The sequence below is a fragment of the Paramisgurnus dabryanus genome, chromosome 9, assembly GCF_030506205.2.
Source record: "Paramisgurnus dabryanus chromosome 9, PD_genome_1.1, whole genome shotgun sequence".
NCBI lineage: Eukaryota > Metazoa > Chordata > Actinopteri > Cypriniformes > Cobitidae > Paramisgurnus > Paramisgurnus dabryanus.
In genome coordinates, this window is record NC_133345.1 from 19546151 (window position 1) to 19810066 (window position 263916).

The window sequence follows — 263916 nt, forward strand, 5'->3', positions numbered from 1 at the left end:
ATGAGAATTATGATGGAAAATTGGCTTTGCCAAACACGATTTGCATAATACTTGCATATTATTCACTGGTCTAATAGTAGCACTGTGTGTTGAGTGCATTGATGAGTCTGATGAGGACAAAAAAATATAAGAAAATTGTGCTCTCGTATCGCTTGGTGGTAGAGATCAAAAGATCATATCTATTTATATATTTATAAAAATGTGTACTTTGAAGTGAACTATAAGTTGCTTTAGATAAAAGTGTCTGCCAAATGCATAAACGTAATAAAATTACAATTGTAAGAATGCAGGTATTAAAGGGAACTAACAAATTAAGAAACACAGTATTGGCTACCAAAATAAAGAATACAGACAGAAGTGCTCTTAAAATATTGTAATCTGTTTAATGTGCATTAAAACACAGCATTCAGGCTGATACACAGTCAGATCTAAAGAGGAGAATAGATCGCTCCTCTACGTGAGCTCTCAGAGCAGTACACACCAAAAGATCTCAACACACGCTCATAATGTGCCGTCATAACATGTCCACAGAACAAGCACATGTCATGTTCTGTCGCTTGGAGATTTCTGATGCGCAAACATCAGAGACCTACGCATATATACTTCATCTATATTTGACAGAAAAATAAAGTATGAGATTTTGCCAAAAAGAATCATAAAAATCTAAAGGCAAAAAAACACATAAGTTATAACTTAACAATCCTCGTCACCTTTTCTATTTTATGACATACATTCTGTTTATCTCCAAAACAAGTATATAATACATACTCACTTGAGCATCTTAATCATTGACAGCTCCAACAAAAATATATAATCTATGTATTTAAGTGGATACAGTAGGTTTGCAATCTCACAATATGAACAATACAGTGTAGTTCATATGTATAGTATAGCAACATCATTGTGCTCTGCAAGATCGCATTCGAAGAGCACTGGTAATGATACAGAAACACCTGTGCAGTGTTTCCTTCCCATAATCAGATTGAAAGGACATTGTCTTATATATAGAGAAAAGTGATTGACCCAAAAACTATCTCCACCTCTTTATATTTATATTAATACAGCACTGTGTAGGAGGACACAATGGAGGTGGATACGCTTGGCATGGACACAATGTTCCATTATAAGACTCTAGAGTGCAAAACACGTGATGTAACATCTTTAAAAAACGAAATGTATCATTTTAAAGAAATTGGGCTGGTAATACTTTCCTCTCGAGAATAAAATGTGAGAAAAAATATTCTGGTGCCAGGTAAAAAGCCTGACTTTATATTTGTCTAAATGCTTTATTCAGAACTGAATGCTGCCACTCATATGGATATATATTTATGGTACACATAAATAAATTAACAGACATAAAACCAAGCTATATTATACATGCTAAAATTAAAAGTTATGGACAGTACTCTACACATAAAATTATCATACTTTAATCCTCATTCAACAATAGGCACTGAGATTTTTTTTATTAATTCCTATAAACATAAACAGTACACAGAGGCTTTGTTTAGGGGTGTTCATTTTGGCTTCATAAAATCTTTTGTGGAAAATTAAAGGCTATAAAGTATATATACACATAGTTTAAAATACCTTTGTCCACCTATCAGACATACAATGTTTGCTCATTTTAAAAAGGGAAATTTAAGGTTTTAAGTGTTTTGAGTGGGTCAGCGTGATGTGTTGAACATAATTGGCTACCTTCGGTCGTTCGTGTTCCCTCTTCTGGCTATTTTGCTACATTTTTTGTTTGACTGAACTCAAATTCATACACAAACAAAAAATAAACAAATTGATTTAACTAGCCAAGTTGATCCTCATATTGCTTCCTGAAACAGTCACCAGCAGGGAAGAAATCCCAGCATCTCTCCTGATACATCTTCCACACATATGACTCCTACAAAGAGTGACAAATAAAGCATTATAGTTACAATTACAATTTCTAAACTTCATATTTTATTTATGTAAATCTAAAATTTTCAAATAAACTAAAAAGACAATATGGACCTGTCCTGTGTGCTCCGTTTCGTCTTTATTGATTAAATACATCAGGAAGAACCTGCGGATCAGATGAGAACACACATTTATTTCACATTCATCTCACTGCTATTTAAACATTAAAATGTTTTAAATACACTCACATGTAATTGGCTAAATTGTGCTCTTCCATCGTATGCGTTTCAAAGCCGTGCGGCGTCGAGTCAAAATAGTCGCTTCCGATTCCGCAGATGAAGCACTTAGTCTGTAAAAACCCAAGAAAATGATCACTCAAATCACTAAAAACATTAAAAACAAGCATTGCCATCTAAATCTGTGTGCTTATTAAATATATTATTTGGTGATCATACCTCCATGTCTTCTCTGACCTGCTCCTGTTGATCTCTCAGCTCACCAAAAGCATCAATGATCAGACCTGCACACAACACAAATCGCATTTCATGACACAAAATGAATATCTTTCCATATACCGCATCTACACCTTGAGATGTTCCTCACCCTGAATGATGGCCAGCAGAATGACGATGACAAAAAAGAAGAAGGTGATGTCAAAGACCACACGATAAAGTTCATACTCGTCCCCGGCCGGATCCTCGATCTCGTCTCCTATACCACCACCGGCTCGCACACCAACGTACATGTGGAACAGATAACACTGACAGAGGAGATGGGCCATTAGACGTGAAACAAGAAGCTATTTGTACCAAACGCGTACACACGTGCACCACGTACTGTCATCATGTCATCACACTTCATATCCGGTTCATCTTCATCCTCGCTCATGTTGTAGAACTTTCGGAAGAAGTTGAAGGCCACCACGGTGTAGAGGTAGACCACCACGGCCAGCAGACCCACCGTCATCAGCAGCTAAACCACAGTTGCCATTAGCATTAACAACTATATCAACGACTGGGTTAAGATAAATCTGTGATCATCTCTTTACCTGTTTGCCATTGTGGGTTACAGAGGACAGGATGGTGCGCAGGGTTTTAACACCCATGGCGATGTCCAGCAGATGACAGGCAAAGAAGAAATTATTATAGTGGCCAAGCAAGGACATAACCAGATACCAGACCAGGTACAAGAACGTCTGGAAGATAGCAGGATAATACAGATTAATAACATACATTTTATAAGTTGAGTATATTTCAAATAAAAAAATTGTAAGAAACTCACATTATCAGTAAACACGACACCATTTTTCCAGATCTGGTACTTGATGTCGATAGACGTCAACCTGTGGATTCAAAAATGTTCATTTATGTTTATATTGAAAATACGAATTCCCCATTTTCTATTTTATTTTAGCATTTCATACCAAGTCAACATTGAGGGATCAGGCTGAGGTTTCTTCTCGTGTGTCATGGCGCTGACATCAAGAGACGCCAGATCCATTCCTAGTAGTTCAGCAATTCTTTCTCTGCCGTAGATGTCGCCATATTTCTCTAGCACCTGCAAATCGACACACGGATAAGATAAATCGATTTAAAAATATATAATCATGCATATCATGCGCAAGGGTGTGCAGAACGTTCCTAACCTTTCTTTTTACAAATTTGTCCCAGTAGTTGTTTGGGAAAGACCTGCGCAAAAGATAAAAGAAATGACATTTTGGCATACAGTCGTGAAAATTCATTCCCAAATGCTAATAGAGTAGAATGGTTTGTCTCTTACGGAGTGTTGAGGACCATTCTGTCCCATTGACCTTTGATGTCATCATCCTCCGGTTGCTCAGTCACATACAGACCATCGAACTCCAGTTTACGAGCCAGTTCCTTTTCCCGCTTAAAGATGACCAAAGGAACCTGGACAGGTCCAAACAGATTTCAGTGTCAATTATTCAAACTACGGCTAAAATGTATTCAGTGGACAACCATTTTTATTTTGGTCACTTTTTACAGTTTTATGCAGTAGATATGATAGCTTTATGGTGCCTTAGTGTGAGCTGCTGACCTTCAGACAGTTGTAGCCAATGATACAGAGGAAGGAGATGATGGTGTGTACAATAGAAAGGAAGGACAAGGCGGGTTGCATATATCCAGTGCTCTCCTCCAGGAAGTAATAGACGAATCCTTCGTCCTCCTCTTCCTCTCCATTCTCCTCCATTCCTGAACCTTCAGGCTCTCCACCGGAGCCATCAAACACACCAGAGCCTTCAAATACACCAGAACCCTCAAACATAGCCGAACCCTCTACCTCCTCTTCGCCAAGGGGGCTATCAGAGACCTAAAGGACACATTAATCATTATGTTGACTTCATTTTGAGTACATTCTGGCAGGAAGTTGGGCATGTGATGGCGCTTATGCAAAGTAAAGCATTTGATTGCACCAACCTTGTAGAAGAGCAAAATGAAGTTCAGTGCAAAGGCAATAAAGAGAGCCAGGAAACGCAGGTTGTAGAAATTACGAGACAGATAGTTCTAGAAGCAAAGAAATGGGGGTAAACTTATAGGAGGAGTTTGAATTAAAAGTGATATATAAAAATATACATTTCGAAAACGTAACTACCATGAATTTGTTTCTTTGGACGTCAAGTTCATTCCAGATTTCGGAGCCTTCTTTTTCTTCTTTCTTGCCTTTCTTTGCTGTTGCCTTTGTCTTTATTTCCTCTTCACATTTCTCCTCTGGCTCACCTTCAGCCTCCTTCTCGGCTTTCTCTCCATTTTCAGTACTTTAAAAGACAAAGAAGAATATGTCTAAGCAACAAAAGTCTGGTAATGCTGGTAGCCCTAGGTGTTTGCGATAAACATCACAAATCTGCACATGATTCTGAAATGAATTGTTACTTATTTTGTGACTGGTTATATGTTTCTCTTTCACTCACTCTGCTTTTTCTTGTTCTGGGGGAGCTTCTTCTTCTTTTTCTTCAACTTTCTCCTCCTCTACCACCTCTGGCTCTCCTTCTTCACCCACCTGAAAAACACCCCATCATACTCAAATTGATGCATTTAAAAATGAATGAAACATAATCAAGGAGAAAGGTGTGAACAGTTCACATGCTTGCATTCTTTCATCTGTGCCTCACCAGCTTTCTCTTAAGCAGTGGGCTTCCTTCTGGAGTTGGAGGTTCTTCTGGCTCAGTTTCTCCCATGTCTCCAAGTCCACCATGGGGACCAAACCCAGGCCTTCCACCGTCATCCTCTTCCCCATCTTCTTCTTCTGCCTCTCTTCCTCCTGCTCCCTCCTCACCCTCTCCGGTTCCACCTGCTTCTTGAACTTTTCTTGCTCCTGGCTCAGGGGGAAGGTCACCGTGCACCTCGTCTTGAGTTGGGTCAGGCATGTTAGTCAAAATCTCGGTCAACGTCATCTTCTTCGCCCCCTCCACTAGACCGCCTCCAAAGAGGGTGTTCCAGATGAGCATGAAGAAGCCTTTGCAAACGGTGTAGATAAAATGTAGGATGCCAAAGAGAACTGTGTAAAGTAACATCACCAGGCCAACAATCATGTCCTTAATGGTCATCTTCCTGATTTTGCGGTAACGGCGTCTGAGATTACGGAATGTGAAGAGGTTTAAGAAGTTCACAACGCTCTTGATGAAGTCTGCAAATGCTGAGCTGGATTCAGGTGGACCTTCTTCTCCGTTCCCTTCCTCTCCTTCTGCATGTCCTCCACCACCGCTCTCCTCCTCTTCTTCTTCATCCTCATCCTCAACTACTTCCTCTTCCTGCTCAGAGATCTGCGAGGCTATGTTCATCTCAAAAATGGTGTCCTCGCAGAAGTTCACAAAGAGCTCCATCTTCTCAGATTCCCCACCCTCGTTGACCACATCAAAGATGAACTGCCGCTTCGACTCTCTGACCTGAGGCATCTCCCACTGGTTGCGATTGGCTTCGCTGATTTCAAAGTAAATGCGCTCAATCCTCTTGCTGGCACCCATGATCTCGATACGGCCCAGGAAGGGGCGGAAATAGTTCAGCACGCTCTCGGCCTGCTCGAGGAAATTCTGCAGGCGAGTGTCGTGGGGAACGTGCTCGGAAAGGTTGGTGAGCAGCACGGCAATGTTGAAGCCAATGTCCTTGGCTGGTTCCTGAAAGCGATCGGCAAACTCCTCAAAATTGATCATCTCATTCTCATCAGCCTCAGAGCAAGACAGGAGGAACTGGATCTCAGATGGACTGTACTGCTTTTGACTGTCCATTGCTTTGGAGAAGTCCTTCTTGGAGATAAGGCCACGCGGGTCTGTTACGTAGTCACGGAAGGCATCTGATGCCACGATATCCTTCAGTTTGAGGAACATGTCGAAGAATTTGAGAATCATCTCCACGTTGCTGGATGACTCAACCAACATGTCAACCATCTGGCGAGCAATTGTGCCATTCACAACATTTCCTTTAAAAAAGCAAGAAACAGCAAATGCCTTAGCCAATTTATATATCATCGTGAAAGTTTAATCGGATGAAAAGTTATCTCTTACCCTCCAGTAGAGAGAGAAGCATGACCACCATATCCTTCTGGAGATCGAGAAGCTCCTTCAAAAGACCAATTTGACTTGAATCCTGTGATCACATTTCAAACACAAAAAAGTAACACGTTATTTACATATTCTCTCAGACCCTCAAAGTTGGAGATTACAAAAAGCCATTTTGGTTTAAGGTAATTTGGGTTTAAATTGTTGAACCTGGAACACTGTAGACTTTAGTGGTATGATATTCACCATCACCACAGAACCAATAATGCAACTGCATCAAAGAAAGCCATCCTACACCTGAAGCTTTCAATGGCATATCTAGCAAATATTTAGGGGTGCAGGAATCCCCTAAGAAAATAACCATGTTTTTTTGTAGTAAAACCGTAGAAACCATGTGTTTTGTCATATTGTTGACCAATGGTTAAATCAATGTTTTACTACAGTAACCATGGTTTAACCATTGTTTGTGTAGCAAACCCATGGTTATTTTGTGGTAACCATGGTTTAACTATAGTAACCAGTGTTGGGTGTAACTAGTTACTAACTTTTCCCTTAAAAAAGTAAAGGGATTAATAATTGTAATTTAATTACACATAAAATTAAACTAAATACTGTGTACTATTGAACAAATATATTTACAATGTGAAAAATTGCAGCATGAAGTTAAAACAACTTGGTTTTGCAAGTCAATTCAACCTACTATTTTAAGGTTTGAAAGTTGACATAACTTATAAAATCAAGTTGAAATTGTTTTACTGAATTTTTTACGTTAAAGTATGTGTTGATTTGACAAAAATGCTGCACATTTTTTACAGTGTAATACAATAGTGGATTTAACATCAAAATGTATAGTCTAACGTTAAAATGTATGTAATGTTTTATGTGTCCTTCTCACTTTAAATACTTTGGTGAGTTAATAAGAATAATGGTAACACTCTAGTGTAGTTTCTAATTCTCACTATTAACTAGTTGGGTATTAGTATTAATTTTACTGAGATATTGGTTGTTTATTACTACCTTAAAAGCACATATTAATGCCTGATTTTGCAAAACCTTATTTTGGATGCTTAATCCTACCCAATTCCTACAAATACTTAAACTTAACGACTATGTTTCAATAATCAGGAGTATATTGAGGCAAAAGTAGTTAATAGTTAGTTAATAGTGAGAATTGGACCAGTGTGACCAGAATAATTTATGTACTTTCATATGATTTATTTGAGCCATTTCAAGCCTAACTTTGTATCATTTACTCTTTTTGGAGAGAGTCATTTGTGAATGATTAAAAATGTAATTAGTACCTAGTAATCCATTACTTTTTAAGTAACTTATCCAACACTGATAGTAACCATTGTTTTTTTGGTTTGAACTGTACTGTAGTAAAACCATGGTTTATTTTCATAAGGGGGAGCACTACTGGGACAAAGTCTGTCCCGCTCTCAGCTTACCTCAGCATGAGTTCTACTCCAGAAATGATCCTGGGTTTGCATTTATAAACAAACACAAAGAATCACATACTATAACCTGCGATTGGACTATTGCATGGATATACAGTATATATTGTAAATAGAGGGATGAATAAAGCCAGAGCAGAGGCAAATGTACCCAAACAACTATGACAATTTATGGCATAATGCACTGTGACACCTTCCCTTCGTTTTGGACCTACCGAAGATCAAGACTGGTTTGACGATTAGTTTAATTCAAAATGAATAGAAACAGATGCTTGTAGTGGCCTAATAAGAATCTAAAGCAAAATATCTGCAAGAGCATTAAAAACAAACTTGTCACGTGCTGACACATATGACAGATACAAGCAGTGGGAGAGAAAAAGAGAGAAAGTGTGTGTGTGTGTGGATGCAGCGCAGTGTGTAAGATGGAGCAAAAACAAGAATCCTTACGCCTTCTCGGAGTCCAGGGTCAGGGATCTGGCGGGGTTACACATCAGAATAAAAATGTTACCCATCAACATTTTTAACACATTTTTGTATTGATCTCATCACCTCTCTCTGATACTTTTAATCATTTGAGATATTTTCAGTTTTTGTCCAGACAATTAAATGACTTTACACATTTTAAAGCTTACACAGGAAACAGAATCTGTACAAAGTTTAATAAAAGTGAATAAAAGATTGAGCTGTTTATAGTTCTATAAGGTAATACCCAAATATATAACTGTGTGGGTTAAACTTGGTTGGTGTAATTTGCAGTAATCTGTGTAAAGTCAATGTTTACTATCGACTATTAGTCACACTAACTAAACTAACTGTAAGAGTGGGAGAGATTTGATATTGTGTAATACAAAAATGCACTGGATACACGGATTCAGATGTGTAACAACATTACAACAGAATCAAACAACACAGCAAAAAGGTTATCATAGGAAGACACAGTTAAAAGGTTCACTCACATTAAGTTATGCATAAACACTCATAGCACAGTCCATACATTAACATCACACTACTGGACATCAAACATTTATATACTCTCTGTGTCAAGCCAGGATTAAACAAACGATTTGATTGTTAATGTAAAACAGACACTCACAAGCTACTCATTAATCTTCAGTCATAATGGTAAAAAATTAACAAACAACAGTTGGAATAAAAGCGATCAATATAATGACCTTTATCAGTATTGTTAGGGGTTTGTGTGCAACACATTAACCACTGTACCTGGGCGAGCTTCATCATCATGTGTGCAAACACGTGCAGGAAACCCACCACAGCGTCCCACAACCTGCTGTGGGCTAGAGACTGCTGGTTACCCGTGCAGGGACCCTGTTGGGTAGAAACAAAGAAGAAGGGTGATAAAGAGAGAAATGAGAGTTCATAAAGTTCGTGACATCACAGAGCACCTGCAGCAGAGTGATGATGTCAGTATATTACCTGTATGTACTCAGTCAGGCTGTTGAAGACCTGCTTTGCGACTGTCATGGCTTTAGAGAAGTTTCTTTTTCCTGGTTCATCAATTATGTCTTTCCCTGAGTAATACCAGTAGAAGTCACTGATAGATTCCTGTGATGAAACACAAAGGTTTGATTTCAATATAAAAATAAACAAATGCCAATATTAGATTTTTTACTATTTTTGACTAATATGTGGAGCTACAGGCAGCCAGGTGAGAGTGAGGTTTAGTCAGGTTGTACCTGCAGTCTGAGCAAATAGTCAACAGTGCAGATGATGATGTTAATTGTGGTTGTGCTGCCCGTCTGTGTACGCAGATAGTTCTGGAAATCTGGGGGAAGACAGTGCCTTTAAATACTTATCTGAAAAGGGTTCATCAAAAATAAAAACTGCTATGTGGAAATCAAGTAGTTTTGGTCCACCAGGATATAATCTGAGATGTTTTTGGAGCATATTTTAGCACTAAAACATCAGATTCCCTTTTTTTTTAAAGCTGGATTTGTCCAAAGACAATAAAGAGAGAACAGAGGTGGTGGTTTCAACAGCTTTCATCTGCAGCTGCGATCTCAGGAAACTCACCGTTGTTGTGGCCCTCACAGAGCAGTTGCAGGAAGCGGAAGAGGTCGCAAGTGAATTCATCATCCGCCATCACTTTCTCCTCTAAATGGGGACAAGTGCACAAACACACAAACATACATCATAAGCATTGCAGAAGAAACCCAGCAGAGGAGTGTTTTACTCTGTTAGTGACTACAGATGTCAACTTAACCCTAACAAAGTCAAAGAAAGGTCATGTGTCACCAGTCTTATTTTGATAAAGACGATCAATTAAAGGGACACTCCACTTTTTTTGAAAAAAGGCTTATTTTCCAGCTCCCCTAGAGTTAAACATTAGATTTTTATCGTTTTGGAATCCATTCAGCTGATCTCCAGGTCTGGCGCTACCAATTTTAGCATAGCTTAGCATAATCCATTGAATCTGATTAGACCATTAGCATCGTGCTAAAAAATAACCAAAGAGTTTCGATATTTTTCCTATTTAAAACTTGACTCTTCTGTAGTTACATCGTGTACTAAGAAATTAAAGAAAATTAAAAGTTGTGATTTTCTAGGCCGATATGGTTAGGAGCTATACTCTCATTCTGGTGTTATAATCAAGGACTTTGCTGCCGTAACATGGCTGCAGCAGGCGTTGTGATATTACGCAGCACCTGAAAATAGTCCCCTGCTATTGAAAGATACTAAGGAGACTATTTTCGGGCAGTGCGTAATATCACTACGCCTGCTGCAGCCATGTTATAGCAGCAAAGTCCCTGATTATTATGCCAGAATGAGAGTATAGTCCTAGCCATATCACCAAGAAAATCGCAAATTTTCTGTCGTTGTTAGTACAAACTACAGAAGAGTCAAGTTTTAAATAGGAAAAATATCAAAACTCTTTGGTTATTTTTTTAGCACGATGCTAATAGTCTAATCATATTCAATGGATTATGCTAAGCTATGCTAAAAGTGGTAGCACCAGACCTGGAGAACAGCTGAATAGATTCAAAAACGGTATAAATCAAATGTTTAACTATGGGGAGCTGGAAAATGAGCATATTTTCAAAAAAATGTGGGGTTTCTATTTAAAGGAATAGTTCAGCCAAAATGAAAAATCTGTCATAATTTATGCACTCTCATGTTGTCAAATAAAGATATTTTGAGGGAGGCACCATTCACTTACATAGTATTCTTCTTTCTCATGAAGTCAATGGTGCTTTTGATTGGTGTGGTTACAACCATTCCTCAAAATATCTTCCTTTGTGTTTATCAGAACAAAGACATTTATACAGGTTTATAACAACATGAGAGGGAGTAAATGATGACATAATTGTAATTTTTCTCTTTGAGAGAACAATTTGCTTCCCAAAATAAATTGCCAAAAAGTAATGAAATACTGCATATCATTCAAAATCCATAAGAACAGAAGAGGCATTTGGATTTAAAACAATATTTCTATTAATGTAATACGTGATCTGTGAGTATCACTTCATAACACTTTCAGCCTCCATTAGGATGTTAGTATGACCTGCTATGGCACATCCATTTAGCTTGGTCACTGCAGAGCAGACCAGCAAAAGTGAAAAGGGAGGCAGAAAGCTGGGCTAACAACACAAAAAGCCTGATGGATCACACATTATATCCATTTTAAACAGACAAACATTAATGAATTGACTTATAAACACCATTAAAAGATAAACACATTTACAGGTATATGTACAGAACATGGATAAACGACGCAACTTGACAACATGATGATGGAGCAGTGATACTCATTATTTGTACAGAGACAAAAACACAACAGATATGAGGCGCTGAGCCCTCACACAGACACACAAGCATGCCAAACAGATCTACTGCACTCCACAATATTTTGGAGAAGCCAGAAGAGGTCGGAGCCTTGGTGGATTATAGGTCAAATTTTTTGCTGGATATGTCATGGGATGAGAGGCTAAAGTCTCACATACTGTAGATGATAACATAAAAATGTTACAGGATCTTTTTGTAGCAATGTTTTACTTTGAGACAAAATGAATTTTTATAAATGTAAATTTTCTCTGAATACAGTAGGGAGAAAGACATAATCTACACAGTCTCACCCCATGGCGTCAATATTTGACGACACTTGACCATGCGTCAATATTTTTTGACGAACTGGGGACTTCAATACTATTACGTCCGTTGCATTCTCTTTCTTATTTTCTTACCATTTTCGCGTCGGTTTAGGGTTAGATTACGCAAAATTAAACAGTGTACGCGAAATTAAACAGTGTACGCGAAATTAAACAGTTGTCACCTGGCGTTGGGGTTAGAGTTAGGTACGCGAAATTAAACAGTTGTCACCTGGCGTTGGGGTTAGAGTTAGGTTTGGGTAGGGATGTCATTATGTAAATCTAACCCTAAACCGACGCGAAAATGGTAAGAAAATAGGAAAGAGAATGCAACGGACGTAATAGTATTGAAGTCCCCAGTTCGTCAAAAAATGACGCGAAAGGTATACCCTCCGCGTCAACATATTGACGCATGGTCAAGTGTCGTCAAATATTGACGCCATGGGGTGAGACTGGGTTGACATAATACATTTCATACATATAACAGCGGTTTAGTACACAGAAGTCCGATATTGAGTATCTGAAAAATGAGGTTAGCTATTAAACATGTATAAAACATTTTTAAAATGAAAAAAGCTGCATTGAAAAACACAAAAAGTAAACTTACATAAACAAATATAGACACATTACGTGTAACAAACTTTAAAGAATGCACAGCTATGTTCATTAACAAATATACCATTATTATAATTTATTATGTGATTTGTATTACATCATCGTCTCCTAGTTAATAGATAATATTTTTAAAAACTGGAAAAAACACTTAGTTATTATCACATACACCATCTTAATGTATACTTAGTGAGTATTCATAAACTCTATTAGTTTTAATACAAGGTTTGCTGTAATATGAGGGCCTTCACCTTGAAATGTCCTTCAACGCTTGAAAACTACGCTGGGTAATTTAATTCCCTTCCCACAGGGGATTTATTGTCAAACTAAATAAATCAATAACTTAATTCAATGAGGTTTTATAGAAAACAAACCTGGGCAAACTTTTGTAGAAAAAGGGAGATAAGGTTTAAATAACCACAAAAACATGACCATTGTTGTCCTATTGTGCCATATTTATGGCATCTCATTATTCAATAATTATGGCTTATTTCAGTGGGGTTGTGGAAGTTCACACAGTAGTTTTCTGAATCTGCAAATCATTTCAGTCGGTGAATGCTGGAGTTACAGTAGATCTGTAAATGAGCACTCAAAGAACCAAAGAAACTTTACAGCCATTGCTAACACAGCAGAACAAAGTGAATCATAAGATGTTTCAAGAAGATTTCTTTAAAAACAGAATTCAATAAGAGTTTCATAAGACATTTGACAGATCCATAATAAAACAACTATCGATATTTTTTTAAGAATCGCAAAGATGTAAAAACGACATAAAAACTTTGGCAATGACTGAAGAGTTTTCTTTCAAGTCCCCTTGAGTGCGAAATGAAATGCAGTTAAGCTACACGCCAAGGAAAAGGAGATCTTCACAAGAGCTAAAGAGTGGAGAAAGACAGGAGAAGATGGACAGAAGCGAAGAGGAAATAATGGTAATCATATAGAGACAAGATTATTTACCACGTTCTAGCTTGATGTCTGCAAAACAAGAGGAAGGAGAGGGGGGCATTTACAGGGGAGGTAATGGAGGTAGAGAGAGAAAGAGAGAGAGGGGCAATGAGTTGGACACTATAGGACTGTTGGTGTCTGGGATGGAAAATACAACAAACTAATATGAACAGATACTATGAGGGTTTAAGCAACAAATATAATGCATATTAAATATCTTAATCCTAAACATACAGGGTTTCCCAGACAGAGTTTATCCTAGTCCCAGACTAAAATGTGAGTGTATGCATGTTTGAGCTGCCTTAATTTTAAAACATCATGCAATGATATACAACCCCAAATCAGAAAAAGTTGGGACACTGTAGAAATTGTGAGTAAAAAAGGAATGGAATAATTTACAAATCTCTCTTATCTAACTTATATTTTATTTACAATAGAATATAAATAACATATCAAATGTAGAAAGTGAGACATTTTGAAATGTCATGCCAAATATTGGCTCATTTTGGATTTCATGAGAGCTAAACATTCCACAAAAGTTGGGACAGGTAGCAATAAGAGGCCAGAAAGGTTAAATGTACATATAAGGAACAGCTGGAGGAGGACCAATGTTTAGGAATAGGAATGTTCTAGTTGCTCAACTGTCTAAGGTCTTCTTTCTCGCATCTTTCTCTTTATGATGCGCCGAATGTTTTCTGTGGGTGACAGATCTGGACTGCAGGCTGGCCATTTCAGTACTCAGATCCTTCTTCTACGCAGTCTTGACGTTGTAATTGATGCAGTATGTGGTCTGGAATTATCATGTTGGAAACTGCAAGGTCTTCCTTGAAAGAGACGACCTCTGAATGGGAGCATATGTTGCTCTAAAACTTGGATAAACCTTTCAGCATTAATGGTGCCTTTCCACATGTGTAAGCTGCCCATGTCACACGCACTCATGCAACCCCAAACCATCAGAGATGCAGGTTTCTGAAATCAGCGCTAATAACAACTTGGGATGTTCTTGTCCTTTTTAGTCCGGATGAAATGGCGTCCCAGTTTTCCAAAAAGAACTTCAAATTTTGATTCGTCTGTGCACAGAAAAGTTTTCCACTTTGCCAAAGTGGAAAACCGCCTGCGCTTCTGGGTCGTGTTTAGATATGGCTTCTTGTTTGACCTATAGAGTTTTAGCCGGCAATGGCGAATGACATGGTGGATTGTGTTCACCGACAATGTTTTCTGGAAGTATTCCAGAGCCCATGTTATGATTTCCATTACAGTAGCATTCCTGTATGTGATGCAGTGCCGTCTAAGAGCCCGAAGATCACGGGCATCAAGTATGGTTTTCCAGCCTTGACCCTTACGCACAGAGATTGTTCCAGATTCTCTGAATCTTTGAATGATATTATGCACTGTAGATGATGATAACTTCAAGCTCTCTGCAATTTTTCTCTGAGAAACTCAGCAAAACTATTTTTCGCCGCAGCATTGGGGGAATTGGTGATTCTCTGCCCATCTTGACTTCTGACTCTGACAGGCTTTTTTATACCCAATCATGTTGCCAATTGACCTAATAAGTTGCAAATTACTTCTTAAGCTATTCCTTATATGTACATTTAACTTTTCTGGCCTCTTATTGCTACCTGTCCCAACTTATTTGGAATGTGTAGCTCTCATGAATTCCAAAATGAGCCAATTTTTGACATGACATTTCAAAATGTCTCACTTTCTACATTTGATATGTTATTTATATTCTATTTTAAATAAAATATAAGTTTATGAAATTTGTAAATTATTCCAATCCTTCTTTACTCACAATTTCTACAGTGTCCCAACTTTTTGTGATTTGGGGTTGTATCTTTACATATATACTGATATATCTTAGATGCACACCAGTAATGTTTATTTGTAAGGTATGTTTGTAAAAACGTCTTAAATGTCCTAATATAACTAAGGCCTAGTCCTGGACTAATCTAAACCCTCTCTGGGAAACTGCACCCAAGTGTTATAGATTTTTAGCATAATTAATTAATTAAAAATGAATAATCCTGATATAAAATATTTTTACAGAAAACCAAGATTTTTTTGCAGTGTGGGCATATAATATACCAACAATCTTTGCCAATAATTGGGTAGATATATACTTTATTGAATTCCTACATCCATTACGCCATTTCTTAAAAGGCCTGTTCACACCAATTTTACCCAACCAAAAACTTTTTTCACAGTACAAGCATTCACCCTGGGAATTTTCATCATACACCTGAAAGATTGTGGATATAACTGTTCAACATCACAACAATACATATAAAACAAAAAATAAAAACAACCTGCCCCAATTTTGAGTTGGTGTGAAAAGGTCTTTTAGGTCAAAAATACATCATAGACTCTATTAATAGGGAAGATGGAGGGGTGAAACTCACTTGTGCCCTCCTCCGACACCGTCCCAAGACCGTCTGCTTTATTCTGTCTCTCAAAAGCATTCAAGTCCAGAACACTATAAACAGACATTTAGTGAATTACTATTTCAAGAGACAAACTATTTACAATATATACACTTAAAGGAAAACACCACCGTTTTTCAATATTTTACTTTGTTCTTTACCTCAATTTAGACTAATGAATACATACCTATCTTTTTTCAATGCCTGCACTTAATCTTTGTACAGCCTGTCGTGAATGTGTTAGCATTTAGCCTAGCCCCATTCATTCCTTAGGATCCAAACAGGGATGAATTTAGAAGCCACCAAACACTTCCATGTTTTCCCTATTTAAAGACTGTTACATGAGTAGTTACACGAGTAAGTATGGTGGCACAAAACGTGGCGATTTTTTTTTAAGCGGAAAAAAATAAGAACTATATTGTATGACGGAAGAGCACGTCAACCCTGACTACTCCCCCTCTTGTTCAAACGTCCGTCAATATACTGTGCCGGAGTGCGAAGTGCTGCAAATAAAGTGTTTTTCCGCCATACAATATAGTTCTCATTTTTATCCGCTTAAAACATTGCCACGTTTTATTTTGTGCCACCATACTTTCTCGTGTAACTACTCATGTAACAGTTTTTAAATAGAGAAACATGGAAGTGTTTGGTGGCTTCTAAATTCATCCCTGTTTGGATCCTAAGGAATGAATGGGGCTAGGCTAAATGCTAACACATTCACGACGCGCTGTACAAGTATTAAGTGTATGCATTGAAAAAAGATCGGTATGTATTAATTTGTCTAAGTTGAGGTAAGAACATAGTAAGACATTGAAAACGGTAGTGTTTTCCTTTAATATTTTCCAAACAATACTTTTGTATTACCTACAATTATTATTTCTAAGGTAATACTTTAAAAAAGGGAAAAAGTTTACCTGCAGGTTTGCATGAGAGCCTGTAAGCTCAGGAAGAAGCCCACATCTTTTTTATCCTTCAAGTAGTCCAACATTCTCTGTCATAAAGTTTGGTTACACAATGATTAATAAATTATACCATAATTTATCACACAGATTTTTTATGTAATTTACAAGTTAATTATTAAGAGAATGTTGTCAACTAACCTGCTGAACATCACAGTTGCCTCCATTAAGGATGGAGATGCCAAGTTTGAGAGTAGAGGACACCATGGCTCCAGTCTCACCTGTGTGGCAATCACCTCATAATTCTCAACATAATGCCAACATTACAAACATCCGGTGCACTGGTATGGATACATGCTTAATGTATATTTGCTCCATAAAGAGAGAGATTTCTGGAAATACAAATTTAGTTTGCATGCTGATCTACATTTGTAACATAAGATGTGTGTGCCTGGATGTGTATGTGATTGGACGGGCATGTGACTGGACATGTGTGTGCACCTTTGCATGCACTGATCATCTGCAGCACCATCTCAGCTGCTCCACGGTCATGCAGACGAGACTGCTGGTACAGAAGCCTCTGCTTCTCCATCTCCTTCTCCTGTTAGACAGAAACAAACACTCCAGTCAGCACGATGCCCTGGTCCACATACCCATGCCCACCCACTACCTAACACACACATACACACCAAGCAGAACCATGCGTCCCAATAATCACATTCTGCACATTTTTATCCCCTGCCTTATAAAGTCTCCTGGGTTCCAAAAGGAAATTTTATGAGCTAGTTTGAGTTTAGTCAATCCCTTGCACAGTTCAAGCAAATGGTAACCGGATGCATATAAATAGAAATTCAGTAGGCTGGTCAGGGTCGCATTGCTAAGCTGAAAATTGACTAAATTGCTTTAAAAAAGTCATCTACTCTTGTTCTGACTTCTACATTATTTTTTTCTTTATTTATCTGCACTCTACACACAAACAGCACATACACTTCACTTCTAATGCTATTAGTCACGTGATCGTTATTTGAACCATTCACATTTGCTGACCGTCGCAAACGTTAGACTACAGCAAACAGACCTGCTCTCCACGTACTGAGCATGAACATACTGGCTCTTTCCTCTGTTTAACCACATTACACACCTGGGTGCTGCTCTTTATTATAAACCCATGCAGCATGACATCTGTACCAGCTTACATAAGAAAGGCATTTCCAATGTGAAAATAATGGGTCTCATTTACTAAGCATGCGCATCCACGTATAATATGCGTTTTAACTAACAAATCATGAATAAAAAAAACTTTTATACTAAAATTTCCTCTAAATGTTTGCAATAACGTAAGAACAACGTACACCACAAGTACGCAATAATCATGAGCAAGAAAAAATAATCCTATAATATATATCTGTGTTATATATTTTATATATTTTTTCCTTGTTCGTGATTATTGCGTATGTGTGGTTTAAGTTGTTCTTACATTTTTGCATACATTTCATTTACAATTTTTGTATAAAAGTTTTTGCTGAATCATGATTTGTTAGTTAAAAGTCTGTACGCACATTTTACAAACAAATTTGTGCGTACGCATGCTTAGTGAATAAGACAGACTCTTATTTAAGCTAACATACGAAATTAAACATGTTCTTGGTGTTAAAATATGTTTTCCTGTCTTGGATTAACACATGGTGACTTCCATATGCATGGCATTTGTTTAGACTGAATTGAGCAAACCTGTTTGTAGATCCTTGATGCCAATAGTACATAAATATCACACTTCATCTTTAACATTTACACTTTTACACGTTTTCTGATATAAATATTACTGTATTAAAGGGGACATTTCACAAGACTTTGGTGTCCCCAGAGTACATATGTGAAGTTTAAGCTCAAAATACCATATAGATAATTTATTATAGAATGTTAAAATTGCCACTTTGTAGGTGTGAGCAAATATGTGCCGTTTTGGGTGTGTCCTGTTAAATACAAATGAGTTGATCTCTGCACTAATTGGCAGATTAAGGGGAGCCACATTTCAATGAGTTATTTTTTCAGATGCTTGCAGAGAATGGTTTACCAAAACTAAGTTACTGGTTTGTTATTTTTCACATTTTCTAGGTTGATAGAAGCACTGGGGACCCAATTATAGCACTTAAACATGAAAAAAGTCTGATGTCCTCTTTGAAATCAATTATTTGTGCAACAATATCCTGTTGACAAAAATGATTAAACAAATACATACAATGCATCCACCCATTAAGCGAGCTGCTGAACCCAACCCTGAGTTTAACCCACCCCTTAAAGCACCCAAGCATTTTAGCCTCCCACCCCAGCAAAGCCCCACCCACTCCCACCCCAGCAAAAGCCCCACCCACTCCCACCCTGCCTTGAGAGCCAGGCCATGTCCTACAGAATGTAAGAATGAATAGTGTACTGATGAAATTTGTAATGTTAATGATGTATAAAATGTTTATTACCCATGTAAGGTAATAAGTGTGTTGTTTTTTGTAAAGTGATGCTCTGAATGTGTGTCTGTGCAAGGCTTTTACTGTAGTCTTTGGTGAGTACAGAGAGGAAGAATTGTATCAATTCGAAACAAAGACATGAAAACACACTTTTGGAGATGCACAAGGTTATCACATGCAGGCCGGTTCTAAACTCAGAAAACTCTGTCAGCCTTCGGAAAAGTTCACCCCCATAGGACTCTTGTACTATGTTAAATACATTGGATTAAAGGTAAATGAATAAATATAAATTAAATGTAATATACAGTAGCTCTCTTGCCGAGTGAGATGTCTCCAGTCTTTTAAAGGGGGTCGCACACCGAACCAGAAGTGCCGCGCTAGGACAACTCAGAGGTATTGTGCACATTAAATAGCGCAAGCTTATCAGATAGCGTCTACTTCAAAATGCTAAATATATGTTAGCAGCCACTGTTAATCACTAACGATTTGGGACAAATATGATGTAATTTAATGTTAAACTATGTGAGTGGCGCTCTGTGGCGCGACAGGGATTTGACCAGCATCCTGAAGCGCACCAGACAGCCGCAAACAGCCGCCGGTGTGCGTACATTCATAGATAATAATGTGTTTTGTTTTTAGATTCATGGCGTGGTGCTTCTCATCCGATGTGCGACCCCCTTTAGGCTCCTAAGATTCCAAATAAAGAAAGTAAATCAAATAGTCGCTAATGTCATCCCATAATGCCTTTAGTGCTGAAATTCTTTACAATGCTGAGCAAATAATAATAAATCCCCTGGATTTTCTGCAATATGGAACCTGTATCTTAATAAAGTGAAGGTGAGAAGGTGAAGCTTCATTTTCTGAATTTAAATCGCAGCAGAAGGACAAAAAAGTTTAAAATCTAAAGAGTCAGTAGGTCAGTAAAGTTGTAAGATACGAAAGATGCAATAAGAATACAAAACTACAAGCGACTGGACGGGCTTTAGAGATGTGGGACTGGTAATGTATTAGGAGACCAGTTAAGGTTTCTAATGAGAGTGTGTGTATGTGTGCGTACTTCACACACAAACACACACTGAAAAAACCATCAACAGTGCTTACAGTGCTACTCTAAGAAGTCCAAGAAAACATGAATGCAGTTTTGAGTCAGCCTGCTGACAAAGAGGCTGTTTACACCTGGTATTAAGATGCGTTTTGGTCGATCGGATCACATGTTGGTCAAATGTTTAGGCAGCCACAAAAGGCTGCCTATTATACACCTATTGATCTAATTTATGTACAAAGTACAGTGTTTTACACCAGACTTGACTTCTATCAAGAACCCACATTGTTCAGCGCGATATTTAAGCTTTCATTGATAAAACTGAAGTGGCTGCTCTCCGCCTTATTTTGGTTTTATTTTGCGAGTGTGTGAAAGCTTATTTTGATCGATCTAAAAAATAAGGAAAAGCTCTTACATATACAGTTAGATAAATAACTATTTGAACACCCTGCTATTTTGCAAGTTCTCCCACTTAGAAATCATGGAGGGGTCTGAAATTGTCATCGTAGGTGCATGTCCACTGTGAGAGACATAATCACAATATATGATTTTTTAACTATTTATTTGTATGACACAGCTGCAAATAAGTATTTGAACACCTGTCTATCAGCTAGAATTCTGACCCTCAAAGATCTGTTAGTCTGCCTTTAAAATGTCCACCTCCACTCCATTTATTATCCTAAATTAGATGCACCTATTTGCGGTTGTTAGCTGCATAAAGACACCTGTCCACCCCATACAATCAGTAAGAATCCAACTACTAACATGGCCAAGACCAAAGAGCTGTCCAAAGACACTAGAGACAAAATTGTACACCTCCACAAGGCTGAAAAAAAGGCTACGAGGAAATTGCCCAGCAGTATGGTGAAAAAAGGTCCACTGTTGGAGCAATCATTAGAAAATGGAAGAAGCTAAACATGACTGTCAATCTTCCTCGGACTGGGGCTCCATGCAAGATCTCACCTCGTGGGGTCTCAATGATCCTAAGAAAGGTGAGAAATCAGCCCAGAACTACACGGGAGGACCTGGTAAATGACCTGAAAAGAGCTGGGACCACTGTTTCCAAGGTTACGGTTGGTAATACACTAAGATGTCATGGTTTGAAATCATGCATGGCACCGAAGGTTCCCCTGCTTAAACCAGCACATGTCCAGGCCCGTCTTAAGTTTTACAATGACCATTTGGATGATCCAGAGGAGTCATGGGAGAAAGTCATGTGGTCAGATGAGTGTTTACTAACAACACGAGCAGCGGACGTATCTCTTTTTGAATCGCGTTCAGGTGTGAAACAGCAGGGTATCTTGATGCTATAAGTCACAATTTAACATCAAGCTTATAATTATCATTGAATAGTTTCAACACAAACAAACTATATAGAGAATATAATATTGGTATGTTGAAAATATTAGCAATAGAAAAAAACTATTTAAATCTGTGCAGAGCTTAATCGTACAAAAACTGAACATACTAAACAAAACAAACAAAACACCATGTATACTGACAGTCTGTGGTATATAATTCTCTTGTTTATTTCGTTTGACATTTTCTTAATAAGAAAAATTTGCATATAGGCCTATTTACTGAAAGTCTGTTTCTCAGCAAGAACAAGCCAACGGAAAAAAAGCGCTGCCAACTCCCTGTAACAAACATGAACTGACAAGAATATCTGCCTTTATAATGATAATAAATAAAGCAAATGGTTTGATACTTTAATGCCGACTGTTGAGATCCTAAAAACAAAGTGCTTGTGTGATCGTCATCTGAGAAAGATATTTACTAATCCTGCTGATTACTGCACAAAAAACGCTCCAATTGGTTATGGTTAAAGTTAAATATAACATTTAATATTACATTTTAAATTATATTAATTTTTAATGTAATTAAGTAATGTTATTGAATTCTGATGCTCACCAGTTATATTATGCGTTCGTTGCAGGCCGCTGTGTGTATTTAATATGCATTTGGCAGATTTGAACTATAGCTTGAGATGTTAGTGAACAAAGATAAAGGAACAAATAGCCTACAAATGATTTTTTATATTCTGTATATTATAAGTCACAAGATATGAAGTAAAAAAACAGTTAAATAAGACAAGACAATTCTAATAAAAGCTTAACCCTGGTGACACAGTTTTCTTTTCTCATAGCATTTTTAATTTTCGAATGATTATTTTTCAGAAACGAATATTCGATTAGTGCATACTAATAGTAGGTCGCTTTAGATAAAAGCATCTGCCTAATTATTTAATATAAATGATGACAACATTTGTGTGTTAACTATCCCTTTAAATAAGAAAGTTTTTTAAAATTCAGGACAACTTCAAGATTTTCCAGTACAATTTCTGTTTTCTTTCATTTTCCATGTGTTTTTCAGCACTGGAAAATTACTCATTCAATTTCCAGGAAAGCCAGGTTTTCCAGGACGCGTGGGAACCCTGGTTGTACGCTCCATATATGGTTGTTTTTCGGGGAGGAGATGGGGCGGAGATGCTGACTGGGATTTAAAAACAGAATTGTTTCTAGTGTACACATCTAAATATGCATACACACACATTAAGGATGAAATCTACGCAACGTTTTCTACACTAGGCACCAGGTGTAAACGTGATTGTGTCTATCTTGTCCACTTGCGATCCGATCGCCCAAAATGCATTTTAATACCAGTTCTCAACAGCCCCAAAAAGACCACATATTCTGCATTTTGGCTCTCCTAGCTTAGCAATAAAAACACTATCTATGGTCACATCACACTAGCCGTAACTCCCAATTAAGCCAAATTGGTCAATACTGTGATGTGGTCAGCATGTATTGCTTTGTTTATACTTTGTTTTCATTTGTTTTATGTGCAGCCATCTCTCTGCACTCTCATGCAATACAAAAATACGAAGATGTCCAAGACACAAAGACTCAGAATCCAGCAAAGGAGTGCACAGATCAGTTCACAACAGGTATAGAGAGAAACAAAGAGGTGAAGAGAAGTGAAGAGGTGAATGAAGAGATGAGAGACAGTGGTAGATAAAGACAGAGAGTTATAGATGAAGTGTGCGGGGTGCAGTGGTTTTGGGTGTGTTCACTCAGTGCGTGGCAGGAGCTGTAGATGTTGGCTCCTCTGACTCCCATGGCCCCAGCCCCAGGCCCCCCCATACCATCTCTGTCTGTCGCACCTCAAAGGAAAGCTCCTCCCCCTCCTCCTCTCCCCCTTCGTCCTCCTCACCAATGTGGCAGCTCTGTGTAGGAAAATGAAGGGGATCGTATGTCATAAACTAGTTAATGATGTCCTAAAAGAAACACCACCAGTGCTTGCAAGGTGGCACAAAATTGGTTCTGAAGCATGTTAATGCTGCTCCTTTTTTTTTTTTTACATAAAACTGAATGGTGACTAACATTGTGCCTTGAAATACAGTACAGAGTATATTATCAGAGAATTTGATAATTAAGTTGTTTTGCCAAAAAAAATATTAAATGTGTATTAATGAAATGCTGCCTTGCAAGCATTGTAAAAAGACACACATAAGCATAAAAAGTCGAAGTTAGCTTACTTTTGCCATAATATCAGCATATGACATGTATAGATGATCAACGTCCAGTTTACTGTGAAGATGAAAGTAATGTATATAAACATGACAGTTGTTAAGAAATACCGTGCAACTCCAAAGCACTTCAGAGAATGAAAATGCAATGATTTGCTCACGTTTTCTCGGTGAGAGCGGTACGGCTAAAGTGGAGAATGAGCTGATGAAGAGGGTCCGGTTTTGCTTCGGTTTCCTCCTCTTCTTCTTCTTCCGGCTCCAACGTTTTCTAAAAAAGCAAAAGTGTGAACAGAACGATCAGGGTGTATCAAGGGAGCGTCAACAAATACGCCAACTTACGGATAAATCGTCTATCATCTTGTCTTCAAACGAGTAACCCTCATTTTCGATCCAGTTGCGCTTGTAACCATCAAGGAACATGTTGGACCCCCTGTGCCTGGATGGGAAGCAAAAAAACTAAAGTTAATTTATGTTTGCGCTAAACTAACACCCATCTTTAACCTCATGTATTAGCTAGTCTGAGAGCTGAGTAAGGCAGCGAGTGGATTGCGAGAGTCAACTTTCTGATCTCTCTGATGAAGCCAAAACGGAAGTGATTTAAACTGCAATTCATAGACTGTCCGCTGGATCCAAAAAGGAGTCAATTCCCATAGACCTCCATGTTAAAATGCTCAACTTAAAGGGACACTCCACTTTTTTTGAAAATAGGCTCATTTTCCAGCTCCCCTAGAGTTAAACAATTTATTTTTACAGTTTTGTAATCCATTCAGACGATCTCTGTATCACTTTCAGCATAGTTTAGCATAATCCATTGAATCTGATTAGACCATTAGCATCACGCTCAAAAATGACCAAAGAGTTTCGATTTATTTTTTATTTTTTATTAACTCTTCTGTAGTTACATTGTGTACTAAGACCGACAGAAAATTAAAATTTGGGATTTTCTAGGACAATACGGCTAGGAACTATACTCTCGTTCCGGAGTAATAATCAAGGACTTTGCTGCCGTACCATCGCTGTAGCAGGCACAATGATATTACACAGTGCCCAAAAATAGTTCCCTTGGTCACTTGGTTTTGTGTCTATATAGCTTATTTTTGGTCTATATAGCTTATTTTGTCCTTCATGACAACTGTGAAGGGGGTAAAGCTAGGCGGGCTTGGTTCCAGCAACCAGCCACCTCAGCTTCACCCACGTCCCGCCTTTTTACCCATTTTTGGTTATCCGCGAGTGATGTGCGGTGACGCGCGGCCAAGATGGCGAGGGCAGTCTCTACCCACTATTGGCTTCAAAAAAGCTCTTCACAAACCTATGGCAGTGATTCTCAAACTTTTTTAGCGTGCGGCACCCCTTGTGTACAGTGCATTCCTTCGCGCACCCCCCAAAGAAAATTTATGACAAAAAACAGTTCTAAAATGTTACATTTTAATTTAACAAAACATATTAAATTATACAAAGTAGTAGCCTTATAGTAGCCCCGGCCCCGAGTTTGAGAACCACTGACCTATGGGTCATGTCACGGACACTACGTCATTTATGGTTGATACCTTGGGATGTTGTAGAGGGGCGTCATTCTGAAGCAGGCCACCACCGCCCTGCGACGCTGTTTGGACAGAAGCTTGTGCCAAACCATCTTCTTAGATTTAAAGGGATGCTCGGTCTGATAGAAAAAAAAAGAGTAATGGACTCACAATGCTTTGTTACTGCTTGCATGTGAGTTTGTCCATCTGCAAATGGGCCTCACCAGTTCAATGTGGTAAAGAACAGCAGAAACCTCTTGAACTCTCTTCACAACCTTCTCAGGGGCATCAGCGTCCTCAGCTTTACCTGTGGTCTCCTTATAAAGAGCCATCTGCCAGCGCATGGAAGGGTCCTCTACCTACAAAGAAACAGAGATGTGTAACATACATTAGACAGTTACAATACATTAAATCACAGCTAGACTGTGTCTGTTTTCTTACCTTGCCCTGTAGATGCATGTTATTCTGCAGAAACTCTCTTACTTCCTCATCTGTATCTTTCTGTGATGTAGAAATAAGCAAGAAATTTCTTCTAAATAAACACTAATCTATAAGCATTTTAATGCATAAAATGTTAATAATGGAAAATGAGAAGTATTCATTTAAAGTGTGTAATATTCCCCTTTAAAAACTCCCCTTTTGGTTTTGTATCCGTGTGTACATCCGATACAAAATCTGATGTGCAGTCAGACACAAAACATCTCTCAAATATGTGGCTATAACTTGTGTACCAGAGAGTAGCGGATCTTGGCCATGTTAATGAGCTCTTGGTCTGCAGGCGAACACATGTTGAGACCAATGGGCAGCAGTTTCTTCAGGGCCGCTACAATCAGCGAGGTCTGCACAGAGTAACGGTCCCCGCGCCGCTTCTTCTTGGTTCGCTCGACATCCGAACCTCCACCCTACGAAAATCCTGCAAAGTTAGACTGACACGAGACCGCTTCTCCCTACAAAGCAAGCTTTGATTGTGATGGGCTGGTTTGCATAAAGTATAGCCCTGCTGAAAAGCTTAAATCAGCATCTGGTGGTCTTAGTCTGGTCTGGCTAACTATGTGGGTTTTGTGCACCTGCTTAACCAGCTGAGACCAACAAATGAGCTTAATCTAAGTAGATATTTTTGGTGAAGTGAATATTTTGGCTATAGAAACAATTCTCTGTAAACATCTCCCTTCTGGTAGCCACAGTCTGTTAAATAATATGTTAATGTCTTTAAAAAACAAAGGGATGGTTTTGCGATGGGAATAACGGGAAAATCTACAAAAGTATCATCCAGGGAAATAACACCATGCTTCGAGTACAGGCAAGGAACTCAAACACGACAGCTACAGTGACTACAGTGAAAGTGCAGCATGGCGCTTGTAAGTGTTATCAGTCAGTTTATTAAGAGATGACTGTAACTAAACATACAGCATCTCCAATGTTAGTAGTGCAATGTTGCCCACCCCCCAGCACCGCACACTAGAAAACAGCACTAGGCTTTGGGGTCCGCTCCATCTCTCAAATACACAACCCCCTTGATCTGTGGCTATAAGATAACATTACTGAGTCTGTTGCCTTCTTCAACAAGAGGTCTCTCTGGTCTTTCAACTAAATGAGATGGCACACGAGGACATGACAGAGATTTGATGACAAGAAAGGCAAGAAGAGCACTCGTGATGAGAAGATAACACATGATGCTACAGTAATGACAGTCTCACAGCACAGAAGGGGAAGGTGGATTTCTATACAATATATAAAAACGTCCATAGCTGACAACTAGTGAGGGTAGTGAAGACGTCAGTTGGGTCTGGGTCAACAGAATGGACACAAATTTAAAGTGATTAAAAATTACACTAAAGTATATGGAAGGAGCGGAAAGTACAATTTAGTCAGAGGCTTGACTGGATATGGTGAATTAAACAAAAGGAGGGAAATATTAGATGAGAGATGTAATGAGAACTGTTCTCTACTATGAAAATCCATTGACAGAATGATTGAATGTAATCTTCATTGTGAAGATTAGATGATGGGTGATACTTAAAAATGAAGTATTTTTAAGATTGCCCCTCGTGAGGGAGCATCACCACCAGAGCTAGTTGGGAGGAAAGATCACACGTTAACAACAAACAGCACTTAAAGATCAGACAAAATCCATCAGAAGGCACATCAACCAAAATCACTGGCAGGGGGATGGGACTCAAATTCAGCGGGAAGTTCAATTCTCCAGCCGAAGAAAGTGCCATGATCCCAAAACTAATGTCTAGAACTGAGGACTTTCATCAAACAAGGTACAAACATACTTCAGACACACACTGGCAGTGATTGTGGTTTTGTATTTAAAACTACATGAATGATGTAAAGTTGGCACGTGCAAGTGAACATTAAGATTAAATGTCTTATTGCATAATTTAGACTCGATGACTTTAAAGCAGGGGTTTTTAAACTTTATCATGCCAAGGACCCCCAAATATGATGAATCTTTTGTGAGGGACCACTTTCCTAATATATATATTGACAACCACAAATCAGAAAAAGTTGGGATGTCCTTGTCCTTTTTAGTCCGGATGAAATGGCATCCCAGTTTTCCAAAAAGAACTTCAAATTTAGATTCGTCTGACCACAGAACAGTTTTCCACTTTGCCAAAGTCTATTTTAAATGAGCCTTGACCCAGAGAAAACGCCTGCGCTTCTGGGTCATGTTTAGATATGGCTTCTTGTTTGACCTTTAGAGTTTAAGCCAGTAGAAGTATTCCATAGCCCATGTTATGATTTCCATTACAGTAGCATTCCTGTATGTGATGCAGTGCCGTCTAAGAGCCTGAAGATCACGGGCATCAACTATGGTTTTCCAGCCTTGACCCTTACGCACAGAGATTGTTCCAGATTCTCTGAATCTTTGGATGATATTATGCACTGTAGATGATGATAACTTCAAGCTCTCTGCAATTTTTCTCTGAGAAACTCAGCAAAACTATTTTTCCCGCAGCATTGGGGGAATTGGTGATTCTCTGCCCATCTTGACTTCTGACTCTGACAGGCTTTTTTATACCCAATCATGTTGCCAATTGACCTAATAAGTTGCAAATTAGTCCTTAAGCTGTACCTCATATGTACATTTAACTTTTCCGGCCTCTTATTGCTACCTGTCCCAACTTTTTTTGGAATGTGTAGCTCTCATGAAATCCAAAATGAGCCAATATTTGGCATGACCTTTCAACATGTCTCACTTTCTACATTTGAAATGTTATTTATATTCTATTGTGAATAAAATATAAGTTTATGAGATTAGTAAATTATTCCATTCCTTTTTTACTCATAATTTCTACAGTGTCCCAACTTTTTCTGATTTGGGGTTGTATTTATATTTGTTTCACATAACAGAATAATAATAAACTCGTAAATATAACTGTGGGAATTATGTTGGTGACTAAAATCATTCAAAATAAATCAAAACTTTTCTATTTTATCATAACTGCAGTGACCCTTTGCTTAGAAACTGCAAAACCGTACTCATGTCAGAAGAAGCTTTTTGAAGTTTCACATTTAAAAAAATATATAGATGGTGTTCACACTTAATTTGGGCTCTTAGTGGCGGCTTTTCCTGAAATATTCTGTCCAAGTCATCTATTTCAAAAATAATATTTTAAAATCAATTTTTAGTTTTCTAATAACCAAAATTAATCTTTTTGGCACAGCTATATTTTGTGTACTGTTTTATACAATGTACATATTTTTATGTTTAACAAAAATATAATTGGCTATATTTACAGTTAAACTGGATGTATAAACCCGAAGACAAACATTTAAAAAAAATATTTGTACAGCAGCAACTATAAATCTTGTTTTATAGCAGCTTTACAAGGAATTCTTCCTCACGAACCCTAGTAAGATAAAGGGGAGTTGAATAAGAACAACACTCTAGAAAGATACAAAGCAAATATAAATTATTGTAAAATGTATATATTAAGAAATGAAAAATAAATACCTAATAAATGAACTTTACAATTCTTTTCTGTGTCTTTTTTCTCCCAAGGGTTCCCGGACCCCAGTTTGAAAACCCCTGCTTTAAAGAAAACCCCCTGCTTTTGCTAAAATGTGTGTAGTGTTCACACGTGTGTGTGTGTTTGTATCAGTTTGCCAGTGTGTGTGTGAGCCTGATGAAAAACCTCTGCATTGCGCGCCATGCGATCAGCACAGCTCTTTCATTTTATCGTGCAGAAACGCGGTCTGACCTCTGCATCCCCGGCCTACAGGCCCCCGAATCCACACCGAGACAGAACAAAGAGAGATAGCACTGTTAAAACTAGACAGTTAAAGCCCATCCTCAAGGATAGGACACAAAACATCCTCATGGATCTATAAACCCACTGTGAATGCAGATACACTGTTTGTCCTAGACAGGAAATGAGGTCAGAAGTCTTATAATGAAATTGTACTCTAACAAACCTAACATTTTTAAAAAAACAGCATTAAATTATTAAAAAGCAGAACTGAATTAGAAGGAGTTGTTATTTATAAAAACAACAACCTCACCTTGCTCATTTTGCTTTTGCTGTCAGCGGTGAGGAAAGACATGTTATTGATCTCATTCATCACCACAAAGTTCTGCTCCTCACGCTTGAAGTTCTGCAAAGATGGAAAGCAACAATAAATCACAGAAGTAAAATGATAGTTTTCACAGTATGATAACCGGATAGAGACTTACATGAGATTTGGACCAGAAGATGAAAACTTCTCCAACCATTCTGAAGAGGTCCTCAGCATCAGGATCAGGACAGGTCAACCACCTCGCTCTTTAAAGATCAGACTGCTAACTGAGTTTGTGTTCAGCCTAAGAGTTATCTGCTGAAAGTGAATGATATAGGTACCTGTTGTTGTCTACGTATCTGATGAGCAGTGGGTAAAGAGCGTACAGATCCCTGCAAAGCACAGCAAACTCATCACGGATGGTTCCCTCCTCGCTGTCCACCTCCGTCTTGCCCTCCATACGAAGCTGCTCCTCCTCTGCCACCACCTTTCCACAGCGCTTCTTCAGCTTCTCCATGGTGGGGATGAAGTGGGACTTCAGCATCTCCGGCTTTGCTCTGCTTACGATGGGCTGAGTAAACACTATAGAAGAACATTAGGAAGAAGCCCATGATGAACAATGATAATGTTTTGTCATTTACATTCTGCACATTGACGTTTCCTTTTACCTGCCAGTCTCTTCATCCAAGAAGCTTCATCAATGCCCAGATTATTCACTACGATCTTCATGATGCTGCCCAGAAGTTGATTGAGATGTTCAGAGGTGACGTCGGTGCAGAGCTGACCCTCCTGCTCGGGGAAGTTCTCCGGTCCTCGCTCCCACCAGCGGGGCAGGTAGTTGCACAACATGGGCAGGGTGATCTCAATCACATGAGGCATCTCTGTGTAACGAGCTCCAGACTCTGCCAGATCTCCGATCTCCTTCATCAGCACGTCCAGCTCAGGGATGTCCAGACACAGCTCCTGTACTTGACTGGGCAGACCAAGAACTATAGATGGGAAGTAGGGAAAAAACATTTTCTCAACACCGGTCTGAAAACTTTACATGTGATGTAATACGTTAATAGTGAGCTACTGACTTGTCCTCTCTCGTGGGGTTTTGGTAGTGTACACTGAGTATGCGTTGTATTCATTGAGGTTAGGCTCCAAGAAGGCGACAGGCATGGCAGCGGCCAAATGAGCCAAACACTCTCCTAGAGCTGGTCTTTGGCTGTGTGACATCACACCATAACATTTAATTAATAAACAAGAAATTAACATTGTGTAAAAATGTTTCATATACATTAACAGCTTACTTTTCAGCATGAGGGGTCTTTACGGTGCCAAGTGAGTAGATGCTGCACATGATACGATAACAGGATATTTGCAAATCATCCACTGAGTGATGAAGAAAGAAAAAGACACACAAAATAATGATAAACAATGGCTTATTTATTATTTATATTAAATGTTAAAATAAATAATTGTAACAATAACACACAATACTGGTAACACTTTACAATAAGGTTGTATTTGTTAACATTAAAGCAATAGCTACAGTAACAATGAACAATACAGCATTTTTTTATGTTTATTTCATGGTTAACACTAACAATAATTTTTAAAATCAAAAGTTGTAAATGTTAAAGGGACACTCCACTTTTTTTGAAAAAAAATGCTCATTTTCCAGCTTCTCTAGAGTTAAACATTTGATTTTTACCGTTTTGGAATTCATTCAGCTGATCTCCGGGTCTGGCAGTACCACTTTTAGCATAGCTTAGCATAATCCATTGAATCTGATTAGACCATTAGCATCATGCTAAAAATATCCAAAGAGTTTTAATTTTTTCCAATTTAAAACTTGACTCTTCTGTAGTTACATCGTGCACTAAGACTGACGGAAAAGTAAAAGTTGAGATTTTCTTGGTGATATGGCTAGGACTATACTTTCATTCTGGCGTAATAATCAAGGACTTTGCTGCCGTAACATGGCTGCAGGAGGCGCAATGATATTACGCAGCGCCTGAAAATAGTCCCCTTGGTAACTTTCAAAAGCAGAGGACTATTTTCGGGCGATGCTAATGGTCTAATCAGATTCAATGGATTATGCTAAGCTATGCTAAAAGTGTTAGCGCCAGTCCCGGAGATCAGCTGAATGGATTCCAAAACGGTAAAAATCTAATGTTTAACTCTAAGGGAGCTGGAAAATGAGCATATTTTCAAAAAAGTGGAGTGTCCCTTTAATGCACAATAAACGAAGATGAACAATTGGCATTAACTAACATAAACTAAGATTAATAAATGCTGAAAAACTATATTTTTAGTTTATGTTAGCTAATGCATTCACTAATGTAATCATCAAATTCATCCTTGATGTAAAGTGTTACCTCCTAATCCTAAAAAACAACTTACACATGACATCATCTCCAAACTGGTGCTGGGCAATGTGTTCAAAGAGAGAGGTGAGCACTGGCAGAAGTGCTGTGGTGGTGTAGCTTATATTCTGAGATACACCCTTAACCTGTTACAAACGAAGAAATATTTAGCAGCATTATCCAAAAACAAAGGAGCATCAAAAACATGACTATTTTTTTATATCTGACCTGGTTTTTAGTGGACACCTTCCCTAATTTAAGGTTCTCAACCATCTTCTCAATATCATCGGCCGCACTCTCAAAGAAGGAGCGCAGACCGGCCTTCACAATCTCAGGGCCAGATTTCATCACAGTCCTGCAGAAAATGTATGAAAAGACAACAGTAAAAGAACAATAAACAGAAGAGAAATGCGAATCAGTATAAACAGAGTAAAACATAGGGACTCTTGTGGGCAACAAGTATACCTGGCATCCAGTGAGGTGGATAGGATATGAAGACAGTTAACCACTGCTGAAGCATCAGTGCCTGCACAGATACACACATTAAAAGCATGATGTAGGCCTTTCATTGTAGTTTTACTGACTCTGAAAATCTATTGTGCTGGAAGTATCTGGCTTCCTTTAGACTTCCAAGTTACACTTAAAGGTCCCGTTTTTCCTATGTTTTCGAAGCTTTACATGTGTTCATGTTTCGTGTGTAAAAAACACAGTATTTTTTACACAATTTACTCATCTCTATACCGCTGTTTCACTGTCCTAAAAATGAAGTCCCTCCTTCAGAAATACGTAATGAGTTCTGATTAAGTAGTTTGTTTCGTGTGTTGTGATCTGACAGCAGCTTAGCTTAGCCAGCGCCGTTTGAGCTTAGCTGGTGACTGATGTATTCCTGTGGGCAAAGGTTAGTCAAAAACTCTATACAGAGTTTATATCCTCCATATATCCGGGAAGTAAAGGGCTGTAGTCCAAGCCTGACGTTATCTGTAGTCCTTAAAAAGCGAATTCTGTTAAAGAAAACATATCGCTTGGCACTGAACTTTGAGCTTTATAATTTTGCAGGTATTATTTATTCTCTAACAGCAACATTACACACGAACTAAAGTTAGAAAAATGCAATCACGAAAAACGTCTGCTTTAAATTATGTCACAATGTAATTGAAACGAAAAACTTTGGGTGTTTTTTACAAATGACTTATCTGTGAGCTTCATAATTTTGTGCCCTCATAATCTTTAATCAAAAACGTAAATCTCCTCCCCTCCTGAAAAGTTCTGTCTTTACTTCCGGTCACGAGAAATGGCGAATGGGCGGGGCCCGAGAAAAGATCGCATCGATTAGCAAATAACAACATGACCCAATATACAACAATCCAATCAATTCTCGAAGAACAAATTCAAGTCCCGCCCTACTTTTTTCTCATTTCAAAGCCGTTTCACTTGGATATACGTCATGACAGGGAAAATAAGACAATCGCTACTTCCGTGTCTTTAAAAAAGTCTGAATGTCATTGCATTAAACAAAAAAAAAAATCATCCAGTGCTAGATATTTTTTCAGAATTAATTTTCTTTATGCAAACCAATTAAGCAAAACATAAACATAGTGCGTTGCCACGATTACGCGCATGCCCCAAGGTTAACTTCTGGTCTGTGCTTGTTTATTGGTAAAAAAGCCGTTTGTTTATGTTGTTACCCCTGAAACCCTCTATAAGGTGATTTTAGTGTATGTACAGTACAGTATAAAGTCAGTTCCCCTCCGATAAAGTTGTTTTGTTCAAGCAAATATTTCATTATTTTGTATTTAGGTCCACTTGTGCAAACACTTTCTAAAACCACAGTAGCATGAAGTGATATTATTACATCCATTGTAGATATTCTTCTGAAATATTTATATGATGATGGCTCTTACTGTAAGTAAAAAGCAAACACTGCAACAAAATGTATCAACGTAAGCAAAGCACAGCAAACCAGAGTCACTCAAAGAAGAAAGAAAGAAGGAAAGTAAGTAAGTGAGAAAGAAAGAAAGAAAGAAAGAAAGAAAGAAAGAAAGAGAAACAGCAAAAATAGGCAACTATTACGAATGGGTGTAGGGATGATGTTAAACATTAAATAAAAGGGTGAATGAATGTAAAGAATGAGATGTGACATCAGGCCATCATGCAGGATTCTTACCAAAAAGGGAAACTCTGTGTCTCACCAGACCGGCCATCTTACAGAAGATACTGAACCAAGACAAGAGCAAGATCAAGACAGAAAGAAAGAGAGATAGATATACAGATAAAAAAGGGGTGGAGGGTCAAGAAAAAAAGAAATACAGGGTGTGAAAATAAATACAGGGTGAGGTTTAGATAATGGAAAATATGGGCAAACCAATGTGGTCCATAGAAGACACATGAGAGTAACAAAAAAAAATGAGAGGGACTCATTGTAAAAAATACTCCATAAAGGAGCAGAGAGCACAGGCAGAAAGAAGTTTGAGGAGCAGAGAGGATGTCTCAACATAAAAACTGTATACAAGTAAACTAAAAATGTAAATATTATTGTCATCAAACTAAAAACTTTAAATAACACTCACAGAAAAAGTCACAAGAGTGTACAAAAGTTGTAAATGAGGTGGTACCTTTTCAAAAAGTACACTTTTGTACCTAAAGGTATCTCAAAATGGTACCAAAATGGTATATATTATTACCTTTTTAAAAGGTACCATCCCAGTGACAACTTTTGTACTTTTTTCCTGAGAGTATAGGGACATTTTTAAGGATTGTAGGATCAATTTACCACACAACAACAAATACAGACAAATGAGGATCAGTAGCATTAGTTACCTAGCAATCATCTCCTTCTCTTTATTGGAGGCGTGCCCACCACTGCCCAGGACTTTAGCAGGTGTGGACAGGAAATACAGGCAGTGATTCTTAAAATACTGGTTTATCAATGGAAGCAAAATCTAGAGGCAGAGAAAAGCAAATAGCATCAGCAATGAGACAGTGAGATATACATTATACAAGAGGATGGAAACCATATCCAACTAAATGCTCCTATATGCCATTCTTAGGTGTCTCACCTTAGCAAAGAACTTAATTTCTTGCTCGTGAGGAGATTTCTCAACTCTTCCACTGCTCACAACGGCCTCTGCATTAACAAGCAAACATACAAAATAGTAATCAAAAAAAACTTCACGAAGAACCTACTGAGATCTAAAAACTGTCTGCTATGTAAGTATACCAAGATGAGCAATAAACTCCTGTGCGATCTCCATCCACTTCAACAGCTTCTGTAGGAACCCATATGCAAAACGCTTCTCAATAGAGGAAATCTCTTGTTCCATGTCCTTCAAACCCCTGGAGAACCACAAAAAGGTGTTGACCAAAAGAGATTTTCCAAGCAGGTCTCCTATATCCATGCCATCATTGGTACATACCTGGTGACAGCGTATCCATTGAGCTGGAGGAATTTGAGAAGGTCCTGAGCCTTCTCTCTATCTCTTGCCTTTTCCTTGGCTGTCAGCGTGTCATATGGTACCAGCAAAGGATGGCTGCCACCACCTATGAACACAAGGACCATCAGAAATTCATATTCTCCATTGTATGACCACATAAGTCCAATTCTGGCATCTTTACACTGGCTACCAGTTAAATATTGCATACAATTAAAAATATTACTAATCACCTACAAAGCCTTAAATGGCCTAGCACCCTCGTATTAAAGAATTACTATCAGAATACAATCCACCACGTACACTGCGATCACAAAATTCTGGCCACTTAATTATCCCTAGAATATCAAAAGTGTCTAAAGGTGGTAGATCCTTCTCCTACTTAGCCCCTAAGCTCTGGAATGATTTACCAAATAATGTTCGAGTATCAGACAATCAATTTAAAGCTAAACTTAAGACATTCTTCTTTAACAAAGCATTCACATAAAATGTCCAGTAAATGTACTTATCCCGCAATAGTTAGTTTGTCTAGAACAAAGCACTCACAAACCTCATATGGGTAATATACTTATGCCGCAATAGATAGCCTGTCTGGAACCGAGCGGATTTCAGACCACAATACTGTATGACACTTACATTACATGCGAACGGCCCCTACGCTAATAAAATTCTGTTTTTCTCTCCCGGTCTCGTCCTTGACCCCGAGGACAATGAGACAAACAGACCCAGTTCCTGCTGCTGTGAAGGTCATCACACCACTGATCTACTGGCTGTCCTTCAACGTGATGCCCAGCCGATGCACGACCTAAGACCACCGGCTGAACCAGTTTAATCCGCTTACCCGCTTCCTATGCCTACTGTGTTTATATATATATAAATATATATTAATCTCTCCAAAGGGTTTTTGTCCTTCTAGGAGTTTTTCCCACTGGGTTTTCTCCTAGGGGTTTTTTCATCCCCGGGAGAATCAGCCAACTTTGGCTTAACTTAGCACTTTACTGTATACGTTACATTATTAATACGCTCGCTTGTACGGTTTATCCTTAGCCACTATATTCTAGTTCTTATATTATCTATTGATTTTCTGTGTTTTCCCCTACATCTACTCATGTAAAGCTGCTTTGAAACAATTAACAATTGTGAAAAGCGCTATATAAATAAAATTTTATTGAATTGAATTGACTGGTTTGGATATTTTATGCATTTTGGGTGTCATGCAAATCCAACACTGGTAATGACATCATACCCTTGGCTTGAAGCTCCATCTTCTTTTTGCGGCCCCATGTGTTGTGGTAATTCTCGGCAAGCTGCTCTGCCATGGACTGTAAAGAGGCGCGAGAAATGTAAGTACATTGCTGAAAAGACCAGCTTACACCAGAATTAATTTCATTCGGGTTCAGGGTGGTTAATGCTGGATAGTGATGGTTTCTGGTAAACCAGGAATGACAAAAGAAACGTTACGCTTGTCTTTCCAGCATACACAAAACCATATAGTTAGCAGATGTCATAGTTATACAGTTGGGAATTTATAACAATAATGTAAGTGATATACCTGTAACTCTCTGGACAAAGCCATGCTTGTTATGTCCACTGGCTGAGGAGAGTATCCTTGACTGGGGTCATACGTTGCCTGTAGGACACAGTAACAGTATATAGGTGAGGAGGATGTTTTCATAAAACATACACTTTGTATTTTCTTTCTTCTACCTGAATTTGAAAATCTGTCTTACCTGAGCAGTCTGCGAGATCTTCCTGGTGGCCTTCACCTCTTTTTCAGCCTCTCCATCTCTGGCTTTCTCCAAACTCCATTCCCAGGCCAACATGGCCTTGATGGACTCTTTAATGGGCCAGCGATAGATCTCCTTATCCTAAAGAGAGAAGATACAAGGAGAGGGTAACCTTTATTTATTCCTAGTGAAACAATTCTGCAAACCCATAAAGATGGAAAAAACATCAATAAAGAGAAAGAATATCAACACTTTCAGACCTTCTCTGAGAAAGTCTTATACGGCCGGAGCATGGGATGAGTTTTGGCGTTCTCATCCAGAACCTCTCCATATGTATAGTTGTTTTGGATCTTTAAGATGAAAGCAAGAGTTAAACCCCACATTAAAATGTTGTATTTGAGTTATGAATGAGTGAGAGAGCATTAAAGAGTGCACAGACTCACCTTCTCAAATGCCCACTTATCATGCGTGTGCTCAGCATATTTGTTAATGAAGGCATCAAGCCTCTCAGGAATGATGGTACTGAAACAATTCAAAAATGAAACAATCCAATAAAACTATTCAACAGTCTGCATTGTTCTTTCTGTAAGAAATTGAATTTGAATTTCGTACTTGGTTGTCTCCACCGGTTTGGGATCAAAGTTGCCTTCTGCATCAACAGATGCTTTCTTCTCAGTCATGGATGAATAGCTAGCGTCTACATAATCTGGAGGAATGGCACCAGCAATGGCACAGATGCAGGGCATGGCGATCTTGAACAGCTCTGCATCAAATCTCTGAGAGGACAGTCAGTTTAAGTATGTGTGCTTGTATACATTTATATTCATTCATCAAGACATTCATTGTTGTCACACCTTATGTGCAAGGGACTCAAAGATGCCCCAAAAGAGTTTTCGTGAAAGATGTAGCTCCTCTTCTGATGTGACTCCAAAGTTCGCCCATCCATTTGGCAAGCAATAATACTTCCAACACCGCTCATAGTGATTGGTCAGCAACTAAATCAGCAAAAAAACTGGGCATAACTAACAAAAATACACTGAATTACAGCAAATTACCCTACTGTAATCCTTCTATACCTTGAGGGGCATCTTGGCATACTCATTTAGGATTGGCACATCAAACACAAGCCTCCTCAACAAATGCTGCAACATGGATGGCCGCAAATATCTAAAAGTACACAAACATTGCTTAGTTACATTGTCTTGTATATTTTGAGTGCTGATGTCACAAAGAAATTACTAACCGGACGAGAGACATGAGGCAGTCCTCGATGACGTCTCTCTGGGCCTTGGTAAGGGCACGGCCGCGGGACAGCCTATAAATGGTGTGCAGCATAGAGTCGATCATAATGGCACGGTGGTCTGTGCCAGCGAACAGTGGAGCACACTTGGTGAGCAGAGGCAGCACAGCCGAGCACAGGTAACGGTTGAGAGCCAGCGCCATCTCTGTGGTGCTGAACGCAACCTGGAGCATCAAAACCAAGATCAGTTTGTGATCAGAACATTTACAGATAAAGTCTATCTAAAAAATGACTGTATTTACTATATTTATTTTTAATTGCTAGGTCACATATTAAAAAAGAAACTCCTTAAAGCACACAAATGACAATTAAAGCAAAAGAGGCATGCATACTAAGGAGATGCATACTAAAAAATAAAAATAAATGTATTTAGATTTTCACTCACTTGTTACGCTGATATGGTTTGGAATACAAAAACTGACTTAAATAAAAAAAACGTATTGTCCATAATAGCTATATTTAAATTGTGTATGCTAAAGAAGAGATGATAAAATATGATTGACAGTGTCAGGAGCTCACCGTATCCAGAGAGGCTGCAGCTCTCATATCGGGCAAGAAGCCCACCTCCAGCACATGCAAGAGGAAGTCCTGGTTTTCAATGCCATACACTCTGTCCAGGAAGAGCACCATGGAGGCTTTGTGGTCTGGCACGAAACTCGCTGACATTTTTGGCTCAACAATCTGACCGTCTAAGTAGAGCACAATAAAGATTTTAGCACAAATACCTACAGTAATTAAAATACATCTTATGCTATTATTTAATATACTGCATATATGATTTCCAGTGCACCTTTGCCATAGGTAGGGATCTGAACGGGCAGACTGATGACTCCCACCAGATCTTCAATAGGTACCAAAGACCTCAAGATGGCTCTGATTCTCAAAGCTTCACCTTTAGCTGCTTGGATCAACTGTGGATAAAGAGCATTTAAAGATATGAAATACACAACGCTTGCTTAACCTACATGAAATACAGCATAAATTTGTCAGGGGAAACTGCTAACTGTTAAATCGTTACACTCACATGCATCTCAGGGGCGCAGCGACCAAGCAGATCAATAAGGGCTGAATAAAACGACATAATAGCATTTCCGAGATGCACCCTGTTCTCCTCATGTTGCTCCTCCCCTCCAAACCTGTAAACCAATAACATTGCAAAAGATGGCACCAGTGTTTATTCTTGTTTTGCTGCTTTGCCAGGACAATTATTTTATTTTAATGTTCACGTTTCACTGAAGCATCTTACATGAAACGTCTGTCCTTTTTAGGGGTCGGCCCATCTCTGGCAGGGTCCTCTGATATCTTAATAGCCTCCTCAATGGCAGCCAACAAGCCGGCACCACCCTCTCCTCTGAGGGCAGGGCCGAAGCATTCAGGTCGACGAATCAACAGGCGAACAACCACATTAGCGTTCTCCTCCACACTCTCACCTGCAGGGGGAAACAGAGAGGCATTTACGGACACAGCTCGTATGCGAATTCCCCTCCAGATGGACCAGTTAATTCAAGATGGAAATATGCTCACCATTGACAAACACAGCAAAACGCAAGAAGTCCAGGTATCTCTCTCCTCCGACTGGGTTCCATCCTATGTCAGGATAACCTTTAGACAACAGCATGGGACACATTCGCAGACCGCAGCCAGCCAGGTACGTCACCACCTGTGTTGAGCGGTGACACAGTGAATGTGTATTACTGTATAAATATACCAATATATACAAATCATTAGTCTTCTGAGCAGTACCATCTCAAGGTCTTGCTCTTGCAGAGCCAAAGCCAGCTCATTATTGTCAATGCAGGATGCTGCAGCAACATCTAAAGGAGTAGATCCACGCATTCCTAGAAAGGCAACACATTTAATGTTTAACACAGCTGTAATTATTTACTATCCTAGGCCCAGTTTTAACATAAACTATTCTCTAATATTTAGTCTTTGTCTGTTAAGTTCTACTTAGGAACTGACCCAGTCCAATGCCACTGTTCTGTAACAGGTATGAGAGGTGGTCGAACATTGAACGCTGGTTCTGACGGCTGATTCTACAGAAGTAACACAGGAAGCGACAGCAGTTGGTCACCATTTGTGGAAATCGAATTTCCTACAGAGAAAAAAAGAGATAAAGTTCAATTTATGGTATCCTACACAGAGATCAAATGTACTTCGACTGATATAGTTTAAAAATCATATATCAATACTGGATCATTTACATGAAGCCTCTTTTAAATGTTCAGTATACATGAAAATAAAAAGAATACATAAAAACGCAAATACCTTTGAGTCTCCACCACCTCCCAGCACATTGACCATCACCTCCATGACTGTCTCATGCATGCCCAGGGCTCGCATCAGGTTAGGGTGCTGGTAAAACACTTTGTTGTTCATGATGTTCCTATGAGACATATTGATATTACAATTGTTACACATAAAAACACAATTAAAGTATAGAAATTATTCTTCAAAAGAGATACATTTTAGCCCAACACCAATAGGAGATAGTAAACTGGTAATGTGAAACAGCATATGTCTGTTAGAATCAGGTCATTCCTCCTGCTCCTCTCTGTCCTATTCCGGACGGGCCCCCAATTTTGATGCATCCCCACCATATCCATAATCAGCGACTGAGGATGTAACACTTGAGACCATATATATGCTACATTACGCTACATTCACACAGGGCGTAAGCATTAACCCTTTCTCATTACTTTTAATGGGTGAGGTCATGCGTTCCCAAACTAAATTGTGGATCCGTCGCTGTAGCGTCACTGCCGTTGCTCGCGGCAGACGTTTTCTCAACTTTTCATGTGTCAATGCATGTGTCAGCCAATCGGATCGCCATATGCAGATAACCTAGTGTGAGCCAGCCAATTACATTTATGCAAAACCGGAGCATGTGTTGCGGTCACTGTGATTGGCTGTTGGCCACGCTTCAGACAAGCCTTCCGTCAAGCGTAATGTACCGTTACTCCTAGCTGCAAAAAAAAAACTTTCCATTTTAAGAAACATATCTGGACCCTAAAGTAAACAGTCCTCATTAAATCATTCCATATGGTCTATGAAACAGACTTTAATAAGGGCTTTGTGTTTTTAAGTTGACCCTAAGTATATTCAGTAATCAGTTACCAACCCAATGCTCTGGATCATAAGCCTTTCCTCTTCTGGACCCATTTGGACGATGAGCAGAGAGCGGATCTGCCCCAGGCACTCCAGCATATCCATGGTGTCCTGTATGGACACAGCGTTGATGGCGTAGGCTTTTGGCAGGGCGCGCATCAACTCTCCCAGAGCATCATACTGTCGGTGGAGAAGACTGAACATCAGTCGCACCAGCTCAGGGTTCTGAATGAAAGACTCCTGGGCCCAATGGATCATAGTGTGAGATATCAGCTCCTGTAATGTACCTGAGGAAGTACAAACATTTTAAAACTGTGAAAAACACTGAAAAGAAAATATTGATCCATACGTCCATACAATGGCTTAAAGGGCACATATTATGCCCATTTTTACAAGATGTTATATAAGTCTCAGGTGTGCCTAGAATGTGTATCTGAAGTTTCAGCTCAAAAACCCCACAGATCATTTGTTACAACATGTCCAAAATGGTGGGTGGGAGCAAAAAAGCGCTGTTTTCATGTCTTTACCATAGACTGTAAAAAAAAGATGAACGTAGAGTCTGTGACGTAACCCATAGATCATTTTTGAAGCTTAAAGCAGGCGGTCTTGGCAGCACGTCACCGCGCATCACTCGCGGATATCCGAAAATGGGTGAAAAGGCGGGACGGGGGTGACGCTGAGGAGGCTGGCTGCTGAAACCACGCCCGTCTAGCTTGACTCTAGTGACAGCAGTGGCTGTTCACCCGTCACTCAAGTGGCCACGCCCTTAATTATGCAAACTTTAAGGCTTAATATCATTTAAACCTATGAGCTACAAAAAAATTCACCCCCCTCACAGTTGTCATGAAGGGGAAAATTTGCTATACAGACCAAAAACAATTTTTGTACCAGGCTGTAAACATATTATTTTCTACTGTAAAGTTGCCCATTTTAACATGGAGGTCTATGGGAGCTGACTCCCTTTTGGAACCAGTTTTAGTCATTTCCGTATTGGCTTCATCAGAGTTAAAATTAGATCTGATTCCTGTGAAAACAGTCTAAGACAATAGTATATTTAGCCGCATTAGCCCTACAATGTGCTAACAAACACATTTAGAAACGCTTTTGTGTAGAATTAACCAGTCAGGCAGGGGTCATTGGCGGGGCTTTGTTTTTGTGATGTCACATTAAAAAGAGAATCAAAACAGCATGTCTAATGAGACTGTTTAGTGGGGATTAAAAAAGGAGTGGGTGGATTTTTTTACACACATTTATGTCCAAACACCTTGTAAAAAAAGGATTTTGCATATTATGTGCATTTAAAAAATAACATGTTATCAATATGTATTTTGTAGCTTATTGCAATTTTCTCTGCATCTGAGCAATGCCTTAAAACTAATGACTATGATAACTAATAACTATGATAAACTAATTTACCATAACTCATAACCTGAACTCTATTTACTCACTAGGTTTGGGTTCTTCCTCTGGTTCTGGCTCCTCTTCCTCATTTGTCTTCCTGAGGCCTTTGACCCTCTCTACCAGACTGAGCAGTCTACCTCTCAAAGACGTGTCAACTTCTTCCTCCACCTCTTCTTCTTCAACATGTATTCCTGGGGTACATAAAACATGTCAGAACATAGAACAACATTCATTTGAACATAAATTTAATCTACAAATAAAGTAAAAAAAAAAAAAATAATGTATTAGAGGAATAGTCCATTTTCTTAAAAGAAAAATCCAGATAATTTACTCACCACCATGTCATCCAAAATGTTGATGTCTTTCTTTGTTCAGTCCAGAAGAAATTATGTTTTTTGAGGAAAACATTGCAGGATTTTTCTCATTTTAATGGACTTTAATAGAGCCCAACATTTAACACTTAACTCAACACTTAACAGTTTTTTTCAACAGAGTTTTAAAGGACTATAAACAATCCCAAACAAGGCATAAGGGTCTTATCTAGCGAAACGATTGTCATTTTTGACGAGAAAAATAAAAAATATGCACTTTTATACCACAACTTCTCGTCTAGATCCGGTTGTGATGCGCCAGCTGACCCCACGCAATACGTCATGACGTCAAGAGGTCACAGAGGACGAACGCATTAAAATGAGAACAATCCTGCAATGTTTTCCTCAAAGAACATAATTTCTTCTCGACAGAACAAAGAAAGACATCAACATTTTGGATGAAATGGTGGTGAGTAAATTCTCTGGATTTTTCTTTTAAGAAAATTGAATATTCCTTTAAGAACAAGTAAAACTTTCCAAATTATACTCTTAAAAATAAAGGTACAACAAAAGGTTCTTCACAGCGATGCATAAAAAACCTTTTTTTGGTTCCCCAAATAATTTCTTATCTTTTTATTGTCTCCTTTTCCAATGCGAAGAAACTTTTGTGAAACAGAAAGGTTATGTGAACGTTAAATGTTTTTTATAGAACCACACAAGCTAAAATGGTTCTTCTATGGCTTCATGTAGTGGCACCGTTATTTTTAACAATGTAATTTATTTTTAAGACTGGGGAGTAATTACAGAATGTGTTTAATAGTATATTAATTGTTTAATTGTTTCAAAGCAGCTTTACATTAATAAAAAATATAAAAATATTAGTGAAAATTAGTAGTTTAGATCTTCATAAAAGAAGTTACAGCACTGTGAGATGTTTTGAACTGACCGCAGTGAGAAAGAAGGTCATTGTGGAAGTTCTGGAGCAGTTCTCGCACTTCATCAGGCACAGGACACTCCTCATCCTCAGGGCTGTGCTTGAAGTTAGTCAACATGAGAATCTATGTGCCCACAAACATAAACAGAAATGAATCTCAATGAAAGCGTACGTTGGACTACAGTCGGTCGTATGTATCAAACAATACCTGTTCCTGAGGAGGAGAGCGAAACTCTCTGGTTCTGCGAGCAGTCTCTGCAGCTGACATTGTAAATGCTTTCATCAGATCGTTGTAGCGTGTACGCTGGTTTGACTGGATCTCCTGTATGAACTTATCAGAGAACGCCAGAATGGCCTCAACTCTGTGTCTGAGCTCACAGTCACAGAAATACTGTAGCAGAGTGCACATCTGAAAGAGAGAGAAATAAAAACAGCGTCTTGTTTATGTTGTTGTAGTCCAAGAAAAGAGATTTACGTTGGAGACGAAACCTCGCGTCATCATTTACTTTGGGGTCTGTACCTTTTGCATATCACTAACATGTACTAATACACACTTACACACCAAAGGAAAATTAAAAACGTGAATTGGACAATAGGTGCTCTTTAAAACAAAACAAATGCATCTTTACCTGCAGTTTCACAGACTCCGGTAGCTTCATCTGAAGTAGCCCCTCCTCCAGTGCTTCCTCTTCCTCCTCTATGGCTTCCTCTGCTCCTTCCTCCGCCTCCTTCTCCTCCTCTGCTTTTTCTCCATCAGCCTTCTCTCCCTCCTCCTTCTCCGCTGCCTTCTCGTCCTCCTCACCTTCCTCTGCCTCCTCCTCCTTCTTCAGAGCTTTAAGCTCCTCCTCCTCTTCCTCCTCCTCTTCGCCTACTCCTTCGTCCACTGCCTCCTCCTCACCTTCAGCCACTTCTTCTTTCTCTTTCACCTCCTCACCCTCCTCCTTGGGTTCAGTTTCCTCTCCTGATTCCTCCTCTAGCTCCTCTTTCTTACCAAAAACACTGGGCTCAATCATCTTGAGGATATGCTTGACGTCTTCATCGTTAAAAATACCCATAATGAGGAGAGTGCTGATTAGTTTAAGGATTGGAACGAAGTGGAACTCAACGCTGCCCCCTACAGGATCACGCATGGCCTGACTGCCATCGAACACGGCTTCAGTCAACATACTTAGAGCCTTGATCTTCAGCTCCTGCCAAAGCAGACATTGTGCAAACATTAACAAAAAGACGGGACACAATGGGGTTCAGAAGTGGAGTTCAAAATTTAGCATTTAAAAAAATTTAACTTAAAATAATCTTAATGATGTAAAATAAACAGGAGATGTTTATGACATAATACAGTAATAATAAACAAATTTTGTTTTAAACAAAGTTTTTTTAAAAGAAAGTTTACAAAATGCTTTCTTTAAAACACTCCTAAGATCTACTTTACTGCTACTGTACCTGCAGAGGGATGACGGGGCTTATGGTGTAAAGGTCTGGATCAGTGCCCACAAAGTTGATGGGGGAGAAGTGTAGCTTGGGTCTGAGGCAGGCAGTATGACCCACTCCAGGCAGGTCTTGGGCCGCCTCAGCATCCGGATAGAGCGTGATGCTAAGGGTCTCTTTCGACATAGGAACAATGAACTCCCGGTTGGTTCCCAAGCGGTTGCGTTTGGCCGACTCTAGGTGGATACTGATGAGAAGGTCATAGTAGCCGCTGCGGAGTGGGCCGGGCAGATAGGTGTTTTCAATCGCGTAGAAGAGCTGTGATTCGTCCACGTGGCTGCAGAGGGCATGGGCCACCCGGTTGTTGCCCAATGCGCACACGGCACAATAGAGCATCAGCGTGTGGTAGTGAAATTTCAGCAGGTCGTGACGCTCAGACAGTTCCAGAATATCAATACACCTGAATATGACAAAAGAGTAACACACACAAAAATACTATTTAGGAAAGGTTAAATGTGAATTTCTACTTTGTTGCAAAAGAGCCTTTTTCCATGTCCCTCTGATAATCTGATAATCTTACGCATATATTTGTACAGAATAACATGAGGATAAACAAATGTAGAATTTTTTGGGAGGGGCGTGTTACCTGTTCTCTTCAGGTATATGTAAAGCCATCATGGTGAGCGGCTCCGTACATTCCACCATCCAGCCGTGCCTTTCGCTGACCCGTCCCACATCTGCTTTCAAAAAGTGATTGGGCACTCTGCTCCAGATCACTGGGGTCAACATCTCGACGTCCAGCCGAGGAGGACACTGGGGAACCGGATTCTTACGCTCACTATGGAACATGGCAGCCGAAAGAGGCATGATGTTCTATAGGACGAAGAAAAGAAAAAGTTAGTTTCTTAAAGAAAGCTAATGATTTTTAGGAGATGAAGCAAAGGACGGAGCTCACCTTGAGTTTTCCAAGTTCTAGCTGTAGCATGTTCTGGCTATATGGCAGTACAAAGACAGCTGGGAACAGTTTAGTGTTTGGCTCCACCTTAAAGAACACAGATCCAGTGTATAGTTTGTGAGCTCAAAAATATAGTTTATAAAAAATATATATATTACAATGTACTCTATACATATCCTATGCTGGTCTGCGCTAATAAGTATTTACTATAAAACTGCTTTGCAACAGTGCAAAACTGTGAAAGCGCTATAGAAGTCTCTTAAAAATTAGGTTCTGTTAAATAAACCTTCTTAGATATCACCTGCATCTACCTGATAGAAAGTATTGATCTCCTTCCCATTGGCTGTGAAAGTCATGAGACCTGCTGCCAGGTCAACCAAGCAACCAATCACCAGATCCTCCTGGCTGAACCGCTGTTGGGTGCTGCTGCCGAACTCTCCTCCCCACACCATGTAGCAGTTACTTCTCCGTATACTGAGACATAAACAAAATCAATATACATAACATATATAAAACTAATTGACTTAATATAATATGAAGAGTTTGGTTCCAAAACGTAATAAATCGATTTTGAGTAATTTCGGTTGAAATGTGTTTTCTATAACAAGAAAGTGACAAGATGAAAACCATTATTTTCCTTTACAAACTTTCATAGCATCTTTAGGTTATAATACCATTAAATCCATAATTTGATTTTCAAATCCATAATTTGATTTTCAAAGATTTATTATAAAAACAGAATGCAATGCAAAATGCAATGAATCCATGACTATTTTTTTTTCAAAATGCTATAAATCTATTAAATCAATATATAAATGTGCATTCATATTTGTCATGTTATATTCATTTAGTTGACTCGTGTTGTACACTAATTAAAAAAATAAACATTAATGGCATTAATCAAAACACTTACTTTGTCATATTAAGAACACTGTCATTGCTGCTATCATCCTTGGGATGTTGTCGCTGAACTTTTTTGACAGCGATCAGTTGTAAAATGTTTTGCTCCTGCTCAATTTTTGTTTACTTTGCGCAAAAAATTGAAAGTTTTTCATAAGATCCCTGGGGTCAATGTGTTAGCATGACAGAAGCTTCATGGTGTCGTGTGAGAACAAGCAACAGCCGGCATTTTTCCTTTGCCCAAGTGCCTCTCACGTAAATTATTAGATTTTGATGGCTTACGTTTCTTCCCTGCCACAAAATAACACTTCAGGTTTATCAATGCCATCAAAATAAATTTGTATTATTTTTTATTTGTTTGTTGATCATGAGGTACAAAGTAGATGAGGAAAACCAGGATTCCGTGTGTATTTGTTGAGCGGATTTATTGCATTCTGCAGAGAAGGAGGACTGGCGTTTGTTGCGGTTTGGAAAAAAGGGAGAAAAGATGACAGAATAACACAGCGGATATCAATTTTGCATAAAATGAAGAATTTACTTTTTAATACTGACCAGATAAAATACTGATTTTGGCGATAACTCTTTTTTTATATTGCATTTATTTTGGAACCAAACTCTTCATACAGTAGTATGTAGCACAGAAAAGAAAATTTCATGCTACTGGTGGTGCACAACGAAGCAAACCTTACCTGTCATGTATGTTACCCTTGTCATCTCCGACTGTTAGTGTGACAGTACGGACCTTAGATAGGTCAAAGTTGAGATCATACATGTGGAAGTCTGGGGTGACCCAGCCGACCCACACCCCGCTAGGTTCTTGCCCAGCAAAGATACGCACAGAGTAATAGTACTGCATGGTGAAGAAAACAAAGAGAAAGATAGGTGAAAAATGCGCTTGCGTGTTATATCTGATAAATTTTGCGATGAATATGTTAGACTGACTGTGGTTGTGTTGAGAATGATCTCGGGGTCGTCACGGTCATCCGGCACAACGTCCTCGAACAAACGGGGCATGATTGGAGGAGGTGGCGGAGGGGCAATCATGGCCGCCTTTTTAGCTTTAAACAGAAAACTGTGGAAGGACCATCGAGTTATATTCAATTATATTCATGATTTGAGGTCTTTCATTTGCCACAGTTTACACTAAAAACTCTCACCCTTTCTTCTTTCCTTTTTCAGATGCAGTATCTTTGTCATTCTCCTTAATGGGAAGATCTTTGGCCACAGACGGTTCCTTGTCCTTCTCCTCCTGCTCTTTGCGACTGGCTGACTTCTTCAGGACCTCAAAGTCAGAGTCGGGGTCCACCTCCACCACCTCTTCTTCTGGTATGTTGAGGGTTCGTGTTAGAGGAGTGGTGCCTGCAGGCACTTTGAAGGTCAGGTGAAACTCCACAGGCATGCTCAGCCTGAAGAACAACATGTCTGTGTTAGCATTCTGCGACCCAAATGTCTTATGGGTTATTTTCAAACAGGGGGCGCTGTCCACGGTTCCATCCACACGAGACACCTGCAGGCGCAGACAAAAATACAGAGAGGTATCTTTATCTGCACACAAGTAGTTAATCTCAGTTAAGACAGATTAGTGATATGTATTACAATATGTGACCCTGTTTATAAATCCAGGCTAAAGTCTCAATCTTATTATGAGATAAGGAGCATAAAAGTTTTATTTAAATTTCATTTATTGATTTCGATCTTTGATATGACCTCACTCTGTCAATATTACAGATATCAAGGTTATATTTTCTTTACATTATGCAGGATGGTTTTATGTAGAAGATATCAAAACAATGACTTTTAATTGAATTAATACAGACTGGATTACCTAATTGTATTGAAGGTGAATATAGTCTCGTATAATAGGCACTGATCTCTAGTTATTACCTCAATGTGATTGTGGTCAGTAGGCACAGGAACAAACTGGGGCTGGCTTTTACTGAACCACATGGTAATATCTCTCTTCATGTTGATAGCGAATGGCTCAAAACCTTCTTGGAGCCCACAGATGGCGAAGTAACGTAGACTGCTCACATTCTGACCCAGGTTAATACGGGCCACCTGAGACAGACCTAATGTGCAGACTGGAATAAAACCTGAAGCCAAGAAAACACAAAATTAAGACTCATTTATAGAGGAAACAAGTGCTTTTGACCATGGACCACAAAACCAGTCATAAGAAGCACAGGTATATTTGTAGCAATAGCCAATAATACATTATTTGGGTCAAAATTATAGTTTTTTAATGCAAAAAAATCATTAGGATTTCAAGCTAAGATCATGTTCAATCAAAGAAGATATTTTTGTAAATTTCCTACCATAAATATATAATTTTTATTTATTTATCATTAGTTATATGTATTGCTCAGGACTTCTTTTGGACAACTTTAAAGGGGACATTTTGCAAAAAAAATGTAAGATGTCAAATAATTCTTTGGTGTCCTTAGAGTACATATGTGAAGTTCTAGCTAAAAATACCATATTTATCATTTATTATAGCGTTAAAATGGACACTTTGTAGGTGTGAGCAAAAATGTGCCGTTTTTGGGTGTGTCCTTTTAAATGCAAATTAGCTGATCTCTGCACTAAATGGCAGTGCTGTGGTTGGATAGGGCAGATTAAAGGGCTCGTTATAGTCGTGCGTAGGTCCAACAGCGTAGCAGCGACGGCGTAGATTCCGCGTCGGTTTTCATTTATACTTTTGCGTCGTCGTCCGCGTCAACGTGCAAACACACGCGCGACCGTTGGTGGGCAGTATCCACGCTTGTAACCACATTAGCAGCGCGATCGTCAGAGAAGAAGAAGCTTGGCAAGTTAACCCACAAACGAAGAAGAAACAGCAACTTGTTGTGTATAATTTGAGAAGACCAGCAATGATGGAAGTAAATAAACAGCGACTTTTGTTGCAGTTTGAGTTAAATCACTCCTCAACTTGGCTCATCTTTGTTTTCACCGTCACAAACGGAAATACCTATGACGCAGTTTTTTTACCTGACAGGAGGGGTTCTGGTGGACCAATCACTGGGCTTGCGGTCCGCGTAGATCTGAAGCGCTGTTAAAATTGTTGCGAGGTGCGCGTCAGGCTACGCACAGGCTACGGATAGTAGAACCTACGCACGACTATAAATCGCCCTTAAGGGGCAGTATTATTCCCTTCTGACAATACAGAGGGAGCCAAATTTAAATTAGATATTTTTTACATGCTTGCAGAGAATGGTTTACCAAAACTAAGTTAGTGGGTTGATCTTTTTCACATGTTCTTGGTTGATAGAAGCACTGGGGACCCAATTATAGCACTTAAACGTGGAAAAAGTCTGACTTTCATGATATGTCCCCTTTAAAGGCAATTTTCTCAATGTTTAGATTTTTTTGGACCCTTCGATTCCAAAATTTTAAATAGTTGTATAAAAAATTGACCCTTATGACATATGGTTATGTGGTTCAGGATCAGCAAAATCTTAACAGTGAATTTTTCTGGGTACTCTATTTTATATAATAAAGGTGAATGGGGGGGGGGGCAAAGACTGTGACCCATATAAGAAGTGGTGACAAATTTTTAAATTGGAAAATGTTTATCGTGTCCTAAAAACAGTTTTTGTCACTATAAAGTAATTTTTAGATGTAAACTGGAAACATTTGTCTTGACTGAGATTATATGCACAATAGTACAAATATAAAGCTCCCTTTCTGTATAAAACAACAATTGTTAGTGAGTAAATAATGATAAAATTCACTTTGAAGAGAACTGTTACTTTAATAGCTTAAAGCACTTTTTAAAACACAAATAAACTTCAAAAACAACCATCAGGGGTAAATTTTCCATTAAACAGCATTTCAAATCCAAGACTAGGATTGATCTGTGTCCTGGAAACTAATCCTCCCGAGACTCAACCAAAAATAACTGCACACTTTCCCGATTGGCTAAATAGCAAGAGCAAAGCTTAATAAAATTTTGTCTCAAAATATACTGAACTTTGTGATAACCTCCTAAACCCACTTTATAGGACAAATCCTCACCATCTCCGATCTCAATGTCTTTGAAGGCCATGTCAGATCCAGAATCACTGATCAGCATCTCTCCGTTCAGAGTGAACATGATGTTCATTTCAGTCAAATCTATCATACAGCCCACCACATCACCCGGCTGCCACTGACGCCCAAATGGATCATTTCCGATGTGCCATCGCTGGGCCTGTGGGACAGAAAATAGGAGAATAATTTAGCATTTATTGCAACAATTTTAAATGATTTATCAGCAATAAAAAAGGTACACTGCAAAAAATGACTTTCTAACTTAGTATTTTTGTCTTGTTTTCAGTAGAAATATCAATAAATTCTTAAATTAAGATGTTTTTTCTTGATGAGCAAAACGACCTAGGTAAATAAGTCTAGTTTTAAGACAAATAATATACAATTTAAGTGAAATTGTCCTTAAAACAAGCAAAATTATCTGCCAATGGGGTGAGAAAAAAAATTGTGAAATAAGATTTCTTTTTTCTTAAACACTTAATTCAAGTAAAATTTTCTCTCTAATATTTTTGCTTGTTTTAAGCACAAATTTACTTAAATTGTATATTTTTTGTCTAAAAACTAGACTTATTTTCTAAGGTCATTTTGCTCATCAAGAAAATACATCTTGATTTAAGAATTTTTAGATATTTCTACTGAAAACAAGACAAAAATACTAAGTAAGAAAGTCATTTTTTGCAGTGTAGCTAAAAAGTAGGGCTGTCAAAAGATGAATCGCATACAAAATAAAGGTTTGTTTTTGCATAATAAATGTGTGTGCACTGTTTGTAATTATTTTGTATATAAATACACACACATGCATGTATGTATTCAAGAAACATTTACATATATATATATATATATATATTTTTTTTTTTTTTTTTTTGTTTTTTTTTTGTTGATATATTGTATTTTATATATAAATGTAAAAATATATACATAAAATATTTTTTGATTATGTGTGTGTTTATATATATACATTGTAATTACACACAACACACACAAAAGTATTTTAAAAACACAAACTTTTATTTTGTATGCGATTATTCATGATTAATCTTTTGACAACCCTACTAAAAAGAGATTCCAAAAAGATAAGAAACAACAACATAACCGGATATGAATATGACGCCACTGACCCTGTTTCCATTAAAGACGTAGGCCAACTCGTCAGAACCAAGTTCAATGTCGGCACGGACGTTTGGTCGGGCCCAACCCACCCTCATCTCTCCTGTGGTTACAGCCTCAAACTCAAAATACCATTTTCCTGATGTAACAGCATACTGCTTCTCAGCCCTGAAGATACGCACTTTATCTCCACGTGTGTTGTCAACACCTTGACCACCTAAGAGAAAAATACAATTAAGGATAGCTTAAACAAGATTTTCTTTGTTGATGTTCAGGAAAGCTAAAACTGAGACTTACTGCTCTCCTGATCTGGGGGTTCAATGTTGTATCCATAACCAATCAGAGTGCGTACAGCGTTGTTCACGCTGTCTCTGTTGGTTTTTTTGGTTCTCTCGTCCAGCAGGTTGTATGGCACCAGACGAGGGTTACGCTTATTCATGATGTCCTGAGTGTCAGAAAACGTGCAAGAATTACACCAGACATACAGCACTTTTATTCACAAATGTCATAATTTACTTTCAGAGGCCCCATTGACTTCCACAGTAAGAAAAAAATACAATGGAAGTCAATGGGGCCACTGATTGGTTTAGTTATAAACACTTTTCAAAATGTTTTCTTTTATTTATCAGAATAAAGAAATGTATACACGTTTAACAACATGAGAGTGAGTAAATGATGACAACATTTTTATTTTTGGGTGAACTATCCCTTTAAGACCAAATCAAAATCTACCTGCACAATGCTGTAGGTCCAGCCCTGTCTCACTCTGTCCCGCGCCCAAACATTGTGCCCATTTTCTGCCAGCTTCTCCACCAGCTGGTTCTGGTTGGGCGTCAGTTTGACATGACTGAGGTCTAGAGGAGCTGGCTTGTATCCACTGCTCATCACATACCTGGGAAAAAGCAAAGCAAATACTAAATGGTTATACATTTTCAAAAACCATAAAGTAACATGTGCCTGAGGTGTACATACGTTTTAGGCAATTTAATCTTCTTTAGGTTCTCCTCTGCTTTCTCATCTCCCATGCCTACATGGCAACCAAGAGCTAAGAGGGTTCTGGAGGAAGAAGAAAGCATTTAAAGGAAACTGAGATTGTAAGACATGACAGCAGATAAACAAATGTTTAGATTTAAAACATAATCACTTTAGGGTCTCTCCAGACATCTGAAGATTATAGTTCCTCTCAGGTTCAGGAAGACTCTGGAAATCCACCAGGCATGGGTGTAACTTCTTATTATCATCCCTGAACTGATAGAGTAAATTCGAATAACAACTTAGTATGCATTATTTTTATATATTTATGAAATCGTGTGTGTCCAAAACAGACTCACAATTCCATAGGTCCAGCCCTGTTCAATACGGGTCACAGCCCAAAGCTCGTGAATGTTTTCTGCAAGCTTTTCTCTGATGCGCTCCAAATGAGGAGGTAGCACGATCTACAAATTAAGGAAAATACCTTTATTGATTTCTGGATAAAAGCTTTGTTGGCAAGCAAAAGAAATCGTGAGTCGGTTTACCTGGGCAGTGTCAACAGGGCAGGGAGTAAATGAGGTGTGCGTGAGGGACTGTGTGGGACCCAATAGGTTTCGGACTCCATTGAAGTCATGCTTATACTCTTTAATGGGTTCGATACGCATTCTGTCTTTGGGGAGAAGAGCTTCGTAGCAAGGTGCGTAACCGGGAGGCGGCAGGAACTTAAAATCACCATGACGTCCACCCAAAAGAAAGCGAGCTCTGGGGATTGACAAGAAACGCTTGTCAACAATGAGAGATGATTCATATATAAAGGATGTCGCAATACAAATCAATTAACATCAACACTATTTACTTCGCTCCAGCAGAGAAGCTAATGACAGGGAAGAACAAGCCATCAAGGTTGAAGTTCTCAAACATCCCCTGGACCGGATGACCATTGATACGGAAAGAGATGCTGGGCACGCTCAGATCCAGACAGCAGCTCACGACATCATCAGCCGCCAGGATGTGCTGGCTGGGTGCAGCCACCTGACGTGACACGTGACCTAAAAGGAACAAACATGTGTAAACATTCAAATCCACCGCTGTGTAGAGAATCCCCACGGGTCACCACATTTACCTGACCACAGGTGAAGGCCATCAAATCCATAAGAGTAGAGGTCATCACCCACACCATTGCCACCCCAGCCCTCTCCTCCTCCTGGGTATGGACTGTAGCCCTCAGTCATGCCCCAGCCCACACGCAGATGGGTCGCCTGCGGTGTCACAAACGCCTCTACGTGGTCCACCATAACCTCAAAATACCATTTTTTGTACTGGGTGGAACCTTCACAGGTGCCCAAGAAGATATTTGGCCTTAGACTGTAAAGAGAGCGTGAGGACATGTTACGAATCTTTTTTCAAACAAGTTTCGCCCTACCTGTGAAATCCAAGTCTTAAAATCAAATCATGAGATTTAGGAGCATTAAAGTTTGATAAATTTTAGACTTTGACATGGCCTTACTCAGTCAATATTAAAGATATCAATGCCATACTTTTTTTTACATTATATAGTATGATTTTATGTAGAAAAGAAATAATCATAAATAAATATTTTAGTTGGGTTTTCAAAGGCAAGGTCACATATTTCTATTCAGTACATCTTTAGGAATAAAAAATGAATGGCAGATCTCATCTGTTAAAACATTACCTTGATACATAGTTGACAATGTTAGTCTGAAGCAGGAGGTCACGACCCGGCAGCAAATTTTCTGTGATGAGGTTCTGATTGGACCTCACAGCCACACCGTTACATACACAGAGAGAGCACAGTACATCTAAAACCTGACCACATACAAGAAGAAGAGGGTGAGATGTTCAATGAGTAAATAAATGAGAAAATAAATGTTATTTATCGCATAACAGACCTTATGGTTTCGACCATGTTTGTCTAAGAGAGAAATGATAGACTTGATGTGGTTCTCCTGGATGATGTTCAAGACTTCAGGACTTTCAATCAAAACACAGTACAACACCTCGAGAATGCCTGGAGATGGACAAGAAAAAGATAAGACACAAAAGAAAGCGTCCTTCTTAGCTCTCGATAGTGTTTTGTGTGAAGGTGTATACCTGAAGAAGCTTCCAGACGATCCAGTTTACTGACCAGCCAGTCCAGGTTATCACAGAACAAAGCACAGTTAGAACGGTTTCCTCTGATCAAAGAAGCTGCAAAAACACACAGATGCATTCAAAGACACATTCTATTGTTTAGTCAATTCATTGCACATAATCAAGGAAAATACTAAATAACATTAACACTTTCTTACTTTCTATCCCAAAATGAAACAAATACACTCTAGACACTGTAGACAAGAATTTTGGTAATGACCTCGACATGTACCATGGTACCACAATGATATCTAGGGTAAAGGATGTTAGGATTAAAGGATTAGTCCATTTTCTTAAAATAAATCCAGATAATTTACTCACCACCACGTCATCCAAAATGTTGATGTCTTTCTTTGTTCAGTCGAGAGGAAATTATGTTTTTTGAGGAAAACATTCCAGGATTTTTCTCATTTTAATGGACTTTAATAGAGCCCAACATTTAACTCAACACTTAATAGTTTTTTTCAAAGGAGTTTCAAAAGACTCTAAACGATCCCAAACGAGGCATAAGGGTCTTATCTAGCAAAACGATTGTCATTTTTGACAAGAAAAATAAAAACAACTTCTCGTCTATATCCGGTCCTGTGATGCGCCAGCGCGACCTCACGCAAAACGTCATCACGTCAAGAGGTCACGGATGATGTATGCAAAACTATGCCCCAGTGTTTACAAGTGTGGAGAAAGAGGACCGTTCCGACATTGTTGTATGTGGAATGATACTAATTAATGTATTTGTGTCAGTTTATTGTTTAAAATGGTCCGCAAATGCGCGTTTCATATATGTAACACGTGACCTTTCTACGTCACTACGCAATAACGTGAGGTCGCGCTGGCTCACAGCCGGGGAAGAAGAGAAGTAGTGGTTTAAAAGGGCATATTTTTTATCTTTCTTGTCAAAAATGACAATCGTTTCGCTAGATAAGACCCTTATGCCTCGTTTGGGATAGTTTGGAGTCCTTTGAAACTCAGTTGAAAAAAACTGTTAAGTGTTTCTGTTGGTGTCCATTAAATTCCATTAAAATGAGAAAAATCCTGGAATGTTTTCCTCAAAAAACATGATTTCTTCACGAATGAACAAAGAAAGACATCAACATTTTGGATGACATGGTGGTGAGTAAATGATCTGGATTTTTTTAAGAAAATTGACTAATCCTTTAAAGGACAAGTACGGTATTTTACACATTAAGCCCTGTTTTCAGTTTGTTTATGATGAAATAGAACAGTTTTGACTGAAATTTGGACATATGATGCTGAATTTTCGGGTGTTTCTTGTATCACCTCCCACCTCTATAATGGCTTTATAGGTGCACAAGACCTTCCTAAAATGCATTAAACTTTCATTTAAAAGACGTGAAACTCACCGATTTGTCAGGGGTGTTCACTGATATGCTCACACAAAAATCGCTGCAAAAGACGCATTCCAACAGGTTTTATCGTAGTTTTTCCCAACTCCATTGACTTGTATTAGATGTGCTGTGAGGTAAGGTATTACTCCGCGCCGGGAACTTTGTTTCTATTCTTGTAATTGGCAATGGCGGATTATCGCCACCACCTGGGCTGGAGTGTCTATTATTCAAGCTCTCAACGGAAGAATGTACAGGTGTGAGGCGTTTAAAAAAATAGGTCCACAAGTTTACAACGAACACCTGTTGGAAAGCATCGTTTGCAGCGATTTTTGTGTGAGGATATCAGTGAACACCCCTGACCACTCGGTGAGTTTCACATCTTTGTAAACGAAAGTTTAATGCATTTTAGGAAGGATTGTTCCTGCGCACCTATACACCCATTGTAGAGGTGGGAGGTGAAAAACAACAAACACCCGAAAATTCTCGGGGCAGCTGCATATGTCGAAATTTCAGTCAAAACCGTTCTATTTCATCATAAACAATCTGAAAACAGGGCTTTAAGTGTAAAATACCGAACTTGTCCCTTAACATGTTAGTCCATGGTACGAGAATGAATGCTGATTATTCAGTTCTGTGGTATCAGTAGATAATACCATTACTGTGCACTGTCAGACAAAAGGTGCAAAACCTGTCACTGGGGCTGTACCCTTTCAAAAAAGTACATCTTTGTACCTAAAGGGTGCATATTACCTCAATTAAATGGTACATATTAGGAACTTTTAAAGGGTAGCGTCCGAGTGACAGCTTTTATACCATTTTTTTCTGACAGTGTATCAAGGTACAGGTACATTAAGGCGGCCATTCCCAAACTGTGGTCCGTGATGGTACTTCAGGTGGTCCGTGTAAAGGCAAAATAAAATATAAAAGAATATATTTTATTAAGAAAAATATATTTTATTAAGAAAAATATATATTTTTAAGAATATGTTTTAAGAATCTGTTGTACTGATGTGATGACCAGTTATAGTTTTAGTGCTAGTAAGCCTATTTTGAAGTGCAGATAAATTCAGGACTTTGTGTAGACATATTTTATTATGAGTATTATGAGGTGGTCCGCGAAAATTCTTGATTACAAATAGTGGTCCACACACACAAAAAGTTTGAAAACCCCTGCATTAAGGTACAAAGTACAGAATATGAAACATGGTTGGGATGTTTTGGTGGATAATTATCTGTTATGACGGTCTCACCAAGCAGTTCATAAAGCAGATTGACAATCTCCTTCCAAGATTCAGCCGCCTCCTCTCCTGCAAACTCAGAGAAGTGTGCGGCAGTGTTGTAGACATTCAGGCGATCGATACAATCCAGCACGATGGTGATCATCCCCTATTACACCAAATAAACATTAGGTAAATAGGAATTAAGGATGATTTTCTGCACTGCAAAACTCCTTGTTGCACTTAAAGAGCACCTATTTTTTCTAACGTTATTTGGTATAATACAATGTGTTTGCGTGGTTTATGGTTAAAAAACACATTATTTTCCACATATCATAAATTTTTGTAGCTCCAGATTTCACCCTCTTCCTGAAACACATGGATTTGAAAAGATCTGTGTCCCTGATTGGCCAGCTAATCTGTACATTGTGATTGGCTTGAATACCTCTGACGTCAGCAGGAAATGTGATGCTCCTTACCATGTTTGAAAGATTCAGTCACATTGCAATGCTAACAGGAGTTACAGGCTGTAAGTCCGAAGCGGGTGGAATTATGATAATGTTGGCCTTGACTACATCACCAATCCCAGGAAGTAAACTGTTGCATACAATCCATGTGTTTGTTGTAGTCTATTTAAGTTGGAGACGATAACTCGCGTCATTGTTTACATTGGGGTTTGTACCTTTTGCATATCGTTAACATTTATTAATACACACTTACACACCAAAAAAAATGTAAAATTGTACCATTGGTGCTCTTTACATTTTTAAGTATAATCAACTTAAAATTAAGAATTTTTATTTGTGGGTGAACTATCCCTTTAAGCTCATTCGACTTTATTTATATAATTTACAGCAATTCCTCACTAGTCAAGAAAGTTGAAATGAATTATAATTTTAATAAAATAAAAAATGTAAGTGCAACAAGGAATCTTTTACAGTGTGGCTGTCAGGCAAACAGGCACAAACACAAACACGTACCTCCTCTTGGAAGAGGTTCTGTCGGTTGCGTAGAGAGCGCAGCTTGGTCTGTTTCTCCTCGTGTTCCAGCTCCTCCTCCGGAGGCCGGAAGTAGTGGATTAGATCCTGCAGGGACAGAATCACTCCGTCCAGTGGCAGGGACACTGGGCCGGGAGATTTGTTCTTCCCACTCAGAGAGTCCAGACCTCTGAGGTACAAGAGAGAAAAGATGACACATGCACACACACACACACACACACACACACACACACACACACACAAATGAAAGGACTATTGATTACTCTGATACTATCAATTTTGCTTTATATAATGAAAAGTCATTTATATTCAATACTATTTGATTCATCATAATATATAGCTTTAATGAATGCATATTATGTGGTATAATCTTACTTGATAAACTGTGTAAAAAGGCCAGTGGTGCTATAGATCATCCGAGCAGCCTGAGATTCCTCTGTCTGGGAGCGAGACATAGTCAGCGCATCATCCATATGACCCTCTTGATGTAAAATGGCCTAGGATAAAGACATATGGTTCGTAAGACGAAAACAAATAAGGTTAAAAGTTTGAAATCAGGTTTATCCGTTTGCATCAGATGGTTTGTAATATGGCTTTTTACCCTTCTCTTCATTGTTCCCAGACGGGCCGCTTTGGCGTCTAGAGCAGCATATGTGAGCCACAGCCCAGTGGACTGATGCTGCACAAAGCACATGGACTCTCCATATTTGATCTCAGGAACACCCATTCCTTCTACATCTCGCTTCTTTTGAGCCCCTTCAACTTTCTCCTACTCTCCATGAACAACACACAATAGCAGGAAGATGACATGACAAACACAAAGAAAAGATAAAAAAGAGTAGAAAAGGTTTTAGGAGATTAACTGATTGCCCAAATGCACTTAATTTAAATATTATATAACCGGGTAATTCAACTTTCAGAATTTAATTGACTATTTATGTTTCAATTGAATTCCAGAATTTTAATTGTATTTAAATAGACAGAGCAACCAGAATGCAAAATTACAAATCTAAAATTACATGTAAGAAATTATATCTGGTTGACAAATTTGCAATAAAAAAAAAGAAATATATATATATATATATATATATATATATATATATATTTAGAATATTATTAAATTATTGCGTTATATTGATAACTTTTTATAAATATTATATTTATTCAATTATTGTGTTATATTGATAACTTTTATAAATATTATATTTATAAAAAAACGACATTAAAAAACCTACATTAAATAGAAAATAATTAAAAAAAAATTCATAATGAATGGCACTGCGCATCTAACCTACACTCAAGTAAGAAAGGTATCAAAGAAAAAGCAGGCGATACATTTTTGTAATGCTGGGATTTCATATTCATACAGACCTTGGATGCACGAAAACAAAAGGCAGACAGTTTGGTGTTGGCTTTCTCCGGATCCAAAACCATAAGACCCTTTTCCTCATCCAGACACACGTACCGACCCGTTGTAATGTGACGTATGCGGAAAGGCTGGCCCCACTTCATATGGCTACCGCTCCAACTATAGAAAAACAACACTTGTTAAAATCACAATCTAACAAAATCACAGGTAATAAAGCGGAGTAAGGTGAAGATGTCTCACCCTATTCTCAAAGGCTCAAGTCTCCACAAAGATCGGGCCTGACTACATACCGCCCCTCCTTCATATTGTGCAATCCTATGGAGAAAGACAATAAGATATGGTGTTTGTACAGTTTGCACCCCGTATATTTGGACACTTGACACATTAAAAAAATCTATGCACTGTATAGGCCTATATGAATTGATTTTATAACACTTTTAAATGGCATTTATAAAAAAACAAATAAAAAAAAAACATAGGTAACATTTTACAATAAGCTTGTATTGGTTAAGCTAGAAATATAGGTAAGTTTTTATGCATACTTGAGGGGCCGCATACAGATGCAAATTTTATCATTAAAGTACTTTGTACACGTAGGTCGTGCATGCGTGTACAGAAGAATGAAGTATGTAGCCCAAGAGATGCATCGCATTTTTGTTGCAATGCACACGAGTCGAACGCCTGTGTACGAGTGTGTACGAGTCAAAAACTATGCTTTGCAAGGCTGTGCATGTACGCTTGCATATATGTAAAAAACTAAATATACTCCGGGCTTTAACGTTATTAAATGCCTTAAGTAACATTAATAAACAATGAACTTCAGAAATTAAGAAAAATTAATAACTGCTACGAATCAATAGTTAAATAATAAACTAAATTAATAAATGTATTGAATGTATTGTTAGTTAATGAGTGCATTTACATGCACAGAATAAGAGGATAACTAGCAAAAATCTGCTTATTAAAGAAAACCGTTTTCATGCGTTTACATGTAAATCAATAAACCAGCTATGCAGACAACTGCGTTTACATGGGACTTGGAGATTTGTCAGGTTTCTCGCAGGCTGAAAGCCTGTAAAGGTGTTTACATGCCACACGAAATCGGGGTAATGAGCAAAAAACTATTTGTTTATAGGCTTTCCCCGATAAAAGAAAACCATTTTACGTGTTTACATGACCCCACATGTTTTCAGTTTATTAAGCATAATCCGCGTAAGACTGGATGTAAATGCATTAAAGGGATATTTCACAGAGAAAAAAAAAAAATTATTATTATTTACTTACTCTCAAGTAGTTCCAAACCTGTTTAAACACAAATGAAGATATTCTGCAAAATGTCAATAACAAAACAGATCTGGGGCACCATTCACTTCCAAAGTATTGTTTATTCCTACTATGGAAGTCAATGGTGCCCCAGATCTGCTTGATTACAAACATTCTATAAAATATTATCCTTTGTATTCAGCAGAACAAAGAAATGTATACAAGTTTTGAACAACTTAAGGGTAAGTAATTTGAATTTTTACGGTTGAAATGCGACCATATTGTAAAGTGTTACTGAACTATATATCACAAAACTAGAGTAACAAGAATCACAAAAAAAGAGTTTCCTGTCTTACTTGCGCTGTTCCTCTCCTTGATCAGGTGTTGATATAGCCAAACACTCATCCATGTGACCATGAAACAATCTTAAGACATGACCTCCAGTTAAGTACCCTGAGAAGAACAGCAAAAAGGGAAAACAGTCATTGAGCGTTTAAATGTTTGTTTTGTTGAATGGAAAATCTTTATTTGTTTCTAATTACTTACCTTCTGCCAGCTCACAGCCTGACAAGATAGGATTCATGTTCCATAACGTCTGCATGAAGGACGCATCTACCATCAGATCTCCGCTGGCGTATGACAGATGCTGAAAAAAAAATCAGATATCAGCCGTCTTCATGGAACGAGCAGTCTGACATTATTATTATTACTAACTTATGATTCATAAAATATTACCAAGTATCTCTCTGACGATACGCTAACCAGGATCAGGTCATCTCCTACTCTGACCTTCTCACCCTCTGACCTCTGTTTAGATGCAGGATGGATGGTCCACCAGCATGCTTCACCTGAGCATACAGAGCAACACATTACAGAATCTGGCCAATATATGCTAGCATACATGTTTACCATATATGCAGTCAGCCAGTGAGTATTGTATTTGTAGGAATATTTTTAGGAATGAGTACGTACCTGTAGAATCCTCCTGTAGGCCCACATCAAAAGCCAGCTTGTCTGTGAGTGAGCGTGATGTGGTCAGACAGCTGAGATACTGTAATTAAAATGAAAGTACGACTCTTTACACTAAACCTTGCCTTGTATTTTATAGGTCCTTTTTAAAATTAGTGCTAGCAATTTGAATGCAGTAAATGTTGTATCTCACCATGCCAGAGTGACTGTGTCTTAGGAGGATGGCGTGACCATAGAGCAGCGTTCGGTGAGCCCCTCCTTGAGATGACTGAGATACAAAAGAGAACGTAAAGTTTAGCAAATTCTCCTAAATCGTGCTGCGAGTAGTTAGGAGAAACTGACTTGATGTTGGATGAAACATGTTACACTGTACATAGGAGAGGATCGAGCTTCACCTTGTTTACATGAGGAGAGACATAAAAATAGGAAAAACCTCGAGGTGTTATGACAGGAGAAAATAAAGAGTTCTTCACATCCGTTCACATTCACAGGAAGTGTTACAGATAGAAACAAGGACTGAAGGAAGTCACACCAAACCAGGTGGATTTACATTCGGCCGCCATTAGGACTACAGACACATCCTGAGGACGGCTTACCTTTGTGAACATCCAGTAAAGTTTAAAAGCAAGAAAACACAATTATTGTTGCTATTAGTCAGTTTTGTCTACCGTAATGATAGTCTCATACACAGAATGAGTAAAATGACAGAAGTGAGAGACAGGGAGAGAGCACAAAACAACAAAACTTAAAAGGTTAGTTCACTCAAAAAACAAAAACGATGCTGTCATTTATTCACCCTCAAGTACAAGCGTCCCTCTACTATGAACACAAAAATGCTCAATAATATATTGGTCACACTTTTTTATTTAAATACATCAGATTAAGATCCCAGACAGCAGACTACTACGGGCCGGATCTGCCCCAGATCCACGTCGAAGTCGGCAGCTCCGTTGTGGATCCGCCCCGGAGTCTTCTGCTGGCCGGGATGTGTTTTCAAGCTTCAACATATGCAACATATGGGTGCGTTTCCCAAAAGCATTGTTAGGGGTTGTGCACACCAAAACTTTTAAATGCGGCTGAAAACGCCTGGAGGACACGGATGCCAGCTGTTTTATTCAGCTGAGCGCCAGCTTTCTTCAGCAGAGCGGTTTGGTAGCTTTTACACTTGAGCTGAGAGCCGGTTGGTTGGTGTGATACTTGTCCCGCCTCTCCTCCACTGTGATTGGACGGCCGTGTAGGTACTGACGAGCGGAGCTTTTCACCCAAAGCTGAATCTCTTTCAACTCTCGACGCTCAGCGCAGAGCGCATAAAATCCGCCGAGCACTGGCTTATTTGAAAAACGCAGAGCTTCCATTGGAAACAATTGAAAACATGCGCCGGCCGCGGGCGTAAAAGCTTTGGTGTGCACGCCCCCTTAGCCAACTATGGTCGCAAGTTCTATCGTTACAGCATATTTCAACCATTCAGGCATTTCCCGAAAACATAGTTTCAGCGGACATTCTCAAACTTGTGTGGTTTAAACTCTAGTTCCTTGTTAGTATGACAAGTAGATTTACATTGATCATGGTTGTGATTAAAAGAAGCAAGCAACATGCAGTGCATTCTATATCCATCTATCTAAATATATGAAAATTTAATTTCGCGTCTTTTAGTTTGTAAACAGAATTAAAGCGCCGTTTTTGAAGAGTGTGCATGTGTGCAGCCCAAGGGCTTTAAGACCCTGGGGAATGCCTGGGAGGAGAGACGTAAAAGGAAACTAGCGAATGAATAAAATATCTTGAAATTAAACAAAATATCATAACAAAATTAGTCTTCAGATACAAGCAATAATTTGACATTAAATCGTTCTGAACAGATTAATAAGTACCGCTTTTGTTACTTTACTGTTGAACCAAAAATGGTTCTAACGACGCATATGCAACAAAGTTGCTATTTTTTCATGGCTATTTTCCATAGTTAGTTTTTACAACTATGCATCGTACAGTGGTTCAGCAGAAACTAACAAATTTTTTGGGAAACGCACCCCTTATTGATAAAATGAATCTAATTCACTGGATTTGAAAGCCTGATCAACCAAATTATTCAAAAGAATGATTCAAACATTGCTATGCTCATAAATGTCTCATGGGAAAGAGCTCAGGGATAATTTTCTGAACTAAAATTCATTCTGGTTGTCACAAACTTTTTTGTGCTTTGTGGAACTCCTGCTTTTAGGAATATGATGGTGAATAAGTGATGACGGTATTTTTAGGTGAACTAATCCTTCAATGCACCACAACAGCTGTGGTCACCTGGTTTCCCTCCATGCCTGTCCACATTAGCAGTGGCTCAGGGGCTTCTCAGTTCACCAGGTGTCAGATTCCCCTGTTGTCATCGATAACCAAATCCCATCCCGCCCCCAGGACTGTCCACCGGGCTTTGTTCCACACTATTCTTATTTGGCTTCCCAATAATTAAAACTATGGCTGAGGAAAAATCCCCATGTTTACAGAGCCAGTTGACCCTAAAGCCAAGGCGGATGTGTTTTATCTCATTAAATAACACCCAGTTAACATCCACGCTATCAGAGCTCAGCAGGGCATTCAGACGGCCCCGGTCCGTTTGGTGTGTTATTAAATAAAATTAAGGGCTTATGTAATGAGAATGTGTGAGGCATGGAGGGGACCATTTACAGTATGCAATAATATGCAAAAGCAGAATTAAATTGGATATGGTAAAACTAAAGCATAATCAAATTTGGAAAATAATTGAATAAATGATCAACTTGCACAGACTTGGTTTGGATCTACTTCATGTTGGTTAGGGATAAGTGTTGATGTTGTGGGCTGTTTGCTGATCTTAAAGGCTGAAGATCATAACCTTACCAGGGATTCATTGGCACTTAGCTCATCTTACACACTGGAATGCTCTCTTGCTCCCTCTCTCTCTCTTTCTCTCTCTCTCTCTCTCTCTCTTTCTCGCTCTCTTACAAATGTAGACATTTATACACACAGACTAGCTCTCAATTGAAATGCCATTTGGAAGCCAAATGAACTTTCAACTCCAACCAAACCATACAAAGAAGAGGTGATAGCAGTCAAAGGTCAGACAGAAGTAAAGGTTTAGGTGTAAAGAGGAACTACAACATTATGTCATCCACACTGGAAACTGAGTAGATTTAGGAAGAATGCCGAGTTTTAAAGTAATAGAGATACGATACAGTATGAGATATGAGACATACCCATTGATCCAAATCGACTGCCTAAAGTTGGCATAAAAAGAGGGTGAAAGATCAGGAGAGAGACAAAAAGCACAGGAAGTTAAGTTCCACTAACATATCTGTGCCAGAAATAGATGTTAATGCTTTTGATTGTCACAAACCAGACCAACCAAAAAAAGCAACAAAAAAATGTTGATGACTGGTGCAGATAAAACAAAAAAAAAATGAAATTAAGAAAGGAGTTAGAATGGAAAATTGTTAATTTTATATATTACAAAATGGCAAAATATTGCTACAAATTGTTTCATAATATAAAAATATTGAAACATATTGAAAATATTTGAATTAACACAGTTTTAGGCTTTCATTTAATAAAAAATGTAAGCAAATTTGTTATTTTGACAATAAGTAATTTTAGTAATGACACTTTTGGACCTCAAAATCTTGGCTACATCACAATGATATGTAACCCTGAACTACAAAACCAGTCCTGAATACATTTTTGATATATTTACGGTAGAAAATTTCCAAAATATCTTCATGGAACATGATCTTTACTTCATACCCTAATGATTTTTGGCATAAAATACAGTGGCGATGACTTATTTTTTCGAGGGCGCTTGATGCGAAGATCGTCACAATATGTATGTAGCCCGTCATGTGTGTGGTTCCTTTTTTCAAAATATGTGTTCTGCGCGTCGAGAGATCCTGTGTGCATCACGTGTCTTGTCAAAATAAGTTTCTGCTGCAGACGCATCTAAAGAGACGCTCGCGTTTGCCAGATACTCGCGTAATCTCATGTGTAATCAGAGTTAACTGTTAAGTGAGTCCCTTGTGTGTATTTTGTGAAGGTGAGCGTCTCTTTTATCATAAACGGTTTTGACGCGTGTGCAGCAGGCACTTATTTTGACAAAACACGTGATGCACATGATGCAACAAACAAATTTTAAAAACGCATGACATGACACTCTGAACACTTACTTTGAATTATCACCCCTTGGATGAGCAGTCACAAGCCGCCACTGATAAAATATTAATAATTTTGGCCCATACAATGTATTGTTGACTATTGCAACAAATATCCCTGTGCAACGTATGACTGGTTTTGTGGTCCAGGATCAAATATGAAGCACTTCTTTAAAATCATTATTCAAACCTTTATTTACAACCCACACTCCACCCTTCCTCTCTACCTCTCTGTATCAATCACTCCTCTTACATCATTCATCTCCACGGTGTTTGCCAGCATCTCCTGTAAGGCTCGTACTGACAGCGACTGCTCCAGTATAAAGGCACAGATCGCCAGATCAGGCGGCACATTCTGCAGAAGAACCAAAAATATAAAAATGTTTTGAGTTAATGCTTGATTTGGTTTTTAAACTGCTATTGTGACCTTGCCAATTCATGCAAAATAACTGAAAAAGATTATAAAGTCTATAAAGGGGAATTTAATTGAAATTAATTAGGCGCTGCACATGAAAATGTACAAAATCATTTGTGTGTTAAATAAATAGTTTTTTTATGCCTGTACCTGGGCGTTTGACGTTGTCTCAAGAAAGCACAGACGGTTCCCAAACCCTTCACAGGAAAGGCATAGCTTGATCTGTTCCTTCTGAACGTTCGCACTGCATTGGAGCACAACTTGGTCGTCCTGCAGTCAATGTGGGTCATGAGAAAAAAAGAAAAGGGATACAATGTGAAACACTGAGTAGAGCTATGAGACAAACAGGTGATAAATACTTGTGACAATAGAGTCAAGTACAATAAATACCTATTCATAGTGTAAATATGTCTGATGATAACACAGTGATTAGTGAGACCCACACACACAGGCTGATCTGTCACTGGAGTGTAAATACAGTAATAAACACACCCCACTTTCAAACACCCTCCACCTGTCACACTGAGCATTCTCAGCTGTCCTCTCTACAGACTCATGATGTGGCTGTATCTCGCCCTACGTGCTTTATCTCTCCCTTATTTTTACCTCCTTTTTTACCTCTCTTTAACTTTGCTAATATTTCAACGTGTACTGGAATAAAATTTTTGTACTGTAGCAGCACTTTTTGTTCAAACCTCAGGATTTGTCTTCTTGCCTTGTTCGCCCCTTTTTTAATTTGTTTCTACATTATTTCAGTCTCTTACTGTTTGCAGGCATGTTCTGTCCCATATTCCCCTGCAAAGAAAAACAGGGACAGTCTACCCTTGGTTCAGCGCAGGACACAGACTTCTCTAAAAAAATCTCCATCCTTTAATAGTTCCCAAAACACCCAATCAGAAAGCAGTATTCGACTGGTTACGAAGCTTGCCCGTATCTAAAGGGCAGGAGTTATTTAATGTACAGTACACACAAAGTATCAAATTATCTATTCTTCATAGCTTCATAATAATCAGAAATGTTGTGTCAAGCCTTTAGATTTTTTTGTTATTTTCCAACTTTCATAAAAAACAATAATAAAATAATAAAACGTAAAATAAATAATAATTAAATAATAAAATATATATATATACATATATATATATATATATATATATATATATATATATATATATATATTTATATATACATACATATATATATATATATATATATATATATATATATATATATATATATATATATATATAAAATTCTGAAATGTATACATGTATGTGTGTGTGTGTGTTTAAATATACATAGCAATTACACACAGCACACACACATATATTATGCAAAGATTTACTTTTATTTTGTATGCGTTTAATCGTGATTAATCTTTGCCCAGCACTAATTGCATAATTATCTAAATGAATAAAATGAATACAAAAATGTCAAGTTATTTTATATATATAAAATGTGATTACTAACACTCCAATTTAAGCTGCTTGTATAATTTTTTTTTTTAATATAAAATAACATCACAATAAAGATGTGCAGCACTGCTTATTTAAAATAAGGCACTGTACTGTTACAGTTCTCCTTTATAATCAGTAAATAACTGTTCCCATCTGCTCCAGCAAAACAAAAATTTAATAAATATTAAATATTGTACATTGTACAAAACTATTTTGCTTGACATGGGGCAGGATGAACAGATATAGCCAGGTAAGTGCCTCAAGCTTGTTGGAAGTAGGTGGATAGTTTATGTGTGTAAATGTACATAACCCTCGCCCAGCTATTAATATTATAGCAGCAAAACACTGAGTCACTCACACTCATTGTAAGCCCATTTTCAGACCAATAGAAAGAAAAACAACTGTCCATGAACTTTCAGAGATGAAACAAAAAGAGACTACCCAGACTTTGAGTGAAGAAGAGGATGCTGATACCATCATTATACTCTACATTATCTCTACACAGACTTTGGTCTATATCTATAATCTATCAAATCTAAGAAACTAAGCACACTGATATACAGTAGTGGACTAATGGACTTTCAATGCCCACCACAGAGGTGCAGGGTGTCCAATGATCTAAATAATTCAAGTCCAGTAAAACCAGATGGAGCTTATGTGTATTTGGGTAAAACAAATATCAAATAGTACAAACCTTTTATGAATGAATCAATTGAACCAGCAATAATGACATTACGGACCACTAAAGTAATTAGAGGCATTGCTGTCTGATATGGTGGTCTCGTGGTGCTCTACAGAGACCCATGATCTGCAGGCTTAGCTCATCTCTGTATAAATAGGCCCAGAGCAGCTCAGGGATTTAGCAGATGCAGAATGCTTTACACTACACAAACCAAACAATCAGTGATAATGTGTTGCTTAAACGCTTCAGAGCTCATGCAGATTACAGTGAACAAAGGGTGTGGGAAAAATCGGGAAGGTTTGGATAAACACCGGCGGAGAACGCAGGCCTTCAATATGGCAGGCTTATTTTGCCAGTTAGGACAGGTATAAGATTACAGTCAAACTACATTTAGGTCTTGACTCATGGCAATAGTACCTTAAACACTTTTGAACATTACATGAAACCAGTGTTGAAGTTTGTGACTTTTAACCAGTGTTTTAGATTTAGTGCACTGACAAAAATATATAAAAAATGCTCCCTAGCTGTCATTGGGGCTTTACCCTTTCAAAAAGTCTAGCTTTGAACCTAAAGAGTTCATAATAGTATCTCAGGGGTACATATTGGCACCAAATGTATACATGTCTATACCTAAATAGTACACATAGGACCTGAATAGTACATTAAGGGTGCTGCCCCAGTGACAGCTAGGGCTCCAAAATATAAATGTAGGATGTCTACAGATCTCTCTTCCAGAAATGTGCCTAAAATATTCATGACTTATCTACACACTCTTAAAAATAAGGGTTCCTAAACTGGCCCTTGTCAGGCTTTATGGTTGTTTTATAAAGAGCATTTTACATTCAGAAAAACGTGTACTGCACAATATGTTCTTTGCCAGGGGGAAATGATTCCAAAGACTGTAAAAAGATATAGAAATGGTTATTTTAAAGGAATAGTCTACTCGTTTTCAATATTAAACTATGTTATTACCTTAACTAAGAATTGTTGATACATCCCTCAATCATCTGTGTGCGTGCACGTAAGCGCTGGAGCGCGTTGCGACACTTCAATAGCATTTAGCTTAGCCCCATTCATTCAATGGTATCAAACAGAGATAAAGTTAGAAGTGACCAAACACATCAACATTTTTCCTATTTAAGACGAGTAGTTGTACGAGCAAGTTTGGTGGTACAAAATAAAACGTAGCGCTTTTCTAAGCGGATTTAAAAGAGGAACTATATTTTATGGCGTAATAGCACTTTTGGGAGTACTTCGACTCGCCTGAAAAGTCCGCTCCCCTTCTCCCTCTCATAATGGGAGAGGGAGGGTGTTACTGCGCTGAGTCGAAGTACTCCCATAAGTGCTATTACGCCATACAATATAGTTCCTCTTTTAAATGTATGATTTATGATGATTTATGATCGATGTTGATGCCACATTCACATAAAAAGTCAGAGGTATGGAAGCATTTTAGATTTGGCAAGCAAGACGACAACGATAGTCTTGTGGCTTTTAATTTCTTTTTATAATTACCAACTTGTAAACTTATGTTCACTGTTATTTTTTTATTCAATATAGTATTTGTATTAAATCTATATTAATTGAGCTGAATCGAGAATCGAGTATAAAAACCGACCCGAGAACCGGAATAAAAAATTTAATCGAGAATCGAAATCTAATCGATTTGATAGCTTGTGAATCAAAATTGAATCGATCTGGAACATCTAAATCGATTCCCAGCCCAAAACAGGACTACACTTCTAGCTTTATGTTTAGACATTACAGTCTAATGTTTTAGACGCAGGTAGGCATAGTTCAGTTTGAAGTCATCTAATACAATGTTGTTTGGTCAAGAGCAACTGTGCATGACTGTCAGCATTTACCACAGAAGTAGAAACAACAGAAATACGGACCACAGATATAATTCATAACGCAACATTGTTTACAATGCTCTCTGATAGAGTTTACAGGTATTTTGGTATGGATGTGTGAATGATATCTTACGGGTAAAAAGACATAATGTTGTTGCGTGTGTGAATGGCACATTTTTGCATTTACTGCAAGTCATTCATGGTAAAGTACAGAAATTACTGTGTGAAAGATGCTTATTAAAAACTAACATAACTGCCAGATGCTGTTTGTACTGAAACACAAGTATATGTTAATAAACTATTGATAAAACCTACCATACACAGTTCTAACATTCATACATGCAAAGAATAATCTCAGGTTATAAAAAACTGGCTGGATGCAACAGCAGTGCTTTAGTGTGGACACACAGTGAGCTGACACAGCTGCTTTTGAGACTGTGTTGAATAATTGTTTCTAGCTCTGCTCTGAAGAGCCCAAAGTGTCTTTCCAGAACTCCTGCGGCACCTGTGGGCGTCAAAATGTGTGAGAGGCACAGGTGCTTCACCACCACTCGATTACGCAAAGATCTCAGTGAGGTCAGGGGAACGTGGGGGTGTTACTGGGCTAGAAAGTCTTTTCAGATCACAGTATGAGAATAAGTTTCCTATGCTGTCATTTATTGAAACTTTTCCATTATTCTGGAGTGCACCAATACAAGGATACATTTGCTTTTAATTAGCTAAAAAATGCATGGCCTCAATAGTTGGCCTCTGTGGATGCCGATTTTCACAGTTGCTAGAATAGGAAAACTGGAATGAAAGGAAAACATTATAAGGTGTATTTTATGTCACATACAGTAGTAATTTCGTAGTGACTGACTACGGAATGAGATTATTCATTAAACGATTAGAAACAAACACAACATTCACCCCAAACCCTTTAATGACATCAAACACATATAATCATTGGTGGAAGCACCGCATAAACAAACATCAGGAGGAAATGCAAAAAACGCTTCATACTCCACACAACAGGGTTTAGTATTAGAAAAAGTTTGGGGAATCCCCTTCTGCTTTAGTTTGCTGATAAAGACCATTTCATGCCAAATCCCATCACTGCGACAACAGCCTACCCTGACCATAGACACTGATGGATGGAGGGATGATGTGGGATTAGCACAGGAGAGAAAAACATGACACAAAGTATCAATACGAAAAAGCTGTGTATAAAAGGCGGTCCCTTTTTAAAATACTTTTGTCTGCCCTGAGTTACCTGGACTATAAAGGCTCATCACTCTTTACTGTGGGGACCACCTGCTAATGTATCCCAATATAAAATGTCACTTCATCTCTAGGTGGGCTGGCAGCAGTCCCATAGCCACTGTGGTATTTATGAGGGTCACAGGTTTTGTTTTCCTGTTGGCAAGAACAAAGTTTCTTGCTAACTACTGGATAAAAATCACTGTAGTATATGATGAATAAATATTTGTGGTTGTTTTTAATGGAAGAGAGAGGCTATAACATTTAAATGTGTATATACCTTTAACCTTTCGCGTATACACTCTCAGAAAAAAGGTACAAGAAGGATCAAAAGTTGTCACTAGGGCTGTACCTTTTCCAAAAGTACACTTTTGTACCTAATATGTGTATATTGGTACCTTAGGGGTACATAATGGTACATATTAGGACATTTTTAAAGGTGCCATATAATGTAAAACTGTATTTACCTAGGCATAAATGAATAATAAGAGTTCTGTACATGTTGTGAGCCTTAAACATGATTGTTTTATCATTCTTATGTAAACCTCTGTGCATACAAAAGACAGCTGAACACAGGCCAATCACAGCATAACACCAACTGTGACTTTACACAATCATAACATTAAAGGTGCAGTGTGTAGATTTTAGCAGCATCTAGCAATAAGATTGTGAATTGCAACCAACGGCTCAGTCCACCGTTCACCGGAATGAATAGAGAAGCTATGGTAGCTGCCACAGGACAAACGTGTTGTTTTATACGACAAAATACAGTAGTGACAAAACGTGCTGCATAGAGCAGTTTGTCTGTTAGGGTTACTGTAAAAACATGGCGGCACAAAATGGCGACTTCCATATAAGGGGACCAGTGGTGTATGTAGAAAAAAAACGTCTCATTCTAAGGTAATAAACACATAACAGTTCATTTTTTTAAAGTCTTTATACACCACTGATAATATAGTTATGTATATTTTATTGAATTTCTGTCAAAAGATCATCATAACAGTTACACACTGCACTTTTAAATTACACTTAAAATTAAGTAAAATGTTGTTACAATGCTAAAAACAAAGTTGTGACTGCTGAGTAAACCCTATATGCTAGCTAATGCTATATGCTAACAATTAGGCTAAAGTCCAGTTAAAGTTACGTTTTACAGCTCCATACTGAAAAAAACCCCACAAACTTACCACTGAGAAATGTCCATTAACAATCTCCAAACAATTATTATTCCTTTAAATTCCACATCTGATACAGCTTCAGCCTTCAAAAAGTGTATTATATTCATTCATTGGACACAGACTGATATATTTCAAATGTTTATTTCTTTTAATTTTGATGATTATAACTAACAAACAAGGAAAATCCCAATTTCAGTATTCCAGGCCTTTAAATGGTCTCTCAGTCTAATTCTGCAGGCTACACAATCATGGGGAAGACCGCTGACTTGACAGTTGTCCAAAAGACGACCATTGACACCTTGCACAAGGAGGGCAAGACACAAAAGGTCATTGCAAAAGAGGCTGGCTGTTTACAGAGCTCTGTGTCCAAGCACATTCATAATAGAGAGGTGAAGGGAAGGAAAAGATGTGGTAGAAAAAAGTGTAAAAGCAATAGGAATAACCGCACCATGGAGAGGATTGTCAAACAAAACCCATTCAAAAATGTGGGGGAGATTTAGAAAGAGTGGATTGCAGCTGAAGTCAGTGCTTCAAGAACCAATACGCAAAGAACGTATGCAAGACATGGGTTTCAGCTGTCGCATTTCTTGTGTCAAGCCACTCTTGAACAACAGACAGCATCAGAAGCGTCTCGCTTCTGTACTGCTGCTGAGTGGTCCAAAGTTATGTTCTCTGATGAAAGTCATTTTTGTATTTCTTTTGGAAACCAGAGTCCCAGATTCTGGGGGAAGTGAGGAAAGGCACACAATCCACGTTGCTTAAGTTTCCACAGTCAGTGCTGGTTTGGGGTGCCATGTCATCTGCTGGTGTTGGTCCACTGTGTTTTCTAGGGTCCAATTTCAACGCAGCTGTAGAAAGTTTTAGAGCACTTCATGCTTCCTGCTGCTGACCAACTTTATGGAAATGCAGATTTCATTTTCCAACAGGACTTGGCACCTGCACACAGTGCCAAAGCTACCAGTACCTAGGTTAAGGACCACGGTATCCCTGTTTTTACTTGGCCAGCAAACTCACCTGACCTTAACCCCATTGTGAAGAGGAAGATGCGATGTGCCAGACCCAACAATGCAGAAGAGCTAAAGGCCACTATAAGAGCAACCTGGGCTCTCATTACACCTGAGCAGTGCCACAGACTGATCCACTCCATACCACGCCGCATTGCTGCAGAAATTCAGGCAAAAGGAGCCCCAACTAATTATTGAGTGCTGTACATGTTCATACTTTTCAGTTGGCCCAGATTTCTAAAAATCCTTTCTTTGTATTGGTCTTAAGTAACATTCTAATTTTCCGAGATACTGAATTTGGGATGTTCCTTAGTTGTCAGTTATAATCATCAAAATTAAAAGAAATTAACATTTGAAATATATCAGTCTGTGTGTAATGAATGAATATAATATACAAGTTTCACTTTTTGAATGGAATTAGTGAAATATATCAACTTTTTGATGATATTCTAATTATATGACCAGCACTTATATGAATATATCAGAGAACAATTTAACATATTATTTCAATGCATACTTTGGCACCTTTAAAAGGTACCATCCCAGTGACAACTTTTGTACCTGGTTTCTGAGAGTGTAGATTACCAAAACTAATAAACACAGTCACAGACATGCAGCAAAAAAACTCAATTTTAGTCTATATAGATATATATGGATATATATGGATAACTATGCAAAAAACATTTAGTTGCTCTGTTTGTTAGCGCAACTGGAGATTACCTCACTATACTGATTTAACCAAAATTGAAACCAAATTATACCAAATAGGACTACCTATTCGACCACTGGCCAATGGGGAGGTCATTATTTTTACATTTATGCCACTAATGTCCCAAGAATATGCAATCTACCTTTCCGGCTACTTACAACTAAAGTCCAACAAAATCTCAAAAAGACCATAAAATAAATGACCAAGCACTGATGCAAGCACTGGTTTGTTTGTTGGGCTCTATGCTGCAGGTAATAGCGGCTCAAGAAATAAGATACCTTTCAAGAGCGGCATAGGTATTCTAGCATCAGAGCAATGTGTGCGCAAGTATGTCATAACAGTCCCTGTAGCCCAGTTGACTGGGATTTGATAGCACACCGAACTGCAAGAAGTCATTTCACGAGCGATCACTCACTTACAAACCACAGCAGGTGAAAAGCCCAACAAAACACAGCAGTGTCAGTGCTTTAAAGACTGCCACCATTTTTAAACATTATATAGGAACAGACAGGAAACAGACAGCTGTTTTAAGATGCTGAAACATGAATACAATTATTTTGAATATGCTCAAATATACTATGTACACTTAAAGCTATTCAAGTATTAGATATCAAAAATTACAAATTGTTTAAAGGAAAACCGTTTTTTTCAATATTTAACTATGTTCTTACCTCAACTTAGATGAATTAATACATACCTATCTACCTATTCAATGCGCACCACGTTTTATTTTGTGCCACCATACTTACTCGTGTAACTACTCATGTAACAGTCTTTAAATAGGGAAAACATGGAAGTGTTTGGTGGCTTCTAAATTCATCCCTGTTTGGATCCTAAAGAATTAATGGGGCTAGGCTAAATGCTAACACATTCATGACACGCTGTACAAAGATTAAGTGCACGCATTGAAAAAAGTTGGGTATTCATTTGTCTAAGTTGAGGTAAGAACATAGTAAAATATTGAAAAACGGTGGAGTTTTTCTTTGAGCTATAACCCTCAAGTTTTCACAGGTGTCCTACACTGTCAGAAAAAAAATGGTCAAAAGATGTACTCCAGCTGTCTTTAGGGTGGTACTCTTTCAGTACGGCTTTGGACATAAAGGACTCATATTATTACCTCAGAGGTACATATTGATTCCAATACCAATTGTATACATTTCTGTACATATTAGGGGCCATTTAAAGGTTACTGCCCCAGTGACAGACACCAAGTAACCACAAACATAGTCTGTGCCACTTCAGCAGCTTTGTTTCCTGGTGGATGTAACCCCACAAGATAAATAAACTAGCAGTTACAATCCCCTGAAGCATATTGAAACCAAATTTTTGCCCTTGCATTACATTAAATATGGACATTTTCCACTAATGTTTAAAAACCACAAAAGTGTCCAAATGTATGTCATCTCCTTTTTAAAAACATTTAAAATGCCTATTTGTAAAAGTGAAATGTCTGAAGAATGTTTTTGCTTTTATTCATTGTAAAAACCATTGAGTTTGATATTTACTTGTCCAATGCTATTACATTTCTACTCCAAAGTGTGCCATAAGTGTCATCCAATACTTTTTGGGTCCACTGAAGATACACAGAATGTCTTCCTCAAACTCCACACCTCTGTTTAATTTCTTCATTGTTCGTCAAGACAACACTCACAGAAACATCACAACTCTCTACTGTAGCATCTATACATATTTTGGTAATTCCATTTAATTTCACCCATCTTTACACCTCTCTCTCTCTCTCTCTCTCTCTCTCTCTCTCTCTCTCACACACACACACACACACACACACACACACACACACACACACACACACACACACACACGCTCGTACGTGGGCCTTCCCCCACTCCTCAGCATTGCTATTTTGGGTGAGTGCACCTGTCATTCTCACATTCCCTTCGACTGCTGACTGGCAGATAGTTCAGAGGCTCATTGAGGGCAGAGGAGTCTCTGATCCCACAGCCAACAGTCAAAGCCAACCAATGGTTCATAGACTACAATATCCCACCTACAACTATTTCACTCATTGAAACAAGTACCAAAGAAAGTCACAGAAATAAAAAAACTGTTGGCAACTTGTATACGGACACTCTGAAAAAAGGCTGGGTTATAAACATAACAACGTTGGTTTAATCAATTGCATGGGTTTGAGGCAGGAAAAAATGGCTTCATCCATTAATAACATATGATGCGTTATTTGCAGTTTTGCTTAGTGTAGCTACAGTATTAGTGCAAAAATGACACATTTCATCTTGAAAATTTGAAGATTGGTGGGAAAAAAGTATAAAATTATATAGCGTTAAAGTAAGGATTGTGTCTCAGTCTTCAAATTCACCAATAATTCATCTGAGAAAGTTGAAAGATTATCTGTTTTGATATTAGCTTTCTTTTATAAACTAAAGGTGCTGTGGTAAAAAAAGTCCCAGTTATTTAAACTTTACTTCACTGTCCCATCTTTAATTGTCCCAAGAGATCATGAGAGGCACTTTTATGGCTGATGAAGTTTCATCATCTGTTGAAAACATCTGAGGCACTTAATCACATCTGCAATTTCATGAGTCACAGTCATGACTGTACAAATTTTATTGAGAAAATTAGCATTTTGTCATTATATCAGTAGCAGTGAACATTTGGTCATTACAGGTCTTCTGATTATTGTTACACAATCTCACCCTTTGGTGAAAATTAGGTTTTTATTGTTGTTTTTGTCCATGTGTTTTTTTTTTAATATGCTCTAAGACAATCCATGTAAAAATTAATTATAAAAAAAGTATTTTCCTCATAAAATTTGAGTTTTCCAAAGACATTCTCAGGCTATATCCACACGAAGCCGGTGCATTCCCTATCCGATCATTTTTTTCCTTGCTCTAAAAAAATAATCCGTAAACACGAAACCACTGAAACCGACTGAAAGCGGTGTAGTATATATGCCGGACCAGTATGGGGCGCTGTAATTCTGCCACAGATATACACTATACACGGAGAAGAAGACTTTGAGCATGCGCATAGCCAACGTATGGTGTTGTCCATTATCGCTTGTTGGTCACCACAATTGCATAAAAGCAATAGATTTTGATGTAATAAAGCTAGTAGGCTTTAGTAGCTTCTGTAGCACGAACACAATCACGTAATCCGCCGTTATTGTTGTTGCTGTTACGTGGGACGCTTCCGACACGTGATGTGATGACGTTTTCGCTTCACAAAATATACGGATTGGCTGTACAGACGAAACCGCAAGGGTGTCGGTTTCAGATTTATCCACTTTAGGACCAGGTTTCAAAAAATAGCGGTTTCACTCTCTGAAATCGCCGGATCCGTGTGGATGAAACGCCAATACGATAACAAATTTATGCGTATACAGTGATTCGCGTCTCCGTGTGGACAGCCCCTCATTCTCGCTGTTTGAAATCGTGGTTTCCCACGTCAGAAACATGTGACTAATCACATCTACACAACTGTCTGAACGAGTGAATCAGTAGTTCGAGCCATATAGATGTATAGATGCTGCATAGACTCAGAGCTCTAGATGCTCTAACATGTTGACATGAGTGCTAAAATATTAGTGCTGCAAACACGCAATTCACATATGCATTTTGTAAAACAGAAATTTGCAATTACGTGTCTGAAACTAGCATCTATTTACATATACACTATCAGTCAAAAACACATATACACTATCAGTTTTAAAACACTTAACTAAAACGTTAACAATGATCTTACACTGAAAAAAACAACTTGTAAAATTTACTTTAAAAAAATCCTCGTAACAGTTTGTACAAACTTTTTAAAAGTAAAATTTACTGCATTTTAAAGTACAACTTACCTACTAAAATCAAATAAAATCTACTTAATAATGCGTGAAAAACATTTGTTAAATAATTAAGTAAATGTCACTTAATTATTTGTTATTTAAGAAGTTAGACTTTTTTTAATCGTTTAGTTAAAGTCTATTACTTTTTTTGAATACTAAATCTTGAATCCTAAAAACATTAAATAAATCTTATTTACTGTTGTATGGTAGATTGTATTTACTGTTTGTTATTTTCTCTTTCTTTTCTCATAATTGTAAGGACTTTATTATTATACAAATTATACACTTTAGTTAAATGAATTCAGATTTTTTGACTTGATTTGTTTTTGATTAACATTTAACTAATTATTTTAGGACTATGTGCAGTGACTATAAAACAGTTAAATAATACAAAAAAATATATGTTGTACATGAATTAATTGTGTATTTATCATCATTTTACTTGGGAAAATCTAGTTCTCAATAAATGTTAATATTACTATGTAGAAATTATGAGGGTTAATCTAACATATTTTACTATACCAAAAAGTTTGGGTTTTTTTTTTTTCGAGTGTAAAAATCGTTTAATCTGAAGGTGTAGGCTATGGTTAAATGCTTGAAATTACTTTCGTTGACAAAGAGGTTAATATAGTTATTTTAAAACTAAAATTTTATTTAAAAAAATAAATGACTTAGATTTAATATTGAAGACAAATCAGCCAATAAAAGTCCAGATTATAGGTGAACTCCTTCAATATTTATTAAAATTCATCTTAAGTGAAAGTTCAAGAAGCTTCTTGATAAAATGACACAAGTATGATTTATTTGGAGCTTTGAGTACACTCTCATTAGTGTTGATTCTGGGAAAACACATAAACACATAAAACACATTTTGTCCCAAAAATCTCTGTGTTATTATTGAAACAACACATTTTGTGTTACTTTTAACACAACTTGTGTTTTATTTTAACACAAAATCAACACAAAATGACACATTACATTACATTAAAAATACACATAATGTGTTAAAAGCTTAACACAAAAAGATGTGTAAAAAATTAACACATCCTTTCTAAGAGTGTACTCTTCACAAACATTCACATAAAATAGAGCGCTATAGTGGTCTTCTGAGTCTACTTTTGCTGGCGTGATTCTGTATGACAAATGAAGAAGAACTGACAGAAGGAACACTTGCTTATTGTAAAATGTGGTCATGACACAGCAAATGAACCCTGCCAGACTGAACAGATGGTCTGCCAAGGTGTAGATTTGATCATCTGAGGGCTAAGCAAAGCATAAGCCTAAGAAGACGACTGCTTTACGCAGTCAAGACCAGAAGACTCTGACGATCTCAGTTCCTAATCCTTCATCAGACACAGATACACACACACAAACACACACAGACACACACACACGCACAGTCTACCTCAACACCTCTATCTCAGTCCATGCAGAGTCTCCTGTGATGGACAGGCCCTTATTGTGGGCTCTATGCATAAACGAGAACTAAAATTAGGGGTTCTAGAATCTTCACGTATTGCTTATAACCACAGATTCTTCTTTTAGGAAGGAAACTTGCATAAACCACTGCATTAAGAAATGAAACACTGCCGAAAGAGTCAAGCAGCAATATTTCAAGAAAAGTGAGATCCTGAAATGCTCTCAAAACTAACTTATCAATTTTTAAACCTGCCTCTTTCGGTTTTTCCACCCGTCTTCTTTTGATATTACATGAGCACAAATCAATCGCAATTGATTTAATTTATTACTCCTTACAGGGTCCATTTTATATAACGATTTGCTTTGATGCCTCATGAAGAGCACACACATGTAGACATGTAAAAACCTTTACAGTCTATGGTAAAAACACACACTCTCCCTGTCCTCCCTAAGGACTCGGGCAAAGACGAAGTAGGACACCGACTCTCTTGCTCTCCCTCCTTAGTGTCAGGAGCTTATAGTGGAGAAACTAAAAAAGGAAACTGCTGTTATAGCTTGGAACCTGAATACCCCTTAAATACACCCCAACACCACTGATGCTATTCTGATAACTCTCTCTTCATCTCTTTATTTTCAGCTCCATCTCGTATCAGTGTCCAAACCAAAAACATCTGTTATAACTAGAAAAACACATTTCAGCTTTCTTTTCATATTAATGGTTGTTCCTTGAGCGTCAGAGTACCTATATGTCCCACCTTTACATATGGACACTAAACATAGAAGGTTCCTTAGCCAATCACCTTAACTTAAATACAATTCCAGCCTTTTATGAAGATTTTAATTGACCCAACTCCAAATCAACATACAAAACTCCCATATTTTCCATATACTGCATCACAACATGCAATCATTGGTTTTACGTTTATATTCCTTCTGATTAAATACACGATGTTAGCTACAGTAACTGTATATTTATGCGCAACATGATCTCACAAAGTTCCGTGGGATAGCCATTTTTGCGTGGCATTCTCACGGATCTCCACATTTTTCCGTGGCCCCACCTTGGACTTTCTTTTCCATGGCATTCTCATGGATTGGTTACTAAAATGCTTTTTCCTATTTTCAAACCATTGTAGCTTTGGTTAGATTTTGGTGTTTGCGTTAGTATGTCACTTTAAGTATTGATTTATTGGTTATTGGTGTGGGGTTAGAGTTGGGGTTGGGTAAGAATGTCATTTAATGTAATCTAACCCTGAACCGAAGTAACAATGGTAAGAAAATAAAACAAAACAGTTGAGTAACCAATCCGTGAGAATGCCACGGAAAAATGAGGAAAAAATTCAGTGACTATCCCACGGAAATTTGTGAGATCAGGTTGTTCTGCAATATGGACATTACGGTCAACACTGACAATATATTCTTATTATTTGTAACATAGAAAAATGCATTCTGAATCAATACGTTTTCTGTAAAAGTGCTATACAAGTAAATGTGAATTGAATGTTTTAAATTGCTATTGATGGGAAAAGTCTATGAGTCGCGCCAGATGGCGTACAGCATCTACAAGCAAAATCTAATTGTGCCATGATAACCAGCCAAACCGTGACCTCATGTCAAAAATCACTTTCTCTCTCTACAATCTCACCCCAGTTATGTGTCCTGTTCCCTTGAAGACACATACTGAAGCCTGGCAGAAAACTGCCTCTTTTTGAAGGTCCAACACATGCTGAGTCACTGTACAGTAGTCACACATTCTTTACACTATACAGTACATACGTAAATTACTCTTCAAAAATATAAAGAGTGAACATGATGAGGCTCATCCTAAATAAACACACAAATATTTTGGGATGCTTGCAAACAGTCAAGCCTTACGTATCATCTGTTGTGTGAAAATCTCTGCATGTCCAGAAGAAAGTACTGAATTTGGGAGAAAGACTGAATTTAAATAAAAAAACATTGCAGGGCATTGCATAAACACTCTTCTTTCTATACTGTACCACTTATCCCGAATTTTTCCAGAGTGAAAAGACAGTGGGGTGTTTGAGAAGAGGAGTTGGGTCATCTCTAGACCATCTACAACACCCACAATAGTCAAAAGATTCCCTCCAAATTTTGCGAGGGTGCATCTGTTGTTAATGACAATGATTTGCATTTTCACACCAAAAAGAACATAAAAGTCTTCACAAACTGTCTAAATTAATAATTGTGATGATGGCTAAAGTAAACCTGAATGGTGAAACAACACATTTGGACACATCTGATCCAGCTTCCACCTCAGACACAACAATCTAAATCTTAAAATCTTGCCAAAAGTCTGTTTACACACATGTAGGCCGGAGAAAAGCTGTAAGGCTTTGTTCTGGAGTCTCATGTGAAGAATCTAAAAAGTTCACCTTTGATCATAAAGCTTGGGGTATTTTTGCAGCATTGTCATCCACATCACACTCATATTAGCTGTTCTAAAAGAGGCATGAGGGTGTATTACTGTTACTCTAATGAGATATCTGTTATTCCTAGCAGACAAATGGATTGACGGCTTTCCAGACATGCATCTCAAAGGACATGGGAATGTTGTTTAGGAATTATGAAAGGGATAACGTAGAGTCAGCCAATCATTACAGCAAAATAAACCCTGTCGGGGATCAGAAACCTGTCGCCATTAGACGCCATTGCATATTAACAGAATTAGAATCATATTAAAAGTGTTGAGTTTTTCTTATACAACATGCCTATAAAAAATACATTTGTTCAACCAAGCCAGATTTAACCAATGTATGTTGTCAAGCAAATGTCTGCAACACAGCGAACAGAGAGAAGCACATCAATACAAACTGCGAAACATCCCAGTGCTGTTACACTAAATATCAACAAATTTGTCAGCTTATGTCCTTTTTGTCATTTACTGTACAGAGTTCGCTATATTTACCGTCTACTGTATACTCTAAAAAGGATGTGTTAGTTTTTAAGTTTTATATACAGTATATACACATATTTATGCATTTGACCGGCACATTTATCCAACGCAACTTACAGTGCATAACAAGACATACATTTCACCAATGAGTGTTTCGTGGGTGCGAACCCAGACCTTTGGGCTGCTAACCCAATGCTCTACCACTGAGCTATACAGGGGCACACATTTAAAGGGATAGTTCGGCCCAAAATAATATTAAACCCATGATTTACTCACCCCCAAGCTGTCCGAGTTGCATATGTCCATCGTTTTTCAGACAAACACATTTTCGGATATTTTAGAAAATGTTTTAGATCTTTCAGTTGATTAAATGTAATGTTACGGGGTCCACCCATAGTCCACGACCTTCAAGTCCAAAAAAGTGCATCCATCCTTCACAAATTAAATCCAAACGGCTCCAGGATGATAAACAAAGGTCTTCTGAGGGTAATCCGCGCGGTGTTGTTGTAGAAATATCCATATTTAAAACTTTATTAACGAAAATAAATACCTTCCGGTAGCGCCGCCATCTTAGACTCCTTTGTATTCAGGAGAGAGTATTAGCGTAGTGTACGCACTTTTCTTAGTGACGTATGACAAATTCGGAGGGTGGGGGCACAGAGCAGCAGCAGAGTAACCTCCGTAGGCTGCGTAAGCTCTCATCCTGAATGCGGACGCAACTAAGATGGTGGCACTACCCAAACGTATTTATTTTCGTTAATAAAGTTTTAAATATGGATATTTCTACAACAACACCACGTGGATTACCCTCAGAAGACCTTTGTTTATCATCCTGGAGCCGTTTGGATTTAATTTGTGAAGGATGGACGCACTTTTTTTGGACTTGAAGGTCGTGGACCCCGTAACATTATAATCAACTGAAAGATCTAAAACATTTTCAAAAATATCCGAAAATGTGTTTGTCTGAAAAACGATGGACATATGCAACTTGGACAGCTTGGGGGTGAGTAAATCATGGGTTTAATATAATTTTTGGCCGAACTATCCCTTTAACACATTATGTGTTATTTTAACACATTATGTGTCATTTCATGTCGATTTTGTGTTCAAATAAAAAAAGGGACAACATAAGATGTGTTAAAACAACAGAAAGTGTGTTGTTCCAATAATAACACATTAAATGTGTTGTCCTTAACTAGACACAACATGTGTTGTTTTAACACATTCGTTTGAAGAGTGTATGTATTTTTAAAGCCATGTTTGAAGAGGCTCAGATAAAAAACAAGAAATATCGGATCTAGTGCAGTTTTTTGTGTTTACACATGAGCAGCAATATCCAATCTGGGTCAGCCCAACTCAGCCCATTTGACTTCAACCCACATAGAGTGAAGTGTAATTTGATGTTGCAAACAGAGATGGCGATATAGAGGCAAAAGGTTGCAGCTTGAAGTAATTTGTTCAATGACACACTTCAAAAAACATGTTATGTACTGTATGTAATACTATATGTGGTATTATGTGACTGAAAAATAGACATATTTTACACTTTAAAATATGCATTGCGTAGAATGTTTAATAATTAGTTTGAATCTATCTCTCTTGCCACTAACTTTATTTTCATGTGCTACAATCAATCCATACTTGCCAAAATGTTTATGTCACATTTGTGTTTATGCACTTTAGCTATTGTCTCACTAACTAAAAGTGTTGTCCCTGCTCGCTACGCCTCAGTTTGAGATGAGGGGGCAGAGGCCAGCTGTCCCCCCTCAAGGCGTGAGCCTACATGTTGCGTCTTCCTCTCCTGTTCCTCAAGTCTCTCCTTTCCAGAGGTAAAAATAGATAACGATACTAACAGATGCACAAGCCACTGTCCATCCACACACACTCTCATACATCTCTCAACTGCCCAAATGTCAGAATCTTCCAGAAGAAAAAGAAAAGCACTTAACTCCACAAGCTGGTCGTAAGACATGTGGGACAACATAAAAATGGTAAATACAGAGGGTTGAAAAAATATCCATTAAAAGTTAAACAAAGTTCCAAATAACCAGTTGACCCGAAGGTACCAGGAGAGTGTGGATGGGGGTCACTTAAAGTGGAAGCATGGTGTCAAAAGTGTGACAAATGAAAAAGTATGCATACTTACAAAGTCAAACACATGGGAAGACATTTCTAACACTTCTAAATAGGTGACACAGTTTGGTATAAAAATGATGCAGTCAGTTAAAACTCCATCAAGATTGAACTTTGGTTAACCACTACCTCATTATTTAAAACATTATTTTTTAATCGCGGGTCCAAATAACCACGAAGGCAGCAGGCATCACTTACCGTCCGGAGGAACTGTATCTCCTCATCTCCCCCGTCTCCTTCTGCCATCCTTCCTGAGGGTTATGTGCAGCTCCTCAGGAGAAATCACAAAATCCTTATGTTTATTCTTCAGTGTTTCAATGTTCTCTCTCTCTCTCTCTCTCTCTTTCTCTCTCTCCCTCTCTCTCAGTGTGTGTGTGTGGGTGTGCAGGAGGACAGCATGAGTCCTGTAGCTCTCACGGTGGAGTGAGAGAGAGTGACAGAAGATTCAGTACTGCTCCTGTCTCTCTCACAGTCTCCCTCTCTCGCTCTCTCCCTCCTTCGATGCTTTGGATGGTGCTGTACTTTCTTACACATTCGCACCGCTCCCCTGCACAACCATATTTGCACAACTGGGCCACCCCCTTTCCCTAAAACTGATCCTCCTACACATCTTATGATCTATAAATGGAAAATGTGATGTCTGTGATGGTGTCTGGGGGTCCTAAGACATTAAGACAGATACAAATTCATACACCCATATAATAACATTTAGATAATTACAAGGTAATAATAAAACAGGCTTCCATTTTTAAATATTTGTGTAAAAAGACAGAAAACAGATTGGGTACATATGTGTGCTCAGCACGCCCTGTAACAGGCACAGAATGCTAACAGCTAATTAGTAACAAGTTTGGGTCATGTATGCATATATGTATATTTTATATAAAAGAGAGAATTGTATTGAAGTAGATACATAAAAAATAGTTAGAGGCATTGTTCATTTTATTATTAATACATCTTTAACTTGTAGTGTAGTTGGGTATGTGTACTGTAAGCAAGGTTTTTTTATATAATGCATAAGTAAATGAGATACAGACTATCCCTGTAAAATGTATTTGGCCAATGAGTCAATTGACTAAACAATTAGCACAGACAGTGATCCAAACATTAATTCATTAATATAGATACTAGATTTGTTTGTTTTGTTAAACACACACACACACACACACACACACACACACACACACACACACACACACACACACACACACACACACACACACACACACAGAGAGAGAGAGAGAGAGAGAGAGAGAGAGAGAGAGAGAGAGAGAGAGAGAGAGAGAGAGAGAGAGAGAGAGAGAGAGAGAGAGAGAGAGAGGGAGAGAGAGAGGGAGAGAGAGATTGCCAGTCTGCTAGACGGTCTGACAGCTGCATAAGCAACACACCCCTAAAAATTAGTCTAGACAAATTCAGCCAAAAGTGCTGCAACAAACCATACACGTACACGCGCGCGCACGCACACATACACACAGGTCACAACCAAATATGACAATAGCACTCCCCTCACCTCCACGGTCTCCATCTAAGTGCCATCCTTAAGTATTATCCCCTCTTTCTTCTAAGTCAAACTGCAACTACACCTGAGAATGGAGTGTCTGTGAAGGATGCTGGTGGATTTTGGGGGACTGAACTTCAGAGAGCATGCGCAGACATCGCGTAGTGAAAACTGGGAACCTGAGTGCATTTGCATGGCGCGAGTCTTAACTCAACATGACCACTAGATGACAGTATATAACTTAGAAAACATTCCGTGAATGCAACAGAAATTATTTTAATTATACACAATATGCCTAAATAAAATATGTTAAGTTTAGGACGTAAGATAAGTTTGATATGTCATTGAAATTAATGTAGTTCACATTAACTCAATTAAACGCTGCCATTTGTTTAACACCTTTCAGGACCTGGCAATTAAAATCCGTAACTCTGTAACGTTAGGCCTAGTTATGGGAAAGCGAAAAATCTGATAAATTAGTATGAATAATATTAAATATAAATAATATGGTTACATAAAAATACAATTTCTGTGATGATATTTACCGGGTGATGATGTAGTCCAGATCTCCATTTCCGGTTGGTAAGTGGATAATCATCACATTTTGAGACACTTTGGTTTCGTAAATTTGAGACAATAAAGTAGTCAAGACTGTGAACACATGAAAAATACTGTAGTACACTTTATTTATTCTGTTAAAGTACACTGTAGTATTTTGTAGAATTAACCATTGTTAACTATTGATAAACTCTAGTTTAACTTACTACAGTATTTTTCATGTGAGATTGTATGGTAACTGTTGTTTATGCCAAACTAGTGTTGTCACATATATGGTAATACATAAATATAACCTAATAATCTAAAGTGTTAATTTATTTACATGTAATTAATGTCCTGTCTTTGTAAAACTACTTATACAAAGTACATCATTAGCTAAGAAAAAGAGAGACTATATAAAATTTTATTTTATTTCTATGAATAGAAAAACCATTTTAAACAACACACATAGTTATAAACAGATGATACTGACACACTGATGTGGTTTCTTGTGTGTTATGCAATCACAATTGCAGCATTAGAAGTCAGACTGCTAATGAGATAGTCAGGGGCACGAATACCGTGTGATGAAGTCGATGTTCCACATGTTTCTGACAAAAACAACATCTGCAACATCAAAAACACTTTCATGCGACACAAAACTTTAGTTAAGGCTAGTTTGCAATACAACCCATTTTAAGGAAGTAAACAAAGGTGGAGTAATGAGCAAAGCGCTGTGTTGCAAGTTCATCAGTGCTTAAAACAAAAACACTCAAAAGATACAGACATTCAGTCTACGTTGTTTATCACAGCATGACCTATGAAACAATAACGCATTTGCGGCGTTCGATTCAGAATAGAAGAGCTACTTTTTCCCCGAATTGGTATTCTAGGTGTCATTGTGAAAGATGGTGGTTTATTCTTTCACACCCATCCTTTAACGGACTAAGCCCCCCCCCAACCTCGTCAGGCTTGTATGAGAATCCCACCTCTGTGTGAATACACACTCTCTCGCACGAGCACATGTTCCCACAGAGTTTGCATGCAGATACGCACGCGAACACACATGCAGCAGTCTTCCCTACCAGCTCCCTTCTCCTCCATCTATCAACAAGGCATCCTTTGAGTCCCTCTGTCCAGCTGCACGTGGAGGGATTCAACACTAGAGACACTACCTTACTGTTAGGGAGAAAGATGGATTCCAGGGATGCAAAATTTTGTCTAATGAACCGAAGAGCAGAGAAATAGCAGGTGAGCGTGTGTAGACATGCGACTGTATGCGGAAATTCATAGACTGCACACCTGAAGTCTGGATTTTTTACCTGTGCCCTGAAGGCAAATAGCTGGGACTATAGACTATAAGAGAGCACAACCCAAGTGTGTCCATTTGTTATTTCAATTAGTCATGATTTTTAATTTGTATCCCTCACGATTTCAAAAGAGCTCTATCTCACCCATTCCCTCCCTCTTTCACTTTTCTCCTCCCCTTCACAAACACGCACATGAAAGTTCCCCTATTAGAGCAAGTGCCTGTATTTCAAATAGGGTCTTGTTTGTATTGAATGCAGTTAGTTGTTTGTTGTGATTATACCTTTTGACAACTTTTTATCATCCCTGGATTTTACTTTTTCTTTTTGTGTGTGTTTGTGTGCTGTCGTTCAACGGCAGTTTCTTTTTGCATTGTTATTCATTTATTTATTTGTTTTGGTTAACTTTGCTCTGTGGTTGATGTTCTCTGAGAGAAGGAGGGAGGGTGAGAGAGAGAGAGAGTGAGTGAGAGAGTAAGAGAGAGAGAGAGAGAGAGAGAGAGCTCTGAGTCACAGTGGATGTTTTTTTTTAACGTTTTAAGTTTTGACAGTCGCGGGTGAGCGTCTCTGTAAGAGGTCACTCAGTGCGTATGTGTGGATGAGAGAGACAACGAGGTGCCTGATGGGACAAGTGAAGGTGTAACAACCAACCCCTGAGGATCAAGAGGTACAGAAACACCGGAGGAGAGGACCTGGCACCATGATTCGCAAAGAGTCAAAAAGGTACAGCTTCCTTTCACTCTGTAGTGCTTTGGCAGTTTTTCACACCCTCTCTGAGGTCACTTTACGTGTTGCATAAATGCAAAGGTCTGCTTTAGCATCTCATGTCACCGAATTTAGTGTGCACTTGAGGTTGAATGCCTCATTTTGCAGTGCACTGCAAAGTGATCACTGTGGTTGTTTGACAGGGCTGTGGTTTCTCCTCTAGTTCTTCAGAACTTTCTGTTAAAGTTTCAGTTCTCTATGAGAAATACAGGCTTGAATGTTTCAAACTGCACATTCATCACTGTCTCGGACTGTGTGCATTCGCAAGGTTCTATAAAGTCACATACGTATGTTCTGAAGCGTCAGCCGTACCGGTTTTTGATCTTTGAGAGGGGATTTCGCATTAGGGAGATGAATTGCTTTTGACCTACTTGTACTTCTGTGACCTGTAGTGGATAGAGGTATGTTCACCATGTGTTTACAGTACATAAGAGGCACATTAGCACGAAAGTACTGGTTGGTGTTGAACAAACAGCGTCAATGTCAACTCATTACAAGCTTAATCGGCATATTAACTACAGCTAGATGTGGAATCACATTTATAAAACTGTGCTGATCAGTGCAGGCCGTGCTATGTAACTACATAAACAGTGTAAAGCGATGTGAGGACGTATATCTTTTAAAGGAGGAGCTTTTTGTGGCCATGTGTGCTCGCTAGGCTTTATCTGATTGCTTGGAAATGACAGACTTAGCAGCGGCTAAGGTTGATGTTATCAGGATCAGTCTCATTACAGAAAGGCTTTGCAAGCATGTCATACAGATATATCATATATGTTTAAGTTTCAGGCATCTCTACGGGTGCCATTATTGGAATAACGATATAATAGAAGAGATGGAGAAGATGCAGATAGACTATGGAGATGGCAAAGCCTTCAAAGGGCTCGGGCATCAATTAATCAATTAACAGGAGAAAGGGAGGAATTTGCATGTGTGTGTGTGTGTGTGTGTGTGTGTGTGTGTGTGTGTGTGTGTGTGTGTGTGTGTGTGTGTGTGTGTGTGTGTGTGAGAGTGTGTGTTAGCAAAGAGAGAGAGAGAGCAGGCGAGAGAGGGTTGGGGGTCGAGTAATCTAGCTAAAGATGTAGCCAGGAACTGGGAGTAAAACACTGGCTACTGTGGCAGGGAAGGGGCAGGGGGAGGTTGGGGGGTATTTCCAAGAGAAAGGAGAAGTTGTTTTCTGAATGACATGAATAGTGCAAAGGGTGCAGAAGGAGAGGAAGAGAAAGTGAGAGAGTAGGTGCTGTGCATGCCTGAAGCACTCATACACAGTATGATTGCAAATGTATCAGTGGATTATGATATTGGATGTCTTATGTATACACAAACAAAATTGCGGCTTGTTGAATCTTTCTCGTATAGTGTTTCAATAATGAATCACGGCAAGAACACTTTAGCATTTAAAGGATTATATACTGTAAATGCATACAATCCAACGTAGTTTTAAAAATCTACAAACTGAGTACATAGTAAAAAAGTTGTCATATTTTGGCCCAGATATTGAAACTGCTGATTCTCACCACCAGCATTCATTGCATTGACCTGTTTACAAACTCGTTTACACTCACCATGTGCATTTTCCCTCATTTGTATATGTGTGAGTCTGTTTGTCTGTGACTTTGTATGTGTATGTGTGTGTGCATGTGTGTATATTTCAGGCCTGACAGAGTTGCACAGTGTGCATTATATATTGTCGTCAGCTGTGAAGCAGGTCGATGCAAATATGTCTCAGAGAGGGGTGAAAATATGATGCCGAATTTACATAGTCATGGCTAGCCATGCTAATATTCTTTCTAGCGAAAAAAGACAAGGAAATGGTTATTTTAATAATGCTACCAAAGTATAAATAGAAAGGCTTACAGGTGAAATTTAAGAGTAGGTCTGTGAAGCCCCTTACACAGATAAAGATCTCATCCTGGTCTACAAATTTAGTTCATTTGTGCTCTTGGCTACACTGTTATGAAGGATATTTTAAAAGTAGGTGATTGCCTTAAAATTTTGAGTTGATTTGACTTAAAAATGAAATTAACCCCCAAATTTAGGGGCAACCAGGTTTAGGTTTACTTAAAGTTAAATTATGTATTTGTAGAGGGATTTGAAAAAGCATATTGACCCGGACACTGATCTGACAGGAAGGGCGAGCTATGAAGGGTTTGGTCATTCTAAGAACTTATCTTTACTTCTCTGTAGTCAGATAGCTTCCTGTTCATGTCACTGCAGTCAAAGACCACAATGATTTTTGCTGATGCTGTCACAGAAACAATTCAACTTCAGTCCAACTCATAGACTGACATCAATGAATTTAAAATGATCTGTTTTTCAATTAAATTTATAGACTCTATAGACTGTCACCCTGATGTACAATGTTGTTGTTTTCTGTGTAAATAAATCCAGCGAGAGAAAGAGAGAGAGAGAGATAGAGCGAGAGAGATGCTTATCTTTATTTTCATACATTTCTCTTCCTGTGAAATTGACATTGAATATTGACATCTACTGCTTCTGCTATACTGTACCTAAAACAGCAGGCCATGGTACATGAACAGGTACAACAAACAATGTGCAAAGAGCAGAGTGGTCGATATAAACACATACCTGTAATACACAAAACATATTAAAACATAAACATACCTGATCTACTGGTAGGGCTTGCAGAGAGCACGAATGTACAATGAACTTTGCTGCAGGCCCATTGTACATATTACCTTAGAGTTACATATTTGTACTTCAAAGCAAAGGTATATTATAGTATTGGTACATACAGTGAGGAAAATAAGTATTTGAACACCCTGCTATTTTGCAAGTTCTCCCACTTAGAAATCATGGAGGGGTCTGAAATCGTCATCGTAGGTGCATGTCCACTGTGAGAGACATAATCTAAAAATCCAGAAATCACAATGTATGATTTTTTTAACTATTTATTTGTATGATACAGATGCAAATAAGTATTTGAACACCTAAGAAAGTCATTGTTAATATTTGGTACACTAGCCTTTGTTTGGTCTTGACCATGTTAGTAGTTGGATTCTTACTGATTGTATGTGGACAGGTGTCTTTATGCAAGTAACAGGTGCATCTAATTTAGGATAATAAATGGAGTGGAGGTGGACATTTTAAAGGCAGACTAACAGGTCTTTGAGAGTTCTAGCTGATAGACAGGTGTTCAAATACTTATTTGCAGCTGTATCATACAAATAAATAGTTAAAAAATCATATATTATGATTTCTGGATTTTTTTTTAGATTATGTCTCTCACAGTGGTCATGCACCTACGATGACAATTTTCCGACCCCTCCATTATTTCTAAGTGGGAGAACTTGCAAAATAGCTGGGTGTTCAAATAGTTATTAGCACCCTCACTGTATCTGTACCTTATTGTACATATTAGATTCTTTCTTAAGGGCACTGCCCCAGTGACAGCTTGGGTATTTTTATACTAAAATTATATGTTGACATAACAGCATAGATTTTACAATTATGTTTATAATGTTTGCTCATTGGGACCTCAAAATGTCCCGACAACAAGGTCAAAAATGTACTGGTATTCTTATCTTTGTGGGGACCCACAACATGATAATTACCAGGTACACACACACACACACATATCCTATCTATTATTACCAATCGCTTTGTGCCAGACAGATTATGCAGAAAAGCACCCGCCACAGAAGTAACATAAATCCGATCGCCGAGAAAAATATACACACATCTGCTCTACACCCCTAAGAACCCACAGCACAAATTTCTACCATCATTCCTTTGTTTAAAATATATAAAACAGGAAAAATAGTGACCTTGTCCCCATGATACAGAAACACATTTCATGTGACGAATTGATATTGTGAAAGGCCAGTTGTTGTGTACACGTACAGTGCATTTGTTATGTAAACAGACGGTTGCCATTGATACTTTCCTTGTGTTTTTGTATTATGCACTTGTTTAATGATTATAAAGCTGTTTATGAATATAACGACGCTTGAATAGATAAGACCCCAATAGAAAAACTGCATCTTTTTTTGTCTGCCCGTCTCTAGCAGCAGGAAGTCCCGTCAGGAGGGTGGATGTGTGATAAAGCACAAGAGACCGGTGCAGAGGAGAATGACATGTCCCAGTCCTCAGGAGATCAGCCGAGCTCTACAGAGCCCACCGGCTCACCCTTCGTTCCGCGCTGCCAGCCTGGATGAGCTCATCGTCCGATGCCTTCACTGCTTCGGTTGGTGTGCCACTCACCTCTCGCTGTCTCTCCATCTGTTTATCTTTCTCTGTCACTGTCTGCATCACTTGTTACAAATATAGAGCATGTCACCCGTTTTACACCTGATTGGGCTCCTATGTGTTTTCCTTGCCCCATGTACCAACACCCCATTCCCAGTTTGCATGTGCCAGCCAGATTATGTAAGTCTGCAGAGCGGTGTGAGAGACAGAGGGAAAGAGAAACAGTGGGACAGAAAGAGGGAAATCTTTTGGTTTAGTAGCATTCAGGGCCTGGGAATGTGTTTGTCTCTTTATGCTAATGAGACAAAGCCTGATTGTATGCCTCATTTCAGTCTCGCAGGCCTGCCCCCCCTCCTTCTTTTTGCTGTCTCTTTCTCATTTGTTCTTTCTTCACCCCTCCCCGTTTTTGCTTAAGTATAATTTTTTTTATAAAAATTAATGTTTATATAAGCTCATGCTTGAGCTTAGTGTTACCCTAAATCCAATGGCTTGTTGACGTTCAGATCAGATGACGTTTCACTATTACTATTAAGTGTTTACTACTGTATTCCTACACTTCCAAGTGAGCAAATATGTAATTTTTCAGCCTGATCTCACAAGCATTTGTACATATTTTAAGAGTTGGCTAAATTGTATGAACTCATACGAAGTTCATAATCGTGCAAAAACGTATGATTATCATAAAAAAAAACAATAACAAAACCACACCCCTTGCCCCAACATCACATGGGTACGAATGTGGTTGTATGAATTAATACAAATAAGACACCTGGTAAAATACGTACGAATTGCCAGGATATAGCGTTGGATTTTCACCTGATGGATATACTAATCAGAAAGACCCTTGTTTTCAAATTGTAAAAGCAATTTTTTTATGCCACAGTAACACTCAAACATTTTTTTGCAGACTCGGATGGAAAGTTGAACAGAGGGACGCAGCTTGTTCACATGACCCTAATGATGCATAACTGGGTCGTACCGTCACACATCTTCGCCCATAAGCTACTTTCTTTATATCCTTTATCAAACCAACCTCACTGCGCTTCTGTAAATGATTGATTCATGAAACTGATCCCAGTGAAGTTAAGTCCATCATCCATAGAGTAGTCCTGGGTTCAGTCACAACAGTGCACAGCACTGTTTCACTTTTGCCTGTTTAATAGCAGTGGATTATTTTAATTGGGAGCAAAAGAGTTTGTAATCTCACTTTTCGGGGGTTTCTCCTTGACTTCTGATCACATATAAAGATTGTCCCGCAGAAAAGAGGACTCAGAGACGATCCCAAATCTGCCACTTCATCAGGTTGGTGGATCTACAGCATTCACATGTATTTAAACTTAAATGAATGAAAGAATGAATGTGTGTATTTCTTCCGTACCGCAGGCAGTGGATAACTCAGTTTCGGTTGATGTTTGAGATGGACCCTATGTTAGAAGAAGCGATGGGAGACCTCTGGGCTCTGGTCAGGGTTGAGGGAAACGATTCACACAATCAGCTCTTCAATTCACCCTACATGTGAGTTTTAAGATTAGTGATCTGAATTTTAAGGACCCTAACTGTTTCAGACTAAGTGTTTGTATTTATGTTTCGTGTCATGTTAAAAATAGGCTGTCAAAAGATTAATTGCGATTAATCACACACAAAATATATGTTTTTTTCATAGTTTATTTAAGAAACATTTACAAGTATATATATGTATATATATGTATATATATATATATATATATATATATATATATATATATATATATATATATATATATATATATTTATTTATTTATTTATTTATAAAAATAAAAATAAACCTAAATAACAATTTTCTTAAATTCATGTATGTGTGTATTTATACTTGTATGTACATAATCTATAACACAGTACACACACACATATATTATGCAAACACACTTTTATTTTGTATGTGATTTATCGCGATTAATCTTTTGAGCTAGTTATGCAATGCATGGTTTCGTAGTCACATAATTTTCATATATCCTACTGTCACTGTTATTTCATTGTCTTTGCTATTTTGAAATTGTGGTAAATAGTAATGAGATTGTGACAAAATGTGATTGCACTGTAAAAAAAGATTTGTTGGTTCAACTTAGTCTTCTGGCTGCCTTAAAATGTTGTTAAAAATGTAAAATATAAGATAAGTTAAAAGTAATAATAATTATAATAATAATGTTGTGTCAACCAGGTAATGTTTTTTTTTTTTTAAGTTAAACCAATTTTTTTTGCAGTGTGGTAGTACTCATACGCATGAAAAATAGACGTCAAATTACCATTGTATAATCATACATAAAGTGTTCATTTAGACCCCTATGAAGTGAAATCCTGACAGTCTGTCTTTGTTTTTTTTAATATTGTGTATATTACTGCCTGATGTTGTGATCTTTTATGATCTCTTTCTGTCCATCACTGATTCCAGTAATCCTCCAGTGAACGTATCTCAAACTGAATCTCCCTCAGTAAAGAAAAGGAAGGTTTCATTGCTGTTCGACCACATGGAGCCAGATGAAATGGCTGAACACCTCAGCTACTTAGAGTTCAAAAACTTCTGCAACGTCTCGGTGAGTCGCCCCAAATATTCATTTTCATTCACATTAACTGAATACATGCTGCAGGACAAACTAGTGCAAATCTGCTTTTCTAAATGACTTTACCATTCTGATCACATGACATTAAAACCTTACTAAAATAAATGCACAAGATTACTTGTGTCTATAATATTACACATTAACACAGACAACAAAAGTTGAGACTAACCTGACAATTTTAATCAATTAAACTGGGTTATTTTTAATCCAATGCTGGGTAAATATTGGACAGAACACCTGTTTGTTAATTAATAAAGCTATGATGGGTGGTTTAAATGCAATGCTGGGTGGTTGTTTCAACTCATGGTTGGGTGAACAACAACCCAGCATAGGTTTATTTATAACCCAACAAGTGTTCTGTCCAATATTTAAACAGCATTGGGTTAATTAAAAATACATTTAAAGTGTACCTTGATTATTTACATAGTTTTGATGCTTTTTCTTTATTTTAGTTTTATTTTTGTATTTCTTCACCGGACTGCAAAAATGACTACATCCACATCGCAAAGCTTGCAAGAGGCTGAAAATACACACAATAATAAAAGTTCCTATAATAGTTAAAGGGACACTCCACTTTTTTTGAAAATAGGCTCATTTTCCAGTTCCCCTAGAGATAAACATTTGCTTAGCACAGCTTTGCATAATCCATTGAATCTGATTAGACCGTTAGCATCGCGCTCAAAAATAGCCAAAGAGTTTTGATATTTTACATCGTGTACTAAGACCAACAGAAAATTATTTTGTATCAGTCATACTGACGAGGGGGAATTTAACAGAGTTGGCAGATTCGGACCGGACTGAAAATGTGAAACACAAATATAACCTTCAGGAAAACTAGTTATGTCCAAATACAACTGTAGGAGGCTCTATGACTGACTAATGAATCAACTGCGATCACACCCATTGTACTCATACCTGGACGTGTTATTTCTTATCAGAGTGTCTTTATATCTTGATGATTACATTCGTGAATGCTTGGCACATCTGGATTTGACCTGAACCTGTCTGTTTGTGTGTGTTTGTGTGTGTTTGTTTAGTTCCTGGACTATCGTAGTTACGTGGTTCATGGTTCAGTGAGGCACAATCCGGCCCTCGAGCGCTCTGTCATGCTCTGTAACGGAGTCTCTCAGTGGGTCCAGCTCATGATCCTCAACAGACACACACCACAGCAGCGAGCAGAAGTCTTCACTAAGTTCATTCATGTAGCACAGGTATATACAATGATATAATACACACATGCAAAAGAGCACAACACGCATACAATCGAGTGATTCACCAATCAGAGCTCAACAGAGACTAAAGAAGAGTCCCAGGAATGAAGTCATGCTTAAGATATAAAAGTTTTTATTTGAGGAGTTAAATAAGTGCCTATAAAAAAATTAACTGGTAAATAGTTAAGGAACCAAAGCCACTCAGAAAGTGTGCCCTTACTATTGTGGATCTGAAAATGAAAGCTGGTTTTAGTTGGTCCCCCAGCTTGGTTTTAGGTGGTGTGGCAGCCTGGCAGGCTTGTTTTAGAGGGGACACTTTTACGCTGACCAGCTTAGTCCAGCTACTTCTAACTTAAGACCAGCTAACCAGCTTAGGCTGCTTTTAGCTGTTGGTTTCTTTCAGCAGGCTGTACATGCTGAAATATCAAAGTAATGATCTTGTTCAACATTGCAGTAACTTTCCATCAAGAGACTGACGTAAAACGTAGAGGCCCTAGCATGACAAAATATGTGGTTTCACATAGACCCTGCGGCTATTCGTTTTTGAGGTTGTCTGTGATATCTGCCCTAGAAGGGTTTTGACTCATTCTGAAACATTTTTATAGCATGTCAGAGGTGACATATTTTTTAACATTACAACGATTTCATAGCTTGAAAGTGTATCATATCGGTTGATGACTATTATATTTCAGTACATGCCAGAATGGCAACTCACTTTTACAGTATAAACCCAGAGTGAAGTCATAGACGTAAAATTTAATGTATTTGTTCAGAGGAAACGGTTACATAACATGTGCTTCATGTACTGTTCTGGACCCAACCACATTAGCATAATTGCACGAACAACGTAGATTGAAGAAAACACCTAGGAAATAAGCAAATGCGTCATATGATGTGATAGTGTGGAAATGTGATATACTGTAAGTGTGCCATCAAAATAATGTTCCGGTATTGGGAAAGGATCCTAGAGAACTGTTGCATAACTGTTGATTTCGAGTGCTATTTTACAGGAAAGAGGATGTAGGCCGCACCATGGGCTCATAGAGAGAATTCAATGTTACAATTTTGTGTGTGTTTGTAGAAGCTGAGAGCCCTGCAGAATTTCAATACTTTGATGGCGGTTATAGGAGGACTGTGTCACAGCTCCATTTCTCGTCTTAAAGATACAGCCAGCCTGCTTTCCTCTGACGTCACAAAGGTCAGTCTGAGCCGATGAAAAGTGATATCACTCGTACATGACACAAGACCTTCACATTTTTACCAATGTGCTGCATATGGATTGCATCAATCTTACACTCTTAAAAAGTTTCTCTGAAAATCAACGCTGTGTTCAATTTTTATAATTTTTTTTAAATGCACCTTACTGGTCCGAATGAGTGTTCAGGTCTATGCAATCCTGTCACTTTAGCCAATAGTGTATTTCGACAGCTCGGTTGCCAGTTATCACGATTGCTTAAATGAGACCGCAATGCGCCATAAATGTGACCTCCAGTGGATGCAACCTCCGAAATGAGCCGCAGACTGAGTTATAAGCGTGTTAGCAATCAACAAAAAACATTGCAAATGTGATAATGAGCAGATAAACAAATCAGTTGCGCTCATGTATGCGTCACATTTCTGAAACTGAAATGAGAAAAAAAGTATGGCGGGACTTGAATTCCTCCATTAATAACTACTTGGATTTTGGGTCATGTTGCTAATTGCTAATCGCCGCGATCTTTTCCCGGGCCCCGGAAAAGATTGCAGTGATCTTTTTAAGGAGTGTAGGAGATTAGTGGTTTTGATGAGGGCACATTAATAATATATATATATAATTTAAAAAATTTGTTTTATTATATAATTTTATTAGTTATTTCTAAATGTAAATTTTAATGCTGATTTAAATCATCTTTGACAAATGATGTAAAAATCATATTACACTAAACTAGATTTGATTATATTTTATTCCACATTTTTTTAAATCAATATATTTATATTTTCATTAAAAAACAAAAGTTACACCAATTGACAAAAATCGGTTACACCACATTGACATTTTTGCAGTTATCTCCCAAATATTCTTGGTCCTCAAAAAAGAGAATGTATGCAAGTACATTGGTTGGGAAAAACTGGTCTAGTGGACCCATAAAGCAGTTTGACTTAAAAGTTGACCTTAAACTTTGACTTAAAGGTTCATTGGGAATAAAAAATGGTTCTCCTGTGGCACCACAGCACAGTACTGTAACTGTACCATAAATTATACATTTTTAAGTAATACCTCACTCTAAAAAAAATGGTGCTAAATAGCACTAAAAGGGGTTCACTGACTTGTAATCATACAGGAACCATTTTTAGTGCTAAACATCACCTATTTGTAGAACTATAAGTGGTGCTAAAGAAGGAGAAATTTGGCCCCCCTTGTGATGTCAGAAGAGGACAGTACCGCCCTTATCTGCACTATCCAACCACTGCAATGTACTCATTTGCATTTTAAATGACACACTCAAAAACGTCAAATTTTTGTCACACCTACAAAGTGGCAATTTTAACATGCTATAATAAATGATCTATATGGTGTTTTGAGCTAAAAATCCACATACGTACTCAGGGGACACTAAAGATTTATTTGACATCTTAAACAATTCTTGTGAAATGTCCCCTTTAAACAAAACACATTAAATTATACAATGTAGTGCTGTTGGTTTATTTTCTGAGGTTTAATTACACAGGATTTATAATAAATTAATGCATTTTTATAAAATGCCATACAACTGGGCCCCCTCGGCATAATCTTGCAGACCAATTTGATTGTACTTAAAATTTAAGACAGCAAAATGTTTTACAGTTTATGTATAAATCACTTTTTAAAAATGACCAAAAAGGAAGTAAAAATGACAAAGCAAGTGAAATGTGGAAAACCTGAACTGTACTAACAAAGTGTCAAATACCAAAAAAAAGATGTTGTCATGCTTGAGATGTGCACACTTACTAAGGCTCCATGTTTTTCTCATGCAGACTCTCAGCGAGCTTACAGAGCTGCTGTCATCCTACAGCAACTATTCGAACTACAGACGGGTGTACAGCGAGTGCACCGGATTCAAGGTGCCCATCTTGGGCGTTCATCTCAAAGATCTGATCTCCCTCAACGAAGCGCTTCCAGATTACCTGGAGGACGATAAGATCAACCTGGGCAAACTGCAGCATTTATACAGCAACATTAGCGACTTGCTGGCCATCCATGACTGCACCCCGCCATTTGAAGCCAACAAAGACTTACTGCACCTGCTAACGGTGAGTTCGAGGGGAAATGCTGGTGTGGGAGGGATTCAATACGAAAGCCATTTTTACTGGAAAGCAGCTCTTCTCAGAAGTGTTTGTTTTGGATGCACTGAGGGATTGCACGGTATTGCGAGTGTTTAACCGGTCCTCGGCACTACACAGAATAAATGATTAAGAAAGCGTGCAAATTTAGGAACACGTAAACATGCCTTGGTTAAATTCCTGACAGGTTATAAGCTGAAATGGCCCTATTGTGATTCTGCTCTGCTGTTTGTATGTGATACTGAGAGATGTGGACTGCAAACATTAAGCATCCACTCATGTGTAACGCTTCTGCCCCACAGCTCTCGCTAGACCTGTATTACACTGAGGATGAGATATACGAGCTCTCCTACGCCAAGGAACCCAAGAATCCCAAAATTCAGGTGAGGCCCTTTAAAGAGCCTTCAGGTTCTTGCAGCAATACTTGTATTTTCTTATCAGCGTGCATGTTCCCTGGGATTCAAACCCATGATCTTTGCAATGCTAGCACCATGCACAACCATCTGAACACTCTATCTGACATTTCGAAGCAATATGCTAAACACACCATACAGACATATACAGTATGCATGTACTGTAGCACAGAAACTGATTTAGTGGAAGTTGGTGACATTTCTGTTGATATTGATGATTTCATCACATTTCAAAACAAATAGGCTGTCCTTGCATGTGACCTGTTTATAGACAGGGAGTATCCCGTTCTAATGTGTGGGTTCAGGGCACAGTGCACTCGTCTTTGTGCAAACACACTTCAAAGAAAACCACAAAAAAGACGCAAGGTGCTGAAAGACACACGATTGTTATCTCCATCGCTCTCTGTGTGGGTGTTGTTACGTACAAGCTTTTGATTCTTTCCTATGAAGCCTCCGCCTGCGACAGCCTTCGCATGTTGTATAAGTAAACCCAGTTGGTGTGTATAATGTTTTTGCAGCAACATTTGACAGTTGCTGATCGTCTGAGATGAAAACTTGCTGTTTAGTGTCAAAACAAAACTTTTATCTCCTTGCCTCCTCATAGCCTGTAGCTCCAGTGAAGCCTCCCGTTGTAGCGGAGTGGGGATCGGGAGTGACTCCTCGTATGGACCCTGCCACCATCTCCAAGCACGTTAAGCAGATGGTAGATGTAAGTGAGAAACATATGCTCAATTTTACTGTTAGGGCCAGTTTCTGACTGTGACGCTCTGACGGCCGCTTCCTGGTCGTCCACTTTCACTTCCATAATAGCGTGTAAGCTTTTCTCAACCAAATGTCACAGGACGATTTCATGCGTCAGTGGCTAACGTTAAAAATCAAAACGATTGTGTCGCCCCCTACAGTCCATCATGAAGAACTACGACTTGAACATGGATGGCTACATTTCACTGGAGGACTTTGAGAAGATCGCCGCAAACTTTCCCTTCTCGTTCTGCACACACGAGAGCGACAGGTAAGGGGAGCATTTTGGTTAAACAGTTTCCAAGAGAGGGCTTATCCTAGTCCCAAAAAAAAAAACACTTAACAATTTTAACATATATCAGTGCTGTTGTTTTGTCACACCAGTATTGTTTTTGTAAGGTTTGCTTGTAAAAATGACATCATTGTCTTAAAATACCTAAGGCCTAGTACTGGATTAATCTAGACCAGGAAACTGCCCTTAGTGTTTAGATGACTTCATCGAATAAGGTTATGCTTTGCTTTTTGTTTTCCAGAGAAGGAGAAATAAGCAGAGATGAAATAACTTCCTATTTCATGCGAGGGATGTCAGTGTGTGCTAAGCTTGGCGTCAGCCTTCACAACTTGCACAACTTCCACGAGACCACGTACAAGAGGCCGACATTCTGCGACACCTGCGGAGGATTTGTGAGTGTTTAAACCATTGAATAATGGATTGTGGGTAAAGCTGAGTGATATATCGAATATTACATATGATCAAGGTAATAATATAGAAAATGACAGTATATCATGAATATTCCCTACTGAAAAATCAAGCATAAACTGGTAAGCTGGTTTTAGCTGGTCTCCCAGGTGGCTTAAGCTGGTATTGCTGGTGTAGCAAGCTGGTCTAGCTGTGTTTTGGTCACTTTTTAAGCTAAGACCAGCTGACCCACCAGCTTGACCTGCTTTGCCAGGCCGGTAGGACCAGCTTAGACCAGCTACTGCAACCACAAAGCAGCTAAAACCAGATACCAGCTTATGCTGGATTTTTCAGTAGGGTTGTTGAAAATTAAGATTAACATGCTAAAGAGGCTGAACAATTTCCATTTCAAAATGGTGATAGCAAGCAACGTTGTTGTGGAAGAAGACACGAGATTGGATGATGAATTGGGGTGCCTTTACATGCAATCAAAAATGTGATAATTCCCACTTCTAAAGTCGTGATTTCGAGCTTGCTGTGTGCAGATGCTTTGTGGTGGGAAAGAATGGATGACGCCGTTTCATGACACGGTGTATAAAACGTACAATATGCTTAAATATATTTATATATGTAAATATAAACTACTTTAACAACAAGTGAAGCTGTAATAGATCAAATTTAATAAAGCATACCTGCCACAGCAGACATCCTTCTCCTATCCACCATTTTTAGGCTTTAAGGCCCACCCATATGTGGAATTTATTTAGAAACTTCCTGTAAGTAAACATGACATCAGAGGGCATTCACACTCTAAAAATGACTGTGTTATTTTTGACCCATGATGGTTAAATATTGGACAGAACACACCGCTGGGTTAAAATGTATTCAATGCTGGGTTGTTTTAAAGGTGACATCGAATGATTGAACGGGGTATTTATCCTTGTTCTGTAATGTGACATGTAGACAATTTTTTTGGGGGGTCTGTAATGCCTTAGAAGCTTCCTAAAAACCTCTCTCAGATAGCTCTGTTAGGGTGGGGGATTTTAAACAAGTGGTTTTGCACCTATTTGGCTCCCCCTACTGGCTTAACTTGCAATCTCATTACTGATTGGCTGACTTTGCTGCCACTCTGTAGCCAATTATTTTAAAGTGGAGGGGCAGTGAGATGCCTGTGATGTCATAAGCATCAGTTTTTCAGATTGGGTCGTTTTCTGGGTGACATTTCTAAAAGAGGAATTTCTATGAGACTGAGATGTTTAGCATGTCTAGCACTTTTTGTATGTTCGTAACTGTGGGTAGACTACAATTATTCAACAAAGACAAAGTAAAAATGTTTTTTCATTCTCTGTGCCCTTTAATCCAACTGCTGGGTTATTATAACCCATGGTTGCATTTAAAAACAACCCAACATTGGGTAATTTTTAACTCGGCATATGTTCTGTCCAATATTTACCCATTATGGGTCAAAAATAACCCAGCCATTTTTAGAGTGCATGTGCAAATTTGCATGGGAAACTCATATTTATGATAATTCTGATAGCATGTGAAGACAGAATGCATAATTTTGAATGCTCTATCCAAATCCTGTTATCATGTAAAAAAAAAAACACAGGGTAAAGAAAATATATTGAGATATAGTGAGTATTGTCAAAATTGGGAAAGATATAAAGTTAAGGTATATCGTCCAGCCCTAATTTTGGAACATGTCTGCACTGTAAAAATGATTTGTTGGTTCAACTTAAAGTAAGTTAGTGGCATTCCAATTTTAAGTTAATTCAATTTAAAATTATCAGTTAAAGGAACAGTATGTAGGATTGTGGCCAAAACTGGTATTGCAATCACACAACTGGTGGCCAAAACACAAAATGACAACATAACCATCAGTTGAGGGCTGCAAGTCCACATTTTAAATGACAATATCCTGGCCAGACCACCGTTGTCAGTGATATTAGTATTTAAAATGAAAATGATTTCTTAATGTCTAGTGACATATCAGGGCCATTTTATGATTAATTGATATACATTTCTTACATACTGTTCCTTTAACCCTAAACAAAAATGTGTACAAATTGTTGTCAGCTAATATTTTTAAATTGAATTATTTTTAAGCTGAATTGAACAGCTAGGTACCATATATTTTTAAGTTGAACTAACTTTTTTCTTACAGTGTGTGCATTTTTGCATCATCTAATATCTTTTTCATTTCTCCAATAGTTATGGGGAGTCATAAAGCAAGGCTACCACTGCAAAGGTCAGAACTGATTTCAGATCATTTTCAAATAGATCAACAGAGATTATCATTCACTAATCCTGTTGCTTTCATTTTGTTTAAGACTGTGGAGTGAATTGTCATAAGCACTGTAAGGACGGTGTGGGAATGGAGTGTTTGAAGATGTTACAGGTGACCAGTAGCCCATGTCCCTACACCCCTGGCCCTGGATCAGGCACCCACACTAAAGGCAACTGGGGTGAGTTTCCTATGTCATTCCTGTGGTAATGTGCACCGTACAATAAGAAATAATGTGATCAGAGTGATCAGGTCTTGTATATCACTGCTGATTAGTCAAAAACATAACATTTGACCAATCAGAATCAAGTATTTAGACCTTACTCACAGGCCTAGTTTCACAGCTAAAGCCAGGATTAGGCCTTAGTTAAATTAAGATGTATTTCATAAACATGCATTAGAAAAATACATTACTGGTGTGTATCTTGAGACAAATCAATGGCAGTGGCATATTTAAAGTTGCCTTTTCAGTTGAGACACCTTAAAAACGTGTTTTAGTATAAGCCTTAAAGGGGCACTACACTTATGCTCATTTCCAGCTCGCAATGATATAACGCAGCAGCCGAAAATAGCCCCCTTAGTAACTTTCAATAGCAGGGGACTATTTTAGGGCACTGCATAATATCATTGCGCCTCCTGCAGCCATGTTACGGCAGAATGAGAGTATAGTTCCTAGCCATATTGGATTGGATTGCATATGAATGGATTGTGCTAAGCTATGCTAAAAAGTGGTACAGCCAGACCCGGAGATCGGCTGAATGGATTCCAAAATGGTAAAAAACAAATGTTTAACTCTAGGGGAGCTGGAAAAAGTGGAGTGTCCCTTAAAGTGTTGTAATATAAAGTGTAATAAGCTTATTTCACTCACTTACTGAGATGAAGAGGGTACTTTTTAGGTTCCCAGTTGGTAAATAACTATCAACCACCATTGTGGCATTTCTTATTTTCAATTAGGCTCCGAGGAGGAAGCGTTCATCTTTCCTAATGGAAACGGATCCGAGCACTCCAAAGGCCAAACTTCGTCAGACAGCGACGCTGAGGCATCCACGTTATCAGACATATCCACTCAAACAGACCCAGGAGTTTGGACGCCGGTGGGTAAACGGAAAGACCGTCTGCATTCTCTAAAACATCCACCTCTTGAAAAGGTAATGCCATGAAGTACGCAAAGTTTCCACTGCTTTTCTAACCTTTCCACTGAAAATCAGATGAATGGTTTCAAAATATACGTGACCCTGTCTGTGAAATCCTAGCTAAAGTCTCAATCTAATTATGAGATTAAGAACATCAAAGTTTGACTCGGGTCATATTAAAGATATCAAGGTCATATTTTCACAGAATGTACTACAAAAAAATGACAAAAGCTGGGTTTACACAGGCAGAGTCACTTATCGCACAGAAAGCTAATTTATTGGGTAACTAAGACTGCACAGCCACTACTTCTTAAGACACAAGTCTACAGGCTTGAATTGGTTCTCACTAACATTACTTACCTGCCTTTACCCCAGAGCGCCACTCTACCAGCAAGGGTACGAGGTTCATCTGCCCCTAGTTCTCTCCTACAGGAGAAAATGGATGAACTGAAGCTGAACAAAGATAAACGAAGAGAACCCGACTGAACTTGTTTTCGCATGTGGGCATGTGTTTGTCTCACCGAGAAACAGACTGATATTACCGCTGGATTTCAATGTTTCTTTGTAACCGTAAAGGGACGTTTATACACTGGACGATAAGAGGCTGAAGAGCAAATGCTCATATTTCTCGCAAACTGTCTTGTTCTATTGTCTTCAACAGATTGTTCTTGACGTTCGTTAAATGTGATGCAATTCTGCCTGGAAGGACTAATGCATGGGATTTTATTTAAGGAATTAAGAGCTTGTTTGAAACCGTATGAATGGTAAGAACTCTCTATGCACCAGCAACGACTGCCAGTGAGGAGCACATCAACAGACCTCACATCTCCACAAGTATCCAAAGGTGGACCGCTACTGTACAGTATATCACTGATCTCACTACCACTTGACTAAATGGACTTTCTTGCCTTTAACTATGAAGAGGTGCTTACTGCAAGAACTGTGCGTTGTCAACCATAGCCTTAATATTCACATTGGTGGAAAAAAATCAACAGAGTTGTTCATTTAAACAACAAGAATGTATCTCCACTGTTAAGGGATGTTTGCTTTTGGTGCTGATATAATACCCACAATGCATCATTGTGCCTTATGCAATGAACAATTCACTGAGCAGTAGACAATGGGTCTTATGTAACTTGTTATATTCAACAACTGTCCCGTCGCAATTCAACATCATCACAATCTGTTTCATTAGCGCTCATTGCTATGAACTGAATAGATGTCTCATTTAGCCTGCTTGCACACATCCATCAGCACTAATGAAAGGAGAGGGGTGAACTGAGATGAACCATGAATATTGTGGAGCTATTCAATTGTGTTTTTCTAATATCGTGTCTGTGAATTATTTTGTCCTCTACAACTTGAATGTCTGTTTTACTAAATCTTGAATTTAGGCTATAGATTTTTATTTATTGCGGATTGATAAATCTGAAGTATTTTCCATAAAGCACTGCCTGATGTGATTAAAAAATACATGAGAAAATGATACACGTGTATTGCATTTTAAAATCAGTAGGATTGGGACGCATCTCACATATTTTTTTTTTTTGACAAAACCGTTATCATCAAACATCAGAGCGAAGCCACAGTGAAACTTATGATTTAATTCTCAAACCAAAAAGATTTCGGAAAAGATAAAGTTCACAAACTCACCAGTATGAACTAAACCTAAAAACATTTCAAATGAAAACAATCATAACGTTTCATTTTCTTAACTAACTATAGTGTTGGGTAAGTATATTAAACACTGAACCAGTTTAAACAAAACCAAACAAATAAACAACAACAACAACATGCTTTTTACAATCACTTGTTTTAACTGAAAATGTTTAGCTATAATACACTGTAAAAAGTGAAAGTTGGATCAAATTAAACAAATTAGTTGAATTTGTAACACTTAAAAATGAATTACATTTTGTCAAGTTGTCAAATAATTTTTTAGTAGATAAAAACTTTAAAATATTACTTTGATTGGAAACACAGAATAACATTTAAGTTTTCTAAACTTAAAAATGTAGGTGTTAGGAATTGAAGTATTTTTTCCAACTTTTACTTTTTACAGTGCAAGTTATTAAAAGCATCTGCATTAAACTGAATTTAGATATTTTAGCATACCCTAAGCAGTATTCTGCAAAAGCATTTAGATCAGTGATAACAGTGCTGCACAACCGCAGTGACGCATAAGTGCATCTCACACGTTCAACATCTGCAGGCTGTTTGTGGTACTACAAGGACATTCACATACAGTACAATACTTCAATGGTGTCTATGCTCTTGTCATTTTAAGCTTAGGAGTTTGATTCTATTATTAAAACAGATCATATCAGTAACTTCGTATCAGTTTGTTATAAGTCATCATCCCCTTTAAAGACCACCAGCAGCAGCATCACCATCCAGTATAACATCTGTAAGCTTCATGGAAGTGTAAATTGGTAACACACAGAAGCATAAAATTGTAAATGAATTAAATTATGGTTTTTAAAGGGATGGATACACAAGTAAGTGTAGCATGTTCTGTGTGTTTGATGATTATAAAGTGGATATTGTTATTATAGCGAACAGTAGTTTCCTCTTTACTGTGAACCTTGAGGGCCGTGTGAACTGTAGCTTCCCTGTGGTCTAGAGTAATTCCCATACTGGCTGGAGTACTGGTTCCACTGGTCCTGGTTCTGATAATGTTGGGGCCACTGCTGGGCATACTGAACACAAACATGACATTTCAATAAGAGAGTAACATTAATCGGTTCTACACATGGTTTTGTACAATATGTTTATGAGAAATTGCATTAAAGACAAATCCAGGTTAAAGAAAACTCAACAGCATCTGTGGCACACTGTTGATAAAGCTTGTATGTTGTGTATGCTTTTGGTTTTTATGTGTTTATTACCTGTATTAGCACATGGATTATTCAGTAAGAATGTTGGTTACACTTTGAATGTATGCATTATAAACTGTTACCCAAAGGGACTTTTATTTTAATCACCCTATAGACGGTTTCAGCAGTAACAAAATAAACAAGCGGCTTTCGTGGTCAACACGTAACTTCCGGTAAACTCCACTAAGAATAAAAAACAACAAAGTACTTTAAACAGTTTATTTATATAACAAGCAAAATAAACAACAAGAAGATTACCTAGGAAACCAAAACAAGGTATTTGTTCAAGAGTTCAGTTTAGCAACTAGTCAGACCATTAAAAAAAACTGAAACCTGAAGTAAAGTTCAGACCAGACGTGTATCACGTCACCCGGCTTGTGCACAATTCAGAATTGAATTAAAGGAATATTCAATTTTCTTAAAAGAAAAATCCAGATAATTTACTCACCACCATGTCATCCAAAATGTTGATGTCTTTCTTTGTTCAGTCGAGAAGAAATTATGTTTTTTGAGGAAAACATTCCAGGATTTTTCTCAATTTAATTGGCTTTAATAGAGCCCAACATTTAATACTTAACTCAACACATAACAGTTTTTTTTCAATGGAGTTTCAAAGGACTATAAACGATCCCAAATGAGGCATAAGGGTCTTATCTAGCGAAACGATTGTCATTTTTGATAATAAAAATATGCACTTTTAAAGCACAACTTCTCGTCTAGATCCGGTCATGATGCGCCAGCATGACCCCACGCAATACGTCATGACGTCAAGAGGTCACAGAGGACGAACGCAAAACTACGCCCCAGTGTTTCCAAGTGTGTTGAAAGAGGACCGTTCCTACGTTGTTGTATGTCAACTGATACTAATTAATGTCTTTGTTTCAATTTATTGTTTACAATAGTCCGCAAATGTGCGTTTTATATATGTAACACGTGACCTCCCTACGTCACTACGCATTTGCGTTAGGTCGCGCTGGACCGGAGATAGACGAGAAGTTGTGGTTTAAAAGTGCATATTTTTTATTTTTCTTGTAAAAAATGACAATCGTTTTGGTAGATAAGACCCTTATGCCTCGTTTGGGATCATTTAGAGTCCTTTGAAACTCCATTGAAAAAAACTGTTAAGTGTTGAGTTAAGTATTAAATGTTGGGCTCTATTAAAGTCCATTAAAATGAGAAAAATCCTGCAATGTTTTCCTCAAAAAACATAATTTCTTCTCGACTGAACAAAGAAAGACATCAACATTTTGGATGACTAAGGTGAGTAAATTATCTGGATTTTTTTTAAGAAAATGGACTAATCCTTTAAGTATGACTCCTGAATTCCAATTCAATTCTTGAATTTGAATTGATGTCAAAAACAGGATCTAGAATTACAATTTGAATTTGAATTAAAGGAAGCAGAATTGCAATTCAATAGAAATTCAGTAAGTGAAGTGTTAAAAATAAAGCTTTCAGTATATGTCAGATATGATTGCATTACATATTCTATAAATTATATTAGTTTGAACTACTTGTACGGATTACATTAACAGGAAATGTTTTCCCACAGCAATAAATGTTAAAAACTCTTGTCACATAACAAATAATTGAGTTTGAATTTTGCAATTGTAATTTTATGGAACAAGATGGAACATGACTTTGTTTCCCAGAATGCTTTACTTTAACCAAGTATTTAAAATGGTTGCCAAACAATTTTCCAAAGTTCCTTTCCTAACACTGAATGTATGTGAGATTCTTTCTGTTGTGTGACTGTGGAATTTCTTTGAATTGACTTGAATTTAATTCCACTTCCTGTCATTCCAATTCAACTTCCTGTAGGGCGGAGTCAATTCAATTTAAATTCCAATTCATGAATTGAATGGAGGCCAATTCTTAAATTCTGAATTGTGCACAAGCCTGGACGTCACCGCACGTGCGTCCGATGAAACCGTCTATATTTATCAGTATGTGTGTTCCTCAAGATCGAACCTACAACATTTGCGTTGCCACACAATGCTTTACCTATTAGATCACAGGAACATCTTACAAAATAAATAATAATAAATATTCAACAGATGCTGTTGAAAGAGCTTAAATTGTATTAATATACAAAAGTCATTGAACTCACCTGATCATATTGTTGATTGTAGTTTTGTTGGTTATATGCCTGTCCAGAGCTTTGACTGTCATTGTAACGCTGCCCTTCACCTGGTTGTTGTTGGCTGTAGTTGCCATAACCTTGGTTGTAGTTACTGTGGCTAAAGTTGCCATGATTGTACCCTTCATTATATCCCTGACGATAACTCTACAAAACACAAGTAAAAAGCTGAAGCTACATGTTTGTCATACAACTATTGATTAAATCTTGGACACGTGCAGTGCTCACTTGAGTATTTCCCTCTTTGTTATAGGAGCTATAGCGGTTGTAACTTCCACCAGCCGGCTGGTTGCTGTTGTATCCATCTCTGCTCTCTGAATCACTGGCTCTGGGATGACCTCCCCATTGATTCTGGTGGTTACCTCCGCGATAATCTGATAAGATGACAACAGAAAAAAAATTTCTGAGAAAGAACGTTGTAATGTACAATTTGAGAAGATGCAAATAAATTTCTGTTTAAAGCAATAATTTGTCCAATACTGAAAATGTCATAATTGACTTGCCTCCTTGTTGCAATCCTGTATTTTTTCTTATGCAGATTTTAAGATAGTGGACGGTGATATTATTTCACACAGCGACTCATGAGCTATATTTTTCAGTCTTTTGATACCATATGATGGCTTTGTCTAAGAAAGCCTAAAGGTTAAGTTTACACGTTTAAAGTGCACCCATTTCATTGCTAAAAAAAAAACGTTATTTTGTGTATTGCTGCTTACAAAGGAAATGTAAAATCGTGAATTGGACCATTGTTGTATTCTGCCTAATATCTCATTTAACATCTTATTTTCTTTTTACACAAGTCAATGTTACTTTCTGCGTTTAGTTCACGTTACATTATCACTTCAATTCACCTCCCCTGTAGCCTCCTCCTGGTCCTCCACGGCTTTCATATCCTCCTCTTGTTCCCCTGTTGTTGACGTTATGCTGGAAGCCACTAGCACGACCACGGGAACCCCAGTTGTCGGAGCGTTTCTCAGGTGGAGGTCCAGCTTTCCGGCCCTCCTCATTATATTGTTTCACCAGCACGCTGGCCTCCTCTTTCTGAAGCTCAATGAAGATCACTTCATCCAGACAGTCTCCAGCTTCTGGGAGGGTAAAGTTGGCTTTGATGCCACAAAGGTGAAGTAGAAAGAAGTTTTAAGTTTAAGGAGAATTTACTGAAAAATCTAATAAAGTATATCATTTGTGTTTTATTGTTTGTTTTTCATAATAGCACTCCTACCTTTCATTTCTAAAACAGCATGATCAGGCACATCCTTCCCTTCCTCAGCCTGCTTCATCGAGCGTTCTTTTAAATCCCAATCAGTGGGACAAATGACAATAGCCTTGCGTTGAAACCCTTCAAAAGGACGCATTTTCCGCTTCTGGGCTGATCCGTAAACATTTGTCTAGCAACAGTGGGAAACATTAATGTTTATTTTGTTGAATCTACTGACAGTCTGCTACAGTACCTCAAGATCTTAACTTGAATCAAAAACGTTAAGACCCAGCTTTGATTTGTCTTTTTTTTCCAGATTTCTTCCAGATATTTTGGGGTTAGGAAGAACCAATAAATACAATAACCAAATATTTTTCTTTGAACATGAAGCAGTGTAATTGTCCATGTTTCTGTACAACAGGTTCCAGTTACAAAAAATTAAAGGATTAGTCAATTTTCTTAAAAAAAAATCCAGGTAATTTACTCACCACCACGTCATCCAAAATGTTGATGTCTTTCTTTGTTCAGTCGAGAAGATATTGTGTTTTTTGAAGAAAACATTCCAGGATTTTTCTAATTTTAATGGACTTTAATGGACACCAACACTTAATACGTAACTCAACACTTAACAGTTTTTTTCAACAGAGTTTCAAAGGACTCTAAACAATCCCAAACGAGGAATAAGGGTCTTATCTAGCGAAACGATTGTCATTTTTGACAAGAAAAATAAGCACTTTTAAACCACAACTTATCGTCTATCTCCGGTCCTGAAAAGCGCCAGCGTGACCCCACGCAATACGTCATCACATCAAGAGATCACAGAGGACGAACGCAAAACTACGCCCCAGTGTTAACAAGTATGGAGAAAGAGGACCGTTCCTACGTTGTTTTATGTGGAATGATACGAATTAATGTCTCTGTGTCAGTTTATTGTTTACAATGGTCCGCAAATGTGCGTTTCATATATGTAACACGTGACCTCTCTACGTCACTACGCATTTACGTTAGGTCACGCTGGACCAGATCTAGACGAAAAGTTGTGGTTTAAAAGAGCATATTTTTAATTTTTCTTGTCAAAAATGACAATCGTTTCGCTAGATAAGACCCTTATGCCTCGTTTGGGATCGTTTAGAGTCCTTTGAAACTCCGTTGAAAAAAACTGTTAAGTGTTGAGTTAAGTGTTGGGTTCTATTAAAGTCCATTTAAATGAGAAAAATCCTCAAAAAATTTCTTCAAAAAACATAATTTCTTCTCGAGTGAACAAAGAAAGACATCAACATTTTGGATGACATGGTGGTGAAATTATCTGGATTTATTTTAAGAAAATGGACTAATCCTTTAAGTATTATGGTGCAAACAACAAAAAAATTTGATGGTCTTAGGAGGTTAAAACAAGATCAATATTACTTAACAAACAAGCATTTCAATGAATAAAAAGGGTAATTTGATCATTTACATTATTACCGAAATGAAAACAAACAGATTCGGATGTCAATCTCAACAAACTCTTATTCTTTCTTAAAAGGCTGACTCCAGTATAATTAAAATATAACAAGTATGTGTTAACAACATACAGTTAAATAGTTCATATTGTAGTGTCCTGATATAACTTAATACCACACTAAAAAAAGAGCATCACAGCTCATTCACCGTTATGTATTTTCAGAGAATCATGGGAAGGTTTCTGGTACCTGATCCAGGATGTAGTTCCTTTTATTGTTAGAAGCAATCTTGATGAGTTGGTTTAGACACTGAGTGGCCTGTTGGATGAGCATGTCCCAGCGTCCGGCGTAGTTTCGCTGACGGCGCAATCCCATTACCTTAGACAAACAACAACAGAAACATTCCTAAAATTTTCTGTTTATGAATTTTTTTGTGTTTAATTAAGAAACTTCTAAAGATAAACTGATAATATAAACAGTATGTGTATGGGGCTGCAATGCATACAACATTCACACCTATAGAGGGTGCTGTATGTCTACCCATAGACCACTTTCGTGTTTGCAAACAGAGATGATGTTTTTTGTGGGCGGGGCCAAACTGGTTGCAGAAAGTGATATCTCCGCAGTAGCGGTGAGAAGTAGTTGTTATGGATGGTTATCTGGTTCCCCTATGTTTCCCTTTAGTGCAATGTTTCTTATAGCGTTTTAATCATGTTACGTTTATTTTTTAGATAAATAACAAGTTTTAATGGCTTGGCTACTGATATGCATGTTTGTAATGTATATGTATTGTTCTTTTTTGCTAAATCAATTATTTTTACAGTCTGAATCACTCAAGTACATAAAAAGCAATACTATCATGTATTGTATATAATAACGTTTATTAAATATTTCATCATTGTCCTGTTTTCTATTATTTCTTCCTTATATTTATAGCCTACGTGTTTGTTCTAAAACTATTGTAAAAGTATTGTGTTTACACACAATTAAAAAGGCCTGTTTATATATAAATAACACTTAACATCGTGTGTGAGGGCTATATTTATTTTTTAAGTATGTAAACATAATAATTTTAGAACAAACAGGAAGAAGACATAAGCTAAGATAAAACGAAAAAAAAAAATGAAATATAAAAAATTGTGATATTATTGCTATTTCAGTATAATTTTTTTATCCTAAATAAATTATAAACATAACCTGATAAAAAACACTATAAGAAAAACATAGAGAAAACAGACTTCGACACAACACCGGACATCTTCTCTACTTATTTTTATTATTCTAATTATTAATAGATTTCCAGATGATTTCATCGCTCCAGTCTGTCAGTTTAAGGGCATAGTGCAAACATAAACCCCTTCGTTTATTTTCAAATGATGTCTTCGACGATGGTATTCTATAAAAATGAAAGTATTCCTATTCTGACACTTAACAGCACAAGAGGACATTTTCTAGTGAGTTATCTTGCCCGTTTCACTCGTGTCTAATTCATTTCCACAGTTTTTCTGCAACCACATTGCACGCGCAGCTTGGAGTGACATAACTGTGACTTCTACTCGAAATTGGTCTATAGGGGGTACTGTACGTCTACTGTCAAGATTCTTTACATGTTTTACCATTGAGTTTAAAATTTTCCTTTTGGCAATGATAATTTTTAATGCTAAAACATTTTCGCAAATATGAATCTTTACAGAGAAATTAAAGAGAATTGTGACCTTGTACCTTCATTTTTTCCATGATGGCATTGGTGCCCAGGATGTTGTACTTCTTCTCTGGGTTCATCTGTGCATGTTTTGTGGCCCAAGTGGTTTTACCACAAGCAGGCAGACCAACCATCATCAGGATCTACAAAGCAGACACAGTGATAAACATGTCATTGTCTGAGACAACATAGGGACGATTAACCATTTAGGGCAACTGTAGAAATATAATTGTGACTTTCAAGTACGGGGACCCGGGGTGTATAAAGATAAAAACAGCTGATCTAAGGTAATAAAGAAATTATTGAATTGTTGATAAATGTTCCATTAATGTTGATTATTTTTCAATAACCACACACCTAAACCTTTTAAATGTCTTAAAAATAAGAACCAGAGCAATATTTTTGTTAACCATGCTATAAGCGGAATAATGGACTCCGGTCCTTTGAATTATTTGAAAATAATGCAAACCCGCGGTGTAACGCATAACCACCTTGGGTGTGCATTATTTTCTTATAATTCAACGCCCCGTCGTGAATTATTCCTTACTTATACAATTTATCTTGTGAAACAGAAAACTTACCTCACAATCAGCTTTGCTGGCAGGACCTACAGTGCCTCTGACCCTGTCCTCTAGTTTGACATGCTGGATGAATGTGTAGCCGTCTTGCAAAGGAAAGAAGGGCTCTATGCACTGGCCGAAATTAAACTTAACCGCACAGTTCTTAACCAGGATATGAGGAAACAGAGCACGGCCCGCCAGTTCATCTTTGGAAACTTGAAATGCCACATCGAGCCATCGTCCGTTCTTTGAGAAACTAATTTTCACGTGCTCGTGACTATTGAAATCCTACAAGAGACACACATATAGTCAAGAATTCAATTATCATGTCATTAATTCCTAAACTTATACCATGATAAAAAACATGACTCACAATATAACATCCAATAACGTCGTTTTCACCAAATTTCTCTCCATAATCTTGAAATTTGAAATTTGTGGACTTCTTTCCTGTTCCACCATATCCATAAGAAAACATTTGCTCTCCTAAAAAGGATTCAAATAAATATAAATTTAGGAAAACCATTTAATCAACAACTCCTTAATGCGTGTGCACGCGCATTTCCTCACCAAGCTGTGTGCTACAGGAATCCAGGGACCACCCAACTCTCACAACATGAGGGTCAGGCTCAGTGGTGGGAAGATGCTTCACTGGAATCTCCTCGATGATCTAGTGTATAAAACACACACACACACACACACACACACACAAATGTGAAAAACATCTTAAGGCTGTGGTGATGAGTAATTTCTGTTTGCACTATTTGTGCTGATTTACAAATAAACTTAATTAAGTACAATACCTTCATCTCAAAGCACACACGTCCCCTGCTTACACCATATGTGGCCCGTGCTCCAGACCACAGGTAAGCAAAGCCTTCATTTGTAAAAGGGTAGCCAATACAACGGTCTTCAGACACTTTAAAGTATAAGTCGCTGTTATCTGTTGACAATAACAGATAATCCTGTAAAGACGCTCCTATTTTATAGATATAAAAATTATACTTGGTTTTAAAATGACATGACATAAACTCTCACGCACAAGTGTCAATGACCACTAATGTGCTGTCAAAGTTGTCCCCATTCTCATTTGAAGTAGGCTGTGGTAAACAGGCCCTAAAACCAAACATGTACAATAACAGTGTAAGTCTTAAATCAAGCACCTCATTAAGACTATAAATACTTTCTGTGTCAGATGTACCTTTTGTTTTCATGGTTTTCATAATTACTGTTGCTATTGCATTCATCATAGCGCCTCTTTTGGCCATACTGTGTATGACTGTCTCGTTCGGTCTTAAAACGCTGACCCTCTGGTACCTGCCATTCAGATCGCTGATGTCTCTGATATCCCACCTCTGGCTCCTCCTTATACACCCTTGCAGGACCCATTTGATACTCTGTAAAGTCAATTTTATTCAAATGGCAAAAAAAAGAAAATTAAAAGATGTGTTGTGTCACAACAGGAATATGCAAAAAAATCACACATAATTAAATGCTTTTCAACATCATAGTGGCTCCACAGTGGCAACTATAAGGTCCTGGGGGCGTATTACAGAAACTTTCTATCTTAGGTCTTAACTTAAGATATGATGTGTTAAGTTAAGATTTTTCACAAATTCATATTACAGAAGCAAATCTTAAATTGATTTAGGATTCTCATCTTATTTCACCAAATCTTATCTCATCTCTAGTTAGGAAATCCCAAATCGCTTAATCATGTTCGGCTATCAACTGTCAGGTCTGTTACCAAGCAACCAGCAATGCGTGAGCTGCTGCTACAGTAAACAAAAGAATTGTCCTTTTTATTTCAATGGGCCAGAAAAATACATTTTATTAAATTCATAGTAATCATAGTCTGTGTGTTTTGTATTAGTGTTTTAGCACATCATCTATCAGTTACCATTCAATTTAAACATTTAGCAAATGTGACTTACAAAAATAAAAAAAAACTATTCTTCCTAAGTGCTAGGATACTACTGTACATTTCAACATTTGATAGAGACATGACAAGAAATAGATGCTGAGTCAAGTGTGTACTGTATTCACTATAATCCCATCAAGTGTTCACGGTTAAGATAACTGTTTTTTAATAATGAGGGATGACAGAAATTGAAAGATCGCTCCACTATTGAGAAACATTGTGATTATGTGAATGTGTGAAGGTAAAAAAACATTCAAAGAGTAATCCAAAAACAAACATTGATGTTTTTCATCCTCAACTTTATTAAAAATGTAATGTCATTCTCCCGCAGCTCTATCATAATGTGATTGTTTCAGCTGGCTATCATTAAAGTTTTAAGTTAGGACACCTGTGAGGTTACCCTAAAGTTAAGACCGTTTTTAGGATGTTTTGTCAAGTTAGGATGCTTCTGTAATACCACTTTCCTATCTGCAGTTAAGATAAGATAATGCATTTAGGAGCATCATTCTGTAATAGCTTTTGTCTTAAATGAGGTCCTAACTGAAATTACCATGGTTACCAAACAGTTAAGATAAGATTTTAAAGTTAGGACTTTTCTGTAATACGCCCCCAGAACATCTTCAGCAATTACATCAGAAATCACAGAATGTGCAGACAGCTGTTACCCTGAAGCCAATGATTATAGCTTGAAAAGTCTTGAATATAAATATTTTTTTTTACTTCTAAACACATTTGTTAACCCACTGCAGTCGTATGGATTACTTTTAAGAAGTTTATGACGCTTGATAAAACAACTACTCACAAGAGACACAAGATTTTTTTGTGCCAGTGTAAATGCAGCATTAGTTTCCATGAAAAAGAGACATATCAATTGCTAATAAAATCTCAAAATAATTATAGTTTTCTCCAACAAACTGTCAATAGACCCTCCTAAAATGTACATACTGCACCTTTAATGCATTCCCTACTGAAAAATCCAGCAAAGACCAGCATAAGCTGGAAGATGGTTTTAGCTGGTTTAAGGTAACAGTAGCTGGTCTAAGCTGGTCCTCCCAGCCTGGCAAAGCTGGTGCGTTAGCTGGTCTTCCAGCATGACCACCTAAGTCCAGTTAGACCAGCTTAAAAAGTGACCAAAGCATAGCAAGACCAGCTTAAAAAGTGACCAAAACACAGCTAGACCAGCTTGCAGTATTAGTGTATTTATTTCTACTAAATTTCAATTGCCCCATGAAAAAAAATTAATGAGAATTTTGTTATATAACGTTAATTTTGTTATGTTATTGGAAGGGCCAACTGGAATGCATTCCTACTTGGTCAATAGCTTACCTTCATTGTAGCAAGGCTGTTGCTCTATCTTAAGTTTTGCTTGTTGTAGCTCCCCGCTATCAGATTTGTTGTCTTCTCTAAAATAGGAGTTCATGTCTGAGGTCTCTGTCCTCCCAGACGTCTGTCCTGGATCAGCTGCTCAACCACAACAAAGCCTTTTAAACACGTCACAAAAATAAACGCAATTAGATCAGTGCACCCATCTCATTGTTATTCGCAGCATTATACATTAAATGATTTACGCAAACTCTGGTACCTTCTTCAGTCTCTATTCGGGGTATACAAGGGTGTTTCTCCCCTTTATAAAGCTTCCAAAGCAACGTATGGAGTCCCAAATGCAGCAGCCTTTCCACTAGAACCGTTTCGAGGCCTCGCGCGTACAGCCCGTACCTCTGCTACTCGCAACGTGCACGACAACGTAGAGATCTCGCTTCCGTTCCTGAAGTCATTCATACAACATTCTCGTAAACGTAAATAAACAGTGCATGCGTGATCCACACGGCTAAATAATTTGCACGCATTAGCTGAGCTAAAAATGTATAATCAAACACCACATCTACTGTGATCCAGCAAAGTATTTACATTACGAGATGATACACTGAGCAACGGCGCATGCGCACGACTGCGTTCGGCTGAGCGTCATAATTACTCGTATTACTCTAAGTTATAAACATATAAATGCATATCTCTAATATATACGTTGTACTGTCAATTTAGGTAGTGTCGGTAACTTACCACACAGCAAAGCCTCTGGACTTGTAAACTTGAAGGTTACAAACAAGAACTGCGCGGGTTGCAGATATAGCACTCAACTGTAAACAATACATTTACCTATGCTGTCTCAGTGCAGTGCTGCCACCTTCTGGCCAAACATATAAGACAGTTTTTATGGTTTACAGTTACCAGTCACATTTACCCAATTTCCCAGACAGGGATTATTTTATACAAGGACTAGGCCTTCGTTTAATTAGGAAATATAACTAGTTTTAACAAACATACCTTACTAAAAACATTACTTGTGTGCATTTTGAAGCAAAACAAAGGGCACTGATGTATTTTACGATATGTCAGTGCAACTTGTTTTCAGTTTGGACAGCTCTTACATTTATTTTAGTCTAGGACTAGTCTAATCCCTGTCCAGGATTATATGTGGTAATATATTAACCATATAAACCAATTTACTATACTTATTTCCTTTGGGACTGAAGGTTTATCCTTTGTTGCTTAAAATAAGATGCCAGCACAATTTCTTTACAGGCAAGGTGGTACTACGTTGAACAAGCTAAAAAGTAACCATGTCTGTGAAATCCAGGATTAAGTCTCATAATCTGTTTTTTTTACAAGACTATACTCAGTCAGTTTTGAAGATATCAAAGTTATATTTTCCCAGAATTTTTTTGCATTTCTTAGGATTATATGCAGAAAACAGTAAATCATAATAAAATGACTTTATCTGGGTTTCACAGACTGGATCAGAAATATGAGACTTGATTTCTTTACCATATGTAGTCATGTGACTCATAAAACATAAACAGAGCTTTACAGAGAGCTTTACATTTTTTCCTAGATGCTATTTTTAAGTCATTACAAAAAAATAAAGTATCTCACACTTCATGCTTAGGGTCAGGTGTTTTTTGTTGTAAATTAAAGTTTACTTGTTTGCTAATAATGGAGAATGGCACTCAACAATCTCAATTTCTTTTATAATTTTAATACAAGATTCAAAAAACAATCACTATATTTTCAATTTATTTTACAATGATAAATATACACCAGTATACACATGCCAGTCTTTCACTGCAATATGAATTTTCTCGCAGCACAAACAGGGTCTCCGTTTCCTATATTGTGTAACACATCCATATTTGCTATATAGAATGTGTCATTCAAGTATTCACAACAAGTGCATTTTCAGATCACTTTTGGCATTTAGGAAATTCAAAGCTCAATTACCAAATCACTTTTAAGCCACAAATATGTTAATACCACATACATTGTAATCTATGATTCTTTCAACCCAAACAAAAATGAGGGAAATTATATGAAATCATGTTTAAATTGGTTCTGTTGTGCAATGTAATAAATGATGAAAACTCGAAAATAGCTGGACAGTATTATCAAATAACAAGTCATTTTTAAATGAACTCACCCATTTGAGCAAAACAGTTAAAGGTTTCACATCTAATTATGCTGGTGGCACTTACCACACACCAACACAGAGCTCTATGGTTCATTCTTGAATTTTTTATAACCCAGCTATCTGGAGGGATGGTTTAGCAAAACAAGCATTATCTGTCAGTGGGCAGACTTAGAGCTCTGTGTGTGCATTCCAGGGCCAACACTAACTATGCATGTGTATATTGCAATGCTTGAACAACGACTTAGATGTCCCCATAAACCAGTCTCTTCAACCTCTTTGACTAGAGTGCTATTTCAGTGATGCATATTGTTATTTGCTGCTATTGGCTGTTGGAAGAGACAACAAAAGTCTATTAATCTCCCTGATTTGGGCATCCAGTGTTTCTGTGGCTAGTGTAAGCTCTCCTAGTTGTGTCTGAAGATTGTTAATGTTTTGTGTCAACTCCTCTTCCTTTCGCCTGGAGTTGGCAGCCTGTCTGCTATATTCAAGCACCATGCAGCCTCCACCAACGATGAAGATTATAGCTTCACCGAGCAGCTCAGCTCCAAGTTCTGCAGCTGCCTCTTCATTCAATGGCTTTATGGTAGAGCCTCTGAAACCCATGATCCTCATCTTTGTTCTCATCTCAATCCAGTGGTATGCTATAGAGAAAACATAAGAAGAGAATAAATGATGTATGCATCGGAGTAAGAAATTAAAGAAAAAAAAACAATGGTGCCAGACATGGACACCATACTCTGCTGTGATCCAAGTAAATGTAACTAGTATTTAGCAACAAGGGCAAGAAATACAAGGGCAATGAGCAACACACCTGTCAAGAGAGCATTTCATACGCTGTATTTTTAAGTACTGAATGATTTGTCAACACAATATGTATCAATTCAATTAATTCAACCAAAAATATGTAAACACATACACAGACTCAAATATACAATTTTAGATTCACATGGTGATGTGTCAATGACAATACGAGTCACGACCGCTTTAAACAAACTCCAAGTGCTGCGCAGACCGATCGGCGTATAGCATCAAATAACCGCGAGAGCGCTTCGAAAGGACCGCTCTCGCGGTACGTTGATGTCATAACCCAATCAGTCAGCGCACAACCACATGAAGTCGAGCATACCTATTGGCTAGTCTGTTCCGCCTACAGACCCTTCAGCATATCATGACATGTAAAAAGTCCTTAAAATCTTAGCTTACCTTGTGCTGGCGGAAGGCAGATATAACTCTTAAAGAATTCACTTCTGCGTGCACCTGCTTTTATTCTGTTAGCCAGTGGTTTGCTCAATTGTCTTACGCCCAGATAGAGCAGTTTTGCTATGGGAAAGGCACCGACAACCATCTTGGAGGAAATGCGTCATCTGAGGAGGCGGGATGAGGTCAGGGACGTCAAGTCACGACGCGGGCGCGTAATATGAGTGACGTAATATCACGAGAGTGATGCTTAAATTGTGTTATTTATATAATTTTAAGGAAAATATAACACAACATAATATAATAACATAATTTTTTATAAAAATAAAATTTTAATGGTAATTCATCTTGTTTTTATCATTCGTTGGTTTTAGTATAACCTTTTGTTATATAAAATACGCTATAAATAGCTAGAAATAAATGTACTTATAACAAGCATTTTAAAATAAATAAAATAAACAAACATTGCAGCTCATTGTTTACCTGCGACCACAGCGCCACCACCGAACTAGAGGGCGCATTACATTACAGGAGGCTGCGGACTCGCAGTGTGGGTCGGGTTTCAGCGTCAAAGGTGGGCTGGACTCTGAATGATATATATCAAAACTTTACAGGCGAGAGTTAAACACAAGTTACAACAGTTTACAAGAAGCCATGTAACATATTAATGCTAAATGTAGGATTGAGATTGGGCAGTGTACGGTACCGGAACTTCAAAACTATTCCAGCTATTCAAGGTACTGAATTGTATTTTATCTCCGTGTGCTGTTGAATCAGATTTCAGCTCGCAGTTCAGGTTTTACTTGACGATGTCGCGACCATTATGTCAGGCCATTTTAATGCGAATCCTCGAGACTTGTTGCCTTTTTTAAATTGATTATATAAAATTTATTTATATAAAAGAATAATGCATGTTTCGATGTTTAAAGTCGTCTTTGTTAGGGCATGTACGAGGAGGAGTCATTCCGGGCACTAATGGGAATCAGATGTTTTTAAAGAGCATGCAGAGCAGAACAAAACTGCTATTTAAAGTCAGCCTGTGCTTATTCAGTTCACAGAGTAACATATAATTCATCATACAGCATGAATGAAGTCTTTGATCCACTCATAAGCCTATTTGTCCTATTATGTATAATAATGGATGCTGCTTATCAATGTGTTAAATGTGTGTGCATAACAGTTATGTCAGCTTGTAAGTCAACAGTTTTAAGTCAGAAATCTTTTTTTTTTTTTTTTTAAATATGCACTAAATCTCATCTGATCAACAATCCTTGTAGTCCTCATACACGTTTCAAGCAGGTTTAGTAATAAGCACCTTCATGTCATTTTGATGGGAACGGGCCCAATTCCAGCATGCAGGTTCGACCTGCCATCTAAATAAATGCTATCGGAACCAGCTGAACTGCATATCTGTCTTAATTCCTGTCCTGCTGCAACACGCTCTGAGCTTACTCATTGATCCATAATGTGCTTTATAAACGCACATTTTGTAGGCCTATGTTAGGTGAATCACATGCAAGCCAGTTCTAGTCTTTTTATTAGAGCTTTTTTACAGAGCTTTTGGATTTAGGCAGGGTTCGATATTTTGTGTGATTCACAAGGAATGTCAAGCTTGTACGTTTGAAGAGTTGAGAGATTCCTGAAGCGAATGTTATTGAATGCAAATCTGTGTATGTTCTTTGGATTGCTTTAGGGTAGGGCTGTACTTAGGCAAAGCATTGTCTAAAAAACAGCAATGATGGTATAGGTGAGCGAGATCTTTGAGTATTACACTTGTGTATAACTCATCCCTGGTATTTGGGTGACTAACCAGGGTATAGTCATGAAGCCATCATTGTTTGAAAATAACCTGACACTCCCTATTGCTGGTGTTGCAACCCAAATGGTGTCTTACTGCTGCACATCTGATAAAATGCTTGAATGATTACTAAGCTGATAAGACGTTACAACATTGTACTGTGCTTAATGGTGGTTAAATGTAATGTAGACCTGCTACTTTACTTGTTTTGCACTTGGCTAGTCAAAGTTTTTTTTTAGTTTAATTGAATTGAGTTTCAATTGAGGAAATGTCCTCCTGCGGTTTTAACTTTGATTCAGAGTAGTAATGGGGTGAGGCTCATGAGTGTTTTGTAATCACTCATTGGTCCGTGTCAAAAGAAAGGTGGGGACATTTTTTAATGTATTGTAATCTAAAGATCCTATAATCAATGTTTTTATTGTAGGAGAAGACTGCACACACAGTACATTTCTTTAGTACTACATTCCTCTTGACCAGTGTTATTCAGTGTTGGTAGGTAGTATTTGTATAATTGATTTTTATACCCAGTCCGTTGTTAAACCTCCTTGCTGCTGTCTTGGTCACAATAAATCAATACACTACCATGGCAAGGTCCTTCATGAATTTGAACCCTCTGTTACTTTGTTTGAATGCATGTCCCATTTTATTTGTTTTTATCAGCTCCTGTAGATTTTGACACACCCTTGCTCTTTTCAAAATTTTAGCTTTAGAAGGTGTCATCTCAATGCATGAGGTATTGTTATGTCTGAGATGCAATAATTGCTCTCCTTCAGTTACCACTATGACATAATTAACCATCTGGAGAAACAAATTCTGCTGAACAAACTTATATTAGATAGTTAAACTTTCACTGTTTCATAAGAATGTCATACAGGTTTGGAATGACAAACGTGAAGAGAATTTACTTTTTTTTTGGTAACCCTATTAATGTTATACTTATCAAATTGTTATTTGTTGTGGCTACTGTATAGATAAGTCACCATTTAACCAAGGTTTTTGTAACAACAAGTTTAGCCTGTGTACATTGCGTACACCAAAAAATTTGGAACTTTCACTGCAATTTCACTGTAAAAAGAAAAGATTTGTTGTTTTTAACTTATAGAAGTATGTTACATGGTTGCCTAAAAATTTTGAGTAATTCAACTTAAACTAATATTTTTAAGTTAAAATAACTAGGGATGCACCGAATATTCGGCCACCGAAAATTTTCGGCCGAAAATGGCCCAAAAAGAATGGCCGAAAGACTTTTATCACCGAAACAATACGGCCGGAATGTTGTGATGACGCAAACAGAAACCGCGACCTGCACGTGCTTGTCTGAAGCAACATGTATGCGGCGTAGATGTATTTAACCGCAAAAGGCACTAAAGTACGCACAAAGGCACCTGCGGTTGTGTCCGGTCCAGACGTGATCATCACAGTGAGTACGCCCTTCAAAGATCAGAACTCTTGATGTGTAAACTTTAGAGAGAGTCGCGCAAATGTGTCTCATACTGTATAGTCCATTAACATACATGTGCCGAATAAAGCAATGAAAAACAACGTAACGTTTTTATGCTGCGCTGTTTGGGATACGCTTCGTTCTCTGTGTGCGCGCGCGTTTAAGTGCCCTCAATAGTGCACACACGAGTGAGACGCAAACAAGCGAACGTAAAATCTTTCTGTTATTGACAGGGCACATATAAACAAAATTATCTCCAAAGTATTCTTTTTCTAATAAAAACATTTGTTTATGTCTTAATAGATTACAGTCATAAACCAGTCTCTGCTTATTTAACTAGTCTAACAAAGAGACAAATAGCTCTAAAAATAATAATATATTTAATTTATACATTAAAGACAGTGTTATGACTCATTTAATTCGATTTCTGTACCTAATGTTAGCCCTTATTAATGTGCAGCTTTGTTCTTTTTTATAAATGTTTGTAATTTCTTTATTTGTTATTAGATTTTCCCCACCCCCTTTTTGCTGATCTGAAAAATAATCCGATCTGTGCCTCAAAAACTGTAAAATGACCTGAACCGTGAGTTTTTGTGATCTGTCACACACCCCAAGTAAAGTTAGTACACAGTGATAGCCATAAATGCATTTGTACTAATAATTGGCATAATAATTTATTTCGGTGTTTCGTTTTCGGTTTTTCGGCCTTGGTTTCCTCGTTTTCGGTTTCGGCCAAGAATTTTCATTTCGGTGCATCCCTAAAAATAACTCAACATTTTAAGACAATCAGGTACTTTAAGTTGAAACAACAAATCGTTTTTACAGTGTTTGAAGATGCAAAATTATCTTAAAGATCATATCATACAAATTCAGTTCAATTTAAAGGGACACTCCACTTTTTTTGAAAATATACTAATTTTACATCTCCCCTAGAGTTAAACATTTGATTTTTACCGCTTTGGAATACGTTCAGCTGATCTCCGGGTCTGGCACTACCACTTTAAGCATAGCTTAGTACAATCCGTTGAATTTGATTAGACCATTTAGCATCGCTAAATTTCGATATTTTTTCCAATTTAAAACTTGACTCCTCTGTTACATCGTGCACTAAGACTGACAGAAAATTAAAAGTCGGGATTTTCTAGGTAGATATGGCTAGGAACTATACTCTCATTCTGGCGTAATAATCAAGGACTTTGCTGCCGTAACATGGCTGCAGGAGGCACAATGATATAACGCAGTGCGCGAAAATAGTCCCCTGCTATTTAAAGTTACTAAGGGGACTATCATTGTGCCCCCAGCAGCCAAAAAAAGTGGAGTGTCCCTTTAAATTTATTTGTATAGTGCTCTTATACAGTGTTGCATTGTTTCATACTCTGATTTGCAAAATAAAAAAACAGAAAATTATTAATATACAATGTATTCTATATACATTATTATAAGGCATTATTATAATGTTTTATTTATATATACACAATACAATGTATTAAATATAAAGAATAGAATCTAAGGTATACCTGTTAGGGCACAGGGCAGTCATAGCAAATGATTGGAAAAGTAAGTTACGGTGAAAACAGATGGTTTTTGTCACCACACCTAAATCTGTTAGAAAGTGGCTTCTGGCTTATACAGTAGTGTTTTAGCCTTAGGCTGAAAATGGGTTAGGTCTTCTTATCATCATGCCCGAGAGTTATTATTACCCTGTGTCAATCTGCATTCCTGACTCACTTCAAGACAAGAGTGCAAAGACACTTCAACAAAAGTGTTAAATAATCAGACACCCAAATTCAAAATGCCAGTTGCTGAATAAGTGCTGAGTTGTGAATGACAGGTAGAGATCAGCTATTATGGTCAGACTGGGAAAGGGGTGTGTATAAGCTTCAGCAGTAGGGCAAGGGCTGTAACGATATATCTCGTGTCCCATTAAAAAGACCTGTCTAAAATCTATTCTGCATTGCAAGGCTGCGATTCTGTGTTTCATGCGCAGTTTGTGCATGTACTGTGGCGTTTTGGTCAGTAAGAAGTCCTTATCAATCTGAAGTCATTATGAGTCATTTATAATGTGCTTTTAAAAAAGCTACACTCGTTAAACAAAATCATTCAAAATATTCTTTATTATCATGAAAATACCTGAAATAATCAGAAGAACGGCGATTATGAATATTCTTCTAGACATTTCCTAGAATAGTGTTTGTAATGTAACATTTGATGGTGCCGTGACCCAGATTTAGCAGTGTGGTTTAGTAAAGATAGGGGTCTTAAAGTAAGTTGTAACTCAATCAATGTTTGACAAAGTAATCTGGACAATGCTGTAAGTGTCTGTGTGAATGTGACTCAAAGTGCAAACAGAAAAACAAAAAGGCTAACAGTGTTCAAGAAATAGTTCACTCAAAAAAAAATGTATTTCATGATTTTCTCACTCTCATGTTGTTACAAACCTGTACAAATTTCTTTGTTCTGATAAACATGAAGGAAGATAGTTTAAGCAATGTATCCAATAGGGATGCTCCGATCAGGGTTTTTGCAGGCCGATACCGATCACAGATTTGTTGTCTTCGTGATCGGCCGATACCAATGCCGATACCGATTTTTCAAGCTGATATGCAAGCTTTTTGATGACTGTTACTGTTAACATTTTTTCTAGATAAAGTAACACAGATGTTGCCTTTGTTGTATTACTTGCAGTAATTAGGTTTATTATTGTTTTAATAGAGAATCAAAAAATTAGCACAACAAATATTTATTCTGCAAAGAGAAATTTAATATGTCTTTAAAAAGTCTTATGTCTGTTAAAAGTGATAAAAATAAAACATTTCACAGTCTAAACTGTATGAATTAAACATATACGCATTCGTATGAAGTATAACAGTTCTTTAGTGAAGAGCAGAAAGTGATTTTATTGAGAGATGAATTAGGATACTGTAGCTTTAAGACGTGAGAGAGATCACTCTGCTCACGTGCACTGATGACTGAGGCTTCTGTGTGTCCATGCGCCATATGTACGCGGACGAGAGCAGCTGTGAGGAAAATGAAAGTTTAAACGCTCAAACTTTAAAACGCATGCAAATAATAAACTTTTGGCATGAGGATGCAATTATCCGCGATAGATGTGTGTTGTATACGCTGTTTAATGGGGATGTGAAGACGCGTCGCGCTGTTGATCAGATCGCGTCCTCATAGAAAATACGCTTATCTCTGCAAACGCAAAGAGAGAAATGCAAATCTGCATGTCACACACGAGCAATGGGTTATAAAAAGGCTCGCATTGCGTAAAAATGGTCTCTAACTGCAGCCGCATTCAGGAGCCCTATGTTGACAAAGGTAAACAGAAAGATCGGTTTAGGAGATCGGCAAATTTAGCGAGGAACGATCGAGTCATTTAATGACGTTATCGGCCGAAACCGATCGGCGGCCGATCGATCGGAGCATCCCTAGTATCCAAACCAGGAATGTATCCAAACCGTTCATGAGGCCCATTCACTTCCATAGTAAAAACAAAGAATATTGTGAAAGTGAATGAGGCTCATGAAAGGTTTGGTTACAAATATGGCTTAAAATATATCTTCCTTTGTGTTCATCAGAACAAAGACATTTATACAGGTTTGTACGAACATGAGAGAGAGTAAATGATAACAGAATTTTCATTTTGTGGTGAATTATCCCTTTAAACTGTGGGAAATCGTATAATTTTAATAAAACTTTTACTTAGTAGTTAGCAGGCTACACATTTTCTTGACCAAATAAACACAACGGACAACTTGCTGTCTGTACTTTTTACTTCTTGTGTGTTCTGTGTTATCCGGTAATGAAAAGCAAATACGCATTTGGTTTTCCTGCACTGTGAAAGTGACAATAGCTTGTCAAAACTAAGTAATTGTCTCCCACTCACAAGTCCACCAACTCTTAGCTTAATGTTTTCAATAAACCATTCAATATTAACTGCAAACACTAACATGCCATAACATATCACATTCTTTGTTACTGTATGAGTGATGTTTCTTACAAATTCAAAGCCATATCAGGCCAACATTTGAGTGTGTGTGGGTGATGCTATTCTTTCAGCTGTATGAGTCAATATTGAAAAGAGTGGCAGATGTAAAACTACACAGAGAACAGAAAATGATTACTGTATACAGTACAGTACACACTCACTGTACTTGCATAAATGAAGGCCATAGTGTCTTATTAAAGGTAAGGTAAAGGACCAACCGATTAGGGATGCTCAGATCGATCGGCCGCAGATCGATATCGGTTGACCATCGCATTAAGTGACTCAATCGGTACTCGCTAAATTTGCCTGGCCAGAGCATGGTTCACTATTGGATGATTCTCATGAAATCCAGACTTAGAAGGTGTCTAGCATCAGATTTTTTTAAGCCCTTGAAGCCAATTTTTTTTGCACATATTAGATTAAGGTCTGAACTTACTATAACCATTATTTTAAGAGGATTAAAAAAATATTTCCTATAGAATTATTAATTATTAAAAAAATTTTTTAGATTAATTGCAGCAACATAATATTACATTAAATATGCATTTACAAACTCATGTTTTGGTAATGAGAATTAAAAAGTTGTCTAGGTACTATGACAAATAAAACTTCGACTTTTATCTGGAGAGAAAAACTGCTTACTTGGTAGCCATCTTGAGTGTCACAGTCATTTATGTCCCTTCCAACATTTTTTTTTTAAAGGAGCGGTGAATCAAATACTCAATTTTAACTTGATAATTTGTTATATGAGAGGTCATCATACTTAAATGAACATCCAGCAAGTTTCAGAACTGAAAACGTCCGTGCTACTGAAATATAACAGTTTTTGGCACCAAGCCAGTGTGGAATTCGGAAATCTATGACGTCAAAGTAGAATTGAAGCACCGCCCCATAGCCAAATACAAGGACCACTTTTGAAGTCCCGCCCACAGCTTCTCGTGACACACGTGTGTCTCAACAAGTAAATATAGGTGTGTTCGACTTCATGCGGCGCTGCGCAGACCGATCGGCGGCTGACTTGAAGCAGTGCATTCCGGTTAGTATTTCTGTCCGACTTAAGCTGGCGCTGCAGGCACGTGACTGTGTCATATGGTTTTTAAGTACCGCGAGAGCGGTTCGAGATCAGCCGCCTGAGTTAGCCAGGGCAGTTCCCGAAGAGGAGCTGCACGGGCTGTAATGACGACACAGCTGTTTCAAGATTGGTCGGATTCACCACATGACAACAATCACGTGTGTTTCGTGTGTATTTTCACACCCTCAGTTCCACAAATGCTCACAAATCTGTATTTTTATAACAGTTAAAGCTCTTTTCATGTAGTCGCGATGTTATATTGTGTCATCTTCATCAAAATAAAATGGATACAAAAACGTAGACCCCACTACATTGGTATTTAAATAATTTATGCTTCTGTTAAACTTTATTCTTGTAAAAACAGATGCTGTAAGCCTCTTCAGTTCCACTCATGCTCATACACGGACATTCAAAACAGTATAATTCACTTTTTATGTAGTTTACATCTTACAAATCATGTTTAATGCGATTAAGCAAGCAAACGGCACGTGATCAGCCATGCCTGACCATGGGCGGAAATCCCGGGGGGGTCGGGGGGGACAGGACCCCCCCTATCTGAGGGTTGTCCCCCCTAAATTATCATTAGAATATGTGTATTGAAAATAATTTAATGATTTATAATACTTAAACTAGTTGTGTAAGAAGTGAAACAATACAAATGCAAACGGAGCAACAACAAAAAAACGTTTTAAATATTTGGATTCCCCCTCCCTTGCCTCACAGTGGTTTGGTCCACTGCCCACGCCCCTTTTACCTCACCACCACACATTCCGGTGGTAGAGAAGTGTACGGAGCCGACGCGTTAATAAGCTATATACAATACAACGTTTCCCATCACTTATCAGTTTATCCTCATATGTTTTAAAACTGGACTATTTTGACATATAAACATGAACATATTTCGTTTTCTGAGAACAGAAGCAGATAAACGATCAAGAAAACATTTTTATGCATTCATGCAGAGGTGAGGCAGAGCTGAAAGTAACAAATTACATTTACTCACCTTGCTGTAACTGAGTTTTTTGTGTACTTTTACTTTGAGTAGTTTTTAAAATCTGTACTTTACTTTTACTTAAGTATGTTTAAAGTATTGTTGGTTACTTCGCTACATGTTAAATCATATCCGTTACTGAGTAAAAATAAATAAAAAAGTAAGGTGATAAAGACGCGCCACGGTCGGATGATTGATTGATGGGCGGGGGAACGCGCAAAAAGAACCATGGAGAGGGACGAGACAGGCGCAGGCTAATGCAGACCCTCAATTCAATTCTTACGAAAGAAACCCCTGGCCATTGACGCAAAGCGATTGTTTCATTCAGGTAGGGTTCATGCTCTTGAGTACGGAGTTTGAGAATTGCCGACCGTGTTTAACCGCTAATTTGCACGATGCATTTTTAATACATGCGCATTATCTTCCGAGGTCTAGCAGCTTCGCGTCAAGTCAAACAACTTGAGAACGTCCTCGAGAATGCGCAGATCATTAGACATTGCAGAGAGAGAGAGAGCGCGAGAGAGATAGATTGAAAGACATCAGGTACACAGGTCTGGGAGCTAATAAACGTGTAAAGGATGTATAGTGTATAGCCATGGTGGCACTCATCTCATTATATGTTCATTTATGTATATAGTTTAATAACAATGTATGTTACCAGCAATACATCAATTACAACCTTCATATAATGATTGTATTTACTAGCTGCTGACCTCATATTATTTTTGCTTCAAAAGTGCATAACTCACCTGTAAAAATCATTAAATAATTCCATAAATGTTTCTTAGTTATAAAAAGCTTTTTATTTTATTAACATTTGTTATTGCACTTTAATTGTAGAGATGTTTACAATTAAAAACATAGTTTGAGATGTATATATCCTTCCTTTGTGAACTATACTAGAAACCTCTCCCCGCTGTAAAAAAGTAACTCTTAAAATTAAAATGACTTTTTACTTGAGTAGATTTTTAGACCAGTAACTTTACTTTTACTTAAGTAAAATATTATTAAAGTAACTTTACTATTACTTAAGTAGAAAATTGTATTACTCTTTTCACCTCTGCATTCATATGTATTAAAATTAAATTTGCGTCCGTTCATAGAGAAAGAGAAACGTTTTCTATCTGTACCCATTTCCTTGCAAGTACAATTTTGCCTGTATTATTGGTGTCCCCTTCAAAAATTGTTCTTGAAAAATTTTATGTTTATTGTCCCCCCCAACATTTAGATGAGATTTTCGCCCCTGTGCCTGACGTAAATGCAGCAAACTACGGGAACCACAGCGCGTCCGACTTCACGTCTCCGTTTTCAGCTCCTCCCCGCCTGCACGCGGCTAATCTCGCCGATCGGTTACATCCAGCCACAGCCGATGTCGAACACACCTTATTAGGGGTGTGACGAGACACTTAATCCACGAGACGAGACACGAGATTGGGTTCACGAGAACGAGACGAGACGATATTTTTACACTTTTTAAGAAACCCTCGATGATAAAATAAATGAATAAGAAACTGAAATCATGTTATTTTTAAATGTTTTAACTAATCAAGGACTGCCTCTAACAATTATTTTACTAACTGATAATGAAGTAATTTGTTATTTTTGGGTAATAAAAATAGACCCAAGTGAGCAGTAGCCTTTAAAATTACATAATAACGAAGATGCAATAATAATTGGTTCAAATAAAGTATTAAAACCAAGTTACATTAAACAACATTACATTAACAAACACATTACATTTGTGGTCTATAAATAAATAGCATTATGTATATATTATAACAAATGCCTGCAGGGGGCGATAGTAGACTCGTCTCGGATGCTATCTTCACTTTCACTTAAGACGGAAAAAAACGCTTATTTTTTAGCCAAACAATGTTTAAATCCATTTTAATATTTAATATACGTCCATTTCTTTACAATAGAAATGAACATGCAGACATTAAATCATGTAAACTCTGTGATGGTTTAATCTGCTGAGACTTCACATCTGACACTGATCTACAGAAAAACACAACACGTCTCAGACTTCATACGAGCTCCCAAACGAACATTATTGGAAACCCAAACAAAAAAGCAAATGCAGTAAAAGACAGAATATAATGCATGCACTGTAAGAGGCTAATTATACCAACCACGCTTTAAACGCTTGGAAACGCAAGGCGCGACGCACTGCCTTTAAAAAAAAAAAGAGCAGTGCGTGTCGACGCGGCTTTTAATATTGCTAGGCAACCACCTAGTCAGCTGTCTTGTCAATCAAATATTGAAGCGTGCGCTCTTTTGCTGTTGACTGTCATATTAGCAGAAACTTTAAAAAGAGGATGCTTGATCTGACCTTGTTTGAGGGTGAGAGGTGCACAAACACGCAGGAGAGAGTGAGCGAGTGGAGTCCGGTTCTTCAAAGCAACTGTAAACTTCCCTCACCACAACGTAAGGCCCGCATCTCCCCTCATTCGAGTGGACAATGGAAAGACGCGAATGACGTCGGGCGCTTCTCCGCTCTCAGAGTTCCTTCAAAGGCGCGTGCTGCAGCCGCCGGCAAAAACCGCAAGGCGCTCAGCGCGCATAAACCGCGCGCAAACGCTCCATGCCCATAGAATATCATTTAAAAAAGGCGCCTGCAACTGCCTCCTCCGGAGGTCGCATATGCAGGCTGCCTACGTCATTAAGGTTTATTTCAGATCATTAACTGAGCATTACATTCGCAAGTCGTGAGCATATTACAACAATTTGCGATTAACTAAATTATTAGTAAACTTTATAATTGTTAGTCTCTAAAAAGACAGTCTTTATGAAGTAAATGCAGTTTAAAAATGCGACCTCCGAAGGATGCAGCCTTTTTTTTTTGAGAAACGGCCAGAATTTCACCTACACAAGAAATCTCGCGAGACACACTTAATCTCGCGATACACATTTAATCTCGCGAGATCTCGTCGCACGAGATCTCGTCACATCCCTACACCTTATGTCTTTAAAGATTGACAAATGTAACCAAAATGACTTTTAAATACATTTTTTTCTGAGAGACTTTTATTTTGACGCGGTGATCTGTTATGATAGACTGGAAACGCATTTTCGGTTGTGGAAGAACCGCGTGGGAACAACACAGAAGCTAAATACTTTAATTCCGAGGCTTGGAACATAACATTAAATGCCTGGAAAAAGTTTGCTTTTTAAGAAGTTCCAGCTCGTGTGGGGAGTGTTTGTTAACTTTGTGTACACGGATTTATTTGGAAAGAAGTCGATGCTGGATTTGCAGAGAGACTGTGATTAAAAGCACCACTTATATTGGATCTGACAACAATGACACAGCATTATACACAGTAAGACATTTTACTTTATTTAAGTTACTGCGTTTCACTATTGCTTTGTTAGAAGAGATCGCTTGATATGTCTGTTGTAACATCCGTGTCTAAACACGTATGTTTGACTGTTTTAATGTACTAAAAACATTAAACGATTAATAAAGATACACCACTTAACAACACGACTGTAATTTAACGGTAGAAATATACAGTGTTATTTATAAAGAAGGGTTTATCAGCCGCAGTTTAGATTCTGATGCCCGTTTACTGTGTTGTATACGGTAATTTAGGCGAGTTACGTTTGAAAGGTCAAACACTCAACAAAGCTTATTTTTTATCATATAACTTTGGTATTTAACATTACGTGAATGTAAAAGCAACCTCACAAGCACAATCGAATTATACAAAGTTATTGATAAGGATTTATTAGCCGCAGTTTAGATTCTGATGCGCGCTTACTGTGTTGTATACGGTAATTTAGTCGAGTTTTGTTTCTACTTTAATATACGTATTGTCATTTATGTGTATCATATTTAGCACCCAGAATCTTTTGTGGCTCAAACATATTTGTGTTCGGCTGCTATTTTTATCACATTAATGTTTTTAAAACATTTGCCCACATGTAATGACGGGGAATGAAGCCGTCCAATCATAGCAGTGGGTGTTTACGTCCAGGTCTTCAATGCGGCCCGCCCCTTCAAACGAACCATTTCTCCAGAGAGCCACTAATCCATGTTACAAAATAGCCTATTACTTATTGTTTTTGATGTTTTTGAATGTAAAAACCACGCGGACATCAGAAGTAGACATCAGGCAACAGTATAAAACAATAAAATCGACAAATTCACCGCCCCTTTAATGTTAGCTCATTGAGGGCTTAAACAATGATTGAAAATTGTTGCGGAGGATGAGAAAATTGGTCTTGGACACATTTATATTCCTTATTATTGTCTCTACATTTACCAATGATCACCAATTACCACATGTTTCTTTACTGTAAATGTTTATAGTATAACATGCACTGAAGCTTTTCATCTTTTAGATTTTTTAATTGTAAATATATATTTCCATGTCAAAGAACCCAAATCTAGTCATGGACATGTTGCGGTAATGAAAATGTTCCCCTTAAATGTGGAAAAAACAACAAAAATGGTTCGTATGATGTCATTTGAAATCATGTGCAAAATAGTACATGAAGAGATGTTTGTAACTGTATGCTTCTTATTTTGATACTCTTACTTTGCATTTACTTTTTTATCAAAATGTTTCATGACACCTCATAAGTCTAATTTCGCGAGAATCACCCAAATGTGCTGAGAGGTTTGGCAGGGAGGCAAGAATTCATGGACCTGTAGCTAACATCTACCCTATCTTACGGCAAGTCGTGTTATTGTCATAAAGAATTTGATTAATTAATTTGTGTTATTGACACAATTTTTCACAGTTTTTCGTGCCACTGGAGCACAAATGTCTTTTTCTTGTCACCCAGAACAAATTTCTATAAATAGTTTTTTGTGTCTGTGGCACGACTTTCTTTATCGTGTCATTTTTTTATTTTTTTTTTCTCATTGCTTTCTCCTATTTTTAAATTATTGTCGCTTGGGGTTAGATCAGGGTTTGCGTTAGGATGTAAGTTTTTCTTCCGCTTTTAAAACTATTTTCGCCTGGAGTTTGGTTTAGAGTTGGGGTTTGGGTTAGGATGTCACAGAAAGTGATTCTATCCCCAAGTGACAATGGTAAAAAAATAGGAAAAAACTATAAGAAAACAAAATATAAAATTACACGATAAAGAAAGTTGTACCACAGACACGAAAAACGATTTATATTAGAAATTCATGCTGAGTGACATGAAAAAGACATTTGTGCTCCAGTGGCACGAAAAACAGCGGAAATTCATGTCAATAACACAAATACATTTAATCAAATATTTTGTGGCTATAACACACATTTCCGTGAGATTCGGTTGCTAACATTGTATACATAAGATTTACACCGTAACGTTAGCTCAGTGTCTAGTACACTTGATATGATATGAACAAAGGTAATTTACTTGCCATTTATTTCCCTTCTTATCAGAAATAAACTACCGACTTTGTTGTTATTGATACTATGCGTTTAGTCCTCAAAAGCCGTTTGTTTATGTTGTTGCTGCTGAAACGTTGACCTCATTGCGGCATTATGTTTTGTGTAGATGTACTGTATGTGCATTATGACTGACTAATCTGCTCATCTTTTTATTTCAGAAAGTGTTGAATAAATTGGAGGTCGGAAACACAAACAGCATGAACTCCCAGGGCAGCTTTGCCAGTAGCTTCTTGTGTAAGTATTTACATAGAAGTCAAAAACAATACTGTGTTTATTTCCTATTTATACAGGCTTGAACATGTTACAAGCGAAACTATTACCATAGCATTTTTTGTTACATATGAGTCATGATTTTCCATTTGTCATTACTAAAAATCATTAATGTTTTTGTGTGTGTTGTAGTGCAGTCCATCAACGATGATCTGAATGCATCTTTGGCCACGGCAGATGAGCTGTCTCGAGAGTTCAGCTCTCTCCTGCAGGAAGCAGCTCCAGCCATGCCAAGCACTACTTCACAGGTACCAAACAAGATTGAGCTGTTTTTATTCCTCTTAAGCCATCCTATGAGATTGAAGAGGCTTTAACCAGAGGTCAGGATCATTTTCAAAGTGTGAGTTTTGTTTCTTGACCTTTTCTTTGGCCTTTTGCAGATTACCGTCCCCAAACCCCAAAACAGCAGCAATGGCAGCAGTAGTTACTTTAGTGCAAACAACAATGGAAATAATAGCACCGTGGGAAACTTGTCTTTTTCTCAAAGCTCAACAAGCAACCTTACCACAGAGCCCAACCAACGCACGCTGGATTCCACCATGAATAGAAAAGAATCCAACCTGGACGTACCTGTCATGAAATTAAGGCCTTCATCTCCCAGTCCTTTAACCCAACAGAGCTCCCCTTTCATTTCCAGCAAAGACTATTCAGATACAAGGTATTCCTACGACCAACTGACACCCCCTAACATGTCTCCAAAGTCCCAGAGGTCTCAAGATCGAGGCGGGAGTACAGGTAGTTATTGGGAGCAGACCGCCGGATCTAGCTCCATTTATGACAACAAAAATACTCGTTTGAAGCAGCCTTCAAATAGTCCCTTGGCTTTGTCTCCAAGTCCAAGGGCACCTCAGCCTTTCAGTCAACATGGAATCAGCACGCTACCACGCAACTTCCAACCATTCAGAACCATGGGTAACTGCATTCGTTCCTTCTTTTTTTTTGCTTTTATTTGAGCATATTGGAATTAAGCACAAAGGCCTTGCGTTATGCTGCGTTCAGACCAGGCGCGGTAGAGGCATCAATGTGAAGACGCGCTGACACGCGTCTAGAGGTCTCGCGGCCCAAATGAGGCGTTTAGCGCGGTAGGCGCGATTACGCCTCATTCGTGTGTATAGTTCGCGCGAATGCCGCGAATTGGGCAAATTGAGCGTTGCCAGGGGAATCGCGCGAGTTGAAAATTTTGAACTTTGGCAAAAAACGTGCCACGTTAACCAATCAGGAGCTTGCTCTAGTAGTGACGTTGTTACAGAAAACAAGCAGAGTCGTAAAAGCCTCTCCCATGACGCAAATTTCAGCGTAAATGTCTCGATGACTAGAATTTCACGTGCGAACGAAGCGAGTAAACTCAAAATGTTCAAGCGGCAAACTAGACGCATTAGACGCGAATTGACACCTCAAGCATGGCTGCTGTGAACCCATGGTTACAATGATGAAACTACTGTATACTGACAGTGTGATGGTTTTGTTAAATGTTTATAATAGCAACATAATACACAACACCAATGTTCAATAAGCAGGTATCTTCATAAATAAAATAAAAAAATTCTGTTCAATAGGCAAATCAGCTTGGTGCATTAATATAGAATATGTGGCCACATTTATGATTTTTATTTACTAATGTCAGCTGTTTGTTTTGCGTGTAAATCACTTTAAACTGCATATTGAGTTGTCTGGAAAAGTGATTTGGGTAAAGGTGTTTAAATTGAGTCAAAAGTGTAATTTTATATGTGACTAATATGCGTACCTGTATGTGTACCTCCATATTTTTAGAGGAGGGAATGCAGAAGCAGAAGAGCCCCTCTAAGTGGAACGAGACCGATCTGGATGTTTTACCTGAGAGAAAGCCTCACCACACCTTTGATAGTAAGTCCTTGTACATTAGGAGCACATATGGAAATGGAGTAGCCCATTCACTCTGTCGATTTTAATACTTTTTCTTCGTGCCATAGAAAATGAATGGATTAGACCGTCTGTACCCAACACTAACTGGAAAGAATCAAATCTGGACGGACCTCCTTCCACCAAAAAGGTATGCAAATTTTGTGGGGTGTGTTTCAAGGAATTTGTTATTAGATCTGCCTGTTTAAATTTTGCTTGGGGCACTATTACAGCCTTTGTTGAATTATCTGGAATTGTATCTGATATTTCCTTTGTATTTTTCATTCTCACATTCTTTTCCACCTTTGTCAACATGCACCTTTCTCAGCTGATCTCTTCAATAACTTATTTCTTGGTTTTGGAAGTAAAAATCATATACATTTTTGCTTGCGAGAGAACTTGATATTTAACGATTGTCTATAAACCTTTTTAAGGCAAAAACTTACAATAATCTCCCAGATTGATAAATAAGACATAAGTCAGACTTCTGACAACAATTTATATATTTTCATATTGTGCAATAATCTTAAAGTATATTGTATTTTAAACTAATCAATAAATAAAGATGTTGTAAACTTTTTGATCAAATTATGCCTTTTATATTAGAGATGCAGCGATAGCCGATTATTCGAACTGATATCTGCTGATACCGATGCCAATAGTGTGGTGGTTGTATTAACTTCCAATAACTTAATTCTAAAGATGACTTTTTCGTAATGTTATTCATCTTTTTCTTTTACATTTTTATAAACAAGAGTTCAAATTCATTGCAAATGCCTGTTTTCTTTTGATTGAGAGGATATATTGGCCATGACTATCTGCTAGTTTAAACTATTGTTCGATTGCAGATACTGATTATTGGCCGATATATCGGTGCATCTCTACTTTTAAAATAAGTTTGTTCTATGAAAGATGTTTAACTCTTTCCCTGCCATTGACGATTTAACTCGTCAATTAAGAGAAAACGCTTCCCTGCCAATGACAAGTTTTTACAGCAATCCGTATTTTTCGCTATTATCCACCAGGTGGCAAACACCTTTAGGGCAAACAGTTAAAACTCTGTGTATGTTTTGATCATCGCTCTGAATTTGATCTCTATCAAAAGTTTTTCTCAAAAATGAAATGATCTGAGCTTTTTTTGCTCAAAATTTTGTATTTATTTTTAAACTTACCCATATTTGAGAGGTGATAAAAAGAGAAAAAATAAAGGTAGGATGAAACCTTTTTTTTTTAAAGCAGAGGGTCTGTTCTTTCATTTGATATATTGGATGTTTATATATTAAAATAAGAAACATTTTCTGGAAGGCATTAAACTTTTGTGAAAATCGTAAAAAAATGCTGCTGGCTGGCAACTTTTTGTAAAAACGCTGGCAGGGAAAGAGTTAACGGTCTTGTACCGTTTTCTGTTTGATCTTATTTTCAAATATTTTCAGTTTTAAATCAACGTTTGTAATGTTGAGATTATTTTCAGATTTGATTGGTTAATTTTTATGCTTCTTTTATTCGACAAATTAATTTCAGTCCATGAATCTCTGCAAATAGCTCATGATTTAAATCAGAGGTTTTAAATAAGATAGAAATAGTATTGGAAGTGCTACGGATCAATGCGACTCAAACCTGTGCACTCACTGTAATGCTTTTTTTTTTTAGAAATTAGAACACCTTTCAGGTATGAGAAACAAGTATAGACAATTCCTATTCTGTAACATGATTTTCTTCTTGCCGTGTTAGGTTTCACCCTCTTACAGCTCACTCCCACGAAACACCCGTGTCACTGTGCCCCCTGATCTCACCTCAACCAGCAGCTCACCTTACGGTCCTCAGCCCATCATCTCCCGTATCTCCATTCCACCGGCTCTGGAAGTCCGCAAGCATAGGCCAATCCCACTCTCTGTCATCATGAGGCTTCAAAACCCCTACTATACTTTAAATAACACCAGATATACACCTGATCCAGTGGGAGAGCACCAGCAAGGATTTTACCAACAAGCTGTTCCTTTGCCCAGAGAGTACTTCCGGCCTGTTCAAGCACCTCAACCTCAGCAATCTCAGAGACAACCTGCCTACTACCGAGAAGGTAACCACACTTATATATTTTTAGTTACATTTATTTTACTTTTATTTTGAATGTAAAATGTTTATTTTTACATATAGTACTTTACCCTGGAGATGTGGAAGCTGAGCTTGAGAAACAGGACCCAAGTAAAACCGATGGCCCTTTAATTGACCAAGACAAGAGACAAGAAGAGGAGGGTAAGGTGGAGGATTCAGAGATGCCCCCACGACCTCTCAGCCCCACACGACTGCAGCCCATGGTGGCACCGGAAGCAGAAATGGTCGCTGACGTAGAGGAACTGATGCGGATACGGTCCGAGTTCCCCAGGGCTCTGAAGAAACGTGGCTCCACTGAAATCTCACAACCCTTGACAGAGTTGCAGATTCCCAAGCCCAACCATTACAAGCAGATGATGGGCAAACTGTTTCGCAGGAGGAGCATCCGCATCAAAGAGGACCCGATTGCCGAAAGCGGAAGCTCTTCGGATGGAGAAGAGAGTCCCAAATCTGCTCAGAGACCGTTCACAGAGATACAGGTCTCGGGTGAACAAAAAGTAAGGGGATGAGAGATTTAGTATTCTTTACAAACAACATCAGTTACTATTAAAGTGTTATTTTTGACCCTGCATTTAATGCATTTTATTTAAAATCATTCTACTAAATGTAAAGAACAGTCTGTGAATATATAACCTTAATATCTTTGATATTGACCATGTCAAAGATTAAAATCAATTTAAAATAAATGATTGAAGTTTTTGATGCTCCTAATCTTAGATTTAGATTATGAGACTGTAGCCTGGATTTCACAGAAAGGGTCACATTTTATTTAAATCTGGAATTATCTACCTGCTTTCACAGTATCTTCGGTCTATCTTGCGAAGGTCGAAAAAAGCCTCTAAACAGTCCGCACGGAGGGCTCATCTGAACCCACTGGTGCTGATGTTGGATGGGGCTTTAGTGGGAGAATTGGAAACTGTACAGAAAGCTGCACAGGAGGTATGTTAACCTTATCTTAAGTTTAAAGTTTAGATTTAAACACCCATATGCAGTGAAGTGACAGTCATCGTATCATTCAACTATAATCAGACTTAAAGGGTACATATTATGACCATTTTTACAGGATTTACTATAATTCTCAGGTGTGCCTAAAATGTGTATGTGAAGTTTCAGCTCAAAAAGATCATTTATTATAGCATGTCCAAAATGCCCCTATTTTGGTGGGTGCCAAAAAGCACTGTTTTCTTGTGTGTACCTTTAAAGCAACACTATGTAGTTTCCATGTAAAAATGACTTACAGCTCCCCCATGTGGTTGAAAAGCGTAACAGTGCCTGGTATCATACACTCTTCTGCAGGCAGGGGGAGGGGCGGGGCTGTGTGCTCTACCCTCCACCGCCACTTTCAGAGTGTGCTTGTAGCAGCTAGGAGGTTGCTCAGGTTGCAGCAACAGTTCAATTTCAAAAGCTTTTTGGGTCTAATTAACCAGTTAGTCAATGGCCGTGGGCAGGGATGAGGTGTTGGCGCGGTACGCGCAATACACGTGAATGGTGCTTTTTGTGCAGTTTGCATTTAACGCAAATTGCCGGCTGACGCCCGAGTTGAAAAATTTGAACTTTGGCAGAATTTCGCGCTGCGTTAACCAGTCTTCGCTTGGAAGAGTGTCAGTGAGGACATTGGGCAACCTGGTAAGTGTAATACACATTTCACTTTGAGTCACGTGACGTGTATCGACCCGCGCCATTTATTTTCCCCCTATAGTAAGGTTACCAAATACAAACCCGTAACTCTCTCGATAAATGCACAATCAACATCAGTCATCTTGCAAACAGACAACCGCATACCACTTGCCACTCCCACAAGAAGCGGATTTTGCCTATGACGAGTGTCAAATGCTTGCTTTTTCCGCGCGTCTACTTCGCTCTACACGCGCGAATGCATTCAAACTGTTCAAGCGGCAAACTAGGCGAGGTAGACCGACGCGATTTTGACACCTGAAACGCTGTTGGTGTAAACGCAGCATAATGAGACTGCTTTGGTTTAATGGGGATTTAAAAATAGGGGTGGGTTTATTTATTTTTTTATTGTAGGGGTTGTGTTCACACACTGCCATCACACATTTATGTCCAAACACATAATGCATAATATGGGCCCTTAAAAAATGAAAGCCCTACGGTAGCATTTTGGGTGATGACTTGCAATTCAGTTAGTTGGAAGGTGACTGTAAGCAGCACCATAAATGTTTTGGTTCGTGACTACATGTGGATAAGGACATATTTTTCAGTTTTAAAAGGAAGTGCTGCAGAACAGAATAGGGGTGCATTTTTAAAGTTTAAAGGGCCACTAACCTAGGTGTTTTCAGCTAAATAAAAATAGTCTCTGGTATCCCCAGTATGTGTCTGTAAAGTTTCAGCTCAAAATAAACCACAGATCTTTCATTATACGATGTTGAACATGGCCATTTGTCGCTGCAATGAAAAACACGCTGTTTTTGTGTGTGTCTCTTTAAATGCAAAGAAAGCTTCTGTTCCCCTCGCCACTTACACATGTGCTTTGGACTACATCAACACATGTGTCTCTGGCAGAAGCTTAAACTACTTGCTTGTATGTCGGAGTCTGTGAGTGGTTATGGTTGGGGCGTAATCAATGTGACATTACATTGATAGGGGATCCCAAACAGCCTGTGGTTTAAATGAGATTACACAAAGAAGAATAGATGGATTTGTATATTAACAGGATGTTTCTGCACAAACAATGGCAACTCATTTTCTGTTAGAAACACATTTTTTAGGTTAGGGTAGCTTTAACATGCCATCTTAAAAAATGCAATACTCAAGTATTTCATTATGTAATAGCATTTTGTAATTCTTCATTTTAAGAGATATTCAATGTGTCCCTGTATAGATAAGTGACCCGAGCATGGCAAATGATGAGGGCATCACAGCCCTTCACAATGCTATCTGTGCTGGACACTTCCCAGTGGTCGAGTACCTGGTACGGATAGGGGCTAACGTTAGCGCTCCAGACAGCCACGGCTGGTAAGCTTCAAAATTTTAACAAGTGTTTATTTTAGCATGTGCAGTATTTTTGTACACTCTGATCTTTTTGGCAGGACGCCCCTTCATTGTGCTGCATCCTGTAATGACCTGGAAATGTGCGAGTTTCTTGTGCGGAACGGAGCGGCGGTTATGGCTGTAACGGACAGTGATGGCGCCACAGCAGTGCAAAAATGTGACCCATATGCCGTGGGTTTCGAGAAGTGTGAGAGCTTTTTAAGAGGTGAGGATGATGTGATGAGAAACATTAGACACAAACAGACATAATGCCTAAAACTTGTGTTTAGTTATATTTAGTCACAATGAATTGCACATTCCTGAATTATTAGTAGCGGACACTCATACGGGCTTGGAAGGAAAAGGAGCTAATCCATAGACTTTTGGGTGGAGATCAAATTTGATCCTCCCTTATTAAAAAAGTAATTTGAGAACTTTGCGTTTTATATGCTATTATTATGTGCCAGCACTTGTCCAGTTTAATGGTTTGTGTTTCTGTTTAGGTGTGGAGGATATGATGGGTGTGGAGAACAGTGGGGTGGTGTATGCTTTATGGGGATATCAAGCCCAGGCTCCGGACGAGCTGAGCTTTAAAGAAGGAGACATGGTGACCATACTACAGAAGACTGAGGGTGTGGACTGGTGGTGGGCTTCACTGTGCGGCAGAGAGGGTTTCGTACCGATCAACTACTTTGCTGTAAGAGATCACAGGATGATATCAAATGTTTTAACTAGGCCTAAAAAAATTACCAAAATTATTGCAAATGTTCATATTGTAGCAATATTAATATGTAATAATAACATTCTGCTTAATTAATTCATGTTATTATTCTCATATTCATATTTTATCAACAAGTAATCTGTCATAAAATGCTAAATGGATTTGCAAATGCATCCGTTTCTAAATCATTCAATTATAAGTTATAATTTATTCGTAGATTAAATGTTCATTTAGTTTCTGCGCAATTTACTTACATTTTACATTTTAAAAAATAATTAAAAATTAAAAAGTAACTAGCCAGGACATAAATATGAACAATAATTAGAAATATAATAATAGTAGTAATATTATTATTATTATTATTATTAAGAGTTTATCTTCAGAAGTGATTGTTACTACGCGCCAAGGTCAAAGTGCTGCAAACTAACTGCTCTTCCGCCATATAATATAGTTCTCATTTTTATCAGCTTTAAAAAATCACGTTTTATTTTGTGCCACCATACTTACTCGTGTAACTATTCATGTAACAGTCTTTAAATAGGGAAAACATGGAAGTGTTGGTGGCTTCTAAATTCATCCCTGTTTGGATCCTAAGAAATGAATGGGGCTAGGATAAATGCTAACACATTCACAACGTGCTGTACAAAGATTAAGTGCACGCATTGAATAAAGATAGGTTTGTATTAATTTGTCTAAGTTGAGGTAAGAGCATAGTAAAATATTAAAAAAAGGTGGTGTTTTCCTTTAAAGTAAGATAACCTTTGAACAGACAATTCTTCAAAAGCCAAGTTTACTAAAGTGGCAAAACCAGTTTTTTCAACCGAGGAAAATCAAAGTTGGATTGTTATGTAGCAGTAAATAAATTGCACAACAAGGACAGGTGTTCTCCACCAAGGTGTTGATAAAGGGATAGTTCACCCAAAAATGAAAATGATAATAAACAAATAAATATGGAAGTCAGTGGGTACCGTCAACTGTGTGCTTATCATCATTTATCAAAATGTCTTCTTTTGTGTTCAACAGAATAAATAAACTCTTACAGGTTTATAACAACATGAGGGTGAGTATATGACAGAATTTTCATTTTTGGGTGAACTATGCTTTAAACCTAAATGATTCTGGTCAGGTATAATCTTTGTTATTCATATATTCCTAAATGTAACTCGGCATTTAAGGTCATTGATGGCTTCCCAAAAATATTTATAAAATTGATTATTGGCAGATTCTTGTGTAAACTTGTTTTCTCTCTCTCTCTCTCTCTCTCTGTTTCCCCTCTCCAGCTTTTCCCAAAAGTGCGTCCAAGAACATTATGCTAAGGGCAAAGAGACGATCTACAGACTTCAATTATAAGGTTGAATTGTGCCTGGCCTGGAATCTGTCATCATACGTGTGCTTAAAAGCGAGATCTTCTTGTAGCAACACTTCTCTCTATAAATTGTACATTTGGGACAGCTTATGGAATTCTTAGCATTCACACTGCAACCATTTCAGTAAAAATGTATCATCTCCAATAATTCACAGTGATATCTGTGATTGGAAGTCATTTGCTGGGAACCAATATATTCTCAAGTGAGTTTACATAATCTTAACTATAAATGAACTATTAGTAAGTGCACTTTTCATCTGTATATCAGTGCTTTACATACTACTATACTGATTCATTTGGCATTTAAGATAGAATTACATCGCATGAGCATACCTTCATAATTTAGAGAAGTTTAATCTTCATTTGTTTGTTTGCTCATTCTCTATGTGTGGGACTATTCAACGTGACTTCATATGTCTGTCAGTATTGCCTTAGTCCTTGCATACTTAGTGTGTTTTGTTTATTAGTTGTTATTAATTAGTAATGATGATGAATACTGTATGTGTTAGTGATGCATTTGTATGATTAGTGTCATGACTCTCATGGAGAGGAACGGGACCCAAGTGCAGGGAAGGTAAACTCAAAAGGGTTTATTAACAAAAGAGCCCACGTGGGGGCAAAAGACAAAACATTCAAAAAGATTCACAAGACTAAGACTAGATGACACACTAAGACAAAACTTCACAGGACTGACTTGAATTGACTATGTCAAAGACACCAAACATCCAAACAATACAAAACGATTCAGCACAGGACAAGACACACTGGGGCCTTAAATAGGGAAACTAAACAAGATAACGAGGGAAGTTCAGGTGCAGGGAGTTAACCAATAATGAATAATTAAGCAGGGGAAACAAGGGGGCGGGGGCAGAGACAAGACACTGCAGCACACTACCCAAACAAAAGGCCATGTGCTACAACACAAAACATGGGTACCGCCACGATCCTGCCACATGACCATGAAAAACTATGAATAACTATGACAGACAGGCAGGATCGTGACAGTACCCTCCCCTTAAAGGGACGCCTCCAGGCGTTCCTCAAGAAGGTACATAAGACAATGGACAAGACAGGGACACAGACTATGACAAAATGACAGATTAATAAAATAAACTAGAAAAACAAAGTCCAATGGTGATGCTTAACTAAACACAGGAAATTAAAGTTCATAAGGATAAACATGACTAAGGGTCCGGAGAAAAGTCCAAGGAGGCTTGGGCAAAGGCCTACACTGGAGCAGGTGCTGTAGTGGGTGCGGCTGCGCAGACGGCTGTAGTGGCTGCTGCGGCTGCACAGACGGCGGTAGTGGCTGCGGCTGCGCAGACGGCTGTTGGTGCGCAGACAGCTGCAGGAGCTGCGGTGAAGCAAACTGCTGTGGCTGAGCAAACTGTAGGGGCTGTAGCTGTGCAGACTGCTGTAGCTGTGCAGATCGCTGTAGCTGTGCAGATCGCTGTAGCTGTGGCTGTTCAGACAGCTGTTGATGTGGTTGAGTAGACGACTGAGGCAGCGCAGACGGCTGCAGGAGCTGTGGCTGTGGCAGTGCGGACGGCTGCAGGAGCTGTGGCTGTGGCAGCGTGGACGGCTGCAGGAGCTGTGGCTGAGCAGGCTGCCATGGCTGTAAAAGGCTGATCTCCAATAGCAGCCGGTCTATGAAAGTCCAAGATGAGTCTTCCAAAACCTGCTGGGTCCCTGACTGGCTGAATCGTTCTGTCATGACTCTCATGGAGAGGAACGGGACCCAAGTGCAGGGAAGGTAAACTCAAAAGGGTTTATTAACAAAAGAGCCCACGTGGGGGCAAAAGACAAAACATTCAAAAAGATTCACAAGACTAAGACTAGATGACACACTAAGACAAAACTTCACAGGACTGACTTGAATTGACTATGTCAAAGACACCAAACATCCAAACAATACAAAACGATTCAGCACAGGACAAGACACACTGGGGCCTTAAATAGGGAAACTAAACAAGATAACGAGGGAAGTTCAGGTGCAGGGAGTTAACCAATAATGAATAATTAAGCAGGGGAAACAAGGGGGCGGGGGCAGAGACAAGACACTGCAGCACACTACCCAAACAAAAGGCCATGTGCTACAACACAAAACATGGGTACCGCCACGATCCTGCCACATGACCATGAAAAACTATGAATAACTATGACAGACAGGCAGGATCGTGACAATTAGTGGCCTAACACATCTGATTATTTACAGTATTTTATAACACAATGTTAAATGTTTTATTGCTGTCTGTACACAACTGTTTCATGGGGATCTTTATACATGAAATATGAGTAAATATTTACTTCTGAAATTAAGACACGTACTTATCATGTGGGTTGTGCACTGTTTGTTTGCTTGGATGTAAAGAACGTTTAATGGGGTTTAGTTGTGTTTGTTTAGTCAGTTAGTCATAATAACCATTGACTGTGACTGTTATGAGTTGATAAGCATTACTCTTTGTAATACTGTTGCACAAAAATAACTTAAATAAATATAGTTGTACATATTTGGAGTTTTTTTAACAGCATGAGAAAAGGAATGTTTGTTTGTGCTATAATAAAAGCCACCAGTAGAGGACAGCAGATTGGTTTTACACCAAGCCCCCTTGCACTTGTTATGACCCCATTTATTCCCAAAGAGATGACTTCATATGTTATACGAACTTAATTATCTTGACCCTTTAAAAAAAATTCATATTTACTGTTGTCTTCATAAATCCTAATATAATGTAAAGAAAATTCTGTAATATAATCTTAATATCTTAAATATATTGACTGTAAGGCCATGCAAAGCGACATCAATAATTGCCATCAAACTTTGATGCTCCAAATCTGATGATGAGACTCGATTTCACAGGCATAGTCACATTAAGTGTCTGGGACTGTATGATTTAAAGCATATTTGATACATTAAATATCTACAAACTTGTGTTTACTTTAGTCTATTTTAGGCAAAGCATGCTAATAAGTCATCTTTTTAATTAAACTGCAGAGGATTCTTTTAATATGCATGCTATAAAAGAGAAAGGCTTGTTTATCCCGACCCTTTCCAAGATTTACATCAGCATTACGTGAGATGAATTATTTCATATCCATGGAAATATAACTTTAGGCATAACACATAGGTACACAGGCACGGGCATGATGTTTATAATATTGTCATGCTTGTGGTTAGATTACGTAAGCCTCAAGTGGGCTTCATTCTCCTGCATACAATGTTCAGAGTACCATAGAGTAAGTAAACATCACTGTGTACTGAAGTCACAGCCGGGTACTCGTGTGGAGATAAAATAGCTATCTGTACTTGTATAACAAAGCCAGATGTTCTCTGTGTTGGTGTATGATAAGGCACAGAGTATGTCACTGTATATGCCTTTGTTATATGCAACAAGAACAAATGAGGGGCTTAGATGCAAAAACCTCTAAGTGCGCATCCCAAACAGCAAAAACGACATGGCAGGGTTTGGTTCCAGAATAAGATAACCTCATTTTAAAAAATAAATAAAAAAATCGTATTTTTTTATTGTGCATTCCAGATAATATCAATTAAATTGCAGTTGGTTTGTTTTGATTAAAACCATAAATAATAAAACACAGCTAACACAACAAAACACAATAAAAACATTATAATAAACATGTTTTGATCAAAATGTTAAAAACGGAGTTTATCCTGGAGCCAAACTCTTCATATTCAAAATAAAAAAAAGATTTTTGTATATTTTGAATTATATATTTTAAAGCAAGGAAATATTCATGTCGCATTGTAAGAAAAACTTTGTTTATGTTACAAACCTGTAAACATAAGGTTAAAATTAAATATATTTTCAACTTACAAAATTAGATTGTATTTAGCATAAAAAACATTTCTTGCCATATGATTTGTAATATGTATTTGCTTGCCCATGACATACATTTTGAAATATATTTATAATTTTAACCTTCATATCAACATATATTTAAAACATATTTTTGGGAACAGAAATGTATTTTTTGCCGTATATGGGCTAACATGTTTTCGTTTACGCCTACTATAAATGAGTATTTCTGTCATACTGTATTTAAGTTTAGAAATTTTACTTTAATGGCAATGAGAGGTTATTAGTCAGTAACTGAAATGCCACTTTAATTGGTATTTAACAAATTTGACTTTCGCTGCAAAACCCTCTACGTGCATACAAGATAAAAAAAATGCTACAAAAAAACTCCACATCTTTGGACAATAAAAGTTGCAAAATCACTAAAGATGCATGCAACTGAACATAAATGATGGAAGTCAGGATTCAAAAATAAAGAAACTGAAGCACATATAAGGGGGCGCTGTGATGCATGTGGCTGCCACTTTTGGGTTGTATTCGGGTTCAAGTGCGCACAAGGGACACAAGTTTAAATGTGATCGTTTCACATTCGTCCGCAGGGCACTTAGAGGACTTTGGTGACAAATTGATGTGGCGTTTAATGTATTCTGCCAACAAACCACTATTTTTGAGTGGCCTGAGACTGCAAATAAGCGCATTTGAAAGTATTTGATGAGCATATATTACATGGCTAGAGTATTCAGTTAATATCATTATCTCATTTTTGCTGGAGGTGGCGTTTAGCTGCTTTTGCATTTGAGTTTCTCAAATATTAAGTATGCTTGTTCATACAGATACACTGTTCATCCTTTCACGAAAGAGCTATTTTGGATGTAAGACTGTTGTTTGCAGCAGTCAGCAACTGTATTGAATAATGATTGTGAGAAGGCAGAACTCATTTGCTGCCTCATTGCAACCCCATTATGATGGAGGAGAGCGAGAATAGAGTGCTTTTTAGACCTCAAACAGAAAGAGCATTCTCCCCTAAAAATAAACCTCATATCTACAGGCTCACATGAATGCTTTTCACTTCTTCACTCTCTCCTATTTCTCTGACCCCCATACCTTGATTTTTACCATGTTAAGTCCCAGCTATCCTCTGCTTCATTCCCTCTTGATTCTCCGCCTCACGCTCTCCTGCTCCTATGTGTTTTTCTCCTGTCTTCCCCTTCAATTTTTTCCACCCCTTTCTCAGACACAAACAGTTAGTGTAGAGATAGGCTGGCCATTATTAGAGATGGCATTTTGGACCATCAGCTCCTGACAGGCCCGCTTGATGTGACAGAACGGCGTACGTGCACCTCAAAACAAATAAATGTGTAATCAGCCTCCAACAGATGGGTTTCTACTCTGGAAAAAAGGAAAAGATTGAAAAACTATTAAAATGAAAAATGATGTGGTAGAAATGAAAAGCTGTAAGTGTTCTTTATCTTTGCATCTTTGTCTTGTTTCCTGTGTAACTGGATAAATGAATATGGCAAAATCTATTTAAAACTAAAAACAGACAGAGGGGAGAAAGCATTGGTGTGTATGAAGGTATAAACCAGAATGGATTATATGACAATTGGGGATATTTGCATCAAACCAGCCAAATTTTTTAAAAGAGATTTGATCTTGTGTGAAATATTGTGTCTTTACAAATTTTCGAGTTTTCATGAGTGACTGATGCTAGAGCTACATGTGCACCGATATTTATAAATATTTCGGTAATAATTATATTATTTTTAAACTTTAATAGCACACTACTGAGGCCAAAACTGGCTTCACTTACTTGCAAATGTAACAGCTTCAAAGGTGGAAATCAAAAGGGATGTGATGTCAAAGGCACAACATGGGACGCATTTTAAAAATATGAAAAGGAAACATAAAAAGAAGTATTATCAAACCTTCAAAGCTGTTCTGTTTTATACAACAAACATTTATGTTGATTTGTCATATTTAGTTGCAATTTTGCCTGATTTATCAAAAAAAAAAAACTAATTTGAATAAAATCTGAAGCTTTGCACACTAAACAAGCACATTATAATGTACTATGTTTTTAAATGCATTTTTCTCAGATCATATCTGTCCATTACACAAACACATCATGCCACAACAGCCACTTTACATCAAACACAAAGCATCCATGCCAGAGGCACGTGAAGCATGCACATAAGATAAATCGACAGAATAAACAGACACTCCTTGAGTTGTTCTCTCGGTTCTTCCTTTCCAGTTGCCCGTCCATGAGCCTTGGGGTCATAAATGTTGTATGTTTGTCTAAGGCTGTGCTGTAATTAATGCAGAATATGCTTTAAAGAATCAACTCCCAGGAGATCACACTGTCAACAATCAATTTCCCAAGCTTCAGGGCACGAGGCATATAAACACTGTAAAAAATGCAGCATTTTTGTCAGATCAACATTATTTGTTAAGTTAAATAAAAATCTAAGTTAAACAATTTAAACTTGTTTCTATAAGTTAGGTCAAACTTGTGACGCAGTAACATGCATGGACGTCTTCTGGCAAGACAGACTTAAACACCTTCCGATTTTACAATCAAATACAAACAATCTCAGTATAAAAGGTACACTTTTGAACCTAAAAGGTGCATAATATTGTTACCCAACATGGCATATTTTAAGACCTTTTATGTATAATGTCCCAGTGGCAACTTTTGTATGTTTTTTTCTGAGAGTGTAGACATATAATAAATCACAGATTGATGTTTTGCTGTCATCACTGAGAATGTGTAACATCTGCTAACCAGAAGCACTATAAAGATTTTGTTACATTGCCTCAGGGGTCTTTATGAGTTTGTTTTTTACCTTCAGACCTAAGCAATGAAATGCTGATTTGCACTTTAAAAAAATGCTGGTTTATTTTCAACCCAGCATTGGGTCAAAAAGGGAAGAACCCAACCCATTTGGTTGTAATTTATTGTTTGTTTCTTAATAAAATGAATGCACTTAAGCAAAGCTACAGCATGCATGCCTACATGCTGTGCAAACAACAAGTTTTATGTGTATATAAAGATTTATGCACTGTCAGAAAAAATGATAAAAATGGTCTCTACTGTTGCTGTAACTGGTGTGGTTATCTTTGTCCTAATATGTAGCATTTAAGTACAGATATGTATACATTTGGTAATACCTTGGAGGTACTCTTTAGGTGCAAATATGCACTTTTTGAAAGGGTACCACCCCAGTGACAGCAATGGACCATTTTTTGACCAATTTTTCTGACAGTGTATTGGGAAAGGTGACTTTTTAGGCCCTATTTGTTAAGATGTGTCTTGTGTGACATACATGTTATACAAGGGTAGTTGTGGCCTTGTCGAACTTGTCCCCGAGCAATGCAGGGATACCTGCCCACTGCTCCGGGTGTGTGTGTTCACTACTCACTGGGATGGGTGAAATGCAGAGGTCACATTTCGAGTGCATTCCATAACTGACAATTATGTGACTTTCACATATATACATCTATAATAGAGTTATGTAAAAAGAGTTATAGAAAAGTAGCATATTTGTCAAGTTTGGTAAGATGAGAAATTCAAAAATGTTTTTAAAAAACTTCAGGTTCAGGTTTATTTTAATGCACATAGTGTATTTATGTTGATTTTGTGCAATAAAGAAATTACATTTGCACAATTTTTATGAAAGTTAAGACTGAATGGACCTGAAAATGTCAAATGGTATAACTGCCAATTGCGCCAAAGAATGAGAAATATTAAATATTTTATCCACATTGATGGCATATAAGCATAATCATAAAAAAAACATTCTAAAATAACATTTTATTAGTTATTTATAAATGTAAATTTGAATGCGTTTTTGTAATATTTGCCCTGACATATGCTAAAAAACAGCTCTGTTTTCTAAATAATCTTTGACAAATGATGTAAAAATGTATGTAAAAATAATCATATTAGGCTAAACTAGATGATTATATTTTATTCCACATTTTTTTTATAAATATATTTATATTTTCATTTAATAAAACTAGTTACACCAATTGACACAGACCGGTTACACCACATTGACATTTTTGCAATTATCCCCCAAATATTCTGTCAAAATAAAATAAAACCAGAAATGTTTAACTTGGTCCTCAAAAAAAGAATGTATACAAGTAATCTGCAAATTTACTTTGACATTTTAACCCTTTTGCCCAAAGAGTATAGAAGTACAAGCGGGGAAACTCTCATTCGTTTTTGGCAACAGTCACTAGGTGGCGCTTCAGTAGCGCGGCCGCCATTTTGGAATGAAAATTCTCACAGCCAATTCATTCTCATCGAATCTCACAGACAAATCAGAAGCGCAATAGTAAGTTTCTTAAATTAAAATTTTGTTCAGTTGCTACACCTACACGAAACGCTGTATTGTCTTGTATGTATGTGTTGATTTGTTGGTGTTATCAGTTGTGGAATCCATTAAATAGATACACATTTGAGGTATTTTTTTCTTGCTTTATTATGTAATTCTATTTTATGCTACTTTACACGTTTACTACTATTATTAGTTACTCCACTAGGTATGAAATATATTTTGTACATATTAATCCGCTGGATCCCGCTACAAACATGATAATCTTATATGATGCATTGTTCTGTCTGTTATCCTACAGTATAATTGCCACTTTTGGACAGTGGCTGTGTTTTTTATTTTTTACTTAATCCATTTCGAGCAATTCAGATGTATATGTGTGTATATGTGTATGTATATGGAGCCAAAATATTATGTGTGGATGTTTATGTCGGTATGTATCTATGTAAAATTAGCCTAAAAGTGGAAGACTTGTCTAAATATCTGAAAACAAGCTGTAAAAAGGGATTAATGATCACTGGTCTGATTGTATGTTATTCTGTGTAATCATCATTAAGTTTGAATTTGATCTTTTAATGTACAAAGTCGCTGATATTGCCATTACTTCTAGTTGACTCCCGATTCGCTTTCATTCCAAAATGGCGGATTCGTGGGGCTGCTGAACGTTCTATTGAGTTTCCTCTCTTGTACTTCTATACTCTTTGTTTTGCCTTTGATACCTTGATGGTAACTATAGCCGTTTCTCAAAACCAAGTACGCCAAACTCGGACTTGTGTCCTTCGTAGTTCGAACTTGCAAGTTCAGACTCGGAAGAACGAACTCCTGACGCGAAATGCATTCTGGGAAACATCGCTGTCATAAGTCCACACAAGTCTTCTCTGGCCCTGTCCCAAATGGCGCACTTCATGTGGACTTTCGGTCTTGTGGCCTTAAATTGCGCGTTCTCGCTTAGTCTACGAGTCCGTAGGGTGTCCCATCTGTCATTTTTACGCTTTGAAGTGTGCTCGTCAGCGCCTCCTTTGCCCCCTTGATGCGGTCTTCAGCGAAGCCCGCACTGCAGCAGGCTTCGCGCACTTTGCCAACCCAGAAGTCCTTGCGAAAGGGCAATCGGACCAATCAGACGACGGAAGGGAGGAGTTCACACTGACGGGCAACTTCTCTACCTGTTTCCCGTGTGATGCTCGAGTCTGTCCCAAAATACGACTCCGGTGCACCCACGTGGACTCGCATCAAGGGTCCCTAAAGTCTGGACTACGTGATGTCATCAAAGTGTGGACTCTGAGGAGGACCACAAGTCCGGAGTGTGCCATTTGGGACAGGGCATCTGATGCATCCTCGATAAAATGGGCGGATCAAGAACACATCCGGGGATTTTATGTGAACTTGGGCTTGATGCGAACTTTGAATTGGAACAGTACTTGGGCCGCGGCTGATGACGTTTCACAAGTCCACAAGCATAGATATGTATATAAAGGCTAGATGGCTCGTCCGCGCTGATGGCCAATTGAGTTGAACGTCCGCATTTTGGCGGCCATCTTAGGACAGGGCGCTCGCTCACTCGTAGCATTGAGTTTTAATGATGCAGGTACTTTTAAATGACCATAACTTGCTTAATTTTTTACCGATTTTCAAACGGATTGGTTTGTTATAAACGTCAAAGATGTACCTATGACACTGAATACGTATACTAAAAATAAATAAAAAATTCATGAAACATGTTAAAGCATCCATAATTATAGCCACGTTAATAACGTTTGTAAAAAACCAAACCGTTTGTAAATCCGTCAAGAATTCAGCAAGTTACGAGCATTTTAGTTGGCGTATGTCACTCACCTTCCGTCCACAGCAGCAGGGAGCAGCACTATGGCAGCACTGACCTAAGATGGCCGCCAAGTGACGACACAGCTGACTCCGCCTTGAGCCATCTAGCCTTTATATACATATCTATGTCCACAAGAACACAAGTACAGACAAGAACGCATATTGAGAAACGGCAATTGTCAGCTGGCCACTGTTGCTATGGTAATCTTTTTGGGGTGTGTTTTTGGTGCCTGATGAAAATTATTGGAAATTATACTTCTTTAGTTGTTATGCATGAAAACACAATTCCCAAAGAAACACACATTTTTTGTTAACAAATCCGTTAAAATTATTTTTTAAAGCAGCTTATTTTAAATTTATGATATAAAAATGTGATATAGATTATGATGTGTATGAAATGTTTCTTACCTATTTTTATTCTGACAGTATGCATTGTTGTAAAACACACATCCAGTCACATCATGCATCATGCAAGTCAATTAGGTACTCAAACAAACAGGGCAAATGAGTCCCAAATAAAATACCTCCACACTCATTTTCCCTTTCTTTCAATGCTCTCTTTCGCTTTTTATCTACAGCCCGGCTCTCCATACCTTCCTGTTCCCCTGGGGTAATGAATAATAGAGGGATGCTTGTCTTCTCTCCCTCCTTCGGTTAATCAGGCCTTGCCTGGCTGCCCTCTCCATTCCTCCTTTCCCAGCCGTTCTTTAATAAATCATTCAGGGTTTGAGGACGACAAGAGCATCACCAGCAGCAAGTGGGGGAGACCTTACATCCAGCATTTTGCTCCTCTCTCTCTGTCTTGTTCTTTTTATGTCTGTCTGTTTCTTTATTAAGTTATATTTTTCTCATGAGACACATTTCCATCTATTACTCTCCCTCACATAATCTTACACTTACAATTTTATAGTCACTCTCCTTTTCCTGACTTACAAGTAAGTTCACCAAGAAAGTCAACATTTACCCGCATGTTGTTACAAACCTGTGTGCTATTCATTTTTCTGTTGAAGAATCTGTTTAAGAAGAATCTTCAAAGTCTTCATCAAATCATATTTTTTTATTTGCCTTTATTATGTTAGCATAAGATAGGCCTAAACCAGTTTGACAACATTTGAATTTCGGAGATACATTTAAACCTTACAGTCTCTCACTTTCGCCAAAACAGATCAATAATGTTTATTACATCATTGTGCACTTCAGCTTCTCATCAGATTCCAGACTGAGGTAAACTAAATGTTATTATTTTAAAAGTCCCGTTCCTGAGTTATTGAAGCTTTGATTGCGTTTGCAGTGCGCAATATTACGTGTTCATGTTTCACATGTAAAAAAACATAAAAAATATTTTTTACACAATTTAATAATCTGTATACCGCTGTTTTTACTGTCCTAAAAACAGGCTGATGTCTTCCTTTTTCTATGAAGTCCCTCCTTCAGAAATACATAATGAGTTCCGCGTCATAACCTGAAAACCACGCCCACCAAGGGGAAAACTATCCAACCGTCTCCATTGACTTTGTATTGCGAGAGGCTGCCTCCTTGTCATTTCTGGCTTATAACAAAAAACAGAATAATGCCTAAAAGCTGCTGTGTGACAATATGTACAGCTAACAAGCCAAAGAACCCAGAAATAAGTTTTTATAAGCTGTCGAGCCATTAAACCCAGCTTTAAGGAGAAAAAGTGGATCGCCGACTACGTTTCCTCCTAGTGGACGCAGTTCTACTAATAGGAGTACTATGAAAAGTTGCCTGTTTCCACTTTTGTGTCTTTAAACGCTCGTTTTTTGAGGTCGACAGCTTAAAAAAAACTTATTTCTGGGTTTTTTGGCTTGTTAGCTGTACACCTTGTCACACAGCAGCTTTTAAGTATTATTCTGTTTTAAGTTTAATCTGTAAGTAAGTTTTTATAAGCTGTCGACCCCAAAAAACGAGCGTTTAAAGAACACAAAAGTGGAAACAGGCAACTTTTCATAGTACTCCTATTAGTAGAACTGCGTCCACTAGGGGGAAACGTAGTCGGCGATCCAATTTTTTCTCCTTAAAGGCTGGGTTTTACGGCTCGACAGCTTATAAAAACTTATTTCTGGGTTCTTTGGCTTGTTAGCTGTACATATTGTCACACAGCAGCTTTTAGGCATTATTCTGTTTTTTGTTATAAGCCAGAAATGACAAGGAGGCGGCTTCTCGCAATACAAAGTCAATGGAGACAGTTGGATTGTTTTCCCCCCGGTGGGCGTGGTTTTCAAATTTGCATAACTGCGCTCTGTCTCTATGTATTCAAGTGGGCGGAGTTTAGTCAAAAAACTGTTCTAGTGACATCATTAAATCAAGAAGTAGAGGGCTGTAGTCCAAACCGGCCATTCACTGTAGGCTTTGAAATGCGAATTCTGTTAAAGAAAATATATGGCCTGGCAGTGAACTTTGAGCTTTATGATTTTGCAGGTATTATTTATGCTGTAACAGCAACATTACACACTAAGTTTGAAAAATGTGATCAGGAAGAACGTGACCTTTAAAAGAATGAGGAGCCACTCATGTCCCACCCTAGCCCTAATAAAATGTCATATCAAGGAACTTTGGTGGGTCTTTTATCAGCTAATTACTGATAGTTTGTTAAGCTCCAAAAAGAAAATAGACCACATTATTATTTTTGGGTGTACTACTTTAACAGTCCACCCTGTTGTGTCCAAAGTTAGCATTGCAGTAGTAACCTTGACCTAACACACATATTTCATGTTGCATGCTTTGAGGCCATGTTTAGTGATATGAAAACAGATCTCATTCTCTGTGAACCAACATGATGGCAGAATATCTTCCTCTACTTTAGAGTCGGGAAAGCAATCCTAGATGATGTGTTAAAATGTATGAGAGACATCCCATATGCATTTTCTCCTGCACTCTTTAATCACTCTGTCAGTCATTAACTCCAGATCTTCATTCACTTTTTCATACTGCCATGATTTCAGCTCCTCCTGAAATGAATCTTTATTTCTTTTCCTTTCCCTTCTTTCAACGGTTTCTATGTCTCTTTCTTTACCCCTCTGTTTGTATCCTGTCTGTCTCTCTTTTCATCTGCAGGCTCATGTTCACTTAATTTTAATCTACCTCCATTAACAAATTTCCTTCCATTTCTTGACTCACAGTATTAATCACTTTAATTGCCACACGGAGTTTGATACACACCAGTTTCACCTTCTTCTGTAAGGTGTTACCTCGGTGCAGAGTCTAATCCCTTAAATGGCCACGTGAGCATTAAATTCATTATTTCTCATCTTCTTCAGATTCACCAGAATCCTACTAAACCTGAAAATATACCCAGCATGTGTTTGATGCTATCTATCTATCTATCTATCTATCTATCTATCTATCTATCTATCTATCTATCTATCTATCTATCTATCTATCTATCTATCTATCTATCTATCTATCTATCTATCTATCTATCTATCTATCTATCTATCTATCTATCTGTCTATCCATCCATCTATTTTTGTCTCCTTTGTCTTAATGAGATAGCGTTTCAATTCACGCTGTGCGTAACCAAAAAAGAAAGGAGAGAAACTGCTGCGCTAAGTGAAAATATGTCCTTCTAATGAAAGGAGACACAGATAGCAGAGGAGGAGAGAGCTGCAGAGTTATATCATCATCGGCAGAGCTGACCTACACTTATAGCAGTATTGTCTCCTGAAGCACAACACCTCGCCAGCATTTCACAGCAGCGTTGCAGTCTTTCTCCTCTGTTGTAATGCGATTATGTCAGCGTGAGAAACTCGCTGTGCCTCTGGCTCACGGCCAAATATGTGCGTTTGTGTACACCTATCGAGTTAGCCGAGGAAAATAAAGTATCGTTTTAGGAGTAAAAGAGCTCTGCCAGATCTTTGTATTGAGTGCATCTGTAATTTGAATAGTTTTGTGTCAGTTTGCAACACCTACCAACATAAGGATGTATTATTGTACAGCATATATGGTAATTGGTGATATTAGTTTTGCTGGACCAGTAGAGAGGGAAGCTAAATAAATATTCATTACTGACTTTAATTTCGGTTATAACCCTAAGGCTGGCTAAAAGCACTCATGATTCAGTACCCACAGACTGATCAGTCTGTTTTACTGTCTCTTTCTGTCTCCTTATATTGCTTCCAGTCCTCCATTTGACCCTTCATTATTAGGTGGCATGCATTTTTATCTGCCTTCTTTTACTCATTAGGGTTTGCAGCAAAAGCATTTGTTTACATTTTATACTCCTCTTTATATTTGTCTGAATCTTATACCGTATTACTTCCATTTCTCTTACTTTAAGCATTACTATTACTGTAAGCAGGGCTGGGAATCGCAGAAATTCACTGGGGGGACTTTAATTTGGAAGGGGTGGGAGTAATTTTGAACGTCATTTTAGATACAATAGGTTTAAAATAATTTATGTCTTCTCCCATATGTTTTAAGTCACACAAACTTTAAAAATAAAATTTGTCCTTAGGTTAAAATTTTTTTCTTATAAAGTGTGAAAATGTGGATATGATACATCAGTCATACAGTGCCATTATGACTGTGAAGTGTGTGTCATGTGACAAGCGTGAAGATGCATTATAAAATAATAGCTGATAATTTGGAGTAATTTTTAAATGCAATTAAGTTTTTATTTCATTTTCAATTTCACCATTTCAAAAATTCCAGTTTTAAGTGGGAACTCCAAAATTTGCTCTATGGACTCCATCTCCCATATTCCCCGCATTTCCAGTACTGATTGTTAGACATAGGGTGCGTTCCACTCCAGTTTTAGACACGCACTCGCGACCTTCCCTAAACACTTCCCCTCGGGGGAATCCCTGTCGCCATTTTGAAGTGCGTTCAACTTCGTCAAGTGGACAAGGGAAGTTTGTATGGACAGACCCTCGGAGCGAGTCTACTTCATATGTACACTTCAGGCAGCTCCATATCCCACAATGCATCACGAATGTGACGTCACTTCAGCAACTCGCGCTTTGCACATGGAGGGGGCGGTCTCCACGTACGATCTGATCAAGGGCTTAGGGCGATCCATTTGATCCCACTTCAAGTGTTCCAGCAGTAGTGGGCACTCATACAACGTAAGCAATGACGTACATCCGAGTGAACGAGATTGTGTTGCATTTTAGTTTCTAGTTTGTATCTATTGTTATATTGGTAGGCTTAACATTTTGTTACATTGCCCTCCATCCCAAACCTATAGCTAAGCCAAATTTCCCAACTTGGATTGGGTTTATTGAAGCCTACCTTAAAAAGAATGCCTTTATTAAATATTGAGTAATGCTAAATATTCTTCAGATTTCAGGCAGTCCGGAGCTTCACAGAGAGAGGTACAGCACAGGAGACAATAGGATAGATTGAGAGTGGGATTAAACAATTTGGATAGGCAGAGGGAATGTAGTGGGATTTTCTTTTTTTTATCACACCCCTCTATTCTGATTATCCTTTCAACCAATTTCAGCCAAACCCCATCTCCTTGAGATAAAAAAATTATTCATGCCTTCCAAACTGTGCAGTAACATTGTAGGAAAGATAAGTGATTCTGATGACTGCTCAGACTTGCCATGTAAAACAACACAGAACAGAAAATTGCACAAAGACAGCATCTCTTCTACTGTGATGTGCAGCCTGCAGCCACACACACGCGCACGCACGCACGCACGCACGCACACACACACACACACACACACACACACACACACACACACACACACACACACACACACACACACACTGTGTCAGCAGTTAGGTTGGGTTTTACAGTAGATCTGAAGAATGACCTAACTTCTCCTCTAGCTCAAAGTTGCTGGCAAATCTATCCACAGGCCTAAAGCACTTTTACCTTTGAAAATAATGATTAAAGCACAAGCCAAGCAACATCAAAATACAGTCATTGCATACAGCCATTGCAGTTTTCTTAGACTTTCAAAACAGCAAAGCTAACTCATAGACTAATTGACGATGCAGGATTTCAAATGTAAGTACAGGCATGCTATATCTGATAATAAAGCCCTACGCCAGAGAGACTACTTACAGTAAAGATTATTATCCAAAACAGCCATTAAAACACAGAGCAGAACAATGCAAATGACTCACCAGCCTATTCTGACTCACCAGCTCGTATTAAAATCCAGAAAAGCATGGTAGTCTGACAAAAGATATCTGTTATCATTTTCAGCAAAGAGAAAACAGCACAGTTTCTTTGTAAATGCTAAACAATATGCCTCTTATGACAGAAGACAGAAGAGGTGTGAAAGTGGTGGGCTCTATTAGATCAAATCTGTATCTGATAACATCTTTCTGATGAAAAACATCTTACTGTGCTCCATTGCTATGCCAGTTTTTTGCTCTAGCAGTGAGAGGATTAGATAAGTTAGATACGTGAGGATGGAGTATGTGTCGAGTAAGTTGGTTCAGCTGCTGATTTGGTAATGAACTGCTTATTGCCCTGCTGAAGTCATGGTTTGTGTGTGTGTGTGTGTGTGTGTGTGTGTGTGTGTGTGTGAGTGTTTGAGAGAGAGAGAGAGAGAGAGAGAGAGAGAGAGAGAGAGAGAGAGAGAGAGAGAGAGAGAGAGAGAGAGAGAGAGAGAGAGAGAGAGAGAGAGAGAGAGAGAGAGAGAGAGAGAGATACTAGACAACAGGCTTGGGAAATCTGTGGGAAACACAGTCATTAACTCGAGCTATACTGGAACTAAGAAGAGCATAACAATACAATCAATGAGAAGACGCTTTACAACATCACCTTATTTAGTTTGTATGCTGTTTTAAGTTCATACTGTTTTTCGGATCTAAATTTGCTGCAAATTGTATTAAAAATGTGTGCCATCGATAATGTGATATGCTTTAGATGGAGACTTTCATCTCATTATGCCACGAGATAAGGAGCTGACCAATTTAAAGCGTGAATAAATAAATACTTTTTTAAAAAAAGTTTAAAGAGCACCTATTTCATTGCTAAAAAACAATGTTATTTTGTGTATTTGGTATAATACAATGTGTTCGCATGGTTTATGGTTAAAAACACATTATTTTCCAGATACCGTACATTTTTGTAGCTCCAGATTTCCCTGTCTTCCTGAAATGCACAAATTTTGTCCAAAACTGTCCCTGATTGGCCAGCTAATCTGTACGTTGTTATTGGCCTAAATACCTTTGACGTCAACTGGAAATGTGATGCTCCTTACCATGTTTGAAAGATTCAGTCACAATGCAATGCTGTCAGAAGTTAACTTACAGGCTGTGAAGCCGCCTTTCCGCTGCATACGACAAACGACGGCCGATAAGCCGGAAGTCATTCATTTCCTATGGAGAGTCGCAAAGGGGTTGCGTGAGGTGCCGACCATCTGCAGATGCGTAAATATCGGATCAGTTTTGAGCGCTGGATCCGTTTAAAAATTTGAACTTGTGCGACTAAACCGCATTCAATATGCCGACCAGAAGTTGCATTTCATTGTATTCCAGTCACAAACTGTGTGTGAGGTGAAAATGATTAATCCTTTTCGTTTAACTTTATTAGTGACACTTGAATCCTTAAAAAACACTTTTGATTAATGATAAGTAATACATTATTGATTTAATTATTTTAATCTTGTCTTTATATGTTCTCTCCAAAAAATATTGGCAATCTTTGTCATATATGCATAGCTGTTTATTGTTTCATTCATTTGCGTTCATTTATTTATTCCACCATGGTAAATATATTAGAATTAAGCCTCTTGCGCTGGAATGAGCTTCTCTCCCATATACGATTAAACCGAAACTTCATTACGACTGCCACTAGGCGGAGAACTCCGACTGTCGTTTCCGTATGTCGTGTGCAGTGGAAAGGTGGCTTGAGTCCAAAGCGGGAGGAATAATGATAATGTCGATCTTGTCTACATCACCAATACCAGGAAGAAAACTATTGCCTACAATCCGTGTGTTTGTTCTAGTCCAAAAAAGAGATTTACGTTGGAGACGATAACTTGCATCAGCGTTTACTTTGCGTTATACCTTTTGTATATTGTTAACATTTACTAATACACACTTACACTAAAAGAAATGTAATGTTAAAACATGAATCGGACCATTGGTGCTCTTTAAGTAATGTAGGAACCAAGAACTGTATAGCTTGTGTTTAAAATGGTCTTATTTAACAATTCCTGAGTATATTACGTTCCTGGTTGTTGTTATTAGATCATATGTTAATGAACATACAGGTCACATGACAAAGATTCAGTACATACTGTCTCAGAATATTATTTTATGTTGTGTTTTTGGGCATAGTCCTAGTGTTTTGCTTAATTTATATGTTACAGTGCCTGCTGTGCCGAGAAATATAATCAATAAATGTAATTTTTACAACAGATTATATTCATATATACATTTTTGTATGCTTTGCACAATATTCCAAAACATTCATGAACTTTCATGTGCCTGAAAGTTATATTGCCTGTGTACAGTATGTGTGTGCATGAATGTGTATCTAAATGTAATGAGCAGAAGTGCTGAGAGATCAGAGCTCATTTGTCTGGCTGTTGTCAGGTATGTGTGATCTCTCTCTATCTGCTGTCACTAGGGATTATTTCAGCTTGTCTGGTCGCCATGTGCCCAAATAAACAGCATTTCACTGTTTATGGCATTTTCACTTATGCCAAGGCCACAGTATTTCACTGTACGTGTTTGCATATACTGGTAAGAATATGCGTGCATGTACAGTGAGGTCATATCATTTGAACTTCTTTATTCCCCATTTATCCTCTTGCATAAAACAGTCACAGATTTCCCCATTGGATTATGGCTTCAATGACCTGAATAAATGACCTTGAAGTCTCTGGATGCCGCTGCTGGTGGTTTGTAGGAATACATCATATCACTGACCTTTCACTGCAGAATGGATTACAGTTAAATATTCTCTTTGAGGTTTAAAGCTCTGTCTGATGGGAATATGAGACTGGGAGTATTGTTCTGCTGTACTGGACTGGTTTAACCTGTTGGCAGTGTTAAGCTTGGGTGTGATGTATAAGTTCAAAACTGCTACATGCTTTCTTGTAAAGGTAGCTGGATATACAACAATGGTGTGCAATGAACCTCCTTTGCAATGACTTGCATTCATTGAAATATACATTTATTATGAAATGTACACAATTTTATATCCGGTTTGCTGTAATACTGAACACCATATCTCATACCCTTATATCACCTTTGACAAACCTCACCCTCTTTATTCATTCACCCTTGTGCACCTGATTTGTGTGTGGGGTAAATGGTGTGTTCGTTGTCAGTAAAGATGCAGCAAGCAGGAAAGATTATTGATCTCTACTGACCATACACTCAGCCAAACAGCTGTCGTTCTGACAGCACAAGACAAATGAAGCTTCGGATTCACTACGCTGACTGACCTATTCCCAACAACACCACCACGTGAAAGGGAGAGAGAGGGAGAGAAAACCTCATGAAACAGACTGTTTAAGCCTAGAGGATTTTTATTGATTACTAATGTCCATCCCCTGCACTCAGCTTTATCCCAATCTGGGTCCCCTGAGGTCTACTGTTAAAATCCAGGACAGGACAAAATGCTTTTCTCCTGTTTTTTTTTTTTTCATTTTTATGTATTGAACAGGAATTTTAATTTCACTAAAACAGTGGTTGGATGGAGGTCAGAGGAGGAAAACGACATGAAGGGCTTAATGCGATAGAACGAATCTGGCTGAGTTGTCATACTTCTGCAGAAGAATAAACAGTCCTGTACAGTTGAGCTATCACGAAGTAAAAACAACTATTTACTTTCCTAATGTACATAACTGTTTGATTATGTGTGATTTATCATCACTTATACCACGGGGCTGTTAAAGCAACACTATGTAGTTTTTTTTACCTTTAAATAATGTCTCTAAAATTATTTCAGTTATAGAACAACTCTTAACTAGACAAATTGTACTGTTGCTGCAACCTGAGCAGCCTCCTAGCTGTAACAAGCACACTCTGACAGTCGAGGTGGAGGGTAGAGCACACAGCCCCGCCCCTCCCCCTGCCTGCAAAAGAGTGTCTGATACCAGGCACTGTTGCACTTTTCAACCACATGGGGGAGCCGTAAGTCAATTTTACATGGAAACTACATAGTGTTGCTTTAAATGCTTTATTTTGATTTATTGAGAAATGTTCTACGGGTATGCATTATTTTTTTTGATAAATGCACACGTGATGTGTCAAATGTCTTAAAATAACCACCATAGCAATGTCTGTGGTAACCGTGGTATAAGCGGAAAAATTGACTCCGGTCCTTTGAATTATTTGAAAATAAGGCACACGGTATAACGGCTTTTTGTGCCTCATTACCACGGTGGGTGTGCATTATTTTTGAATAATTCAACGGCCTGTCGTCAATTATTACTTCCATATTATTTCAAAAAGACAACTTTTCACAATTTACTGTTGTGGATGAGTGAACTGATCTAAATATTAGTTACTAGTCACTAGTCACTTACTAATATTTAAGAGAAGATTTTATACATATTACTGCAGATGCACTGATCTGGTCTGATCTTAGACAAATTAATAAATAACTATTTTCAATGCATGAAGGAAGAGCACCTAGTTTGCAGCATTTCGACCAGGAGTGATGATGTTACCGCGCCAGACTTAGTGTTCTTCCGCCATACAATATAGTTCTCATTTTTTATCCACTTAAAAATCACCACTTTTTATTTTGTGCAGCCATACTTACTTGTGTAACTACTCATGCAACAGTCTTTAAATAGGGAAAACATGGAAGTGTTTTTTGTGGCTTCTAAATTCTTCCCTGTTTGATAAATGGGACTAGGCTAAATGCTATACATTCATGACCCGCTGTGCAAATATGAAGTGCACGTATTGAAAAATGATAGGTATGTAATCATTCATCTTTCTTTCCTTCTTTCTTTTCTTTCTTTATTTATTTATGTCCCCTAAGGGCAATTGGTTGTACAGCAAGACCAGCACATAAAAAACAATTAACACTACATTAAAATTGTACATTTAAAATCAGCCCCATCTAAGTTGAGGTAAGAACATAGTAAAATATTGAAAAACTGTGGTGTTTTCCTTTAAAGGCCCTTTCACACGTGACGCGGCAAGTGGTGGAATCAGCACACAGTTGCTGATTTCTTTTTAGCTTTGTGCAGCTGAAGCCTTGTTTACACTTTTGCAATTTGCATGGCTCGCCGTGAACCTGCTGAACTTGCGGGCTCCTCTGTAAACCTACAAGGCTTTTATGCTTGACGTGCTCTCCGTTGTGTGAAATGTCAGAAGGCGACTTGTGAGTAATTGTTCTCAAAACCATCAAAAAGCAGCGATGAGAGGAAGTAGTTTGCCAAATAATTTGTCAAACACTCGTCTCGTGAGAAGTTTGTAAAAACATGGATTTCTTCACATATAAAATGTTTAGGTTGTGGGTCGACGACACATGAAAAAGTTTTTATGATGTTTTTATAAAACATCACTTTACTTGAATGGGTGTTCATAAGGCTGACATGACACCTTCATAACATGACATGTTTCATGAATATGAAGGAGATTTTATGGACGTTTATGACTACTGTCATTAAGTGTCATTTGTTCAATTATGTCATTTTAATGGCAAAGATGACATTGTTTGAGATTCTTATGAACACCCCTTCAAGTATAGTGTTATCAAGTTTTTTTTCTAGTTTTTTATTTCCTACAGGGCAGGGGAAAGCAAGAGGTATGTAAAATAAAACGAAAGTTTCTAAGCAGTTGCACACATCTAAATGCTTTTTGGCATTCAGAAATAGACCCAGATAGATTTCAGCCTAATAGGGATACTTGCACTGAAACACCAATTTCACGTGTATTTTCTGTATTTTCAAAATACTGTATTTGTATTTAAATACATTTTTCCTCACAGTATTTTGTATTTGTATATAAATACATTTTTCGACACAGTATTTTGTATTTGTATTTGAAATACTTTTCCATGTATTTATGTCCATCCCTGAGTATAACTTACACTTATACAGGTACTGCAGGTACCACACACTTATCGTGTTTATACAATTTGTAAGTACAGTAGTGTTTCTCCTTAGTATACATACACCGTATGTGCCGGTCATTAACTTACACTGGCCTACAGGTACCACACACTTATCGTGTATATACAATTTGTAAGTACATTAGTGTTTGATATTAGTTATCATATATGTACACTATAAATACCTGTCATTTACCCTAACTTGCCTGTAAATACTAAATACCTATATTGTACATTTATTTGTAAGTAAAGTTATGTTTCTCGTTAGTTACAGTATACCTACACTATAAGTATCTGTTATTACCCAGTACTTATCTAGAGTTACATAATAACTATTAAGTATGTACCACTGGTAAGTACAGTAATGATACCACTTTATTACCATGTAGATACCTAAAAGTAAGTACCACACATTTGTCGGTAAGTACAACTTATTTACCATATATGTACAAGGTAAGTACACGTACTGTAAAATAAAGTGCTACCCATTTTATTTTAAGAGATCACAAAAACAACTCTACAAGAACCAGTTCTTTTTTGTTGGTGAAAAAAATGTTTAGTATGTGTTCCTTGGCCTTATTTCAGCAACTTTTAATTTTTTTATTTTTACCAACCACGCATAAACATAATTTGCTTAAAAAAATACAAACATGTACACACATGTTACTCACATATTATTTTAGCACAGTTTGTGCTGAATACAGTGTTATGTGATATAGCATTAATATGTTTAAAGCAACTGAAAAAAGACCAAACTTAAGAACATGCCAGAACCTCTGCCAGTGTCCCAAAATGGTCGGACCCCAGAGGGTTAATAGATGCTTTGGTTTTAATAGTGCTCAGTTTGAAAAGAAAAATGTGAAATTTTCAGTGCTATCTAATAGCAATTTGTATGTATTTTACCTGTTGGTAATAATTCAGACAACCACATTTATACATTTTTGTACGATTTGCGTTTGCCCCTGTGATCCCTGCTGAAAAAAACAATAAAACCATTACAGAAAATTCTAATGGTTTCCATTAAAATACCAATAGGAACCATTAGCATTTACCATTAAAACCACTAAACTGTAGTTTGTTTTGGGCCATATTCAATTAGAACTAATACATAGAACCAATAAATACCATTAGAGACCAACAAAGACCAATGCACTGTAGTGTGTTTTGGGCCATATTCAATTAGAACCGATAAAATTCCCAATAAAACCAATAGAATTTCTGTGATGTGTCTATTGGTTTTTTAGCAGGGATGTTGGGTTATGGGCAGGGTTTATGGGAGGGGTTTGTTATTGTTTTTTATGATAATCTAACGTTTTTGTACGATTCACCTCATACGAATTTATACGAATTAGCCAACTCGTAAACTATACGAATTCTTTTGAGACAATTTCCTCATTGAATGTCCTGAATCACTTGAAAATAAGTAAATAGTAAATAGGCCGCAAATGCCATTTCTTGGTGACTTCAAACTGTTTCTTTATTAAATCTGCTATGTTGTGGCGTTTTGCCACTGAATCTCTCTCAGTGAGACTGATAAACGTGAGGTGGATATTTCAGTGATGGTCCACTCCATGGCTCATCTGCAGCTTGATCGAGAACAACACTTCTCATCATTGCAAGACAACCTTATGCCAACATGCCAACAGTTCTGGATCGCCAATAGGCAAAAAGACCAAGAAAGGAAGTGAGAGAAAAAGAGAGAGAGGGAGGGCTTGCAGCATATTGATGTGTTTTCTGTAGCAGGGACACACTGTACACAACCACAGCAGGGAACAGGCTTTAGGACCATGAGATGCAGCGATGCTTAATCGAAAAGAGACTGGCGGAGCGGGGGCTGGATGATAAAGATAGTGGAGGAGGGAAAGAGATGTGGAGAGAGAAGAGGAGCAGGAGAGTCAGGAGCCACTTCTACTGCTGCTCTTTGAAAGTCTTGCCAGCCGGACTTAGAAGAGCATTGGTGGTATAAATACCCAGAGTAAACAGGATTAAAAGAGCAACTGACTCCAGAGTAAGTGTGAAGTGGGTGAGAGAGATTGAGAGAGGGTAAAGTGCAAGCATTAGTAGTGCTTATCTTCATCTTTTAATTGGAGCCTTGCTTTACAACGAACTTGGGAGGCATCATCACTTCTCACTTCATTGTACCACACACACAACTAGCATCAACTCAACATCCATCCTTATCCTAATCAAAATATATGTTGGTCCTGAAGTGTTGGACAGTTCAGACCGGACAGTTGTATCCATCTGTTTGGAGTTCAGCAGTGCCGGGGACACACATGAGCGTTCACACCATCCACGGACATCATCATTGAGTTCAGCATCAGATGAAAGAGGTACGTTCTGTTTTGCTCTTTTCATGTAGTCCACCAAAAAATAAAAAATGTAAAATAAATTACTATCTTTATGTTTATTTTTTGTTGGCTTATTTTATATTATTAATATATTCAGGGTACATAGTAGTTTATTTTTGTCTGGGTGTATATGTTATATTCATTGTCTGCATTCCCCTGTTCCTTGTAATATTTCACATCCAGATTGAACAGATGTGTGGGACATTTTTCAATTTTGCTGTGCTGTTATTCGGACCTCTGACCTCTCAGCGTTCTGCACGCAACGCACAACAAAAGATTTGAAACAATCCTTTTTGATTTCTGTAGACAGCTGATGGCTGTGTTGAACAAATTCAATCACAGATCATGATAACAGCTCACTCAGACGAACTCTCCAATGCTTTTCACTTGCATGACATATAATGCTATTTCACAGTACGCAAGCTATTATTATTGTGTCATAATGTTCAGTGACACGAGGACGTTGTTGTTCGGTAAATGGGCTCGCTTTGGCGAGGATGCACTTTCTGTTATTGTTAAGGGGAACTGCACCAGTTTCCATTAGAGAGAGACTATTTCTATTGTTAGTGAGTGTACCCACAGTCTCGGTAGTGATTTATGTAGTAGATTGTATGCTGCCAAGGAACTGCAGAAATACATTTTGTCACGCTTAGTTCATGCAAGACGCTCACAGGTTTCTTTCGCTACCATGGTGGTCATTTCCATTGACTTTTGTTGTTTATTTTTTGTTTACTAATCTGAATATTCTATGTATTACCTCCAAAACTATCCCTTCACATAAGCCTGCTGAGAAAAATAAAAAATAAAACCATTACAGAAAAGTCTAATGGTTTCCATTAAAATACCAATAGGAACCAATACATACTTTTAGAGACCAACAAAGACCAATACACTGTAGTGTGTTTACGCTGAGAATTTCTATGATGGTGTCTATTGTTTTTTTAAGCAGGGAAGCCTTTATTAAGACATTATTTTGTATGTTTATTACACCACCTTTAAAATGGGCTCTGTCGGCTGTTTGCCAAAATGTAGCATATTAAACGATTTCATTATGCTTGTTTACACACACACATACTGTAAGATTTATTGTTTTCAATAAATCATATCTATTGTTTTCATATAAATTGTATCCACAATCCCTAAACTAAAAGCCCCGGGCATGCTTTGAGTCAAAATATCTTTGGACACGGCAACAAACCAGCTATGATGTGGAAACATGAAAATATACTTTCTTACCACATGCAACATTGTACACCTGCAGCATTAAAGGTTTTTTTATTTTTATACATGAGGATATTTTGTGGCGTATTTTGTGGCACACAGTATTTGCTTTGACACAAATCACTATATTTGTGATGAAATGTTAAAATATTTGCACCTTCTGTAAGTGTCGTCAAACCTTACAAACCATTTTATGATTTTTTTATTTAGTATAGTATTATTCTTTTAGATAATAAAGAAGATTATTTTACGACATATGGTCTTATATGATATTAGGCTTAACCTCTCAATTCCCCACCCCCATACATAAAATAAAATCTCACTACCAATCTATCCTGACCTGGGGACACACACATGAACACACACACACACACACACACACACACACACTTCTTGTTTATCAGTGCTGTGCTGTCACATGCAGTGTGCCGCTGTGTACTCCTGCCTGCTGCACGCTGTCCAGACAACCTTTTACTTAGCCCGAGTAATAAACAATTAGCCGGTGATTATGTGCGATGTGTATGAAGATTTCTCATTTGATTAAAATCAGTGACGCTGAGCAAACACCCAGACAAGTAGTCATATTTTTGTCTGCTGTAAAGACGTTACTGTTAGGAGGCTGTTGTTGTTAAATATTGTATGTGATGCATGTCAGTGGGATAGGCGCCCTGTGTGTAAGAGAGCTCTGGTAATGGTCTCTCTGACTGTGATGAAAGAGAAGAGGACCAGGAAAGCATCTTTGGGACAAATTAGAAGAAAAAATACTGAAAAGGTTAAGCAAGGCTTTTCTTCACACATTTGTGATTTATACTGCTGCATAAAAGCCTACATGCCAAATACTGCTTGCAGCTGCATTTATGTTTTGCAGGGTTGCAGTGCTTGAAGTGGGAATTGGTGTAAGTTGTCAATTAGATTGTAAAATAAAATATGTTCACTTATTAATGCCTGGAGGCTTATTATGCATCATCTTAAGCAAATATGCTATTTGGCAACAGAAAGCTGGTTGTGTAGTACATGCATCTTGTGTTGTATGTGTCTTGAGCGCAATATACCTTTTCCGATTTATGTTGTTTGCTCCCTATGCAGCTATCATTTTGGCTGCACAGTTAACAGCACTAAGATGAGGTGAAAAGATCCAGCTCTGACTAAATGAGAACGAAATGGAGAACTGAGACAATTTCACAAGAGCAGAAAGTGAATGACTGCTGCACTGTTCAGGGTCATGAAGCAAGTTCACAGACCTCTTGTCTTTGAAACTTTAGACCCTTTTTACTGCAGGACTAGCAGTGTAAACAGAGATTTAAAAAAATGGCAACTGGCGAGAAGCCATCATCTAAGATGTAATAGTCTTGTGTTTAAGGGAACAGAAATGTGTCCCACATCAAATCTATATGACATTGACATTGGGCAAAATAGATAATGGATCTTTTGTTTATGTTGTTGTTGCAATGGCTGTTGCTGTGTTACAATAAAGCTGTACACTCTTAAAAATAAAGGTCCTTATAAGGTTCTTGCTATAGAAGAACCATTCAGTCAAGTGATCTTTAAAGAACCACGCCTTTCTTACCTTTTTCATATCTGAAGAACCTTTTTCACCATGAAGAACCTTTTGTGTTAGCCAAAATTAAAAACCTTGAAGCACGTTTTTAGGGGAGCACATACATTTTTTTGGGTTCCTCAAAGAGCCATTTAGTCAACGTTTATTTAAAGAACCATTTCTTTATACATTTTTAAAATCTGATGTAAAGGTGCTTTAAAGAAGCATTTAGACAGAAAAGGTTCTTCTATGGCATCGTGAAGCACCTTTATTTTTAAGAGTGTAAGGTTAGTAAATAGCTAAACTAAACTTTTTAGTTTTTTTACTGTTTATTCTGATTGTTTTTTTACTGTTTAAAAATAGATACAGTGTTGCAGGGGTTGGGGCGGGCCAAATATTTCATAAAAGCGGCACCCGCGGGTTGGAAAAAACGCAGACCCCTGAATGTTTTGTAAATGGAGTATAAAGACAATCAATCCACTTTCAGTCTTTTTTTGTTAATTAAAATGTCTAAAATACAAAGCACTTACAGTTTGAACCAAGAGTCTGTTTATTTCAGGGGAAGACTAAATTGTTCTGTGCTTAATGTTGTGTGACCCTTATGACTTTATTTTTTTACAATAGATGCAATGATGTATTATATCAATAAGCCAAAGTAAAAGTATCTGCATATTCTTACAGAGTTTATTAAAGCACATTTATAACTGCCACCCCATACAATTTGGATTTTCTTTCTAATGTGGTTACTTGTGACTTCCCATTTATGGATAACTTAGGACAAGTTCGGTAGATTGTTTATGATGAAATAGAACGGTTTTGACTGAAATTTCGACATATGCGGCTGCCCCGAGAATTTTCGAGTGTTTGTTGTTTCACCTCCCATCTCTACAATGGCTGTATAGGTGCACGGGAACAATCTTTCCTAAGATGCATTAAACTTTCGTTTATAAAGACGTGAAACTCACCGAGTGGTCTTCACTGATATGCTCAAACAAAAATCGCTGCAAAAGATGCTTTCCAACAGGTGTTTTAGCATTCGTTGTTAACTTGTGGACCTATTTTTCCAAACGCCTCACACCCGTATATTCTTCCGCTGAGAGCTTGAATAATAAACACTCCAGCCCAGTTGGTGGCGATAATCCGCCTTTGCCAATTGCAAGAATAGAAACAAAGTTCCCGGCGCGGAGTAATACCGTACCTCACAGCACATCTAATACAAGTCAATGGAGTTGGACAAAACTATGATAAAACAGCTGTTGGAATGCGTCTTTGCAGCGATTTTTGTGTGAGCATATCGGTGAACACCCCTGATCACTCGGTGAGTTTCACGTCTTTTAAATGAAAGTTTAATGCATTTTAAGAAGAATTGTTCCTGTGCACCTATAAACCCATTCTAGAGGTGGGAGGTGATACAAGAAACACCCGAAAATTCTCGGGCCAGCATCATATGTCCAACCGTTCTATTTCATCATAAACAATCTGAAAACAGGGCTTTAAGTGTAAAATACCGAACTTGTCCTTAAAAAGCATATATGGAGATTGTCATTTTTGTTGAAGAAACTCAATGTCTCTTAAAAAACAAGACCAAATCAGTCGAAATGCAACGCAATGCAGTTAAATTAAAGAAGAAATTTCTTGTCTTTTCCTCCCTTCTGATTTTCTCTGCATTTGTACCATCATCAATATAGATCCTTCAAACCCTGATGCCCTTTTCTGCACTTAATTGGACCTACAGCAATAATGAGATGTACTATTATAACCAGATTACAGATAATGGGGAAAAAGTCACACAGCCGTACACACACGCACACACGCAGACAAAAAAGTCAGAAATTCACATTAGACCACACAAGTTCTGTCTGTAAAGGGTTTGTATGTTCCCTGTCTGTCGCTCTCTCTCTCTCAAGCACAGCTGGTGTGGGCCACAATGAGGCCTGAGGGATGAGAGAAATCACCCAGCTAAGATATGTGCAAATGGTTCCTCTGAAACAGTGACTGCTCTCGCCAACTCAAGGGAGAGAGAGAGATAGATAGAGAGAGAGAGAAGAGAAAGAGAGAGAGAGTGGGGGAAGAGTAGAGAAAATGACAGGGAAGAGAATGGAGGAGAATAAGACATAAGAGATACAGAAATAGCGTGGGACGCAACATCAAAAATAATACCATGTAATACCTTGAGTTTTGGCCGTATGATAGATGTCCAAGCAAGTGTAAATATGGTTGTGTTTGTAGAAATTATTATATCAGTATTAAAAACACTGTATACCGTACAGCGCAGTATGTGTTTTTATAACCCAGGATAGCCTACAGCATGAGTAATACAGTGAGAGAAAGTAAGATGACTTAAAAGATAACTGATTAATGAGCTCATTTCCAAACACACGAATAGACCCCCACACAGCCCCCTTCAGAGAAGCTGAATTCCTTTACCATGATAATGGCATTATAATGGAGAATTATATCCTTCTGTCCTAATTTTAATGTCACACTGCTGGGCTCATGGTATTATTTTGCTGGAATTATCACGACTCACTTACATAAGCAGAACTGAGATGTAAAGCACAACTTTGGCTTATTAATCTTAGAAAGTAAACGGCCTGCTTCAAAGTCAATCAGTTTTCATGTGGGTCCAATCCTACAAAAGAATGACTTCATTTCTGTCCTGATTAGCAACACAGACCCATTCTCCATTTCACTTCATTTCAATCATGTAGGGTTGCACACTAAAAGTGGTTTCTGCAGGCGGATATCGTCTTTCCTCTCATCACGCCTCTTCTGTGCTATCAGTGAATTTTCCATTATACATCAACATGTTTATCAGTACTTTAGCTGTTTCCTCCTACTGCCACTTACAGATTGTCCTCTATGTCCTCTTTAATGTATTTTTGTGGCACTGTCCCTTTAAGAAAACACCCCTTGTTTTAAATGATAAATGTACACCTCAGTGTAAACATTACTCTTATGATAAGATATTATCTGGTTTTGGCTTTGAAAGTCTATTTATAAACACATCCTGAGATGGTGTGTTGAGGTAAAGCAGGAAGAGCAATAAAATAAAAACAGGTGTAGAAATAATAAAGATGGTAAAAATATAAAGTGGCCAAAACACGAGAAGAGTAGCAGGCAAATATGTTCTCTTTAAAAGCTCTGGTGCTACTGATTTGCTCAGCTGTCCTTGTGGAGCTCTGTTCAACTGTCCGGATGTTTTATGTTTAAGACAGAAATCAGAAAGGCAGGCGGACTTATTATGCAGCTCACAGCAGTCCATTTATGGTGACTGGTTGGGGGGGTTAGCAATAAAGCTGAGTGCATCTCTCCTGGAAGGAAGCCATCATATGAGGTTTGGGTTAGGGGGTGGAGTAGGACGGGCTTAAAGGGATAGTTCACCCAAAAATGAATATTCTTTCATCTTTTACTTGCCTTCATGTCGCTCTTCCATGGAAGACAAAGTACACCAAGTTTAAAAAATGCAGTGGTCTTTTTAATGAAGTTACAATAAAAGGGGACTGCTTATTTTGTACTTAAAAAGAATGCACAACAAGCACCAAAAAGTATCATAAAAGTGGTCCATATGACCCATTACAGTCTCAAAGGCATTTTTACAACAACGTTTTATGCAGTTTGGTTGTTCGGTAACACGCCAGCGCTTCGGGGTCCTGAAGACGCAAACTTCATTTCAAGGCCGAAGTATAGTCGTGTTTTTACGCATACGCGAAGGTCTGTGTACAGTGCGCTTGACCCAATTTTCGCCATCAGAAGAGTGCGCACATACTGTACGCAGATTTTTTATAGACTAGTGTTTAAACTGAACTCTGGGACAAATACCTCGTCGAAAATAACAAATGTTTTGTTTCCTAAAGTTGAGGGAAGACGGCGATCATGGATTACCGCTATTTGATGGGAGGTTTGGCAGCTGATCTGTAGTTTAGATTGTATACATTATATAGTATACATTTTACACAGTTAACATAAGTGCAGTGTAGTTTTTGATACGTTTTAGCTATGATTTGAACTAAGATAATCTGCATGTTTATTTTGTTTGTTATCAGAAATAAACTACGCTAAAAGAACTAGGGCTGTCACTTTTCGTTCGAAAATCGATTGCACAATCGATCGGACCAACCAAAAAAAGTTTCGAAAACGAAAATAGGCAATCGATTTTAACCAAATATGTACACTATTAATTTTAAAAGAATTAAACAGTAAAAAATATAGATGTAACAAAACTCACAAACAAGCAGAAAAAGAAAATAAAGAATTCCGAAAGTGCAGTAGGTGTGCGAAAGCTAGACAGAAAATACCCAGCAATTTTACGCACCTACAGTTTCACGCTTTCAATCGCTGCATCTAGTGTTTTGCAAAGAAAATGGAGGACAACGTCAATAAACCTGTGCAACACGAGAGAGCGTCGTAATTGTGACCTTACAGGAGATGATGAGTTATGACAAGGAGCCAACCTTGCGAGCTGACAGCGACCCGCTTTTGTGATGGAAGATTGGCAGTATGAAATACGCAGCTGGCAACGAAGCACCCGAGTTTCCCTGGGACATCAGTGCGGTCGGGGTGCGTCTTCTCAACAGATGGACATATAGTGAATGAAAAGCGCTCTGCTCTTGACCCCTAAAATGTTGATCGACTTGTTTTCCTCACCAATAATTTGTAATGGCCCTAGTCTTTTTGCGCATTTCATTATGCCTGCCTAGTGCCGCCTAAGTTTCGGTTACGTTTAATAAAAAAATACACAGCATGTTCTCAACTTCAAGTAAGTCTATTTAAAGTTTCATTTTTGAACAGTTGTTTGAAATGGATCGAATCATTATTTAAAATAATTTTTGAATTGCCTAAATCATAAAAGCAGCCGGTTGAAGCCTGCAGTAATGTTTTTCATTTATGGCAGCAGTCCACTCTGCATATTTTTTTAGAGAATGTTGCACTACTGTTGCTGTTTTTTATTCTGCACGAAACTTAATGACAATGAATAAGAAATATTGCTGACTTGTGCGTTTCAGGCGCTCTCTTTACATTTGTCTGTTATTTGGCGTTGAAAATGGAAACGTCTTTTTTAGACATGGAAAATCGATTTTACAATCGATTCAATGAACACTTATATATTAAAAATCGAAAATGATTTTTTCACAAAAGTGACAGCCCTAAAAAGAACTTTGTTGTATTAATTCTTTGAGGAGTTTACACAAAAGCCATTTTTTATGTTGTTACTGCTGAAACCGTCTATACCCTGCATTCATTATACATGTAGGTCGTGTATGTGCCTAAAGTAAAATGGCCCTGTCCCAAATTGCACATTCCAGACATATGGACTTCCTCAAGGGGGTCGCACACCAGACGAACAGCGCAGCGCTGCGCCCCGTCTAGGAAAACTCGGAGTAGGGGTGTCACAATGATTAAATAATCGTCTCGTCGCGATTGTTTGAACTCATCGTAATGATTTCAGATCACCGCAATGATTGCACATCTCTCTAAAAAAACACAAGGGGGAGCTGCAGCGCCTGTATAAACGAGACCGTATCAGATTACTTTTAAATATGTGTTATGTGTATTAAGATTTACTGCCAGGTACACCTTGTAAAAGATTTAATTTAAATAATCACAACAATGAGTGAAAATTATCTCATGAAAAAAAAAATATGGGAATTAAATGTCAAAGAAACAAAACAGACAGTTAATCGTCATAACCATCAAAGCCCCAAAACAGTCAATTAATCGCAATAATTGCAAAAAGTTATCAGGCAATTAACTGTCAGCCAAATTTCATAATCGTGACAGCCCTAACTCGGAGGTATCGTACATCGGAAGCACACATTAAATAGCGCGAGCTATATTCTACTTCAAAATGCAAAATATACATTAGCAGCCAATGTTAATTGTTAAAGATTTGGGACCAATATGATGTTATTTCATTTTAAACTATGTGAGTGGCGCGACAGGGATTTGAGCAACTTCCTGAGTCGTAGCTGGGCGCTGCGGACAGCCAGCACCTGTCGGCGACGGTGTGCGTATACATATAGAAAACAATGTGTACGGCGCTGAGCTGCGCGACCCCTTTAGTGTCCACACTTTGATGACATCATGTAGTGCAGACCTTAGGGACCCTTGACGCGAGTCCAAGAGGGCGCACCGAAGTTGTATTTTGAGACAGACTCGAGCGTCACGCCGGAATAGGAAGAGAAGTGTAAGTGCCCAGCAGTGTAAACTTCTTCCTTCCATCATCTGATTGGTCTGATTGCTCTTTCGCAAGGACTTCTGAGTTGGTAAAGTGCGCGAAGCCTGCTCCAGTGTGGGCTTCGCCGAAGACCGCATCAACGGTGCAAAGGGGGTGCTGATGAGCACACTTCGGAGCATAAAAATGACAGACGGGAAACCCTACGGCAGTGTTCTTTACATCCAACCCTGGAGAGCTGGTGGCCTGCAGAGTTTAGCCCCAACCTTAATCAACACTCACTTGATTGTCAAGCTGACTTTTAAGACTTTGGGGGCAGATAATAACTGGTGTCTTCTCATTTCTGATTGGTTGTTTGAATTGATCAGTGACACGCATTATCTTTAGTTCCACAATCCGTGCCCAGTCAAACTAGGTTGAGAAGATGTCTTTAAATTAAGGCAGCGCAAACATGCATTTTAGCTTGAGACTAGGATAAACCCTGTCTGGAAAACCGCCCCATAATATTTTAGCCCATTACTAACATTTTTGGAAGTATTCCTTTAAGACCCACAGGCATCATATTTATGGGTGTAGGTCTCTATGTTTCCCCCCTGATGTTTGTCGCTCTCTATATTCCAACAGCTCCCTCTGAGCCCAGCGTGTTCACAGCAGCATTGCAGTAATGTTGATGTCAGGGACAAGGATCTGCTCCTGAATTATCACTCTGTCAATCTGTCCATACTACAGCCTGACCAAAGTGGAGGAGCAGAAAGATAGGACAGAGGTGTAAGAAATCAAAGAAGGAAGAACGGTAGTTAAAGGATTAAACTGGACAGGAGAGCGATATGAATCAGAGTAATGCAGGGTACAATTATTCTGGGACAGAAATGCTTTGCCAGAACTGCAATACAGTGAGACACTGTGGTCCATATGTCTTTACTGTGCTATGTAAAATCAGATACAATTCGATTTGGCTTCTACTTCATAGATCTAAGTGGACCAATTTTTTATTATGACATTCTGTGTGCTGCTGAAATTAAATCTTCTACTGTTTTTATACTTAAAATTGTGGGTGACTTAGTAAAAGTCATCAATTGATAGAGTTTGAAATATTTTAATAGCAATTAAAATATGCTATAATTTTGCAAGTTTGAGCTTAACAACTCAATGACAGATACGTCTCATGAGTGTAAGATTTATTATATCAAGCAAAAAATATATGCTGGTTAGGAAATCTGTGAATCAATCTTAAATCTCTGTTTATCCAAAAACAACTGACAAAAGCAATAACACATGACGACTTGCACTGCGCAAACAGGGAATATTCATAGACGTTTAAAGCCTATAAAGATTAAGCATATTCACACACACTTTGGGAGGGCAAATGATTGCCTCGAGGAAACAAAAAAAAAAAACGATTAAATTAAAATGTAACTTTTTATGAAAGCGGTGTTCTTGTATTTCATTAATATTAAGTGTGCAGAATCCTTTATTAAAGTAGTTTTACAGGCCATTAACAACTATAGCTTCAAGGCTACAACATGCATACTAAACTTAAATCCATTAACATAACAAATTACAAAACGTGCTCATTTACAAAACAATCAGCTGTGCCTCAGGAAAATCTCTTGCAACTAGGTAATGCCATTGACAGACATATTCCCGGTGTGTTAGACTGGTGCAGACAGGCATATGGAGAACTGATGGAGAACAGCACAAGGTTAGTAATGAGAGTCAAACGTTCACCTGCTTGCAGATGCTTATCATCCTGAAGCTGTCATCTTGGTTTTTCAGTGACTGACTGACTGACATAAAGCCCAAGGGTACATGTGACAGCACTTTCTTTAACATTCAGATTAGAGTTTTCTATCTGAGACTTAGGCCAAAAATAGCTGATTAAATAGCTGAGTTTTACATAAAAAAGCCATATAATCTGACACCTAACTGGGACGAATTACAAATCACATTTTATGCGCTTTTAAAGATCAATGAAAGTCGAATGGATGAATTTAAAGCGATGTTAGCAACTGAATCACAGATAACAGTCACTTAAATCAGCAATCTGTAACTTTCGCCTCTCTATTGCCATCTCTGTTTGAAGCATTTAATTGCAAGTTAGTTCATGTACTTGCCTTTGTTTAAAAACAACTGATACTTCCTATGAAATCTGACACTGCAAAAAATGACTTTCTTATGTAGTATTTTTATCTTGTTTTTAGTACAAATATCTAATTTTTTAAATCAAAATGTTACTTTCTTGATTAGCAAATGACAAAAAATATACAGTTTAAGTGAGTTTGTTCTTAAAACAAGCAAAAAAGCTGATATTTTTGCTTGTTTTAAACACAAATTAACTGAAATTGTATATTTTTTTTGTAGAAAGTCATTTTTTGCAGTGTATTGTTATTTGTTTTGATTAACTTTATTAAACCCCAAAGGAAAATTCACATGCCACTGCTAGCTCACCACACACAATAATAAATAGTATAAAAATACAAAATAAAAATTATTATAAGTACTGTTGTTTTTAAGCATGAACGCTCAAAAACTGACTTTAAATTTTTTTCCAGAATATTATGGACTGCAGCTTTAAAAGGGCAATATAATGGCTCATTTATTATTTTGTACACTGTAAAAAAGTTGGTTAAAAAGTAAGTTACATGGTTGTCCTAAAATTTAAAATTTTAAGTTAATTCAACTTAAAAAATATTAGTTGACACAATTTTTAAAATTTTTTTGAGGTAACTAATATTTTAAAGTTGAATTAAATCATAATTTTAATGCAAAGAAGTAACTTACTGTTTTAAATTAAACCAGCAATTATTGTTTTTATGTTGTACTGTTCTCTGTGGCCCACTAGCGTTTTTCAAGTTTTTTGGTAAGGTTCCACTTTACAAGGTTCATTAGTTAACATTAGTTAACTACATTAGTTAACATGAACTAATAATGAACTGCACTTATACAGCATTTATTAATCTTTGTTAATGTTAATTTCAACAATTACTAATACTTTATTAAAATCTTGTTAACATTAGTTAAAGCACTGTGAACTAACATAACCAAACAATTAAAAGCTTTATTTCTAACAAAGATTAACAAAGATTAATAAATACTGTAACAAATGTATTGCTCATAGTTTTTTTATGTTAGTAAATACATTAACTAATGTTAACCAATGAACCATATTGTAAAGTGTTACTGTTTTTATCTATAATTTGTCATAATTCTTCCCCGTTTTTCAGATTTTACTCTGTTTTGTCATTGGATACCAGTGATTCATATGTATAAAAACGCTCCAGTCTGTGCATGTGTGGTATTGCACGCTTTACTTATTTAAAAAGGTGTTGATTTTCTCTCGCAGAGGGGTCTTTCGCATTACTATGATATGATTTTATAGTCACATACTTTTTTTTTTAAATAACAATGAAGTGCTGAGTTTTGAAACTTACAGGATATTTTACGACTTCTCAAGATCAAGGAGAATTTGATTTCTCAGTTCATTACCCCTTTAAGTGAAGTTATGAAGATATTTTCATGTTTGCTTTTAATTTTGAGAAATTTTAAAGTTAATTTGAATTAAAAACAAAAAAGATGATTTTGTTTCTCACAAAAACATTCATTTCTCTGCTATGACCTAATTGAAATGTTCCGATTCAAAACATTAATGTGTCTTCTTGAGTAAGGTTTCGCACATATTACACTCACTTCAAGAGCTCTGCCGTCTAGAGCCAGAAGCATTGGGATGTGCACTAATGTGGAGCTGGCGTTAAATCAAAAACTTGCACAACCCTAACTGAGGATAAAGCTAATGAATACAGCATCAAGATGACTCTAAAGACGGTATCAACATAAACAGAAGCTGGAGGGGATGTCATGAATGAAGGACATTATCACATCATAAGGTCCATTTCACACTGAAGATCCCAGGCATTTGCCTGGGTGTTTATATTGGTAATGTTTTTGTGAGGCTGGGAGCTGGAGACCTCTGCTTTAAATAGTTATCTGGCAACACACTCAGCTGGCAGGTCTGAGCATCTTCTGATGTTTTTAGTTAAAGGCCGCAGAGATTTCTGAAGTAGATGATGTGCATCATGAGCCATAAGATCTGCCCGAGGGTGTGTTGCAAGAAGACACTTTCTTCAGTGTCTCTCCTGAACCGCCATGCCCATCTAACATCTTTAAAGGGAACTTGCCTTTGCCTTGGCAACTGCCCTCTCACCGCAGACTATATTTCCACATCAACAAGTCTCACTGACGCTATTTGCCTTTGAGACAGATGTGTTCCTGAAATAGGCTCAGCTCAGAAAAGTTCAAAAACCAGATGCTGAGTTAATGAGTGTCTTTTGCTTGGATGTACTGCCATTCAAGCATCATAGTCAAGCGAGGTTTGAAACATTATGAGGTGGAAGACTTTAAAGCTAAATGTTATTCCTGACTTTGTTCTCTTCTTTTGGCAGAACAGTCCAAGTGTCACAATGAAAAGTGAGAGGTGCCGAAGAGACTTTACACCTGTTCAGACATGGGGCTCCTGGGAGAGCACGCAGCATTAAAAATACATGTCCCAAAAGAGCATTCTGGTCTCAACTAGCACACACCAGGCCCTGCCAACCTACAATAAATCAATACCCGAGCACTGAGCATTTCTTCATCAAGACATTTCTCTGTGGCCGCAAACGTAATGAGTTTCGTGAGCGCTCGCTGAGCAGAATCAGTTTTTGTGGACATCAATTTCACAGCTCTGGAAACACACTGGGACTACAAACAGGAAGAAATCTATATATGCACAGTTTATGAAGCTGACGCCTGGCCTTTAAGAAAGCTTTTCTTGGGTAACACTTCAAAGATTTTGGCACTTTGAAGACACTGGTTTGCTCTGTCAAAATCCCAGCTATTTTTATTTCAGTCAACTTATTGTGTCATTACAGAATTCGCTTAAAATAATTTTGACTCACATATCTGTCTAGAAAAGCAGGGTGAAAACAGAAGTGAAGATTACCACCAGCATTGCACAGCTTGTCTACAGACTGTTGCTAACCAAGGTTTTCTAACATCTTAATCTTTTTACATGCAAAGTGAAGCAACATTAGCATATTTATGGGCTGACATACATCCAATCATGTAAAATGTGCTACATGAGCCTTGCATTCAGCCATCAAGCGAAGAAACAAATAGCTTCCGACATGTAAATATGCAAGAACTCAACACAGACTAAAATACGTCCTCACCCCACGCTACCTCATATGAGATGGATGGGAGAATTTGACAGAGCATGAGCCAGTGCTTTGATCAAGATTTATGTTACTGAGTGTAAATAACAATTAAGCCATTGGTTTAAAACAAATGACACATTTTTAAGAGTGTTTTCCATTCAGTGGCAAAATTTCACTTAATGTTGTCACCTCCACGCCTTGAAAGAGACATCGGAAAATGGATAGGCTAGATGAACTTGAGCATCCACTGTTGGCTAACAGTCCCAAAAACCAAGGTGGAAGAAGCAGTCTGTTTAAAGGCATATTGGTGAGAAATGAGCAGGACAAAAGACTGCCCCCTCTGGACTGGAGGAATTATTGCAGCTCTACAGATATTCGTCAGCAGCAACTATTGGACCCATGTTCGTTAACTAGCACTCTAGAGACACTTTACCCACCAACTAGCATTTGGGCGGCTGCTGACTCGCTGGGCATCCACAGTAAAGAGTATGTGGAAACGACTTTTGTGGACATTGGTCCTGGTTCCTCTTTGGAAAGGAAGTTACTGGCAGAGACTAGAGATGTCCATAGTGTATCTTACAGCATGGAGGATGGGGATGACCTTTTGCCAGATTTTGAGGTAAGGCATTTTTTTCTCCTGACTAGGCTAATCACACCAAACACGTTTTAAACACTTGGAAACGCAAGGCGTGACACACTGTCTTAAAAAAAGAGCAGTGCGCCGCGGCTTTTTATATTGCTAGATAACCACTGAGTCAGCTGTCTTGTCAATCAATATTGACGCGTGAGCGCTCTTTTGCTGTTAACTGTCATATTAGCAGAAACTTTAAAAAGAAGGCGCTTGCTCTGACCTTGTTTGAGGTAGTGATGTTAGGTTCTTGAACGAATCGTTCTTTTGAGCCGGTTCTCAGGAAGTAACCGGTCGATCCGGTTCACAAATCGAACTGAATCAAACGTTAGTTTTAGGTATAGGTTCCGGGTTGATGACGCAGGACGCACACAGCCGAAATAGCAATTCGGACTCAAGAACCGAACGAAGTTTGTCGATTGCCGAGGCGAGGATTGCCGACGATTCTGACGGATGAGTTGCTGACACTGCGTGTGAATCATCGAGGATTTGAATGAGCCTGAAGCGCGAAGTTTCTTTTTTTTAATTAGTTTCTTGATATGCTTGTTTATTAAAAAGCTTTAGTTTTGGTTAGATTTATTGTGCATGCAAATCATATTGTAGTTGTTTAAGGAAGACCAATGAGTTTAACACACAAGTGTATTTATTATTTATACTTACACATCCGCAATTGTACATCACTTTTAGGAATCTTATTCAAGTTGTAGGCTTGTCAAAACTGGTCAGTTGTATCTGGCATTTATTATTTATCATCCGCGATTTAAACTGTGACCCCAAACATTCCTAACGTCTTGTGAATGAAAGGCAATAAATCAGCTATATGCCTTCACAAAAACGTTTTTTTTTTAAAAAAGTTTTAATGTGTTGACACAAACGACTTTATTTGAATGTTTCATTGATACAGTAAATGCGAAGTGATGTCATTCCTTGATGACGTCAGGAACCGGTGAATCGGCTTTTTGAACCGGTTCAATGAGCCGAACTGTCCGAAATGAGCCGGTTCGCGGAAATGAATCGGACTTTGCATCACTACTTTGAGGGTGAGAGGTGCACAAACATCCAGGAGAGAGTTATGGCGCTTTTCCAATGCATAGTACCCCACGGTTTAGTTTAGTTTGGGTCGGGTCAGCTTACTTTTGGGAGCTTTTCCATTGGGTGCAGTAAGTAGTACCCGATACTTTTTTTCGTACCGCCTCGGTTGGGGTTCCAAGCGACCCGAGCTGATACTAAACGTGACGCGAAAACACTGTAGATCACTGATTGGTCTGAGAGAATCGTCACGTCATTGCTATAATGTAAATATTAGCTTTAGCTTACTGCTAGCTTGCGCTGTCTCAAGCAAACATGTTGTTATCTGTGTTCTGCTATAAGTTTCCAAACACCCTTTTAGCGATGAAAAACATCTGCAGGTTGAGAATCCGGGACACCATAACAGTTTTTTCCAGACTTGCAGTTTGTGGCGGCACATTCGCGACGTGCACGTCCGCAATATATATGCTTAATGCAGTTCTAAACGTAGGTTCGGGAGGAGCCTAAACATTCAGGCCTGTCAATCATCATCATCATCATGGGCGTATATAAGGCAGCCTTTAGGCCTTCCTGTCCAGCTGCTTTCTTTTCCGACATTTTGGCCCCGCCCGTTTCCGGAATCACGTCTACACAACGAGCTCCAGGCCCCTACTAACTTGGGAAATATATTTTTAAATACCAATGCAGCAGCTTTTTTAGTACCCGCTCACTACCGCCGTAGTTGATGTCAGGGGCTGTGCTCAATATTTTTGCATTTCGGATGTTCTTTTACACGTCAACCGCATGCTCGATTGCAAACGCTGTTTGACAATGGCGACGCGACATCATGCGCTTCTGTTAATTCCGTCTACGCATGCGCGATCGACCAAAACATCAATGGCGGCCCACAGGACTGTGTTGCACTTGTTTTCACGTTTATTAATTCATTTTACATCAAAGCTAACAATCATCGGAGCTTTATAATCCAGAGTTAATCGTAGTGAAACCTACCTTATTGTCAATTCAATCAAACTGCTCGTTTTTCGTTCTTCTCGATAGTTTATTTTTTCTCACAGCTCTGTAGAAGAATTCGCTACACGCTCCCGCGTTCTTCCATCCAAGGCAACACTGCATTCCACTGGCCCCGCATGCATACATGATATGACAGTCTCCGCGGACGGGCAAGGATGCCCACGCAATGGTCTACAACGAGCCTCCGCTTTTCGCGCACACGTCTCAGGCGAAAGGCATGACGCGCTAACTGTTGCACTTTTCTTTGAACCGACAGCATTGAGCAATTGAATTCAAAAAAAAAAAAAAAAAAAAAAACCCAACACAAAGCTAAGGATAGAAAAAGTCGTCTGTCGGACTCGGAACAACCCTATTGTTGTAACACAAAACTTGACACATATAAGAACATGAACAAAATAACAATCTCATAAATATGTCTTTATTAAACTTTCATTTCATTTACGTTTTTACTTTTCAAGCAATGCAGAAATCGGATCGTAGTTATTTCCTCATCCAGGGTACATTTTATATAAATATAAGATAGCCTATCTCGTGTTTTAAATGGCAAGTTTCTATACTTCATAGTAAAAACGCATATACATTAAATAGCATTGTATTGCATGGATCAATCAAAGAGATTTGTTGCAGGCTTGCCTGCTCACACGGGCTCGCCACGAGTCCGGTTAAGTATTATTTAAAGCTGATCTTTCTGTCGCTTTATCTCTACCGCAGTAGGGATCTCAGTTCACATTTATCCTATTATTATCAATTTTCTCTCCGTTACAGAACCGCCGCTCGCACTATCACGGTAAGCTAGTCCACTTTCATCAACCTAATAAGCATATAATGTTTATTCAATAAAGATATTGCTTCTTCATTGCTTTAAATATTATTCACAATTGATTAGAACATCTCAAAAAACGCGGTTCGGTTGATGCTTAGTGCTTAATTAACAGGCGACCTAACCCCGGTCTCATTGCTATTCACAATTTGTCCAACAGCCAAACCTCAGTGTTTATTAAAACATTTAAACACGCTTCGCAACTTGAAATTGTTCTTCGGTATTGTCTCTCATCGCCGCACCATTAAATTGATATCAGGTCATTAAATATCACGCCACGGAGTTATGCCAATAAACTTTATAGACTTTATGGACTAAAGAAGATTTGTCTGTATTAACTCACCTCGTAACCAACTGCAGGACTTCATCCCTAAACGCCGGTTTCTACTAGAAGCGCACATAATTAGCCTTTACCATTGAATAATTTCCACCTGTCTCACCTAAAGTTCATTCCCTCAGCCGCAGCAGCAACCACAAACACCGCTCCCGCACTTGATTTCATTTTCAATCTCAAGGCCACAGCAGTTATCTGACCAACCGCAATAGCGCCAGTTAAAATCCATTTCTCACTGCCGCAGCAGTGTTCTCGGACTCCGATTATTCACCAGCCCCAGTTAAACTTGATATTTCTCCACCTCAGTAATTTCGTCCTCTCACGATACTTTGTCAGAGAAAATTGTCAATTTTTTCTATTTGCAGTTGTGATCCCGGTTTCGTCCCCTCACCCAGCTTTTAAAATAATTTTACTTCATTGCTTCAGCAATGAATTCGGCCACTTCTTTCACAATAATTCGTCAGAGTAAATTTACAATTTTTCTTCCACAGTAGTGATCCAGCCTCCATCCTAACACCCAGCTTTAAATTTATTTTACTTCATTGCCGCAGCAATTATTTCGGCTGCTTCTCCCTTGATAATTGTCAGAGAAAATAACTTTTTCCTACCACATCAGTGATCCAGGTTTTCTTCATCACACCCAGCTGATTAAATTATTTTTACTTCATTGCCGCAGCAATGATTTTGGCTGCTTCTTTTACGATCATTTGTCAAAGACCATTTTTTATATTTCTCTACCGCAGCAGTGACTCCTGTTTTCGTCCTCACACCCAGTTTCTAAATTAATTTTACTTCATGGCCGCAGCATTTATTTATTTTTTCGGCTGGTTTTTCACGAAAATCTGTCACAATGTTCTTATTTTCTCTCCCGAAGAAGTGATTCCTGTTGGCGTCCTCAAACCCAGCTTTTAAATGAATTTTACTTCATTGCCGCAGCAATGATTTCGGCTGCTTCTTTCACGATTATTTGTCAGAGAACATTTTCATATTTCTCTACCGCAGCAATGATCCTTGTTTTCGTCTTCGCACCCAGCTTTTAAATAAATTTTACTTCATTGCAGCAGCAATGTTTTCGTCCGCTTTTTCACAATAATTTGTTAGAAAATGTTTACATTTCTCTACCACAGCAGCGATTTCTGTTTTCGTCCTAGCACCCAACTTTTAAATTAATTTTATTTAATTACCGCAGCAATGTTTCGGCTGCTTTTCACGATAATCTGTAAAATATATATATATTTCTCTACCCAGCCGTGATTCCTGTTTATGTCCTCCAGCCTCTTAAATTCATTTTACTTCATTGCCACAGCAATGATTCGGCTGCTTACTTCACTATAATTCGTCAGAATTTTTATTTCTCTTTACCGCAGCAGATCCTGGCCTTCGTCCTCACGGCCAGTTTTCAATAAGCTTTATTTTAAAAAATGTTAGGGGCGAGAGGGAACTTTCCGCTGTCATCAACAGTCTTAAATATAGTTTATGAACTTCTAGCTCCGTTCTTGGATTTTTGTTTTGTTTAGCTAAACTTCACTTTTGAGAATTGATCACAGATTAAAGATCAATTGTTCACAAAACGAGAACAATTGCCGTTTGCTCTTGCGTTTGTAATAATTTTTTCATACAAGAGTGCTTCTACATTGCTGATAGCACACATACACGTCTATTTGATGTCTATGCTACATTTTCACCTGCAAGATGTAATTTTTGATGATTAAATTGCACATCTGCAATACATGACTCGCCCTTCTCAAATTCTCACTATACACGCTGCAGAGATGTGGTGCGTGCGCGACGCGAATGCTCTGCTCATGAAACTGATCAACGATTTTTCTATTGAATGCCAAATTCGGAAAGTTTGACTTTGGTTCATAAAAGCAAAGCGGCTGGCTGGCAGCAGGCCAATTGGGCGGCAGGCTGCCGGAAAATTTTATTCCAGGTTGTTATGAGATGTTTACTCACCCAGATTTTTTTTTTTTTTTTTTTCCCCAGAGCTCCAGATCCTTCTAATGCTTTTTCATTCGTACCCGTGCTGTCTAGGTGTCCAAAGGTGTCATTTCAAACGCATCCCTGATAGCACACATACATCTCGAAGATGTCTATTCGATGTCTGTGTTTACATCTGCAAGTCACATTATTTAGATTGTTTGCTCATCTGCAATACGTCTCTGGGACTTTTCCTAAAAGATGTCATAGACATATTAAAGATGTTTTTGATTTATAACGTATGTAAAGCAGCTCTTTCTAAGACCTTTATAAGATGTGTTTACACACCAAATGTATTCCACTTCTCCAGATCTTTATCAGACATCTTACAGTCGTACCTGTGCTATCTGGGATTAAACGGTGCCGTGCTAGCTGCAAAGCTAAGTGGATCACGTCTTTGGGCTTTGATCTCACAGCGTAGTCTACGTATTATAACAATCGAGAAACCCTGCTTTTTCCCATAAACTGACCGGCCGCAGATGCATATTCTATAACATTCATATATTTTTTATACATATTCACGCTTTTTCAATTGCTAGGCGATGAAACAAAAATTTCAGTCTTCCGTTCCAGTTTTAATTTTCTTATTTGTTGACACTTATATCAACGAGAAACCCCGGGACCACTAGCTTTCTTTATCTGCCCAGTCCCACCCGCAGCAAAGGTAAGCTGCATGCTCCCACAAGGTTCGAGTTGGGTCCCGCTGGTCCCACTGGATACCAACCTCTTAACACAGTTCTCTAAAGTAAGCAGACAAGCCCACAAAATAGTCACAAGATGTTCTTATTTTGCGTTTTTCCCCCTATAGAAATTTATCATAAATAATATAGTCTGTTGCTCCAAAAAAACGTGTTCACGATTGTTTCCAATGTTCGTGTGTTTTTTGCGCAGTTATTTGTCAACAAAAATCGAATTAACATGTTGGCTAATTATCAACCACAATCAGCCTCTAACAACCTTTCGCTCGATACGCATTGATTTCAGCAGTGATTTTGTCCTGCTCATACTACCACAGTATTGATCCCAGCCGATCGCGCTCTTATTTAACAGTTGTCGCAACCTTTTTTCTCACTGCCTTAGTAGTGATCTTATCCCGCTCGCTCCGAAGCCCCAGACAGCGCATTTCCTACTCCCGCAGGAGTTATTATTTGTTTATTTGACAGGGACCATACAAGCATACATAGTTACAATACATAGCCCGTAACTGATGCGTAGCATATAGTGTTTATAGCTAGAGCTAAAATCAGCCCAAATTTCGCACACTTTTTTCCGTATAACTTTGCTCACTGCAGCAGCAGTGATTTCATAACGCTCGCACTCCCGCAGTAGTGATTCAGCCTTGCTCCCGCAGGAGCCCCAGTCCGTTCGCTTCCCAGTAACTCCCGCAGGAGTCTGAAGCCAAAAAATTTCGCACAGCTTTTTCTGTATAACTTTGCTCACAGCCACAGCAGTGATTTCATAACGCTCGCACTACCGCAGTAGTGATTCAGCCTGCTCCCGCAGGAGCCCCAGTCCGTGCGCTTCCCAGTAACTCCCGCAGGAGTCTTAAGCCAAAATTTCGCACAGCTTTTTCTGTATAACTTTGCTCACTGCCGCAGCAGTGATTTCATAACGCTCGCACTACCACAGTAGTGATTCAGCCTTGCTCCCGCAGGAGCCCCAGGCCGCACGCTTCCCATTGACTCCCGCAGGAGTCTTAAGCTGAAACTTTGCACATCTTTTTCTGTACAATTCTTTCACTGCCGCAGCAGTGATTTCATCTTCGCTCTTACTACCGCAGTAGTAATTCAGTAAGAGGAAGAAGAAATGGTTTGATGATATTCTACCCATTTTTTGGGGGGGAGAGAGAGGATAAATCTTACAGACCTTTATTACTCGCAGGCTCCTGCTCAACTTGCTGTCCATCAAACACTCTTTTGGGGGTTGAACTTGTGGCTCGAGCCCCAGCCTCAGGTTCGCTCTCTCTGAAGGTTCAGAGCTCAGGTACAGAGCTCCCTTCGAGGACAGCAAGCCAAGTTTGTTTACCATTAATCATTAAGACCTGAATGCGCAGGCGAACTAGTGAAATGCAGTTCTAAACGTAGGTTCGGGAGGAGCCTAAACATTCAGGCCTGTCAATCATCATCATCATCATGGGCGTATATAAGGCAGCCTTTAGGCCTTCCTGTCCAGCTGCTTTCTTTTCCGACATCCCTCCTCCTCCCCATCTCCTCCTTCACTCTCTCCTTCACTCTCTCCTTCTTCCTCTTTGCAGTTCCGTTGCGGGGGGTTGAACTTGTGGCTCGAGCCCCAGCCTCAGGTTCGCTCTCTCTGAAGGTTCAGAGCTCAGGTACAGAGCTCCCTTCGAGGACAGCAAGCCAAGTTTGTTTACCATTAATCATTAAGACCTGAATGCGCAGGCGAACTAGTGAAATGCAATTTGAATGAGGCTCAGCGGAGCGCCGTCGACTGACGCCACGGGTCGGGTGTTTGAACAGAAACTTTCATGTGAGACAGAGGTAGTTATAAACGCGATGTGCAAACATCTATTTGTGGTGGCCAATTTTAATTTTGTGGCAGACTGAGAAATAAATGAATGTATGGGAATGTACAACAACGCTCTCACTTGTATGATGTCACAGCAGTAGGCAGCGTAAATATAACGACACGCCTATAATCCCTCCCACTCCGAAGTGATACTAAACTCGATGGAAAAGCTAACCACGCCAAAGTGAGGTGAGCTGACCCGACCCAAACTAAACTAAACCGTGGGGTACTATGCAATGGAAAAGCGCCATTAGCGAGTGAAGTCCGGTTCTTCAAAGCAACTGTAAACTTCCCTCACCACAACGTAAAGGCCCGCCTCTCCCCTCATTCGATTGGATAATGTAAAGACGCAAATGACGTCAGCTGCTTTTCCGCTCTCACGTGCTCCTTCAAAAACGTGTGCTGCTGCAACGGCGGCAAAAACCGCAAGGCATTTGGTGCGCATAAAGAGCACGCATACGCTCACTACACATAGAATATAATTCAAAAAAGGCACTTGCTACTGCCATAAATGCGTTTTTTGTGATTGGCCCCTAAACATGTAGGCAGAGCAGGGCAGGGTGTCGGGGAGGATGACATAAGTTGTCAATAAGTTTTTAATTCAGATTCACACATGTGTTCTTCAGTACAACCCTCCCCCCACAAAACATTCATTTACTGTGAATTCTTTACTAATTACAAATAATTTAAATAAAAATGTGTTTCATAATAATCATATTTTAGAAATGTAAACTCTTTGCTTTTACATAATGCAAAGAAGACTGTTATTGCAGGTTTCACTGACAACTTAAAGGCGGGGTGCATGATCTCTGAAAACCAATGTTGATATTCGAAATCACCTAAACAAACACGCCCCTACCCCAATAGAATCTGGACCTTCTTTTGATAGACCCGCCCCACACATATGCAACCAAGGCAACAATATCGGTTAGTAGACACGACCCTTACTGCTGATTGGCTTACTGCGTTTTGGTACTCGGCCCGACTCCCTTTTCCAAAGTGTTTTTCAAAAATTATGCACCCCGCATTTAATGCCTGCTTTTACAATGAGAAATATTTGCTGGGTTAAGAAGTGTGACAACTATGCCCAATTTGGCATACAGCATCTGGTACTATATTAATCTGTATTTTTTTATCAGTTGGCAATGTCATCTTGTTTGATTTTCGTGTTTGCCCTGACTTGTTCCTTATTAAATGTAAATTCCCGTTTAGAAGAGAGAACTGAATGAGTCATTTTCCTTCTTGGCATCACAGTTGCTTATTTACAGTTAAATCCTCATACAGTAGCTTACCGTATCCGGACAACAAATCACTATGCTTTGTATTTTTGATTTGCTGTGCATTGCAGCCCACAGCACATTATGCAATACAGTCAAAGATAAACAAATGTGACCTAGTCTGTGAACCCCCCTATATATATATATATATAACTCTTGTCATCATTTACTCGTGTTGTTCTAAACCTGTATGAGATTTTTATTTTGATAAACACAAAATATATTTTGATAAAACATGGTAAGCACACAGCTTATTGTAACCATTGACTTCCATAGTAGGAAAACAAATATTATGGAAGTATTGTGATAAATAACGGTAAGCACACAGTTGATGGTACCTATTGAATTCCCTCGTATTATTTATTTCTACTATGGAAGTCAATGGTTACAATCAGCTGTGTGCTTTCCATCATCTATTATTATATCTTCTTTTGTGTTCATCAGCAAAAAGAAATTCATGCAGATTTAGAAAAACATGAGGATGAGAAAATGATGAAAGAATTTTCATTTTTGGGTGAATTATCCCTGTAAAGTGAAATCAATGATTGAAATTAAACTGATGAAAAAAATTAAAGGCATGAATAGTGCTTTAAACCCAGCACAATTATAGAAGCTCTGCATCCACTGTTGTGTGAATAAAATTGCCACTGTGCCGATGATCTGAATGCCAACCTCTATTTCATATACCAGCAAACAAGATCTGGATAGCAAAAAATAACAGATTGAGTTTTTCCCTGTAATCATCATGATTGACACCCTAACAAAGAAGCTACCTGACATATTTTTGTGCTGGATCCGAAGCCGAAATACAAAAAACATCAAAATATCAAAGCAATTATATCTGTCGGAAAATCTGACAAAATGCAGGGTGCTTATTCACTTTGTGTCATTGCCTGCTGTCAAATAAAGTGATATAAACAAAAACATACTTTAATGCTTGGCATTCTGCATTAAAACGCAAACTCATTCTTCTAAAAAGCAGCTTGTCACAAAGCAAACACACGCTGTCCATTTCAAAGAGTGCTTGAAGTTCTCTCTGTCAGCACAGATTACACATGCTGTCGTGCCATCAGGCCTTTTCATCAGGAGGTCAAGTGTAAAAGTGCTGCTATTTAAATATTTAAAAACCTTTGAACAAAGAAGAGAGGATACTGTGCGGCCAGCAAGCATGCGACCATGTTGTTTTATTAAAAGCTTCCGTTCTGACATATTATGACTAAGATATTCATTTTGAGTACAATATAGATGCCTAAAATGTAAATTGCGACAGCATGATGATTAACCACCAGCAAGTTTAAAATACCCTATTAGAAAATCCAAAACTTTAATTTATAGATCAAGAAACAGATTATTAATAGCATCAATAATTGCAAATAATTTTTATATGTTTTAAAAATCTAGTTCTATAGAAAAACACCTGCATGTGAAGGACAACTGTTTTAGAGAGACTGAGTCAGGCAGAATTAATACACACACAGTCCTAGCAATAGAGACATAAACACAGCTCTGTTTTGGAAAAAAACATTTGCCTGTAGGCAGCACAAGTACTGAGCATTTGCCATAACCTCATTCAGTCAGATTATCTCACAGAAACAAGCAAAACATGTAACAGATACATTTGCATAGTGCAGCACTTCAGACCTCAACAAGATCAAACAAACCTCAAGTTTTAGAGCATTAGGCCTAAACACAATATTCTGTTCAGGCAAAGTTTTTGAAACATACAGAGATTATCACCTCCTGCTTGATATATATGAGGTCTTATTTTTGTAAACTTTTCCCATAGGACTCATCCAGTGATGACTTCAGTGATACAGACAGTGAAAGCAACTTTCCCATCATGATCCCTCAAGATTACCTGGGCCTGGCTTTCTTCTCTATGTTGTGTTGTTTCTGGCCTCTGGGCATCGCTGCATTCTATCTTTCACAAAAGGTATATTTACATCTTTTAATCTATATGCATTTGACAGACGGTAACAGAAATCCAATAAGAATCCTTCAATAAAACAGACAGCATTTACTCGTATACTCCATGACCTTACATTGTTTATGAAAATTCTGACAGAGTCTTGCTGTTTAGTTAAATATTATAAAAATGGCAGATGGTATGTGGGAGAAAACAAATTAAATGTCAACTGAAGGAGAGGACAAGAAAACACAATCCATTAATCGTAGACTACTGCAGTATTGCTTTATAGCACCTGACAATAACTTGCCTCATATCTGTGTTTTAATGAGAAATTTGACAAGGTAATATTATGTAATATGGTATTATTAAATGTTTTCTCAGCTCAAATGGGCTAACATCTAAACTATACTGACTATATGACTAACTAAACCTGTCTACATTACTGTATGTTATCCCACCAAAAGTACGGGTTCAGGTCAGATATAAATAGCAACAACACCATATGTTTACCTTTAATTGTGTATACTTTTGTCTCTTCCATCTTGTTTCCTTCAACAGGGTACCATGGTATATACACTCACCTAAAGGATTATTAGGAACACCTGTTCAACTTCTCATTAATGCAATTATCTAATCAACCAATCACATGGCAGTTGCTTCAATGCATTTAGGGGTGTGGTCATGGTCAAGACAATCTCCTGAACTCCAAACTGAAAGTCAGAATGGTATGCAGCAAATGATTTTAGCAATTTTGAGCGTGGCATGATTGTTGGTGCCAGACAGGCCGGTCTGAGTATTTCACAATCTGCTCAGTTACTGGGATTTTCATGCACAAATATTTCTAGGGTTTACAAAGAATGGTATGAAAAGGGAAAAACATCCAGTATGCGGCAGTCCTGTTAGCGAAAATGCCTTGTTGATGCTAGAGGCAGAGGAGAATGGGCCGACTGATCCAAGCTGATAGAAAAGTGAAATAACCACTTGTTACAACCGAGGTATGCAGCAAAGCATTTGTGAAGCCACAACACGCACAACCTTGAGGCGGATGGGCTACAACAGCAGAAGACCCCACCGGGTACCACTCATCTCCACTACAAATAGGAAAAAGAGGCTACAATTTGCATGAGCTCACGAAAATTGGACAGTTTAAGACTGGAAAAATGTTGCCTGGTCTGATGAGTCTTGATTTCTGTTGAGACATTCAGATGGTAGAGTCAGAATTTGGCGTAAACAGAATGAGAACATGTATCCATCATGCCTTTTTACCACTGTGCAGGCTGGTGGTGGTGGTTTAATGGTGTGGGGGATGTTTTCTTGGAACACTTTTGGCCCTTTAGTGCCAATTGGGCATCGTTTAAATGCCACGGCCTACCTGAGCATTGTTTCTGACCATGTCCATCCCTTTATGACCACCATGTACCCATCCTCTGATGGCTACTTCCAGCAGGATAATGCACCATGTCACAGAGCTCAAATCATTTCAAATTGGTTTCTTGAACATGACAATGAGTTCACTGTACTAAAATGGCCCCCACAGTCACCAGATCTCAACCCATAAGAGCATCTTTGGGATGTGGTGAAACGGGAGCTTTGTGCCCTGGATGTGCATCCCACAAATCTCCATCAACTGCAAGATGCTATCCTATCAATATGGGCCAACATTTCTAAAGAACGCTTTCAGCACCTTGTTGAATCAATGCCACATAGAATTACGGCAGTTCTGAAGGTGAAAGGGGGTCAAACACTGTATTAGTATGGGGTTCCTAATAATCCTTTAGGTGAGTGTATGTATATCCATTATTTGAGATTTCAATTATGTGTATGATTAGCTATATTTTTATTCTATTTTAATTTTGTTATATAATATTGTTATTAAAGGTGCAGTGTGTAAATTTTCAGAGCGTCTTTTGACAGAAATACAATATTATATACATAACTATATTTTCAGGGCTGTATAAAGACCTTACATAATTAAGTGTTATGTTTTCATTACCTTAGAATGAGCCGTTTCTATCTACGTACACCGTGGGCCACTTACATGGAAGTCGCCATTTTGCACAGTCATGTTTTTACAGTAGAACTAAACAGCTCTACAGAGCCCATTTCGTCACTATATTTGTCTTGTGGCGGCTACCATAGCTTAGGCATTTCAAAAGGGAGGGGTAAGATGTGGACTAAGCCTTTAGTTCTCAATCTCATCACTAGATGCCAGTAAAATCTACACACTGCACCTTTAAATATAAACCACATATAGTAAAAGGACCAACATGGGATTGGTTACCAACTCAAAACAACTTTTAATATTCTGTTAAAGTCCAGATGTACACTTTCTATAAATTGCAAATAAAAGTCAAGGCTGAGGGCCCAAGGCAGAGGGCCAGAGGAATGTAGCCAGCCAACATTGATGTCTGAAAAAGCTCTGATCAATAGATTTCATTCAGGCTTTCATTACTGTCATAATGAGGGGCTGCAAATGATTGATTTCCAATAGATCATAAGGTGTATGAAATGAAGAGATCAAAGACGAAGGAGGAATAGAGAAAAGAATGAACAAGAGCTGAAAAATACACAAACATTTGCCTATTCACAAAAAAAGCTATAGTTGTACATAAACCGTAAACATCCTCATCCAAAAAAGTATGCTATACTTTTTTGTTTAGAAGTCACCTGAATAATGACAATGATACATGACATGCAATATGAGTATGGTGTGGATGAAGGGGCTTTATTGATGGGGTGCTGGGGTTCATAAGACAAAAGGATAAAAACCAGCATGAGCTACAGAGGGCAGGGATGTCCATCATCCATACAGTGATTAATGTTACTGTTTACATTTTCTTCTCTCCACTCCAGACAAACAAAGCATCGGCACAGGGAGATTTCCAGGGTGCCAGCGCCGCTTCTCGCCAGGCCCTGTGGCTTTCTATCCTTTCAATCGTTTTCGGCATCATCACTTACATCTGCGCTATCGCTGCCCTCATCTCCTATTTGTCTGGGAAACCACCTTAAAGACTAATGCACAACTATTCCCTCTCATCTTTTTCAGCAACACACCTCCCTGGTTCCTAGTCACACAAACCGCTGCTCCAAACCAACTCACACGCAGTACCTGTAGTAAATACAGCCATTCAGCAGAGACCGCACCTCATTTACATTCAGTGCATGGTTCAAGGTCATGTCAGCCATACAGTAAAAGTCTGAACCGTATTTAGCACACAAAAGTACAGAAATAGAACAAAGTGGAGATGCAGCACATAACAGCGTGTTCTGTGTTATTGCTGAAAGCTTTGGTTTGGGTAAAAACCTAAAACAATATTAAATCACTGTAAACATGCACAAGAAAGAAAGATCAGCAAACTGGCACGGAATAGCGACTGAGCTCAACAAGGACAGCAATATCTGGACATCACAACACACTTGGCTGCAAAACACTAGGACAAGCCCACCGAGACTGTGACTTTGAATAAACTGGGTCAGTTTCTTCCGCAGCTTTAAAGCTGACCACTGAAGTACTCACCAAATTAAAGATACCACAGTACTTCAGAATTCATTTGATACTAAAAATATCAATGGCATGCTTAAAGCTATGCAGGGTCCAATAGTAACATTTGCCTAATTTGAGTAAAACAATAAACATTTAAATGACATGTATTGATTAAATTGTATATTTAATTAAAAACTTTCAAATATAAATGCTTTAAATTGATAATTCATAAATACAACCGACTACATGGAATAGACATGAATGATAATTTGATTCTGGCAAATAAGAAATGCAATAGATTTAAATCTGGTATACAATCTGTAAAAATCCCAAACATCATGATTCCTAATTTAGAATTCCTAAAAGAACATACAAAACCCACATTAAGCAAACTATATATAAAAAATTTTAGGAACAAAGTCATGTTTTTATACGTTTATATACAGTTTAACCAAGAAACTAGGAATGACCTGTTTTTCAAAATATACAAAATAAAACTTGTTTCAAAATTCATGTTCAGTAAGAATAATTTAAGGCACTTAGTTGGTCTTGGACCCTCTGTGTACATAAGAATCACAGAATTCTTTAAACACAAATGCAAAAAAATGCACAGGCCAAAATAAAGGGATTATGGTTATATTTTCAAAACAATTCATATGTGATATAGGGGCCAAACACACGCTTTCACTATGAACCATTATAAGCATATTATACTAAGCTAAGCATATTATGTTTTGCAGATGTCATTCAGCCTGATGTGAAAGATCCTGTAAACTAGGCAGACATTGAGGACATTCATTAGAGGTTATGAAATACAGTTTAACAGGAATTCTGTGATATATAGCTCAAAACCCACATTTGTTTGTGTTAACATAAATTTAAACAGACATAGTCAATTATTTCACACCAGAAAACCCTGCGTGGGGACTTTGTTGTAGCACTCTAATAATACATATTGACAATTCAACATTTGGTAATGTCCATATTTGACCCAACCAAAAATATCCAACATTTTTATAGTGTAACCCTGTTGGAAGATTAAAGTTTTCATTGATAAGCATTAGTTTCTTTTTTTTTACAACAATCTTACTTAAATAGTTGAATGAAGTGTGAAACACAATAAATCACATATCATAACTAATAATTAAATGCACAATGATTGCCCCCTATTTCAACCTAATATTATATTTATCAGTGTCATTTCATATATAATCAGAATATCATTGTCAAATCAAAATGCAGATATTTGTTTATTTAGTTTGATTAGTGAATATCCATACAATAGATCTATGTAACCAGTTTAAACATAATGATTCCCCAAACTAGAGTAGAGTATGTCCAACATATCAGTTTTATTTGCAACAGCAGCAATATTTTATTTAAAGATTGAGATGTGCCCCTTCCAAAAAACAAAAAAACTAGGCTACATAAAAACAACATTCACTCTAAACTGCCCATGCAGGTGCCCTCTAAGATCATTGTGGTTTAAATTTGGGTCATATAATGGTGCATTCCCTCATCGTGCTGGAGAGGGGATGAACAGCCCAACCCTCTCTGTTTAATTCCCATTGCCTCTGTGATATCAGGAAATTGAATGGAAACCTACACAAACAGCCACGCTCTCCAGTGTACAGGTCAAAGTGCTGCAGTTTATTCTTAGTACAGTAATAGGGACCAGGCATTAATTTATTCCTCCTCTTCATTAATCTTGTGTAAATGTGTATGTAAATTTCACAGAATCCTGTTATGAACTAATAAATGCACTTGATTAAAGGTTTAATTTTGTTTTGCCTTTTTGAACAGTTGCAGCTGCATTGTTGTGTTTTTAAAAGCCAACGTGCTTTAATAATACTCATTATACGGCTCATCTCTAGAGGGAAGAAATAAAAGATCAAGCACAACTCTGGTGAACAGCAATTAATGGTAATACATGTTAACGCACTATGTGATTCTCTCAAAGACCCAGCTTACGCAATCTAATAATAACAAACCCTCATCATTTCATTTCCATTTTGATAGTAACAGTTCCCACGCCAATGGTTTAAAATTTCCATTTCGCCTTCAAGCATGTGCTTTTTGTTGCACAACAAAGAGCATTATTATCTTTATTTGACATCACGACTCCCTCCTGACATTAAGCCATAATTTAATGCCAGAAACCACAACAACTCGAAAGCAATATACAGTATTAAATCTCTTTAATATTGCTTTCAGTATGCCTTAAAAAACGATTGTAATGGCTTTAAACTCAAATTTAATCAAATTAATACAGTATAAAGTAGCGAACATGAAGTCAAGGAATTCAAATAAAAAATAAAACTTTGTGGGTGAAACCACGCAGGCAGGATCATAACACATTTATTATGCAAGTAATAATAAAATAATTTGATCCATAATATTTCAAATATTATGGTAGCTAGCTAGGAAAAAAACACAACACACACTCAAAATAGAAAATCTAATAAGCTTGTTTTATTTTATCTTTGAGTATCGCCGTTTAACAGAGTCTCTATAAAACTGGAAAATTTGTTCAGATGCCTTTTGACTGATGGCTATGCACTGCTGCAGCTGTGTAGAAAGAAAACACGTTCAATGCACATCTATGTAGCAACCATCAGCAACTATGTTTCATTGCTACATACATAATAATGAATCCTGTAGAGTTAGATACATGTCACATTAACCTTACCTCTTTGACTGAGAAAGAGCCTGTTGTTGATGACATCAAAACATTGCGTTCCACGCTATCAATTGCAAATGTTAACAATGCTCGACTTTCCTGAAAATGTACACACACACATACAAAAAACACAGATTAAAGACAGGCATCAAAAATTGTAAGTTTGTGTGGGAACAGGAATCGTAGTCTACCTTCTCCTGTCGAGCCGTTGGATCAGTGATTATCTGACCCTCCTCTTTGGTAATGGCACACGTCACACCACAAAAAAGGTAGCTCATGGGCAGCCCGGCATCCATGAGAGCCATACAGGCAGCATTCAGACAGCATGATAACAGCTGAGTGTTGGATAAGGACACATACTACCAGGCAACTCAAGGACACAGTTGTGAGCGCAAAGAAATTGGAGTAGCAATGTTAAGGATACAGAACCATCATCACAGATAACCTGCAGGATCAGAGTGAGAGAAGAACGGGGATGAAGAGTCAACAGAAGAGCTGCCTCGCATGCCTCTCGAACACACTGTTCTCTTGCACGTTCTCGAACACCTGATGGAAAACAAGTCGGAAAATTTTACATTACATTTATGCTTTAATCCAAAGCATCTTATAGTAAATTCAAATTCATAATTGTTTTTATCTGTATGTTTGTTCCCTTAAGATCAACCCCATGACCTTTGAGCTGTTAACACAATGCTCTACTATAAGAACACTGAAAAAATCCTCTGTACCAGCCTGCCATCTAATGGTGACAGCTGGAGAATACAGATATATGTATGTAGGATGAAACATCTGGGTACTAAATGACAAATAGGGTGGAAATAGAATGAATTATTTAAATATAATTGTAATTAATTAAATATAATTCTTAACACCTAACATTATCATTAATTTCTTAAATAGTATGCATGTCCAAAAAGGCTGTACAACCCTGGACTGCTGAAATGTACACTTTATTTAAAAGGAAAACACTACTATTTTTTTATATTTTACCATGTTCGTACTTCAGCTTAGACCAGTTAATACATACCTATCTTTATTCAATGCATGCACTTAATCTTTGTACAGGGCGTTGTGAATGTGCTAGCATTTAGCATAGCCCCATTCATTCCTTAGGATCCAAAGGGATGAATTTAGAAGTCACCAACACTTCCATGTTTTCCCTATTTAAAGACTGTTACATGAGTAGTTACACAAGTAAGTATGGGCATACAAAATAAAATGTGTTGATTTTTTTGAAGATAAAAAACTAAGAACTATATTGTACGGCAGAGGAGCACTTATCGCCACATTTTGTTTTGTGCCACCATTCTTACTCGTGTAACTACTCATGTAACAGTCTTTAAATAGGGAAAACATGGAAGTGTTTGGTGGCTTCTAAATTCATCCCTGTTTGGATCCTAAGGAATGAATGGGGCTAGGCTATATGCTAACACATTCATGACGCGCTGTACAAAGATTGAGTGCACGCATTGAATAAAGATAGGTATGTATTATTTCGTCTAAGTTGAGGTAAGAACATAGTAAAAAATTGAAAAACGGTGGTGTTTTCCTTTAAAGTTGTACATTTTAAAGGTTTCATAGCTGTTATAACACCACCATCACTTGGGAAAAAATAACAAGAAACTTTCAATGATGAAATTTTAATTAATTTAATTAAACAATTTTAATTAATCTATAATATTAAGCTGCAAATGCATTGATGATATACATACTTGGAAGCCCTATTTTGGGCTGGATAAGAACCTCCACAGTAGCTCGGTCATAGATTTCCTTGCTCACTTTAACCTCAGCTGGTCCATAAACTCCAGCCAGAATACTACTATCGCCTGTAAGTACATTTACAAAACCCATACAATTATACAGATTCGAATCCATCAATCAAATTGATCAACATGCTTTAGCTTCGCATGCATCCATTATAGCCATTTTCGAATAAACAGTCAAACGTGTGCAGAACAGAAGAACATACCTTGGACAAAAGTGGATGACCCGTCAGGTCTAGACAATAAACTCTGTTCACTACCATACTCTCTTAAAACTGGACAACTTTGATCTAACTCCATGATGGGCATGCTAATTGTCGCACTCGCGACGCGTCATTGTGTGGTGCGCAACATGATGACGTTGCACACATTGTTGTAGTAAACACTGGCGCACTCTAGTGGATAAAAAAAAACGGGAATAGTTTTAGTAGTTTTAGTATTACTCGAACAGTTATTTTTAGGAAAATTTAATTGATAAAGTAAATATTATTTTTATGTCACTTTACTGCAAGTTTACTGCAATCGCGCCGCATGAAGTCGAACACACCTATTGTCCAGCAGGTGGCGCGATGTAAATGACTTACACAGAGTGTCAACAGAACAGAGGCGAGAAAGTCAGGAGGAGATACATAGAAAAATGGCGGCTGCTAGGTGTGTAAAGAAATTTTACGGTATTGGGCTTCGTGCAATTCGTCAAAATGCTGCTTTAAAGACAACATCGTTCCTCCAGCAAAGGTCTTTCCGGGTCAATGTGAGTTTTAAACTGATCACAGTGGCATTAAGTCATTTTACCGGTTTTTCTGGCTAGCAAGGGTTGCCTAGCAGACGCATGATGTCTAAATATCTGCGAGAGCTCCAAAACACTACGTGTAACTTTTTAATAAATCTATTTATTTAATAAGCAATACTACCTAGGTAATATCGCAGTGGAATATTGCTCTAAAATAATGAAAGTAATCTTAATACGTAATGTAATCCGTAAATGGTTAACTGACACATTGAAGTGCATACTGCAAACAATTCATGGTTTAACATGTAATACTTGCGTTAGATTTATCAATTAACTAGTTAACTGTTTCAATCTAGTATCTTATTAACTTAGCTAGATTGTTTCTGCTGTGTTGTTATTGTAAATAATGGACTGTTCAACCTTCACAATGCTGTAACTTAGTAGATACCCTGAGAGCTGATTGGCTGATTCAAGGGGGTGTGGGGAGGAAAACAAAATACAAATCCCAGCAACCCATATGCCATTTTAATATATAAAGACTTGTTCTGACAGCCTTAATAATTATTTGTGATTAAAAGTATGAAGTATTAACTTTAAAAGAGTTGCTCATATTCATCTCATTGATCCTAAACCAACTTGCTGCAATAATGACAACAGTACACATCACATGAACATTGATATTGATTATTTTATTCATGTACAGATACTTCATACTTTAATATGTTGATTCATGTGTGTAATAAAGATAAATAATGTCACATTGTTATGTGTAATAACAATAATGACTGCTTTTAAACGGGTTTCTTGAACTACCCCTATCTGCCATAACTTTGCATCAACAAAACACTGGAGTACCATGGAACTCTTTTCCATTAAAAAGCCTTTTTTATCCCATAGGTACTTGCAATAAGTTTCAAAAACATACAGTAACAGTAGCATAAAGTAGTCCTTCCTAAACCCAACCCATTAGTTTCAACAGTGTTGTTGTTAAACTTTATTAAAAGAAATTAGCATATTTGAATGGCTTTCTTTATGGTTATTTACCGGGGTAAAAGAAAGATGGATGTTGTAGTAAAGTAAAACACTGTCTAATGTGAGAAATTGGCTTTTAAAACAGTCAGTGAATCGTTAAGCTGTAGCCATTCACTATCATCTTACTCTATCAGATTGCCATAGTTTATGTGCAATGCATGCAGTCATTAGATCTGTGTCTCATCGTTTAATCTTTGATCCTTTGGCTCTTCTCTACAGGCAGCTCTTCGCCAGCAGCCGTTTGATTCATCCGTGGAGAAGCCTCAGTTTCCCGGAGCCTCAGCCGAGTTTATTGATCACCTTGAGTTTATTCAGCCCAATGTGATCTCAGGAATCCCTGTCTATAGGGTAATGGATAGACAGGGCCAGATCATTAACCCTTCAGAGGATCCTCAGGTGTGGAGTGCATGAATGTGACACAAACATTTGATGTATTTGATCATGCTTTGATTCTAACTGTTAAATGTCTTTCAGCTGCCGAAAGAGACGGTTTTAAATTTCTACGAAAAGATGACACTACTTAACACAATGGATCGTATTCTTTACGAGTCCCAGAGGCAGGTGAGAGATACAGATGTCGATGGATTTCAGAATGAGGTTTCATTAAATCGAAAAAAATTCGGATGTACTCTTTTGTTCTTTAAATTTGGTGATATTTGTGTTCTAGGGCCGTATCTCGTTCTACATGACCAATTACGGCGAGGAGGGCACGCATATCGGCAGCGCTGCGGCTCTTGACCCGAAGGACTTGGTTTTTGGCCAATATCGGGAAGCGGGTGAGAATGTTTACAAGCTGGAGTTACAGTAAAAAAAAAACAGAGCAGCTGCCTTAATGACTTTTCCAACTATTGCAATTAATGAGCTGTCTAAATGAATTACAGAGAAGGGTGTGAAAAATTAGATTATGCAGAGATTATGTAACTTTTTCTAAATTGAATTAAGCAGTACTAAAACCACGAGTGTTCTCATTATCCCCATTGTTTTTCTTTGTGTTTAGGTGTATTGATGTACAGGGGCTTTCCGCTTGACCTGTTCATGGCGCAGTGCTATGCTAATGCTGATGACTTGGCAAAGGGCCGACAGATGCCGGTTCACTACGGTAGCAAAGACCTTAATTTTGTCACCATCTCCTCACCGCTTGCCACACAGCTACCACAAGGTGAGATATAAATACATCTGCTTTGCAGCTATTTATATACATGCTTGTTTTTGATGATTGGAAAGCTTGTGATGACCGTGATCTAACATGTCTTTTAATCTGTTATTGCTCATGTAGCTGCCGGGGCAGCGTATGCTCTCAAAAGGGAGAACTCAAACCGAATTGTGATCTGTTATTTCGGAGAGGGTGCAGCCAGTGAGGGAGATGCCCATGCTGGATTTAATTTCTCTGCCACTCTTGAGTGTCCGCTTATATTCTTCTGCCGCAATAACGGTTACGCCATCTCCACGCCGACCAATGAGCAGTACAGAGGGGATGGCATTGGTAAGTAAAACTGTTTGTTAGAGATTCTTGTTGCTTTTTCATTCCATTTGCTATATATTTTTATATTTTGTCTTTAGCCGCTCGAGGTCCAGGATATGGACTCATGTCGATCCGTGTAGATGGAAATGATGTTTTTGCTGTGTACAATGCCACAAAGGAGGCACGGCGTCGAGCAGTGGCCGAAAATCAGCCCTTCCTTATTGAAGCCATGACATACAGGTACACTTGAACCACACAATGAAAATGAGCTGAATCCACAATGACCTGTTTCACACAACATGTGTTAGTGGCACATTTTTATTTGACACCCATAGTGACAGGAGGCAGCATTTACACTTTATTTGTAAGCCAACGAAAATAACACTTGGAACTACAATTGTCCCAAATGGTGCAGTCGATGTGAATTTGCTCTCTGTCAGTGTATTACAATGAAAATGTTTATTATTTTCTTGTAATCTAAAACAGAATCTTTTTCTATTAAATCTAGTTATATAGTTTAAAGGAAAAAATATATATATTCAAGGATTCAAAGTTGTATTTGCTAAAATGTAATTATAATATAATATAAAATATTAATTATATATATATATATATATATATATATATATATATATATATATATATATATATATATATATATATATATATATATATATATATATATATATTTATTATTATTATTATTATTATTATTATTATTAATAAAATATAAAGTATAATTTAAAGCTAAAAAAGTATAACATAAAACTAAAATATAAAAACTAAAATATAATTTAAAAGTAAATATTGCAACTGAAGAGTAACTGCAAGTAATGTGAGAGAATGTGAATGTCATAATGACCACATTTACACAACATGTATGCATTTGCATCCGTTTTCATCCAAAGTGACTTACAGTGCATTACAAGGTATACATTTTTTATCAATATGTGTGTTCCCAGGGTTCGAATCTATTAAATTTTGCACTAAGCTATACAGGCGCACAAGTTAAATGAGGACAGTGAAGTGCAGTATGCAATTTGAAAGTTGCAAATAATAAAGTTATGCCATAATTGATTTGAGACTTGACTTGGACTCTGAAGACTTTATATAAGAGAGTTTATTTGCTTTTGAGACTTTTGAAAACGTCTGCTCAGCGAAAACCATGTCGAAAATTCACTGTAAACCTATTTATGACTGCAATCTATAGACTTTAATGAAGGAACATAAAATACTGGAGCAACTCACCCATTGTTTGGACTTGATGATAGAACCCAAACAATGATGCATCTCTTGGGTTTAATGCCCGGTTAACACTCAAACAGGACTTTCTTCGCAGTAATGCTGACTAAATCCTGTTGATTTTAGCACTTTATTGCCAATCTTTTGGGGTTTGGGTTCTGTTTAAATTAATTGAATTCTGTATGTGAATGGGGTCTTTATTAGATTTTGTGACAATTAAGTTGTGTAATCATTCTTAATGGCCCACTCCAGGTTACTTATTTTCTTTATAGAATCACTGGCAATGCTTTCCGTGCAAAAGTTTCATGCTCGCATTGCATGCTATTACACAGCATCGCCACTTACGCAAGCTGTGTGAAACGGGCGTATTATTACCGTACATGCATTGAGAAATGAGCACAGATGAGATTTAATTTCCTGTTCGCCCTGCAGGATCGGTCATCACAGCACCAGCGATGACAGTTCTGCCTACCGTTCGGTTGATGAGGTGAACTACTGGGATAAGCAGGACCATCCCATCTCTCGCCTGCGGCACTACATGACCGCCCGAGGCTGGTGGGGAGAGGATGAGGAGCGGGCGTGGAGAAAGCAATCCCGCAAATTAGTCATGGAGGCCTTCGAGAAAGCCGAGAAACGGCTAAAACCCAACCCCAACCTGCTTTTCACTGACGTCTACCATGAGATGACCCCTCAGATAAACAGCCAGATGGAATCCATGTGGCGACATGTGCAGCAGTATAAAGAGCATTACCCACTTGATCTCTATGAGAAATAATCCCCGGTTTTTCAAAGAAGGAAGAAAACACCTGGGCAGTGGACACAACTTGGAAATGTCTTGCACATGTCTTTGTGTTAGTTGTGTTTTTTGTTCCATTTTGGTTGTATTAGAAAGCACAGACACAAATGGGTATATTTGTCCATGTATGCAACTACAGTACAGGCCACTTTACTTTCATTTTGTGCCTTGAAATGCAGTGTGGTGTGAAAATCAGTAGATCTTATACATAGGCCTAGTAAACCTTTCCACGGTAGATCTAACAGTCCTATCATACAGTATCACTGTGTTGACATTGACAGTGTTATTAATGCGGTTGGCACAATTTCATGATAACATTAATTAAATTTTCTGAAGTACAATGTATGACGTTCTTAGTATCTTTAAAAACTTGGGCCTTAAAATGTTGTATATGATCATCAGCTTTCCACAGAAATGATTAATCTTTGAACGGTCATTTGATTGAAAAACATGCTTCTGAAATATGTATTTCTGCATGTCTTACCCTTAGACTTTCCACTCCAGTCTAATACTACGGTCATCATCATAATGCTGTAATGACCAGGGTTAAAAATGTTTTGTGTCGTCTTGTAGTGATTTTCTTCCCATAGATGATAAAACTGTAATTCTTGGTTGGTAATAATGCACAAACTGTTAATGTGTGAGACTTAACTCAGCTGTTACATGACATTATGATTACTGTGTTTGAGATTCTTTCTTTAGGGGTTTGTAAGTTGTATTTTAAACAATAAAAATGGTTATAAAATACAATTACTTATTTCAGAAGTGCTTACTGTACAGAGGCTAAGCTAATAAAATGATATATGGGTATGGGACTTGTTTTAATGGCTACACAGAGGGGTTGTATTTGTAACTGTTGGCAAATAAATGTTATACAGTTTTTAGTGTTCAGTGTATTGTGAGGTGTACGAGTATACTGGAAAGTATGGAAAGCATTTCACTTATGAAAATGTGTTTTTGATTGTCCTTAATGGTGATTCTGACTACTTTATTCTGTAATTTAGTTTATTGTAATATTTTTAAGACATTACAAAATTAAATAAAAACTTAAAGTTCACCAAAAATGAAAATTCTGTCTTTAACACACCCTCATGTCATGTTGTTCAGTTCTTCAAGAAAAACGCGGATTTTTTTGTGATTGTTGCGGGCAAAAATCATTGATCTTGCGCTTTCTCAAAAAGGGCGATGGAATATGCGGAAAATGTATGCAATTTTCTTGCCAAAATTGCTGGAACTTGCAAATTTTTTTGCAGCTTTTCGTTGATGTTCACGTCACGTAATTACATAACTTCCTAACACTCTCATGACAACAGGGGACGTGGCTGCGCATGTGTGAAGTAAATGCAAAATTTTTCAACTTTCTGCTAAGATATATATGACTTTTTGCTAAAAAATTGTGGGGATTATAAAATCATGCAAGCCCCGCATATTTTGCAAGCAGAAATCTTCAATTTATTCGTCAAAAGTACGGTGTATTTAAAAAATGCGGACCCCGCATAAATATGCAAACTTTGGCTGATTATGCATAATCACGTTTTTCTGGAGGGACTGGTTGTTTTAAACCTGTTTAAATGTATCTGTTATGCTGAACACAAAGGAGGATGTTTTCCGCTTTAACCCAAAAGTTTTGGTGCACCATTGACTTCCATAGTATGTTTTCCCTACTGAAAGGCAATGGTGCCCCTACTTCCTGCTTGATTACAGATATCTTTCTTTGTGTTAAGCAAATAAAAAAAAAATGAAACATGAAAGTAATGACAGAATTTTCATTTTTAGGTAAACTACTTCTTTCTGATCCCATTTTTTATAGTTAGTGTGTAATGTTGCTATAATAATACCTGTAAAATGTTAAAGCTCAAAGTTCACTGCCAGGTGAATATTTTCTTTAACAGAATTTGCCTTTCAAAGCCTACAGCGAATGGTCGGTTTGGACTACAGCAAATTTCCTACTTTGATGACGTCAGTAGAACAATTTTTTACTAAACTCCGCCCACAGGAATACGTCAGTCGCCAGCTAAGCTAGCGGCAAGCTAAGCTGCTATCGAATTACAAAACACTAAACATGCAACCAGGATAAGTTTTTCTGAAGGAGGGACTTCATAGAAGAAGAAAGACATCAGCCCGTTTTTAGGACAGTGAAAACAGCGCTATAGAAATAAGTAAATTGTGTGAAAAATACAGCGTTTTTTTACACGTGAAACATGATCACATGTAATATTGCGCACTGTAAACACAATCAAAGCTTCAAAAACACAGAAAGAACGGGACCTTTAAGTCTACTCGTCCTGTCCTGTAGGGGGTGCAACAATCCCTATCAATCATTGGTCCTGTTTGAACATAGCACTCATTCACACATGCAGAGTCTTGGTTTAGACAGTTTGGCCATAATCTTTCATTCAAGCAGCATTTTGCGTCACATAAGTTTCTTCACAGAACAGTTTAGGATTTAATATAAAGTCATGCCACTTTTACTTCCTGTTTTGCTTGTAAACATTAACCTTATTTGGCAAGATGTGAATTAGGCATCTTATAGTGTGACCACATAATACATGTAGTTTAAAATCAATAGGAATCTTGGCAGTGTGCTTTGATAGGCTATCATCAAGTCAACAGTCATTCATAAAAGAAATGCCTGTCGTAATATTTCCCTGTTGTGGTGTTGAAGTGCGATGTGCTCAGTTGTTAAATCAGTTCACTGTAAACTGCCAAAAGAAAAATCTGTTTTTATGAAGGCCATTTACCACCAACAGATGCAGCACATTTCTTTGTTAGTTTCATAATATTTGCCAAAGGATAGTTTCTTTCTAAAGACGTTTTTAGTCCAAAATGAGACATTGAACTTTTTAAACGTTTTATTTGCTGGAGTAAATCCATCCATTCTCAAAACCGCTTAGCCCACATTTTGCAAGTGTTGCTGGAGTCTATCCCAGCTATCTCAGACCGAGGCAGGGAAACACAGGTGGAGAGTGGGAGTAAATACCTTTTTCATGTAAACCATAACTACAACATGTTTAAAATCTGCACTATTATTATGTGACAAAGCCAGAATGTGAAAAACTGACAGTGACACCAGAGATTGTGTACTGTGATGAGTCTGATCAGAATAAATGATGCGAGTATGAACAGAATGGCAGATCTGATTACGTGTGTCATAACAACAGCTTGGTCCTGACTGTTAGAAACTGTCAGCTGTCTGGTGTTTTGTGATGCAACAGATTTTGGGAAGGTTTTCTTGGGCCATCAAATGTACCGATGGCATGTGGTAGGACAAAGCAGACTGTTAGATCTGCAGTAAATGCTTTTATCAGCAGTATGCAACACAAAAGTACCAAACATGAAGGTTGTCAGAATGACATAAATATCACAGCTTGTTTACATGGGTGAGAAACAATATTATCATCCTATACCCCAAACACAGGTACAAGCATTAGGAGGATGCTATAATGAACCCATACCAGCAGACACCTGCTGCTCTTTATAAATCCTTCATGTGCATTCACTGCAGGCCCGGTACTAGGCTTGCTGGACTGGGGGGCAGTCAGGATTTTTGGGTGGGCAGCCATTTCTCGACTAAAATGATTCATACACTAAAATTATGGATGTTTCAATCCAATATTACTTTGCATGTCTTATAATAAAAAGCAATTTATATGTCATTTTGCAGGTTCACATTTTAAAAGTAGATGCAATTAGATTAATGATTTATAATGTTATAATGATTACACTAGTTTGACACATTTAGTCACAGTTAATGAAATCAGGCAAGCAGGTGATATAAATATAAAGCTGTACATATAGCTATATTTTATTAATGTTTAGACTGCATGTAATCTATTATTTTACTTATAGATAAATTAAAGCCATTCTTATACCTTTCCTACCCAACATATGCCTTTATTCTAAATAAACACTTGTTAGGAACTTTATTTCCACTACTCAAACATTTTCTTCATGTAAAATAATGTATTTTCAATGTGATAAGCTGTATTGTCATTAATTCCTGACCCTATCATTGCTGCTGCAGCAACCTCAAATATCACAACAAAGAACAATGCTTTAAATAATATATTGTTGCATCATGTAAGCAATTTGACATGCATGAAAAATTCGTCAAAGGTTATCCTGTTTGCCTATAACAGCACCAGACAAAAGCACAAGCCCTAAAATACTGTAAGTGTGATTTGCGACGAGACCAAAGATAAATCACACTGCTTTGTTTATAACACAGCAAATTAGATATTATAATACAACGCAACATTATAAAATACAACGTTTTACCTTACGATGACCTTGCGGAGTGAAAGCTCCTCTTGAACTTAAAAGTCTGTAGATTTTTGCGTGTGAAGTTTTTCTCAAACGCGAGCTGAATGAGCTGATGAATGACGATGACAAAACCGCTAAAATTTGATTTTAAAACTGCACTGCACGCGATGCTCAGCTGTTACAATACTGTATATTTACTGTATAACCATCTTATATCATTTATATCTACTATATAGTATGCCACAACCAAACTGCATATTCTAATTTTAATAAACAGAACTACGTCTAAAACAAACACATTAAATGCTGCTGGAGACTTGCCATTGGCTGTTGTATTTGCATGAATAAATAATTAGGTGAGTCTAAGAAAGGATAAGGGGCTATTTTGGGCATGTTTTACTATAAAAAAAAGTTTTAATTTAATATGTGTTGGGTTATTACGTTTATTTAATACTAAATTGCATTGTTTTTGATATATATTTTAAAGATGCGTTTTTTTTTAGTTACCGTCATAGAGAACAGTAGTACTTTTCCTGTGAGTTAAATACTGCTGAAAAGACCTCCTAGGTTTGAATAAGCTAATCAGATGTTAGTAGGCGGGAGCTGTAAACGCTAGCGCTTGCCTACAGAAGACGTTTTTTATGTAAAGAGACTCCGTTATTTTAAGGTTGGCTGGACATTTTTGGGGGGGCACAAGGAAAGCCCCCCTGTAGACCCGGCCCTGCTTCACTGCAAATGTTTTGGTGTGTAAAATGATTTAAAATGGGAGGTGTCACTTTCAGACAAGGGTCTTTAAACAGCACTGAGTGTCTTTTAAAAAAGTGTGTGTGTGGTGGGGGGTGACAGTTTGATTGCAACGCTATGCCTCTGGCTCTGTTTTATAGTCACACTGCTATTTAAATCACTTTCTAGGACCATTCAAGCATTAAATTATTGCAGCCGTCTATATATTTACCTAACTTGAACTACAAACAATCCTTTTGATGTGACTGTTTAAATAAACTATGCCGAAGAACATTCAGTACCAACCCGAGTGAATGTTAAATGCACTGATAATGTTTTTGAGTGATTGTGCACTGTACCAACCTAAATGCACCCCCTGAAAGATTGGAGAACGTGATGTCAGATAAACTTCTTTTACATTAAACATTTTGAAGTGGTAAAAATACATGGGAGAAATGGAAATTAAAAAGTTCTGAATAAATCAAAACACATACTTTTTCCTAAGACATTTATTATTTTTTTTGACATTTGTATTCACTTTTGTTCTGAGATGATCTGTGGAACAAAAAGAACATTTGTAATAACATGCAGAAATCTTTCATCTTGCAAGTGGGAGACAAGATGAAGGTGGATGTTTAGGGCAAACAAAGGCTAAAAAGTGGGCGATATGAAAAATCTGTCCGCTTTTACAAAATCAAATGACTGGAGTGGCATATTTTTTCAGGTGCACATTGTGTTAATATTGTTTCGAAAAGCTTTACAATAAAAAACATGTCCTTGATACCTGAAGGTTCGTGCCACAGGTCAACAACAAAAATAATGCAATTTTTGCTTTCTAATGAGCCACATGGTTTGCTGCATCTCAGTCCATCAATCATTTCTCAGTTCAGTGGCAATATAAAAAGAAAACAATGTGTCTGTACTGTTTGTAGAGGGAAGAAACAGATGCAGGCATTTGTTCAGTTCCATAAGAAAAGACTTTGTAATGTAAATAAATACATAAATATATCAATATAGAATAAATACATAAACCTTGTACAACAGCTGTCTTTCTTATAACGATACACTGGGGTTTGTGGCAGCATCTGACACAAAACAGATGTTTAGTCTGTTAACAACAGACTTGTTTTCATACGTTTCAAGGCATTTTTTTCTGTAAACCATGAATTCACATGTTTATATGTCATCGTTGTTGTTTGCTCTCGCTAACATTACTGCTTTAAAACAAACACTTCTCAGACAACGAATAGCAGAACATTTCAGTATCACTCTTAAGCAAACAATATGTGTATTTACTGTTTGAGCTCCAGAAAGGATGGATTTTGAGGGAGATGAAAAGGAGACGGGAATAACTACCCCAAACTTTCATTATTTACTCAATGCACTTTTAAAAGTCAAAGTAGCATTTTTTTTCTTACCCAAACTTTTTTACGACAGCTATTTTATTTTTCCTGTGACATGCATTGTTCCCAAGTACCCGTAATATGAGGATAGTGTAGCTATATTAACCAAGTAATATATTAGCAGTGCAAACTGGGATTTCTAAAAATCTAAATCTGTGTGATAAACAAAAACAAATTAGGCCATTATAACCTTGCTCTCCCTTGAAGCATGCATGAAGGTATGTAAATAATATAATTTTTATTTGTGTAAACAATACTGAGAGATTTCTGCATGAAAAGAAAGTTGACCCATCATAATCAAACGCAAGACAAATGAATGCTTCTATATAAGCATCTCCACCAGAAAAATGGTTACATTTCAACCCCTTAAAACTAGAAAAATATCCTCATCTTTTATGGTTTTCATCTATTAATGGACATCGCTTGCTCGCTGCACAAGAAAAGCGTCGAAATAAATGCCTGAAACATCAGCCTTCCATTTTAATGATGGTCTTCCTCTTTTCATTGCTGTCCTTCATTAGCCCACATGTGTATTGTGTGGCTGCTCTGAAGGCCTCTGTGAGTTGAAGAGGCTTTTGAAACTCAGTAGGGATGTGGTACTTTGTTAGCTGTAGATAAGAGCTCAGAGCAGTGTGTTATGCGTGTGCTCAAAAAGGGCTTTGACTCTCACAAACTTTAGAAATTACAAAGAAACGAGGAATCTGAAACGTCCTGGAGCAATAATCCATCACATCCCACAAGGAGCAAGTTGTGTCTTCAAAGTTGGAAAAGTTTATTCCATTAAACATGTGCTATGCATCCTAAGCCTCACGATTGATTGATGAAATAATTACGGGTTGTTAAAGTGACAGTACAAGAATTCCTAAACCTTTCACTTGTCATTCTTTGATAACACCCAAACGGAGCGACAGTGAAACTCCAATAATAAAACACTACAGGAGAATTTCTGTCCCTTAAAACTATTGTTCAGACATAAACATTTTGTGCTTCACCATTATGTATTTTATACACTGCTTATATAACTGAAATCTACCTGTAAATGGTTTTCAAATGAGACTGGAGTGTCCTTTAATCTATTCATTTTTTTTCTTTCCCTTGCGTGCTCAGGGTAAATCATTCTCTGTATCTTTCCATCACAAGTGTTTGTTGAGTACACTTGGCTTAAGATAGGACTGTAATGACCTGGTGCTTTTTTAAATCTTAAATCTTAAAACATTAAACCCTCCCTATAAGACCAGCTCAAACCAGTCTAAGCTTGTTGGCTGGTTTTAGCTGGTCTCCCAGCCTGGTTTTAGCTGGGGAATCTGGTGTAGCAGGCTGGTTTTAGAGGGGTTTTGGACTCTTTAGCTAGTCAGGCTGGAAAACCAACTGACCCACCAGGTTAAAGCAACTTGGCTAAGATGGTTGGCTGGTCTTAGCCTGTTTAAGATGGAGGTGGCTGGTTTTAACTGGTCCTTCCAGCCTGTCATAGCTGGTTAAGCAGGTCCTCCAGCCTGGTCAAGCGATCAGCTGGTTTTAGATTGGTGGGTCAGCTGGTCTCCCAGCCTGACCAGCTAAGAAATCGGCCAAAGCCCCTCTAAATCAACTTTCTACACCAGCTTAACCAGCTAAAACCAACTTAAGGGGGTCGCACACCGGACACGCAGCTCAGCGCCGCACAATGCAATGCCGCTCTAAAAACACAGAACACATTGTTCTCTATTATTATTGGCCTATGCACACCGGCGGCGTCTGTCCGCTGTGACTCAGAACACTGCTCACATCCCTGTCATTCAACAGAGCGCCACTCACATAGTTTAACATTAAATAACATCATATTTGTCCCAAATCGTTAGCAATTAACAATGGCTGCCAATGTATATTTTGCATTTTGAAGTAGACGCTATCTGACTAAGCGTGCGCTATTTAATGTGCACTTCCGGTGTAAGACACCTCCGAGTTGTCCTAGACGTGGCGCTGCATTACTCGTCCGGTGTGAGACCCCCTTTAGGCTGTTTTGAGCTGGCCTTTTTATTCTGGCTTTCTGATGAGACTTTTTTTAAGCCAGTCTAGATATGAGGAGCTCAGATGCAAAATTTGCTAAATGCTACATCTAACAAAAATTAGATAAGGATAGTGATAATGATAAATATATCTACTTTTCTAAAAGTCCTCTTAGTGCACAAAGAAGAACTGCATGAGCGAAATCTCACGAAATGACCGTGGATCAAATTCAAACTTTTGAGTCTTGAACCTGAAAACAAGGCTAATGTGACAGTTGCATGGATCACAGCGCCCCCAATTGTGTGGTTCAGTTTCTTTATATTTACATTATGACTTTCATCATTTGCTAAGTTTCTACAGTAGTTGCAACTTAGTGATTTTGCAACCATTTACTATGTCTTTGGAGCGAAAGACAGTCAAAATTGGTAAATATTAATAAAAATGACTTAAAGGGGGGGTTGCATGATCTCACCTAAAAAAAATCACTTAATATACACGCCCCTAACCCAGTAGAATCTGGACCTTCATCTGATAGACCCGTCCCACACATGCGCAACCCAGACAATGATGTCTGTTAGTAGACTTCCCCTTACTGCCTATTGGCTCCAAGTGTGTTTTGGTAGTCTGCCCAACTTCCTTTTCCAAAGTGTTTTTCAAAAATCACGCACCCCGCCTTTAAGTAACATTTGTGAAAATGAGGGATTTTAATCAATCACTAATACCCTTTAATTGCCATTAAAGTACAATTACTGAACCTAAACATAAAAATGAAGGGTTTTGCATCTGAACTCCTCATATACTGTATTTTAATGCTAATCAAGCCAGATCTTTAATAAAATTAGGGAATCTGAAGTGTTTTGCTCATGCTGTTTCAGTGATGTGCAACAAGATACCCATAATATGCACACGCTGCCTCTCTTCATTTTTTATATAGGAAAATAGCTTTGTAAGAAAGCAGACATTCTGTATTCACTGCAAAATCCTGGCTGCCTCTGTATTAGCTTCATTAGTACAGCAACATCTATTCAAGACAGATCCCCTCCGCAGAGTCAAAGCCCAAAGCGTAGTTTTGACATATAATATAGCTGAATATTTACTGAGGCGAACTCTGTGCAGCTCTCTACGGCAAGCCCATTTAATACCGAATATACTAACGTTCTGTAATACCAAACCTTTCCCCCCAATCCGTCTCCTTTGGTATGATCACCACGGATGTATGTGCAAAGTATTACTGAATATGTTGGATATGGATGTTGTTGTAAATTATAAATGAATACTTTACACTTAAGTACAAATACAGTAGTTACATTGCTTGTTGAGTTGAATGCTAGATCGCTTTATTTCGAAGTCTATGATTGTTCATCTTTAAGTTATATTTACATCATGTGTCCTCACAGGAACACTGGACAAAGTTCAAGTCCTATTCATACCTTTAGGACGTAGATATAAGGACAAATGTAACAGCGTTGTGATCCTAAATCAAATCCAGCAGCTAGCCCTGGTAAATGGTGTATTACCGCCGAGTAAAGCTGAATTGAGGCAAACATCTGAATATCAGTAGTGCTGTGCTAGCAAGACAGTGATGTAAACAACAAAAACATAAACTTAAAAGTACACATTATGTAAAAAATAAGACATTCCCTTCTTTGTGTTTAAGTCTCAGTCTTGTAGACGTACAGTAAAAGAACTATGTATCTTAAACGGCTCAACGTTCACTGTTGTCAAGCGCCGGCTCAGTCTATTAATCCCGTCAGTGTCTCTTTCTAATGCAGAGATAATAAAGTCCTGGAAAGAAGAAGATCCAGTTCTCAGCATTCTGTAGGTCTCGATGAGATGAAAACTGTTTCATAGTACAGTACTATTTCCATTCTGTTTGTACAGTATGTCAGGCACCCCCTAGCTTTGATGTTGTTCCCACAACATACTGATCATATTGCCTTAAAAATAACTAATCTGTGCTTTAGAATTATAGTTGAGCTTGTTAAAATGTGGTAGGAAAAAGCATTCCAGACTGTTCAAAACCTCGAAGGTGGGGACAAAACTCTGACATCCTCTTTTGGGTCTTAAAATAACCGTACCTGAAACACAAAGTAAGAGTATTTAGTGGTACAGCCCATAAGAAAGAAAACATATGACATTTACATAGAGAATATGAATCTTTTGCTTAAAGGTGCAATGTAGGACTTTTAGAAGGATCTCTTGACAGAAATGCAATTTAATATACATAAATAACTAAATTTTCAAAACAAATTCTGGTAACACTTCTCACTCAGGGTAACATTATTAATAAAACTGGTTGTGCTTTTTGGATGGGGTGCGGCGCATTTTTTTTATGAAAATAAGGAAACAAAAATAAAGAAATTAAGAATATAATTAACACTGCTTTATTTTATGAAATGTAAAATGGTCTTCAGCTTGGACTGACAGTATTAAATAAGTGGGTTCATTATAGCTGCAACTTTGTCAAAAAGTTAAAATATTTAAATGGGTGACTGAGTTTAACTCGGAAGATTTGTGTGCATGTTTGTCTTTGTAAACAAATAACTGTAATACTCAACTTCATAATTATCAAAATATTAAATACATTTGGGATTTTTTAAATGATTAGAAAATGCGTTCAATGTCATTTCATTCCATTGAAATTAGCAAACCAGTTAAATAAAATTTTGTTTGTTTTAAATAACGAGCCAGGCTTGTAAGCAGTGTCGGGCTGTGCCTGTGCATCAAGTTTAAACCATAGACTGTAAAAAAATAGGTTTAAACGCATCATCCGTTTTGGGAGACGAGGGCATGAAGTCTTGCGATGCGGAGAGACAGGCGCGAGTATTTCATAAACATTGAGAGACAAAAGCTGGACACGTAGGTCAAGTTTAAACAACTTGTCTGAGACTGTTGTGTGAGACAGGCATATAAACTTGCAATGCGGAACCAGGGGTGACTAAAGCAATAAGAGACACAGGCTGCGTGCATGCTTTAAATTGAAACCCCTCGTCAGTTTAGGAGAAGCGCCATTTTGGTTGAAGTGCCCTTCACGGAGACAGCATGGTCATACTTGTGCTCACTCAATTGGTTAGACTGTCACAAAGCCTTTCTGTACATTTCTCTTATTGCATCCTATCTACACTTGTGTTGGGTGACTGCGAGTTGGACTGCGAGTATCTTCAGAAATCCTCCCGTCACATGGTGGTGGACAGCCAATCAGCGGCGCTTTAGGTCCTTACATGCAAGGTCACACAGACACAGCCGCTTGGCTTATGAAACCAAAATTTGGCACAGAAAGATAAATAATTTCGTTTTCTGTTCGATACCATAAAAGTATCGCCGTTCGTTACCTAGCCCTATCTATAGAGCGCGTTTTGTCACTATGTTGTCTAAGGCCATTGGTTGCAATTCACAGAAGCTAAAAGTCCCACATTGTACCTTTAAAGGTGGTGTGTGTAAATTTTTGCGGCATCTAGTGGTGTGATTGCGGATTGCAACCAACAGCTCATGCCTCAATTTCAAAACGCATATGGTAGCTGCCACAGGACAAACATATATCGTCTGAGGGGCTGTTTACAGTTGGTTTTAAGATGTGTTTTCATCGATCGGATCACAAGTGAACGAGAGAGACACATTACGTTTACACCTGGTATTTAAATCCGTCTCTTTTGTCCACTTTCGACCGCATCTGTCCTGAATACTGTGAGGGGGTGGTCTGTGAGACGGTGGGCGAGTCTCTCTGCTGTCATTCAAACGCGAGCGGGAGTAATTATTAGTTTATATGGACACAAACTTATATTATGTTGGAGCCTGCTGCTTGTTTAGCAAGTATACATGCTGCACAGTGCTTTGTACGTTTATTTGTTGGAGCTTTCTCTGAATTTTCAGCGCAATTGATGAAATAGGATCGCGTAACTTTCACGCTTTCAAAACGAAACTACGGAGAACACCCGCAGTAGTTTTATCAATGAAAGGCTAAAAATAGCGCTGTTCACTGTATGTTCATGCCAGAAGTCAGAAAAAGATGTAAAACTTGTGTTTAATACCTCAGATTAGATAAATGGGCGGAGAGAAGGCGGTCGCATGTGGCTGTTCGAACACATTCAACCACAATGGGTTCCGCAACTCCAAAGCGATCTGATCGAAAGTGGTTTCGACTACCTCTGGATGTGGTCGAAAGTGGACGAGCTCAAAATGTTTTAAACACCGTTTACACCTGGCATTAACGTCGTCCACTTGTGATCCAATCGATGAAAACGCATGTTAATGCCAAGTGTAAACAGCCTCTGAGACACGTAGGGACGAAATGCACATTTTAGAGCAGTTTGTCCATTCAGGGCAACTGTAGAAACCAACATGATCTCACAGAAAGTCGTGTTATAGTCACGAAAAATGTGAATAATTTATTCGTGTCCATGGCACGAAATTCTGCTTTTTCGTGCCTTAAGCACAAATGTCTTTGTCGTGTCACTCGCACAAATTTCTATAAATATTTTTTTGTGTCCGTGGCATGAGTTTCTTTTTCGTGTCATTTTATGTATTGTTTTCTCCTTTTTCCCCCATTTTTAAATCATTGTCGCTTGGGGTTAGAGTTGGGGTTTGGGTTAGGATGTACTTTTATGTATTGGTTTCTACATGTTTTTCTTCCGCTTTTAAAACTATTTTTGTCTGGAGTTGGGGTTAGAGTTGGGGTTTGGTTAGGATGTCTATACAAATGTAACAGAAAGTGATTCTAACCCCAACCCCAAGCGACAATGGTAAGAAAATAGTAAAAAAAACAATGAGAAAACAATACATAAAATGAAACGAAAAAGAAATTTGTGCGAGTGACACGATAAAAAGCGGAATTTTGTGCCATGGACACAAATACATTACTTCAAATTTTTTGTGACTATAACACGACTTTCCATGAGATCAGTCTTGTAGAAACATGACGGCGACTTCCATAAGGGGACCTACAGTGTATGTAGATAAAAACGTATCATTCTAAGGTAACAAAAACAATACAGTTCATTAAGGTCTTTACACCCCACCGATAATATAATGATGTATATTATTTGCATTTCTGTCAAGAGATCCTTCTAAAAGTCACACAAAGCCCCTTAAGTCTCCTATTTTTATAAGCAAAAAATCACAATGTCTTCATTAGAGTTTCGGAAGAGATCTCAACAATGTCACACACTGAGCTCAGATTTACCAGCTCTGCTTTAAAGCCAAAAAATTTTAATATTTCAATCCCAAATTCAGCTTCATACTCAATGCATTTTACCAAATGTCTTTTTGCTTCTATTTTCAATTTACATAAACACATTTATTTCCCTTGAAGAGCCACACTTCTGTTAGCAGAGACAGATGTATTTTAAACACGTGGTCTCTTCCTTCAATGACCCCATGTTCCCTTGTTGACATCTAAAATGATTAAGTCTGAACAGATTGCTTTTTTCATTACCACAGTTGAAGCAGATGTCAGATCTCCACATTTGGGTCTGTAAAGCCTTTCTTTCCTTCATTCACCAGAACAGGTTTCTCTGTCCTCGTGTGCCACACAAGAATCTATAACAAGGTACAGAAAATTCTGGTTAGCTCTGAGTGAACAGATTAATGATTTCTTTATCCATTTGCAATTGTAAATAAAAAAAATTCAATTTGACTTTGTGGTGATTTTAGATTTCGAAATGTTTTAACTCAAATGATAAACCTGAAAAATGTCATTTTACAAGCGTGCTGTAGTCCCCTTCCTCCATATATCCAGTATTAGCACACACACATACACCTACAATGTATAGTTGTTTCACAGCAGCTGTGTGTCATCCACAATTTATCTCCAAATTTAGCATGGAGTGTAGAACATCTCCACATGAGAACGTCTCCCTGGGTAAAAATCTAAAGTGCTGAAATATGCATCAGCCGTGTAGCTATCATGCAGCGTTTGCATCATGCGTGCATGTTTCTCTAAATGTTCCTCTCTGTATGTAGCGAGATAAGGAAAATGTGTGCGTTGTGGTTTAATCTACCTATTTACAACATCTAGATTACCTAATCAGTAAAAACAAATAATTTGCCTCATTACCCTTCTTCGAAATTCCAGTTAATGTCCAGAGGAATAAACAGTGCCTGTCTCATCTTATCCATCTCCCTTGTTGCTGTCTTTCTGAAAGCAGCATCCTCCTGATCATTGGCCCTCATAAATAATGTATGATTGTGTTGGGATGGGGCTGGAAACTCTTTTTCCACTTCGACTGGCACAGGAGGTTAACAGTCCCACTTGGCATGATAGTGCGTGTCTATTCCGGTATGTGTGTTTGTGTGTGTGTTGAGTTATGCTGGTTAAACTCAGATCATGAAACAATACAAAATCTCATATTTCCATGCAACAATTTCAGGGCAGAACATAACATCTCTCGTGCTGTTTTCTTTGGTTTAAATGAGTTTTCAGAGCTCTTGTTTACAGTCAGTGTGAATCCATGATAACAGAGCTCATATAAAATGCAGCTAAGAATTGGTTGCGGTTCAACTGGCTCTTAATGGATAAATGCTTATTAAGTCTCGTTTGCAGTAAGATATCCCTAAGCTCAATAACATCAATTAAAACATCCATTAGTTAGTTCCTTTACAAATCTTATCTTAAAGGGAAATACGCGCACTCACACATTCGTCACACATTTATTCATTTAACAGACGTCTTTCGTAAAAGCCATTTACAAAATCACACTACAACAAAAGTGATAGTTCCTAGAGAGTAACTAACATGATACAGACACAATAAAAAATTGCACATTTTTGAGCTGAGTTCACACAAAGCCTTTGTTTTTATAAGTAGAGAGGGAATTAAATGTATAGATTAGTGGTCGATCGAAATGGTTTTTTTATGGCCAATACCAATATTAAAAAAGCCGTGTGGCCGATTTGAGGCAAATAAGAGACAAACAGAAAATTGGTAAATGTAAAAATACATTTGTTATGCATAGCATTTATAATTATACCGTTTTAAAGTTAAACATATTTACAAGACATAAATGATGTGGATCTGACATCTCACGGTACTGTTTGAATAAGTGTGTTAAACTAGTGTGGTGTCACATCAAACATCATGTTAAAAAGTGAATAATGATTGGTCTGCCAGACTCTGAGTGTCTTTTTTTATTACAAACATCAAATTAAGGTAATAGAGAAATTTATTTGCTGATTAAAAATGTATCGGCTGTTGCCGATAATAAAAAAAAATCCAAATATTGGCCGATATATCGGCTAGAGCCGGACTGTTATACCGGCAGGCCAATATTAGGCATTTTCCAAACTATCAGTATTGGCATTCATAATGGCCGATAAATGAATAAAAATAAAATACGGACGAAACAGCCTTCATTAGATTTCCTCACTGTTGGTGTTTTTGACAGAGCGCTCTGAACCAGTAGCTGCTGGTGGGGTCCAGATTTAGGCGTCTAGCCACTGCCTGAGTCAAGCAATTTATATTTTGCTGTTGTTGTTATTTATCAGAACTTAACAGAATTTGTCTCCAGTCCTATTCAAAGTTATATTTATGAACCAAGTCTTTTAAAACTGGTGACTTTGATTTGGTTGTTGTTGTTTTTGTGTTTTTGTTCAAAGGCCTTTATGTTTCATATCTTAAGTTTGTATTTTTATACATTTTATTTATCAGAACTTTAATATATTTTGATGTTCCTCTGTTGTGACAATAAAAGAAACAAGTTTCTTTTTAAAATACATTATCATTTTATTTTAGTTAAAACTCAACTACAAATAACTAATGTTAGGGAAATCTGTTAATGTTTTGTTGCGTGTTTCTGAAAAAAAAAATCAGCCGGTATATCGGAATATCGGATTTTAAAACAAACAAACATTTATATCGGCATCGGCCTTCAAAATCCTTTATCGGTCGGGCTCTAATATCAGCAATATATTGTCCTATCAGATGACACAAACATGACAATTGTGTCATTATTAATTCACTCTCATATCTTTCCAAACCTGTATGCTGCTGTATGCCGTGTGCATAAATAAAAATCCACCTTTTGTTTTGCTATTTGACATCTTGCATACCTGCTTCTTTTTCACAGTGTTTTTGTATGGCTTTTAATATAACTGCCACAAACTGTATGATTCATCTTTAAGGTGATTTGATATTTCTTAACCTGCACTGTAAAAAAACGATATCAAATCAACATCATTTTTTTGCTACTTTAACTTAAATGGGAGCTTAAGTGCTATAATTGCTTTTATCAACCTAGAAAATGTGAAAAAGATCAACCCAGTTACTTAGTTTTGGTAACCATCTTATGCAAGCATGTGAAAAAATGTGGCTCCCTTTGTGATGTCAGAAGGGGATTTTTCCGCCCCTTAATCTGCACTATCCAACGACGGCACTGCCATTTAGTGCAGAGATCAGCTAAATTGAATTTAACAGGACACGCTCAAAAACGGCACATTTTTGTTCACACCAACAAAGTGGAAATTTTAACATGTAATAATTTTTGTGTGAGCATATCAGTGAACACCCCTGACCACTCTGTGAGTTTCATGTCTTTGTAAACGAAAGTTTAATGCATTTTAGGACGGATTGTTCCAGTGCACCATTAAACCCATTGTAGAGGTGGGAGGTGAAACACAAACACGCGAAAATTCTCGGGGCATCCGCATATGTTCTATTTCACCATAAACAATCTGAAAACAGGGTTTTAAGTGTAAAATACCGAACTTGTCCTTTAAAGTAGATTATTCAAAATTACAACAAATTGTGCCAGAGAAAAATGTAAACAACAAAATGGGGGTAGAAACTGTAAGAATGATTTCTTTTCATATCATCCCACTGATAATGCATACAGATTTATTTATGTTTCCTCACCTTAGTGCAGTTGGCAGCTTTTGGCTCCAGGTCATTAAGAGTGACCAGCTCTCTGAGTAAGCTGCTCTCCTGGTAGCCTCCCTTCACTCCGCGCAACTTGAAGTAGGCCTGAGGCTTAAACAGAATAAGCCGCAGGTTGATGGCAAAACCTGCCATATCGATGGCGAAGGGCCGGTGAGGGTCAAAAATGGTTTTCCAGCCGTAGACTTTTCCAGCTGCATTCACCTTCGGAGACTCGTACCGCAAACCTCCAACGAACGCTACTGGCCACACTGATACTTTACGGGTTGAGCGCATCTGGTGTAATAAGAAACAAAGAGAAAGTACAGTGTTTAAATTGACCTGCTTGTTTAGTAGGACCATTTCAGATTGATTTCTTAAAAAAATCTATTCACGGTTTAGCCATAAATGAAAATCAAAAGGGCTTTTTACACCAGGTGCCCATTAGTCTTTTATACCCCACTGAAAAACACCAAAACAACATGGTGGTTTGAGCAGCTACGCTGATATGTTCCCTACACACAGCCACCGAGCTAATTAAACACCTCAGGACTTGATCGCATGTGTGGAAAGTGTGATACAGTACCTTAGACATGCAAACAAATAGACCTCAAAAAGACAGAAAACGAGAGAGAGAGAGAGAGAGAGAGAGAGAGAGAGAAAGAAAGAGAGAGAGAGAGAGAGAGAGAGAGAGAGAAATATGCTCCTTTAATCTTCCTGCTTCAAACGCTCCCTACCCTCCTCCAACCAAAATGCTTTGTGTGCCGCCCGGTGCAAGTGGTCCACATCATAAAAGGAAATGAACAGTGAAGCCTAATGAACAGTGAAGGCAAAAGCAGACCAGCAAAGCAGTTGTCTTTATACCCATAATGCATTACCCTCCGTGTCCAAGGGAGGCTTTCACAATGAACTACAAAAGGACCATGGATGGAGACACAGCACGGTGTTCCTTTTTCTCATTTCTGAAAACCACTCACTGTGTTTGTAGAAACGAAATAAAATAAGACTCAGTTAATGTAAAGGACGGTTGTGCTGACTGTGCCATTACATGCTGTCCACTCCGATTCAAATTTACTTCATGTTATCGATTGTGACCCCATTGCACCACATCAGGCATTAAAGAATAAAGGCCCGGCTAATATGTCACCCTCCATTTGATAACTTCCTGCTCTTCCACAGCTGGAATTGCTGTAGAGAAATATAACTCTTAAGGAGAATGCACGCTCATTGCAGATTTAAGAGGAAATTAATCTTTTCTAAACTAGATGTCGTAGGGAAGGGCTGACGAATCCAGCTGCCCTACTTTAGTGAACGGCTCTTTTCTGGCTTTTGCCTCTCATTTGAGGTACCTCAGTTTTGAATACAGCCTCAAACAATGGAGATAAAAAGAAAACCTAGATATTGTGATGACTCGTTTTCAACATAAGAGACGTTGCATTTATTGCCAAGTTAGAAAAGCCAGAAAGATGGGAAGAAAAATCATGAAGTAAAATACCTTGTTTTACAGCTGTTAGAGCTGAGCACTGAAGCCCAATGTGGGAGCGTGCATGATGTAATTACCAGGGGTGCACATAACGTTTTTGTCCTGGTTCTCAAAGGAGCACCTGGAGATGTTGCTTGGTGCTCACGCTATTCATAGCGCCGACATCCTACATGCTGTCATCATCACCAATCTCCTGACTACTCTCTTCGTCATATAACTTTGGTTTAAATATGGGAGACAATGATGTATATAAAATAAAATATGCCTTGTTATTGTTTTAACACATGTAACCTTTATATATGTCTGCCAACTTTTATACATTTCAAATATTGTTAAAGACAAGTAAATGGTCAGAAATAAAAAAATCTGATTATAAGCAATAGCACAAATAAACACAAAAGAACAAACATACAAATGAAATAACAGTGATGTTCATCTTTTCAGGCTGGTCTGTAATGTTCAGGTAGAGTACAGAAACTAAAAAAAGTAATCAGAAAATACTGCATAGTCTTTACTGTGTATATTGGATTCATTCTTATTAAAAGTTACAAAAGTAGCAGTATAATTTATGCATGTGCAATGCATGATGGGTGCATTTTTAAGTTGTCATCGTCGGAGACAACTTAAAAAAGTTTGTCCGTTAAGGGCTTCTGTAGAAACAGTGGTACAAAATGGCTACTTCTATGTAAGGGGACCCTCGGTGTAGTAGATAAAACATCTCATTCTAAGGTAATAAAAACATAACGGTTCATTATGAAAGATCTTTATACACCCCTGATCATATAGTTTTGTATATTATTATGCGTTTCTGTCAAGAGATCCTTCTAAAAATTACAAACTGCAAATTTAACCTAAACCTTGAAATATACCCTTGATTATAAAATGTTTTAGTTTAATGCATAATTTGCATGATTTCTCACTGTCTACAAGACATTTTGAGTGGAATCAGCTTATTTAAGCTTTTTAAATCTGTGGATTTGGAAATTTCACCCATCATGCATTGCACATGCATAAATTATACTGCTACTTTTATAGGACTGTTGTTTTGCTGTTTTTATTTATACAAATATTTTTGCTATTATTGTCGGTTATAATTGTTGTGAAGTTAAGAGCTTATCTTTTCACTTCATGACATTTGACTACTGTCACCGTCATTGAGATTTGTGTGTAAAGTGTTAAGGTCTCTGTGCTTGGTGTTACTTTTGCTTTGCAATGTGGCCTTTTTTATAGGGATAAGATTGCAGATTAAAAGTGAACAAAAGATTCAAATTAACTGTTCAAGAATCTTAAGTACATTTAACTTAAAGTTGTCAAAATGTTTAAGGCCCATACTTTTTAAGTTAAATTGTCTGGGCTTGCCTTGTATACTGTATATATTTGCTTTTTAAGGTGTTTTAATAGTGTTACATTTGTTTGCAAAGTTTTAAAGGTCAATAGACAAAAATAAATGATCAAACTGGGCACTAAACTACATGCAAGATCCACGCAAGTACACTTTCAGAAGAAAGGTACAAAAACTCTCTTTATGGTATACTTTTTAGTAATTTTTTAGCATTTTAGTACCTCAAAAGTCCATATCTGTTCCTAAATTGTTCATATCAGGACCTTTTTAAAGGGTACTGTCCCCAAGACAGCTTTTGTACCTTTCTTTCTGAAAATGTACCTGGACCTTACAGTAAAATGAACAATAGAAATGTCAGCCATGATAAGTGGGGTATAAATAGGCTACATTTGTGAATAAGCTTGTCGTTTCAGAATGCTGGCATAGGCATTTTAAATGGAAGCTTAATAATAAATACACCCAGAGTGGGCTTGTTGTTTTAAACAAGGTCAAATACATAATTCACAAACTATTACAATATTCTTCATTTGAAAAGTCCTGTGGCTCCCTAACTGCACTGTTTTAGTCCCAGTGTGGGTCGCTGAATTGGGGCACACATACATAACTAAGCCTCTAATGCTGGAAACCAGAGCCCAGAGAAAGGTTCATACATTTATTTAGTAATTTTATATATAACAAACTAAGATTTAATATTTAAAGGCTATGGAAAAGCAAGCCATTGTGGAGCATGCTATTGAAAGCATGTTAATCTTTAAAATGTACAAGCCACATATATGAAAGTGTCAGCTTTTCTTCAACCCCTAATAACGGCCTTTACTGTCAGGGCTTCAAAAGTATTTGCCTGTTACTTTTTTCCCCACAATCAATTTTTTTTCAAAGCACTATGTCAAATTGAGGGAATCTGCCATTGAGGATGATGAGGGCCATCTAACAGAGAACATTTTGGGTGATTCTGAAAAAAAGGGAATTGAAGACCTGACAGGCATTTAAGCCTACCTTCAGCAGCACTTTAAAGATCTGAGACCAGTGATCGGCTCTTATCTGGTCAAATAATGCTTTGAAAGCATTGTCAGTGTGAATGTGTCCATATAATGATTGGGGAGTTAAGCACAAATGGATATTTTTATCTTCTTTAGAGGACAAATTCTGGTAGGTGACTGATGAGAAGACTATATACAGACGATAAGATGGATCATGCAATGAAGCGCTTAAAAACTATCATTTAATCGATGAAAGCACAGTCACTTAAGAATACCCATTAATACACATGAATGCTTTCGAAAAGAAATGATGACTGACTTACCTCCTCAAAGAGCTCCAAGCTATACGTGTTATCGTCATCTGCAAAATAGACGATTCCCATCTGGCTGCTGTTGGAGTTGAAAGTCTCCCGTAGCCATCTCAGAGCCAGATTCCTCTGCATGGTTCCTCGAGGAATCCTGGGGTCTCTCGTGTCCCCTCGCAGCTTATAGTTCCTCGGGGTCTCCACATTGAGGTGCGTGTAGTTCAGCCCCGTCTCCCTCAGCAACCTGGTAACAAGTGGGGTTCTCCTCTGAGAGTCCTCCACTAGGATCCAGTGTAGGTTGGGGACGTGGAGAAAGGTGTTGGCCAACCGCGTTAGCTCGGCCTTTTGCACCGGGCGGCTGTACGTCGGGGTGATGACGTGAATGGTGGGCAATACATCAGACCAGGGCGGAGGTCTCGTGTACACGTACTCCGTACGGACTACCTCCACTATGTCCTTGTCTTGCGAGCAGTACTCCTTTGAGTCCGTGGCCGGACCGGCCTCGTGCCTGCTTTCGGTCCCATCATCTGCAGCACACAGAAAGAGAATTAACACATTAGCACACCCAAGGCTGCTCTCTTTATGATTGATGCATGCCACAAACCTTAGAGGAGTACCTGCTAGCCGATGTCGGTAGACCGTTAGTCGCTCTGGTATGATTAAGATCTCTTTTACTAGATGGTGACAGACTGGAAGGGGGTGAGAGCAGGAACTATGAGATTATAATATAGTTACTCCATAGGGGTAGATGGCACTGATTCAAACTCACAACGCACAAGCCCACTTCTTCATAATCTAATTTCCAATCCTTAAAGGAACAATTCAACCAAAAGTCAACTTTCTGTCTTCATTTACTCATCTTCGTTCACAACCTGTATGCATTTCTTTCTTTCACAGAACACAAAAGCAGAAATGTTGAAGCATAATCAAATATATGCATTAGGTGTTTTGTAAGTGGTCGGTTTCTTAGCACGATGCTGGGATTGATAATATCTTCTTCTTTTCAGAATATTTGCACGTCACATAAAATGATGGTGTGGGCAGTTTCAGCATGATCACACTAAAAGCTTATTATGGGCAGAAATGATGGTGGCACCTCACAAATCACCGTTCAATTAGTGGCCTGCTTCACCGTAGACATTGGAGAGTACTTCATTAACACTCCAGATGTTCCCTGTCTCATAGGCATCATACGGACCCAAATTAATAGTTTCATGAGAAGTTTTATGAATACATCTCTGACTCCCCAACAGCTGATGGTTTTTATGATTAAAAGTACAGATCTTCAAATGACTGCTGTTGTTTCTTCCTTTAATTGGAATTGGAGGTTGTCACTGGTCAGACACTAGATGACAGAAGTTTAATGCATAAGAACTATTACGTGTACAGCTTGTCTATATGAATCATCCACTTACATAAGGGTTTCAATGGGGGTGCTAAAATAAACCGTGTAGACCATTTTGGAGCAACTAAAAATGCACCAAAAGAGAAGTCTTTTATTGCAAAATTCTTTCACAGTTTAAATGCCGAATAAATGAGAAGCTTGTATCTGGATAATTTCATTCGAAAACTTGAAACAAGGCTCATGCACTCAGAAACTCAGGTATCTGAAGTGCTTGAAAGTGGAATTTAGTTTACTGCATAGTGACTTTTTAAATTAGGTCACATGAAATGAATGAGCCGAAAGACAAATATGAAGCTCGTGGTTCTTAGCTTGGTTAGAGAGAAAACAAATTTGCATTTAAGTAGCAGGAACATTAATCTTGTTAAGCACCACCTCTTTAACACTGTTTAAAAGATCATTTTTCAGCGAAAACAAAATGCAAATGCCATTGAGATGGGACGGTTTATCAAATGCCTTTTTGTCGAAATTTATCACATTTTAATTTACAGCACAATCAAGCTGTTCAATTGGCATCGACCACAAATCGTGATGTCAGTGCATGAATATCTTTACCCTTTCGGATGGCAAGTAGGGGGGCAATTGCACTTTGGTGCCACACAGTGATGAGAAGGGTCCACGGTAACACAATCAACACGATGGCAAGAATATCTCTTCTCTTCGGCATCTCCAGGGCTGGGTCTATGCCTGGTCATTACCTGAAATAAAACAAAACAAAAGGGAGAGTATGTAAATAAGAGAGTGTAGGGCATTTTTTAATCACTTTTAAGTAACTTCTTGTTAACTACTAATCATTACAGTATATCAGCTTTTATTTACTTCAGGGTTTCCTGCAGCACTTTGCAGTTCGGGCGGCCCGCCTAAGCTGGGAAACCCTACCACCTTAACTAGGTCGGTAAAAAAAGTGCTGCACAAAGGCCGTCAAGTGCATCTTGGAGAATAGAGCGGATACGCTTCTCAACGCGAATGGGCATGAGTGCCACACGGCTGAAATAAGAGAAAGACGTGGTCCGTCACTGTCTGGAGGATAGCCAGTTGATAAAACGCCTGTCTGTGAGAACTGTAAGTGGACTTGTGTTTTGGGGTTAAGCATGTCATTGTATTAGTCTATAATTCTTGCAAATTTAAGGTAAGTTAGCTGGTGATTTTGTTGTTTGAGCAACCTGCTAGCTAGGTGTCACGTGCCTGTTGATTCGATATAATTGTTGAGCGCTCTTGCTCACTTTATTCATGTGCATTAGTTACATGATAAAGTAGTTACACTCCTTTAAGATAATGTAATTAATAGTGGGAAATAATCAGTTTTTACAATCTTTGCGCTATGTATCATTGTTCGCCAGACGTTCTACAACATCTGCGTCTGTTTGTGTTTATTAACCCTTTAGTTTTACTTCATCACGCAGCTATTCCCGTTAGAGCTATGTAAACATTTAATTAATTCATAATCAAGTATGTGTTCATTTTTTTGGCATAGTTTTTTTCAATATTAAGTTTTATTTGAGTGTTTTTAATAAAAAAAATCATTTTCATTATGACGCGTACGCCTCGCCCCTTTGATTGCCACGCCTCCCAACTTGTTCTACTAACCCCTAACCCTTAAAAGTCTACAATAGCTTTTTAAAAATTTAATAATATGTGCCATTTGGGTAGATGTATCAATACCTTGGATGTACTAGCATGCACCCTTTAGGTACTAAGATGTACTTTCTAAAAAGATACCGCCTCAATGACAGGTTTTGTACCTATTTCTGAGAGGGTACGAAACCAACACTAAAATAAAATCCTAGGTTAAAGGCGATGTATGTGTACAGTACGATCTCTTTACCATTGGTTAGAAACAGCGGATGGCCACAAGCGTGAGGTCCAGCTGTGACGGCCGCATACTGGAGGTCATCCACCACACTGCCGGCTCCCAGAGCACCTCATGCTCTGGTACATCCAAAGTACCTAAAACATACAAAAACAGCTTTCATAAACTCTTGTGAAATAAACAATTTTATAATTCTGATGGAGAAAATGATTTTTTACCGCTCATGTTTTACATACTACAGATTCTGTCACTGAATTTCACTTTTTGCAAAATAAGAAAACAGTCACATGGTGGTTGATGAGAGATTTGCTATGTCCTTCCACCTCCTATCCAACATTTACACTGACAAATAATGTTTCTTGGCCTCAAATCACAATATTAATATCTGGTAAAGCAATCCGGAGCTGATAAATGAATCTTTTTGTATTTGGAGCAGCATTTATTTGCTCTCACTCTCCCTTAATCTCAGTGGTAATATTTGCAATACAAGAACAGATGAATTAGCTGTCAGCTGCCCTCTGTGCCAAACCTCTTCCAGAGAGAATAATAATTCTGTTATGAAACTATTATCGCTGAAACCCATCCAGACACGAACAGGATAGCTGATGATGTTGTGCCTTAAACCAAGCCTGTCTGTGTGTGTAGGCTGTAGCACAAATGCTGGTCGACTGCGGTAGCGACAGAGTATTTTTAGCTTCTCTGGAGGCAGAGAAATTGAAGGGAAATGAGAGAGTTGATGTTTTTTGCCTGTGTTTTTCACCTGATGTCGAGCAGTAATGCAGGGTTAGGAGCGGCACTGCTTAAAAATAAAGAGTTTGTCAATATCAAAAATGTTTAAACTATATTTTTTTCTTTATTTTTTACGATTTAGACATTATTAGAAATATTATACCACATAGCCAAAGCAATTCGTATGTATGACCACCAATTAATCTTCAATATAATACACTATACACAATAAAGCTTAAATATAAGCAAATGTATTTAATAACTGCCAGTATCCAAACCTAAAAGTAGAAGATTTTTTTTATGTAGACATCACCAATCTATTGTATTATGTGCTTAGTCGTGACTGTCAGACAATATTTGTTTAATCAGTTTATGTTCACTTATTCCATAACAAATTGTACTAACAGCACATCAGCTGGTTTACTTAGCTGCAGACCACCTTCTGTTGGCAGATAGATTCATCAAGCGTAGGAATTCAATATGAAACTGTCTACAAAGGCAAGATGCTGAGTCTACATCTCTCAGACGGCCGTGCAGAGCAGAACCCTTAAGCGATTTAACAGACTTGTTTTACTGAAATAATGCTGCTCTCAGGAAATCACATATAAAGACCTCACACTTACTGTGAGTATGCTGAATGTGTTACAATACTCCACTGACCCACAGTGAAAAACAGACAAGACTTACAAGAATGACCACACTGACGGATCAACAGCAGTTTCTATTAATACATTTAAACCTAAACAGGACAAACTAAAAACTAGTTATTTCAATAGATCTTAGTAGACTAAACAGAGTTTCTCTAATGGAAAACAAATCATGGTACACTAAAGTGGCAAAAGACCAGGGTGAGAAATCAAAATGACCGAATCATATACTGCATCTCCAATCACTGTCTGACCGGATGGCCCCGATAGTGTTTTTGTAAGTCAACCACACTTAACCAGCTGTGAAGAGAACGCCTGCAGGTGGATAACTACCCTTCTGCCGTCTGCCAAAACGCTTTTGCTCTGATACAGGTCACTCACCTCAGTCAACCACCCACCAACTTTATGTGTGAGAAATCTGGCAAAGTGTAAATGACTTAAAACAGGATTTTGCACTATGGGGATTTGTAATCTTGGTAATGAAAGATGGAGTTGATAAAGCATGTTTTCTGATATTTCTCCTGCATCTCTTTCATTATGAGCTAATTAGAATGCAATCCCAGACCCGGGTTTACTGAACAGAGCAAAACATAAGCATGGACCAGCTCATTCTGTCCCTGCTTACAATGTATATTTAATCAATTCTTGACCACTGGCCTCTGTTCTGCACGGAAATTACTTAGAAAACTGCAACGAAGGGTAGCTGGACAGGTTATTATTTATATTCACAAAGCCAATTTATATCCACAAAGATGAACAGTAAATGTCATCATGACACCAACTAGTATCTGCTATACAAGGACATGTGAACATCTCTGCTGTTTTTAATTGTACAAGAGGGGCTTTGAGAGTAAATATAGAAATAGATGTTCTGTAGAGAAAAATGTTCTGTTTCTATCTGTCTGTCTATCTGTCCACTACATACAGTACATCCATCCATCCATCCATCAAATACTGTAAGTAGATAGACAGTCCATCCACCTATCTATTGTATATTTCTGTCTGTCTGTTTTTATAACCATCCATTCATCCTTCCATCCATCCATCTACCTATGTACAAATGTTCTGTCTATCTGTCCATTCATACAGTACATCCATCCATCCATCCATCAAATACTTTAAGTAGATAAACAGTCCATCCATCCATCCAATCATCCATCCATCTATACCATACTGTGTTTGAACCCTTTTTGCCTTCTGAACTGCCTTAATTCTATGTGGCATTGATTCAACAAGGTGCTGAAAGCTTTCTTTAGAAATGTTGGCCCATATTGATAGGATAGCATCTTGCAGTTGATGGAGATTTGTGGGATGCACATCCAGGGCACGAATCTCCCGTTCCACCACATCCCAAAGATGCTCTATTGGGTTGAGATCTGGTGACTGTCTGGGCCATTTTAGTACATTGAACTCATTGTCATGTTCAAGAAACCAATTTGAAAGGATTTGAGCTTTGTGACATGGTGCATTATCCTGCTGGAAGTATCCATCAGACGATGGGTACATGGTGGTCATAAAGTGATGGACATGGTCAGAAACAATGCTCAAGTAGGCTGTGGCACTTAAACAATGCCCAATTGGCACTAAGGGGCCTAAAGTGCCAAGAAAACATCCCCCACACCATAACACCACCACCACCAGCCTGCACAGTGGTAACAAGGCATGATGGATCCAGGTTCTCATTCTGTTCTGTTTACGCCAAATTCTGACATTCAGTTTGGAGTTCAGGAGATTGTCTTGACCAGGACCACACTCCTAAATGCATTGAAGCAACTGCCATGTGATTGGTTGATTAGACTATTGCTTTATTAAAAATTGAACAGGTGTTCCTAATAATGCTTTAGGTGAGTGTATATCTACTGTTTATATCTATCTGTCCATCCATCCATCACCCATCTGTCTACCTATCTACTGTATATGTCTGTTTGTCTGTCTGTCTGTATGTATGTACAGACAGACAGTCCATCTACCCGAACACACACCTACCCATCCATCCATTCATCAACTTACTACTGTATATTTCTGTCTGTTTGTCTTTCTAACCAGACATTCATAGTTCCATCCATCAGTCTATCTACCCATCTACAAATCTTTTTCTATCTATCTGTCCATTCATCCACCCATCCATCAAAAACTGTTCTTATCTATCCCAACCTACAGTACCTTCCCATCCATCAATTCTTACATCCATCCATCTGTTAAATGCTTATTTATCTCTGTGTCTTTCCTAAAAATGCCCAGTGAAGTTCTATAACATTTAATCAAAAGTCCTGGACATAGTAAACAGCTCCATCCGTGCCCTTAGTCAGCTTTATATACACAGATTTACATCTCTTCATTTGTATGCATCAGCTCTGTGCTGTGTTCCGTTCAGTGTTGTTAAATAACCTAATCAGCCAGAAGGAGATGGAAGGAATGCTATTCCCACTTTGATTTAAAGGGGAGCATTTTTTCACTACGGGTAAGTGAAGTAGGTCTGGGCCATTTACACAGTGATAGAACTGATTGATGGTGAGAGTCCTGTCTTCAGTATACTAGCTCAGCACTGACAAGAGATTCAAAGGCTATGGCCTCAAGCTGGCCGCGTCACATTAAGAACCAGCACCAAAACCTGTCCGCCTTCCACCATTTCATTTACTTTCTGTGTGCTGATTATAATCGAGTGGGCAGCCACAAAATTCAGGCTGAGCCCAGATATAGCAGCATCTGGAATAAGTGCTCAGGCCAGTGTGCTAGATTAGTTACAATGGCTCGGGTTCTGAGCAGAGATGTTTACAAATGTTTGTGCCACTTTAAATGAACTTTATATTAAAGATTCACTGCCCTTGTGTATACAGTAAGACTAAAGTCAAACCAGCTTAAATCTGTTGGATCTTTGAACAAGGACTCTTGTGTAGATTAAAGTCTGCAAAAATATTCATCTCCCATTTTTTATTTCTAATTTACAATTACTTACGTTTTTAAAAATAAGGACAATTTGGCTGAGTTAAGATTTTTTATTGATATGATATGGTTAAAATATAGTAACTGAAGACATGAGAGACAGAAAATCTTATTAATTTACCATTGATTTACTACTGCCCAAGTAATACACTATATCTCATCACACTCACTTTTCATTTTGCCAGGCTATCATTACAAACCCCGGTCATGATGCTGTAAATAGCCACAATATTGATATACCAATATCCTAACCTTTACAGCCAACAATCTCGTGCAAGATGAACCCTCTGGGGTTTACATTAGCAAATACAGCTGCATGACCTTTATACCCCCATACAGCCATCTGACCACTTTAAAATATAGACAGCTTTGAAGTATTTCATTCATTACATGGTCAATGGTCAGAAGAACTTCTGTAGAATTAAACCGTTGTCTGCTATTAATAGCCTTCCAGCTCTGATCTTTAGCTTAATGATCACAGCATCTTCTGTCAACTCAAAGCTAATCAAACTGAATAAAAGCAAAAAGTGAAGATCCTTTAATGAGGTGGATCTTCAGGAATCTTCACTCCAGGGATTGTTGAGTCATAGCTTCCAATAATACACATGAACATACAGGAAAAATAAATTCAGAATTTTGATTGTTGTTAATTAAACCACAGGGAAATCACCTAAGGTTGAAAAGGATTTTTTCAAGCTTCCTAGCTCCCAGATGGAGCCTAATTGGTGTAAGTTTAAATAAGTAAGGAGTGAGAGGATCCATGTGTGTTCTTAACTGAAAGTAGGGCAGTGGTCTTGATAACAGTTTAGTACAGTACAGTTCATAAACAATTTAAGTTGACATACTATTTCACTTCTGAAGAAGCTTATTACAGAATACAGAATGGAATAGAAAATTCTGTGGATACTAAAACCAGCCAACCATCTTGCAATTAATAAGAGATTGCCATTTTTGTGAGCATTTTGCATCAGATAGTCTGTAAATTGACCATGGGCGGTTTAAGACTTATACTGTTGCATTTTTCAAAGTGATTAAACTTACTATATGAATGACACCATGCTAAAGATCAGACCAAACCCGAAACACTACACACTTAATACTGCTGGGTTATTTTCAACACAGTGTTGGGACAAAAAGGGACGAACATTTATATTTGTCCCAACAATGGTTAAAGCCCCCCCCCCAGTGTTTTTGGTTGAAACAACCCAACATAGGTTATATTACAACGGAATGGGTCCCATTTTTGACCCAAGAATTTTAAGAGTGCAAATAAAAACACGTCAATCTTAGTTCATGTCAATATGTAACTATTTTATGAGGTAGCTAATTTGTATGAATTCCTAAGAACTTATTTGTATGTTAGTACAACCTGCTTTCACCACTGGATGTGGGGTTGAGTCTTCATTAATGCGGTTTTCTAGTACATTTTTGTGTGATTCTCTTCATACAAATTCATATGAATTAGCGAACTCATAAAAATTCGGCTGTGAAATTATTCTGAAATTGACTACATTTACCATGTTGGAGAGGAGTAGAAATGCATTTCATGCATTTCCCCATTTGTCAATATCAAGCACAGTAATGCCAAGACCTTCACGCACCGATTAAAATAATTTATACCGCAACACACAAAATGATGCCCTTTAAAATCCAAGCATCAATACAATTCGGTTGCTTTCTTAATTGCATAATTATTCTGGCTGATGTGGTGAGTGATTTTGTCCTTTCACAAGTTGCTATCACAAGTTTTAAACCATAGGTGTGCCACTGCGAACCACAGTAACATTTAGACTGACGCCTTACTTAATGATCTAGGCAATTAAAGTGTGTGATTATTATACTTACTTAGTTCAACTCTTGAGCTACATAGGCAATTATAAACATACAACAACAATGCTGTAAAATATGTATTTTTGTGAAATGGATTACATTGCTGTATATCCAAGGGAAGGCTATCAGCAGCACCACTGCATGGGAAAAAAATGGAGATGAGTACTTAAAAGATGTCTAATGGCATATGATTTCAGAAAAGCCCTTTCAATGCGAAGCCTCCTGCCAAAAGCATCATAAAACCCCTCTTTTATGCTCTTGCCCTTTATTTTTCAGTCCATATGTTCTGTACTGTAGATAGGGAGAACAAAGACGGTCTCTGATAGCATTGCATTCAGCAGGGACTGCATATCCATTTGACCAAAACTCCATGCATTCATTTCCACATCATTACATCCCATAAACAGTGAAAATCGCATCCTAGAAGTAAAAATAGAAGTTAAAATGTCACTGTATCACTCACAGTATGATTTCCGAATTGAAGATCTCTACAGAAAACAACCAGAGAATAGGCAGTTGAGAATATTGTGAATGTGACATTTGAAATAGCCTGATGAATCGTCAAGTTTGTGACGAATCAAAAATAGTCCATGGCTCACTTAATAAAGGACGGGCTCTGCGATCGCACGGGTTATACAACACGCTTCTACCCCAGAGGTTATGTCCTTGAACGAGGAAATGTTATACAGCAGACTTTCCTATTGACCCAATAGGATTTTCATCTCAGATAACATTTTCTGGCATTTTACAGTCAGCAATGCAGCGACCGCTTACGCCAAAGTCACATTTTAATGCACTCAGCAGCAGATTAATATGACAGAAAGGAAGAAGTGCTGACATGCAGAGCTGCTGGGTATCGGCAGCTGCAGAGGTATGGTGTCAGTGCTTCAGACTGACTTTGCAGGGAAAGCTGACACCTGACTGGCTTCTAAACCCACTGTAGCAACACTACCAGTGTTAGCGTTTATGAGCTGTGGCACTGAACAAGCAGAGAGTGAAGATAAGAGACAGAATACAACGAAACAGATGCCAAAAAAGCCTGCAGTCAGGATAAGCGGACATTAACATCCTCATGATGAACAAATAGGTACAATGGTTGTGAAGATTTATTTACATACTGTATATATTATAAAAAGCACTTATTTACTTTATTAATTCACTGCAAAATTATTTTTTGTCTTGTGTCTACATTCAGGGAAAAAACACATTCATTATTTTATATTTTTTACCATTTATTCCTCAATTTCTTTATTTATACTTAATGGCATTCCAGCACCTATGGCTACTGTATGTTCATGTTGCGAACTGATTTATATACACACACAAGTAGATTTTTGCCAATTTGGCATCTAAAACGTTACCTAAGCTGCATGTTTTTGGAGTGTCCGAAGAAACCGCAGTACATGGAGTAAACCCACGCTGACACAAGGAGAACATGCAAACTCCACCAAAAGACTAAGCGACTCAGCCAGAGCTCAAATCAGGAACCTTCTTGCTTTAAGGCAATAGTGCTACTCAATTCCTCTAATATATTTTCCATTTTTGTTGCTATCCTGCTATTTATAAAAGCATCTTTGTTTGGAATTTTATCCCTCATCTCTGCCATTTAAACCATTTAGGGGTGGAAAACACAAGCTGTAATAAATCTCTATAGATATACAGCAGGATGACCGGTAATGGCTTCAATTCTGCTATGAAGGAACGCAATGGCCCTGATTTAATCGAGTTAAAGATATAAAGAATCCAAAAAGGTTAATTCAGCGGTTTATCTATCCTTTAATGTGTGCCACTTTCGAGAGTGAGATTTGTAGACTTTTCAAATACTTACAGACACACAATTGTGTATAGTTGCCTCCATTTTAGTGTTAAAGCAACACTATGTAGTTTCCATGTTAAAATGACTTACAGCTCCCCCATGTGGTTGAAAAGCGCAACAGTGCCTGGTATCAGACACTCTTCTGCAGGAAGGGGGAGGGGCGGGGTTGTGTTTCCTACCCTCCACCGCCACTTTCAGAGTGTGCTTGTAGCAGCTAGGAGGCTGCTCAGGTTGCAGCAACAGTACAATTTGTCCAGTTAAAAGTTCTTCTATCACTGAAATAATTTTAGATACATTATTTAAAGGTAAAAAAACTACATAGTGTTGCTTTAAACTTAAAAAATGTGGTAAAGAAAAATTGTTCATGTAGCTTGATTGGTAGAGGTTTGCATTATGAAGACAAAAGGTTTGATCCCAGGGGAACACACATGCTAATAAAAATAATAACTTGTAATCTTTATATAAAGGCATCTGCCAAATGCATAAATGTAACAATGTTAATATCTCTGCATTCTGATGAACATCTGTGTTATAGATATGTATTTTTAATTTATTCTTATAAAGTGTACAATATTAGCCATCTGCATTATGTCTTGGCAAAGATAAGATTGGTGAATTTGCATGAGGTTTGGGTGTAAATCTGTCTTAAAGGGATAGTTCGGCCAAAAATGATATTAAACCCATGATTTACTCACCCCCAAGCTGTCCGAGTTGCATATGTCCATCGTTTTTCAGACAAACACATTTTCAGATATTTTAGAAAATGTTTTAGATCTTTCAGTTGATTAAATGTAATGTTACGGGGTCCACGACCTTCAAGTCCAAAAAAAGTGCGTCCATCCTTCACAAAATAAATCCAAACCTCTCCAGGATGATACCGGAAGGTAGTTATTTACGTTAATAAAGTTTTAAATATGGATATTTCTACAACAACACAGCACAGATTACCCTCAGAAGACCTTTGTTTATCATCCTGGAGCCGTTTGGATTTATTTTGTAAAGGATGGACGCACTTTTTTTGTCTTGAAGATCGTGGACCCCATAACATTACATTTAATAAACTAAAAGATCTAAAACATTTTCTAAAATATCCGAAAATGTGTTTGTCTGAAAAACGATGGACATATGCAATTCGGACAGCTTGGGGGTGAGTAAATCATGGGTTTAATATCATTTTTGGCCGAACTATCCCTTTAAGGATTTTGCAGAAAAGACAAAATCCAGCAAAGCACACATCAAACACAATTCAAGGACTTATTCTAGTCTTGTTTTCAAATGACTGTAGTTTATAAACCACTCATGCACACAATCATGCAGAAAGGCAAAGAGGTTAATACTTCTCTCATTTATAATGTTGTCGCCTGGCTGTTTGATTTGGAAAGGGATAAAACACACAAAACTGTGCTGAATGTATTCCCAAATGCTAAGAGCTGGAATGAAAATAAAAGATTGGTTGCTCTTGTGCCATATTAGATTAACATTCATCCCAGATTTCGAAGTGGCAATAAGCTCTTCTTAAGATTACACATGAATAACCATGTTATAAATGTGCATGAAATACTAACTTTGTCCATTGCCAAATACAGTTTGCGGTATAAATTACACAGCTCAGCATTGGTTTACATTTTCTTCCTACTTTAGTGAAGTTCAGCCTATTGTGCATTTATAAGTATAACAATATCCTCCACACCATATTCAAGTATACTCTGCAGAATGTGGCCATTATATAAACTTAAAAACCGGACCACCATTATATTTTAGCTGTGATTGCAAAACTAGCCTATCACTTTAAGGATAGCTGCTATTGGTGTATTGCCAAAAAAGTTGGGTATCTATTTTCCAAATCCCTACAGAGAATTTGGATTTATGTCTCAGCAGTGGCTCATGTTCTTCTTTGGGTCCATCATAAGTTCTCAACCAGACCTGTTTTTCATAAAGCTTGATAGAACTCAATAAAAAATGACACAAAATCCAAACTGGATCCAGAAAAAAATTAACCAATCTGACATGTAACATTTAGTGCCAATGTGCAAGGCAACACCTACGCCTATGTCCCGCAGCCTCTTCCAATTTATTTCCCACCTCCATCCTCACATTCACACATTGTGAATCCACTTCTATGCAACTGTAAAGTAGCAGCTGCGTGCCAACAGGCTAGCAGCATATGAAACTTCTTGCAGTAAACACTTCACACTGATGCATCCAATGCCAATGCCCCTAAAGAGCAGCATAAACACACAATGAAAGGAGAAAAAGATTATGTTTGGATTTACTGTACATGCTATGGCTCATTTACTTGCATTGCTTCCAACCATGCGAACGCTAAGAACAATCACGGTCGAATAGCCTGAGCCTTCACAAACATACTGTATGCACAAACAACCCACAATGCCATGGTTGTCTTAGTCTCTGTGTCGGACATTCACGGATGTGACTGTAAATTCAACTCAAAAGTGTACGTTTCTGCCTTAACACCCCCACAGCCTTAGCATCACTACAGAGCTATAATTGAATGCATGCAGGATATCAGAAGTGCAAGATATGAGGATTTTCTGATGCTATCCGATCAATCCCAGGCTTAAAGGTTACATCTCGTTTCCTATTGATATCCTAATGAATAGATAAAGAACAGCCTGTTAATAGATGTTCTAGTGGGATTATGGAGGAATATTTTATAGCTATGTGCCACCCCACATGTCGTCTAGTTGAGAGCACAGATGTGCTTTAAAATGCTCTTTTGAGTAAAATAAATAAATAAATACACTTGCCAATGCAGTAAAAATCATATTCAACACTTTATGCAAAAAATAAGAAAAACTTAATTTTACACCTGAATATCTAGTGCAGGGATGGGCAACTTCGGTCCTGGAGGGCCGGTGTCCTGCAGAGTTTAGCTTCAACTTGCCTCAACACACCTGCCTTTAAGTTTCAAGTATGCCTAGAAAGACCTTAATTGGCTGCTTCAGGTGTGTTTAATCATGGTTGAAGCTAAACTCTGCAGGACACCGGCCCTCCAGGATGAAGTTGCCCATTCCTGATCTAGTGTATACAAAGGTATCATAAAATGAGACTGTCCTCCAATTATAACAACCTAATAGTTTGTTTGTGCAACCACCATAATATGACGTCAAGAAATCCATTGAAAAAATTGAAGAAATCCATTAAAACAACAGATCTCACTTAAAAACACGACAGCCAATAGACTTCACATTCTTAGCTATTGTCGAGACACACCAGTGATATTTTACAATCAAAGATGGCGTATACTTGCTTCTTCTGGCAGATTCTGAACAAAATTCAAAAGTATACCCTAATGTATTAAGGCGCTAATTTAGTAAACACATCTGTTGGTCGTATTATGAGGAACATACAAACGATCAAAACATTCCTATGGGTTGGAGGATAGGTTGCATATAACATATTAATGTGTATAAACAGTAACAACAGTTTGCTTTCTTAAATCTTTAGGAACCAGGAAAAGGCTTAAAACTCTCATAACACACGCTGTTTCTGCCTATCTGATGTTATTCTGGAGTACCTATACAGTAAAATTACATCCTTCATATCTCCAAAGAGTCTTTAGTTTTATCAGATTTATAAAGGATAGATCAGCTTTACCGATTCCTTCCGATAACGTGCGAAAAATTCGGAAGGAGGAGTTACTAGCTGCGGGAGGAGCAAGTCACGAGTTATGCAACACTTTATACAACACTGACTGGATAACCTATGATTCACTATATGTTTGTGTCATTTATATTATATGCACTTACGCACCTATTTCCAACATAACACAGAGGTCTTACTAACCACATGCAACGCATAACCCGGTTGGGACTTTTCAATGAAATCCAGTGTTAAACAAACCCACGCAAAACTCTGCTGCTACCTCGGATAAACAAACTATATCCATTGTTTCCCTAATGGTGGCTTTCTTCTCCTTACATCCAAGAAACACACTTCTTCTTTCATGCCATTGTTGAGTCTTGATCTAAAACAAGATGTCATGTGAAGTGATGCCTGTGACTTAGCGTCCTCGGTTCTCGCTCTCCCGCTGATGGACGTGTGTGGGTGTTTTTCTGGTGGAAGTGCCCATAAAAAGAAGTGATATGTATAGCTTACCCCTGTTACATCAGCTGAACCCATATTCGGACAAAAACGTTCTCCAACGTATACAAACCCTGGCGAAGTGCTTTCGGCACAGAAATACTTTGTAATGCTGCGTTTACACCAGCCACGGTAGAGGTGGCTGGTGTAAACGCAACATAACACGACCAACTGCTTTTTTGACACTTTGCATTTGTTTTGCATGAGGAAACCTACCGAGCCCCTAAGGTGACATTAGAGTTAAAAAATCAAAAGTTTAGTTTCATGTGCTCACGCGAAACCTTCATGTGCAGAATTTTTTTTTACGTTTACTTTCGCATGCTCACGTGAAACTTTCGCCTGCTAACGTAAAAATTTCACATGCACAGGTGAAACTATCGCGTGCGCACATGAAAGCGAAAGTTTCACGTGCGCACCCAAAAGTTTCATGTGCGCACGCGAAACTAAACTTTATTTAATTTTTACTCCATGTCCCCTAAGGGGCTCTGTAGTACCCAACTCTTAAACTATGTTAGTAAGTCAGAATGCATAAAATACCGCTGAACCCCACCTTTAACAAATGAACTGCCATTTTAAACCAAGATTCGATTGTGTAAGGCCAGCAGAACGCATGCCAGATAATTCTAAAGGCTTTATTGTATTTACAACTGAGATATCTTTTAGAAAAAACAAGCTAGTGAATTCAATAAACATATTGCTCTGAGCAATACATGCAATAGATTGGCCGATGTGTCTCTTTATAACTTATAGGCTACATGTGTCATAAAATGCCCTTCTCACATTATAAGTAACAAAACAGTTCGATGTTAAATCCTGATAAAACATAGCCTCCAGAAACCAAATTAAAGCAGACGTATATGGATAGATTAAACAACAAAAACACTTAATTTTTTGTATTTACCAGCAAGACAAAAAGGTTGTTGCTCAAGTGGATAGATGTCCTTCAAGAATCCCAAGTAGATCTTTAAGCTCTTGTATAAGGACTGATGTTATTATCTCTGTGGGTGGAATGTATGGGCAGATGTTCCTCCATTTGTGCTGTGCTGATGGGGTCAAAGTCACAGCAAATTTATTTCAACTGTCAGTTAATGGATTGCACAAGCTTTTTTTATATTGTAGATGGTGTGGAAGTACATTTATGTTACGTTGTGTACTCATTAATGTTAATAAATCAAACCTCAGCCTTATTGTAAAGTGTTATTAATCCTATGTTCAAACATATATGTGGATGTATAGTGTGGTACTGTACATGTGGCAGGCACAACATCTGCTAGGACTCTGGTTAATTAACTCATAGGATTGCTGATCAGCACTGGGCTCTGTTCAGCTGCACTCTCTCGCTCTGGCACTGCAGGAGCAGATACATAGGCGAGACACTGTTGTGTTTGAAAGGACGGTCTTTCCATTGCATTTATCATATCCGCAAACCCCCTGGTGTTTTCAGACGGTGTAGATGCACTTTTGTATGTTGGTGTGTGTGTGTGTGTTTGTGGGAGCCATTGTGCGACTGTCTAATCTAAAGCTGCTAGACACATCTAACACTCATTTAGCAGGACTCACACTTACGAGCAGATGGGAGATACGTTAAGGCCGAACCACCGGATTGATCGGAGAGCGGCCTGATTAGCCATCCATCCTCTCAGGAAATAAAACTGTATTGTGTATTACCAAGTCCAGAATTGGCTTTTCGCTTTCTTTTGCTTCTAAGAAGGGCAGCCAAGTGTTGACCAAACACAAACATGATGAAATTACCAAGTCAAACTACTATGATGAAAAAAGCCCCTTACCATTTAACAAATTGCTATTATATTACAAATGTCAAGCGAGCACCTGAAACATCTGAATCGTAATGAACTTGGCTTCAGGCGGCAGGTAGAATATAAACAAATACTTAAAATGCATTAAACACAAAATGCATTTACTTTTGCAATTGGACATACATGAGGCTTTCAGGAAATAAAATAATATCGGGCTTGGGTCTTATGTACATAACACATCTGAATGCGATCTGATGAAAGTGAATTAAAACCCAGCTTATTTATACAGGACTTCCTTAAAACCAATTAGCAGTTGAAGCACCCACAGGCTAGTTGATATTGAAAATGTTTATTTTTGCACTTGACTCCGTACTTTAAGTGTGTTTTATCTTTGTAGCAGAACATGAATCCTTATAAATCACATCTCTAATTTATTTCAATATCAAACAGTCAACACATAGCAAAATCAAAAAACTTTCGCACTCTTCTTCACCCCATCTCAGGCTGTATTTATTCATCCTGGCTTCAAAATCATACACAAGCATACTAGAAATCTTCAATTGAAATCTTTAAAACCAGAGTGACTGGGGTTGAACCATGGTAAACCATCAAACTACACATGGGTTTTACATTCATTTTCATAATTTACAACAAAAAAGTTTCACACTATATATCGCTCATATGCACACTAACCGAAAAACTAAAATGCCTCAGTCTTGCTCCAGGCATTTGGTAGCCACAACAGTGGCACGACACTACATACTGTACAGCAATACTGCTATTCTACCATGTCAACCGTAACTAGTTTCAATTTGCAGTAGTGTTGTTGAACGCATTACAAATATAAGACAAGAAAAAGACAGACTGTCAGAATCTGTTCACATTGATTGGTATAAACAGATGTAGAGATCTGTGCTCTAAATGATGCTGTGAATGATAAATAATCAAAAACATACACTGTAGTAAGCATACACTGTCGGCAGCTAAAATACTATAAAAATCCTCACAACTGTGATGGCCTTTCAAAAGTAATCCTATAATCCCTTATTTAGGTGCCACCAAATAAAACAAGAGAAAGTAGATCCACTAGGACTCTAAAAAGTTTAAATAAATGTGTGGAAAATGCTGATAAAGTTTGATGAAGCATTTCATTTGCTCCAATAAAGTCTTCGATGCATTTTCGTTTCCACCAAGCAAGCACAAAAGGCCATAATGACTGTAATTGCGAAGGCAGAACAGAGGATGGCTGCAGTAGAGGATACTCACGAGTAATAGTTTGCCCTTTCTCCCGCGGCCAAAGTGGACACTTCACTAATCCCGAGACTCAATAATCCTCATGAGTCCCTCGCGGAGCAGGGGTGTCGGGGTGCGAAACAGAGGACGTTTCTCAGATTGCCAGGGGCCGTCGTGGGCTCCAAGAGGCAGCTGCTGGCATCCAGACCACGTGGGCTGTCACGTCCGCAGCAGGCGGCTGTTGAGACAAGAGCGATCATCTGTGAGGGAGAGAATGGCTCATTCTCATTTTGAGACAAAGACGTGCATTGAGGGCAAGAGGACAAGAGGAGGGCAGATTTTAAGTAGGCGTCATTCACTACTGTATCTTGGTCACAGCAGTGAATATGTATAAGGGTAATTGTGAACAAAAGGATGTGTGCTCGCTGCATGTTTGAGCCAACTTTTGATTTTTTTTTCGAAATCTGATACAGTATAAAAGGGTGACTGTCAGCACTGTCATTTTCCAAATAATAGATTTATGGGGCGGTTTTATCAATTTACAGTGTATATTATATTTGTTGCCATGTTAATAAGTTATGCCCAATGATTTTACCCACAGCAACTACATTAAAGGAAAACACCACCACGTTTCAATATTTTACTATGTTCTTCCATGCGTACACTTACTTGTCGTGAGTGTGTTTGCATTTAGCCTAGCCCCATTCATTCCTTATGATCCAAACAGAAGCCACGAATTTAGAAGCCATGAATTTAGAAGCCACCAAAATCTTCCATGTTTTCCCTATTTAACTCTTTCACCGCCAGCATTTTTTTAAAAAGTTGCCAGCCAGCGCCAGCGTTTTTCATGATTTTCACCAAAGTTTAATGCCTTCCAGAAAATGTTCTTCTTTAAATATATAAACATACAATATACCAAATGAAAGAACAGACCCTCTGCTTTCAAAAAAAAAAAAAAAAAAAAAAACGTTTCATCCTACCTTCAGTGGTTCTTTTGTAATCAGCTTTTGAATATGGGTAGGTTTCTGCAAAAACACCACATTTTGAGCAAAAAGCAGAGATAATTCCAATTTTGTGACGGACTTTTCATAGAGATCTCATTCAGAGCGATCTTTAAAACAGACACGGACATGCAGCCGCTTGCCATAGGGCAATACTTCCGGGTTTAAAAAGTTGCGGATAATAGCGGTATTGCGGAAAGACGGAAAATCTCGTCATTGGCGGGGAAGTGTTTTCTCTTAATTGACGAGATATCTCGTCAATGGCGGTGAAAGAGTTAAAGACTGTTAGTTACACGGCGAAGTATGGTGGCGCAAAATAAAACGTGGCTATTTTTTAAGCAGATAAAAAATAAGAATTATTGTATGGCGGAAGAGCACCTAGTTTGCAGAAGTTTAACAGTCTTTAAATAGGGAAAACATGGAAGTGTTTGGTGGCTTCTAAATTCATCCCTGTTTGGATCCTAAGGAATGAATGGGGCTATGCTAAATGCTAACACATTCATGACGCACTGTACAAAGATTTAGTTTATGCATTGAAGAAAATATAGGGATGTATTCATTTGTCTAAGTTGAGGTAAGAACACAGTAAAATATTGAAAAAGTGTGGTGTATTCCTTTAAGTAGTGTCCATCAATTCATGAGGCACATCAGAAAATACAGTAAGCGTTGAAGTGTTGAAACTTTACAAACTTTGTTCATGTTAGTGAACAGTACAAAATCTGCAAAGTTGTTATGTCTACGTCATAAATTTGCTTTGCTTAAGAAACTGTCAGTTTTGACAACCTCTTTGACTTTTTTTTTAATCAATTAAGTTTTATTGCAAAATAGATTTAAAAAAGGGATTGCAATCTTACAGAATCTTACCAAAAAATACAAAACATTAAACAAAAAACAAAACACCCCCCCCCCAAAAAAAACCTTCCCTTCCCAGGATCTCTTTGACTCTTTAAATCCCTTCTAAATGTTAATATCTTATTTTTTGCCATGCTGTTTGTTTGTATATATTATTGTTAAAGGTGAAATCATCAGCATTGAAGAATGTTGTATACACCTGGGCCTTATGCTTTTTATTGATTCGGTGTAATAGGCAAAATTACACATCTATTCACAGATCAAAATAGATTGAGTGGAATTAATTTTATTTAACAGCTTATTGACAGAAGCATACAATTTATCACCAGGATCAATTCTCATATTGAAACTAAAATTGAATTTAAAGATCAATCAAGTGAATAGGTGCTTTAAGTTAATAAGGCTATTTATATGCTAGTGTATTCCAAACTGACTTTTAGCTCATAGTGCATACACAATTTAATCATACAGTCTCTCCTGCATTAAACAAAGTTAAAAAGGCAGTCTAGAATAAAAATGTTTTCCCCCTTATATCATCTGGCTACAAGCAGCAAGTCACTGTGAGAGTCTGTGACAAAAAGTAAAGCTTTTTAAGTATTTTAAATCGAATGCAAATCGATTGATTTAACCCCCCTAAACTTCTCTCAATAGAAGGCTGTATGTATTCATATACAGTAATGACAGAGGGCAAAGAAAAATGTTGCAGTCACACACAGATTGCATGTATTTTTATGCATCAAAAAGCAAACACTGAAAAGCAAATGTGCAAAATTATATGACAAGACTACTTTTCCAACACTTTATAGACGTTATATTCAAAATGATGCAAGCATTAAAGGTGGGGTGCATGATCTTTGAAAGCCAATGTTGACATTTGAAATCACCTAAACCAACACAGCCCTACCCCAATAGAATCTAGACTTTCTTTTGATAGCCCACCCCACACATACACAACCCAGGCAAGGATGTTGGTTAGTAGACACGCCCCTTACTGCTGATTGGCTACAAGTGTGTTTTGCTTCTCGGCCCGACTCCCTTTTCCAATTGTTTTTTTTTAAATCATGCACCCTGCCTTTAACAGAGAGATCAACATTAATGTATGAATAAAGTCATTTAATTATTTACTCAACCGCTTAGGTTCACTTGTTTCCTTTAACAGCTCTTATGTAAAAGTATTAATGCTAGTACATGCTCATGTCACAGAGGACTAATAAATAGGTCTTCTGAGAGTCATGTGCACTCATGTGCCGACAGTATTCGAAATATACTGTCAGATGTGACCCATGAGGTTTGAGAGGATTAGTATTGATCAAGTGTGCAAGCCCACGGACGCAGAGGATAAATCCACAGTCCATTGCTTTCTATCTGTTTCAGTGTTGTCACAAAAATATGTTGTCTTTTGCGCCCATCGGCATCTCAGAAATGTACAAGTCTTATACATTCAGTTTTTGTTTCCATGGAAACTATAGCTACCTCTATATGGAGGGATATGTAGGGGATCCCTAAAATCAGGGGGGAGGAAAACAGTGAAGAGAAATATAATTCATTCTTACTTTGGTGCAACTCTCAGTTGAAAGTTTAGGGCCGTTCACATTATAACAATAACTAAAACAAAAAATATATTTTTTAAAATCACTTTATATTAAAGAAAATAGCATTGTTCACACCAAAACTATAACGATACAACAATATTGTTGGGATCACTTTTTGAAACGATTTTTCTCACCTGATGAATGATAAACCATTAACAGCCAATCAAATCTATTTGAACTTCAAGTACACACGCAGTTGAAATGACAGTGGAAAAGCTCATTGCTGAGGTCTATAACATAAAATTACCTCAGATATCCAGCGCTGATGAAATTGTTGTGAAATTGACAACGTAATGGTTTTCCCCTAACACACTGACTACGTCAAAAGGTAAGATATTAGATTACTCAAACTAGATTTAGATTCACTCTTTAGAGTTACGTGAAACGCAGCATGTTGAGGACATCTGCTGGTTACCCATTGTGTAAATGCTACATGTAAACAATTACAAAAGTTTTTATTGCAAGAACTATGCAATATTAGTTAATGCCATTAAAGACAAGTCAATTGCGCAAGTGCGCGAATTAGCATAAATGTATCGTTATGGTCCGGTGATGTGGACGCTTATATAGTTATCATTATAGTTAATGTTAAAGTTATTATTATAATGTGAACGACCATTTAGACTCTTAAAAGAAGAAAAGGGGAAGAATTATCTGTATAGATGGTTTCATCGGACGCACGTGCAGTGACACAATTACGCGTCTGGTCGGAACTTTAGTTCCGGTTTCTGTTTGTTTAATGGTCTGACTAGTTGCTAAACTGAACTCTTGAACAAATACCTCATCAAAAATAACAACTGTTTTGGTTTCCTAGGTAATCTACGTGTTGTTTATTTTGCTTGTTATATAAATAAACTACTTTAAAAGGACTTTGTTGTTATTTATCCTTAGTGGAGTTTACCGGAAGTTACGTGTTTTCCACGAAAGCCGCTTGTTTATGTTGTTACTGCTGAAACCATCTACCGTATTTTCCGCACTATAAGGCACACCGGATTATAAGGCGCACCTTCAATGAATGGCCTATTTTAGATTTTTTTTAATATATAGGGCGCACCGGGTTATAAGGCGCATATAATAAAAGAAGCGTCCTCGCGCGAACCGGCCGCGGAACCCAGCAAGCAATTTGGGCTAAAACCAGGCTAAATTTGGGCTGTCAGTGAAAATCTAATAGACGTCTACCATAGCCCAAGAATAGACGATACGTATAAGTTTAAAACAAATGAAAGCAAACACCTTGAACACCAGTTGACTTTGCCTACATGTTGGAATATCATACATCTTCAAGTTATTTTGGCAAAAATGGCATCTAACCAAATTCAAGCCTATTTAGGGTAGAAGTGGGTTACTCATAGCCGGTCTATATCGGGTCTATAGTTAGCCGTCATTTCAACGTCTTGGTTTTTGCTTGCTAGAAAGCGTCCTCACACGAGCCGGCCGGAACATTTTGACACTGACCCGGAGTTTGCCTTGATCCATATATAAGGCGCTCTGGATAAGGCGCACTGTCATTTTTTGAGAAAATTAAAGGCTTTTAAGTGCGCCTTATAGTGCGGAAAATACGGTATATGTTTAAATGTATGTTTCAAAACATAATTCTAATGTAAAACAATGCATGGATCCGGTCTGGCATCATATTCTGTAACATTTACAAATCGATTGGGTCAGTTAACTCACCAAACACGTTAGAGGAGCTGAAATCAAAATTGCATGTTGCATGCTTTCACCTAGCATGCGGACAAATGCAAGATTGCAATACGATGACAAAAGACTCTGCTAAATGTTTGATGGGTGCGGTAAATTGATGCTGACGATAATAAAAGGGTCTTGCTTTGCAAGGAGACATCTGTCATTTACAGGAAAATTGGTGGGTTTTGTAATGAAAGAGGAATCATCACCCATCTTAGTCCCATGTGATGATTTATTCAAGCAAACCCACACAGAGTAAATTGTTCTTTATTCTTTAGTCAGTAACCAACATCAATAATTCACTTCAAGCCAAGTTCTGGAACATTTTATACTTTATGTAACCAAAACCTGTAACTTTTTTCAATACATTTAAGCCACAGATACTACTTTTTGGTGAGATCTATTAGATTCATCCTTTTAAAAACATTGTGATACCCAAGAATTAACATCATGTGCACGCTTTCATCAGTGTAAATCATTTAATGTGCACAGTACATTTTCCCAATATGATAATTTCATATAATATTTGATGATAAACATTTTAAAACAGCCCCTTTAAACTGACTATTTGTTGAAAAGAAAAAAATGTAATGTCAGAAGCTAATGGAAATGTGTCTTAAGGCAGTTAAGAATCCGTGTGCATCACTGTCAGTTCTGGACAAGTAATTAGTTTATAAAGCGGAATGAGTAAGTGTAGGCTGTTTAAGTCACTTGCAGAAGTATGAGCTAATTAACCAATAATACTGTGTCACTGGTGAGGCAAGAACTAGATCATGATGTGTTAACTAAGGCAAGAACTAGATCAGGATGTGTTAACTAACTTGCGCTTGTTTATTTCACTCTTTATTCTTGTGGAATATGGATGTACCTTGCCTTCACAAAGTACACAAAAAGACGCAGGGAAAGAACATATATGCTCACAAGACCTGTTGCCATGACAACGAGTTAACACCTTCTCCCTACCCCTCAACATCTTCCCATCCACCTGAGGAGAAATGTCAAGAGATTGCTTTATGTAAGAAGTGGGACATCCTACCAGTGGGCGTTTGGATATGTCACCCTGTTAACCTGCTTCTATTCGAGTTTAATCTAAACCGGTAGTCATTAAAGTGTTTTCTCATCTTCACAAAGCTTTGAAACAATGGACTGAAATGGGCAATAATAGCTTACATCCAAGAGGACTCTCATCCACTCATATTGCTCACAGAAGCATATTTTGTTTTGAGATGAGATGTTTGATTGCTCAAAGGCAAAGAGCTTTCACCCGATGCACTCTATGAAATTGAAACATCTAAGACACATGATTGAATAGACATACTGTATGAAGAGCAGCACGTAGCACCTGAGGAGAGTTTCGATGTTGGAGAGGACACAGGTGTTATAGACAATGCAAGAATTCTCAGATAGCCTCAGCGCTATTTTCAAGTTATACAAAATGCTGATATGTTTGAATGGCACACTAGGTTGTGTTCTTTCTCCTAAATATCTCCTAAACGACAATTATGGGGGTTGTTTAGGGTTACCTTGGACATGGTTAAATCACTGAGTCCAAAGCTGAAACTTTCCCTTTAGTTCCTTTGAAGGAAACCCCCCTTTGAAATGTCCTACGGAGAGGGAGAGAGGGGACCACTAAACCCTGCCAGCTGCAGGCTTGCTGATAACAGCCGTATCTGGGTATTAGCGGTTCTAGCACACCAGCGTTTTAACTTCACTTGCTCGCTTGCTACCCTACAGGGATGGCTCATGCTAAGCCAGTCAAATAGAACAGAGTAGCAGTAAACAGATGCTGATTTTTGAGAGATACCAGCTGAGTAAAAAAGAGATACAAGAAAAGCTTACAAATAAAGGTGCCACAAAAGGTTCTTAGCAATGTCATAGAAGAAGCATTTTGGTTCCTCAAAAAAACCTTAGATTTGCCGGTTTGAGTCTCATGGCTCGCATGTTGCGACTAAGGTACCATACCCCATTGTTTCCTGGGTGCTGCAGGGATAGCTCTGTCTGTGTGTTTATGACTTGCTGTGTGTGTGTTTACTACCTACTGTATTGGACGGCTTAAATGCAGAGGTCACATTCCAAGTATGGGCTTCCATAAATTGGTCCTTACATCACTTTCACAAACCCAATTCTCTGGAATAGTTCGCCCAAAAATGGTATTAAACCCATGATTTACTCACCCTCAAGCCATCTGAGATGCATATGTCCATCATTTTTCAGACAAACCCATTTTCAGTTATTTTACAAAATGTCCTAGATCTTTCAGTTTATAAAATATAAGGATATGGGGTGCACCTCCTTCAAGTCCAAAAAATGTGCATTCATCCTTCACAAAAGTAATCCAAACGGCTCCAGGGGATAAACAAAGGCCTTCTGAGGGTAATCTGTGTGGTTTTGTCCTAGAAATATCCATATTTAAAACTTTATAAATGAAAATATCTAGCTTTCGGTAACGGTGCCATCCTAGACGCCTCTGCATTCTGAAGAGAGTATAGTGTGTGCACTTTTCCTATTACGTATGCAATATGATCTCACAGAAAGTTGTGTCATAGTCACGAAAATTTTTATTAATTCATGTCCATGGCACGAAATTCAGTTTTTTTCGTGCCTTAAGCACGAATGTTTTTGTCGTGTCTTTTGCAAGAATTTCCATAAATAGTTTTCGTGTCCGTGGCACGACTTTCTTTTTAGGATCATGGTATGTATGGTTTTCTCTTTTTTTTCTATTTTTAAATCATTGTTGCTTCGGTTGGGGTCAGAATGTACTTTCATGTATTGGTTTCTACATGTTTTTCTTCCGCTTTTAAAACTATTCTCGCCTGGAGTTGAAGTTTAGATTAGGATGTCTAAAAATGTAACAGAAAGTGATTTTAACCCCAAGCGACAATGGGAAGAAAAGAGGAAAAAACTATGAGAAAACAATACATAAAATGACACGAAAAAGACTGTCGTGCAACAGAAATTTGTGCGAAAGGCATGAAAAAAGCTGAATGGACACGAATAAATTCATTTAATTTTTTGTGACTGTAACACGACTTTCTGTGAGATCAGTCTGGACGTATGACAAATGCGGAGGACAGAGGCACAGAGAAGCAGCAAAGAACCCTCCGCAAACTAAATACACTCTCATCTGAATGCAGAGGTGTCTAAGATGCCTCCGTAACCTTAAAGGTGTCTAAGCGAATTCACGCGTTTTAGGCAATAAAACATTTTTGTTGCATACATACGGCAAACGTCTCCTCACTATCTGCTAGCTGCATGTCCCCTAAACACACTGTAAAAACACACGGTCTTTGTAGACAGCCCAGGCTCTACAAATGGCAACAAAAACAAAGTGGCACAGCCTACAACCACGAAACATAACAAACGTGTTCCAGACAATAAAAGACAAGAAGGATTTGGGAGGGGGAATTGGGCGCGTTCTTGACTCTTTTAGAAAGCACGGAGGGAGAGGGAGGGGCAAGGGGGAGAGTGAGAGAGAGGGGAGAGGGAGGGGGAGGAGTTAGCTACGCTCTGTTTTGTTTGACAACAATTCAAACGTCAACAAGAAGTGACATCACACAGATTCGTTAGAGCGACTTAAAGCTAGTTATTTTAATTTATAAAGTTTTAAAAATGTATATTTCTATGACAATACAGTACCACACAGATTATCCTCAGAAGGCCTGTTTTATCGCCCTGGAGCCAGATTTGGATTACTTTTGTGAAGGATGGATGCACATTTTTTGGACTTGAAGATGTGGACCCCATATCCTTATATTTCATAAGCTAAAAGATCTAGGAAATTGTCTAAAATAACTGAAAATGTGTTTGTATGAAAAATGATGAACATATGCATCTCGGACTACTTGAATGTGTGTAATTCATGGGTTTAATATAATTTTTGGCCGAACTATCCCTTTTAAGTTCCTATAACTGTATAATTATGACACCATCAGCATCTAAATCATGGGTTTCATTAGCATTAAACACACACACTAATGAAATTGACTTCACACATACTGTAAAGTGTTTTATATTTTGGAAGGATGAAAGTCAGACGGCAGTCAATAGTAGCTTTTAAAAAGCTATTTAAAGTAATAGCCTTCTCAGTCAACTCCAGCATCTCCTCAATGAGAACCGCACATCAAAGAGAGATATTGTCACAGTTAGCACAACAGACAGGAAGAGTCCAGGAGCTTCATATATAAAGCGTGCATACGCACAGTTTTGATCGTAAAGTATGCGTACGCAAAAATCCAAAGCAACGTTTATATTTATAATAATGGTCTGTTAAGTGGAAAAGTGCTAGGGTCTGAACAGATGTACACAGTTTTAAGTGTCCGAGTGCCGCAGGTTTTTGGACATTAAGCTGTTCTTGCACTCGACAAGGATTTAAACATTGACAGGGACTCTTTTGTTGATGACTTTACTTGAAGAGTAAAGGCGGATATCTGAAACTGTTCAGCTGTGCACAATATCAAAATCTAAAATTAAGGCGTACGCATGTTTTCTGTGTGTACGTTCGTTTTATGAATCACACTTTTAAATGATAATTGTTAGGTTGTTTTCTACGCTACTTCTTAAAAATCTTTCAGGGCCTGTCTTTGTCATTGGCGATAGCTATCATTCAGCTCTCTCCTTCACTTTAATGGAGGCAAGGATTCAATTAATCCCAGCAAAAACCAGAGCACTGGTTCATTTTCAGCCCTGGTTGCTTGTGGGATATCTGTTTACCTTGTGTTTTGCCTCAGGCAGTACACTGCCAGAATACGAAAAGCAGAGGCCATTGCTCATGCCTGAACTTAAAAATACCCAAAGCATTGAAGCACCTACACTGTCCTATTCACATTGAATTGAAATGAGAAGCAACTGACAAGAAACCTCTGGGAAATGATGGAGTAAAGCTGTTGTGTCAGTTAAGCTTTTCAGTTTTAAAATATGATCATCTACTGTATATCTATTTTCATATACGTTCAGGAACATATGTAAATACATGGAATACTGTATATGGTGTTGTGAAGTACTCCATACTTTATGTGAAGTCCTAAAATAATATCGTACGAACAAACTCAGATAAGGCCGGTTATTCCACCTACCCATTCACACCTACACTCACCTCTCTCTCGCTTAAACATGCCTTCACTCCACAAATAGCATCAAATTTGTCTTTCCTGTACAAGCGTAACCCTCCAGAAATCACAAAGCTGAACGGAAAAAACAATCGAACCGTATTATAATTCACGAGTTTTAGTGTTACTGACTAAAAAGATATAAGACCGCTGAAGAAGAAATAATCCGCTCATAAATTAGGCTCATGCTCCAATAATTTATACGATAAAAACCTGACCTTTTCAGGTCAAGTGGCTAGTCCAATATGACCTTTAGCCATGCAATACACTACATGTTATATCCATATGGGTATAAGGTGACATCCTGCAAATAATGACCACTACCGGTGCAGTCAACCAAACAATGAGAACTGCACTTACCAAGAACCAGCTGCTGAAATTATGTGTGGCTCCCAGAGGCAACGTGACAGGATGGTTAAAGAGGTGCCATCCATTCAGGGGGGATTGAAAATGACTTTGCCTGCTACTGTCAGCATGTCAGTGTAATTACAAGCATGTGATATCTAGTTGATCATGGCCTTAATAATATGCTGGAAATGAGAAGTGTTTTAGTTGATCTCTCATGATTAAACCAGATCAGTACCGTATGCGTGCAATGTTTGAAGCAAGATTTAAAATCACAAGGGAAATTTCTTTGCTAATAAGGAAGAAAATACAAACACATACCGAAAAACCATTGAACGCTACTGACTAAAGTACATCCAACTTTTTTTGAAAATATGCTAATTTTCCTGCTCCCCAAGAGTTAAACATTTGATTTTTACCTTTTTGGAATCCATTCAGCCAATCTATGGCGGTACAACTTTTAGCATAGCTTAGCATAATTCATTGAATCTGATAGCATCGCGCTAAAAAAATAACCAAAGAGTTGCGATATTTTTCCTATTTAAAACTTGACCTTAAGTAGTTGCATTGTGTACTAAGACGAAGTTGTGATTTTCTTGGAAGATATTGCTAGGAGCTACTTTCATTCTGGTGTAATAATCAAGTCCTTTGCTGCTGTAACATGGCTGCACTCTTTGGTTATTTTTAGCGCGATGCTAATGGTCTGATCAGATTCAATGGATTATGCTAAGCTATGCTAAAAGTGGTACCCAGAGACCCAGAGATCAGATTCCAAAACGGTAAATGAGCAAATTTTCCAAAAAAGTGGAGTGTCTCTTTAAGTATGAGGCAATCTGATCCAACTCCAAAACACACATGCATCTCTATCTCCCTCCAACCCTGCTCTTTCTCACTCAAAATTTCAATGCATTTTTCAAGCTGCCTATCTTGTCTGGTCCCGCATCAAAATTCTGCCACAGTCTCACTCTATTCTGCCAAGCATTTCCCTAAAATTACCACTGGGTTTTGTCGGTCCACAGCTACCGGATGAATGACAGAAGCACTGTGCAACTCAACAACAGTCCACACGATCAGAGGCAGCAATAGAAAAGCAATGTGTGTGTGAGATTAAAGGAGAACGAAGGCACAATGTGTCATGTTTAACACTAAATGAGATGGCTGCATCTACTCCCCGAAAGACCATGGGAAATAACACCTTGCCTGTCACTTTGTTGTTTTCATCTTGCTACTGTGATATTTCTGCAGACTGTAGAGAAGTGCTTCCTGACAGCTCTGAAGGTTTCAGCTTTGTGCCGCTGGGTCCTTTCTCTAATTGTATATGTTTGAAATGTGAATCTCTACATTGTGTGAGCTGTTGCTCTGTGAATTATACTCTCCCAACCTGACAGTGTTACTCTGATCTTCACCAGAAACAGCCGACAATCTCATGTTCAAGTCTAAAACAGTTCATTCTTGTTAGAGATGTTACAGAGTCCTTTAGATTAAACATTTAAGTTGTGTTAACTACACTAACGCTGTCAGAAAATGGTCCCTAGCTGTCATTGGGGTACCCTTTCAAAACGTACAGCTTTACACTTAAAGAGTTCATATTAGCACCTTAAAAATACATACCATAGTATCTCAAGGATAATGTATACGTATATGTACCTAATGATACATATTAGGACCTTTTAAAGGCCTTTGGATATAATTTAACATTTTTTTTCTAAAAGTGTAGGTTGTAATAATCCCTATATAGACAATCTGACTCACGCTCTCCCCACTTTCTGTATAATCTATTTTTATCATGATATGTGTATCTGAGTGCATGCATGGCTTGGTATTCTGCCAGATGTTACTGTAAGCAAGAACTGTTGATGTTGAATCTTAGGTACCTGATAAAGAAATTGGTTTCAGACAGATGTCCATGTCATCAAACATTATGTTTAATGATCTAAAACAATGTTTCTAACATGGTGCATCTTTCTTAGTCTTTACTGAGACATGGGAGCTTCTTTGTCTTAAGTTTTGCCAGTTCTAGAATTTGTTTCTTCTGCCTGGCATTGTACTGTTAAGAAGAATACAGAAGTGTGAGATTATGTGTGATCCATTTTTTTTAATGCGTCGACAGCCCATCATTTTTATGTTAAGTTGCAATTGATGTTTCAAGTACTCCTGGAAGCAACTTTTGGCAATCACTGATCTAAAACAAATTCAGGTAAGCTCAACAAGGCAAATGAGTACAATGCTTATTTTTAGGATTTATTTATCAGAAGAAATAAAAAAAGTGAAATTCTTGAATAAGTTTACCACTGTCCATCATGTGCAATTCATCTTTTTTTTACATGTAGGGGTGCGCGGAGCATTAACTAACACAGGGTTAATTGTAACACAGACCATTTAGATTGTTTCACAGGTGGAACGATTTGTTTTTCCGGTATTTTGTTCACACTGCCAAAAGATGGCGTAAGATACCAAAACCAATGTTATGTCATCTTAATTAGTGTCTTGTTGACTAAAACATAGCATCATTTTGAAATATGTCTGCAGTTCTTAGCAACTTTTTTGGTGGGCTTGAATATATTTTCACCCAGCGGGGTTAGTTGTAACACTGTGTTACGTTAGCGTAATTCTTGCCGTTGTTTTAAATAGGCTACACATATGATTGCTGGCTGCCAACAAAATAAATGCGCCTATTTTTGTTCATATTCATGATTGAATAAGGTCATGTCAAAGATTAAAATCATATTGGAATTTATTAATAAAATCAGGCTTTTATGCTTATTATCTCAGAATTTGATTTTGAGACTTTTAGTATGGTTATTACAGACTGGGTCACATATAAAAATGTAGTTTTTTCGTCATAATTGTGTTGCTTTTTCTCACATTTTTAGACATTTGCATCCATTTATAATTGAACTATGGTTAGATGAGGGATGAATATTGTAGATACCTGTCTATTATAGTCAGATATAAACAATATCCACTTCTAGTATATAGATAAATTAGTATTGAAATATTTGCCTGCAAACTTAATTTTTAGCAAGTGTTACAACTAACCACCTGCTTGTTACAATTAACCCCACCTATGGGGTAAGTTGTAACATTTGCACTTCTGTCACGTTTGGTGTAATTTTCCAAGAATGTTAAACAAACTTCAAATGTTCATTTGTAGCAGAGATTGTGTGTTGCTTGTGTAAAAATATAATTAATCAAACTCAAATATTTTTTGAATGATTGAGCCAAAACCA

At 37.9% G+C, this 263916-nt stretch overlaps 9 protein-coding genes across 25 annotated transcripts in view; 4 read left to right on the top strand and 5 right to left on the bottom strand.

Moving 5' to 3' along the window:
• Window positions 1-358: 358 nt before the first annotated feature.
• Window positions 359-86607, bottom strand: ryr1b (ryanodine receptor 1b (skeletal)). 8 transcript variants are annotated; one of them, XM_065283014.2, is made up of 108 exons: window positions 86341-86607; window positions 67894-68013; window positions 67582-67683; window positions 66384-66404; window positions 63356-63430; window positions 63166-63244; window positions 62929-63041; window positions 62740-62839; window positions 62550-62646; window positions 61171-61245; window positions 60933-61089; window positions 60163-60330; window positions 59937-60058; window positions 59544-59730; window positions 58597-58732; window positions 55962-56057; window positions 55760-55878; window positions 55543-55676; window positions 54973-55214; window positions 54706-54898; window positions 54395-54611; window positions 54209-54313; window positions 54022-54125; window positions 53850-53933; window positions 53610-53769; window positions 53175-53322; window positions 52889-53094; window positions 51759-51933; window positions 49629-49837; window positions 48902-49251; window positions 48687-48816; window positions 48434-48594; window positions 47156-47318; window positions 46845-46931; window positions 46536-46762; window positions 45905-46349; window positions 45091-45651; window positions 44670-44870; window positions 44474-44585; window positions 43264-43407; window positions 41829-42102; window positions 40976-41093; window positions 40670-40802; window positions 40451-40545; window positions 40232-40367; window positions 39954-40137; window positions 39732-39843; window positions 39498-39618; window positions 39227-39396; window positions 38651-38871; window positions 38484-38574; window positions 38262-38402; window positions 38020-38183; window positions 37851-37929; window positions 37668-37757; window positions 37411-37548; window positions 37233-37310; window positions 36927-37002; window positions 35666-35789; window positions 35470-35585; window positions 35309-35376; window positions 35070-35191; window positions 34417-34466; window positions 32718-32778; window positions 32481-32607; window positions 32290-32398; window positions 31194-31275; window positions 30978-31108; window positions 30567-30887; window positions 30240-30480; window positions 30077-30164; window positions 29905-29997; window positions 29604-29618; window positions 26124-26294; window positions 25834-25893; window positions 25617-25751; window positions 25420-25532; window positions 24212-24308; window positions 24034-24140; window positions 23882-23933; window positions 23489-23569; window positions 17341-17440; window positions 17041-17120; window positions 16855-16931; window positions 15920-15993; window positions 13530-13547; window positions 9889-9969; window positions 9552-9640; window positions 9292-9420; window positions 9079-9183; window positions 8305-8331; window positions 6410-6491; window positions 5021-6324; window positions 4820-4908; window positions 4504-4666; window positions 4329-4415; window positions 3949-4221; window positions 3670-3800; window positions 3536-3578; window positions 3314-3447; window positions 3172-3232; window positions 2939-3085; window positions 2728-2862; window positions 2494-2650; window positions 2346-2410; window positions 2139-2239; window positions 2005-2056; window positions 359-1894 (listed from the first exon to the last, which is right to left on the bottom strand). In XM_065283014.2, exons 1-108 carry the CDS (start codon window positions 86386-86388, stop codon window positions 1799-1801), a joined length of 15258 nt encoding a protein of 5085 aa, XP_065139086.1. In that variant the 5' UTR covers window positions 86389-86607; the 3' UTR covers window positions 359-1798. The 8 variants fall into 8 exon arrangements, with proteins under 8 accessions (XP_065139086.1, XP_065139089.1, XP_065139090.1 ...); XM_065283017.2 differs by lacking the exon at window positions 66384-66404; XM_065283018.2 differs by lacking the exon at window positions 13530-13547 and having other exon boundaries at window positions 23507-23569.
• A 3117-nt stretch (window positions 86608-89724) lies between these two features.
• rasgrp4 (RAS guanyl releasing protein 4) lies at window positions 89725-108302 on the top strand. Of its 3 annotated transcripts, none has more exons than XM_065283025.2 (17): window positions 89725-90207; window positions 94275-94453; window positions 95363-95468; window positions 95695-95757; window positions 95839-95970; window positions 96884-97025; window positions 98090-98263; window positions 99345-99461; window positions 101258-101533; window positions 101866-101946; window positions 102581-102685; window positions 102879-102988; window positions 103251-103401; window positions 105611-105647; window positions 105730-105864; window positions 106638-106831; window positions 107478-108302. In XM_065283025.2, exons 1-17 carry the CDS (start codon window positions 90185-90187, stop codon window positions 107496-107498), a joined length of 2046 nt encoding a protein of 681 aa, XP_065139097.1. In that variant the 5' UTR covers window positions 89725-90184; the 3' UTR covers window positions 107499-108302. The 3 variants fall into 3 exon arrangements, with proteins under 3 accessions (XP_065139097.1, XP_065139095.1, XP_065139094.1); XM_065283023.2 differs by having other exon boundaries at window positions 94278-94453; window positions 107192-108302; XM_065283022.2 differs by having other exon boundaries at window positions 89726-90207; window positions 107192-108302.
• A 98-nt stretch (window positions 108303-108400) lies between these two features.
• On the bottom strand, window positions 108401-120842 carry hnrnpul1 (heterogeneous nuclear ribonucleoprotein U-like 1). Of its 4 annotated transcripts, none has more exons than XM_065279199.2 (16): window positions 120717-120842; window positions 120238-120379; window positions 119982-120136; window positions 117936-118131; window positions 117777-117850; window positions 117538-117677; window positions 117305-117404; window positions 117108-117220; window positions 116756-117022; window positions 116195-116317; window positions 114722-114850; window positions 113055-113220; window positions 112684-112935; window positions 112052-112206; window positions 111803-111979; window positions 108401-109515 (listed from the first exon to the last, which is right to left on the bottom strand). In XM_065279199.2, exons 3-16 carry the CDS (start codon window positions 120073-120075, stop codon window positions 109390-109392), a joined length of 2112 nt encoding a protein of 703 aa, XP_065135271.2. In that variant the 5' UTR covers window positions 120076-120136; window positions 120238-120379; window positions 120717-120842; the 3' UTR covers window positions 108401-109389. The 4 variants fall into 4 exon arrangements, with proteins under 4 accessions (XP_065135271.2, XP_073671831.1, XP_065135273.2 ...); XM_073815730.1 differs by having other exon boundaries at window positions 120238-120420; window positions 120717-120814; XM_065279201.2 differs by having other exon boundaries at window positions 120238-120376; window positions 120717-120787.
• Window positions 120843-121672: 830 nt separating this feature from the next.
• opa3 (outer mitochondrial membrane lipid metabolism regulator OPA3) lies at window positions 121673-123497 on the bottom strand. The gene is made up of 2 exons (XM_065282675.1): window positions 123325-123497; window positions 121673-122762 (listed from the first exon to the last, which is right to left on the bottom strand). The coding sequence occupies exons 1-2, from the start codon at window positions 123464-123466 to the stop codon at window positions 122431-122433; spliced, it is 474 nt and encodes a 157-aa protein (XP_065138747.1). The 5' UTR covers window positions 123467-123497; the 3' UTR covers window positions 121673-122430.
• A 391-nt stretch (window positions 123498-123888) lies between these two features.
• Window positions 123889-149846, top strand: ppp1r13l (protein phosphatase 1, regulatory subunit 13 like). The gene is made up of 13 exons (XM_065283029.2): window positions 123889-124055; window positions 138157-138232; window positions 138401-138516; window positions 138649-139180; window positions 140039-140131; window positions 140218-140297; window positions 141878-142223; window positions 142301-142755; window positions 143060-143197; window positions 145101-145234; window positions 145309-145475; window positions 145753-145946; window positions 147251-149846. Exons 2-13 carry the CDS (start codon window positions 138196-138198, stop codon window positions 147284-147286), a joined length of 2328 nt encoding a protein of 775 aa, XP_065139101.1. The 5' UTR covers window positions 123889-124055; window positions 138157-138195; the 3' UTR covers window positions 147287-149846.
• Window positions 149847-171055: 21209 nt separating this feature from the next.
• On the top strand, window positions 171056-202582 carry tmem91 (transmembrane protein 91). The gene is made up of 4 exons (XM_065283031.2): window positions 171056-171661; window positions 185052-186423; window positions 197196-197342; window positions 200172-202582. The coding sequence occupies exons 2-4, from the start codon at window positions 186022-186024 to the stop codon at window positions 200325-200327; spliced, it is 705 nt and encodes a 234-aa protein (XP_065139103.1). The 5' UTR covers window positions 171056-171661; window positions 185052-186021; the 3' UTR covers window positions 200328-202582.
• A 670-nt stretch (window positions 202583-203252) lies between these two features.
• On the bottom strand, window positions 203253-205605 carry exosc5 (exosome component 5). Its single transcript, XM_065279193.2, has 6 exons — window positions 205452-205605; window positions 205195-205308; window positions 203907-204028; window positions 203674-203817; window positions 203492-203581; window positions 203253-203370 (listed from the first exon to the last, which is right to left on the bottom strand). Exons 1-6 carry the CDS (start codon window positions 205552-205554, stop codon window positions 203275-203277), a joined length of 669 nt encoding a protein of 222 aa, XP_065135265.2. The 5' UTR covers window positions 205555-205605; the 3' UTR covers window positions 203253-203274.
• Window positions 205606-205834: 229 nt separating this feature from the next.
• On the top strand, window positions 205835-211387 carry bckdha (branched chain keto acid dehydrogenase E1 subunit alpha). The gene is made up of 8 exons (XM_065283034.2): window positions 205835-205996; window positions 207227-207403; window positions 207482-207568; window positions 207675-207783; window positions 208005-208166; window positions 208284-208490; window positions 208568-208709; window positions 210144-211387. Exons 1-8 carry the CDS (start codon window positions 205883-205885, stop codon window positions 210484-210486), a joined length of 1341 nt encoding a protein of 446 aa, XP_065139106.1. The 5' UTR covers window positions 205835-205882; the 3' UTR covers window positions 210487-211387.
• Window positions 211388-220850: 9463 nt separating this feature from the next.
• The window catches only part of b3gat1a (beta-1,3-glucuronyltransferase 1 (glucuronosyltransferase P) a), a 72662-nt gene continuing 29596 nt past the window's right edge, over window positions 220851-263916 (bottom strand). Inside the window, exons 2-9 of one of the 5 annotated variants that reach the window (XM_065283035.2) lie at window positions 250139-250343; window positions 235062-235183; window positions 233792-233934; window positions 232452-232523; window positions 231853-232361; window positions 227725-228021; window positions 224311-224414; window positions 220851-220957 (exon numbers count right to left, since the gene is read on the bottom strand). In XM_065283035.2, the coding sequence (XP_065139107.1) occupies window positions 224328-224414; window positions 227725-228021; window positions 231853-232361; window positions 232452-232523; window positions 233792-233903 (1077 nt within the window). In that variant the 5' untranslated portion in view covers window positions 233904-233934; window positions 235062-235183; window positions 250139-250343 and the 3' untranslated portion in view covers window positions 220851-220957; window positions 224311-224327. Of the gene's footprint in view, window positions 220958-224310; window positions 224415-227724; window positions 228022-231852; window positions 232362-232451; window positions 232524-233791; window positions 233935-235061; window positions 235184-241658; window positions 241789-250138; window positions 250366-263916 lie in introns of those variants that run through there. The other 4 variants (XM_073815731.1, XM_065283036.1, XM_073815732.1 and 1 more) reach the window with 4 other exon arrangements.

Excerpts from the sequence above, each read along its gene's own strand:
- exosc5 (XM_065279193.2), bottom strand. The coding sequence starts at position 205,554 with ATGCCCATCATGGAGTTAGATCAAAGTTGTCCAGTTTTAAGAGAGTAT. Across the intron at positions 205,309-205,451 it reads GTCATCCACTTTTGTCCAAG|GCGATAGTAGTATTCTGGCT; the intron begins GTATGTTCTTCT and ends ATGTACTTACAG. Across the intron at positions 203,371-203,491 it reads GCTCTTTCTCAGTCAAAGAG|CTGCAGCAGTGCATAGCCAT; the intron begins GTAAGGTTAATG and ends CTTTCTACACAG.
- opa3 (XM_065282675.1), bottom strand. The coding sequence starts at position 123,466 with ATGGTTGTCGGTGCCTTTCCCATAGCAAAACTGCTCTATCTGGGCGTA. Across the intron at positions 122,763-123,324 it reads CTGCCTTCCGCCAGCACAAG|CATACCACTGGATTGAGATG; the intron begins GTAAGCTAAGAT and ends TTTTCTCTATAG.
- ppp1r13l (XM_065283029.2), top strand. The coding sequence starts at position 138,196 with ATGAACTCCCAGGGCAGCTTTGCCAGTAGCTTCTTGT. Across the intron at positions 140,298-141,877 it reads GACCTCCTTCCACCAAAAAG|GTTTCACCCTCTTACAGCTC; the intron begins GTATGCAAATTT and ends TTGCCGTGTTAG. Across the intron at positions 145,947-147,250 it reads TACCGATCAACTACTTTGCT|CTTTTCCCAAAAGTGCGTCC; the intron begins GTAAGAGATCAC and ends TCCCCTCTCCAG.
- bckdha (XM_065283034.2), top strand. The coding sequence starts at position 205,883 with ATGGCGGCTGCTAGGTGTGTAAAGAAATTTTACGGTATTGGGCTTCGT. Across the intron at positions 208,167-208,283 it reads TGCCACACAGCTACCACAAG|CTGCCGGGGCAGCGTATGCT; the intron begins GTGAGATATAAA and ends TTGCTCATGTAG. Across the intron at positions 208,710-210,143 it reads ATTGAAGCCATGACATACAG|GATCGGTCATCACAGCACCA; the intron begins GTACACTTGAAC and ends TTCGCCCTGCAG.
- rasgrp4 (XM_065283022.2), top strand. The coding sequence starts at position 90,185 with ATGATTCGCAAAGAGTCAAAAAG. Across the intron at positions 98,264-99,344 it reads AGTTCATTCATGTAGCACAG|AAGCTGAGAGCCCTGCAGAA; the intron begins GTATATACAATG and ends GTGTGTTTGTAG. Across the intron at positions 102,686-102,878 it reads ACGTTAAGCAGATGGTAGAT|TCCATCATGAAGAACTACGA; the intron begins GTAAGTGAGAAA and ends CGCCCCCTACAG.
- ryr1b (XM_065283014.2), bottom strand. The coding sequence starts at position 86,388 with ATGGCAGAAGGAGACGGGGGAGATGAGGAGATACAGTTCCTCCGGACG. Across the intron at positions 37,311-37,410 it reads AGATCTCGCAGACTGCTCAG|GCAACGTATGACCCCAGTCA; the intron begins GTAAGACAGATT and ends TGTGTCCTACAG. Across the intron at positions 32,608-32,717 it reads TCCACCTCACTGGATGCCAG|GACTGTGATGAAATCTGGCC; the intron begins GTATACTTGTTG and ends CATTTTCTGCAG.
- hnrnpul1 (XM_065279199.2), bottom strand. The coding sequence starts at position 120,075 with ATGAACTCCTATTTTAGAGAAGACAACAAATCTGATAGCGGGGAGCTA. Across the intron at positions 113,221-114,721 it reads GGAACTACATCCTGGATCAG|ACAAATGTTTACGGATCAGC; the intron begins GTACCAGAAACC and ends CACTGTTGCTAG. Across the intron at positions 112,207-112,683 it reads AGGAGGAGGCTACAGGGGAG|ATTATCGCGGAGGTAACCAC; the intron begins GTGAATTGAAGT and ends TCATCTTATCAG.
- tmem91 (XM_065283031.2), top strand. The coding sequence starts at position 186,022 with ATGGATAGGCTAGATGAACTTGAGCATCCACTGTTGGCTAACAGTCCC. Across the intron at positions 186,424-197,195 it reads ACCTTTTGCCAGATTTTGAG|GACTCATCCAGTGATGACTT; the intron begins GTAAGGCATTTT and ends CTTTTCCCATAG. Across the intron at positions 197,343-200,171 it reads CATTCTATCTTTCACAAAAG|ACAAACAAAGCATCGGCACA; the intron begins GTATATTTACAT and ends TCTCCACTCCAG.